This window comes from Epinephelus fuscoguttatus, linkage group LG7 (assembly GCF_011397635.1).
Source record: "Epinephelus fuscoguttatus linkage group LG7, E.fuscoguttatus.final_Chr_v1".
Lineage (NCBI taxonomy): Eukaryota > Metazoa > Chordata > Actinopteri > Perciformes > Serranidae > Epinephelus > Epinephelus fuscoguttatus.
The window spans coordinates 38,956,893-39,226,877 of record NC_064758.1 but is presented as its reverse complement, the minus strand read 5'-3'; the positions used below and the strand labels follow the sequence as shown (position 1 = coordinate 39,226,877).

The window sequence follows — 269,985 nt, the reverse complement described above, 5'->3', positions numbered from 1 at the left end:
GATAAACTAGCATAAAATGTTAATACTTAAGTACAAGTACCTCAAAAATATACCTATGTACAGTACTTGAATAAAAGTACTTAATACATTTAACTGTTTCCCAACTCTAGTGAGTGGATTTAGCAGTTATAAAGTAATCTGTTTTCACTTGTTTCATTTCATTTTGTTTCTTTTTATGTACACATGTAAAAAATGTTTAAAAAGACAATACATCATTTGCAAAGGAATGTGGAGGAGAACTGCCTAAAAACCCTCCAGGGGCTCGGAAAGTGTCATTCTCTGGGCAGCATATTACAGAAAAATAATTACAACTATGTGGTATACACTTTGTGTGTATCGAAGACATAGTTTAACATAATACTTAACAATTCATCCTTGAAACACCAAGTTTATACACAGTAATAATTGAGACAAACATCCACACCCACCAGCACTGCTTGCTAAAAACTACTAATGTTTTTAACATCAAAATTCATCAGTAATCTGGAAATTTTTAAAATGCAATTTGCATTTAAAAAAGCATCAAAACAGAGCTTGTTCTCTTTTAGGTTTTTCTTTTATCTATTTATTTTCAACATGACTCACAGGTGTACATTATTCAGTGACTGCTGTCAGTATCACAACACAAACAGATATCAGGGCAATGAAAGACAGGTAAGTAAAAAGACAAACCATTAGTATTAATAAAATAAACTATGTGACCTTCACAGTAAATTCATACTTCATGTAATACTAATACTAATACTGCTGTTATGACACAGACAGGAAGTAAGATAAAATTTACATCTGCACCTTGTGATCATTCTCCCGACCACCCCTTCCCCATGAGTCTCTCTCTGAATTGTACATGTAAATAATTTCTCAAACATGCATTAGAGAGTAAAAATGACCATAAAGGGTGGATTTTCTCACCAACATCAGTGTAAAAACAGAGAAGCATGTGCCTTTATATTCTTTATTCAGGACAAAAGGAAAAGTTAGAAGTGAAAAGTGATTAAAAAATGTGAATTTTAGCCTAACACCCGTCCTTCATTTATCCCTTCCTGTTCAGTCTTTATCAACAGTGCTCAGTGTTCAGAGTATTTCTCAAACATGCATTATAAAGTAAAAATGAAGACAAAATGCAAATAAGAATTCATACCATTTTCTAGCTAAGCTTAGTGCATCCTTCCTCACCTCAAACATAACATGACCTGTCCCCAACATAGAGGTTGTTCGTCAGCCCTTCCTCATGCTGCCTGTACAAAAAGATAAGAAGATATCTAAACAGCAAATGATCAATTGAATAGTAAAAAAATGAACACAGAGATTAAAATAAAAAAATAAAACATACACATAATATATACATAAGCACATAAGTTAGCATGCACAGAGGACGCCTCCCTCCGTGTCACTGATCTCCCGGTGGTGGTGGCTGCAGCGTGGCACCCTGGATGCAGGGCGGCAGTCCAGTCCTCTGGTGGTGGTGTTTCTCACAACGCCTTTCTTCGTTGGTGTGCAGTCACGAGAGGTTAGTTTGCAGACCCCTCTCCTCTTTTTGACTCCCTGCCGCTGTGTTAAACCCCAGCCCTGTCCTCAATCCCCAAAACTCCCCTGCCTGAGTGCTAGTTATTATTAGTGTATCATTAAATCCTGGTGTTCATGGCACTTTAGCTTTAAGTTGCATATTTTTGATTAATATTTTAAATTTAGTATTTTTACGGTAACATGTCTCTGACCTTGTGTGACCTCATCAGCTTTAGGGAGTCTTAATAATTTTCTTGGGTAAAATTCCTGAGGTGGCATTGATGCAACAACCTTTACTCTCCTCCTCATGCCACACATGCATTGTTAAACAGTAATTAATATAATCTGTGGGTGTTAAAGGCTATTTACTTTTAGTTCATATCAACAATTACTAACTTTTTTAACATCAAAATACCTAATTCATCTGGAAAAATTAAAGATGTTCAAAAAAAATTCCTGGGTGAGAATCCCCCTACAGGGGCTTATCCCCGAATGTCCTCAAATCCTAGAAACGCCCCTGGTAATTGCGTATATGTGGATAAATATATACATAACTGTACTGTCCAGTTTTTAAGGAAAGTCCAGATAAAATCACCTGCAAACTGAAAAAGCACCAAATATGATTTTTCCATCATTTTCCTATTAAAAAGTTTTCCCATGATAACTTTGATTGGCGCGGCCCTACAAAGGCAGAGAGACGTTTTACAGCTACAAACTGTTTTACAGACATGAAGGTTGTAATGTCTTATTTTATGCATTTTTAGGATCATTATTTTACCCCCAAAATGTCTGCATATGTGAGAAAATGCTGATACTTAATTCTGCCTTTAGATAATCTTGTCAGAGTGAGATAAATAAATGCTGAAAATTTGCTCATTTTGCGTTTGTTTTGATAACTTACAGTCCAGAGAGGATTTAAATGTGTCTGCTTTGCTACTGATTTGATATTTAAATAATGTTGAAATCAGGATTATACATTTATAGAGCCAGGGAGATGTCACTGAGAAAAACAAAACAAATACAGTACAGGCCAAAAGTTTGGACACACCTTTCATGACTATTTACATTGTAGATTCTCACTGAAGGCATCAAAACTATGAATGAACACATGTGGAGTTATGTACTTAACAAAAAAAGGTGAAATAACTGAAAACATGTTTTATATTCTAGTTTCTTCAAAATAGCCACCCTTTGCTCTGATTACTGCTTTGCACACTCTTGGCATTCTCTCCATGAGCTTCAAGAGGTAGTCACCTGAAATGGTTTCCACTTCACAGGTGTGCCTTATCAGGGTTAATTAGTGGAATTTCTTGCTTTATCAATGGGGTTGGGACCATCAGTTGTGTTGTGCAGAAGTCAGGTTAATACACAGCCGACAGCCCTATTGGACAACTGTTAAACTTCATATTATGGCAAGAACCAATCAGCTAACTAAAGAAAAACGAGTGGCCATCATTACTTTAAGAAATGAAGGTCAGTCAGTCCGGAAAATTGCAAAAACTTTAAATGTGTCCCCAAGTGGAGTCGCAAAAACCATCAAGCGCTACAACCAAACTGGCACACATGAGGACCGACCCAGGAAAGGAAGACCAAGAGTCACCTCTGCTTCTGAGGATAAGTTCATCCGAGTCACCAGCCTCAGAAATCGCAAGTTAACAGCAGCTCAGATCAGAGACCAGATGAATGCCACACAGAGTTCTAGCAGCAGACCCATCTCTAGAACAACTGTTAAGAGGAGACTGCGCCAATCAGGCCTTCATGGTCAAATAGCTGCTAGGAAACCACTGCTAAGGAGAGGCAACAAGCAGAAGAGATTTGTTTGGGCCAAGAAACACAAGGAATGGACATTAGACCAGTGGAAATCTGTGCTTTGGTCTGATGAGTCCAAATTTGAGATCTTTGGTTCCAACTGCCGTGTCTGTGTGAGACGCAGAAAAGGTGAACGGATGGATTCCACATGCCTGGTTCCCACTGTGAAGCATGGAGGAGGAGGTGTGATGGTGTGGGGGTGTTTTGCTGGTGACACTGTTGGGGATTTATTCAAAATTGAAGGCACACTGAACCAGCATGGCTACCACAGCATCCTGCAGCGACATGCCATCCCATCCGGTTTGCGTTTAGTTGGACGATCATTTATTTTTCAACAGGACAATGACCCCAAACACACCTCCAGGCTGTGTAGGGGCTATTTGACCAAGAAGGAGAGTGATGGAGTGCTGCGGCAGATGACCTGGCCTCCACAGTCACCGGACCTGAACCCAATCGAGATGGTTTGGGGTGAGCTGGACCGCAGAGTGAAGGCAAAGGGGCCAACAAGTGCTAAACACCTCTGGGAACTCCTTCAAGACTGTTGGAAAACCATTTCAGGTGACTACCTCTTGAAGCTCATGGAGAGAATGCCAAGAGTGTGCAAAGCAGTAATCAGAGCAAAGGGTGGCTATTTTGAAGAAACTAGAATATAAAACATGTTTTCAGTTATTTCACCTTTTTTGTTAAGTACATAACTCCACATGTGTTCATTCATAGTTTTGATGCCTTCAGTGAGAATCTACAATGTAAATAGTCATGAAAATAAAGAAAACGCATTGAATGAGAAGGTGTGTCCAAACTTTTGGCCTGTACTGTATGTCCTCTCAGTTTAATAATAATTGCGACTCAGGGATAACTTCATTTGGGCTCTTGACTTGATTTTGTTTTTAGTGTAAGACAGCCTCTTTAAGATTAAACAAAGTCACTCCTTCATAAAAGAACATACAGTAATTGTGTAACTGCTGCCTCCACACAGGACTGTTAAAATCACCACATCTGTAATGTTTCATGAGTTCTGCCTCTTTCAGTTTGCTCTACATTTAAGTCTTGGTGTTTGTGTTTTTTCATGCTCGTCTTTTGATGTATTTATTTTTTGCAAAATGAAAGATAAAACTAACAAAACAACACAAAGACAACAATAAATACAGGACAGTGGATAAAAGTTTTATTGGTTGTTGTGTTATTAACTATTATTTATTTTAGCTTTCATCATTCGATTTTCTCTTTCTCAATTTACATTGAAATATGTGTTGTTTTTTGCTACTTTTTTCTTGTATTTTATGTCTTTTGTGATGTTATTATTAGTAATATGGCCAAAAATGATGTTCATATTTAATCCAATTAATATGGAAAGTCTTATAACAACTTATATAGGGGAGACCGGGGTCGGTTGTAACACTGGTTGGTTGTCACAGTGCTTATTACAGCCACACTAGAGGGCGCTGTGACTAAATAGAATCTTAACAGTTACAAACTTCAACCCTGGCTGTTTGACATTTTAACAAAAGGTCCTGGTTATATTGTGATGCAGATTAATCTGTTAATGTTATATTTATGATGAATAAAAACGTAGATTTATTTTCAGCCCTCTAAATTCTTAGTGTATTTTACTTACATTACAGAGGATCATTCAAACAAACAGTCACCTGGTTCAAAGTCATGGTTTAAACACAAGGGGCATTGATGAGCACTATTATATAGATGGTTTTCATTTCAAAACTTATTTGGTGTTTCTATCTTGAAAAACTAAAAAGCTACATGTCTTTTTTTATATTCTTTTTTTTTTTAACCTGAAACCCCATTGATGACAATAGGGACGTCACAGTGTGTCAGAGTGTCTTTGATGGTTAATAACTTCTAGTTACAATAAGTTGCAAAAATGACAGGGACACCCATTTCAAGCTAGGACCTTAAGCTTTCACTTAATGTAGGAATGAACGTTGAAAGATGTTTTGATGATGATAAATTTAGACAAGAGTAAAAGTGTGACAACCAACCCCGGTCTCCCCTACATGGTAATAGAAAATATTTCATTGAGCACATTCTTGCTGTCGGACTTCACCCATGAAAGGTGGATTTTCTCACCAGCAACAGTGTAAAAACAGAGAAGCATGTGCCTTTATATTCTTTATTCAGAACAAATGGAAAAGTTAGCAGTGAAAAGTCCTTCCTTTATCCCTTCCTGTTTAGTCTTTATCAACAGTGCAAAGTGTGCAGGACTCATAATAGAAAAGGGACAGAAATGTTAATACCAAAAAAAAAAAAAACTTGTCTCTTACAGGTAAATATCCAGTGACAGGAGTGACGAGATGACCAGGATCAGCGTGAAGGTGAAGTCACTGATTTCTACTGAAGCATTTTTTAAATTCAAACCTGAGGTCTGAACTGGGGGAAAAGACCAAAGTTCAGATGTGTCATTACGTAAATGCTGGCTGTAGTTTCAGTGCACAGGAATGGACACTCTGATTATCAGGAATCCATTGGAATTTCCAACCAGAGGAAGGTTCTGAGAAATGAAGTGCGCATGCTCTTTGGCTGCAGCTACCTGTACCATAATTACATGAATACACGTGTGTCAAAATCTGGTTGGCAGCTGGTTAGATGGACTCTACTAAAACTAAAATAGCTACAGGGCTCACCTTTAGACACATTAAATGGTCAACACACGTCTGAACACAGCAGTGTTGTTCTCACACCAGCAGTTAGGCACAATGACCACATGGGAAACCCCCCTCCACCCTCATGAAAACTTCTTGGGGAATCCCTCCAGCTGGTGTAGTTTCAGGCGAGCAGTTGTGGCTGTTATCAATGACACAATAAACCTCCTTCTGTCATAAATTTCCCAAGCAGAGATACAGTTTAGGAATTAAAGTGATTTTATAACTGTTTCCCTGTAGATGAAACATGAAATCTACATGTTTAAGTCAGTGAAGAAGATAAGTTGGTGTGATAGAAACTCAAGTACAGTACTGAAGTGCACACATGTATTGTACTTTATTCCAAGGACATAGGCAATGTTTCAACATGCACATACAAATGGGAGTTTGAGGGTTGTCTGCCAGGGAATTTTAAGTGTCAGACTCTTGATTTCCTGCATTCCTGAGAATTTTCTGCACCAATTTGTGGTATAAATATCTTAAATTACATCAAAATAAAAGTCTTCTGCTACTTAAATGTTTTTATTGGGATGGTGGGGGTTATGTGGGAGTCTCTCAAGCATTTCTTACTTCCTCAATTCAACCTGACGTCTCTACTGTTTGTAGTTTCCCTCAAACTATTTACCCAGAAATGTGAGGGGGACTCGTCACCTGCGTTTTGGAGAACATAACGCCTCTGTGGATAATTCAGCTCCTGGTAAAAACTTCTGAATGTCTGGATCTGAAATTATTAGAGAACAAAGGTGACCACACATTAGCAGGTGCTAGGCCAGCGGTCCAGCTGTGACAAACAGCATCAGAGAAACACGCATTTGGAAAGTGAAACAGCTTGACTCATTTTTTACCAGTTTTAATCCTCTGGGGTCTCTATTATAAAACACTGTGTAGGATCCAAACTAACAATGTCCATATGAACAAAAGCCAAAAATATGCCAAAGTGCCAAAGTGCCAAAAAATATTCAACAAGTTCTACAATCAGGCTTCAACCTCACCATCTGCAATTTCCTGTCTCCAAAATGTTTCTAAGTGTGGGTCAAAGTTTCTCCCATCAAGTCTGGTTTTCTACATCACAACTTATGCGTGGAAAGTGGCATATGCTTCTTTCAGGCCTTGTTTTGTGCAGTGTTTCTACATGAGACCCCTGGTGTGTTTGTTTTAGAGAGGAAGAAGCCTCTGCAGATAATTCAGCTCCTGGTAAAAACCTCCTGAAGAACTCTAATAGTAATAGTAATTCTAGGAAAAGTTTCAGCTTGTTGCAATCTGCAATCATCACCGCCATATATCACTAAATCCCCCTAAATCTTTCACACTAGTCCTTTAAGAACATTTTGCTGATAAACCTTACATATTTTACTTTAGTAAGGTTTTGAATGCAGGACATTTATTGTTGTTACTGTAATAGGTTATATTACAGTAGAACATTATATATTTCACCAAATCCATCTTTCGGATTTGTTCTTATTTTGTTGTTGCCTTTTTATGTGTTCATACTTGTTTCTGTATTTATTTTGGGGAGCTTTTCTTTTGGTAAATTCGATTTTTGTTTTGTGACCTCCGACATTTCGAGTTGTTATATATCTGCATATCGGCAAAAATTCCAGTAATCATACATCCCTAGTGTGGTGTTGGTATGTCTACTTAAGAAAAAAAAAAACACTGCACATTAATGCATCATTTTATGATTTTACAGATGACTTTTAAGGCTCATAATGTTCTCTCTTCCAGCTGTATCTCCGACTCCGACCTCTTAGTGCCGTACATGCCAGGACGTACTTTGAGGTCCTCAGGCAGCAGAGGCCTTTTGTCTGTTCCAGAGGCCCAGCTGAAAACTAAGGGGGACAGGGTGTTTGCTGTCAGGGCCCCGAGGCTCTGGAACAATCTGCCCGAGGAAATCAGGTCGGCCGAGTCAGTGATCTCTTTTAAGTCCCTTCTTAAAACAAACTTGTATCGGAGAGTCTTTGTTGATTCTGCTTGAGTTTTAAGTTCATTTAGACTGTCTTTACTTCCTCAGTTTTTGCACACTATAGTGTTTTTATCAGTTCTTTTAAATGTTGTTTTGTCTGTTTTAATTATTGACATGTAAAGCACTTTGTAACTCTGTTCTGAAAAGTACTTTATAAATAAAGATAATTATCATTTTTCTTTTTCTTCTTCATCTTCTCATTATTATTACTATTTTATTATCAGTGGATGACCCGCTTTACCTTCTGAGCCACAGCCGCCCCAGAATTGTCTCACCTTTAGGGCCATTTCATAGTCGACACAAAGGCATGCAGACGCGAACGTATTGGGACGCACTGGCCGCCATGATGCGTGCTCGGGTCTCAAAATGTGTTGTCCATTTTTGTGCTACGCAATGCAGTGACGCCTGTAATACCATGCGTTTCCAGCGGGGGTGATAATGCAAGCAACATACTTGAAATTAACCACTTGGTGTCATTCGCAGAAGAAGCAGGTATGAAACATGGCGGGCGAGGAGGGAAAACTTTTGCGAACTCATACGGGCACACCCCCATTTATATGACAGTCCTAGTGCCCTCAACTCTAACAAAATAGCAGTACTAGCTAGCAGGAATGTACCAGTGACTCTGCTACCCCCTATTGCGTGAACGACGTATTTCATTTCAGGTGTCGCCCGCGTTGCTAGCTTTTAATGTGTTGACTCGTGTTGCGTGCATCGACTATGAAATGGCTCTTAAAAGGATAGTGCGCCCAAAAATGAAAATTCAGCCATTATCTACTCACCCATATGCCAAGGAAGGCTCAGGTGAAGTGAACACACATGAATGCGGTGCCCATGTCTCACGGTCTCGCGCAAGTGCACACACGTGAGCGCAGTCTACAGAGAGGCAGTTAGAGCTACAGGCTACAACGAGGCTAATCAAATGACGTTTTTCCAAACAACTTTTTATGTCGGGGCTTCAGGACACTTGGATCACTACGGACAAGCAGTATGGAGATATTCTGTACTTTCAGTTATGTGTTTTTTGGACGTTTTAATCTGGGGCGCCATAAGCCTCCATTAGATGGAGTTTTGTTGCTAGCCCCATCGCCGCAAGGGATGTGAGGACTCTAAAACTTCACCTGAGCCTCCCTCGGCATATGGGTGAGTAGATAATAGCTGAATTTTCATTTTTGGGTGCACTATGCCTTTAAGCCGGCAACGGAGGTAGAGACAGCACGGAAGATATCTGTGTAAAAGGTACAGCCCATGACATTTTGATGACTTGTTATGTGTGTGGCCCATCGCCAGTAGGGCAAAAAGCAGCTAACAGCAGTTAGCAGCTAACTCAAAGAAGAACAGCTGCCAAAAATGTCCACAAATTGGGGAGACAGTGAGATCTGGGAGCTCCTCACCCTCCAAGCAGAGGACAAGATCCACTGCACTTTATAAATAAAGACTGTTACTAGTAATAATAATTCTATAACATCGTATCATAAATAGTACTTATAATTTTAATATTTTATCTGTATTTTGCTTATAATAGATATTTTCCTTGCATTTGATGTACTTCTTGCATTTGATATGTGGTGCACTGTGACTTTTCTTCCACCGAAGTATAATATCTGAGTATTTCTTCACTTACTGGACTCTAATGTTCCTCTACTGTAAATCATCCACACGGTTTCATGGTTGGAGCTGGGGTTTTGACATATGGGCAGAGTAACAGGCTACTTGTGGATATTTTAGGAACAAACTGACTGTAGGTTACGAATAATTTAGCAGAAATGGTCAAGACAAACACATGAGCTCACACAGGAAATACCCTCGCGCGCTCCTCCCCCTCATGTTATAGGAGGGTGCGGACCTCACAGCAGTGACAGACACTGTGACTGAGTGGGAGAGGAGACTAAACATTGCTGCCAACACAACTTAGCCTCACTAAGATGCATCTTTTACTGCTGTTATCGATGATAATGGGGGCGTTAGTGGTGAGTAACATCATTCATGATTCTTGTTTTAATAATGACAGATTGTAACTGGTGATAACAGAAAGCAGCTGCGATCACACTGTCATATAATCTTGTGGTTTTCGGCTTTAATTCATGCGATTTATAATCCAGTCTACACACGTATTACTCAGAAGTGAAGTTAAATCTGATATTCTGGTGGAAAATGTGCATATTATTGATCTTATTTCACGGTTACTCCCTGTTAGGCACGTTTGTTAAAAGTTGCTTTCACTTTCGTTTTCCTCGCTGCAGTGAAAATGCGCACAGATGCAGTGACTTCTTCTGAATCCTCATATGCAAAATAATGTAATTACAAGTAAAAGAAATGTACAAGAAATACCGAAAAGCACCTGGCGTTCAGTTTCAGCTTACAGCCTCATGAATGTTTGGGACTTTCCACCACGCCCCTACCAGACAGGTCTGAGAGGAAGTAAAGCAGCAGTCGTGAGAGAGAGAGAGAGAGAGAGAGAGAGAGAGAAACCCCACCAGCATCACCGCAGAGCGTCAAAGGTTTTACTACCTCTTATTTATGTTTCACACTTGGTGTTTTGCAGGCTGCTGCTCAGCCCCGCTGCGACCCTCTGACTCAGTATGAGAAGGATGGAGAGTGCTGCAAGATGTGTGGTCCAGGTATGTCAACACACACAGTGTGTTTGTATAAACTGATCCAGGAACATGTTATTTATTTATTGCAAACTGTCAGTCTGTGTTAAAGGGATAGTTTGGATTTTTTTAAGTGAGGTTGTGTGAGTTACTTATCCATATTACATACAGCAGATGTCACTCGACAGGCCCCTGTATGGAGAAGCAAGCTGGAGTCTGACACAAAAGCCAAGCGATGTACTGCTGTGGAGGGGTCGGCAACAAAAAGTATTTAAGCCACCTAAGTGTACACTATATTGACAGTATTTCCACTGCTTTACCTTTCCACCAGACGGCCCATTTCAATGGTAAAGCAACTAACAGCTTCAGTTCTCCATCTATGCTCTTGTCAAATCTGCCAGACTCCTTTGAGAAAAACAGTGATTTTAGCTTGCTGAACAAGTGAGCTGCTGTTCTACCTCTGCTTCAATCAGTTAGTTAGTTTGTGTTATTGTGTGACTTTGGGGAATCTGAACTAACCTTTTTATACGCCAAAGTCACACAATAACACAAATAAAACTAACAGATCAAGGCAGTGGTAGAGCAGCAGCTCCAGTGTTCAGTGATGTTAAATTGTTGTTTTTCTCAATGGAGTCTGGCTTTGAAGAGGGCAATATAACAGCTTCATTTTCCTGTTGAAAATCACTGTCTGACATAAAGGTAAAGCAGTGAAAATACTCTCAGTAGAGCATACACTTAAACTGAAACTGTTTATTTTTAATTTTTTTTTTTTTTTTTTTTTTGGTGGGACTTTTTTAAGGTGGTTTTGTAGCTGATCCCTCCACAGCAGCAGATTGTCTGCTTCTCCAGACCAGGGGAGTGCCCACTGACATCTACTGCTTCTAATATACTGTCTATGGATAAGTACCCCACACAACCCCACTTCAAATGATCTTAACTATCCCTTTAACGGTGTTGTGTCCCATTCACTGACTTATAAAATGTAGGAAATTGGTACATTTTTACTTTTGCTTTCACTTAGCTTCCCTCTATTTCTTCATTTGTTTCTCTTTCATTTCCCCTATCCTGACATCCACAGCATGTTGAAGGAATGATTCAGCAATTTGGGAAATACACTTATTGTCTAAGATCGATACCTCTCTCATATGCGTCTGTTAAATATGAAGCTACGTCCAGCCGGCTGAGAAGATTAGTTGATTAATCAGTGTGGAAGAAATGTGGCTCCAGCTGCTCAAATGAGATGATTAGCCCTGTTTCAGTGTTTTATATCTTTGACTATATGCACAGAATATTCAGAATTTTGTGCTTTGTCTGAAAAGAAGTAGAGGAAGATATACTTTAATTATCTCTGAGGGGAAATCCAATGTTTCTCACTCTGTTGTCACATACATACATAGGCCCAAAATACACACACATACACAAACAGGACCTTTACATGCATTAAATGGAGAGATGTCAGAGCGAGGGGGCTGCCCTTGGACAGGCGTCCTGAGCAGTTGGAGGTTCAGTGTCTTGCTCAAGAGCACATCAGCAGTGTCCAGGACGCGAATTGGCACTTCTCCAGCTACCAGTCCACGCTCCATACTTGGTACGGACAGGGACTTGAAAATATGATCAGGTTTTGTCCACTTTGTGTCGGGATCGGCTGCAGTGAGACTTGGTAGGGATGGCTTCCATCTTGTTTTTACACGGATTAGTGGATTAGTGTGGTCTCACTACCACTAGAGTGTCCAAAAACAAGGACAACAGGTCTGAGGTAAGCAGGTGTAAGGCTGTCTCCTTCGGTCTGAATCAGGGACTGATTCTGTTCCAAAGTTGTATAATTGCCTAGAGTTGGCTCGTGTTCTCACGGCAGCATTTACAAGCGGACCAGATCAAATGCCTTGTGTGAGAAAGCTGCTCTTGATTGGTCAGAATTTCCATGTGGGAAAAATCCAGGAAGTAAACAAAACGTTAAAGAAGAGTACACTTGTAAGATAAATGTGACACTTTGTTTTTCAGGGACCAGAATGGTGTCGTTGTCGTCTGGCTCTTGTCTGGATCCTGGGTGTATCGACTGTGGCGAGGATGAATATCAGGATAAATACACAGCTAAACTCCTGTGTGAACGTCAGCCATACTGTGACCCACGTAAGACCTTGTGACCAATTAAATAACAGTATATTGCTATATTTAAAGACTTTTGTTCGATGCAGCACAGTGTACAACTTCTGTCCATTTGTCTTTTAGTTAGAAACTTTGAAGTTCGCGTCAGTAAGAACAAGAAGGAAAAAATCCCCTGCATGTGTAAATATGGATTCCACTGCTCCAGTGAACAATGCTTAACCTGTGTGCCACACACAACCTGTGCACCAGGACACGGGGCTCGAATCATAGGTACGACTCGTCTTTTAGATTTACACTGAATATAAAGAATGATCCACTTTGTTTTTATGCTGAATCTTATTTGGCTGTCACACTCTTCTCCAGGCAACCATGCTCATGACACCGAGTGTCAGGAATGTAAAGACGACACATTTTCCAACAACACCTCCTGGGACGGTGTCTGTGAGAAGTGGACACAGTAAGTATAGAAACTCTAATATATTTACGTATGAACTGAGGCGGCAGTGCTCAGAAAACGCACCAAAAAAACCTTGACCCAACACGATAAACATTCAAGTGGGGATAACGGTGCGCACTGTCGGGCAGTCCTTTCTAAAAGGCTTTCGTAATGTTTCATTTTATTGTACGTAAAAAGGTGTGAGAAGAGGGTGTCAGGCGCTGTTTGATGTTTTAGTTGAAGCACTGAAACCTAAACACACCTGTCTTCCATTTGACTGAGTACATTTACATTCAGCCTCAAAATGGCAGCTAACTCAACCTTAGCTTCAGCTTTTCATGTAACACCTGCAAAGTGTCGTGCAAAGAGCCAAATCCTCATTGGACATAAAAACAGATGACAAATTAAGGCTCTGTGTAGTTATGTGTAAAAAAAAAAAAAATCAGGTGCTTCTCAAGGATGGGGCAAAGAGTCACTTAAACTAAAACAACAACTGTCCAGCTCACTCAGTGTAAAAGTCCATATTACAGGCAGGCAGGCCAATAATGCATCCGAGGCTCTCTGACTGTATAAAAATCCTTTATTAATACATGAACTAGTCCATACCCATTGAGTACAGCATACCATACCATGAAATTAGAAAAACAAACATTGGTCCACAGGGGGAGCCACAGCGATCGGTCGCATTTTAGCCATTTTGAAGCATTTTTCTGTTGTTATAGCGCCACCCAGTTGCCAATTAGAGTTAAATTTCTCCAGTCACCTTGAGGCGTCCTGTTCTACATATCTACCAAGTTTAGTAAAAATCCATTTGGCGGTTAGGCCTAGATAAGAAATGAGCTCTCTAGCGCCCCCATTTTGTTTGATGGGGTCAATAATGGAGGGGTCCCCTCAGATTATGTGTGGTCATATGCCTACAAAGTTGCGTGGTGATGGGTGAAACCCTTGAGATGTTATACACCTTTATGTGATGAGCCACGCCCTCCGCAATATTCATTGCCTTATAGAAGCTCAGTTTTAGTAAGTTTTCCAACTTTTGCCAAGAGGGAACTTTAGATATTGCTCCCTAGATTATGTTCACCCAGTTTCATGCAGATCGCTCAAACTTCCTAGGAAGAGATCCATTTGAAGTGTTTTTCAAAAAATTCAAAATGGTGGAAAATCTATATAAGCGGAAGTTATGGGTTCTTGAGGCAAATGTGTTCCTCATGAGGAGAGGCATCTCTGTGCAAAGTTTCATGTCTCTATGACATACGGGGCATGAGATATGCCCATTCAAAGTTTGCAATTTCAATTGGTTGCTATAGCGCAAAAAAGTGGTCAGACCCATATATCAGTTTGCTTTCACCATCAGTCACACAACATGTTTTCTGTTCACAGAATAAACCTTCAGGTCGGACAAATACAATCTTAATCTCTAAAATTCAACAAAAATGGGTAGTTTATCTAAAACGTCATATTGTTGAGTCGGCATCTGAACCAATCAGCTGTTAGATCAGGTGAGAGCCAGGCGGTGCAGTCGGTGGAGAGCCACTGCAGCACCTGGCTCTAAAAACTGCAGCCGCCTCGCTCTTGCGGCTTTATCGCCGTCCACTTTTGTAATACGTCAGAGCAAGTCGGGATGAAGTCAAACACAAAACTAACCGGCATGCATTGTGCGCCGATCGCCGGTGATCGAATCTGCGCAGGCCTGGCTCATCTCGAACGAACCTGTTGCTTCATTCGCATCCTCCCATGACCCTCTACCACTGTGCCAAATTTCACGTGGATTGACCAGGTCAGTGAGGAGAAAAACATGGAACAGACACACAGACAGAGTTTTCTTGATTATATAGTAAGATAAACCACATTTGAACCAGAGAGTCTTCATCAGGGTGTAAAATGCATTGGAAACAAGTGTGCAATTTAAGAGCTCATATAGGGGTCATGTGACACAGGTCACATGATGTATTGATATAGCCCTACTAGATAAAAAAAACCCCACTGTGATAGAAATGTAAATGACATAAATGTAGTCGTTGATGTATCGTGTCTTGTAGGGTTTTTCCATTTAGGGGATTTTTTTTTTTTTTATCCACTGCCCCCTGTAGCTCTGCTCTGAGGGGTAGGGTGGCACACGACAACAAGGTAATGATAATAATGAGAATGGGCTCAGGGACTGTTCTTTACTTGTCAATAAAAAAACAGATAACAGATTTTTTTATTTTTATAATTTTATTTTGACCCTCACCAAAGATAAAAATTATTTTCCTTAAGCCTCCCTGAGTGCCTGGCAGAAAATGCACAACCCTCCCTCCACCGTGAATTAGTTATTAGATTATTCAGACTTACCCTTTAATGTTTGAAAGTTAAAATTTAAAAATGAAATACAGGAATTGATACAAACTAAGGTTTTTCACTCTTGTTGTTCATGCAAATAGATTTTTGGCCTCATTTTAAATAAGACACGTAGAATAAAGTGCTTTTGACAAAGAATCACTATTTTAAGTTTTTATTTTATCATGTTTTTTTCTGACAAATACGTTTGTCGCACATGACGTGATCAAAGACTGTCAGAGATATTTGAAAATCCAGTGATAATTTCTGTTTTCAGTGTCTGGCTGTGATTAATGATGTCATTTTGGGGATTTTTTAAAAAAAAACGTAGGCATGTTTTCTTTAAAAATCTGTGGTAAAATAAAAGAATACAACCATTTAAAGCTACGTATATGCCCCTACTTTCAGCTAACATTGAAAATATAAGATCCTCCCCATTATTGACATGCCTCTCTTTCTTTTTGCACCACCAATAACGAACAGTCAAGTAAAGACTTGGAGAATCTATGCCGAGGAGCAGTGAGGCTGTTCTTAATGCTCATAGTGGCCCTAAACCAGTTACTATTTTTAATTGCTGCCAGTGTATACCAACAAAATGACATGTTATATTCTGACTAATCTAACATTAGCATTAGTAAACTGCTGCCCTCTTGTTGGACATTTCAGGACAAGTAATCACCTGAATCTGAATCATTCGATCAGGATGAGAAACCAGGAATTATCCTTTAACACTGTGAAATTCTTTACAGATGTGCAGATGGATACCAAATCCAAAAGATTGGAACAGGCGTGTCTGACAACATCTGTGGTGAGTTCTCTGTAGGCTGATGAAAGTTTCTCACTTGTAGCTCTCCCGCCCTCTGCAGCTGTGTGGTTTGTGGCGTCTTGCTCAAAACGAAACTGTGGAGGCGATGAGATGGTACAACACACAAATCTTTGTTGGTCTGTGGTTTTCACTGCGGGATTAACAGATTTCACCTACACAGTGTTTACACTACATTTGTGTATAGACGCCGCTGTGTTTTAACGGCTACAAAATAGTATCAATAAAGTTGGTATGGACCTGCTGAACATCTTCACACCTTCTTATGTGTGCTTCCTCTGCTAAAATGCAAATGCGTGACAGATATGACAGATAGTTTTGTTCAGTGTCATGCTCTAAACCCATTTCCTGTCGTAGCTGAGATCTGTATGAATTCCTTATCTGAGTATCCTGTCTTATTATTGGAGATCAATATGTGGTTAAATGTTTTCTTTTTCATCTCCTGCAGAGAGAACCCCACGGAAGCATATCCTTGTGATCTGTCTTGTGAGTCTTGTGATTTTGATTCTTCTCGCACTTGGATTCACGTATTGGCGATGCCAAGGTACGCTGTGCTCTGAATGCTCTCCATGTTTAATGAGTTAAAGTTTCAGTCATCCGCGCAGTGTACTCATGTTCTCTGTTTTTTCTTCCTTTCAGGAGATGCATCGCAAAAGGTAAAGGTAAATCTGATTTATGTCCTTCTTTTTTGATGACTGTAATAAACTGAAGTAAACAGTAATACTCTGTAAACAGTCAGCCCCTCCAGAGGCCTGTGCTACGAAGCAGGATTTGGAGTTAGCGAGGTTACTTCTTCTCTTATTACCAGGATAAATCACTGTGGTACAGCAGGTTATATCGACACCCCGACCTCTGACCAGTCAGATCACTGAAGAAAAAGCATCCATGGACAAAATTTCGGAGTCTCCGTAGAATCATTTCATTGTACAGGGCTCGCTTCCACTGGTTTTAACACAGAGATCGTTTACACACTAAACACATGATTTTAACTTATGCAAAGTTTATTTTAGTCCACAGTGGCAGTGCTGCTGTTATACACTCTGATTCCATCACTGCAGCTCAGTAACATGAGACAACAAGCGAACACTCGGCTCCTAGGTGAAAGTCCAGGGTTTGTGGAACCCATCCACCGCCCCTCCTACCACCCTATATGGACTTTCCTGCTCCTTATATTACGTCGTTATCAGCAGCGTTTCAAAATGAACCCATCCAGCAGTGTATCATACCGCAGTGATAAGTGCCGTCCCGCCTACCAGCAGCACGTCATAACAACGCCAAAGGTAATGTCCAGCTGCGTTACATTAAGGAAAAAGTCTGGCATCACTTTTAAGTGTTTTAAGTTTCATTATCATCCAACTAAATAGCAAAAAATACTCTACACTAATGTCACATATAGCCTGGTGATGCCTACATGTAATGTAAGTCTCAGCTGAAGGTGAATTTTTGGATGGTAATTTTAATTATTCAACATTTTCCGTTTTAGGATTACAGACTATAGTTTACATCCTATGCCACAGACATTTCACTGTCTCACAGTCGCAGACACTTTCAGTACTGTTTCATCTTACATCATATGAAGTAGCCTACTTCATTCATGGTTCTGATGATGTCGCTCGTAACTAACACCCCCACCTCTTTCACATGAACACACGTGGCTGCATAGGAAAACTTAGAGTTACCTGAAGTAGTTGATAACCATCTTTGTAGGACCGGTTATTTAGACAGACAATGTGATGGGTTAGTCAAACCAGAGAGCAAAAAGATATCCTGGGTGAGTTGAAATGGCTTCATAGTACAGGCCTCTGGATTTTGCTGGTTGTTGGGGTGATTGTTGTAGCCTGAAATGTTTGATTTCATGGCAACTTTTTTTTTTTTTTAAATTTAATTTCATGTTGTGATGTTTATAAACACTTTATACACGCTTCTTTCTGCGCAGTGATACGCTGTGCAGGTGTAGTTTGGTAGATAGAAAATAGTTCCTACATGACACTGCTCACAACAAGGTCTGTGGATTACCTTGCGCAACCAGGGGCCTGTATCACGAAGCAGGATGAATGTCTTAGCGAGGTAACTTCAGGGTTAACCCTGGGTTTTCGGTCTCACGAAGCCGGTTCAGTTCTTATTGGGGCAGATCACCATGGTAACTTACTCTGAACGGCTATCCTGCTCCGGAGCAGGGTAAGTTCAGGGTTGAATCTGATCCTATAAAAAGCACCACCCATTGGCCAATCAGCTGTTCGGAAAAAAATGACTCCGCTGACAGAAATGCAGCCCAGTCATGACGGGAAGTTTAATTAATGTGATTGATTTTAATTTGAAAGTTTAATTTGAACATTAAAAAAGAAAAGAAAGCAACAACAACAGACAATGAAAAGATTGTTCAAAAAGGAGTGGAAAGAAGTCGAAATGTCGTCCCACCCCTTCATAAGAAAGAAACTGATCATTTGCGGACACTTAATAGCACCATTAATTAGTGCCAACACTTGTTTTGTTGGAGGAAATGATCCCTGTTAAAGATAATGGGCCTAATTGACAGCTTTGCTGCTGGAAATGTGGAAAGTAGCCTATCATGTCTACACTTCATGGTGTTTGAGGAATTTTCCTTTTTGTTTTTTAAAGAGGGAGACTAGGTATATTTTTGAGCAGCTGTTAATTTCTAACACAGCTCAATATCAGGATGATTTTATTCAGACTATCAGTTTGGTGTTGATATGATTTAATTGTGGCGTCAGCTTTAAGCTTTATTGTAGCATATATAACGTTATGACAAAGAAGACCAGTTTATCAGGCGCAATGATGTTAGGCGATAATTGTAATACACACAATTCATCTGCGCATTGATTTCATGGGATTCAAGGGTGTGATCAGTGTCAGATGTACAGGTACAGGTACTGTAGCTACTTGAACCAGTGATGAGTCATTTAACCTACACATCATTTTATTTGCTGCCTTGTTTTGTCTTGATTTTTCCCTCTCTCCTCCTCTATTTCTTCTTTCCTCACCCGTTTTATTTCTTCTATATTATGTGATTTCATTGATGTTTTGACAGGGGAATTTCTTTGATAAGCTTTTAGTGGCTTCTAACCTCTCCGGCACTTTTCTTTCTGTCTGTTTTTAACATTATGTGCAAATAAACTAATCTAAACTAAAACTAAACGTTATTCATCCCGTTATGCGTTGCCACGCATGTTTCCTCCTCCTGCAGCTGCCACGGTGTTGGCCTTTTCTGTAATGTTGCTTTTCTCCTCCTCATATTTTAGCAGAATTAATCTGTGATCCTCATGAGAAATACTGTTTTTTCCCTCATATGGCGCTCTGTGAGGACGCTCAGTGACACTGCGCTTCTCTCATGATTGTGATTGGTCCGCTGCGTGCGTGTTCATGGCTCAAGTTGGAGTTACCGAGTTGATATCCAGTGTGGTGATACCAATTTTCCTGATTGCCATTGTTGGGGTTAGTCACCCCAGGAAAGATTGATCTCGCTTCGTGATACAGGCCCCTGGTCATGATTTCTGGAAACAAACATTGATGTTGAGTTTTTCAAATGTATTTTTTGCCACTTTGAGCACCACAAGCTGAGTGACATCTAGTTCCATTATACTGGAGAGAAGGCAGACATCTCCAACACTCTGCAGCTCACACCAAAACAATCTAGACTGATAAATAGCACTACAGATAAGGGCTCATTTATGCTTTGGGGACGACGAAGAAATTTAAATAATGGTGGAACATAACGAATCAGTAACACATAAAAACATAGTGAAATTAGTGTCAGCATGAATGTAATGACCTCCCTGACCTCTGCCATTGACAGCGCTCTCCTCTTAAAGGTGCATTATTACAACCTCTGCCACCATCCCATCGTTTATCGTTGTTTGAAACTTTTGACTCCGCCCCCTAGTGTCATTTATCTGCTGTATTTATGACAACGTAAAGAATGTGTGGAATAATGAGGGCAGTGATGTTCACATTTAAAACAGATGTATTTTTGTACATAAAGGGAGTTTAAATGAGCCTCAAGAGGAAAAATGTGTATTTTTGATTTTAGGGTGAACTGTCCCTTTAACCTCTGTCATTCCAACAGTTTAAGTAGTTACTTAAGGGGCGCCTGGTAGCTCACCTGGTGAAGCAGACGCCCCATGCAAAAGGTCGTGTCCTTGGTGCAGCGACCATGGGCTCAATTCCCACCTGTGGGCCCTGCTGCATGTCGACCCCTCTGTCTCAGCCTGTCCCGTCTAATAAGGCACAAAAAAGCCATAAAAATAATAAACTAAAAAAAAGTAAATGTTATATTGTGTAATTCTGCATTTTAACACTATTTTACTTATTGCAGATCTGTGTTGAATCCTGCATGGGAGAACACAAGAAGGGGCTGCCGAACGAAACCATAGTGCCGATGATGCAGCCAGATGAACCCATCGAGGAAGAGTCCACGTTCCCTCAGTCCTTACCGGAAGAGGGTGGCGCGGGGCCACCGGAGGAAAACGAGCATGAGCCGCACCAGGAGATGTCAGCAGTAGGTCGCACTGAACTGGGAAACGTTGTGGCTGAGGAGATCGGGAAATCAGCAATTGTCTCCCGACAGGAATCCCAAACAGAGACCTTTACAGACTGAGAACAGCTGCTGATAGTGTGTGACTATGAATGTGACTGTTGTGTGTCGTTGCCCCATGCTTCTCTTGTACATAATTCTCCCCCTAAATGTATATAGTCATTAACTAAATCTAGATTGTGTGTTGAAATAATGTAACTGTAGTGTAACAATAGTGGGAGAGTCTAACATACTACATATATGAAGTCATTAGCTTGGGGGTTGGTAGCATTTCTATAAGCTGTGGCCTCAGTTTTCATTGTGTTTAGGCCTGTGTTGTATTTTGATGTTATCAACCTCTGTTTCAACTGTTTACAAAACACTTGTGTATATATTTGCTCCAGAAGTGTGTTACGATGACAATGATTGTGCATTTAATGTAATTTTAAAGCCTTTTATTTGCATTAAAATGTGTGTTACGTAAATGTTAAACCATGGAAGTGTCTGTTTCCTGTCAATATTACTGTGTAATGCTTAGGTTTTCAAAGTCTGACACCTGTGCCCCTGCGAAAAAAAAAATCAAGACAGTTCCCATGATGCTTTGGGGGATACAAGGAGGAAGTATAATGTCCCCTATGGGTCCAGGGAGGTTGTTTTGCGAGCGTCAATTTGAGTCCGGTCGTTTTTGCTTATGTTTGTTTCTACTTTGGTTAAGTAGCAGCATTAAAAGTATGCCGAATTAACCACAAGCACTTCCTGTTTGCATTGAACCCATTGATATTTGGATAGTTGTTACTGAATTACTTTGATATGAGAGAAACCGTAAAACCATGAAGATTCTCAAGGGAGTTCTGCAGCTGAGAAGAGGAGCGTTTATGCTTTTCCAAGCGGATTTAAGGACGTTTATACGCGGTTGACATCAGAGATAATGGTATCCCCGGAAAGAGTAAGTCACAATAAATCTAAAAATATGTGTGTCGTGTATTTGTGTACTGATTTGACTGAGTTAGGATGATTTGCAAACACCGGTGTACACCTGTCGCTTTCACTGGAAACAGCTGGTGTAGTGGGATAAACTGTGCTGTAGTTACTCTGAATAGCCTCAAGGGGGCGCTGCAGGTCCACTGTAGACTAATGAAAGTTCAGATGACAGCCACACTGTTGGGCTACATTCTCTAAAACTTGAATTATAAGGAGCATAATAGTGTCATTAAGTAGCTCTGTGAGCGCACAAATTAAAATGAGACAGTTTTAACATCTTGAAGTTTCATGACATGATATTCTGTTGTCTTCATGTGTTTGCTGTGAGAGAAGAGGCCAAGATAAGAGCTAATCTGCCTTCTGTGTGTTCCTGTTTGTAGAGATTTACATGCAGAGGTGAAGCCTGGAGACAAGGCAGCAGCGCTGCAGGGACTCTCTCATTATCCCCGGATTAATGGAGGTACAGCTCTTTGAATTTACACGGAAACCTGTGCGATTGATGGTGAAGAATCACGAGTGATTACTAAGACTTTAACGGAGCCGTGGGCCTGCTGCTGCTGCTGCTGTCTAATGTAAAGTTAATTTTGTATTGCACCTGAGGAGAAAATGGCTGAAATAATCACCTGAGTCAACACACAGTCAGACAAGAATTTGAGATATTTAAGGTCTGACATTTTTCAGAGTGTATTGGCAGCAACAAGCTGACTAAAAACCTGTTTGGAAGGATTTAGTAGACCTGAGTTTGATATGCAAAGTAAACACAGTGGTCTCTTTGTACTCAAACAATTTGTATGATGATGACGTCTCATCTAAATCTTACAAGGGAGGAAAATTCTTCCTTCTGTGCAGCAATTAAGGAAACAAAGCTGCGTGTGTATTTGTGCAGAGTAAACTGTCTACATTTAAACACAGAGCAGCACAACACGTCAGGATTCCGCTGAACTTTATTTAAGCAAAAATATTTCTTCATGAATAGACAAAGGAAACATAATTTACACGTCGGTGGTGGAAAAATACATCTACATTTATTTACAGTAACACGTTCCAGTCTTTGGTCTCAATTTTCATTTCACTGCAAACTTCAGGACCAGCTGAATCCCTGAGGTTTGAAAGTTTAAAGTGCAAAAAGATGTGGAAGAATTAAGAGTCTTTGAATTTGTGTCCAAACACCCGCTTAGACTATTTCATGAGTGTAACATGGCGGAACAAACAGTCCGTTCCTGGAGGCCCACTCTGCCCACAGTTTCCCGGCCGGGTGGTAAAAACTGTCCAGAGGTTTCCTCACAGTCTCTGAGGTGGCGGTCTCAGCCAAAGACCAGATTTTGGGTTTCTGGCTGCTGATGTTTTCTTTGCTCTCCAGAGCGGACAGTGTGTGGTCAGAGTCTCTCTTTTCAACCTTCTTGACAAGTGCAAGTCCTCTGTCCTCCTGCTGGCTGCTCGGCTGCTGCGGCATCTCCAAACGCGCCTCCACGGACGCAGAGCTCTCCAGCGCGCTCTCCGCGACGCGCTCATTGGTGTCTGCGCGGTCACTTTGCGGCTCCTCCTCGTCCGCCTCATCCAGGTGACAGTTCTGCATGGAGCTGTCTGCATCGTCGCTCTCCCCCTCCTGCTCATCATCCTCCTCTTCATCTGATTTGCCCTTACACGCCCAGCTCACCCTGTTCTCCTTCTTCAGGCGGCGCCGCGCGTTGGCGAACCAGGTGGAGACCTGCGTCAGGCTCATTTTGGTGATGATGGCGAGCATGATCTTCTCGCCCTTGGTGGGATACGGGTTCTTCAGGTGCTCGTTTAACCAGGCCTTCAGCGCTCCGGTGCTCTCCCGCGTGGCCACTTTGGCGACCCTGCCGGGGTCCTCGGCTGCTCCGGGGCGGTACGGTGGGTAGAAAGCCCCTCCACGAGCCAGGAGCGCGTGATGATAGGGAGAGGCGGCCTTCAAGTCGAAACCGTTGCTCTGGAAAACAGATAGGAGGAACGTGAGCGCGAGAAAAGGGGGATTGTGCGCAATTACGCAGGCATTTGGCGACCCTTGACCCTGAGCGCACACTTCAGCGAGTGTTTACAGACAATTAAGAGGAATCCTTCTGGACTCATGAGACTTTGTGGTCTGATATAACTTCAGTATAATTTAGCAGTGAGAATAAAACCTCCTGAGAATCAGTTCAGCTTCTTAAGATCAGATTTTACGCACGTAGGTTTTAAGGTAATGACTGAATAACTATGTGAATTCTCAACTCACCATGTGTGTGATGTGCCTGTGATGCGGATAAGGGATGAAGTTGTATCCCTGTAGTCCTGAGTACGTTATTGGAACTCCAGCTGCCATCGCTGCCAGATGCTGAGCCTGCTGCTGTTGCACCGGCGGGCACCCCAGCACCGGGATCTGATATCCAGTCGGCATGCTGACGTTACGCTCCAAGAAAAAGCTGCCAAGTCCAGTTTGCGATGCGGGCATCTTCCCTGCGTCCCAGCTCCTCGAGTTTGAGTGTCAACCCAACTCTCCTGGATCTATTTATACACAGCCAGCTGCCAGCGTGTGTTTGCGGGGGGGAGGAAGGAGGGAGGGAGGGGAGGTCCCACTGGTGGTGACTGACAGCTCCGTTCAAAAGACCCACAGCTTTCACTGGCAACAAATCCCATCAAAGAAGCTCTCCGCTGTTCCTTTTAGCGTTTTGGTGGAGAGGCTGAATATGCGCTACTTATCGCAACACGGATTTTATTTTCTTGTTTGAAGAGAACTGAAGTTTCAATTCAAATGCAGCCTGTTCTGTGGAGAGGTGAAGAAAGACTCGTGGAATTAACCCTGAGCTCCAACAATCAACATTTTTGTCACAGAATATAGTTTAATTTTTATAACAGCACAAAATAAAACTTTATTTTTACATGTCACAGCTCAAAAAGCAAATTTCTTGGCGACATGGTGCTCTCCATTTTCTTTTTTTTAATTTCGTTTTTATTTGACCTCTTACCTAGTGTTGGTGATAAGGAAGCTCGCAGCAGTTTGATGTATTTTTATGACGAATTTAACACTTCTCGTGTCTGGCACTGATCGGCGGACAGCTTAGAAACTCGCCTGAATTCAGTTAACATCATCCCGCCAGTCGCTGCTGTGACATTTCATCACCTACACGTCTGCAGTTTTTGAGAACTGAATTAATTATTATCTCAATAGCATTAAAACGCGCGAATGGACAAGTAAAAATGAGTTTTACGCACGCGTATAAGTGTCAAGATTTGTGCCTTTCTCCAAAGTAAACTTGCATTTCTTTGATTCAGTGATTAAGAAATTGAATATAACCAATACAAATAAATCCCTCTGGCTGACAGGCCTCAGAGCCACAGCTTTTTTATTTGTTAATTTATTGAGTTAACCACAACAACCTGGCCTTTTACATGTCGGATGGTTTTGTTTTGAGTGAAGCGCAACGTTTCAATGGCCCTAATTAAACGAGGTTAAGTGAAACAGGTGTTGACTAATGTATATGATAATTGTGAGATAACAGATGCTAATGTGTGTGTGTGTGTGTGTGTGTGTGTGTGTGTGTGTGTGTGTGTGGAGGGGGGTTGTTGCAGATAAGAGGAGAAGATTACACTTCTTATTCCACTGCCCCCCCCCCTCTCCTCATGTCCTTCAAAAGAGCCACAGTATCAGCTCAGGCCGTGTTTGGGTTGCAGGGACTGCTCCTCACTTATCTTGCATAATTCTCATTATTATATTAACAGCATTAGGAGGTGTAGTGTTGGTGGTGAGAGCAGTGCTGTTATGAAGCGGTGAGAAAGGTTTGAAGGATGAAAGTGTTTAAAATGTTTCTATTTATTCTCTGGTTTCATTTTTTCACCTCTTTGGTAGCATTTTATTTAGACTCCAAAATGTAGATGTCCAGTTTTATATTTAAAATCCTGCGAGCTGTAACTCTTCACTTGACTCATGTTTCATTTGCTTTCATTTACCCTGAACAAGCTCCTTCTTTTTTCATTTGCTTTCGATGAAACTCCTTTAAAATCTGATTGTTCTTTAAGCTGATTCAGAATCACTGAGCCGTGCTTTCGTTTTCTTCACTGTTATGTCTCACAGACTTTGTTACTCATTTTGAAGACATGGCTCTAGGTGTTAACACCTGTGTGTATGAGGAAGTTGTGGTTTTTATGAACTCATATGCTTTCGATTTGTTATATTTAGGGTTCACATTAACACATTATTCAAAAATATAAATGCATCAGTCTGGCTTTATATAATGTTACAGCAGCAGCCTTGGTATTATTTTTTCAAGTATTTAAAACATAAAAAACTTGCGGAGAAAAAAATCCAGCTATGCAGTGTAGTGTATTGATTTCTATGTTGCAGCAGATTTATGCTCACTAAGAGTTTAAACTCAGTCGCCAGTTTATTAGGAACACCTACTGTAGCTGAAACTGATGCAGTCTAATACAACAGAGGCTTCATGAAGGTTATAATGTTGTTGGTTTTGGTGCAGATGAGCTGTGTTACCCTGTAGGAAACTGCGTTGAAGAAAAATCTGAAGTAAATCTATTGTAAAAACTGAGAACACAAATCCTCCAAATAATGATATGATTTGATTAAAAATTAATTTGCATTAATCCCTACCTTTGTCGCTCACAGAAAGAAAGTTGTGCAGATTACAAAAATCAAAACAATTAAACATTATTTAATTTATTTAATTTTTCCACTCATCTGCAGATTTACGTTCACTTTTACTGGAGCAGCACAATTTAGCAAAATATTATTACAATCACAAAATGGCCAAGTGCAATATCCAAATCACGGGAGCTGCAACTTTTCGATAAGATAAAATGTGTCATTACACAGTGTCCTGGTCTAGAGGACGTATTCCTGCAGTAAGGGAGCATGCTTGTTTGTTACAGACTCCAGAAAAACTCAGATTATTTTAATTGTTTTATTTTTTTTTTTTAATGAAAATAAAATGCTAAAATAATCATTCCCACTAAAATCATGACTCTTAAATCTGTCAAAATAATTGCAGTATGATTATAATAATTTAATAATAATAATTTTAAAAAATAAAATTATTTAATATCATATAGACCTATCTTCTACAACAAAACCACCTCACTAAATGCAGCAGAGGAATTGATCTCCTTGAGGTGTTAATCTGTTTTAATATATTTTGGATTACTGTCATTTGGAGCCATATAATATAATATAGTGTGATTTCTAATGATGTCAGTACTATCATGTATCTTTGCACTACTTTTGTGACACCTCTCTTATTCTCTTTGACTTCCTTATTTATGCTTATTCATTTGCACTGTGTGCACCGTGGGTCAATTCAGAGTGAAACCTTGTTCAGATTCTCTATATGTCTGTTACATAACTGTAGAAGTGAAAACGAAGCCTCTTGAATCTCTGTAAGTGCATCATCAGAGAACTTCTGAGTGATTCTGGAGGAGATGCTGTGGACTATAAACGATTAGTTGATTAACAGAGAAATAATCTGCAGCTATTTTAAATTGAATAATAGATCCTGTCTTATTTTTTTAAACCTTTAACAGCAAATAAATTTTGCACATTATCATGTTTCAGCTCCTCTAATGGGAGATTGTGCTGCTGCTGTCATTTATATTATAATAAAGTGAATATTTTGGGAGTTTGGAGACAAAAAGAAGACAATTGAAGATGAAATGTGAGCTTTTTTTTTGTCTACCCTCTGTCGACCAAAAGTTTAAATGATTAATCACACAGATACTCGTCAGATTAATTGATAATGAAAATAAGTGTTTTTACTGCTGCTGTTTTGTTTTATGTTATCTTAAGAGGTGTTTCCGATATCATAGAGAGAAAGAGAGATACTGGGGGAAGCTGCAGATAAAAAGTGGTGAAGGTGGAGGGAAAGGAGGAATTCATTTGGGTGGGGTCCATAGAACCTAAAGCAAATTTGAACAAGAGCAACAATGGGCTGAGGAGAAGGAGGCTTATGGCATCAGTAGCCTACATCTCACAACACAAACAGCTCAGGGCAGCGGCCTTTGTCCTCCTCGTAGAACCTCTTTTCATTCTCTTCCTCTTTTGGCAGCTCGGCCACAATGCAGGTGTTGGTCCTGCTCCGACAGGTCGAGTCTGCGCTGTTTGCCATTAGGATGTCAGTCGTTTACAGGAGAGGGGAGACACCAAATGGAAGACGATTGTCCTCAAAGAGATACAGCACAAGATAGGAGAGAGGATGAAACTATCTGTGATAACACCTGAGTCGTTTCTCTGTACTGAAACAGTGCTTCCTTTATCTACGGCTCCTCTGCATATTCCACTTTATAAATGTCTACACAGACAGTTAGGTGAGGGCCTGCTTTTGGATAAAAATGCAGAACGACAGAGCGAGGGTCTAATGAGCAGGTCGGGACAAAAGGTTTAGGTGTGACCTCAATTACAGGCAATCCCCTACCTGCGAGCCGACAAAGGGACTAAACATGCAATTAGAATGGCTCATAGGTAGGTGTGAACAACACAACAAAAGCCTGCAGAGAATCCACACAGTCTTCAACACCTACTGCTTGTTAGTTTATTTTTACTGCAGCAGATAACTCAGAGGGGAGAAAGTTGACAGAGGCTCATAGAAACTGAGCCAGAGGAGGAAACTTCAACATATTGAAGCTAAAGAAAAAGATGGAAACTGAGTATTTACAATATGTTTTCTTTAAATATATTTGTAGCTATTTTTATTCTGACCTGAAGGTTGAGGTTACGATGCTTACTGTAATATGTGAAGTATGTATTCTATTGTTTTTCTAGCTCTACTATAACATGACAAGGTTTTTCACAAGCACTTTAAAGGTCCAGTGTGTAAGATTTAGGGGGATTTAGTGGCATCTAGTGGTGAGAATTGCAGATTGCAACCTGCTGAAACTTCTCCTGCTTAGAATTCATTCAATGTTCATTATTCAGGAGGTTTTTACTGGGAGCTGAATTATCCACAGAGGTCTGTTCCTCCCCAAACCAAAAGAACCAGGTGATTTAAACTGGTAAAACACTTAACAAAGTAGTTTCATGTCACCAGTCAGTTCAATCTAGTCAGGAATAGGCCGCTATCCCAGCTCCTGCTAATCTGTGCTCACCTTTTTCTCTAATAACACAAGATGCAGATGATCAGGAGCCAAGTTATCCACAAAGGTCTCTTCCTCTTCGAAATAAACAGATTCTGTGAGTTAAATCAGTGAAAACATTGAATGAAGTAGTTTTACGTAAAAAAAAAAAAAAAAAAAGGGGTTTTCAGACGGTGCTCATTGTGGAGGGGCTGCTAATGATGGTGGCCAACACAATCGCAAAAATAGGAATGGCCCTGTCTAGATCTTTGTTTGGATTGTCCGTTCTGGGCTACTCTAGGAACATAGTGCAACATGGCAGACTCCATGGATGAAGACCTGCTCCTTATGTAGATATAAATGTCTCTTTCTGAGGTATGGAAAACTCTGAAGTCGTCGAAAACCAGCGCTTGGTCAGTGACTTGGTGTCAGAAACTGATGAGTAACGCTGTTCCTTCATGCCGGCATGCTATTCGGCCAGTCGCCGTAATTGTTTATCAGTTCCCGGTGACATCAGGGGAAACGCTATGGGACAGCAACAAAAGTTAAGGCAGTGGCTTTACTTCCCGTAAGACTGAAAAGCCAAACTCTGTTCTTCTTTCCTAAATCCAACCACGTGCAAGTGTTGGCAAAACATAACCACATGCGTTTGTTGTTGAAGTTTGAAGTCAATTCGTAGTGCTGTACCGATACAGCGCATTTATTTTGAGACTGTATGTAAACAGTACATTTACTGTGAACACGGAAGTGTATTTTTAAAAACAGACAATACATGTAACAGGCAGAACTTGACACGGTGTCCCAGAACATGACCAACAAACACACCACCCAGGGTACTTTCCACATCATATCTCGATGTAGAAAGTCCAGGACCAAACGTCAATATGTGACGAGGCCGGATTGAGAATGTGCTGCAAATACGGCGGTTTCTCACTGATTCCACTAACTCATGCCTACAGAAAAAGACATCCTTCTGCAGCCGTAGGATACGCTGCTGGGTGGTGTCCATTCATAATGCTGCAGGACAGCGTCAGTTCCAAACACCGCCAGACAACAACGTTATTTAAGTTGCTGCAAAGTCCTTATAGGGGGGCAGGAGGGGAGGCAGATGGGTCCAACAACACAGGACTTTCACTTAGGAGGCCAGTGTTCCCTTCCCGTATGAATGTTGAGTAAAACCATGATGTTTTTTTTTTCCTAAACTTAACCACGTTCATTTGTTGCACAACAAAATAAACGTCAGTACGAGGTGTTTTACCAACGTGAGTTTATTATGAAAAAGAGCGAGTGCATCTAACGGACAGAAACTGTACATTTCCTGTGAAAACAGAAGCAAGGCAGCTTTATTTGTTCAGCACATTTCATACAGCAGGGCAATTCAAAGTGTTTTACAGAGAAATAAAATATAAAACACAATAAAGGATTTACAACAAAAGAGTAAAAGAAAAAAAGACACAAAAGGTAAAGATAATTACGAAGTGATTTCAGTTTTAAAACAAAATCACAGTTTAAAATAGCAAAAGTTAAGACAAGAGGTGCAAAGGTGGGAAGTGTAGTGAGGTCCCGTTTATACGACAATGATTTCAACTGAAAACGGTAAACTTTAGTTGCGTTTTGGCCGATCGTTTACACGACAGCGGCGTTTTGGGTGCCTGAAAACGGGTTCCAGAGTGCAACTTTTTGGAAACGGCAGCATCTCCGTTGTCATGTAAACTTGTAATATGCAGTTCCTCTGAAAATGGCGACTTTTCGTGCATGCGCATTACGCTTCCAGCACTAGGCATGCCGACCGTCACAACAACAATGGCAAGCTCTGTTTGTGCTGCTCACCCTGTTGATTTGAAGTGAAGTGTAGATCTCTTACTGTAGCAACTCCACCAGCAAGCATTTTTTGGTTTAAAAAACGTCTAATAGCTGTCTACATGAAGACCTGACGTCTAGGCTAAATCATGGCTGAATTTGGGCTGTCAGTGAAAATTTGGTAGACGTCTAACCATAGCCAGTGTGGACGTGTAGAGTGCATACTACAGCGTTTCCAGTAGATTTTGCAGCTCCGTGTGAACGGAGATCGTTTCAATAACGTCATCATATAAACACAGAAGTTTTTTAAAACGCAAAGGACAGGCTTTTCCGTTTTTAGAGAAACCGTTGTCGTCTAAACAGGGCCTGAGAATGTGATGATGATGATACACTGAAGAAAACACACTCCTTATTATTAATTATACTCAATACATTCCATTTCTGCTGATATATCCCCCTGAACACTACACGCTGGACCTTTAACGTTATTGTCAGTTTGTGTAGGAAAAAAAATCAATAAACAAAGCTAATAAAAAAAAAACTTTTATTGTAGAGCCACAGATCAAACCCCATCAAAGACCATTTTTAAGATACAGTTTAAGAGACATAATTTCCATAGTGAGAATCACAGAGAACCAGTGACAACAGAAACATAATGGTCTCCAACCAGAGCGCCCTAATGAGATTTTCCTGGGGCACCAACACAAATGGAGAGATGTAAGCAAAGTGTGAATGTTATCAAGCTCTCCCACCTCTTTACTATCTGACCCCCTCTTCCCCAGACCCCCCCTCCACTCTGTGTCCTTTGTCATTACTCTTATCAGGACCACTCTATCATTCTTTCAAAATAGTCGTGGCGCTGAAACCGCTTGCAAATGTAAGTATGTCTTTGTTGAGGGCCGGACAGTGGCCCGCCTCCCAGCTCCCTCCTGGGTGCAGCCTGATTGACGGCCCTCCGCTGGGTGAGTGACAGGCGGCGTTGGTTGGGCCTGTGATGGTCTGTGTGACAGCTGGTGGTGCTGCAGGTTGTGTCCCTGTGTCGGGCCCCGGTGGGTGGGTGCTGAGGCCCCCGGGATCCCTCGGCCTCAGCCCCGGCCCAGTTTGCTGGAGCCCGGTCAGAGCTGCCTCCCCGGTGTGCTCGTTGTTGCAGATCAGCTTGTTCGCTCGCTGCACTCTGTTTCTACACATCAGCTGCAGGTTTCTCTGAGCGTGAGTCGAGGGCGTAGCCTCACAGATTGTTCCTCAGTGCTCCAGCAGCACTCAGTGATTTGTTTTATAAATAACTAACTTTATTATCTTGCTGCATCCCCTTTCTCCACCTCTTCTGCAAGCTGTGTGTAGATTTTAATAAAAGCAGGGAGGCCATTTTAGAATACTTCTTCACCCCCCAAAATGTCCATTTGTAAATCAATTAGTCACCTCTGATAATGCTGAATTACATGCCTCTATGTTGAAGGAAGAATCCAAAAACAGAAAACTGGTGATGAATCGAAGTCATGGGGGACTGTGTTTAACAACAAAACTAAATCAAAACATCAATTTATCACCAGTGACTTGGGACTTCTCTTGGACTTGAGCCTTTTGATTTGAAAATGCTTGATTCCTTCTCAGAAGGCAGTTTGAGATTTTTTTCCCAATATGAGATGAGTTAAATACAACAAAATATATTCAGTCTTGGTCATAGACAATGGTGCTATATGCTATGAAAGTGTAATGTTAGCACTATTTTTTATGATTAAGTCCAGTCGCACTTGTTTTAACAAATAAATACAATTTTTTAGAAGCATCCAGAATTTTTTGTTTATTGTACCGTGAAAATCTCATACCGTTGCAACCCTACTCGAAACTCAAATTTTAGGACTTGGGACTTGACAACGTAGACTTGAGACTTACTTGGACTTGCACAACAATGACTCAGTTCCACCTCTGTTACAGACTCTCACACGACTCCTGCAGTATAAACCAGGTCTCATTTATCCACTCGAATGCTCAGTACTTTCCAGACACATGCATTTTTGCTAAAACCATAATATTTAAAACACTTCTGCATTAACACAGGTGCACTATGCATCCATGCATGAAATTGTTTATGCAAAAGTGTTTTAAATATTACAGTCTTAGCAAAAATGCATATTCTAAAACCGTACTCAGAAGCATTGATCATAGGGCTGGATAAATGAGACTTGGATTATACTGCACGAGTTGTGTGAGAGTTTGTAAAATGTGGACCCCTCTAACGTTAATTCATCAAGAATTATCATAAAGAATTCACCCATTTTTGGATTCTTTATTCACTTGAGGCATGGGGGAAAAACAGTTTTTTTCCCCTGGATTCAGCCTAACACAGGGTGAGTAACTGAAATACAAATGATCATTTGTGAGCTGAAGTTTTCCTTTAAATAAAAAAATCTTGGCATTTATCTTTCAAATACAATCAAATCCTTTATCAGTAACACTGCACCCCTATTTAGCGCTGATAAGCCACGTACAAACAATTTTCTCCATGAAAATTGTTGCTCCATGTGACTCTAACAAAAAGTCACATGGAGCAGTTGGAGAGGTTTCCTACCTCTGTCTTAGAACAAGTTGGAATTGTTGACCCGAGCTGCAGACGACTACAGAAAATTGTTTGTACGTGGCTTATCTGTGCAGTGTTAATGGTAAAAGATTTGATTGTATTTGAAAGATAAATGCCAAGATTTTTTGTTTAAAGGAAAACTTCAGCCCCCAAATGATCATTTGTATTTCAGTTACTCACCCTGTGTTAGGCTGAATCCAGGGGGAAAAAAACGTTTTTTCTTGCATGCCCCGAGTGAACAAAGAATCCAAAAATGGGTGAATTCTTTATGATAATTCTTGATGAATTAAAGTAACAGGGGTCCACATTGAACAGCATTTTTGCAAAGACTGTACTATTTAATGATTGAATGAATAACAGTTATTTATTTATTTATTTATTTACATTGTAATTGTCATTTATCATTGTTGTAGGCATAAAGAAATTATCCCATTCTCCGGTGGTAAAAATGTGTAGCCTACACACTGCATAAAAATGTTTTACCATTTCGTCAATAAAAATGTACGCCTACATCATGGTGCCTTCTCCTCTAAATTCTGCCAAACCTTAATAGCTGTGGCTCGTCTTGAGACTCCATAACTAGCTATGGATTCCAAATATATATATATTTTTAAGTAAAAGTCTTGAAGACAAATTGAAAAATGTAATACTGTGTGGACATTTGCTTTCACCACAAACGCTGCAAAGTTACCAAATAATCATAAATAGCCCACTGCAGAGGGCGCAGACTCAAATCTTTTAGTAATGTTGATGAGCTAATTTCAGCTATATGGGCTGTGTTGTCTGCACTATAGGGCTCAAATATGTCAGATTTTTTTTAACTGTTTTTGGTCAAAAATGGCTCTTTTGATCGTAGAGGTTGCCGACCCCTGTGCTAAGACGACATACTTTATTTCATCACAGCTGTGTTTGACTAGATTATCATTCATTATCCTTTTATATATCAGCCTCTACTTACAGGCGCCCACTGGAGGAGTTCTAGCTGTTGACTAATACATTAACAAACACTTATATCTGCTTACAGCGACATTATAGTGTGTTTTAAGTGTGCTTACCAATGCTTAAGAGGTGGCTATAAAGTCAAGTCTTAACTTCTTTTACCCCATAAACATGCTGCAGTTTCTCCACCGTAGTTTTCATTGCAAACACATCCCTGTGTATTCTTTATCTAAAATTTTGACCTTATTAAAATTGTTATATTTCCAGTGAAACACATTTTTCCATGTTTTTTTTAGCAGTTGAACAAAGTGAAGTTCACGCATCTATTATTTAGTGTAAAGCCTCACAGAGAGCAGCTAATGAGGTTATTGGGCATCTGTGACGTGACATCTACATTTTGGCCTATTTGTGAAACAATGGTAACAAGGAAGCCCGGGACATTGGGCTCTGTGTTTTCCAACTCAAAATAACAAAGCCAAGCAGCCGCTGGTGGGAGGCTGTGCTCTCATGGAAATGAGCAACTGAACCAACAATGTAGCGCCTAATCTCTTCAGAGAGAGGAATCAGTTACACAGCAGTATGCACCCCTCAATGCTTTTCATTAGAGTCAGCGTGCTATTGAAACAGTCACTCCACCCCCCTGACTCACTCACACACAAACACACACATATACATGCGCACACACACTCTCACAGCCCTCGTGTGTGTAGCCACAGGCCCTACTCATACATGCACCAGATACAAGGTAGCCCCCCAACAACAGAAGGGGTGAAATAAGTGGGGCAGAGGGTGGTATGGGGGTGCAGGGGCCTCAAAGCATGGGATTAGAGTTAATGTGCCCTCCCTGGGTTATAATCTCTTCAGAGGGGGACTTTGTTTGAGGGGCTTGAGGGCAGTAAGATAAGTATCTATTACAGAAACTCCCTCTTATCCCCCAAACATCCTCGCTTCAAAAATGAAGCACAAAAACACTTGCCTCTGTTTCCCTCTGTGTCGTCTGATATCCAGGACCCAAAAGCAAGTGCTGGCCTTTTCAGCTAATCAGGAATTAAGGTCTAAAGCCGTATGGAGGGTTAGCAGGGCCCATATTTACTCCATCTGTAGCCCACAAAGTCAGGTAGTTAAAGTAAGATCAAAGCCAGCTTAAAAAACAGCTTATTGTATTGAAAAAAAGCATTATCACAAGTTGTTCTTCTTCTCTGGTGTTATAAGAAAAAATTGTGTGTGAGAAAACAGTCCAGAGATGGAGTTTGATGTTGTAGACACCCAAATTTATACTTCTGCGTCAAATCGATGTAGAGCCTACACCGTGCACCTCTCTAGAGATGTGACTACACGTCGCAGCAGCGCAGACCTCCTGTTTATTTCTGTAAGCTGAAATCATTTCCCTCAGTGAAAACAAAACTTTAATAAAACAGTAAAAAATAAATTGTGAACACAATAAAACCTCCACAAAAATAGCATTTTAAGTCTTGTGTGTGATTTATCCTGGCTTCATATGAGCAGAGGAAATCTCCACTCGTCCCTAAGCTAATATATACAATGAAAAATGCTATAGGCTTGTGCTAATAACGTTAGCATGTTGTATTTGTTTGGAAAACGTGTTTAGTATAAGACAGTTGTTTTGTCAGTGAACCTTGTGAGTTATAATGGAGCTGAATTTTGTAACGTTACCTTTGTTAAATGTTGCTGTTGTCCCCGGCTTCATATGAGTAGAGGAAAAGTCTGCTAGCCACTAAGCTAATTTATACAACGTAAAATGCCATAGACTTGTGCTAAAAACATTAGCATGTTGTATTTGTGGGGAAAATGTGTCCAGATAAAGACAAGTGTTTGTCTGTGAATGCTGCGAGTTATAGTGAAGCTGATTTGTGTACTTGTGTTTGAAATTGTTGTTGAAATTAAGCCATGTTTAATGTGTGTTTAATGTGTGTTTAATGTGTGTTTTGAATCAGCTAAACTTCACAGCACTTCACAGAAGCCCTGCAGCTGACTAGTGTTTTGGAGGTGTAACTGCAGAGCGACACAGACAAAGTGAAAGTCAAAGTGAACAATGCAGGTGCAAAAATGAGTAATATGAAATCCAGCAAAACAGTTTGATATAAAATACAGTTTATTACCAAAATATCTTCATTATATAAATATTGTGCAAATGACGTAATGGAGGCAGATTTTTTTTTTTTAACTTTAGATTACACAATTAGCTTGAACGTTAGCTTTTACAATGGCACCAAATTATAAACAAACAATCAGCATCAAATAATATCTGAGGCAACACAGAAGCCTTTAAACCAATGGACAGAACAATCTAGAGCAGTGGTTCCCAACCGTCGTGGTATCCAGGATATTTTAGCTTTACCTCTGCACAGTGGTACTAAGTGGAGACACCACGGCCATGTTTATATACAGTCTATGTGCTGAATGTATCAGACTGTGTGGACCTTGAGCTAATGACTTAAGACAAATCTGGACCAGGTGGGAACCACTGATCTAGATGACACTGATTAACATAATAGTGCAAATATATTTTGCAAACGTTAACATGGCACTTTAATACAGGAGGTGAACAAATTAAAGAACAATCCACTGACAAAAACGCATTGCAAAACTGCATCATGACAGAAAAACAGCCATTAAAGCCTGATACAGGGCAGGAAGCAGGGACACGTAGAGGCCGTACTGAAGGTGGCTGACAAAACCATTGAACTGGCACTGACGAACATCAGATATGGTGATGGGGAAAAAAAACTACAATACTTTTGGCACTCTGAAACATCTCTGGCTCAGATTAAAGTAACACGCTGATGTTTTTACATGTTTAAGCCCTTTAACTTACAGTTACTAACACTTTACTGCCAAACATTTTATAAAGCGCTGTTTAACTTTTAATAGTAATTTGTTTCCTGCCAAGAGGCTGCCGTCTTCAGTCCAGTTTGAAAATGTTGATATTGGAGAATTAGAACTTCTCTGAGAAGCAGTGCTGCATTCACAAGCAGAAAACCCTCAAAACAAAAATAATCAGTGAAAACAACTGTGATGATGGGGTTGCATTAAGATTTTAGCTGAGTTTCCTGCTCACATGTTGAAAAGTCAACAAGATTTTTATTGCCATTAGGGACTGTACAAAAATAATTAGATAGGGAAATTAGGGAGGTTTCTTTTTAAGGTAGCTTTGAATTTTTTTGAGATTTATTTTTATTTAACAGTTTTCAGATTCGCGGATTACTTGGAGGGAAAACGGATCCAATGCAAAAATAATAAAAATGATTATACCTCAATATATTATGAATAAATGGTAATGTTTGGGCCTTGTGATAGTCTGGCGACACGTCCAGGGTGTACCCCGCCTCTCGCCCAGTGTCAGCTGGGATAGGCTCCAGCAGCACCACAAACCTGAACAGGATAAGCAGTTACAGATAAATCATGGAGGGATGATAAGGTTTGGTGACTCCATTTTAAATTCTTTGTCTTTTTTAGTTATTAATAATGAATCGAGTTGAACCAATATTGTTTTAAAACTGGAGTGCACAACTTAGACAAACTCTGTCGACACGTGCTGATGGCGTGTGCCTGCAGATGAGCTCGCCGCATCTACTCCTGCACCCAGCAGCGTTCCATTTTACTTTAATTCGACCTCTGAATGCTGAGAGTTTTTTTCTGGAGCATTCACGCCAGAAACCTTTCTTGGATGCTTCTTAGGATTTTCTGCCATACTCCTGGCTGCTCCTCCATCCCTGTGGTCTTCCCCCCTTCCTGCCCCCTTTTGCGCTGGCTGATTGACGGTTGTGTGCAACTGCAGGAAAATCGCCACAGACACACAACTCAGGTATTCTGAGAAATACAGAGAACTTTCTCTGGTGTCGATAGGCTTAATTAGCATTGTGTGAACTTGTCTGGCAAAGGCTTGAATGTAACAGATGTTCATTTATGTTTAAGTCCCTCACTGGTTCAGCCCCCCTCCCTACACCAGTAATTTCCCTACAGTCCCTTAGTTAATGGCATTATTGAGAAAATAATTAATTCAATACAAAATGAAAATGTTTGCTGTCATGGTTTGCCTGTAGTGTCTCTGTAAGATGAATATAATACTATACTGACATGAATCTAAATCAGTAGCTGTGTAACAACGGCAGTAAATCAGTTTTAGAAAATGTTCAGCGTGGTGTTAAATACAAATTATTTTTAAAAGGCAAAAACATACAAACCACCAGTGTGCTCCTTTTGAAGGCTAACTGGTTATTTTAATACAGTCTGTTTTTAGATTTGTCCTTTAACTCCTCACTGAGAGTGAACATGGATCATCTGGACACTTGTGCAGAGTCAAACTGAGGTGATGACGAGCTGAGTGAATCCACGTGGCCTGAGCTTGTTTGAAATCGTAAGGCAGAAGTAGCATTTAGCAACATTCATTAAATTCAAAGGCTTTGAGAAATACTTTTGTGGTAAGCATAAATATAGATAATACACGTTAAAGCTTCATCTGCAACACTTTCTATTACTTACTATTCAATGTTTCAAATTTACATTAGGTGTGTAAATACATATCTGTGTGTGTGAGGATTAAGTGGGTGTGTGAGCGTAGGAGACTTCGCAGAGTCAGAAATTGTCCCCGCTGTCTGTTTCTTCTCAGCGGGAGAATTTTCTGGGTCTGAACGGAGGAAGGGTGAGCTGATGTGACGCCATCCTCTCCTCCTCTATCGGAGCCAGGTCCTCCGCTGAGCCCCACTTCTTCTTGGATTGAAACAGCGATGCCAACTTCCTGTTCCTGTTTCGCTCTCTGGCCTGAGTGACTTGAAACTCTGAGATCACAAAAAACAAAAATGACATGAGTAGGAAAAAAGTCATGATGCACTTATTACTCTAACTTTAGTGATGCAACTTTTAAACATGACCGAGGATCAATTTAAAGGAGCAGTTTGAAGCTTTATGAAGTGCAGCAACGTCTGCTGGTTTGCAAATGTTTCAGCTTCATGTGTGCAATAAACGACCTAGAAGCCGGTATGTTCTCAATAAATCTGGACTATTTTGGCTCAGAAGTTCTGAAATAAATGTTCTTGTGCAACATGTTATGGTAAAATAATTAACAGCGATAAGGTAGGCGGATTTTGTAACCTTTGGGCAGAGCCAGGCTGGCTGTTTCCCTCTGCTTCCTGTTGTTTTGCTAAGCTAAGCTAAGCTAAGCTAACAAGCTGCTGGCAGTAGCTTTGTGTTCAATAGAAAGATATATGACGGTGGTATCAATGTTTTCATTGTATTTTATGTACAGACATGAGAAGTGTATCCATCTTGTCATCCAACTTTTGCGGTGAAAACAAATGCTGAACTTTTCTTTTAAAGAAAAATAGCTCATTTTTGTTTTACACATTTATATTTTGGCAACATGGCAGACAACTTAAAGGAGCACTGTGTAGGATTTAAGTGGATCTGTTGGCAGAAATGGAATATAAATAGTGATACGTAAACTCATTTTCATTGGTCGACTACAAACATGACGTATCATGTGAAACATGGAAGTAGCTACATGCCCATTAGCCCACAGCGTCATTAACAGGCGGCTCGCTCAGTGTGTGACGTGCACTTGGAGATAAAATATAGGCCTATATTAATGAAGGTTCATTAGTACGGTTTTGTATTTCTCTGTAATGTAGCACAGTGTTAACAATGTTACTGATACTATTCTTTCTCACACCGTCAACTCAAACCATTGTGTTGCCCCGCCCAAAATATATCATTTAATAATTACATTAATATCATAAACATGCGGGCAACTAGTCGACTAATGGCCCTAAATGATGACTATTGGTCAACTAGGAAAATTTACAGTCTGGGGCAGCCCTAATAAAAAGTTTACTAATAGTATTAATAATAAAATTGTCGGTTATTATCCATTAAATAATTCAGCAGTTTGAGGCACTCACGCAGCTCGCAGTCTTCCTCTGGACCCTCTGGTTCCTTAATGTTCAGATAATGGAAGGCAAGACGGCCGCTGTAGTCCCTTAAGTTTTCTTTGGCTCCTGATGAGAGAAAAAATAAATCTCTGAAAAATGAGACGAGTCACTGAAGGCAGCAGGTACTTCACTGACACACCGAAAGCTCTGTGAAACAACTCATGATCCAGAGGTGAACAGAACTACCCGCTGTCACTCTTAAACTAACTAAACTTATATTATAAAATTACATATTTTAATTTAAATCAAGGTTTTAATTCAGTCAAAGACTGATTTACGAGTAAAGATTTTCAATTATGTATTTGATCTATAACTCAGAGTACTGATGTGTGTGCAGTTTTTACCATATGTCTCTATGAGCAGGTCTAGAATATGCCGATGACCATGTAACGCTGCGATGTGTAAAGGTGTGTATCCCTGCAGAACAAAAACAAGAGTAAAACAAAAGGAAAACGTGCATAAAGAAAATTTAAAGAGTGTACTCTAAGGTTAAGAATAATTCTCATGTCAGTGACAGTGGTGATGCAACATGGCACGCAAACACAGTCACATCACTGACACACAAAAGGAGGCAGTTTAAAGCTGACACTCTCACTCTGTGTTGAGTTCAGCGTTACAACTGTGGCAAAGTGCTGGAAAGGTTTAGTACCTACCCCCTGGAGTTTCCCAGGCCCAAACGCAGCCAGTGGAAACAGCATGGAAAAAAATATACAAATTAGCAAAGGTTATGGAAACACGAGATAATGATAAAAACATAATTGCCTGGTAATTCGCTGAAAATTGCATAGTTCTCGAGTTGTGCATGCTGGCACATAGACGCACTGTTTTGGGAAACAATTACCATGACATGACATGATTTATTAGCAGAGGACTCGCGCAGCCCGACAACGCGTGCTGCTGTGATGCATTTGTACAGCTGGATCATTTAGGAACATTACATCACTGAGGGGAAGAAGAAGAAACCAGCTGCCGTGTTTCTGTCCTGTTGTTACGAGTTCAAATCAAACAGCTCACTGTACATACCATCACTTCCTGTCATGAATCTGGATACTCACATGCTGCAAGAAAGAAGAACACAGTGAATCAATCAGTGACAGTGCACAGAGAAGCAAACTGCACTGTGACACAGGATTAAAGGGGCACTCCACCCATCTGACACATCAGCCCCGTTTCCACCAAGCAGTCAGTTCAGTCAGTTTAAAAAGCGTTGTCGAGCATCATTCCTGTGGGCTACAGCAACACTAAACCCCTGAGCTTGCCTGAGAAGGACTAAATGCACAAACCTGCTATTTTTAAATATCCCATGGAGAGAGACTCTCCCTGCAGCCTGTTTTATTTTGTTCTGAAAATGTCGGCGTGCAGCCTCGTTCTGTGGACGATAAACAAAGTGCAGAGTTCCATCTGTGTCACCGGTAATGAGGAAATACAGAGAGTGCTGGACGGAGTAGTGAGTGACAACAACCCCGCCCACATTTAAGGGTACTGTTTGTGGTGGGGCGGCAGTAGCTCAGTCCATACAAATGCTAGTAAAAAATAATTCAGTGCGAATTGTGAAATGCAATTAGTAGCACGTGTGCGACTACCGAATTTTACCGTTCAATAAATGTTTAATGATGTGTTGCTGACGTTTGGAGGTTGTGGCCGGTTGTGCACTTGCATGTTAAAGGCAGAGGGAGTATCTATGGTAACGAGGCGAAGCCAAACAAACGAAGACAAAACGTATGAACTATGAAGCGCATTAGCGATTATTTTAAAAGGGCGACAGAGCCAGAAGCTGCAGACCCAGGCACCGAGGCCGAAATGGTGGACGAGGACGAGGAAGAATTAGAGTTAGATGAAGAAGCTAATGTGACTGAAAAAACCGGAGGAGCAGGTGATCACGCTACCATTCCCAGCCGTAAAAAGTACAGGTTTAATGCTGACTGGCAGAAAACATTCCCGTGGCTCCTTTATGAAAACCAATTAATGTATTATAAGTAATGCAAAGCGCAGAAGCAAGCAGCTGGAAAGTCCGTTTTTGTCACAGGCAACGCAAACTTCAAACGAGATAATTTAGTGAAACACAGTAAATCGCATAGGCGTACCGCGTGCAGAGATGCATTCATAGCGGCACAACAAAAACCCTCGCAGGCGGCTGTGAGGAGACAGGTCGTGCTCTCTGAAGAGGATAAAAGAAGACAGCTCAAGATCAAATTTAATATCGCATATCATATTGCTAAAGAAGAGCTGCCCTTTGTGAAGTTTCATCCACTGATGGTCCTACACAAGAAAAACGGAGTGGACATCAATCCAACCTACGACAATGACAAAAGGTGTGCAGAAATGATAGGACAGATTGCAGACACGATGAAAGAAAGCCTTGCAGTGAAGCTGAGAGCAGCACCATACCTTGTAACTAATTGGTTAATTTCATTTAAAATTCAAGGACATTGACCCCCTCCCCTCAGCTTTAAAATTCAAGCACATTCTGTGAACCCTGCCTGTTGTATGAATATTCTGTTATAACACAGGCCAAATAAGCTTAAGTCTGTTGTCAGTACTTGTTACAGTATTATTCTCTGCACTTTTTGGAGAATTTTACTTGCTGTTTTGATACTGTCTCAGTTGCACTGTGCACATTTGCACCAATAAATAACTGACAATACATGAGCTGTTACAGTATTATTCTCTCTGCACTCTTTAGAGAATATAACTAAAACTTAAAAAGCTATGAATTGAATTGTTTTGCTTATAAATGCCTCCTCATTGACCTCATATCACTTTATTAAAGAAAAACACATTATTTGGTAACTTTTCATCGTGCCCCTAAAATTATTTGTGTGCTACTAGATTTTTCAACTTAGGAGCACACGTGCTACTTGGGAAAATGCTAAGCGTCAAGCCCTGGTTGGGAACCGGAAGGTCGCCTGTTCAAGTCCCCGTCCGGACCAAAAATATGGAGCGTGGACTGGTAGCTGGAGAGGTGCCAGTTCACCTCCTGGGCACTGCCGAGGTGCCCCTGAGCAAGGCACTGAACCCCCCAACTGCTCGGAGCGCCTGTCATGGGCACCCCCCTCTGACATCTCTCCACTTCTCTCCACTCCCAACTCGTCAAATCCTGACACTTGGGCCGTGGCCCTCGACGTCAGATACTGAAGCACTGAGGCGTCACACTTAGGTTTCAGTCCTCCTGGACCTTCATCAAGAGCGTTCAACACCATTATTTTCAACATTGAGCTTAAGTAGAAACTGCCCTACCCATTTCCCAGGTGTGCACAGGTGTACATAGCTGGAGTGCCCCTTTTAAAATGAAATAAATGTATGGTAAAAAATAAAAACACACTCACTGATTTGGTGTTAACATCAGCGCCTGCGTTTGCCACCAGAGCAGCCATGTCCCCGTTGCCATGTTTGGCGGCCCAGTGCAGAGCTGTCTGTGTGTAACAAGGAAAGAGGAGTCACTCATAAAACAAAAATCTTCTGTACTATTGTCAGACGTGGTAATCGCTGTCGCATCATTACAAGTTGTCTAAGCAGAGCAGGGCAGCTTCTTATTGGCCGAGCGAGGGCAGAGGGCCAGCTGCGCACAGAGGGGAGCGGACGGGTGGACGGATGGAGAGATGGTTTCCTGCCATCGAACACAGCCTAATTACAAAACAACACAGCACTGTGCCCACAGTTGGGGGGCCCGGCCGCCTGTCACCAGGGGGAAGATTGATGATGTTAGTGTGACCTGCAGAGCGGAGACCCACCCAGACATCAGCGCACTACTGTCAGCACACGTCAAGCAGGGAAACACGGGCCCCCGCGACACAACACTCAGAGATACACCCACATGTCCACACAAGATACTACACACACGTCTGTACAACACACACTGAAAACACACACGCAAACCACATCCACCTGTCGGGCTACATCTGTGATCTCTGCACTTTTTCCTACACTCTTTAAGCTGCGTAATTATGTGCTATCAACAGGTGAAAGCAGAGTGGAGGTGCAGATGTTGGCGAAGTAACCACGTCCACCACTTCTGAGTCTGACCTTTAACACAGTGAATCAGTCACTATTTCAGAGTCACATATTAACTGTGGAGGGATGAAAACCTTATAACCTCATTTTGTTATTTTATGTCTTTAATTCTTAATGAGACGAGACGAAAACGACTTTATTTTAGCTACTGAAAAGTTGTAAAGACAAAGGGTTCCTACAGCTTAAAGGTCCAGTGTGTAGGATTTAGGGGGATATATAGACAGAAATTAAATGATGTAATAAATCCGTTTTCTTAAGTGTATTATCACCAGTAAAAAAAAGAATCTTTAGGTTTCCGTCACCTCGCACAGAGTTGTCTATATCTACACGGGGAGTGGGTCCTAGTTCACAGCCGCTCTGCAACAAAAATGTCTTGCATGAAACTGCCTTTCTGTGTTTTTACCTTTTCTTTCTCCCACTTAAATCTTAATTAAAATAATTTTTATGACATCAACATGTCCGTTACAACAGCATAAAAAAATAACTGAAAGATAATAAGAGCTAACGAAACACAAACTGCGTCTTTTGACATGCACATTTACAGCACAGTAGGAATACATTGAAAGATTTGTCAATGTGAAAAACTGGTTTATCTAGTATGTTTCTTTTATCCATTGCTTGTTTTTATCGATTTAAATCACCAGGTTTGTTTGTTTTGGAGAGGAAAAGACCTCTGTGGGTAATTCAGCTCCTGGTAAAAACCTCCTGAATGTCTGACAAAAGGTGATCACACATTAGCAAGTGCTAGGCTAGCAGCCCGTCTCTGACATGCCAAACAGCACAGGGGAAACACTGATTTGTAACGTGAAACTTCTTTATTCAGTGTTTTACTGGTTTTAATCACCTGGTCTGTTTGTTCTAGAGAGGAAGAGACCTCTGCAAATAAATCAGCACCTGGTAAAACTCTCCTGAACAATAAACACTGAAGGAATTCCAATTTTAGGTAATTTGCAATTTAAGAATCTGCAAATAAATGCCACCTGGTAATGAAATTTAAACACTGAATAATATAAAAAGATTAAACATAATAATATAAGAAATGTCTAAGGTATAGGTTTATCTATATAAGGAAGTTGTCTGTTTCTTTTCACTCAATGACTTAAGGAGTAGAGGTGGGATTTAATAAGTTTATACTTCCTCCTTTTCAATGTGTACATCAAACTAACTATACACTGATAATTTACTTTCATTATTTGTAAATGTTACTTTCCGTCTGTCTTTCTGCTGGTTTATATGTTTGTGTCTTTTTTAACATAAAATTTGAGACCAAAGTTAAAGGAAAAAACAAGTTTTGCCCAAATGTTTATTGTCAGAATGCCTTTTAAGACTTTTTAAGGACCTTCAGAAACGCTGTCATAAAGTACATCAGGTCAACTGAACGCAGACTTGCTAAATAATAATCATCATTTGTCATAATAATGACAAATATTTTGGCTGCCACTTGCGCAATATGAAATGTGTTTGTCAGCACTAAAAATAATCCCAGCTGTCATAGCACAGCTGTTTGCTATTTTTCTCTATTTATTCTTAGAAATTTCGGGGTAATATTTGATAAATCAGTGTCATTTCATTCCCATGTGAAGCACCTGACCAAATCTCGTTTTTTCCACTTGAGAAATATCAGTAAACAGGCCCCTTCTTATGTAGCTTAGCTACTTCATCTGTATTCTTCAGCTCCGTCTCTGCGATCAAATACGGTACATTTGTTGTGTGTCCCTCGCACTCACCTTAAGACACGTGATGATCGAGCTTTTGCGACTGTAGCATCTAAATTTTGGGATGTTGTGCCTGCTCCCGTAATCTGGTTATTCTGTAGTTCTTTTTAACTTGTATGCACCAGAGATGTACTTTTTCAAATTTTGTGTATTGTTTCTTTTTGTTGTATACTGCCCATGTGAAGCACTTTGTGACCTGTGTCTGCGAAAAGCGCTATATAAATACATTTTACTTACTTACTTACAAAATAACCATTTAATGTTTAAGGGCATATGTTGCTACTTGGATTAGGAAATACAGCAGCAGTTGAGAAACTTTTATAAATCTGTTTTTTCTTGAACAGAATCATTTTTTCATCCAGATGGGTAAAAATGTCTTTGAGGATTCTGTAGACACTTTAAGAGCAGCTGTGAGTGTTGTAGAACGACATCACCAGGTGTTTATTTTGTTAGGCTCTGTGACTCAAATGTGACAATAATATTTGAGGCACAAACTGTTTGAACAGCACACAGGTCCTTTTGTGTTCCAGGCTATGACGCTAATCGTGCTAATCGTGGTACAAGAAGCGTGCGTCTAACAGCTGGCAGAGAAAAAATTCTGCTTGTACCCACTGAAGGGACCGAGGGAGCGACAGGTAGCTACACCTCTGTGCGTTGGACGTCTGGGAGACAGATTGTGATAGATGCTGTCTGGCTCAAGTGTCTCCATCTCTTTTGTCTGTCCCCTGTCACATCTTAAGACAGATTGACCAGAGGGCTGTTTGACAGGCAGCTTGGCGGGTCTCCCGGTGGGCAGGAGTGACGGACGAGGTCGAACAGGATGCGGCGTCTTACCTTCCTGCGCCTCTCGTTGCTGTTCCTGCCCACTGGGGTGGCCACCCCTCCCACCTGTCCAATCACTCAGGGACGTCACTGTCCCCGCCACGCGCTCCCCAGTGAGGGAAGTGGTGGCCAAAGAGGGCTCGCATCAACAGGCGGCACAATGGTTACTGTGTCTGACACTTGATGAGGAGGAAAGGCAGAGAGGAGTGATGGGCTGATGATGTACTTACAAACTGTGTGGCAGAGGAAGTCCGTCACAGCAGGAGCGGAGGCCCACGTCATGAGGAGAACAGGAAGAGAAAAGACAGTGAGACTGTGGACTGAGATCTGGGTGTTCTGACCTGTCTTCACATTTTTTAACCTGGCCTCTGTTTTTCCACGTGTTTGTGTCTTTAACCCTTTTCACTGCACAGAAACTCACTAACGCCTGTGGCTTTTATATTTAATGGGAAAGGTAACAATTGGCATTCACTCTCAGAACAAATGACTCTGCTTTAGTCACAGTTATTTATCGTCTCCAGCTCCAACTGGCTTTGAGTGGCAGTGATGGAACTATGACACCCCGTTGGACATGCCAATTTTAGCCCCTTTGCCAGTGCGATGCAGTGACAGGCAGCTAAAAAATATAGTCTGACTCCAAACAAGCAGCGCTCGAACGTCGTTCCAAATTGAGTCGGCATCGAATCAGAGAGAAATACTGAATAAAGTACGAATATATAAAAGACGCAACCACCAGAACATTTTCACTGGCTTCCATGCCGCTTTGCACTGTTTACCAGCCTTTTTCCGAGGTTTCCTTGACATCGAATGTGACACATCAGAACAAAAAAAAAAAAAGCATAGGCATACTTATCTACTGCAGAGCAGCGACACAGCTCTGGTCTACTGGCAATGGAGAAGCAGTCGTTCATCTATTTTTAACAGGTTTTCCTGAGTTGAAAATAAAAACAATCCTCATATGATATTTTTGGTGGAAAAAAGGGTCTAGTGACTAAGTGACTAACGGAGACAACAAGTTTTGAAATTGGTCCAGTATTGATTGAAAGGGCAGCAGCTGATAGCGACAAAACAGGCTGCAGCGTAACATTGATGGATAATCGTGGACCGTCGACGTACGTCCACTGAAAGTGCTAATTTTTGTCACTCAGTGTGTTAACATGACATTAGAGGAAATCGATTCAGTGTGTTAGTCTGACTAAAACCAGACTGATCATAAATCTAATTGTAATTCATAAATCTAATTTCTCAAAGTCAGACTACCACGCCCATACAGTGAGATTGGAAGTTGAATTCCTCCAGCATATATACAGTCAGTCGGATTTAAACTGTCCGAGGCGCTTGGCACATGCTCCACAGTTTCCGCCCCTGGCTTTGATAATAAAGAAATAAAATAAAATAAAAATAATAAATAAATAATTTAGCATTAAATGCGTAACAGAAGAAGCCGGTAACAACATGGTGAAATCTACATCCAGAGCTGAGAATTTTTGGACGGACAAAATGTACAGAGCTGTAAAGTTGTCCACCATGGTACCATTTTGCCGCTAGCTAACGGTAGCTAACTCATTTGTCAGTTTGGTCTGTGACGTAATGGGTCAACCGGAAAAAGGTCCAATACTAACAAGCTGAAAGGGGGCATATCGCCAACTATTGTAGCAGAGTCCGACATACTTCGGTCAATAAATCAGTTCCCCTCCTGAGTTTGTATACTGGTACACGGACAGTAGCCCAATTAAACGGGCTAGTCAAGCTATCACCTTAGCTCGCGCATATAAACGTACTGAGTGGCAGGCTCAGATTGTTACTCTACATGTTTAACATCATTATGGAAAGGATCCTTACAGTGATAGACCTTTTTGTTAAACAGTTTTTGTTTCACAAGAAACAGCCCCAAAATCGCCAATCACCAAACCCATCAGACTCCATTAAAAAAAACATGAATTTTATCATCATAAAACACACTTTATTCAAAGTCAACAGAAACAAAATAAAACTCACAAAAACCACCTTGTCTCATCTTTCAAATGTTTCAACAATCACCAGCTCTGGTTTTTCTGAAAATAACTCTAAATTCACTCAGTTAGATGTATTAATGTGCTGATTCTACATACGCTAAAACTACTGTTCATTTGAATGGAGTCTGGTGGTTTCTGAGTGGTCATTTCAGGGCTGTTTCTGGTTAAATACAAAGGTCTATCTTTGTAGGGATCCTTTGCATAATGTTGTCAGACACTTGTAATGACAATCTGAGCCTGTCAGTGGCAAAAACAGGCACTAAAGTGACGGTGCACAAATGCTCCGAGTGGTTACATTGCTGCCTGTTTTGCAGCTGCGGGCTGCAGCATTCTCACTCAATACTGGACCAGTTTCAAAAGTTGTTGTCTCTGTTAGTTACTTAGACAAAAACATGTGGAAATAGGGTCCAGGTTGAAAAATACTCAAGTTCCCCTTTAAGTAACTTCAAACCTGCTGTTTGAAGTGCGTATCTATAAAACCACCTGATCCCAACAAACATTTAGTCAGAACAGGAAACACTTAAGTCATCCCAGGATGAAGAGTAATCCCTTCAGTCCTGGTCAAACATGTGATCTGGAGGCTGGTATGCAGTATGCTTAAGATAACTTCTGTGGAACAAAGTGAGGACATAACAAATGCAGATCAAATATAATAACTGGTTTTAAAGAGCGTCTCTCGTCAGTCTGAGTATCTCTGTACGTTATCTCTGGGAAGGCATCCACCTCTACAGAACAGGGAAAGGCTGAGGGCTAAAGGGAACATCAAAGGGGCCCGAGGGGGACTTAGCACCTTCCCAGGGACACAACCAGCATTGTTCTACAATTAATCCCGGCCTGCTCTATTACTTTCAGATTATCTTTAAGTGGGTGAAGTCTTTGTGAAGCATTAAGACTCTCCTTAATCCCCCCAACACATCTCCCTACACTTCAATGGCGGCCGTGCTATCTTGTCCGGGTGGGGATGGCAGAGGCTTAGGGCTACTCTTAGAAGGTGGTCTGCCATGGCCACAGGACAGTGTGAGAACTGTGACACAGGGGAGGGACAACAAACATGAGCTCAAATCTCTTAAGCGCACAGGGAGACAAATAAAAGGATTTGGGTTGTCAGGGGGGCACAGGAGCTAAAAAGCTATCTTTCATAATCCTTTTGATAGTGGACCTTTGAAATGCATGATCTGGATGTTTTAACACGGGGTTCTCAGAATACTATTAAGGGAAAAGTCTCGGCAGAATGAGCTTGTGAAAGTTGTACAAGCAGAACGCAGCAAGTCTGGGAGCGACCGTCGTATACTGAACCACACAACGATCCAGGAACACAGAGCTTTAACGGAAGCTGTAAATGAACTCTCATTCCAACAGGCTGCAGTAGGTGTTCAGAGTTATCACACACTAATGAAACTCACCCCCTGAGAAGGATGGTCATGGTCACAGCATCAGGAGCCACAGTGAGTCAGAATGAGAAAATAAGAAGCTTTGAGTCAGACACAAATCATGTCACAATAAACAGCACAGTATTATAAGTTGATAATTACTTCATGTACACAGTTAGTCACACACAGTTTGTAGCTGTTTCTCTCAAAGTGCCAAATACTCACTGAGGTGAAGTCCTGGTTTGATCCCGCCAGAAATAAAGAGACAAAGCGTATGTTAGAAAATCATGAATTCAACACATGAAACTGCTTGTTTTTATTGGAAAAGTGTCTTTTTGAGTTTTGTTCGTTTTATATTCTTGTTACATTAAAGGTGTTAAAGATCTTATCTGTATGGTTTGATAACACTGCATCCACTAAAGTGATTGCTGAAATCTGGGAACAAGCAACGTCGCTATAACGAAGTTCATTGGGGCAAGAAAAAAATAACCTGTAAACAAAACTTGTTGCACTGTAAACTGAATTAAGGCCTTTACATGCTGAGTCTGTTTTTTTGTATGAAATGAAACATCTTAAAATAAACATGACTTCACATTGTGTCCATCCTGTTTGCACACTAAGTCCAAAACTTCAGTCCGTCATTAAAGTTTTTTGAACAGGTTCAATTTTCTCTGTTTGTCACATCCGTCAGAGCCTTTAGAGACGTTTGACCAAGAATCAGTAAAGAAAATGTGGCAGCCGGACACAGCTGTGACAAGAAAGAGGAACATGGTACACAGAATCATTTCATAACTCAGACAGCTCACATTCAACAGGTCAGATAGTAATATTTAGGTGGATGATGATGAAGAGGAGGATGTGGACTGCACACAGAATGTGGAGGACAGCCAAATGAAAGACAGGGAGGAAGTGATGACAGTCAGATGGGTAACTCCAGAGGAGAGAGGCAGAAGAGGAACTGTAGCTTTTCATTTTGTCATGTATCATGAATTTTCACGAGTAGAACAATAAAACACTTCGGAATCAGTGTGCAAAGTGTCTGTGGGTAACGATTTTGTTGGGATGACGGAATAAAAAAAAAAAACGCATCCAGGAATACAATGGACTCTGTGCAAAGGCCTTTAACCCAGAGCTACAGGAAGTACAAAGTTAAACCATGGGGTCACTTCGTTAACTTTGATGAATAATTACAATGGGAGACTCTCGAGGGACTGCTACAACCTGCGAGACGAGGGTCTGTGGGTTTACTGGGGTTTTACAACGTAATTTAACGAGTTTTTATTTAATTTCTACTTTAAAAAAATGGTTGCAATGCAATGTTTCCTCATACAGCAATTCATGATATTTTCTGAAAGGTTATGCATGTTAAGTCCTCCAAGTTTTCTCTAAATAAGTGCCCCTACCTGTTAGGTTAGGTTTAGAATCATGGTCAGGCATTGTGACGTTACGTATAGGTCATTTAAAATAACTCAACACTGACTTTTGGTTTTACACGGGACATGAACCCTGGTGGTGGCACAGTGGTGTAGTGGTTAGCATTGTTGCCTCACAGCAAGGGTGGGGGAGCCCTTCTGTGTGGAGTTTGCATGTTCCCTGTGTCAGCGTGGGTTTCCTCCAGGTACTCCAGCTTCCTCCCATAGTCCAAAGACATGCAGGTTAATTGGTGACTCTAAATTGTCCGTAGGTGTGAATGTGAGTGTGAATGGTTGTCTGTCTCTATGTGTCAGCCCTGTGATAGTCTGGTGACCTGTCCAGGGTGTACCCTGCCTCTCGCCCAGTGTCAGCTGGGATAGGCTTGAGCCCCCCCGTGACCCCAAACAGGATAAACGGTTACAGAAAATAAATGAATGAATTAACCCCAGTCTCCTGGGTAAAAGTCCTGTGTTTGTTTGTCGCTCTTTATACTATGTCACCTGACTTCCTCTTTGCTCCCGTCTTATCACAGAGGACAACCTGTAGTGCAGAGGTCACGTGATCACAGCCTCCTGCCTCACAATTATGTGGGTCGTACATGAATTATAGTGCGTTGCTTTTTGTAGGTAGAAGAACTAACAAGAACTCATTTATTAAAACTAACATTGTGTCCTGTTTGAAGAACTTAGTACTTTATCACAACTAAATAATCACACTTGTGTAAACGAAGCTGAAATAGATGCACTGATTAACAAGCTTTAACAAACTTTTTTTCTCTTTGAGTTTTACTAATTTTTTCAAGGACTGCTGTGTCGTGTTTTTTGCTGATTAAATTCTTACAATTGTCAGTTGTCAAGTTGACACACGAGCAAAGCTACTGAGAATAACCTCATGAAGAATTCTGTTTCTGTCTGTCACATGACCCTCACCTTGCAGGTCGTAGCAAAGTCCCTCAAGAGACATGTGTCAGCTTATGGGTGATAACTTTATTGTTTGTCCCTGTTTTTTTCTTCAAAATAAATTGAGCTAGCTTTGGTGTTTGCCCCATCTGACTTTGTGGTAGCAATATTGCTACATTCCCAGATGCTGTTATTATTAGACAGATGGCAAGAAAATAAAAAAAAAACAAGATCCAATTAGCAATAAACAGGAATGATCCTGTAGTGCAGCGTTACCTTCTTGTTTGCCAGCGAGGGGTCCTGTCTGAGCAGCTGAGAGAGGTCAGGGACTCGAGCACCTGCAGCCGAGTAGATCCACTCCTTCTCTATGGGATCCAGCTATCACAGAGGGGGGGAGGGGGAGTTCAGATGTGCACACACACACACACACACACACGCCCTACTGTCCACATCCTGTTGTGGGCTCTATTGAAAGTGCTGAAGCTACAAACCTTTAATCCATTTCCTACAAATGACTGAGTCACAGCCAACTGACACACTGAGGGAGACACCCATGATCACGCCGCACAGAGTTCAACCGTTTATGCTTTTACTTCTGTCATTGGTTCAGAGCCAAACTATGCAGGAATGTCAGTTTGTAAACGCAATATTCAAACATGGCCGCTCCTCCCTGCCCTGCTTGTACATACACTGCAAACTGCTGAACTAGTTTAAGAACATTACATGTGTTTGTGATGGAAAAGCTGATACTTTAGCAAGCTAACTAAGCTGACTGGTGACACCTAACTGTTTGACAGAAAACAGGCCAACTCTGCGTCCCTCTTCATCCCATCGTCTCCTTCAGTTTTTTTTTTATTTTGAAGTGCTGTTTCCTGCTGTGTGTGTGAATGTGAGCGACTAACAGACAGCTACATAACAGAGATGGCAAACTAGCTCAACAACATGGCCATACGCAAATATGACGTTGAATATATTAAACTATGTGGACCTTGAATTAATGACTAAGGAGAAATTTGGACCCCGTGGCTGGACCAGTTGGGAATCACTGGCTTAAATTACATACATTTGTCACTGGTATAATGTAACATCATGTGCCATACGCCACTAGCATAATATGCTGCACATATGCACACTTCCTTGTTATTAAAATAACTTGATTGACTTTTGGTTTCACACGGGACACAAACAGCGTGCTCCCAGGTAAAAGTCCCGAGTTTGTCTGAGCCATCCACCTCTGCTCCCACCCCATGCAGACCCTCCTGCTCTTTATACTAAAGCAGTTGCTCAGAGCATCAAAAAATGCAGTGGGCCAGTGTGTCTCATATCGCTGCGGAAAGGTGGCTTGTTGCATTGGTATCAGATGCCGAGGGTCACTAACAAAGCGTCAGTATTTTTTTGCCTTTATTTGACAGGACCGATTTAATATAAAAGGGGGAGAAAGAGTGATGATAATATGCAGCAAAGGGCTGTGGGTTGGAATCAAACCTGTGCCCACTGTGGCAAGGGTACCGCCTTTGTACATAGGGCACCTGCTTTGCCAGGTGAGCTAGTGGGCACCATGACGTCAGTGTCTCACAAGTTGGGAGTGAGACTGAGTTGAATATGAAAATGAAAGCCCACTCCAGATTAACTTTCGTTTTGGAAGGAGCTTTGGCTACTTTGCCTCACTATATTTGCATTTTTCTGGGCCTGTGTGCGAATTTTGTAGCTTTGTAGCTTGGATGCATGCTGCTTACAGTCTGGCACCTGGTCGCTGTCTTTTCATAAAGTCAAGAACTCACCTGCAAAGTGTGTCCATGAATGTCTCAAACACAGCAAAATAATAAGAAAATACAGGCAGGGGGCGGAGTCTGTACAGATACACCACCCCACACACTTCTGGTGGGTCATAAGTGATAACTGAGAGGGGTTACTTCTGTGTGAGCCTATACAGTGTTTTTTAGGAAAAAAAATCCCACATAGTATACCTTCATGAAGGAACACATAGCAACACCACAGGGAGAACGGATAAGTATTTCTAAGACCAAACGCATTAGATATATTTCTAGCAATATCTAGTTTCCTATTATTTTTTGAGTCACTCTAATGCACCACCTGACCTGGCATCTCTGGAACCTTTCATTAAAGGCAGGTGTGCTGAAGTGAGCGTGAAGCATGGAAGGTGCTATGGGGTTACAGTCTTTAATCGCTGTGTGTTTGGCTAATCTTAATTTTTATTGTTTGATGAAGTCGTTTAATACCCCATTGACTGAGGCCTGTTCATTAAGGGAGTGTTTGTTTTGGGATTTCTGTTGTCATTTTTTAAACGCGACAGTCAAGACAAACAATTTATAGCATCATCCAGCAATTCTCCATACATCCCGCAAATCAATCAACTCTTAAACCAACCAAAGCACCTTGATCATCAAACAGTGAGTAAAATTAAACCAAAGACAGTGAGTTTATCATATCACCCGTTATGACGTCTGTGGGCGGCTATTTCTGAATTTATCCAGAAGCTACAATAAAACTCTAACGGTCATCTGGCAGATTTTTTGCTTAAAACCTCACTAAGCCTTTGTAACAAGAAAACCACAGGAAGAGGAAGAGGAAGAGAAAAGGACTCACAGCGACAGCAGCAGAGCCCATACTGCCTGTAGACTCCTCGTCTTGTTCTGACTCCGACTGAAAGACAGAAAACACACGACTCTTACTCACAGTGACAAAAAGTTAGCTGTACTGTATCAGTCATAATGGTCACACAGCATGACCCAGCATCACAGGGCACACACACACACACACACACACACACACACACACACACACACACACAGAGTCACTGGTCACACTGCTGTGATGTTTTCCAGCTGACGAGATGTGACCAAAGGGTGTCAGACAGATAGGGAGGTAATGAGGCAGCGAGACAGAGGTGCCAGTTTCACACATCAGGGGTAATGAATAACAATCCAATTAACAATTAACCAAAAAACAACACACCCACAGTGAGGCTGTGTTTCTGTCACCATCTCAGTCTCAACAGGGTGAAGAGAAAACCTCCAAAAATAACGACCACAGCCATCCAGCAGTGTGTAAAAGTGTCACTGTGGCTGATTTATGTGAGAGGGGAGAGTTTTTTCTTCGTCTTTGACTTGATTGCAAATTGTTCTCAGATCACACGCAGACACGATGTTCAAACACTCAGCCCTTTCAAGTCTCTTACACAAACTGCCACATGTCAGCGTGCTGAACATGAAAAGTGGAGGGATTGTATTTATCCAGCCTATTCCACTCTGGCATGTGTCCATTTTTTGCACTTTTGGCACTTCTGGCAGAGAGCAATAATAACAGGGAGAGAAAACATTGTTCGTATGAATGGAAAAACTGAGAGGTTACAAGAACTCAAATACTCCTCCAGCACTCTCTATTTATTTTCTCGTATTAATTGCATTTTAGCTGCTTTCAGAGCTGCAGCTATCATTTTCAGTGTTGATTCATCTGTTGATTATTTCGTTTATTCATCTGGTTTTTGAGGTGTCAGAAAATACAAAAAAAAAAATTGCAAATCACAGTTTTCCAGAGCTCAAGATGAAGGTTTTGTTCAACCAACGGTCCAAACATTTAAAAAGATTAAATTATAATTATATAAAACAGAGAACCAACAAATGTTTGGCCTTTTTATTCCATTAATCAATTACCACAACAGCTGGTGACTAAATTTCTCAGTGGACTTATTGAGTGACTAATCGTTACAGCCCGGGGTTGGACATTGTGGAGCCTGTGGAGTCACAGTAGAGTGAAGTGAAAATGTACTTTAATAACAACCAAAATGAATTTGAAGAAAGTCTTTGAAGTGAGGAGGGGGCCTCAGCTGACCACAAGAAGAAAGACTTCACTACTGACGTTTCACACAGGGTTCTTTCACTCACATGTTCCTTACACTATAAAGTCAACTTAATAATGTTGCATAATTAAACAAGAGTCTGCAGCCAATCCAGCAGCTCTGTGAGGCTATACTGAGCTAAAAGCGATGTCAGCATGCTAATATGCTAAAATAATTTGCAGATAAGTACTTACGGTGCTTTCAGACCTAGAGTTGTCTCTCTTTGGTCTGAATCAGGGACTCATGTTGTCACAAAGTTGTATAATTGCCTAGAGTTGCTTTGTGTTCTCACGGCAGCATTTACAAGCGGACCAGATCAAATGCCTTGTGTGAGAAAGCTGCTCTTGATTGGTCAGAATTTCCATGTGGGGAAAATCCAGGAAGTAAACAAAACGTTGAAGAAGAGTACACTTGCAAGATAAATGTGACACTTTCTAATGTCACAATGGAGGGACAACTACGCAGGTTGATTTTAGCGCTGCTCATGGTGGACTATATTGCTGTCATTGTTCATTTTAGTCAAAGCATACAGTTTGAAAACGAGGCGCGGCTCCAACTAGAAAACAATGTTTTGATGCATTGGATGTGCTGAATGTGCATATTAAGGCAGTACAGGAGGAGGTGCACATTAATAATCCTCCAGGACTGTAACATGCTCATGTTTAACCCAAACAATGTGTCATGTGACTGCAGTTGCTTCACATCCAGGTCGGAACCTGTACCTGCTCTTTTAGTGCGCACTCGAGTGCAATTGCTGTGTTAACACCTGCCCAAACATACAAACTTAAGGGTTAAACGAACTTGAGTTTAACCGAACCGAACCAAACAGGGCAGGTGTGAAAGCACCCTTAGTTTAACTTGTAAGCATGCTAATACTTGCTATTAGCATGAGGCTGGTGGGAATGTCAGACTGTGTTTGGTCATAATCTTAAAGCAGCATTATAAGTGAATTTAGGTTTGGACCAGATGATAGTTAAAGGGACAGTTCACCCCAAAATCAAAAATACATATTTTCACTTTTATACCACACCTGCCAACTGTATCATCACTGCATCTACTCATGGGCTGATATGGGACCGTGGGCTTCTGGGTACAGATATGCCAAAGGCCCCACTATCTCTCCTACACAGGAGCAAGATACAAAGAGTTTGTGATGGTATAGAGCTCGTAAGTTGCGTGTTTCCGTTTCCAGTACATGGGACCTTAAAAATCGATTTCTCATAATGTATTTCAATGGCTAGATGAAAATTATTTTCTGGTCCCGTTTGAATTGCGCCATGAATTTCACATATGTTGTTTGTGAATTTTTAATATATTTTTTCGTGCAAAGACGGCTACAATTTAACAGGAAGAAGTTTGATACTGTTAGGTTTTGTGTGAGAGCGCTTTGTGGACTACAGCTCTTCGCTGCTCTCGACGCGTATGATATACGTCACTACTCGCACTCGGAACATGGCTGTGTCTCTGGTACACTTCACCACCTTCTTCCAAGGAGAGGACAAAAGCCTTAAGTGTGGCGAAAACCACTACAAGTCTGGACATGTGGAAAGTTTCAGCTACGCCAGTGGGGAGATGTTCGGTGATCTGATGGCTCCGTAGATCGTGGCAGAAGACGCAGCAGCAGCACTGTGAGTTGAGAAGTGAAGGGAAAGTGTGATGACGTGACGTCACATAGGCAACACGTAGTCTTTCTAATTACGTTGTTTCTACAGCCTTTAACTGAAGATTCATACAATAAACTGTCAAACTCTTAACATGAAAAAATATTATTTAGACCCACACAAAACATTTGTGTAATCCAAGGCATTTAATGACTGGCACCAGAAAATAATAATTTTCTCTCCATTTATATTTTCCGAGCCTAGAGGTCCGAATGGGGTCTACCGAAAGGGGCGTGACTTACGAGCTCTATTGCCTCTGTTTTTGTTGTTGTTTCACATCTTACTTTAGTTGTTATCCATCTTTTTGTAGTTTTGTATCTCTTTGCGGTTGTTTTACCCCTTTTAATAGTGGTTTTGTGTCCCTTTGTATCTCTTTGTCGTCTTTTTATGTCTCTTTGTAAGAATATTGAGTCTCTTCCTGGTTGATAATTTGAGGGACATTTTGCAGATAAAGGCCAGGGGGCGCCTTACACTTTGGGCCCCGGGGCCTGTGATTGGTTGGCCCATTCAGTAATCCATCCATGCATTTACTGCTAGCTCACCTAGCATCACTGAGCTAGCTTACGTTACAGCTCAGCTGAGGAGGACAAGATCTGAGGCTTGCCGAATCAGTAACATCTTTTAAATCTCTTTTTAAAACTTTTCTGTTATTTCAGCACACTGTTTGTTTTATATACTGTATGTCTTATCTGGTTATTTTTTATTGTTTTTATCTTTTGTTGTCATCAGTTATTGTTTTAATCTATTTTGTAGTACTCTCATTGTTTTATTTGCTGTACCTCAGTGCAATCTACAGGGCAATTAGTTGCCAACTCTGCTTCAGTGATGCTATTTTATCTTTGATGTTCTTTTCTAAAAATTGCCTCATTTTATTTTCTTGAATCTGGCATTGTTTTAAATCCAGAATCAACCTTATATAGCACTTTGCAACTTTCTGAAAAGCGCTTTATAAGTAAGGTTTATTATTCTTATAGTTTTTACATCCTGCACTGTCACAAGCACGAGCCTCACGTGCTTCCTTTTGTTTCGTGATACAGCTGGCAGGTGTAGTTCTGTACAAAGAAAATAGTTCCTACATGAAACTGCTCACAACAAGGTCTGTTGATAATCTTGAGTAACCGGGTCATGATATCTGGAAAGAGACATTGCTGTTGAGGTTTTCAAATGTATGTTTTTGGAGCTAAGAACCACAAGCTGAGTGACATCTTGTTCCATTATATTGGAGAGAAGGCGGACATCTCTACGGCTGATATCTCCAACACTCTGCAGCTCTCACAAAAACAATCTAGACTGATAAATAGCACTACAAATGAGATGCAAAAAAAGATTTGGGGGTGAACTGGCCCTTTTAACAGATATCTTTGGCATTTATGTACTTGATTGAAGTCCAATGTAATTTAAGCTGACCACAGCTGCTCTTCTCTAAACTTAAAGGAACCAGAGTTTATCTGCTCCAAAGAGTCGTCCTGCATTTGGAGCATGATATTACAGAGGACATCTCCAGGCATGATAGTAACCAGCAGACAGGCTTACACAGCCTCAGGTGTTGAGATTAAGAACAGTGTATGAAACCAGCCAGGTTGCTTCTGTAATGTGAAACAACTTTCAGCACTGTGTGTCCTAAACACAAAGTTCAATGGTGTGACTAATACCTTGAGCAAACACACTTAATCTGATTGCTGGTGCTATATTAACACACTTCAACATATTTCATCAGCCTATTGTGTCGGCCATCAAGGCGAGCCTCGTTTCTTTCTCTGGGATGAATCTCTTTAATGGGCACAAATGATTATTATCTTTCTAATGAGTTCCAACATGTTGCTGCTTAACATAATAACAGAGAGCTTCATTTAAATGCAGATTCTCCCCCAGCGTGTCCTCCTCCCACTCAGACTCGACACACTGTCAGGGACAAATCCAGGTAATTAACTCAGCACCACCTGGTGGGCAAAGGAGGAACCACTCGAGTGTAAGCACTGACCTGGAATTAAACTGTGTTAACCCTTTGAAACCTGAGCAAGTTGGCTTGATTTCTTTTAAAAACATGAGAGGAAGGCAATGAGCTAGAAGAAATGACCAAAAAATTAGCAAGAAATTATTAAAAAGATCAAATGAAAAACAAGAAAATTGGTAACAAAAATTTAATTAATTAAAAATAAAATTAAAAACAAACATACAAGGAAATAACCTGTAAAGAGCATTTAAAAATTCTTCTTATTATATTATTATTAAAATTCTGTTACATAATTTAAAATCTAATTATAATAAAAAATATATGTTTTTTCCCTAGCTTTTTTCCCTTTTTAAATAATTTTCTAAATATAATATTTATTTGCAATATGTGGGACATTTCTCACCAAGTTGCTCATTGCCTTTGTTCACATCTTTCTGAAAGAAATCGCAGCAATTTCCTCAGAGTTTAAAGGTTAAAATACTTGCAAACAGTGTCTGAGAGTAGGACAAGAAAAGTGATGTCGCTTCAGGTTTCAATGGGTAAACACTTAATTTTAAAAACTCACAAATACTGTGTAAGTCCAAGCTGTGTCCTTCCTCTGAGCACGTACAGTGAAATTAAATTTAAAAATTTCAGAATGAGAAGACATTAATTATGACAACTTTTAAATTTAAATCGAAATGGTGCTGACAATGAGTGAGTTTATATTTATACAACTAGTTCACCATTTTAATACAGAAAACGTTTTAAATAAAAATAAAAAATTAAAACAGTGTTAATGGTGAAGTATATGGCTTCAGTAACAGTAAAATAAATCTGTATTAGGCCTGAGATCTGACGTCTACATTTAAAAATCTAAAGATAAAATATTGTATCAGGCTAATTCAACACCTTTGTGTGGTACGTATTTTTTATATTTGTCATATTTTCTGTAAATGTTAATTTTAATATTAGTCACCACAGCTATCCTGTCTGATGGTCTCAATGGTGCTTCACATCCTTTTAGGTAAAATAAAATAAAATAAAATAAAATGATAAAGAAGATAATAAAATGCTAGTATTTATTACAGTAGATTGTTTGTTTGACGTTCCACCAGATTCCTGTCTGATAACCTCGAGCACCGCTCCATCGACATCATCATCATGTTCCAAATGTTTTTCTTCTGAAAGCATTTTAAAGTTGACGTTACTCAACACTATTAACTGAATGTTGTTACAATACTTTTTTCATATGAGACACAGATGTCCTAGAATTGTTTTTGTTTTGCCTTTTTGTCTCGGTAGCTTTGGTCAAGTTTGTATCCATACTCATATGACATGGAATTGCAGATGCTGGATGTTTAAACCATACATTCATTCATTCCATTTAGCTTTCTATGACAGCTGTTTCTCCCTGCTTGCTAAGTCTGTAGGTTGGTGGAAGGTGCAGTTGTCTCATCGTAGCTTGTAATTTAGTAGTTATTGTGAGGATAAATACGCTTAAGATCAGCCTCAGTAATTTGCATTCCACTTGCATGTTTGTGTGTCCACATGTGGATATATTTGTTTTACCAAATGACAATTTCTTCTTCTTTTTTTTTTATTAATTAACTGAGCTACTAGTCCGTCTTTCCAAGTGTTCCCTGGAGTACAAGTACCTTTTTTTTAGGCCAACCTGCTGTCTCTATGTCTGCACTATGGCTGGACTATTACAGAGCACAAGTCTAACATCATTTAGACCTGTCTAGCTAAACTGGACTAGGGCTGCAACCTTCAGTTATTATCCTGATCGATATATCTGCCAATTATTTTGTCCAAATCCAGTATAATTGGATGTCCAAGGTGATGTCTTTCAACACTAATTTGTCCCAGAGCCAAAGATATTCTATTAACTATTATTAAAGGGTAAATAAGAAATATTAACATTTTAAAGGTGTTGAACTAGTTCACTGTCTAAATTTTGGCTTAGGAAGTGATTTAATTGATAACCAAAATTGTGCTAAAGCTTTTTGCGGATAAACTGATCGACTTGTTGTTTAAGCTATAGTCTAAACCAGATATTGCTCCTGAGAAAGCGACAGAGAAGCATCACATGTTTGCCTCTTTCCAGCCTTGTTAGGCCAGAAAATAATTGATCTGATCTGACATCAGACTTAAATGCAATCGCTGGTACCATCAGTAACAGTAAGTGACAGTATGCAGAATTAACAGTATGCAAGGGGGCAAAAAGCAACAGTGGTCACTCTGTGCCAACAGGTAACAGCCCAATATTCAGTCACTGCCTCTCAATCAGCCAAACTGTCACCTTTGACCCAGAGTCTTTGTCCAGCTCATCGTCCGCGTTGCTTTGAGCCGAGGGTTCCTGTGTTTGGATGGCAGGAGGCTGCAGTACAGCGTGCTGGTCCTACAGGAGTACAGACACAATGTGCCATCAACTCAGACTTTCTCTGATCCACATGTCTGATCTGAGGCCAAACGTTCAGCTGTGTCAGTGCTGGCTGAGGATAACAAACAGCAATTTGCTTGCTCTGTTTTTTTCCTGCACCATCTGGGTGTGGATAAATGTTTGTTTTAGTGCCTGTTTGAACAATTCATGTGCTGGGACATTAAAACCAGCAGCATAAAGTACATTTAATCCTTCAAATCTATGATTACATGCTCAAGTTTATTGTAGGAACAATATGTAAAAGTACTTCCAGAGGATTATTGTGCATTAACGGGCACACAGTGTTTATTTTCACAAGAGTTTAGTGCTGTGTCTATGCATTAGTTTTAAATGGTGCTGTCCTTTATGTAAAGACATAAACCCTTTGACTTGGCTTACTTATTCTGTTGCACAGTCTTCCTCTGTGTAAACCGTCATTAAATGCTGACACATGGTAGTACGGAGAAAAGGAAGTGGACACAAAGATGGCTCTGTTTAGATATAAATGCGTCATTCACATGAAGACTAAACACTGCGTGCTGGAGTGATAGCACAGCGAGTCGCATTGTAGCAGCCAGAGTTGTTGCTGAATCACGCCGGCTCATAACACAGTTTGTTTTTATACACAGAGAGCTGACTTTAAATTCACCTCTGCAGCACCGTCTGGCTCTCCACATGACATCGGCTCATCCTGTTGTTCCTTCTGTTGAGGAGAAGTCGTCGAGGCGTCCGTCGTGTCCCACTGTGCAGTAGCCTGAGCTCTGGCAGGGCTCGAACTTCTCTGTACGTCCCCGTCTATCCCGAGATGTTTGGTGTCTCGCTCATTCAGCATTTGCCTGTATTTCTTCTTGAGGACAAGATACTTCTCCCCCTGTGACAAAGACAGTCAGTTAGCACCGCTATTTACACCTGCACGTACACTCAGCAGCCACTTTATTAGGTACACCTTGTTAGTACCTGGTTGGACCCCTTTTGCCTTCAGACCTGCCTTAATTCTTGGTGTCATAGATTCTACAAGGTGCTGGAAACATTCCTCAGAGATTTTGGTCCATATTGACATTATGACATCACACAGTTGCTGCAGATTTGTCAGCTGCACATCCATGATGAGAATCTCCCATTCCACCACATCCCAAAGGTGCTCTATTGGACTGAGATCTGGTGACTGTGGAGGCCATTGGAGTACAGTGAACTCATTGTCATGTTCAAGAAACCAGTTTGAGATGATGTGAGCTTTGTGACATGGTCTGTTATCCTGCTGGAAGTAGCCATCAGAAGATGGGTACACTGTGGTCATAAAGGGATGGACACGTTCAGCAACAATACTCAGGTAGGCTGTGGTGTTTAAACGTCTGGCACCAACAACCATGCCATGTTCAAAGTCACGCCTTTCTTTCCCATTCTGATGCTCGGTTTGAACTTCAGCAGGTTGTCTTGACCATGTCTGCATGCCTAAATGCATTGAGTTTCTGCCACATTGTGAGCAGATTAGCTATTTGCATTAATGAGCAGTTGAACAGGTAATAAAGTGGTGGCGAGTGTATATTCCTGGGGACCCTAGCAATGTTAAAATATGACGTTAACTCAAACGGGTCTATGCAGCTTTTCTACTTGAGTGTATGTACCCAGTGTGCTTTCAGCCGCTTTATACATGAAGTAATAAGTTAACTAAGCATAAAAATAACAAGACAAAGGTGACCCATGTTTCCTGCGTGAAAGTCCTGTGCTTTGACCACATCTTACTTCCTCTGTGTCGCTCTTTACACTATGACACCTGACATTATGGCAGTACATTTCTACATTTTTTTTTATCATAAATGCACCACTTCATGCTCAGAGAATATTTGAGATTTATTTACTCGTTATTTGACAAGGACATTGGTTCATATGTAAAATACATAGTAGATGAAATGCATACAGGTTTCTAACCATGGCTAATTTGCAATTAACAATGACTGTTATTTAAGTTTGTGGTCTGTGTGTGTTTGTTTCAATGTGTACATGTCTACACACGTGTGCATGCGTATATATGTGTGACCTTTGAGATTATTTTATAATGTAAAGCGCATTACAAATAAAATTTATTATTATTATTATTATTGACCTGCACAATCAGTGTTCAATTCATTTATTTTGGGGATGCACAATAATATCGGCACGCCATTGGTATCGACAGATATTGGCTTTAAAATGAAATATCAGAATCGGCCAACATGCTTTTACATATTTTGTATAATGAATAAATCATGATAAGAGTATGCACGCATAACATGATGTTAATTCCACTACAGAAGAGACTTGGTAATCATTAAAATTAGGTAGGAAATAAAGTGGACTGATCGATATTGGTATCGGTTATCGGCCAAATGAGTTGTTACATATCAGCATATCAGATATTGGCAAAAAAGCCAATATTATGCATCCCTAATTAATTTTCCTACATATATATTCATACCTACTGACAGACTGTTTGACAGATACAATTAGACTATTGACAGACTGCGCATATGTTCATTCCTCGACCAGTGCAGATATCTGAGGCTAGCTCCTCATTGTTTTACCTTACTTTATCTTTTTGTTTAATTTGTACTTATTTTTTTATTCTTATCTCAGTTTGGCTCTGTACTCTTACTCTACCTGTACCTCTTTTGTGTTTCGTTCTCATTGCTGCTATGACGCCTAAATTTCCCTCTGTGGATTAATACAGGTTTATTTTATCTCATCACATCTCTACTGCCATTTGAACCCAGTTATTCAAGGATCAGGTCACAAGAGAGCTTAGTCACTCTGCACATAAACTGTGGCAGGACCAGTTTAAACCTTCAATGGAACAAGTGTCATTAATTTTGTCAACATGTGAAAAGAGATCATAAAAATAGTTTCAAGGAAAATGAAAACTGCAGCTGCAGTCCCCTGGGGGAAACCAGTGGGTACAAACAGTTCTGTAAAAACAGAAAAACAAAGATTCGAAACTGCTTGTTAAGTCATGATACCTCACTGGAACATTTATTAGCAGTGATATATGTGACTGTTCATGCCGCAGTGTTGACATATGAACACAGAATACATGGGAGCGGAGCCTTTTTCCACAAATGGTAAAAAATATTTGAATAGTTTACTCACATTCTCTGACTTCACCACAGCGATTCGGTCGATGATGAGCTTGAATTCCTCTCTGTATTTAGCTGCAGGGGAAAAACATTTGATGTGAAAAACTGAGGACTAAATATAGCTCCTAATTTCTCTCATTCAGTAAAACACAAGTGGTTCCAGCATAAACTCAGCTTAATGGTTTTTGTTTGGGTGACAGAAATTTTATGTGGGAATAAAATGAGCTTCAATTGAGTTTGATTTAATATCCACACATTAAAGGGTCAGTTTAGGTTTTTGAAGTGGGGTTTTATGGGGTACTTATCCATAGTGAGTGTATTACATAGAGAAGATGTCAGTCAGCACGTTCCCAGTTTGGAGAAGCAGGCTGGAGTCCCACATGGAAGCTTAGCACTTGCACTGCTGTGGACAAGGGCTGCAACAAAACCTATTTAACTCACCTAAAAAAAGCAATAATAGTTTAAGTTTATGCTATGTTGAGAGTTTTTTCACCATTTGACCTTTCTGTCAGACAGCCCATTTCAATGGGGAAGACAGTAATGCCTTAAGCTCTCCATCTATGCTCTCCATCTTTCTAAGACCCATTAAAGACACCTTTTAACCAAATTTAGGACAGATTTTTGGACAAATCATGCACAGGTATGCACTGCAGGTAAGTCGTATATGTGGTCTTGTGCAGAGGTAAGTGTTATGTAGGAATACGGTTATTAGAGTGAGTTAAGTCAATCTACATTTTGCTAACAGGTAATTGCAAGTATGAAGTAAAATGTCAGTATTATATTTTTTGTAATGGTTTGTAGCATTAGAATGTAGACTTTAACATAGACATGCTTCACTCATTTACACAAAAAGAAATTAAAAAATGGATAAATGAAATTAGATAAAATGTTTGTCTTAGTTAAGACATCACAAATTCAAATTTAAGACCATTTAATGACTTTTAAGGCCTTATTGTTGTAACACTGAATCCAAGACATTAAGATTTTTTAAGGACCTGTAGACAGTTTGTAAAGCCACCAGACTCCATTGACAAAAACAGTCATTCTAGCTCATTGGGAGCTGCTGGTCTACTGCTGCCTCTATCAGTTAGATAGTTCACGTTACTGTTTAGTGAATCCAAACTTACTCTTTTCAGTGCCGAAGTCACACAAAAACTCAGACAAATCAAGAGTTAAAGGCAGCAGCAGACCAGCAGCTCCTGTGTTCAGTGATGATAAAACACCATTTTTCTCAATGGAATCTGGCTTCACAGAGAGCAATATAATAGCTTCCTTTTCCAGTTGGAAATCACTGTCTGACAGCACAATAGGGTGGTAAAAATATTCTCAATATAGCATACAATATTTTTAACACTTTACCATGCCGTCAGACAGCGATTTCCAACTGAAAAAAGGAAGCCATTTTATTGTCCTCTTTAAAGCCAGACTCCATTGAGAAAAACAGTGGATTTAACATTGCTGAACACAGGAGCTGCTGGTCTGCCGCTGCCTTGAACTATTGATTTGTTTGTTTTATTGTGTGACTTCGGCATTGAAAGGAGTTAGTTTGGATACACCAAAATCACACAGTAACACAAGGTACCTAACTGATCGAGGCAGCAGTAGACCAGCAGCTCCTGTGTTCAGCAAGCTAAAATTACTGTTTGTGTCAATGGAGTCTGGTGGATTTGATGAGAGCATAGATGGGAAACTGAGGACATTAATATCTTCTCTGTTGAAACAGGCTGTTTGAATGAAAAGTAAAGTAAAGCAGTGACACTTAAACTGATAATGATTTTTCCAGGTTTCTAAAATACATGTTGTTGCTGTCCCTTTCCACGTTGTTTAGTTTCCACGTCAGACTCCTGCCTGTTTCTTCTGGGGCGTGCCAACTGACTACTGTATGTACTGTCTATAGAGAAGTACCACATACAGCCCCACTTCAAAACGCCTGAACTGTCCCTTTAAGTATTATCAGAAAGAGATACAGCTATAATGTAATGGTGTCTGTTTACAGTTGGTGTGTGGTTTGTGAGCTTCAGTCTGCAGGATGAGTTGCTGATTTATGTTTTGAGGCGGTAAGAGGAAGGAGGACTGCTCCTTCCTCCTCCTTCCTCCAGTATACGTCTAGCTGACTAAGCTACTGTAGACGCAGCTCACATTGCAAACTATCAGTTGCGTCACTGACAAGATAGAGAGGAAAGATGTTCCCCTCCAGCAAAGATCCAAACAGATCACAGTGCATTCCCAAAGGCAACACCCTGAGTCACCGAGTAAATCTTTCCTGTGGGAACCAAACAAACTACAGCAGACAAGCTGATAGACCTCATCAGATAAAGCTATTCTCCTTTGTTTACAGCAGTGAGCAGATGTGTACAGACTGTGTGATTAAGAGCAGCCAGGTCGGCTACACAAGCGAGGAATTTTTCCAGGCGCAGATATTCCATTCATGCTTAGGTGTATATGGGCATGCAGCTCTGGACAATTGAAGTGTTTCCTTTTCCTGCTGTGGACGGAAAGACCATTCGTAATGAGATAGTTGCACCGCTCAACAACAACAGGAAATCCAAAGGAAGCAGCCACTTACATCTGTCTCAACAAAAGAATTCCTTGCTCACCAAAGTGAGTAACACAGTTAACATGCTAGTTATTTATTAGCCAGAGGTCTGCACAAACAAGCACCTCACGCAAACGCACACATGTGCATGCACCCCCTCCCCCTGCACCGCCACATTTCCCACCATGCCCCAGTTTTCCGATGTGATGAAAAAGCAACCCCATTAGAGGTCTACATCCAGCCATGCATGTGGACTTAATTATGATTAAAACACTATCATCACAATTACGACATGGAAATCTGCAACCACATGCTATGACAGACTTCAAACGTCTGGGAAGCACTTTTCTAATTGGACAGACATGTCAGATGGCAGAGTATCAAGGCAGCTCTCTAAACCTCTGTCAACAACTGCAGTGCTGACATAGCATCTGGACAGAACATGCTGGCAGCAGCAATACAAGGTCACTCTGGATAATCATTTAGGGAGGTTAAAATATGTTTGTGTGTCAGGCAGTGCCAAAGGGAGAGGACACTGTTAAATGACAGATAATGGATCATTACAAGCTCGTTATTTGTCTTATGGGGTGAAAATGTTTTGCAATCAAACTGCAGATATTCTGTCCTCAGTCAGCGATATGTGGTTTATTTTAAGAGGATCCTTGAGACATGATTTTAGGTATACCTAGCTTAAACTAATACAAGCTAATACAATAGAGTGCCCCAGGGATGTCGTTTTTCTGTAGGCGGACGCGGGGGTTAGCGTCACCCCGATTCCCTCATCAAAAAGCCAATGGCTTTTTTTACATTGGATTTTGGATTATTGCATTATTGCATTATCTTCACAAATGAACACCACTTTTATGATTTCTGCAGCTAACGTTAGGTCACATGACACCACAACAACAAGACTGTAAAGCCGTGTTCGCCGCAGCTCGGCATGATGAGGTTCTGTTGTTTCATTTAGCCACTTGCTAGCAAACCACCTTTTTAAAGATGCATAGAAGCTTCAAAGATCAGAAGCGGGGTATTTACTGACATATTTATGTCGTAGAACAAAATGTGGACATTTCTTAAGCTTGTGTTAATCACAAACCTTAACTCAGGCATCTAACCAAAAACAGTCAAAAAACCATTGACTTTGAGACAAGGGAACCGGAAGTGCTAAAATGCTAACTCATATCTGCATTTTAGAAGTCATTCCTGGGGCCCTGCAATAAATCCTGTCTATCCCTTTGGACTGTGTAACCTTTAAAGCAATAAATAACACAGAATTCCTGGTACAAATTTTAAAAAGCTGAATTTATAAGCAGTAAATTGCAGTACTGCTGAGCTAATACATGCTGCTATAGCCTTACCTGGCCTGGTGTGACCAATAGCTTCTGGTGGCTAACATTAGCTAACTTTAGCTACTCCTGGTTTAGGTCCAAGTGTTTACTTTTGATTTATTTTTGTGTTAAATCATTAAAATGGTTATGTGTGGTTATATGGTTATATGTTCAAATATGTGACAGTTACAAAAGAAGAGAAAAGTTAGCAAACTTGGCCAGCAAAAACACTCAGTTAGCCTACACAGCAATATCAAGCTAGCCTAGGCTATCTAAAATTTGCTAGCATTAGCTCTGCAAATAACTGTTATTTATAGAATTGATTTTTCTCTAAATTGGTTTATTATTTGGTGTATAAAACATCAGAAAATGGTGAATAGTAATAATAGACTCCAAGGGGACATTTGTCTTATTTGACTCCCAGTCCAAAACCCAAAATATTCTGTAATGTAAGAACAAGTAAAAGCAGTGGGCTAACCTGTAGCTATCAAACATGTTGGCTTTTTTGCTTGAAAATTGATCGAAACAATCAATCACTTATCACAACAGCTGCGGATTGATTTTCTGTCCATCAGCTAATTGATTAATTGATATTAGCTAACATTAGCCAGGCTGTAACAACTGAACTCCTGACTGAAGTGGTGCGGGGATGATGTTTTTTGTCGCCAAAGCAGTGTTAGCGTCTCCCTGTTTCCCTCTTAAAAAAAGCCAATGGTATTTTTACACTGGATTTTGGATTACTGCAGAAAATAAGCTCTGTGGCATCACATGTTTGGTTCAGCAAGATAATCTAATGTCTATAAATGAATTACATCACAGTTGCCTGACTTCAACACCACCACATAAAGGCTGTAAAGCTGTGTTCAGTGTGGTGACGTTCTGTAGACTCATTTAGCCACTTGTTAGCAACTTCCTTTTTTAAGATGCATTCAGTCTTCAGGTTTACCCACATATTTTATGTTGTAGAACAAAACGTGACTCTTCATCTTGTGTTAACCACAGACCTTATTTCAGGCATCTAATAGATTAAAAAAAAACAAAACATTAGACTTCAAGATGATAGAACAGGCACTGCTAACTCATTTCTAGGTTTTAGGACGGATTTCGACATTTTATTGCTTTTGAATTCAGATGTTCATTTCTAACAAGAAGAATGTGTTATGTCTTTTTTTAAAAGTTATATAGTGCAGATTTAAGGTGGAGCTGACACTAATTATTAAGAGGCATTGGTGGAAAGTACTTTTGCTCAAGTAGCCTACTGTAAGTGGAATTTTGACATAGGCCTACTTGTACTGTACTCGATTATTTCCATTTTCTGCTACTTTATACTCTGTATCCACAATATTATTTGGCGACTTTAGTTAACCTACTTTTTAAATACCAAACCCACATGATGTATGATATGATACAGTAGGCTACTAATCTACACAATTGTTTACAAAGTACATCAAACTGGCTCCACATTGACAAACTACAACATTATAATTCTCTTACATCTGCGTTACAATCTTATAATCTGTGTAATAATTTAGAGGAAAAGGCGCCAGGCTGTAGACGTATGTCGCACATTTTAGTTGACGAAATGTTTAGGGTTTTTTTTAGTTTGGTGTATCCACCTTATTCCTAGCCTCCATGATACCTTGCGTGAATTATGGGTGCAACTTCCGGCGCTGAACTGAAACTAGCGATTTCCAATGGTAACAGTTTGTTTACAGTACTCTACTGTTATAGCTGAAACTGTATTATGTGATCATACCTCTGCCATCTCTGACAGCCATCTCAAAGCATTGTTATTTTTTTTCTTTTTAACTGAGCATGCTAGCAGTTAGCTCGCATTGCTCCGTTAAAATGCTGTTAACTTTAACATGGCCCGAGCTAGCTCATGGTAAACGTCTGCTCCTTCTAAAGATGATTTATGATTTCTAATGATTTATTAAAAGATACTAACACATCCGGCAAACATTTAACATACTTCAGTATTAACTGTAGCTCCATGTAAAGTGAATAAATGTGATGTTTCCCAGCTAATCCCTGCGACCGTCTGCGTTAACCTTTTTTTAACTTCTGATTTATTAAAAACTGTTATGAGTGAAACATGAAGCTGAGTTTAGCAGCAGACTTCAGTAATAGTAATATAAAGTAGTGGTAAAAGAAATAACTTTTGGCATTAATTTTTTTATACAATATAAAGGAAGTGCGGTAAATTAGTAAGACATTCTCAGCTCTAATGACTAAATACATATATCAAGGTATTTGCTAATGTAGGCTGAGAATGAAGTCAGACGGGGAAGGACAAGGATATCATGTACTGACGTTGAGTGACGGACCTGTCAGTCTACGTGTCATTCTCTGATTTAATACTTTTTCGCTAACCACTCTTGTGGTTTTATTTCTCATATCAATGGTAACCATGGCAACAGGAACAGTCCCTTTTTTTTCTGGTTACATGTTCGACACACAGTTGCTGAAGACAAAAATGTAGCACAGACTGGTTGTTCGTCGTCACAGACATTAAGTAATTAGGTGACTATTTGTTAAAAGGTAAATCAGTATTTGCTAAACTGAAGGCAAATTACTTTGGAAAAGAACCAGTGTTGGCGGTCAGCCACCGAGAGTAGCCACTGGGACTAACCCCAGACAGTCTATGGGACTAACTAGCTTACTGCTACTTCCACTATCTCTCAGGAAGTTGTGCCCATAATCATTTCGACAGTAGTGCCCTCAGGAATACGGTGGATAGGCTGCACACTTGTACAACTGAAGCATGTAAGAATCACTTCAGACATACAACAATGGTATAGGATCTTTAAAATATTAAAAAAAAAAGAAGTGTCAATGGAAAAAGCTCCATGTGGCTCCATAGCATAACTAGGTGTACACACGTAACTCCACTCCTGCAACATTTATCTCCAGCAGCCAGATATGAGAGGAATTTTGGTGTAAGCAATGATTCAGACCAGTTGCGTAAGTATATCTGTACAGTAAGTGGGTGGAGAGGAGCAGCACAGACCCACACAGCAAATACAGTATGACTGAGATAATCTCTACTATGGTGGAGAATAGTGAATATATTATTATTCCTCATGTTGCTGAGGGGCCACAGTTGTGTCTGAGGAGCCACAGGGCCTCCATGTGACCCTGCATGGTGACATGTATCACAGTGATGGTTCTGTGTTCAGTTACCAGGCAGCTCCAACTGGCCTGAGGGAGGAAATGACACAATTCCTGCTGAAACTGTAGATCTTTGAGGGGCTTTTAATGCAAACCAGATGTCTGCTCTACAGCACAGGAACAATGGAAGCTGTTGGTTAAAGCAGACTGATGAATGTTGCTTTTATGAAAATGAATTATGTTAGTCTAAATATGATAACAGGGGTGAATTGATATTTGTGCCAATCTCTCAGTACCGATGCAGCGCGACCACACACACACACATACACACATACACACACATTTCCCCATTTTTCCGGTTAATATTTTCATCGATGTGAAACCATGAGGCAACGACTCGCTACTTACCACGTAACTGCAAGTCACTGTGGCCAATAAAGGGCTTAAATGTCTTGAGTATATCTGCATTTTTGACTCTGCCTGAGCTGCCTCCGGTGGAGTAGAAATAATCCAGCAGCGACTCTTCACTCACATCACTCATCTCTGCTGTCTGTCTGTCTGTCTGTCTGTACCCGCTGTCTGTCTCTCTGTCTGTCTGTACCCGCTGTCTGTCTGTCTGTAGACCTGGTCCAGCCTCTGCTTTAAAGATGGGTTCACTTCTCTGGGTGTTTTTCACTCAGCCATGATGCAGTCCTCTTTGGGCTAATTTGTTGTAGTAAACTTCACTCCACCCAGACGAGCTGACCGCTGCTGCGCCTCCTCCTGTTAACCCTTTAAAAGCACCAGTATCTTAGTTTTTCCGCACTGTCTCTGCATTAAACCGGAGCTGCTGTAATCTTAGTTTTTCCACTTTCTTTTACTATTTATTGCATTTACTACAATGCACGAGGCCACATTTAAAGCGTGTCTGCGTTATACTCAATATTTAAAGTGACCGTGAACGTCTCATATTCTAATAGTGCTCCTAAATAGCAGTTATATGGCCTTGTTATATAGCCTGGCTTTCTATCCAAAATATATCCAATGGAGGAAGAAGTACTCAAATATTTTACTTGAGTAAAAGTAGCTATAGTAGCATTAATAAAAATAACAACAACAAAGTAAAGGTAGGCCTACCATACTTGAGGTACCAAAAATAAAGGTACTCATTGTGCAAAATGGCCCATGACAGAAAAATCCATAGACCTGCTGTATGACTGGTTTATAATATGTGAAGCATTAATGTGTTCACTTTAATGTTGTAATAGGTAGATGTGTTTTTACTTTATATACTGCTGGGTAGCTTGTTAATTTCACCATGATAGTAGTATCACAGCATTATTTATTCATTATTATACATTATAATTTGTTAGTTGATTTATTTTTATTATTATTAATCTGAATTTGCAAAGTAACTGAAGTTAAACTAACTAAAGTACTGCATTTGCCTCTGAATTGTTGAGGAGTAGAAGTGTAAAGTAGCATTCAATGGAAATACTGAGCACTTGAGTAAACGTACTTAGTGTTGTCATATCTCCTTTAAACCAATCATTTTTAACAGAGGGTACTGATGGCGGTCATTTACTGTGGTAGGGAAGATAATTGTTAATCAGGTTTTGGGGCGCCCACTAGTTCACCTGGTTGAGCAGGCACCCCTTGTATGAAGGTTGTGTCCTTGCCGCAGTGGCCGTGGGTTCAATTCCAAGCCATTGCCCTTTGCTGCAAGTCAACCCCCCTCTCTAATCAAAAAATGGCAAAGAAAAAAACAAATTTATCTTTAGAAAATAAAGATGTTCAGATTTTAATGTGGGAGAAACATATTTGGTGTGACAAACCTGACAGATTGGGGGTGCTCCTACATGGTGCAAACATACTCTTTCCTAGCAGATTATTTGTAACACAAAGCAGCAACTTTAAAATCTAAATAATCGTTGAAGTCATTTTGAAGCAAAAATGGCCACAACTTAACAGTTTCGTCATCTCATACAGGGCCATAATCACTTATTTAACTTTCAGGGCGACCATTTTCAATCCTTATGTTCTGCTACTGACCACTTAGAGTATTTTTAAACAAAAAACTTCAGCGTTTCTCAAAGTTTTATGACTGAGGGCCATTTTAGGGAGCCAGCATATATGATTTAGGGCCTCACAGAAAAATGCACACACTGTGGCTTTTTTATGAGCTTTTAAATGGCATACTAACACTTTACAGAAGCCACTGACAGTAAAACTCATATTTCATTCTAGTTTTCCGCTTTTTAATACATTACAAAATAGTAAAATAAAGAGACAGAACAGTGTTTGTCATTTTTTTGTACCCACCCACAGTAGTCGAGCAACAACTTACCCTAGGGGACGACTACGGAGGGACATTTTAAGCATGCCCCTCCTCCCTATTATATATTTTATTTACATTTTTATGACTGCCTAGCTCTCAAATGTGAATATTTTCTGTTTTGTGTTTTGTCAGCTGAATGTCTTTGGGTTTTGTACTGTTGTTCAGATTAGACGAGACATTTAAACATATTATCTTAGAGCCTGTCACTGACATTAAATAGACCAAACTAGGGTTGCAACGGTATGAGATTTTCACGGTACGATAACTGTCTCAGAAAATATAACAGTGTCACAATGTTATAGAATTATTATTATTATTAATATCAATCAGAATGACCATTAAAGGAATGAAAACAGAAAGGTTATTTTGGGTTAACCCTTTCAAACCTGGAGTGACATCGCTTTTCTTGAGTAGTATTTGAACCTTTGATCTCTGAACTAACTGGTGTGATTTCTTCCACAAACATGGACAACTAGGTAAAAAATGTTGCACAATTTGCAAAAAATTAATACATACTTAAATAAACTAGGGAAAAAGAAGAAAGCTAGGGAATAACTATTTATAATCAATATTATTACATTTCAAATTAATTTACAGAATATTTCTAAAAATTTTAAGCAGTTTTTCCAGGTGATTTCCTTGTTTGTTTGTTTTTAACTTTCTTTCTTTCTTTTTTTACTAATTTTCTTGTTTTTAATTTTGTCTTTTCACTAATTTCTTGCAATTTTTTGGGTCATTTATTTCTGGCTTTGTTGCTCATTGCCTTCTCCCCATATTCTTTTAAAGAAATCAGGTTTCAAGGGTTGAACAAACGTTTTATTACTATAATGAAAACTTGAAACCATTTTTAAATGGAAGGATGTGTAAAAAGTCCCCCTTTTGAAAAGAGCTTAGATAAAGGCGAGATTCTCCGTCTGGTTGCATGTTTTTTTCAATACTGTAGATAAGCAAACGTACACGGTATAATAATTGTCATTTTCATATCACGGTATACCTTAAAACCAGTATACTGCTGCAACCCTAGACCATGTAACTGACTAATTGAGAAAATAACGAGTAGATTACTTCATAATGGAACTAATTGTTCGCTGCAGCCCTATAGAGTTAGGTCTTCAGTGTAGATTGCAACCACTGAGACAGAGGCTTAGTAATCATGATAACTGTTATCATATGAAACAGTGGCATCTGATTAAAACGTTCACTTTAACTGGACTTTATCGCATCCATCATTTGTCTCACAGCTAGAAGCATTTGTTCCAAGCTCCCTTTGGTATGTTTGGTTGGCTAAACTGCAGTAATTCAGTGCAGGGTTTGGCACACGACCCCATTTTAAGGTCTTTTTTTTTTTAGTTTTAGGAGCCAGGACTTGATGTTTAGATCTAATTGCAGTTACCACAAGTAAGAATCAAACTTGTGAAGTGAAAGTTGTTGTTGGTCAAACTGCAGATATTCATCTTTGCATGTTGCATTTGGACCACAGCCCCCACTCCCACTGCCCCGCCCGCTGTGCACACCAGTGATAATGGTGGAGGGCCAGTCAGTTCAGGTATTAGACACACGACACATTGTCAGATTAATTGTGCGATTGTTCTGTAAATATTAAATGTGCAGGACTTACACGTTAATCCCTCTGTCCTCCTCTGGTATAGCTTCTCTTTGAGCGAGTCTCCATTTAATTTAGAAATGGGTGATTTGTATTTCGTGTTTTAGGCCGCTGCTCTAAGAAGACAATATTGTAATTACAGTAAGCTTCTTATACGCTGATACAATTATTGAGGTGAGGAGTTTATATTGTCGTGTGAAAGTGGGACCTTATGCTCTTTCAATTTGGAAAACAAAACAACTTTTCCCAGGATAAAGACATTTGATCCTCGAGCATATGCCGCGTCTTTGTGGAATGAATTTATGCCAGAGAGCAGCTGGCAATACATTATCACCTTGATACCACTGTCAGGGGGGAAACAGCGGGAGCGTCGGCCCTGAGTCAGGAGTGCTCAGATATTTTACTGAAGTGAAAGTCAATATAAAAATATACAAATTTTCTACTGCAAGTGAAAGTCCTGTGTGTTAAAGCCTTCTTTGATCTTCTTTGATGTATTATCAGCTAATCTGACCAAAGGTATGAAAAGTTAAAGTATTCATTTTGAAGAAAATTACAGATTATGACAAATATATTACATTTTTAGATTGTTAATACTGATGCAACAGGAGCAGTTTACTATTGTAGTTAATCAAAGTGGAGCTACTTTATTTATTCATTTATTTTAGATACAGTTAGGTAGTTTAGTCCAGTGGTTTCCAACCTAGGGGTCGGGCCCCTCCGAAGGCTCACAAGATAAATCTGACTGGTGGAGAGAAGATAAATGTGGCAGGGATATTCTACAGTCTTTGCTTTTTTTCGTGCAACACTGGACACTTTTACCTCTTTGGGCCTCGGACAGTTATTCAAATCAAACCATGGGAGAAGTTTAAAGGAGATATCTTTTTCTTGGGGGAACTGCTGACAACTGTCGGACTTCTGAAACGTGAAAAAGACAGCTTTTTTCAAAAGCCAGTAAGCTTCTGTAAATTATGTTGCAGTTTGTCAGCACATAATTTTTCTTCTGCATTAAATCGTAACCTGAAAAGACTAATTTCATGACATCTGGCAAATAAATGTATTGGACAGGGGTGTAACTATAGACAGGGCAGGCAGTGCGATTGCACTGGGGCCCCTCAGGTGGAGGGGCCCATTGAGGGAGCAGGCCCTTGCAAGTGACTCAGATTGCCACTATGGAAATATACCTGTTTTCAAAGATAAATAATAGATAAAAGAGAATAATATCAATTTCAAAAATGGTGCCATTTGCTATATATGTCCACAAAAAGGCAAACCCATCTGTGTCATGGTTTACTTTTTTAATTTTTCAAATAGTATGTAGCTATCTAAAACAAAATGATATGCGTTCTCTCTATAAGCTATGAAATCTATTAATACACTTTAAAATTAAATTATTAATTTTTTATATATATATTTTTGTCAGATATGCAGTGATGATTGCTGGGTAATATGTATGTTGATGCTGTCCAATGTCAAGTCTATTTGTGTCAAGACAATACATGCACTATAGCGTTCACTAGGGCCCATAATAATAGTGTGCACTGGGGCCCGTCATGACTTCCTTACGCCACTGGTATTGGAGTAAAAAGTAGAATATTTCCCTCTGAAATCTTGTGGAGTTGAAGTATAAGGCATCATAAGATGAAAATACTTAAGCAAAGTACTAGTGCCTGAAAATCCCACTTCATTACAATACTTAAGTCAATGTATTCAGTTACTTTCCACCACTGAACGATACAGCACAGTAACTTGAAGTGGTGCTTTGAACTGAGTAAACCTTTTATAGCCATTCACAGAGCAACACCAGTGAAAAGGCCTATATTGTATTACCTTATAGCAGATGTATCATATTGGTGTATGTGTTGACTGATGTGTAACAAGAAACTGCAGTGCAGAAATGCCAAATTTGGTTTAAGGTCAGTTGATGTAACTGATGTCCCGCTCAGTATTTGTTATTACTCATAATGGTCACAGTTCTTACAGGAAAGAAATCTTTGGGATCCATATCAAGAGTGTTCATTTATGTTTTATGTTTTAAAAATACATGTATTTGGTTCTTGAAGCCACAATATGAATTAAAGATTTAAAGCAACTGTTCACTCCAAAATCAAAAAAACATAGTCTATGTTTTCCTCTTACCTGTAGTGCTGTTTATCAGTCTAGATTGTTTTGGTGTGAGTTGCTGAGTGTTGGAGATATCAGCTGTAGAGATGTCTGCCTTCTCTCTAATATAATAGAACTAGATGGCACTCAGCTTGTGGTGCTCAAAGCACCAAAATGCATTTAAAAAAACTCAACAGCAATGTCTCTTTGCAGAAATCACGACCTGGTTAGTCAAGATAATCCACAGACCTTGTTGTGAGCAGTTTCATGTAGGAACTATTTTCTTTCTACCGAACTACACCCACCAACAGCATCACTGCGCAGGAGGAGTTGTGCATCTACTGCTAGCTGACTTAGCACCACAGAGCTAGCTAACGTTACAACTCAGCCGAGGAGGACGCCATTAATGTTTACATCTGGTGCTGTCATGAGCACGAGCCTTATGTCCATGAGTAGATGCACACTTCCTTCTGAGCGGTGATACGGTGACACAGCCAGGTGTAGTTTGGTAGAAAGAAAACAGTTCCTACATGAAACTGCTCTCTCTCTTATTTTGAGTATCTGGGTTATGACTTCTGGAAAGAGACGTTGCTGCTGAGTTTAACCAACTTTATGACTAATTAAGTTATTTTAGGATAAACTGTCCTTTGAACGTAGAGATGTAAAAGAGGATACTGTGAGATTTAAAGTGTGAATTACTTGAAAAATGTGTTCACTAATCAGAAACCTGGTGCAGAATATTTTTAACCTTGTGGGGACACTAGGAACACATCACTGTGTTGCACAAGTTTTAGGATGTATTTCTCTGGAGCTACTGGAGCTAAATGTTTTCAGGGATCCATGACAGCAGAGAAAGGCCAGATGTTCTTGTGCACCATGTGAAGGTCAAAGCCACCAGTCTAATGTCAGTACGTGGTACTGATCGAGGGCAGATGTTCACAGGGTTATCCATTCCATATGGCTGCCACTCGTCCACGGGCCTTTTCACAGCACAGCTCTTGTAAACACGCTTTAGTTCGCTGTTGTCTCTTCTCTGCCCCTGTAAAACATGTCCTAAATCCAATCACCTCGTCCCTCTAAAGGGGATGATGTTGATGAATGGGAATGTGTAGTGGTTGTAGTGACCTATAAGCCCCTACTGAGATTACAGGCAGGCAACCAGCCAGCCAGCCAGCCAGCCAGGCCTGGCCGGGGCACCAGGAAACAGCTAGAGCTTAAAGAGGGATTGTTTAGATAGACAATGGTGTCTACCTGGTTTTAATCCCCGCTCAAAAAGAGTACGGGGGATTGGCAGAGTTTAATAAATGAAAGTGCTCCTATAATCAGGATTTGCCAAAGTGCCCCTTTGTGTTAATCGGACATTTTTTACAGCATGGTTTTTGACATCTGCCACAGCAGGTGGTGTTAACCCCATCTCCACCCAGATGCATGCAGTGTACGTTTGCACCAGACGCCATGCAGAGAAGTGCACAGAACACGTACGTAAACAGGAAGAGTACGCAAAGTGTCTGTTTCTCAACAGAATTTTTTTGGAAGCCAGGATTCAGGACTTGAACATAACTTGTTTTTTTGCAGCAGAGATGCACCTGCTATGTCTCATCATAACAACATCACATTCCTGTAAATAACCTATGGGATGCTGTCATCGTGCAGCCATCATGCAGCCACAGCCAACTGCGGCACAACCTCATTACTTACTTATAAAGGCTAATAGAACAGGGATGTGTAATTACTTCATTGCTAAAAAATAAAGCTGCATTTTAATGATTAAAGTCCAGCGTATCAGCGGTAAAGCATAATAAAATTGTTTTAAAATCGAGGATTACAACCGTAAATCCCGACGGGCCAGATGTGAGAGTGGGAGGGGCGGCTGCATTCTGGGACCAGATTAAACAGAAAATCCCACAGGACCGCACTGTCTTTTCTCTGCAGCTTAGGGGCTTGTGTGGACTCAACATGCTGTAATCCACCGATTAGCTGATATAATCACCTGTAAATACACCTTGGCCATGATGTTGCTGCAAGGCCATCAGGCCCAGCTCTGTTCCTGCGTCACATCCCACATGGGTGTTGGACACTTTGTTATGGAGACGATTCAGATTTGAACTTTCTGGGAACCGCAGGCAGACGCTCGGACCAGACAGACAGCTGGACAAGATATGTGATCTGACTCAGTTCCCAGAAACTAAACTGAACGGATAAATGCTGTTAAACTCCAAGTGACCCTAAATACTTCTACCATAAGTGTTTTGAAACATCACTTTGGTGACACGTACATTTACTCAAGTACTGTACAATTTGGAAGAACTTGTTTTACTGGAGTATTACCATTTTCTGCTACTTTGTACCTCTGGTCCTCTGTAATTTAGAGGCAAATGTACATTTATTTAATCGCTTGAATGAATTTGCAAATTTGATAATACAAAATTTAGTCAATCAAAAACTTCTAATGTATTTTTTATTGTTAATAAGATAAAACTTTGTTGATCCATTGGGGAAGTTCACAAGCTAGCCACCTATATATATATAAATGCATATTAATTGTAGTGCAGTAATATATTGTGCATTATACCTTATGATATGCTAAATTATTACTTTAAAATTACTTTTTAAAGCATACTATACTATGACATATTTTCTATTTTTCAAGGCATTCTATACTATGACTTTTTTCCATACTTTTTTTTTTTGGCATACTATACTATGACCTTGTTTCTGACTTTTTTTGGCATACGATAGTATGACTTTTTTCTAATTTGTTTGACTTACGATGACTTTTCTGCATACTATACCAGACATACATACTGGATCATAACTATTTTTCTGACTATTTTCTTGGGATACTATACTATGACTTTTTCTGACTTTTTTGGCATACTGTACTGTAACTGTTTTTGGGACTATTTTTGACATACTATATACTATGACTTTTTTTCATAATTTTGGCCGACATACCACACCGTAACGTTTTTTCATGATTTTGGACGACATACCACACCGTAACGTTTTTTCATAATTTTGGCCGACATACCACACCGTAACGTTTTTTCATGATTCTGGACGACATACTATACTATGACTTTTTTTCATGATTTGGACGACATACTATACTATGACTTTTTTCATGATTTGGACGACATATTAAACTATGACTTTTTTTCATGATTTGGACGACATACTATACTATGACTTTTTTTCATGATTTGGACGACATATTAAACTATGACTTTTTTTCATGATTTGGACGACATATTAAACTATGACTTTTTTTCATGATTTGGACGACATATTAAACTATGACTTTTTTTCATGATTTGGACGACATACTATACTATGACTTTTTTTCATGATTTGGACGACATGCTATACTATGACTTTTCTTCATGATTTGGACGACATACTATACTATGACTTCTTTTTTCATGATTTGGATGACATACTATACTATGACTTTTCTTCATGATTTTGGACGACATACTATACTATGACTTCTTTTTTCATGATTTGGACGACATACTATACTATGACTTCTTTTCATGATTTGGACGACATACTATACTATGACTTTTTTCATGATTTGGATGACATACTATACTATGACTTTTCTTCATGATTTGGACGACATACTATACTATGACTTCTTTTCATGATTTGGACGACATACTATACTATGACTTTTCTTCATGATTTGGACGACATACTATACTATGACTTCTTTTCATGATTTGGACGACATACTATACTATGACTTTTCTTCATGATTTGGACGACATACTATACTATGACTTCTTTTCATGATTTGGACGACATACTATACTATGACTTTTCTTCATGATTTGGATGACATACTATACTATGACTTTTCTTCATGATTTGGACGACATACTATACTATGACTTCTTTTCATGATTTGGACGACATACTATACTATGACTTTTCTTCATGATTTGGATGACATACTATACTATGACTTTTCTTCATGATTTGGACGACATACTATACTATGACTTCTTTTTTCATGATTTGGACGACATACTATACTATGACTTTTCTTCATGATTTGGACGACATACTATACTATGACTTCTTTTTTCATGATTTGGACGACATACTATACTATGACTTCTTTTCATGATTTGGACGACATACTATACTATGACTTTTTTTCATGATTTGGATGACATACTATACTATGACTTTTCTTCATGATTTGGACGACATACTATACTATGACTTCTTTTTTCATGATTTGGACGACATACTATACTATGACTTTTCTTCATGATTTTGGACGACATACTATACTATGACTTTTCTTCATGATTTGGACGACATACTATACTATGACTTTTCTTCATGATTTGGACGACATACTATACTATGACTTTTTTTCATGATTTTGGACGACATACTATACTATGACTTTTCTTCATGATTTGGACGACATACTATACTATGACTTTTTTTCATGATTTGGACGACATACTATACTATGACTTTTCTTCATGATTTGGACGACATACTATACTATGACTTCTTTTCATGATTTGGACAACATACTATACTATGACTTTTCTTCATGATTTTGAACAACATACTATACTATGACTTTTTTTCATGAATTGGATGACATACTATGAGGTTTTTTTCATGATTTTGAACGACATACTATACTATTACATTTTTTCATGATTTTGGATGACATGCTATACCCTGACGTTTTTTCATGATTTTGGACGACCTGCTATACTATGACGTTTTGTCATGATTTCGGAAGGCATACAGTACTATGGCTTTTCTTCATGATTTGAGACAAGAAACTCTACTATGATATTTTTTCATAGTTTTGGATGACATCCTATACTATGACTTTTTTTCATAGGTTTGGACGACATACTATACTATGACTTTTTTTTTTCATTATGTTGGACATAATACTATACTATGATGTTTTTTCATAATTTGGGATGACATACTATGACTTTTCTCCATGGTTTTTGATACATTGTTTTTTATGACATAGTATACAATAAATTTCTTTTAAATACATATACGTCTTTGTGATTTCTGTCACGGTATATCATATGCTATGACATTTTTGTGTTTTTTTACAACACACTATTGAGTTTCTGATTTATTTATTTTTTGACAATCTACTTTTTCATGAGGCAATAAAATTAATTAATAATTAATAAATAAATAAAATACTCAAGCTAAACAGGCCATGAAAGAGGCCACTCACTGCTCAGCTGATCAGAGCCGAAGCAACAGGTTCAGCTTATCATCATGACATAAAAAAAGATGATGCAATGAATTACTGAAACACATGGTCATGACCTCTGTGGTGTAATTCCTCTTCACCTCCCTAGACACATTCTTTCACCCCCCTGCTGTCTGCGTTAAAAACACTACAAACGAAAGCAGTATGACCAGTTCATGTAGTTTTAATGCTTAATGCCATTCAGATTCAGCCTGTTCCCTCAAATCACTCCATTAGAATGGATTAAACCATTAAAAGAGGGATAAAAGTATTTTAGCATTTTTATTCTGTAAGACACTTTAACGTCATTCCTGAAAGAGGAAACACATGATTTTGGTTCATAGCACATTCATGCCTGGCAAGAAAAAAAATATTAAGACTACATCAACAAAAAAATGTACAAATCATGGAAGCAAACAATATAAACAATATCTTATATATAAAACATAGGCATAATAAATATTACACAAACAAAAAAAAACAAAGTAAACAGAGTTAATCTATTTGGTTTGGGCGATGTTTGGAATAATGTTATAAAAGTCACTGATCTGAAAAGCTGAACATCAGTGTGAATGTTAAGTAAATCTCCCGGGGGAAACAAAGCTGTGTTCAATGTATTCACTCATTACAGAATATCCAACCCAAACCTTTTGTTCAATCTCTTATTAGTGTACACTAATAACATACACAGGCATTACTCAAGTGTAGACTTCTTTTTACTTTGTCCTATGACCACGTTGTTGTGCACTAGTGTGTGTGGTTTTGATACATTTAGGCCTCAAGAGTTGAACGTACACTCAAGCCATGATATATATATATATATATATATATAGTGCAGGAAATTCCTCCAAACGTCATGTTCAGTCTTCTTTTTTGAGGAATTCAACTCTCATTAGTTTAACACACCAAATGGCATTAGTTCAACCAAGATTAACAATAAAGAAAGAAATCCATCTGTGTGTTGAAACATGATTCGCTGCATTGGACCTTTTGGGTGCACTTTTTGTTGACGAGCCACTTCCATCTTTGGTTGTGTTAGCGTATTCACAGGAAATGGCGATCAGTTTTGGTTCAGTCAGGAATCGAGGACCATGTTATCATTTAAACACAAGACATTCATCATTCATTCTCACACACACACACACACACACACACACACACACACACACACCTATACACGAGCAGACACAAACAATAAACTCATTGTGTGACTGTAAATGTAAATTCACTCCTTAGTGATTCTTCTACTTAACATAGATAACTGTGCAATTTTCATTTTTTTTTCTTTTGTTAAAGCAAACCAGGAGTAGTATAAATATTAGGAGGACATCCCAGGTGCTGTTTTTTTTTTTTTTTTTTTCTTAGCCACGTGTAGAGAGAATTTTCAAGACTTTGTGTCCCTCCTCGTTGACTCTGGAGATGGAGAATTCAGCTCCACCTCAGCTCCATCGCACACTCCCCCAGTCCACCTTAAGGTCCCAGCCCCTATAATGCTACTTCCGTTGCAAAGTGCAAGCAGTTAATGTCTCTCTGCCTCTCCCTTCCACTCGAGAAATTCGGAAACCAATGCAACAGCAAAGAAAGAAATGTCCAAAATGCAAAAATGGTACGATCTGTGTCCAAAAAAGCAACCAGAAGGGAGAGGGCAGCAAGAGAGAGAGTGCATTTGTGTCTCAAGAAATTCAGTCCATCGAAGCAAAACAAGTGTTGTTCCTCATTATGCCCACGTGCCACTGATCAGTTGGTTGGAAGAGTGGTTATTATACCTCCCTGCGAATAAGGAGATAAAACACAACATTAATACACACACTCCCAAGAGTAAACAATGCGTCTATTAAATTTAAGATCATTTCAAGCAAATTAGAGGCATAGTTTAAAATCTTGACATTTTTTATGTGACCCTTGTTTTGACATACTATACTATGACGTTTTTTTCATGATTTTGGACGACATGCTATACTATGACGTTTTTTCATGATTTTGGACGACATCCTATACTATGACTTTTTTTCATGATTTTGGACGACATGCTATACTATGACGTTTTTTCATGATTTTGGACGACATGCTATACTATGACGTTTTTCATGATTTTGGACAACATACTATACTATGACTTTTTGTCATGAATTTTGGACAACATACTATACTGTGACGTTTTTCATGATTTTGGATGACATACTATACTGTGACTTTTTTTCATGATTTTGGACGACATACTATACTATGACATTTTTCATGATTTTGGACGACATACTATACTATGACTTTTTGTCATGAATTTTGGACAACATACTATACTGTGACGTTTTTCATGATTTTGGACGACATACTATACTGTGACTTTTTTTCATGATTTTGGACGACATACTATACTATGACGTTTTTCATGATTTTGGACGACATACTATACTATGACTTTTTGTCATGAATTTTGGACGACATACTATACTGTGACGTTTCTCATGATTTTGGACGACATACTATACTATGACTTTTTGTCATGAATTTTGGACGACATACTATACTATGACGTTTCTCATGATTTTGGACGACATACTATACTATGAATTCTTACTGACCCTTTTTTGTGACATTTTAACCTATGACTTGTTTCTGCCCATACACCTATGAGTGGAATCACAGAAGGTATGACTTACGATGCAGTGAGTGTGGAGTTGAGGACAAGAGTGGTGCGTATCCTATAGAGCTGAGCCAGTGTCAGCTTCTTGTGCTGTGCCGGTGATTTCCTCTTTTTCGGTGACATTTCCCCTGAATCACCTGTGGCTGTTGAATCGTTTTTCCTTTCTACGCAGGCAGATGGAGCCACTTCCCCGTCTGACCTGTTGCTTTGGGGCTCATTACCCTCACGTGGTCTAGCAAGCACCATTTGGCCGTGCCTGGCCTCCGCCCTCTTCAGGGTGGCACAGAGTTTGTCAGAGGGCGTGCTCATACTCAAGCAGTCGTCAGACTGGTCGAGGTCACTGGAAAACAGCTCCACGCAGTTTTGGCCTAGCTCCGTCAGACTTCTACTGTGTGCCAGCTGCGACGTGTCCATGTCTCTACATTGTGATTGGTCCTGCGCCTCAGAGCTGAGTGAGTGTGTGTTGGGGGTTTTACCATGGAGGCGCTGCAGCAGATTGTCCTCAGAGCGGGATAAGGTCAGATTGGACAGCCTCTGGAGGCAGTGGAGACGCGACTGAACATGCGGCCGCCGTCGAGGTTTAGAGGACTGGACTACTGACAGCTGGGACCCCACTGAAGCAGCATCCTCCTCCTCTTCTTCCTCCTGCTCTTCTTCTACCTCCTCTATTTCTGTCCCTTCCTGCTCCGCCTCCTCGACCTCCCTGTCTCCCTCTTCCTCCTCCGTCTCCTCTCCTTCACTCTGGCCAGGCTGTTGCCGAAGTTCTCTCAGTAGGGATTCAGGGGAGAGGGTACCGTAGGCGCTGTCCATGGAGAGAGAGCGACACTGGGGGTCCAGTTCCTCGCCGTCAGGCCCCGTCCCCTGTTCTTGCTCGGAGTAAACACTGGAGTGAATCCTGCGGGGGCTCGTGGACTGAGACTGCTCGACCTCAAATGTCTCAGACAGAGGAGTCAGATCAGAGTCTTTTTTACTGGTTCCCTCGAGGTTCATGTTGGGGGAAGGAGGCTCGCTTGCTTCATCAATTTCCATCACCGACAGGGTCTCAGTGGATCCATCGGATTGACTGAAAGGAGACGTTTGGTTGGTTAATTGGATCGTTAGGCTTAATACTTCTACAACTACTGTCACTTTATACTTCTAAACAATACTAATACAACTACTAAAAATATTTATATTACAAGAATTACAAATAATTCAATACAAAAAACTTTAACTACTATTTCTACTAAAACTACTACTGTGTGATTTTATGTTAAACTATTGAATCTATCTCTTTATTTGTTTGAATCTTTATATGTTTAAATAATGAAACTACATCTACAGTTCCAGGCAGCAGTAGTTTATCACAGTTGAGTTATTCTCTGTGTTACCTTGAGTTCTGCTGCTCTTTGTGCCTCAGGCATGGAGAACTTGTGGTGGAGTTGCTACTCTCATCTTCCTCCTCCTCTTCCTCTTCACCCTCCGTACATGTCTTCAGACTGTTCTGCTGTCGGAGGACCTCCTCGGTGCGAAGCCTCTGGAGCTGGTTCTGCAGGGTAATTAAACACAGCCACATTAAGTTTATAAACTACAATATTCTGTCTCCCAGCTCCAGGTGTTAAACATTTAGTAAGACATGAACTGGCTCGCCAACCTGGACGTTGCAGATTGCATCGATCCAGCTTCGCCCCTGGGCGGCGCTGTTGGCTTGGAAAGTGTAGGCTGCCACTGCACTCTTGAACTCGTTGAGGTAGATGAGGATGAATGAGCCTGCAGAGACAAGAAGGCACAAAAAAATCTTGACTGTTTGTTGGTTATAGCTTCCTAAATCCAGCGGACAAAATTAAACACATTGCATTTGCCCATATTTTTTATATTAAAAGTGTGCCTTGAGTATGAAAATGATCATTATTTGCCTCACAGTGTTCATCTGAGCACTCACCAGGGTCTTTGAGCTCCTTACAGACGACGTTGTGAATGAGGAGCGGCTGCCGGATGATTTTGACTTTCTCCACTCTCTTCACTGGCTTTGTGATTAGCAGCAGGTCGGTGAACAGGACACAGTAGACATCCATCTACAGAGGAGATAAACTCGCCTCAGCTCAGACAGAAACACGTCTCTATTCTATAGGTCAACCATTTTATGTGAAACGTGATGCGGCTGTGAGGCCAACGTGAGAAGCCAGATGTTGAGTTTAAAGATAAGAAGAGCTCATCGTGTGTTTACAAGCCGTCATGTGAGTCACTCTTACCCTACTGTCTTTGCCCTCTTTCATCCTCAGCGCTCCCTCCAGATGCAGCTGTCGAGTCTCCTCTGGTGATATTCCTCTCATGGGAGCCATGAGGTCGAAGCGGTTGTACTCCTTGAGAATCTGGTGGCGTAAAGACAAAAGCATGAGGCCGAATCTTCAAACAAGTCTCACATCTGACGGCTTTTCTTTTAAGAAGACGTGGGAAAGCTCTGCCAACAATCACTCCTTACCTTCTCCACCTCTTCACTGCTGCCCTCTACAGCCTCGTACGAGTCTATGCGGGCGGAGATGGTGGCCAGCTTCTGTTGTTCCTGACGCTGTCGCATCTGGGACTCCACGCTGTTGATGAAGCCCTCGACTGCGGCGACCTTCAGGAGGAAAACACAGAAATACACTCAGTGTTAATTAGAAAAGCAGCATGTGATATATCTACCTTAGCTTCTCTTGAAATTCCTCTTTTCAATTCCTGTTTTGTAAAAGCTGAAAATATTGAATATATCAAGAGAAAAGCTGTAAAAGGAAAAGCAGCAAATGTTTTGTATGCAAACATCTGAATTTGTTCAGTAACTGAAGCTGTCAAATAAATATAATGACATACAAAGCACAATATTTTCTTATGAAATGCAGCGAAGAGGAACAAAATGGAAATACTCAGGTACAAATTTGAGGTACTTGATTAAATGTCTGCAGTTACATTCCATGACTGTCCTCACCATGCTGTTGACGATGTCCCGGGCTGACGGCTCGTCCGTCTTCTTGAGAACACTCTTCAGTAGGAGTGGATATTTGGTCAGTCTCTGGTGCGGCTTTGCCAACATGTCGGCCAGCTTCAGACGGTTACACTGCTTGTGTGTTTCTCCCCACTGAACAGAGGCAGACAAAAACAGGAAATCAAACATTTAACGAGCCAGGAATACGAAGACCGCTGACAGGGAGCGTACTGTAGGTGTCTGGGATCAGCTTTAAGGCGAGACTGACCGTGACGTAGGTCCTGAAGAGCTCATTGTCCCTGAGAAGCGTGCGCATGTTCTCCATGCAGCCCTCCTCCTCCATGCAGTAACGGATGTAGGGCTGGAACCTGGAGCCAAACTGAACACACACACATAAACAGAGACATGCGTCAGAGATATTACTCATCAGGGAAAACATATTTACTCCTGCCGCAGTCTCAAGATGGTTGAATGATATAAACAGGGTGTGAAAGAAATATGAAAATCACTTCTGTGACCTTGGTTAATAAAGACAGACGTGGTCGAACTCAAACAAATCAACCCTTTCTGTGTAGTATCCATGGAGATACTGGAATATATTCACAGTGGGGTACTACTGACCGTCCTGAAGCCGTGGTGGAGGTCAGTGGGGTCGAGCAGAGCCCGGGCCTGCCTGGCCTTCTCCAGGACGGGCAGCATGACCTGGTTCCACAGTGACGTGTGGAGGCGGACGATCTCTTGGATGTTACTGAACAGCTTGGCGGGCTCCACCTCCGTCAGCAGGCCGCTCTCCTGCAGGTTCAGCAGCCCGCACAGGAACAGCTGCACAGGGCGACACATGAGAACATGAGTTAATATTTCTAAGACACTAAGCTGACATAAGGTTATCACTTCACACAGCACAGGTTACAACTCTTTCTGTGGCTCACGGATTAGTGATAAAGGCCGCTGTGTATTTTTAGACTTTAACAATAGGTTCACTGTGTGTTTATCTGTTGCAGTACAGAAGTCACTTCATCTTACACAACAGCCACGGTTGTATCAGCACATGATCTTTACAGTAGTTCTCTTTGCACTTACATCAGTGATGACTCTGAGTTTCTTTATGTAAGTCGCCTCCGTCTGCAGCAGCTCCCATATCGCCTCCTGCTGGTGGAACTGCCGCCTTGTCAGTGTCTGCAAACACAAATCATATTGTTAAATATAACAATTATATTCCAACATTCAATTATTATGTCACAACATTTATTTTCTGTAGCTGGTATTCACACTCACATTCACACCTACAGACAATTTAGAGTCACCAATTAACCTGCATGTCTTTGGACTGTGGGAGGAAGCCGGAGTACCTGGAGGAAACCCACATTGACACAGGGAGAACATGCAAACTCCACACAGGGTTCACACCAGGATGTCTCTCTCAGTCCTTGGCCACCCTTGTTTGAGTTATATTTGTTTGATATTGCGTGTATGCGAGTAAGGCTGGGTGTATATATCTATTTAATTTCCATTGTTTATATGTTTGCTGTTCATATCTGTATAAGTCAATATTGTTGATTAGTGTCTGTGTGTCCTGCTCAGAGGGGTGTATCATGTAAATAAAACCATCCACTCATTGTTCTGTGTTCTCAAACACCAGGATAATTGTCCTGATATTTTCCAGTCACATCACCAACTGATTTACTGGACAACACACAGCAGTGAAGTCCGTAAACTGTCTTACGTAACAAATGAACAGACGGTACGAGGAGCAGCTGAGCGGTGATACTGCTGCTCTGATGAGTCATGTACACGTTAACAGGTGGAGGCCAGAGACAGCGAGCGACGGGTGTTATCTTTTATGTACTGAAGGCATGCGCGGTTCCTGACAGCAGTGTAATCGCTGTGTTAGCATCCTTCTGGGAAAACGGGCACCGGGGCAGGTGTGACAAAGACGAATGATAAGGAAGTGAAAGTCAGACACGTTCCAGGAAGATGGATGCCGGTATGTATGTACTGTAGGTAATTAGATACCAGAGAGTGTTTGTCAATCACTTATAAGGGACTGTATGAAAATTATCATTTAGTTCTCACCACAGATTTATTTTTAATTTTCTCTTGCACGTTAACTGAAAAAAGGATAAAAGAATTTTAAAAACATAAAAAACAATTTTATATAAGGGTTGAATATTAAGGTTAGGGTCAGGGTATACCATCCTCTATGCTTTATATGTTATTATATCATATTTATATAAAGATAGATAGATATTTGGGGAAGGACTGCAGTTTTTTCTCGGCCAAAGGGAAAGATCCAAATACATTTTTTGCTTCAACTTGTCATCATGACATAAACATTGTCTGTGCAATGTATTGGCTTTAGAATAATGGCACTATCATGATGTCGTGGAAAAAATTAAGGCTTAATTTACAGCACAAAGGAAGTGCGTCAACAACTGCGCATCCAAAACAGGAAGAGGATAGCACCTGGATTCACGTCCTCAGCTCATACACTGAGTAACACTACAAGTTAACGTTCCACCTTAAAAGTTGCCGGAAGTCGGCTCAGTGAATTATTTTTCTCAGACTCCAGCTGCTGTGAGAGGCAGCAAAACATCCTTTCATTTTATAGTTACAGTTTACTAATAAAACTCTCCACAGTATGAACAGTGGTTACATGAGCCTCAAAACCAGACACAACCCTGAGCAGAGTGACCGTCCTCTACTGACCAATCAGACTGCAGTGTTCACAGCTCCACCTTTTAGTACCAGATCTGTGTGCTAGGTACCCCAACAGAGGGGGGACCAAACATGGGGACGGTACAGAACGGTTCTATTGGTACCATCCACAACTTTTCACTGTGGAAACTGGAAAAAAGCGTACGGAACTGAATTCTAACATACCGTACTGCTCGGTGGAAACGGGGCAATTGTTCTTCCCAGTACCTATCGGCAGCTATCCCCAGAGTATCAGTTAGGGTCTTTGCAGTTACTATCCCCAGTAGCGGAAATGGTGGACTGTTGAAAAGCTTACTGTGGAAAGTCTACTCAGCCAAAGAAAAATAGTCCCACTGCTAAACTCTCAGGAAAACAGAAAGTGTTTTAGTTGTCTTTCAGACATAAGTTGCAATAAACACAAGTAATTTTCTTACAGTCCCTAAACTGTATTCCTTGAAAATGCTTTTTCATTTTAACCTGGAGCTCGTTGCTGTTTGTCCTCATCCACACAAGTTTCATACATCAAATAACATGTTGACTTAATTTTGTTTCTAATTTTGGCTTAATTACTTTGCATTATATTTTGGTTTACAGTCTGTGCATATGCCCTCTGTCGCCCACACCCCGCTGCCTGTGTGTGCCGTACCTCTGAGTTGTCCAGTAGCATCTGCCAACTGTCCTCCAGGGCCAGGTTGGTCTCCTCCTCCTCCTCCTCCCAGGAGTCCTGGTGGAAGGAGAGCTGCCGCGGCACCTTGGGTAGCCCGAACAACGTGTAGGAGTGGAGCTTGCTCTGGAGCTGCTCCAGACGGTCCACCTCCTGCGATGAGACAAAAAAACAAGCCTAATTAGTTTGAACAAGGTTAACGGCGAGACAGCGAGACGAGATGCGAAACTAACTGTCCATGTCTGTCCTTTGTGTTTGATTTATTGTTACAATCAAACTGTAAGTAAAGATGAGTCCAGGCATTAGCATATAAATCCTGCTCGTACTGGCGCCTTAATTCTTAAATCCAACAGGAGCTGCTATTCAGGCCTTTGTTCTGTCTGGCAGGCCTTATGTAGTTATGAAAATGAGCTCTGTGCATTGAGACCACTTTAACAATAGAGCACGAGGGAGTGGGGGCAAAAGCTACAGCATGGAGGGGGAGATGGACCACTGGTTTATGGTTCATGAAACCTTTTGAGAAAGACACTGCTCTACGTCCACTGATAGAAAGAAATGTACAACAGATTTCAGAGTAAAGTGATCATAGGTTAGCACTTCTTTTCAGAGTCAGTGAAAGTGGAGACTGACAGTGGTCGATCTCATATGCAGGGTGCAAGAGGTCCAGGTCCTGGTGAAGGATCTCTGGCCCTGAAGGGGTGAAGGGGGACACTAAGGGTGAATAGAGATGAGACGGGCAGTGACAGGTGACTGACAGATACTGTCTCTATCTGACATCTGCTACTGTGCAGAGTGTGACCTCAGGAGGGGAGATACAATGGGAGCGTGTGTGTGGGTGTGTGCTTTATTAGGACGTTTCTTATTGTTGCTGAAAACCTCTGATACAAGTGTTAAAGGAACGTTTTTGACATTTTAAATGACTTTATAAACGAACAGTATTTACAGGTTTTACACGAAGAAGGAAACAGAAGTTTAAGAAATTAGCTTATTGAGCTTTTTTGGGTAGAGATGCATCAACTCATCAGCTGTACTTCGGCATCAGCCAACGGTAATAAGATGACATTCAAGGATGGCAGTGGCCGATGTTTTACGTCATGTCACATCAATTTGCGCAGGCTAAAAAGCAGCACTCGAGACTAAAACTGTCCTGTCTTCCCCGGGACAACAGAAAATGTGTCTGGGGTGAACAGAGATCTTAACCGCAACACCATCAGGACGAAAGGACACAATAAGCTCACTACTATTTTTTTCAAAGTGAACAAAGAATCTGTGTTGAAATCAGCAGGAGAGCTAGGTAACGTTAGCTGTTAGCAGCTGGTGGCCGGAGCTAACCGCTGATGGAGGTTGCATAGCATTACATTATGATGCGTTCAAGTTCTATGCAGTAAAAGTGAGTATTGGGCAAAGTTAATTATAACATTATTATGATGTGTTCAGTGTGATCTTGTAAAATGCAGTTTTTGGTGAGAAACTTGAATAAATCCAGCTGTTAGAAGGAGAAATTTGCTGATTTTTTCACAGCAATATAAAATAGATATTAGAGAGGGGATTATATTATATATAGTGAAAAGACTTCTAATGAGTGAGACATGTGTATTGGATAAGGGAACAGAAGGGTAACAGAGGGAAGTCCTGTATCTAGACATACTTTTTTTTTTTTTTTTAAAGGAAATTTTTAATAAATAACTACGAAAAAAACCCTGAAGTATCAGCTATCAGCTTAACTGTTATTTAAAACATCAGTACTGGCACAGGATTTTGTAATTAGGCATCTCTGATTTGGGGATTTTACTTTTATATTAAATCAGTAGTTCCCAACTGGTGGACCATAAGTGACTTTGAAACATGTCAAGTTTGTAAAAAACTCACTTTATTTTTAAGTACAGTGAATTTCTGGCATAGGGCTTTTATTTTGAAGTGCCGTTTCCTGCTGTAGCGTGAGTGACCAACAGACAGCAAACTAGTGATGACATGGCCAAACACAAGTATGACGCTGAATGTATTAAACTATGTGGACCTTGAACTACTGACTGAGGAGGAATCTGGAGCCTGTGGCTGGACCAGTTGGGAACCACTGATAAATTCTGTCACCTTTGGACAGAGCCAGGCTCGCTGTTTTAGAGTCTTTCGGCTCAGCTAAGCTAAACTACAGCTGGCCAGAGGAGAGAAGTATCAATCTCTTTTAACTCCCTGCAAAATAAACAAATAAGCATATTTCCCACGACGATGAATTACTCACTTAATCTTTCTTTTGGGAGTTTTTAAAATAAAACTCAGTAGAACTGAATGAGGCTCTTCCTCCACCTACTCATTTCCAGAGTAAAGCATGTGCGCCAACATGAGAAGGGAAATTACCTCACCAGAGCTCAGGGGATTTGACCTCCTGACCTCCTCCTACTGCTGCCGCTACTGTTTTGTTTGGTTTTAAAGATTTTTTTTTTAATCTGGGACCTATCTGGGAAACAAACTCACCCCCTGCAGCTTTTACAATTCCTGCTAACAGCAGAGAGAACATGCACCAATTTGCCTAAAACAGCTGTCTTGTGTTTCATGTGATGAGCTTTGTCTGATCAGTGTTACCTTGACGAAGGGCCCCGCTCCGGCGTTGGAGCTGAAGAAGCCACTGAAGCGGCTGGCGGCGCGGTTCTTCCAGCTGTCGGGACCGGCCCCGATGCCTGGCAGTGAGCCGCCGATTTGTCCCAGAGCATCCGGGGTAGGAATATTCGTCTCTCCCAGGAACTCTGTCATGTTCTTCCTCCTTCGAGCCTGTCCCTGCACGACAGAGACACAAACATTTACACAGTGTAACAAGACAGAAAACAGAAATTGAAAGAAGACTGGCACAAGAGTTTCTGTCACCTCGAGGGCAAGGACAAAAGTTTCCAACCAGACGGATGGAAAGAGACAATGAAGGAAAGAGAGAAATATACAAGGACAGGACAAACAGGAAATCAGAGGGGAATTCTGTACGAGGGATGACATCAGCAGGACCGTTAAAGCGATCCTAATGACCAGACACAAACAGGAGAGGGAAGGACTGCCACTTCCTCGCAGTGAATGCTCATTACATCACAAGGAGCAGGCGGGAGGTTGTTCCATAAGAACAGACGGCCCGAGTCTGGCCATTGTTCCCCCTTTCCATTGTTACCCTGTCAGCAGGCCTGGCCGCGAACCCTCACTCGTGCAATCTCTGTCCACTTTACGAGCACCAGCAAAGCAAACAAACAGGGGCCACCTCTGTATCTGAGGAAGCAGTTGTTTTTGCCGTTAAAATGAGGAATCTGCTGCTGCGGAGTCGGGACACTGACCCCCCTTTGAACACAGTGACAAGGAACTCGCATTCCAGGACACTGACACTGTTTCTGAAACTGACCGGCCATTCCAAAGACATTCTTTGACTGAGATATCACACACACACACACACACACACACACACACACACACACGCACTGCAGGCAAAACACTTATTCAACCCCCCCAAAACAAACATTCCTATCATTACAGTAAATAACACAGCACGAAGGATGGTAGGGATGGACATGAGTACTCGGTTTGGATGTCAGTATTGATTCAGGGTGTAAAGTAATCGCTGCCCAACCTCCCAAACGTAAACATGACTTTTCTTTCTAATTTAAATTTCTTTAATGGTTAAAATCTAATTTTACTGTAAAGCGGCATGCTGTGTTCTGCTTCGCTCGCCGCCTCCTTGCCTCGCTGTCACTTTCTCTGTTCATCATGAACCCACAGCTGATGGAGTGTGAGCTCCACACTAGCGGGACAGTTGGTAAGAGTTTGCCCGCACACACAAACAGTGACAGGGCTAACTGTTAGCACCACACGGCTAATGTTACCTAAGGCAGTGGTTCCCACGGGGTCCAGATTTCCCTTTAGTCATTAGTTCCAAGTCCACAAAGTTTAATATATTCAGCGCCATACTTGTGTTTGGACATGTCATCGAGCTAGTTTGCTGTCCGTCATTCACTCTACAGCAGGAAATGGCACTTCAAAATAAAAGCTTGTGGTGGAAATTCGTTATACTTAAAACTAAAGTGTGTTTTTTACAAACTTCACATTTGCGAGTCACTTGAGGTCCATTGAAAATGGACCTGTGACCCACTTTTGGACCACAACCCACCAGTTGGGAACCACTGACCTTAGCGTTATTAACAGGTTTCAGTGTCGGTACGGTGTCAGATGTTAGCCGCTCGTACTAACCAGGAAGATGTTGAGCTGACCATGAGAGAACCAGCTCTAGAGATGGTGCGTCTAACCTATGTAACGGCAGCAACAGAAAGTTCGCTGACTTTTCTCATTGTAACTTTGAATTTATAGTTTAATAGGCTAATTAAAACTTGGGTATCAAATAAATAAATTCCAAATTGGCACTAGTTTTCTGCAGCTGGCCAGTTTACATTCATATTCTATCCCTTTAAATTGGTCACAGAGCTTTCCAAATACATGGCAATATAATAGAATATTTTGAAATGCTGTGTACACGGCTGTATCGTTAATACACGAACTATACCTAAAAAGAGTACTCCACTGATATAGCATTACACTCCTATGACGTCATCATTCCTTATTAACAGTCTCCGCCCCGGAGATTTGGGTGTGTTAGAATACGTGTGTGTACTGTGAGCCTCAAGCCAAATATTGACTGTAAACAAAATTAAATCAAATTACTTTTTTCACCCATTAAACATACAGATGTTTGTATCTGTGCAGGTACAACCCGACCCATCAGAGGGCAGCTTAGTGATATCTATGTAGCCTAGGAGGTGAAACATGAGGCAAAATAAAGTCCAAAAAGCCCTTGCTGCTGCTGCTGGTGTAGCATAGTACTAAATTATTACTGGAAGCATTATATATTAACTGAAGCAAGAGCGTATCAACATCTTTACGAACCTCTTTCTTCTATCATCTGAATTCTGGAGGCTGAGTAGAAATAAGACTGTTTATAGAGAGTTTAGTGTGAAAGCCAAATGAAAACTGTAAAATCGAGGCAGAAACAGGAGCACAGACGATCAGGCGTTACATAAATTGAGACAAACAAGCAGGCTGGGTAAAAAACTCCTGAGTCTGTGCTACTAGACATAAACAACCTCCATTACACTTCAGATACAGACTTATCAAAGTATATATTTTTCTGACATGTTTATGTAACAAGCTGAAATATAAATATTATAAAGAGCTCTGGTCAAATTGTTCTGCATCACACAGGTTCCCATTTTAGGAAGAACTTGCCCAGACCTTTGTGAAACCACTTAACCAGAGTAAAGGCACACAAGTGGCTTACACAGAGTTGCATAACGTGATAGTAAATCTGAGTGGGGGGTCCTGCAGGTTTCAAACAGCTCTCGGTCCTTTTATCTTTTTTTGTTAAATGATTACCAAAGAGGAGAGTGACCCAACTGCAAATAGACATGTTGGCTTTGAAACAAAAACTAGAGTGAGAGGGGACAAATTGAAAGTAACAGTGGCGACAGGGAAACAAGTTTGGACCCATTTAGGGGATTTTTTTAAGGGGGAGAATTTGGCCAAGTGGTCAAGGACACAGGTGTCAGGAAGTGTTCGGTCTCCGTGGACAAACAGGGAAAGTCTGGACCTTGTGCCACTGACAACACACCGCCTGGGAAACTGAAACCTGGTTAGTTTAGGCTGTGTTAGAGGAACATGACAGCACTTTAACCTCTCCAGATTTAAAACAGGCGGGAGAAGAAGAGCAAAAACAGACACTGGAGCTTTTCTAATTATGTGTTTCAGCAAATCACATCAATAAAAGTCAACATACTGCAGAAAGCAAATGTTCTGACGACCACTTTAACAAGAAAGTGGTTTCTGAAAGACAAAGACAAAAGCCAGGAAGTTGTAATTAAAAAGGACACAGGGATAGAAGCTACCAGCAGTTTCCCACCACATTAACAGTGCTCACCATTGACGCCAGAGGCATGTCAAAAGAAACAAAAACCATCCTAATCCTTCAATTGGATTCATGGATCGCAGCCCATTCTGGAACCAGCTGCTGCGCTCTCTCAACTTCTATCCTCCTCTCTCCACCGTGTAAAACACACATCCACGCCGTCCGGACTTGTGACGCCAAACCAGCCCCGAGAAAGCTGAGTGACAACTGTAACACCGCCACGTTATTATTCCCCCATCAAGACACTAAGTGTTGAACTTCATCTGGTCTTGAAAGCGTCCCGTTCCAGCTGACAGAGTCCGGGTTTGTGGTGTCTGTCTGCCGAGTCCTGCCGTGCCCGACAGCAGTGTCTCTTTGAAGCGGGATGTGTCTCTGTCCTGTCCTGCTGTCCAAACAGTCAGCGGGTGCATTTCATACAGACACTGGCCTGAAGTCATAGCAACCAGGAGGATCCTGCCTCATTGTGTCGGGCAGGAAAGAGGAGGCAGGGCCAGGGTAGAAAAAAAAAGGGTGGCTGATCTGAATATTAGGAGGCGGAGAGAGGGTGACAGCTTGTAGAGAGCTCCCTGCTTCAAACACACATCCTCAACAACCAACTTCTCACTACTTATGAAACATTAGCTCCCTTTCACAGCAATTACCTGAATAACACCCAAGAAAATGACAGGGTGACTGTAAACAGTTGGGACGCTTCATTCTTTGCTCGTATTTGAAGTCGGTCCACTATTCTTTGTGCTATCTGAAATCATTGTTTTGCCTGGAGACCTCTGAACAATGCCAAGCTGGCTGGCCAAAACAAGGAACAAGAAATGTCCCGATAATGACCAAACGGGAAATTCCCTTTGTTTACTTGCATGTTTCAGCACATTTAATACGCTGCTTATCCCCACGAGATAAGCACAGGCACACCACCTCCTCCAGGAGCAGCAGAAAGTCAACTTAAGACCAGTTAATTTATATGTATACAGCACCAAACCACTACAAAATTGATTTCAGAACATTTATCGCAAAGAGAAGGTTTCACTTCCACTAAGAGCTTCAATCAAAAACTTCATCTTGTCTCTGCCAAACTTTGTAGAGGTGAACTACTTAGTAGATCAACAGAAAATGTATCTGCAACTATTGTGATAGGCCATTAAGCGTCTCTGGTTCTAGTTTTTAAATTGTCTTGATTTGCTGATTCTATTGGTTCGTTGCAAACTGAATGTCTTTGGGGTCTTGGACTGTTGGTCAGCCAAAAAAAGCAATTTGAAGATGTCTGCTTGTGCTCTCAGCCAGGCATTTTTCACAATGCGTTTGAAATTTCACTGACTAAACCAATGATCAGAGAAAAAAAAAGACTGTAATGCCGGCCTTACATCAAACAACTGTTTTAACTCAGTTGGTGAGCACTCCTGTGATCTCAAACATTTAAAACTCGTCTTGACGTTCGGACAAAATCAAACACGTGTGATGTAATTGCAAGTTTCTAGTCTTGGCTCATGTGAATACAGAAATTCAATGGCATGAACATTGTCGACAACCAATAGCTGTGCTCTCTCCAGCACCAAACAGGACGCAGAAAACCAGACAGTAAACATGGAGGGGACTCCCACAGGGGGCGTGTGAACAAGTCTCGGTTCTCTTGGACTGTGGAAAAGTTGTCGAGGGAACAAGAGCTGGTGTTAAGTTTGATGTGTATCTGATCCACCAACTAGCTCTCATGAAACAGATCACTTCTCATTCCCAGGGTCTCCTGCCGCCAAGATAGTGCAGCTAACCAAAGGAGGCTGGCAGCAAGTAGAGGCAGCAAAAACTAAAATGTAAAATTTGTACGCAAATACAGTTTATTTTTATAGAATATGTTGATGCCGCTTTAACAAGAATACTGTCGACATGTGACACCTTAAATATTGTGTTTACAGAGTCATGTGTTTTTGCAGACATTTGAGGAATTGTTAAAAATGTATGGTTTTTTAAATGGAGTTGGGCGTAGTATTTTCCACTGGGAGCAGGATGGGAAATAATCTCAAAAGGGAAATCGCTGTAGTCTTACAAACAGTGACACTGCAAGATCCCCAGTCTTTGCAAAATCTGATAGTGTGTGACTTACAAAAAGCACATAGTCTTTAAATGTGAGAGGGTGTTTAAAAGTTTTCCAGGCATTAGTTGCAGCCCTAAAGCATTGTGGTAATTTCATCAGAGTCAATTATATTTCCACAGATAATAAACCTGAGAAGATTTATGTCACACAAAGCAAATACACCCTCACAGTAAACACTACACTGCCCTTAGTCGTGTCTGTCTAACTAATTATGTTTACAAGGTTCCCCATGTGCCTCCTGTGTAAACCTGTCAGTCAGGACAGAGGGCAGCCAGATCCGGAGCTCTCTTTGTTACACAGCGACTCGACTCGGGGGCTGTGCGACTTGTGCAGCGGGCCAGCCACGTTAACGATATCAAGCCTTGTGTCCCCCTCGCAGCCTTATCTTATCACCGCGGTTTGTGGTGTTAACCTTGGCCTGGAAAGGAGAAAATCTTTAAATGGGGGGATTGTATTAAAATAAGTGGTGACAAAGAGCAAAGAGACCCCCCCCCCCCCCACACACACACACACTCCTCCTCCTCCTCTCTCTGCCCACTGCTACTGCCTGTATGTTAGTCAACTGATAACAACTCCCCTTGATCAGGTGGGTTGATTAACGATGGGAAAACAGCGTGACACTGACCTTCCTGAGAGCCTGGACACACACCAACACCAACACACACACGCTCACAACCAGGAAACAGAAACTAAAATAAACCCCTGCGGTGGTCAACACACGCTGCACGTTTCAAGGCCGTTTCAGTTCCAATAATGACGACCTGATGACTGCCACACCGCAGCGACACAAACAGAAGCTTTCAGCCTGAGGTGAGAGATGAGAGCTGTCAAAACAACGCTGCTTTTCCTGGACCGCCATCACCTGACCCCATCATCACACCTCACCCACACACACACAGTTTACCTCAGGGCAGAGGAGATGAGATCAATGAGAAACTAAACAAGGGATAAAAGTGGAACTTTTTGTATACGACCATAAATTAAGTTGAATTTAAATCAAGTGTAAACATATTGGAGCCATTTAAATTAAATTAATTAGTCTTTTAATCTATATAATGCCTGTTATAACTACTCACAGTTCAAAGTGATGCCTTCAAATGTCTGTTTTTTGTATAACACAGTCCAAAACCCCCAAAAATCCAGGTTATCATCATGTTTGGTTAAGAAAAGCTCCCCATTTAAGAAGCTAGCTTGCTTTAAAAAATGGCAACAAACCTCCCCTAATTTTTTTTTAAAAAATGTTATTTTAAGTGTGTTTTGTGTTTGACACACACATAGCACTTTGGTTTCTGTATTCTTTAAAAGAAAACCTAAAAAAAAAAGAAAATGTCATAAAAAAAAAAAGAAAATTACTATGAAATATTTTTAAAAAACTTTCCAAAATATCAATATCAAATAGTTGCACATCATGAACTGATTGTTGCAAACCGTATTATTTCCACTGTCAACAGAAGCTTCAGGTAATGTTGTCTTATTAAACTACATAATCATCATCATCACTGCACAGACGTGTCAGCAAACATCTCACCTGACAGTCAGTCAGCGTCGGTTTCGTGTCAGGAGAAGGTGACTCAGGAATCTCTGAGTCCACATGCAGCAGGTCCCAGCTGCGCCACGATGACAGACGACCAAAACGAACCATTTTCCCGCAAAACAAAACAAAACAAAAATTCCCAAAACCTCAGGGACAAAAGTGTAATGGAGTAAATGAAAGAAAAAGCACAGTGGTAATTCCAAAAACTCAGGAAGAATCCATTTCCAGGAAATCACAGTGCAGACAGACGTGCAGCGCAGAGAGCAGCATGGCAGCTCCTTCACCTCACTACCTGATCCTGCACATACTGTGAACCGCAGACCAACGGTCAAACAAACGACAATCATAAAAGGTGTGTGTGTGTTCGCCCTGCAGTAATCTCCACCTTTAGGCATCAGGGGAAGTTCTTTGTCTTCCCACACACACACTCTCACCTTTCCAGCACACACACACACCTGCTCAGCCCGCTCAACATGTAGCTCCTCCCACGCCATATGGGGAATAAATTACAGTCTCCCAGCACCTCGTATAATTAGTTTAATTAGAGAGTGTGCTAAAAAACCACACAAGTCATCTTAGTTCTTCACACACAGTTTGGGCAAAGACGGATCCAGCAATTAAAAGTGTTAATGATTCTTATATAAAATCTTAACAGTAACACAAACAGGCGACTTTCACTTTGAGTAATTAGATGATTATGTAACATATGAATATGCGCTCTGCAAATTGAGCTTTTACAAACTATCAGGGTGCAATTGATCTTTGCATTATCCGTTATTATTATTTAAACTGTAAGAAATCCAATAATCGAGTTTTCAAAAGTCCCATTTTGTTCCACCAACAGTCCAAAACCGTCAAATATTCTGTCTGCAATGAGATAAATGTGAGAAATGCAGCAAATTCTGAGATTGAAGAGGCTCATATTAGAGAATATTCTGCTTTTTCCCCCTTTAAACATGACTGATTTTTGGGCAAATCAAGTATAATTAAGTGCAAGTATCAAGTAAAAAGTGGTTTAAAGTTCTAACACCAGAAATGCACAGGAGCTTAACTCATTTTGACAATAAGAAATTAAAAAATTGATGCATAAAATTAGACGTTTGTGGGAATTATAACCTTAAAAATGTAAAATTTGGACAATTTCTTGACTCTAAAACTGAACTAATACTACTACTAGCACTACTAATGATAATAACGCATTTATAAGGTGTCCTCGAGTAATCCTGTCATGTCTTGAGTTGCAAGACATAGCTAAAAAACAAGCAGCAATGAATCCATAGATCATAAAGTCAAGGAGTTCTGTACTATACAATAAAAGTTGATAAAAAGACGAGACAAAAATCATAATTATTAGGCATATGCCAGCTTGTAAAGGTGTGTTTTCAGATGGGATTTAAAAGCACAATAGGAATCAATATTGCGAATGTCGTGGGGAAGAGAGTTCCAGAGGTGGTCAAGCTGGCAGATGGTGATGTGAGCTGGTTTGCAGAAGAGGATCTCAGAGCATGGGAGGGTGTGTAGACATGAACTTCCGACAGGTAGGAAGGGGCTCGATTGTGATGGTGAGAAGCAGAATCTTGGAATCAAAAGCCAGAGAAGCTTCTGGAGAACAGGAGTGATATGATCTATGGAGGGGGTTCTGGTAATGATACGGGCGGACTGACTGAGTTTATGGAGACACTTGAGAGGGAGACCAAAGAGGACAGATACAGGATGTATCCAAAGAGTGAACGAGGACAGCAGCGCTCTGAGGTGTAAGTGACGGGCGAAGATGATTAATGTTTCGTAGATGAAAGTATGCAGACCGAGTAACATTGTTAATGTGGGTCTCAAAGGACGGTGCACTGTGCAGGATGACACCCAGAGTCTTAACCTGTGGGGATGGACTGACTTTGGAGTTGTAAATGGTTAGAGTGAAACTGTGTGGTTCAGCCAAAGTAGATTTAGTACCCACAAGGATAACCTCAGTTTTATCACTGAATTTAAAACTTTTTAAGGACCTAGAGACACAAACAAGTGCATAGTTTTGACACTGAATCAAATCAGGTTTCTTCCTTTACACCCTAACACTGATGTCGGGGATGAAAGCAAACATTCAGGTCTTATATTAGACTTTATCAACTCAATCACCGACACTTCTCACTCTATTAACAAACTATACTGCCTGTTGTGTGGAACACCTCGGTGGAGGCCCGTGTGACCGCCGCTGATTCAACCATTGTCATTGTAAGTGGCTCTGTGTTCATCCACAATTGTCCCCATTGTGAGCCATCAGATAGCGAGAGAAGAGCTGAGCTGTTGGATGTGACGACCCGGCTGAGGAACAATCTCCACACATTACCATCCACTCGCTGTGTAATGCAGACGGAGGGGGGAAAAACATTCTGTGTGACCCAGTTTGAAAAAGAGGAAATAAATAATGACAATTGTTTCTGCCACACGTCTTCCGCCTGCCGAAACAAAGCACACTGAGAGCATTGTATGAGCTGAATACAATATCACTCAGAACAGACTGGAAGAAAATAACCCATGAGTCGCTGTGTTTTGGGTTCAGTACACCAACAGGGAGAAGACGAGACACTTGCCACTCCTTCCACTGTCTGAAATGTAGGCTCACAGTACGTCATCGCCGCGTCTTCAGCCCTGGAGGCTTTTGGGAGCTTTTGTCAGCGACGTGTTTCTCAGAGTCCTTGTCTGTTATGAAACAACATTATCTACCTATGTTGTGTATTACATAACAAAGCATCCACCCCCGAGGCAAAGCCCTGAGTCTGTTTCTTTTTCCGATGTGTGAACTACTGCAAGGCTGAAGCTAATGCTCATCTGCAGATCAGTGTCGTGATTTTTGCTGAAAAAGGGAAACTAATCGATAATCAGAACAGTTGCAGATTAATTTTTACACTGACTGATTAATGGATTGATCATTTAGGCTCTAATCAAGCAATACAGATACTAGTTAGTGTGGATGTGGGGGGAGGGGGGGTTGATTCCTAGTTGTGTCGCAGGTTTTTCTTGAAACATTTTGTCTCGATGCAGAAAAGTCGATAATTGGAAATTTTTTAAAACCAAATCACACATTTTGATCACTCATAACAATTTTGTAAGACCAGGCTGTACGTTCCTTACGGTTGAACCAACTGGATTGTAAGACGTAACATACGTAAAACATCAGCAATGTGTTTATGTTCCAAGCTTGGCTACGTCTTGAGTTTTGGTGAGGATGTCGGAGCATGAGCAAACGCAGACGGATGCATCTGACTGGTAGCCCCTGGATTAAAAGGTAGCGTATGGGAGCATTTTGGCTTTCCAGTAGTTAGTATTATGATATTAATTAAAGATAATGGAAGCAAATGCATCTGCTCTGGATCATAACAAAAACGCTATGTATTAAAAGTAGCACACTAAGAGGAAAAAATTAGTCCCGTATAGAAATCAAAAATTTTGATGCATTAATAATCGTTCTGTAATCATGAATCATGAGGTGCCTTGAGATGGCTGACAAGAATACGTGAATGGCCCTGTCTGGAGCTGGTGTTTGGTTTGTCTGTTCCGGGCTACTGTAGAATCATGGCGGACTCAGTGGAAAATGACCCACTCTACAGATATAAACAGCTCATTCTAAAATATATGGCCCTATTATTTTCAATGTACAACCCCACACTGACAGCAGCTAGATGCACATCGGCGCTCCCAGACGCGCCACCCTGGGCGACACAATTAAATGCATTTCCCCCCCATTTGCTCTCTGCTTGTACATATCAGCTCCCATAGCAGCTCTTTGTCTCTGCTCCTACGGCAGCTCGACTCCTCTCCTCACTGACGCATGAAGAGAACTCTAGCTGCTGCTGTGTCTCAAGTGCGACAAAGAATAGATTATGGGAGACTCATTGCTGAGGTTGAGAAATATCCAGAGCTTCGTTTACATGTAGCTTCAGAAAATCGAATTATTGGCTCAGTCCGACTGAAACCAGATTTTAAATGCATGTAAACAGCTTAGTCTGACTGAAATTGGACTATCCGTAGCTCGACTAACACACATAGATAATTCGATTGAAAATCAGACTATTGCTGCATGTATCCACTTAGTCCGAGTGGAGTCGGACTCGGCGTTCTGTGCATGCACCACTTTTTCTTTCACAGGCTTTCACCTGGAAGAAGAAGGACATGATGTAGCAGCAGTGCAGTAATTCCCGGAAAAACCATCAAACACCATGGCGACCGAGAAGCAGAAGACGCATTTCTGGACGGATGAGAAAACTACATTCATGCTCCGACAGCTAAAGGAGCCAAACATTTTGAAGTTTATGGATGGTAGGAAAACAAATTATTTATAATAATTGTAATTATTTTAAAGAACAATATGCACTATATTAAAAAGGACACAACGCCGCCTATCGAAGCAGAGTCAGACGTACTTGGTCAGAAATTCAATTTTCTCTTCTGCATGTATACTCAGACAAGACGAGAAGTCCGACTTGACTGATCAGCCGAGCTATGAGATTAGCTCGACTACTGCGTACATGTAAACGTACTGAGTGTCTGGCGAGTCATAGCTGTGGAAAATCAAGCACAGTAGTAGAAGCAGAAGTACAGATCTTTTAGTAAAAGTAGTAATAACTTTGTGTGGTCGTCTATTAATGAGCTGCAGTGCGACATGTCAGGTGTGTGCGTTTGAAGGTAACGAAAACACGATTCCTAGTCCCAAGCGATTATTGACGAATAAAAACATACATTAGATTCCATTTCTGCCAATATATCCCCCTAAATCCTTCATGCTGCACCTTTAAAAAGGGAAGCCAACTTTCTCAAGTGTTACATTGATTACGCTGATCTAAAGATACGCACATAGGAACTATCTGATCAATATAAAGGTAAATAAGATTACAGAAATCAAACAGCAGCTTTACTGCGCAGAAAACTTTATAAACTCAGCGTTACAGACACATTTCAGTTTGTACCACACAAGTATTGAGGTCTAGAACTGAGTATATAAGGCTTTCCCTGCTGTGTTGGCCCAGTGCATTATGGGATGCCTGAGCACTGACACACATATGGAGGATCCATTACCTTACATTAACTCCCTGGGAAAGCCAAAACCATCCAACTGTTAACTGTAACGTGATCCCGCTTGATCTCTGGATCAGATAATCTTACTGTGAGTTAAAACACTTTCCCCCTGCTGCAGGGTTTTATGTGTTTAACTTCACCCAGAGCGGCGGAGTTGACGCGCCTCGTCGGTGTTGTGCTCAGCGTGCTGTGGCAACTGATGGTCGTGTGTTATATAAAAGCTGCCACAGAGCGAGGATCAATGTCCTGTACATGCTTACTGAGCATCACGAGGTCACAGACAGTTGAGTTATCTTTATGACGACTGTAAAACTTACAGTTTCTCTTCTCAGCAAACAGGAAAGACAAGTTTGAACCGTGTGAGCTGCTGTGATACTGTATCAGCAATGCAGATGTTTTATAAGCCCCCTGTGTACTTAAGTTTTGTTTCTGCTCCAACCAGACGTCATATTTCTCTGCATATGGACCACAAACATCCTGAGCCTTGACCCCGGAGACGAATGACTGCAACAGACCAAACAGGTAAAATGAGTCACAGCTACTGCAGAGGAAGCACAGGGGGGATCCCAACTTCCAGATTTTAGTTTTAGTTTAACTGGTCCAAAATAGACGTGGCTCTCATCCACTCACTGTAAAATACAGGATGCTGAATTTTTCTTTGAAGCTATAAACGTGTTTTTCTACTCCCACGCTGAGGCACGCAGGTTAAAAGTTGAACTTGCTTCAGATCAGTTGATACACTGCTGATATTATAAGGGGCAGCGGTGCTTTGTGGGAACTATCAGCAAGGTTGGAATGCGTCTTCGACCAATCAGAGAGCTTGGCCGAGGCTCCCCGTTGTAAAATAATCAATCTGGATCATCAAAGCTCTCTGCAGCCTATCACAACGCTGCCAGGGTCTATAAAATCTAACATGCACGCAATAATAAACTTGAAATACCTTCATTTAAACAAAAGAGGAACTCTGCACAGTAAAGGACAGGACTTGGCTGCGTTTCCTCCGACGCCTGGCACAAGCCGCTGCCATGCCAGGCTGTGAATCCGGTCACCAAGCAAATATCTGAACATCTTTGAGCGAAGCCCTCCATTCCATAAAAAGCAGGCACGCATACATTTTAATGGCGAGTGCCAAAGCTGCTGCCATAGAAACTCAAAGAGCGCACTCAGTGCCCGCATGTCCAAGAGGAGCCTTTGTCCTTCAAATAGCTTTCATAAAATATGGGCTGGCACCCAACACGGATCACAGGGCTTCTGCTGCCGAGTCTGTTAAAGACAAAAGTATCCAATAGAGTTCAGCGAGCTTTGGTTCTGTGGCAGGAGGCTCTTTATTTGGGTCCAAGAGTGAATAATTTATGAGTCATTCTCAAATAGTTTCAGAGACAGAGAAATGAAAAATGTGGGGCTGGAGCACAGGAGTATTTTCATTTTCAACACTTGGCTAAATACACCCACAAAAAGAGTTATTATGACAGAATTTTGACATGTTGAATATTTATTTTCCCAACTGTATGTCGACAAGGACATGTAAATCATTGTATTTGGTTTTTATGTACACTTTATACAATATCTCAACCTTTGTGGAATTGCACTATTTTCTCGATTAACCAATTCATTATTTAGTCGGTAAAATATGAGAAAAAGTGACAAATACCAACCAAAATTTCCAAGAGCCCAAGCTAAAATAATCATATTGCTCGACCATCAGTCAAAAAAACAAATATATTAGTAGTTTATTGTATTAAGTTATTGCAAATATTGACATTTGAGAAGCTGAAGCCAGTGAATTTTAGCTTTAAGGTCCTCTATAAACATGTTTTAACGCTATAAAATACTGTCTTTGAATAATAATTTGTGTCTGATTTGATTTCAGATACCTATAATCACTTCTGCCTCATCAAAAAAATGCATAATCTATAATTTTGCAAAACTTTTTCATTAAAAGTTTACCTACGAGATTCAAGATGTCTCAGACTTTACCAGAAAGTCGATTCTGAGTCAATGTGCACAAGTTTCAACATCTCACGTATTAATTGTATACTGAACCATGACTGGACTCCAAACTAGTCGTGACGTCACAAAATCCTGCTCGCACACGTCTTGACTTTAGATTCAAGGTGACCTCAGAGACACTTTAATGTGAAAACAGCCTTCTGTCATCAAAAAGTAGCAATAAGGAAAACACATTTTTGAGTGGAGGACTTTTAAAGAATGATGAACTGCAGATGAATAAAGTTTTAGCTCTACAGAAATGTCCTTATAACTCCACACAGACACACTGACAGTCAGACACTGTGTGTATTCTGCCAGACATCCCACAGACAGCAGCTTTCATCAGAGCATCACAAGCAGCACATCACTGCCCCCCTGAGGACTGCGCTCATCACTGACATCACTTTCCCCACATTAACACTCAACATAACTGACAAGTCGTCACCTACAGCGAGGGCACGTTCACATTCTTTGACAAAGTTCATAGCAAAGGAATTACACCATCTCTACTTTGATGGCACAGACAAAATAAAATGCAACAGTTCCAGTCAGCAACAGGAGGTCAGATACTGTATGACTAAAACTCTGCTTTCCTCGGCAACCTCCAGTGTTTATGTCTCCACGTGATGACTAACCGGTGACTTACCGCCACAGATGGCAGTAAAATGCTTTGACCCAGCCTCTACCTGTTTCCCCGCCTAAAGCAACGATGACATCAACACTGATGCCTGTTTACAGTGTGTGTACATGCACACATACAATCAACCTCACCCAGAAGTGGGTCAAGACATGTCTCGAGGGTGTTTAGCAACAAATTAATTGTTTCAAGGACCAAACCTGAGCAAACACCAAAAGTAAGAATTACCACAGGGAGGTCCACAGCAGCATGACGAAACTACAGTACGGCACAGTTCATCACAAAGAGACAGAAGCAGCTGATGTCATGTAAGAGAGAGATGTGTCATGATTTATGAGACAGTATTTGACTATATTTGAATTGGCAGCATTATGATTATATTATCAGTATTACAGCAGCAAACAACTTCTTGCTGTGTAAAGATATATAATAAATATAGTATAAAGTAGATATAGTACAGTAATGGTGTCATGAAGTCATGCTACTTCTGTGCGTGGACACAGTCCGGCTACGTGTGCATATCTTGGTACGTGACCACAGGACGTGTCATTTCCATTTATTGTCTCTGTAAGCAGCTGTGCAAGGCATTCTGGTCGTGCATCGCTGTGTTTCAGGAGGCGGGGCGTCCACTCCTCATCTGCGTAAAGTCTAATCTAGGCTACTTTATATGCAAATCAGTAGCATCTATTGTCACCTGCCACCTCTGAAAAACTAAAACTAAAACTAACTCTTTTGTCGGCGTAATTGGAAGACACGTTCAGCAGCTGCATGGCTGTTTTTTCCAGCTCAGAAACAAATTTCAGTGAACTGTTTCCGTAATATAAGAGAAAGTTTACACAAGTGCCGCCATGTTGGTTCAGTTTAAGATCTGGGAGCAGACAGCTCACGGGCCTAGTGCCACAAAATGATTCAAGAAGTAATTTTAAATGTTTTAAAGTGACATCAAAACACCAATAAACGGGAAATAATATAAGATAATGTGATGTGTCTCACATTTATAATTCCCTCACACGAACAGTGACAAGTAGATTCCCCGTTAAGTTTTTAAAATGAAATGAAATTAGATTAAGTTAAATTACATTTTTGGGTAGAGCTCACCTCTTTATTAGGAAATGGATGTGCACAATATACTAATACAGTCAAGTGAAAATTCATTCATAACTTTTTGAAAAGGCCCAGTTGAATATTGCAATAATAATGTGCACACCATTTGAGAACCACTGTATTAGTGCATCTATGGTAAGTCCCACAGGCCAGCTAATTCTCCTCGCTCAACACATACGGCGGTTACACATGATAACGGCGTCAGCATCGTCACAATAGTGTAATGTCCAACTGTGATTCCCCCCTACATTAAAACAGTTTGCTCTGTTAGAACTGTTTGTGTTGTTAGCATCATTAGCTCCTAGCGCCCAGCTGAACCACCTCCATGTTGAGAGCCATGTGTAGACAATCCCACTCAGACTCTGAACTGATGTTGCACACAGCTTCATTAAGTATCAGTATTAGCGTCAATGGGATCGATACAAAAAAGAAATGGATCCATCACACGTTAAATTACATCCTGTGTTCATGAATACTTTCTTTAATTAATTTAAGTTATTTTTTAATTACTTTTTCAATTTTTATTTTTGTTTTATTTAATTAATTTATACTTTTAAAAAATTATTCAAATTATCAATTGCTGGTAATAATCCATTCCCCTCATTAATCATGACACATTCCACTTGATATTACATTACCTGCTTTTAACAATAAAAACATTATATAGATATTGATACTTGTATTGATTTCTGTGATGCTGGTGCAGGTTTTACTTGGTATTAGATAAAAAAAAGTATCAACCATCCCATAATGCACATCTGAACACAAGACAGTTTTAAATGGAAAATAAAATATGTTCATCAAACAAATTCTCTGAACTCAAGAGGTAATCAAAGCACACAGCATCAGCAGGGTTACAAATACTGCGCAGTAATAAGAGTTTCATGTGCGCAGGACGTGATCCAACATGAGATGGATCAGATTTCTTTGTATCAATATTTTGGACACTTGTATCTGCTCTCTAAACTGTGTCCTCCCGAACAATAACTGTGCTCACTCCTTCTTCTGGAGGGCATGGGGATGACCTCATGAAGATGATTCAAGTTGGAGCAACTGTTAAACATCTGGCGATAACACACACACACCGGTGACAATACAACTGCTCATGTAAATATTATTGTGCCGAACACAAATCACTGCTCCTACTGGGAGCGGATGTTGCTAAGCAACCACTTTGTTCAGCTCCTCTTCAGCGACAATACCGACATGCAGAGGAAGCAATTTCAATTGTTGATCTATAATACTGTTTATAAAATATTCGACTGTTGAATCGTGCTGCTGTTGTAGAGCAAGCCGAGCTGGGGAGCCCATGAACCTGCAGCGCTCTGCAGCTGACAGAACAACAGCAGCTCTTGTATCTCATATAACTGATTTAATCATTCAGGTCATTTATGGAGCAAAATACAGATCAGATGGTTCCACCTTCTCAAATGAGGATTTACTGCTTTAATCTGTAAATTAAATATCTTTGAGTTTTAGACAAAACAAGCATTTAATAGTTAGATAACACTCTCCTCTGAACAGTAATTGTCCAATCATAGTTTAGCAACCATAAGTCTGCTTTTGTAAAAAACAAAAAAAAAAAAAAGAGGCTCAATTCATGAGGAGCAGATTCACTTCGTAGTATTGCCTCGCTGTGTGTGAGCTGGTCCTGCATGTTATCAGAGTTTAGGGTAAAAAAACAACATAAAGGGGCTCTATGTGAAAGTCTGAACATGGTTCTTAACATGAATGTGGCTGAGCTGGCAGCTGGCAGCTAGCAGCTAATGGTGCTAACTCCATAAACAGTACAAAAACAATGGCAACAGTGCTAACAGAGCTAACACTGTTAACCACGGGGGAACCAGAGGGTGGGAGCTATGCTTCAACGGCACTTACATCATGATTTCAGTGGTAACCACCACATGAGCGCAGTGCAAAGCAGCGGCGACGAGCTAGCCAGTGAGATACACACATGCACGCACAGCTGGACCGGCTTACCACAACAAACTATAGACAAACTCTGATTGTAACACACAAAGAGGTAGTGTGACTTCATTCTCTACTATCTCTTTACACAGCTAATAGGGGGTTGCTGTTATGGCAACATTGTTCTGATGCATTGGATGTGCTGAATGTGCATATTAAGGCAGTACAGGAGGAGGTGCACATTAATAATCCTCCAGGACTGTAACATGCTCATGTTTAACCCAAACAATGTGGCATGTGACTGCAGTTGGTTCAGATCCAGGTCGGAACACGTTCTCACCACAAACGAACCGCACCAGAGTTCGTTTGTAACCGGACTGAGACCACCTCTTCAAGAAGGTCTCGGTCTGGTTGGTTTAGTGCGCACCTGAGTGTGATTGCTGTGTTCACACCTGCCCAAACAACCAGCAGGGGAACGTGAACATAGTTCGATTGAACTGAACAAAACAGGGCAGGTGTGAAAGTACCTTTAACAAGAGTCGTCATTTCAACTGGCAAAACTTAATTGGGCTACACAAGAATGGTCAGTTTGACACACATACCAATGGTAACTAATTAGGCTGGGGTAGTGCTAACAGTCACTTTGTCAGCTTGGACTCTGTCTGGCTTGTTAAAGTAATTGTTAGTTGCAGCTGTATGCAGAGGATAAAGAATACTTCATTATTGCTAAAATTAATCCACAGTGGAACGCTGAAAACAGCTTCATCATGTTTAAGAGCTGCATTTCTGGGCCTGTGTCGTTCTGTGCCACAACATGAACCCAGTGACTGTCTGCTCTGTGTTTGGCGGGACCAGGATCCTGCAGGCTTCCGTCAGCCTCTCAGCGTCTCTCACCAGTAACAAAACAGCCACTTCCTGTAGCTGCAGGAAGTGCTGAAGTGGCACAGAGTGTTCCTGAGTGAACTCATCATCAAATGAGACTCGAGGGCTCAGTTGGCAGCACCGAGCACACCGACATGCACATACACGAGTATGTGCACAAAGACACACGCACACAGCTGGCAGTAGACTGTAAGGGAAATCCAAAAATACATTCCCAGGGTTCTGCTGGGCAGATAAAGGTAATGCAATACCATGAGGTCATGGTGGGATTACCATGAGATACTAACCTGGCCCAAGGCATTATGGGAGTAAGGGAAGAGGAGGTGAAGTGATGGAAAATAGTAAAGGGTGTGGCAAAACAGTACGAGTCACAGGGTGTGTCTGTGTTTGTGTGTGGTTAAATGGGATGGTGTGTTTGGTTTGATGAGTCTGAGAGACAGTGACGAGCCTCACATGAAACATAACCACCATCAAGAGATACTATTATCCCGTCCAGCCAGATCCAACTCACCAACAGATCCACACTTTCTTTTCGTCCCAGAGATCCATGCTCCACCTTCTCGCTGCCCGGGGTGAGGATGTAGGGGCTCTGGCTCTGACCGCCAGAGGGCTTCATGTTGGGCAGACTGAGCGACCGCAAGTCCTTCACACCCTGCTCCACCTTCAGCTCATCACCCAGCCGTGCTACATGAAAAAAAAAAAGGAGGCTGAGTCGTGTGGGAAAGGGAATTTTGCAAAACTGAAAACTTGCACAACCTTCAGATCATTATTTATTTAGGATCTGTATGATTTATCACTATGGTCAAAATGTCAAGTGCTTTATTTCAAGTTTACTTGTCTCCTTATTTGAGACATTTTACACAGAGTACCACACCCAGAGTTTTGAGTTTGATGTTTTTCTTGAAGTTAATCCTTTAACAGACCCTTGTAAACATCACAGGGTATATTACCAACAAAAAACACAGACAAACTTCTGTTAAACCTGTAATAAAATGTTTTGGTTTTTTTTGGCACTTGAAAGCAGCAGAGACAAGTTGTTCACACAAAATCAAATGTTTAAGTTGATATGGTGAGCTTGTTATCATGTTGTTGTCTACACATCCAGCACATACGGAGCAACATTATACTTCATTCTGAGCTGTGCTTCTGTCCACCTGGTTGATGTAACTCCAATATTCACTCTCTTTTAGCTCTGTTTTTGGTCTCTACCAAGCAGCAACTCCTGGGGCTGAAAAAGTAAGCCAACGATGAAGTGCCAAAAACTGCAGTTCCTCTAACGGCCACTTGAGGCTGGCTCCAAGAGCGAGTCAATGCCCATAGACACCCATGTTAGAATGCCAAACTCTGCAGCTGAAAGAAACATGTTTACAGTCCGGTATAAAAACAGTTTTGGTCTCTACTGCTAATTTCACCATCCATGACAACTGTATAGTGGACAATTTTTTTTATATAACTCACCTGTTTACATATCAAGGCTTAAACTTAAGTTCGCCTATAAAACTCTTGTTTAGCATTTGATTGTACAAAAAGACCGTCTAAGGAGTCAGATGTTCAGTTTTTTCCGCAAGTACAATTTATTTTAATCGTTTCAAGCCTTTTATCACAAGCAGAAATTAGCATTAGCATTCTCACAGTTAATAGTAGCTGTAAATGCACCATGCTAACCAAGCTAGCAGCTAGCAATAGCTCCACCCTCTCACCAAGTATGTCACTTCTTGCTCCAAAAAACAAGATGGTGACGGTCAAAATGCCAGACTCAAAGCTTCGATATGGGTGTCCAGAAACCACTGGGTGATGTCAGGGTAGCTACATCCATTATTTTATACAGTCTATGGTAAACAGAAACCAAAACCGAACAAATGTTTTACAAGTTAAACCCGTAATAAAATATTTTTCGGCCACTTCTGGGAAGCAGAAACAAATTGTTCACACGAACTTTAAGTTAATATGGTGAACTTGTAAATAAAATGTTGTCTATTCACACATCCAGCAAACATGGAGGAATATCATAATTTATTCTGAGATGTGTTTCTGTCCACCTGGCAAATTTCAGCCCCGTTATTCTGTCCTTTTAGATCTTCTATTGGACTCTACCAACTCCTCTTTATCTGCTAAACGCTCCACTATGTTCATCAGCTCGGTTCATCAGCTAACTTTGCCTGTATGCCGTTTGATGATGGCCAGGCACAGTAGGTCACTTTTTCAAAGGTTTTTTTTTTCTGAAAACAACCAACTGTGAGAGTAAATTTAAACATTAAAGTTGCAGGCTGAAAACAAAACAATGAGCTGAAACATGATGAACCGATTCGTATAGCTAAGTGGAACTGCAGAGTGAGAAGAACACTGTGGCTTCGTCAAGCAACACCTTTCACATATATGTGATCTATGATTCATATAAAAATATTGATTATAGCCACTTTAATATTGTTAAAGCTTAAGAAGAAATAATAATGTGATTGAGCATTTTAACAATATAGAACAAAACAGAGCAGAACAATGCAGATCCTCAGTTGTCATCTTTATAAAAACTGTTTAACCCTCCACCCACATGACCTAACAGCTGTAGACCGTTTGCCCTCGACCTCTGTTTCAGCATGTAACTCCAGACTGTGAGTCGGGCAGGTGAACATTTCAAAAGAATAGCCATTAGTCATGGCGCAGATCTGTTTTATGGATGGCTTAAACAGGCCTGTGATATGGAAACTGAGGCAAGTGTAACTGCAGCGATCGCTCAGAAGGAGCACCATTCCTAGTTTCCACTGGGGAGAGGGAGCTGGCACAGTCATCATGCTGCTGCTGCTGCTGCTGCTGCTACATTATTATTAAGGGATTTATGGGAATCTTAATCACACTTCTGGAAAAAGACTGAGCAGAGCAGTGATGTGTTTTCCCTTGTAGCTCTGATCACCTCTGTACAGTCCACTCCCTTTTCCTCCTGGTCAGAAGCATGTGAGAGGAAACTGGCCTCCGTCATCTCACGTGCTTGGTCATTGTTTAGGACTCGCAAATAAGAACACTGTGACGTCTAAAATACACCAAAATACAGGACTGAAAGGCTGCCTACTTTCTATGAACAAAGCAAAACATCAGCACATGATGCTGCTGTTTTTCTCATTTATTTTAAAAGTTTATGGTCCTATTGTCTGTCCACAGTCCTTTCAGAGATACCCAACAACTTAATCATGATTATGACTTAATTAGAAATAAGTTGGAAAATGCAGACGCGACCCGCCTGTTACCGGCCATGTTGTCAGTGACTTTCAAAAGAAAAATATTGTTCGAGTGACTAAACATTCACAGCACACATGATGTTATATTCTGACACAACAGGAGGAAGACGATGGAGGATATTTACTAACCAGCTGTAAACTGACCTCATGGATGCAAAATGTTGACCAAAGACTAAAGATAAAAATGAGCTCAGTCCCAGTTCAGCTAGTAAAGATCTGATGCTGGGCTGTTATAACACATGCTGCATGTGTTCGTACAGTGATGAATGTGCAAGTGAAAGTGTTTCCTGCTGTTGCACCTGACATACTGGTTGAACAGAAGTGAGAATGTGAAAATATATTCTGCAAGAGGAAAGGTATATGTTAGAACGACCTGATGTTGTTACATAAACAAAAACATCAGCGATTAAAAGTTCAGAATCAATCCGGGAGAATTTCACTAGAACTTCTTAACCGCTCCGACTAAATTATTGCTGTAAAAAGACTCGTCTCACCGCTTCGATCTGGCTCATCTCTCGCCCTCAGTGTGCATCCAATAAAACGGTGCCACAAATTTAGTTCAAGCTTTTCTCACAAGTTAAATCTCAGACACATTTGTCATTCTGCAGTGATAAATCAGGCATAGCGGCTCCTTGTGAGCATATTTTGTGTCTCAAACACAGAAACCTTAAAATACATATTGGATGAGCATAAACACGCCATTCTCAGCTGAGAAAAATATCAGTGCAGTCCTTAAAGGGACAGTTGAGATTTTTTTTTAAGTGAGGTTGTATGAGGTACTTATCTATAGTCAGTTTGTGACAGACAATAGATGTCAACTGGCACGCCTCCAGTTTAGAGAAGCAGACAGGAGTACTGACACAGAAGCTAAGCAATGAACTGCTATGGGCGGGGGCAAAAAGTCCTGCTGAAAAATATTAATATCATTCTAGGTGTACACATTATTAAAAATGTTTTCACCACTTTACTTTGCCGTCACACAGCCCTTTCCTTTGGCACTACATTTTCTCAACTGTAGAACTCTTGTATTCCTACACATCTCCCTCTCAGCCCATCTAGTCTTCCTCTGCAAAAGTTCCACTGCATACTCTGGTTTATAAAAGGGTTCCTTTTGTCTCCACAGTGAACAGCATTACGTCATCACTTAAGGCCCTGACACACCAAGCCGACAGTCGGCTGTCGACCAAAGTTGGGCCGTCGGTGAGCGTCTGTCACCCTAGTTTTTGCGGTGTGTCCCGCACCATTGGCACTTTGGCGTTGGCGGCTTTTTGGCCGATTGAGCATGTTCAATCAGCGGCAGAGCTTGTCGGTGAGAGAGACCACTCTGTTTGGCTGTTCAGGTTTTATTCCCTCGCCCCTGTAGCAATTGAATCTGCCTGTAGTGAAACCGGGGCTAACCAGTGCTTCCTCCTCAGGCTCCACTTCACTCAGCTGCCCGACAGATCCGCTGCTTCTTCCCACTTTAACCTGAATAACAAACCAGGGCTAGCTGGGAGCGGCTAGCGGAGCGTTAGCCGCAGCATGACCGGAGGGACGCACAGCCAGTTAGCCTCTGCTAGTCTCTGAGCTAGCCCCGGCTCTCCGTTTGGATCCAACCAGAGCACCGAGCCCTGGTTTGTTATTCAGATTAAAGTGGGAAGAAGCAGCGGGTTTGTTGGGCAGCTGAGTGAAGAGGAGCCTGCGGAGGAAACACCAGGACCGTCTGTAATAGTCCGTGGAGGTGCTGTGGTGCTCGGCTGCACAGATAGGAAACCCCTCAGCTGTCAGGATGTACCACTCTGTCACTCTGCTCTCTCTCACGCAGGAGCAGAACATATGTGCTACTTGGCCGTCGGATAGTCTGTGTAGTGTGTTCAAATGTGACTGACACAGGGCGACGTGAGGCGACACAACAGTTGGCGTCGCCGCTAGTTCTTCGATGTCGGTTTGGTGTGTCCGCAGCTTTAGTCACCAATTAGCTTTTTAAATTATTTACTTGTAATTGTTGTCTCCCCGGTAAACGACTGAAAATACGACTCAAACAGTGGTTTTACAAAGCCCTTAAATGTCTGGCCCCATCCCACATCGCAGACCTCCTAACCCCTTATTCTACCAAAAGGTCCCTCAGGTCAGCTGAGATTCAAACTCAGGGGTGATCATGTGTTTGCTGTGTCTGCCCCCAAACTGTGGAACAGCATCTCTGTCTCAATCAGATCTGCCCTGTCCATTGACTTGTTAAAGTCCAGGCTCAAATCTACTTTTATTGATTAGCGTTTGAGTCCCCCTGACGTGGCTTATTGTGATGTTGCCTCACCTGTATGTTTTTTTAGTTTGAGTTGAGAGCAGCTGATCTGCCGTGTGTTACAGTGCAGCATAGTTATGGTTCTGAAATCATGAAGTGCTGCAGTTAAGCATGTAAAGTGCCAAAGGAATGGGCCTTCTGGTGGCAAATTAAAGCAGTGAATATATTCTAAATATAGCAGGTGGCTATTAAACATATTGTTGCTGCCCCTGTCCACAGCACTACATTTCTTGCGTGTGTGCTGGCACTCCTGCCTGCTTCTCCAAACTGGGGGTGTGTCGCCAACCATGGATTGAAGAACCAATCTAATTTCATTCTTCAATGCCTATAGAGGGCGATAAATCCTCAGTGCACATGCCCCAATGACTCAGACAGAGGATGAGGCCTTACTGCAAGGTGGAGTTGATTCTGTGCTGAAGTTTGTGTTTGGCTCATGGTGTGTTTTTACCTTTCACTTTGAGGTAGTGTCCTCCAAAACGGTAGGCCTCGAAGTTGAGGGACAGCGGCGTGTTGGACTGATCCAGGAACAAGTTGACCCGGGACAGCTCGATGCCGTTCCTCTCAAACACTGGACCCAGAACCTCTCTGTTTGCACACAGAGAGAAAGAGAAGCTGTTAATTACGGTTCATTTCAAACTCTTGTAACTTATTCTATGTGGCCGCTCTTACCTCAGGGTTTTCTTTTTCATTGCAGGTACGATTTCTGTGTTGATGTCCACGTTGAGATCAAACTTAAGGCTGAAGCACTCCTTACTGGGGTCCTGCAGGGGGAACAGACACACTATTAGTTTACACAGGTGGGGCTGCAGCTCTGCTCGGGCTGTATGTGAGCTCTCAGCAGATCCACAGGGGGGCTCCTTTTCACTACGCTGCCTGACTCAGACACAAAGCAGCCTGGGAGATACCATTATGTTACAGCAGCGTTGCTCGGAATAATGGTGGCTGCTCTCCTCACAGCACACCTCTCTGCTTGTACTGTGCACCATTTGTGAGAAACTGTGCTTTTACATGTAACTCTGAGTCACACAGCGAGTGACAAGTATCGTTAACCCCCCCACAGATCCTGTAAAGTCTCTCAGGCGAGCACACAGACTCCTTCCAGGAACAGAAATCAAACTGTGGTTTCATGAAAAGGAAAGGGGGGGGGTTGGGCTTTGTATATTACACACTGCAGCCCATTTGTCTGCACGATTACTTACATCAGTGTGTCGTCTCCGTGGCTTCTTTTTCACCAGCTTCATCCCCCCTGTTTTACGCTCCCTGCAAAACAGTTACACACACATTATCATAGCTGTTCATACACCAGTTCCTCAAAGGAACCCAACATCAGAGGAAACTGTTTAACGTGACCGTTGAGACTTGGACAGAAGTGATCAAACTGTCAGGAGACAAACATTTCATGGCTGTAATTTATCCTCCAGTGAGAAAGGACAAGAGCTCCACTGACAGGCGGGAACACATGAACACTAGCATGACAGAACGGAGGGTTACTGACCCGCGGTCGTTGCTCCCCTCATCCTCTTCCTCCAGGTCGGAGGGGGGGCTGGTGCGCGGGGGACAGGAGCGCGTGGACACGTTCCGAGCCAGGATGGAGGCTAAAGGTCAAGAAAACACAGCAGTCATTACTTCTGTTTCATCACAACTACGGCAACCTTTAATATCAAGCTTTAAAGGGTCAGTTCACACAAATTTAGAAGATTTCTTCCCCCCTGAGTTTTGCTCTAATTTATTTAGGTTTTGATGTGTTTGTCTCAACTGAGGGGATTCTGTCTGTGGTGTTCACTCCATGCCCCCAGGAACGCTGCTCAGCCTTGCTTCTAATTCTTTCCACTGGCAACTTGAAAGCAGGCCAAAAAGCATTTCCCCATAGACCACCATTATAAAAGAGACGTCTGTAAAACTATTGACAAGACACTTCGAACTGCAAACAAGGTCAAATATGACTCTTCCTATTATGATCCATGGAGGTTTAATATTTGCAAAACTTTCCTCAAGCCGAGAAAACTCTACTGCGTATATACAGTGGGCCGCATACCACATATGTAAACGCAGAAGCTACAAACTTTTTTGGTGTACGTGCCATGGGAGTAATTTTCACTGGACTGAATGGGCACCATCTTGGGGTTCAGTATCTAGATCTTAAAGTACATCTGAGTGTTCAACACAAATAACGTCCATCAATCTGATTAGAAATCACAGAAACAAGACGATCCCTGTAACTCCAGAATTTGCCTGAGAATCACCACGTTTTTAAGTTTCTTCAGTATAAAAGTAATCCAGTTATAGTGGTCTGTACGTCCATGAGTACACCTCTAGCAGGAACAGATAATTCGGCATACTTTAATACTTTTTGATTTTCCAAATGATAAAAATACAGGATAAATCAGTGGTTCCCAACTGGTCCAGATTTCTAATAAGTCATCAGTTTAAAGTCCACACAGTTGAATATATTCAGCGTCAAACTTGTGTTCAGCCATGTTGTCGAGCTAGTTTGCAGTCTCTGTCAAGGAGCTGTCAGTAAGTCACTCACTCTACAGCAGGAAACGGCACTTCAAATTAAAAGCTCTGTGCCAGAAATTCACTGTGCTTCAATATAAAGTGTGTTTTTTACAAAGTTGACATGTTTGCAAATCGCTTGCAGTTCATTCTGAATGGACCCATGACCCACTGGTTGGGAACCACTGGGCTAAAAGACAGGGCTCAAGTTGAAGCCCAAGGTGTCGGACTTTGAAACCACCTGCTCTGGATAGTTTTCTTATGGACGATTTCTCAATAGAATAAAGCTCTATTGAAAACAAAAAATTCATCGTGAGGTTTGTAGGTTATCTGGAATAACCAGATTTTAATTAACAAAATTCAATTCACTGCCAGTGTGTTTGTGGGGAAATCTCAGGGACATATTTAACATCGCTGGTTAGCCTGGTTGCAGACCTCTGAATCGCCGCTCAACGTCTATGATTTGTACAGCAGTTCAATGAGGTCAGGCATTATGTCCACTTAAGAAAGATCTACCAGCTGTAAAAAACAGTCGACCAATCAGTGCTTTGTAGGCAGGATTAAGAATATAAAAGCAATGTTTTGGGGGGTGCCCACTGATTTCTCCATAGTGGCAAGAGACTGTCAAAGAAATAAGGAACATCTTTGGAATAGAAGTTGATTGTTCTTTTGTCATGTTGAACCCCAGGACAAAAACCTTTACAAAGTACTTTTCGCCGCGAGCAAGAAAGCCATCACATGGACGACTGGATCGCAATTATAATGAAATTCACTGTATGAAGAAAATCTAATTTTCTTTAAGACCACCAGTTGATCAATCTTCAAAACACTGGAAAAAATGGATCGTATACACAAAGGGATGTAACCTACTGAGCGCTTAGCTGAAAAACCCTGTTCTGTACCAATGTGTGGCTTCTACCGACCCCTTACCACCAATAAAAATAAAGCTAAAAATAAATGAATAAATAAAAACCTCATCTTCCTGCGTAGCTTGCCTCGTACCACCCATGAAAAATAACGACAGACAAATAGTCACAAAAATGCCCAGAAGTGTGGATGAGACTGACAAAGCTGCACAGGATGTTGTTGTTAATTTGATTCACAGGAGTAACAACTCCTACACTGTAAAATGTCCTGATTTGCTTCAAGCAACTTCTACTGATGACAAAATGACATCAGCATGTTTGTAACCTGCTGCTGAGACACAATGTTTGGGTGGGTGAATGACGTGAAACAAAATGTGTCATGATCAGGGTCACTTGAGAAAAGTGTGATGAACCAACCCTTTAATAAGAGTAACGGCGAGAATTTGACTGAGACATGCATTAAATGATTACACAAATCATAAGTCAGAATTTTACATATGGAACAGGAAAATGTTGATTCACAGTTTTTGCCTTATTTAGACGACAATAAAAAAAAACAACTGTGATATCTACACAGTGAAATCCTGCGATGGGTATGACATCACTGTAACAGGAAGGATTACCAAATAAAGAAACAACCCACCTTGAGGTTGTAAGTCAAATCGGGGGTGCCGATCAAAGTGCATGTTGTCTGTGTTCTCTGAATGGCTGCGTGAGTCACATGACTCACACAGGTGAAGGGGGCTTTTGTTATTCAGGTCTTGGCAGTCTGGGTGGTGGCAAACCTAAAAGCAGACACAGAGGGGAGGAGAGGACAAGAGAAAATCAGATCACATCACTGCCAAGAACTCCAGGTCCCTGCATTAAAAGACAAAAACATTTTAACAGACTGGGCCAAAGTGAAAAGGGTAAAACAGTCACACACATTGAGAGTTAACAGCTCCCTGCCTCACTATTGTTTCTGCCACGATTAAATGACCACAGAGGCGGCCGCGGGCATTCCTGAGGTCTGATGGCTCCCACCTTCCCACCATCTGTCCCCCTCTGTGGGATGGCAACTAATTTACTTTAAGTTAGTTTTTCACCTTGCGTGCTGAGCTGGGACCAGCTTACCCCTTATGTAATCTAAAATCGTATCCTGGGAGGTGAAACAATGAAACTGACCGCGGGTCAGTCAGACTTTCAGGCCGCAGAGCTCTGAAAGCTCCGAGCTGGGGCGACAGGCAGCAGAAGGCTGCAGGATTAAGGATCTCTCTGTCTCTCTGTCTCGGCCCAGACAGATCCGACGCCCCCCCGTAGCCGTCGCCGCCGCTCTTCTACATCTCCACCCTGTGTCCACCTCCGCCACTGCCCACACCCGGCTCAGGAAGCGAGGATGTATGGGGAGATACAATGGAGGTCCAGCTAATGTACTTCCTGTCATTGTGTCCATGTACTCGGGAGGAGCAGTGTGTCTCTGCATGAGTGTGTAAATGTGTGCACGACACGGGTTTGACCGCAAGCTAGGGAGACTAGCTTTCATGTAAAAACAACAACGATAATTAATCACGAACAGAAGCATCCTCTGACAAAACCCTGTCATACAGGCCCGTCTGAAGCAACTCTACTGCTGTAACACACTCACATGCACAGCCACATGCGCCTGCTATACATAACAGCGTGTAAGTGCTATTGAGTAACTCAGATTTCAAAGCAAACGACTCTCTGTCCCCACTTCTGGTACTCTACCGTCACATCCTGCTGACCGGAGCAGGAGTCTCCTCCACTCCTGCAATTTGGCTCCATATCCATGCCAGCAGGACCCCAATAAACATCCAACTCACCACGTCAGCGGCCTGCTAATTCACTCTGCAGCGTGCCCCCGTCCAGCCGCACTGACGAGCTGCCTTATTAATCCACTCCTCTCAGTGTCTAGCCAGGTATAATCGCAGATTTTAAGGAGCAGGTCGCAGGGCCGCAGGAGGACAGGAGGAAGGAGGGGAGGAAGGAGGGATAAGGTTATGGGAGGGTGAGGAGTCCCAGTAAAGATATAAACCCAAGGCAGGAAGGAAGGGAAAAAAGGTCCATGCAGAAGCTTTTCAGAAGTACAAAGCCCCCCTAATCTCGCAGCCTAATTGGTGCCTGTGCTCTGTCAAAGCCATCTGACGGTCGTGCGGAGATTAAACAGCCTTGCAATGAGCTCGGCAAGCTAGGGTCTTCTCCTCTTCTTCCCCTCTCTCCCTTTCTTCTCTGTCCTCTCTGCCACCACCAGCACCGACTCCTCCCTTCCTCTCACGCACCCAGGGTCACTAAACCCAGACAGAGCCCCCGACCAGAGAGAGGTTTTAAATAGAAAGAGACTGAGTGACAGGAGTCAGTGAGGCCCACAGAACGGCCTTGTTTGCTGTGGTGAACATGACATGCTCTCGTCCAGTGCGCACAACCCCAGCTTTTTACAACTTGGGTGTTACATTCATAGTTTTGGTTCATTTCATAATGTTGTATAAAAGTCATTGCTGAGCTCTGGGAACACGGTGACACCATTACAACAAAGTGCGGCACGGCATGAAACACGTTTATCTGATAGGAGTAATATCCAAATCTATAAAGATAACATCCACGTTGTAAAACTGCCCTTTATTTACCTGTCTTACCAAAAACAAGTCCACAGCCATGCTAGCAAGTCTGTGAGGCTGTGCTGATGTTTATCAGGTTTAATATTTGCCATGTTTAGTATCTCAGATTAACGTGCATGCATGCTAACATTTGCTAATTAGCCAAAACTACAAAGTTCAGCTGTGGCTGATGGGAATAACTTAAAGGCCACATCCACATTCATAAGTTAATAACAAAATTGATCTCCATACACACAAGCACCACCAAGCTTCAGTCTGATTTATAGTTTTGCACAGGCTCTACACCAGGGTGTCAAACTCATTTTAGTTCATGGGCCACATGCAGCCCAGTTTGATCTGAGATTGGCCGGACCATTAAAACCATTGCATAATAACCTATAAGTTCCATCAGCTCCAATATTTTCCCTTTTTTGTGTAAAGAATCACAAGTACATTCTGTAGACGTTCATCCTTTTACAAAACAGATGAACAGCCTGAGATGTCTTAAGAAAAATATGTGCACTTTCAACAGTACGTCTCAGTTTTTCCACATTCAGTCACTGTCAGTACATGTGCATTTATCCACACATGTCCTGATGCAGATTCTTCTTTTTGAACTGAAGCTGCTGATTTAAAATATTTTGCACAATGTTCAGTTTCTGTAAACATGGTCACAGTAAGTATTTATTGTTATATCAGAGAGCTGTGTCCTGGTCAGGGTGGAAAAGCCTCTGAAGCAGAATTTCACATGAAGTAGGCACTTGCTCCTGAAGCCTGGCACCTCTTAGTCTAGTCATCTAGTGGGCAGGATTAGACTCTTTGGAGGGCTGGCTCTGGCCCATGGGCCGTATGTTTGACACCCCTGCTCTACACCATTGCCTTCCCAAGCAGCATACACTGTTATGAGCATTTGTACTTGTGTGGTGGTGTGTCTGTGTCAATCTGCAGTTACACCTCCAAAACACTAGTGGGCGATGGGGTTTCTGTGAAGTGCTGTAAAGTTTGACTGATTCAAAACACGCCTAAACACATAAAACAAGGTGTAATAGTGACAATATTAAACAAGTACAATTTTGGCTTCATTATATCTCAAAAGATTCACCGAAAAAACAGCTGTCTTTACACGAGACATGTTTTCCCCACATGTACAACATGCTAATGTTATTAGCATAAGCCTATGACGTTTTACACTATATAAATTAGCATAGCAGCTAGCAGACTTTCCTCTACTCATATGAAGCCAGGATAAATCACGCAGGCTCAGATCAGGCTTCCTTGGAAAGTGCACATCAGGCTATGGCATAGGCTACAACAACATAGGTTACACGACTGTGCAGAGTCTACCACATAGGTATGGCATCGCTTCAACGCAGAAGTATAAATCAGCAACGAATTAGCGGTTTCAAAATGCTAGAGGTGTAAATGTAGTGACAGTTATTCACTGAAAAACAAAAACATATTATTAGTGTGTATTCAGCCTGACTTTGCCAGTATGTGGTTGGAAAATATTAGCCTGATTAAAATGTTGACGTGATATTGGCGCTAGAGGAAAAGTCAGGGCATCACCAGAGTCAGAAGGATTCATCGTCTGGGAGCAATAAATGTCTTTATAAAAATTTCACTGCAATCAATCCAACATTTGTTGCAATATGTCAGCGAGGAACAAGTTCTGTTCTACCTTTTAGGACAAACTGAGGTCTTGTTCAGTCTTGTGCTCTCTGTGTAGTCACCACAGCAGAGGAGGATCATGAGAACACTGAAAACTAAGGTCATTTCTCAATCACTGCAGCTGATGACGTTCGACAACTTGCAGGTACAGAGGAGTGAAGCGTCTCACCCCCGTCTGAGTCACTGACCTCGACTTACCGCTCCACGTCCACGCTGCAACAGACACGGCTTCACGGCAGAAGCAAACAAGTCACAGAAATCTGTTACAACATCACCTACTTATCCACCCTCTGAAGTCTACGTCAACGCATGCGCTTGCATTTTCGTGTAGCAGAGTCAAATGTCCCTTCGCACTGAGGTGGTATGTTCTCCTTAAGGTGTGGAGACGGATGGCGGGGCCGGAGAAATACGAGCAAATCAGATGCCTTATTTAGACAATAGCTGCAGATAGGTAGGCCTTCCTCACTATCAAGTCGGGGCGTTCACATTCCAGCTGGAAATATCTGACGCTTCAGCCAAGACAAACCAGCGCATCACAGGATGGAGGGGAAAAAAAGAAAAGTTCAAACAATCCTCGAAAAGCTTGTAATCTGATGTTCATGACAGAAACCTGAAGATAAACACCTGAAATAAGAGTTTCAGCTCAGGATATGTGCAACGTGGAGTTTTGCAATGCGCAACATTCCTAACAATGAGAGGCATGATTGATACTTGAGAACGAAGAGAACCTGACTTTCATTATCCGGCCTGTTACTGGATCAGTTTTCCCACACAACGAAGAGGAGGAGGAGGAGGAGTGTGAGTGAAGCTGAGTGTAAGGGAATGTGACCACAGCTGACAGGAGGCCATACGAGCCTCACACTGACTGTATGAATGCGTGTGGGACAACATGTGTCATGTGAGAGCGTGTCGCGTGTGTCCCCCTCCCCGCATGCCTGCTCTCTGGTCTGGCTGGATTAGTGGGAAGGTCCGGGGGGGGGGGTAGCATGACTGTAGATGAAACACTGCGCACACACACACACACACACACACACACACAATTCCACCTTGGTCCCCCTGCCCAACAGCTGAGATCACACAGCGGCCCCACAGTGGCCCTTCGTCTTGGCTTAGCACATCCAGCGCCACGTGGCACCTGCTTATGCACCCTTGTTTCTACACATCCTGCAAACACGCCAACACTCCCTCACGGACTCACAAACGCAGGCATGCCTGCTCTGAGGCTGTGTCATCAGTGAGCAGCACGCCAGTCGCTCAGCTGTAATAAAGCCGTTCTTGTTTGGAAGAAGATGACTGGAGTCTTCTGAGGTGAATCAGGATTATTACCTTAACACTTAATCCTTCCAAACGCTGGCACGCAACGAACGAGGGCAACACGCTTTAAAACACTTACTGCCACCGCTGACAGGGACTAAATCACACAGCTGATGCTAAAGACATTAAACTGGGGGACGGTTATATTAACCTCACATTCAGACGTCTCTAACATGATTTATAATTAAGAATGGAACTTGTGGTTTTACAGCAACAGCCTGGCAGTTCAATTTGGCTGCGATGTCCTCACCACCGTCACGATTTTTAATACACTTAGACGGCCTGGCGCATCCTAACAAGCTGGAAAATCTGCGGGTAATCAGCCGGGGTGTATGGAATTATATGACGCATGGAGGGAGAGGCCGCAGATAAATTCAAACCCAGATTACAGATGTGACTCGATGTGATACAAGGCTCATCCATCACAGGGCGGCTGTGAGGAACACAGAGAGAGACAATGTCTTCAAACCCATACTGATCGAACCTCATGTCCGTTTCCAACCTCGCTGTGTTTCCCGCTCTGACCACACTCCGCCCTCCTCCGGAACAGCTTGTCCTGCCAGAGCACACCTAGGACTTATGTAATAGCACGCATCACCGTGTGCACGTGTGTGTGTGTGAGGAGTAAAAGGGGGTCCGTGAGCTGTAAGCTTTAGTTTCTCTCGGAGCCAGGAGTCATCACAGTGCGTCTTCAGAGGGATCATTGGCTTTCCTTGTTTTGTTGTGTAAAGCTTCAGAGATGGAGCACCATATCAGATCTAATCTTAGTTTGCAACATCTGTCAGTAAGCTCAAAGATTCAGTTAAATCTGCATCGCCGTTTGTTGGCCTAGAAGCCATAAACGCTCACGGAATAGTTATCAAATGTACTGGGACACACTGAAACAACATTAAGAACATATAATAACCTCCTGACTCTGACACCTTGTTTTTAACGAGTTACTGGCTCCAAACTCTGGAGGTCCAGATGCAAAAATGTTGAGCTGATGATCTTAAAGGAGATCTAACACGCTTTTCCTTATTCTCTGTCAGATATATAACGTTACAGATGTTCATATTAAACGATTGTGGCTGAAGTTTTAAATAATGACGTAAATGTGTGTAATCAATCCCTGTGAGCAAAACCCTCAAGTTTCAGACTGTTCTGAACACTCTGTGTCCAACTGCTTTCTCCTGCTATTGAGACAAGCTGACATCAGCTCAGGATGGATTTCTATATATGGTCATCTCCTCCAGACACGTTTCTGCAAGTTCACATTGTGTAGCCTACGCTGCTACATGTAGCTACATGCTAACGTCAGGGAAACATGAAATCTTGATTGTTAATACTCTGAGATTTCCGGTCGTATTCCAGCTGGCACATGTCCAGTAGTGGAGATTTTGATTTTGAAGTTGATATTGGTAATTTTTCATAATAAAAATTGCCACTATTCAGTCTGCAATGACGGAGTAGAGACACAGAGATACTTTAGACCTGAAGATGCTGACCAGTCAGAGCAGACAGGCTTTTTTAAGAGGGGGGGATTCAAGAGACAGGCACTAAAATGGAGCGTCTCAGGCAGAGGGTGAATAAATGAAAATGAGTGTAAGAGGTCCCTTTAAAATATCGTTGTATTACTCTACTGATATTGACAAGACGCAGTCAGCTAGATTATTTACGGTTGGGATGAGGAGCCACTCTGTTTGTTTTACTGACCTACAAAAACACACAATTAACTCAAGGTCGGTTGTTTCTTTTCTAAGGCTGCTCCTTGAAAGTCAGAGATTCGAATCGTCAGTCAAAGACTCCTCAGTTGAAACACACTGCTTCAAGTAGAGCAGTCATTTTGGGGTTTTTTTTTGCTGGTCAGTGTGCTGTGCAGTGTAGTTCTGGGAACGTTTTGGTCCAAAGATTTTGCTGCAGAGTGAGCACTCTTGACTTTAAGCAACTCTTTGGTAAAGACATCTGCGGACACAATGCAGTGGCACAGAGGAGGAGCAACTCGCCATCGTAAGGCTCCAAGATAACATTATCTATCTATAAAAACTAATTTCACTGACAAACTTAAGTCTAGTGTAGCCCGATTCATAACGGGGTCTGACCATTGGTCCGACATCCCATTGTTCCGACCATATTAAACCCATTGTTCCGAAGTCCTGTTGTACCGAAATCATCGTGATGCCCTGTGGTTAAGGTCTGGTTAGGTTTAGGCACAAAAACCACTTGGTTAGGGTCAGGAAAAGATCATTGTGTGGGTTAAAATGAAAAAGAAAGTGGCAAACACATAAGCTGTGAGCCTGCTTCGCCTCAAGCCTTTCCCAGCTGACCCAGAGCCGGTCGCGGCTAGTTAGTCCGGGACGTCGGACTAATGAGAGGTCGGAACACTGAGAGGTCGGAACAATGCTACGGCACCATTTACAACTCCCTTCCACCATGGGAAGACAATCTCGGACGCACATGTGGCGATCTGGCAATAGGCTTTCTTACGCTGGCACAGGAGTGCGCTGATGAAGCATTAAGTTGTTAGATTTAACTCATGTAGCAACTAGCTAGTTAGCTAGCTAGCTTGGTAATTCCACCAGGCTTTAATGCCACAGTGGTGACACGAAAAAACATGGTAGACCTTATTGTACCCATAGGGAAATTTGATTTGGACTACACACAACAGTATAGCACATCATCCACTCATGTTAAGCCTTAAGCACGACTTAGGTCATCACTCACTTCAACCATCACTCAATAATGGACAGACTTTTGTGTTTGGCCTCGCATGCAGCAATCCAGCCAAAAAAAAGGGGAGGAGAATATTCAATTAAAGATTGCTGGAGTTTAACAAATCTGGGTATTGCAGCGATTGAGAACTTGTTCCGACCAGCTGTTGGAAACCAACCCTAAAGGTGGATAAATAAATGTCAACCCACGGCAGTGACTAGCCAACCAGATGTTAATAATGACAGGTGAGAATTCACAGGTATAAACGTCCAACTGAGCAAACACGCTCCAGCTTGAGCTTTTAATAAAGTTTTTATTGTGTTGACTATTGGCGTGCGTGTCTGTGTGTATGTCAGACTGTAAGTATGAGTGAGTGGAGGGGTGGGGCAGGAGTTAATGCACGACACGCAAAATTTTACCGCATCTAAAAGAAAAACATACTGAAAAAGTTGAAAAAAAAAATCTTATCTTTTTATATCATTTTACATATTGTGAAAACAGGAGTTCCCACACGTTTCGCTCCATAACACACACACACACACAGCTGTTTGTCATAGCGGTGCCCACACCCATAGAGCAAACTCAGCTCCCTGTCTTTGTTCCAAGCGGCCATCATCAACCTTCACTCAGACACACACACTATAGAACATGTGAAATCAAAGCCAACCTGAATCAACACACAACACAACAGCGTGATTAATGCGTCATATTGGGGACAATGGAGAAAACTGTTTGGTTGAGTTGAGCTCAAACCTGATGTTTGGGCCAACCTCTGTCCGATGCTGAAAAGTCTCATTGCACTCCAGTCTTTGTTGAGACTGCGGGTGACATCCAGGTACACTGTGTTTAATTACACGGGCCAACTTTAATGCTTACCATCACTCCACTCCCACAGAGAGGGCTGCTTTAAAGGTCCTGTCCTAACACGAAAGTCATCACTGATTTGGCAACTGGCGGAGACTCTCCTCAGCAGTAAGTTATGTTAGTATTAACTCCTCATCAGTCATGAAAGGCTGGAGCAGACGGCTCACGGTAGCTTCAAGTCGACTTCTCAAACTCAGTTTTCTTTCAAAAACCCACCTTGACTTTGTCGTTTCTCTCTTTTACTTAAGCAAAAGAAAAAAACACACCAAAAAACGCATCCCAATTAACACGCCCACACACGCAAATGATTGGTTAGCGCCAGATGAGGCAGAGTCATGCACAGTCTTGTTCAAATAGTCAGACTGCAGCGGAGTCAGTCAAACATCCAGACAGACTTTGGTCAGACCAACTCATACACCGTCGAACTAATCAAAGATAACCCCAGAGTCAGACACAAGTCCACATCATCAGTGGTTCATAGTCTGTGACTGACAGAAACACAACCACTGTCTCATGTTCACAGACAAATACACTAATGTGCTGCTGACCTTTGACCTCTGCGTTACATCAATACAGTACAGAACAGGGCAGAGACTGCACAAACACAGGTGTGCCAAACCATGTCTGATGCAAACAAAGTAAAACATTTCTCAAGGATTTTTTTTACAGTAACACCTTTACCTGTCATTTTATTTTAGGCAGATTAAAGAAATCTGATATCCTAATGGACTGTTTCAATTTGTTTTGAATGCTTGAACCATTTTATCCGATTAAAAGCGGTATTAAGGCCGAGCAACACTGACAAAATCAAACGTCACAACATCTTTAATCGATCCCTCGATATCCATAACACTAAACTTGTATGAGGAAGCCTGCTGGGTGTTTCCAGGAGATATGACCTATAACACATATGTAAGACACATTAATTATAGAGCTGTAGCTAGAGATGTCACGAGAACCAGAGTTCTAACATGACGGTACTTGTTTTTCTCTTGTACTGTAGGTGCTGCAGATGCAATTCTTCCTGACCTGATGGAGCAGCACGTACTTCTATGAGTGTTCTAGTTTGCCGTTAAATGCCAATGTAGACAACAACAACACATGGAAGATGGCGACGGCTACAGCTCCACTCGTCAAAAGGAAAAGTGTTTTTTTTTTTTTCCCTGAGGCCAGCATATTTTGTTAATTCTTTGCACTGGGAGCACCGTGTATTTACACTCTGCAAACGCCAGCAGCGTGACGAGGCACTGAGCGTCTATTCTACATTAGGCTTGGCGTTTTTTTGTCTGATCGCAGACAGTTGAAAAATGTTCGACTTTAGGAGCAGCGCTAAAATCAACCTGCATAGTTGTCCGTCCATTGTGACATCAGAAAGTGTCACATTTACCTTGCAAGTGTACTCTTTTTCAACATTTTGTTTACTTCCTGGATTTTTCCCACATGGAAATTCTGACCAATCAAGAGCAGCTTTCTGGTCTGCTTGTAAATGCTGCCGTGAGAACACGAACCAACTGTAGGCAACTATACAACTTCGTAACACAATAAGTCCCTGATTGGGACCAAAGCGAGACAACTCTAGGTCTGAAAGCAGCCAAACCAGGTACTGAGAATTGTGAAATTTCACTAGTATTGACATCTACTACTGGTGGCATCATGACATTCTTTGCTGTAACTGATGTTTTCTTTTATACTGATTAATCTAGGAGTTGGTTTTTCCTTTCAATTAGTCAATTAAAAATGTATCAATGAAAGTCAGGAATAAGGAGAAATTTCCATCTCAAGTTCCCCGACCCCAAAGTGTCATTTTAAAATCACTTAATTTCTATCATTCTTTATATTTTATTTTATTTTAGTTAAGTTGGGAGCATGAGACAAAAAACATTTAAGACTCTGACACTGGACAAAGCTAGAAACTACAAATGTTTGGTGTTTTCTTTGCTAAATCAATCACTTAAGTTGTTGCAGCATAATATCATTAATGTTGATATGTCAGTTTGTAAGAGGAAACTGTCTGAGATCATTAAACTGCACAAAGAGTCAAATAAGTTTAGAAAATGACATCACTCAACTGTTTATTAGCCTTTAGGAAAAGGAAACGATAACAGCTTTCCCAGATTATATCGGTACTATACTGAAATATTCCAACTTTCCAGTACTGAGGTTCCTTCCTCATCTTCAAGTCTTGTCGAGACGTTGATTAGTTACTCACGGCAACTTACAGTCCAATACCTGCTGCTGCATTAAGCATGATTGATCGTCAGAGAAAAAGTCTGAAGAGCTAAATGTCTGCAGAGCGAGCGTGCTTTTCATCAAGCCGAGCTGACAGAGACTGAGCCAGGTCAAACTCTGCTACACGTTACGTTTTTGCTACCTTTTTTGTTAAGAGCCAATTTTCATTGTCCTCTTGGGAGCAGAGCACACGACCCCGCAGGGCCTCCCTATGTGTGCCAGAGAGGGCCTGCTTTCCTAAACATTACACAGAGTTGCCATTAGCTGTGGCCCAGTAGGTGGGATTGAAAACAGCGCCCAGTAAGGCTGCAGGAGATCAAAGGGGGAGCCTGGGCAGGCCTGGCCCCAACTCTGATTTATTTTTCAATAAATAAACGATGCATCTGTTGAGGAGTGGCATGGGAGAGAGCTGCCGCGCGCTCGCTTTCTTCTGCCGCCATCTGTCCTCTGGCCGGGCGAGGAGGCGGAGGAGGAGAGCCAGGGCCTGTTTTTTTTTTTTTTACTGCTGCCGTTATGCAACAAGACAGCCTGCCTCACTGCATGCCTGTTCTCTATTAACCGACTCTCCCTCATTCTGGTACCGTACAGGCCCGACGCCTTCACACACATATGGATTTACTCAAACAGAGGCACTTGTTGTGTTTCATCCTCCCAGGAGAGAGCAAAATGTGAGTGTGTGTGTGTGTGTGTGTGTGTGTGTGTGTGTGTGTGTGTGTGTGTGTGTTACCCAAACACATGTTAAGTATGCTCATCAAAAGGAGCCGCAGTGGTTAATTCTGGTGAATTTTCATTCACTAACAGGCATCAAATGTGCGCTGAGGAGGGGCGTTTAACGGGCGGTGATATCATGAAAACTGCAAGTGAAAATGAAACAGTGACAGCGGGTGAATATAATGATCCTAATAAGGAAGACTGAACATTTAACCCTGTGTAACTGATACTTTAAAGGATCATTTACGTCTGTAACAACTTAGATTACAACTCTAACTGCTTAGGTCTGGAAATACGGCGATGTTGCTGCAAGAAACATGAGCAGCCAGACGATCAGACAGTCAGCCGTTCACTAGTTTCGAGGGGTATGACTGTACACAGATGTCACGGTTCGGTTCATTTGGAGGAGTTTGATACGTCAGGGAAAAAACCCAAGTGATACTTGTGATAAATAAAGTTGAAAGAGTATCAGAAATTACATTTCTAGGCATCATGACAGATTATAAACTACACTGCAAGCCGCATCTAAATCATAGCAAAGCCAAAATTTCAAAGTCAGCTGCAAGTTCTTCTAAATCAAGCCTCATTTTTATTTGCAGACCGAAATAAATTCTAAATTATGAAATTCTTCGTTTCTTTTCACTTATTTTGAACACGCAGTAGTACAAGTCTCAAAGGCAGACAAAATTCTCTTCCTGGGGACTGAGGGAGCATTTTGTGCACAACTTTGGTAAATTATTTTGCATTACACTGTACAAACACTGAACAAACATGTTCCCAAAAGAGTAACAGCGTTCAACAAGCTACAGAACTGAAAAGCAATTGTTTTGATATGGAATTAATATTTAACAAAATATAGTAAAAGTAAACTTGTGCAGGAGGAAGAGTGTTCGGCTATATGCTGATGTAAATGCCAAACTTCTGTATTTCCTTTTTTATCCTGTTCTGCTTTTGCATCTAGGGGCTGCTTTAAAGCACCAGGGATGAGGCGTTTTTTGCTCATCCCAGTGATCCACACATCTGGGTGATGCTGTCCAATGTGTGTTAGCATGTTTGATGTGTTTGCATTCAAATCTCCTACAACAGCGAAGCAACACTGACACACCGTCCTCGTCTTGCACACAACTCTATCTCTGCTGCTGTGGTACCTGACCAGAAATCTACAAGCGAGTCTTCTAGCTCCAGCATTTTATTTGTGCTCACCACACTGTGACTGACTCACACCAATTAGCTCGTTGAGCCAACCTCGGCAAATGTTGCCAACAATGTACAGCTAAAAGGTTCTTGGCCGTGTGAACTTTGGTTCTGCATTATGTACATCACTCTGCATACTGTGTTCTGCTCACAGCTGCATGCACCAGACTGGGACGGCATGAATACACAAACTGTTTCTGGCACATATAGTTTACAATGATAACTGACAGATTTTCAACTCAAAATAGGAAGCAATTTTTGCAACAGTGGGTTTCTAATCTGCCACAATAGTAAACAAAGCAGGCTTCTTATTTCAAGCTGAAACAACGACGAGTCAGAGCAGATTTTAGCTCATTAATGCTAACACTGTCGCTGATTTTAAAATTTCCAGATAGCCTGTTTTATAATTGAGAATCCTGCAAAAGGGTCTGGATATACACTTGAAGACTACACACATGCTGTAATGCTAAAAGGCTACAGCTACACGTCCCAGGCAAAAACATCAACATCTTCACCAGCTGATGATCCAAGCAGAGGCCGTAATGACCATGTGTTTGTACACTGTGGAGCTGGTTAGCTATATTAACCTAGAAGTTGGTCTGTAGACTGGATAAGATGTGAACAACAGACTAGTTGGGTATTAACTGAACTATCTGCCTGCATTTTATCTTCAAAAAAAAAAAAAAATCGCATGATCATGTTTCTACAGGCTTCTTTCTGCATCACAGATTTCTCGCCCAGATTTACTTTTACCAGCAGCAAAGGTGGATAAAATTCAAGATAGAAGATAGAATAAACTGGATTACGGACTGGAATTACCCCCCCAAGAAACATGTCATATCAGTACATCAGACTCCAGATAAGTTTGTGTGACTAATGTGCTTGTTTGATGGTTTGTTGACTAAGGACTGTGTAACTGTACACAGAATTTCATAATGTCATCCTCCTCTGCACGGTGACAAACCATGGGAGAGGAAGGTTTTTTCCAGGGTTACACATTTAGGAGAAATCGGACCATGTTTTTTGCAAGTCACCTGTAAGTCACAAATATTTGCACTCAAGTATCAAGATCAGTTCTGAAGTCCTTGACATGGAGTTTCCGGTCCTTAACAAGTCATAATGCTCTCCTCACCAAACCCATTTTCATAACAGAGTAAGGTATTGAATTTACCAAAATCATGAATGAATTTTAAAATTTGTATTCCTGACATTGCACTTACATATAATACTTTTAACTGGTAACTCTAACTGAATGAATTTTGTTTGACTTTTCCTGTTTGTAGTATTGAACTCATCTCATCTTGGAAAAATGTTTGTTCACTAAGCCCCGCCCCTTTGTGATGGTCCGACAAGCTGTCACAGTAAGCATGGAGCCCACACTGTAACTAACTGCACTCCCTGAAGAAATATTAGCACATTTTTGGAGAAATGACAGCGTGGTTCCAGAGAGAAGCAGACAGAGGGGTCTACAGTCTGTGTTTGAAGGATATATCCAGGATGTCAAACTGACTCAGCAGCAACAACAGGTTAAAAAGACAAAGATAGTTAGAAGCTAAAGCCGAACTATAGGCTACAGATCACAGTGTAAAAGTGAACCACCACATCACTGCTGATCGCCACACAAGACAATGAATATAAAGGGAAACTTTGCTGATACTGAACCAGCTGTGTGACATCACAGTGTGTGCAGTGTGTTTGGCTTCGCCCCCGTGCTGCTGCCAGCACCTGGACCTCCGCCACTGGACGGGCAGGGATCTTTTAAACAACGTTAATTTGCACACACTGTGATGACACACAGCTGGTTGAACATCAGCAAAGTTTCCCTGCTTCCCTTCACTGGTTCCTGTACAGCAGGGTCAGTCTTTGTTTCACTGTTATAATCATTAAAAAGCAAAAGCAGCATGTGTATACATTCAGTAGGCTATATCTTCAGTAGCTAGCTAGCTAACCCTACACTTTTCAGGGTTTGATTTTGGGTTTGGAACAGGGAGGAAACATATATCTTTTTCCAACCTCTCCAGGTAATGAGTATCATTAATACACGACGTGCCCCAGACACAACATTTAGCTCCAAGTCTACAAAACCAGCCTGAAAATGAAGGAAATCTGAAACGACTGCATTAGAGTCAATGGAGCACAGCTGTGTTGTTGTTGGTCTGAGCCAGCCTGATGCTAGGTTATGATTAGCCAGTCTGCATCCGAGGGCGGGACTTAACGAAGGGTCAATTGGCTTGGGACACGGTTTCATGTACTTTCAAGTCAAAAGGCTCAAGTCCAAGTGAAGTCATGAGTCAGTGGTGTTTAAGTCCAAGCCCAGTTGCAAGTGTTCTTTTAGTTTTGTTCAGTTGAGTCATCAAATTTGTGAGTCAAGCCTGACTCGGAGTCCAAGTCATTTGACTTCAGTCTACACCTATTCATCTCTGCCATTTAGTATTATTAACACACTGACATCATTTTCATAATTACACTGCGACACAGCACAAGTAAATAACCCCCAAAGTCCATCATGGAATATTTGCATTTCCTCCTCTGGTCATAGAAATATAAATCACAGGTGCCTTGACTCCAGATATTCATCAGCTCTTCTGTCCTGATGCTGCCTCAACACCATCTCTTATCTTTTTGCCCCTGCTACTATCACACACAGCAGAGTACAACACAAACAGTGTAAAGGTGAAATCAGACACTGCCCAAAGGCCCATCTGACAGCACACAGCCACTCCAGGTTTGAGCTTTCACCACAGAAAGTAACAAACTCAGGAACAAACATGCTCACAGGAAACACCGTAACTCCTTTTTTGTTAAGCAAGACTATGCATTCCAGTGAAAGGTATGTTTCAACATGCAGCCGGTGTTTGCGCACAGAAAATATTAGCAGCTCATTTTCCTCTTGGATGACTGGATATAGTTGCTTTTCTATCAGAATACAAGCATGAATAAAACCTGCAACAATTACTGAAAAGACAAAATTCTATTTCTTTAAAAATAATTATATTTGCAAGACTTAAAAAGCAAAAGTTGAATCTGCTTTGATTGTTTTTAGCCCTACGACGAAAACACAAGTGACCCCAACCCCTGCAGCAGCACACTCAAATATTTACATGACACCCAAATGACACATGCTACTGTCATAGTGTCGTCACAGAGAAAAAACAACACACTCAAGCTTAAGGAGAGAAACAGAAGTAAATCATCTTAGCGCTGAAGAACTAAACACAACTCCACACTATTCAGCTCAGCGTGATCAATACGGCAACACGAGAAGAGGCAGCACTCACCAGCAGCTGGACTCACTCTGCTCTGACACAGTCAAGTGTACTGACTGCTGTCTCAGGGCAAATCTTGGCCGGACTGTGACGCAACCAGCCTTCCTATCCATAGCTTCAGGGCAGGAAAAGAAAGAGGGATAGACAGACAGGAGGGTGGTGAACAAGTCCAAAAAAGGAGGAAGTCAGAAGGGGGAAAAAAAACTGGGTATTCCAAGTGAAATCAGAATTGATTTTGGAGACTACTTCCAATTTGGTATAAAGAATATGGAAAGGAGAGAGCTCTGGTGTGTGCCAGGGGGCACGACTGGTGTGTTGATATAAGAAGCAGATGTGAAATATGCAGACAAAGCAGGAAAAACAGGCTTTAAGTGCTGGTCTGCACAGATGTGAATGTGTGATACCTTCACAGCCTCACAGACAGAAAAAAGTGGTCAACAAAAAATTTATCGGTGACTATCTGAATAATCGATTAATTGTTTCGGAGTTTCTAAAAAGGGGGAATTTGTTGCTTTTCCTTGTCTTGCAATTATTATTAATAATAATCTTTATTGCCGACAAATGTGGCTTCACGATGGATGTACAGAGAACAATAACGGACATGGCTCCAGTGTAAAAAGTGGTCACAATTTTTTGAATTCTTTGAAAAGGGGATGGACAGGATCAGCCACAGTTTGTAGGGCTTTGTGTTTCACCTGTATGTTACATATACATCACAGTTGTATCTGCTCTTTCCTACAAATTTTACAGGCCACATTAGGGCTAGCCATACTTGCCAACATTGGGTTGTGAAAAATAGGGAGATTTTTTTCATCTGTGTATCGGCCTAAGGAACAAGGTTCCTTTGCAGGGTGTGCGTATAATTGTCGTCATTTCTTGCCTTGTATTTTAAACCTGATGAAGGAAACTTGTTCTGAAAATGCTGTTTCTTTGATATTCAATAAATGATTATGTTTACCATTGAGGACAATGAAAAAATTAGCAGTTTTAATTGTTGAAATGAGTACCAGAAGGCTAAATAATAAGGCGGTTATACTGCTATGCATTTAGTATGCAGTATTTATTGCACATAAAATTAAAAAGTGTGTGCCACTGACTGTGCCACCCTCGGAGGCCACACTGCCCGCGGAAGCACTGCGAATAGCCTCGAAGTGCCGAGAAGCGAAGCCAGTTTCCTTTCGGCGCACATGTTAACCGATTGTGTCATCCACACCGGCTGCACCGTGCAGCTCCGTGGCTCCATCGTTTCGGCGTCTGGTCTATTTTCTGCGCGAGCCGCGAGCGAATGTGTCAAGCCGGGTGACGGAGACAACAGCTGCGAGCAGAACCGCTTGTCGACCAGCATGGAGAAATGCGTGTCTGATGTGAACGGAAGTGCTCCGGCTCGCGCAAGAATTTCGGTGCGCTGCACTTCGCAGCACTTCCGCGGGCGGTGTGGCCCTGGCGTCAGGTGTCTCTCTTTCTCTATCCATCTCTGTCTGGTCGCTGAACTGACAACGCTACTTGGCGTATCACTGCCTCCAGCGAGTGACTGAGTCACGTCACCGGCTTGCCTCCTACGCACAGGCAGGCCAGGGTTGCCAGATACAGCGACAAATATCCCCCACAATATTACCTGTTTCCTTCACTGTAAAATCGGGAGATTAGCGGGAGAAATTACTGACCTGGAGCATCGCGGGAGATAGGGTTAAAATTCGGGAGTCTCCCGCATGAATCGGGAGAGTTGGCAAGTATGGGCTAGCAAGGTATCAGACTGTTACTACACCATGAAGAGTTGTAGTGTAGCTGTAGCTATCAGTGTACACAATAACAACAATACTGTGATAACTACAGAAAATCTGAAAAATTAAAATAATTCTATCCGTAAAATTCATCTTTATTAATTGTATATTTTGTATCTTAATTTTGTGGCAAATGATTCACACTTAAAATACAAATGTAGGGACATGAAGAGAGTTTGTAAACATAACTGTACAAAGCGAAGAACGAAAATAAACAGAAAATATTTAAAGGTTTTAGTGTGTCGGGTTTAGTGCCATCTAGTGGTGAGACTGCAGATTGCAACCAACTGAAACTTCTCTCGTGTGCAAGCATGTCGGAGAACTATGGTGGCCGACGCGAAATGCAAATGGTTCTATCTAGAGCCAGTGCTTAGTTTGTCCATTTTGGGCTACTGTAGAAACATGGCGGAGATAGATAGAGTAGATAGAATTGGCTCATTCTAAAATAATGAAAATATGTGATTCTAAGTTTCAGTTGATGATACACTTATGAAAACCTACCTATCAATACACAGGGTTCCCACACATTTTAATGGACAAAATTTCAAATCTTTTCCATGACTTTTCAGGGACTCTTGATAACATTTTTCTTCTTGCTGCATTTGCCCTGCATATTTCACCCATATCAGATTCAAACTCTATGCAAACCTATTCTCAGCTGTCTGGCATACATGAATGGAGCGACAGAATGCAGGGAGAAAACGAAGAAACATACGTGATGGTAAACAAAACGTCACATCGGCGGATGCACTACGAAGAATAAATTTGCCATTGTTACATTACATGGAAGGTTAACACCAGAAGATTACAACAACAATTTCATCACACACAACAAATTCCATGACCTTTCCAAAACTTTCAATGATCTGTACTGATTCCATGATTTTTCCAGGTCTATTTCCAGGTTTTCGTGAACGTGGGAGCCCTTCTCATGTCCCCCTAAATCCTACACACCGGACCTTTAAGAGGTCCTGGATTATTTACACAGTATTATCATATCTCTATTATTGACATCAATATCTAAGTTTTACATAGTTGATACTGGTATATCGTGACAGTCTTACATAAAATATAATCAATTCAGTATCTTTGGGTTGTGTTGGCTGAGCAAAACAAGACATCTGATAGTCTCCTTAAATTCTACAAAATGGAGTCTGTCATTTTTCTCTAATTTCTGATGTTTTGTTGACCGAAATAAATAATCAGTTATCGAGAAGACTAATCAATGATTAAAGCATGTCCTCCTTTAGTTCAGCTATCCTTTGCTTTTACAGAGAATGAATGAAAACTGCAACACATGCGAACACAGAGTGTTTCTCCAGCAACACACTTCATATATTCTTGAATAAACGCGTCGTCACACTGGAAAAAGAAATGAAAAGCTTGATCTTTATGTTAAATGTACCTACCATAGAAGACTCCAGTTTCAAGGAAAGGCAACCTCGTTGAGTTTCAGTGGAAAAACCAATCAATATCTCCAACAAACAGCGGGTGGTTAAAGTTTTAGTTCCAACGCGGGTCACTCTGTAGTCCCTCAGACGAGTGTTTGTGTTTCAGTGAGTTTCAAAATAATCCCGACCTCTCTGGTGAAAACGGCGGACAGAGTTCATCTGACAGACGGTGGGATCGAAATAACGTGACAGAGCTGCGAGGCTCTCTCTGTTTACTACTGCAGTCTACTGGGAAGACACACACAAACATACACACACACGCAGAGGGAGAAAATCATCAGCCCCGCCTATCTGCTCAATCACACACCCACAAGCTCACACACATCCTGGCTGACTCATATAAACTCCCCCTGAAACTGAGCTCTTTTCTCCTGGGAATTAACAAACTCTTCCGTCTGACGTACAGCTCTGTGATGTTTCAGCTGATCCTCAAACTTTGTAAACCAAAGTCAATGAGCAACAGTCCGTTTTCTTCTTATTCATGTCCGTGCTAAAGTCTCCTGCGTGATTTAGTGCCTCAGCAGAACTTTGACCCTGAGGTGACAGAAGGTTAAATGAAGGCATTCAGTTGAGTTTCTTTAAAAATGCTGACCGGGGGCCGAGTGTGTTCAAACAACCACTTCATAAACATTACAAGTGACTGAATCAGTCCTGAAATAAAAAACAGATTTTTAAAAAGTAGGTTGAGGTTAAATGAGGAATAATGAAAAACGACCTGATGTTCCTCTCTGACATTAACACCTTCAGTTTGGTGTAGGGCTGCAACTGAAGATTATATTAACTGCCAATTAATATATTACTATCTCGATTAATCAATTAGTTGTTTGGTCTATAGAAAAAATTTCAATCAGCGTTTGTTTTCGAAAGCCCAAGATGTCCTCCTCAATCGTCTTGTTTGTTCACAACCCAAAGATATTCCATTTACTGCCATAAAAGAGCAAAGAAACCAGCAAATATTCCCATTTAACAAGCTGGAATCAGAGACTTTACTCAGACTGATTATCAGATTAGTTGGCAATTAATTTAGTAGTAATCGATTCATTGTTAAAGCTCTAGTGTGGTGTAGTGAAAAGATAAGCATATTGGATTAAAGTGCTCCTCAGCCGATGAAAACAGTCGAGTGGTGCAAGATGGAGTCCTGAAACCTGGACATAAGTTAGCATTTTAGCACTCCTGGTTTCCTCATCTCAAAGTCAGAGTTTTCTTGAATGTTTTTTTTGTTAGATGTCTGCAATAAGGTCTGTGGTTAAGTTTAAGAGACTTTAACATTTGATCTACGATATACTCTCTCGATGCCGTACCTGCAGTGTAGCCTGATGTGCACCTCCCCAGAAATGTAACTAAACGTCGCAGCGATACGGACCTCCTGTTTATGTTTGTGAGCTGAAACCATTTCCCTCAGTGGAAACAAAGCTTTTATTTACTTTAATTTCACAGATACGAAACAACAAATTGTGAAGACAATAAAGCCTCCACAAAAATAGCATTTTAAGTCTTGTGTGTGATTTATCCTGGCTTCATATGAGCAGAGGAAATCTCTGCTAGCCACTAGGCTAATTAATACACTGTAAAATGCCTTAGGCTTGTGCTAATAATGTTAGCATGATACATTTGTTTAGAAAACGTGTTTAGTATAAGACAGTTGTTTTGTCGGTGAATCTTGTGAGTTGTAATGGAGCCAAATTTTGTAATGTTACCTTTGTTAATTGTTGCTGTTGTCCCTGGCTTCATATGAGCAAAGGAAAGGTCTGCTAGCCGCTAACCTAATTTAAACAATGTAAAATGCATTAGGCTTGTGTTAATAACATTAGCATGTTGTATTTGTGAGGAAAATGTGTCCAGATAAAGACAAGTGTTTGTCTGTGAGTGCTGCGAGTTATAGTGAGGCCGATTTGTGTACTTGTGTTTGAATGTGTGTCTGCATAAAGCTGAGGCACAAGTATTAATCCAACTTTAGTGGCAGTGATGTTAAAATCATGTGACTGTGGTGTAGTTTGTTCATAGTCTAATGTTAACTTTTTACTTCTGGTGATTGCTTTTACGCTTCAAAAATCATGTGCAGTGGTGTTCATTCATGAAGATAATCTCGCTGAACAAAACTTGTAAGTATCATAAACTGCTGTTTGCTGCAATAATCCAAAATCCAATGGAAAAAAACCCTGTTGGCTTTTTGTCACGTAAACCAGGTCAACACGAACTTCTAGGTTATACTACAGAAAAACATCATCCCTGCAGCACTCTGTTGTTTGGCTCTCTGACAACTTTGTCACGTCTGAGAAAAAAAAACCAGATGATGTCACAGTAACGTCATCAGGGTTATCTCACTTGACAGTGTTCACACTTGAAACAGAAAACCTGCATTGAGACCTGCAGCATTAGTCAATAAATCGTCAAGAATCAAGATAATCAGCAACTATTTTGATAAGTATTATTCATAAAAAAAGTCAAACATTTGCTGGTTCCAGCTTCTTAAACAAGAGTATTTTATCATTAATGACGGTAAATTAAATATTTTTTGTTTTATTTTGGACTGTTAGTCAGATAACACAATTTAAGGACGTCGCGGCACTGTCATTGTTTTAAACAATTACTTGATTCACTGAGAAAATAATCGGCAGAATATTCAATAATGACAAAAGCTGTGGAGTTTAAAATAAGGGGGTGTTTGCAGGGCAGGGACGTTCTGATGAAGAGACGCTATAGACCCATATACTGTTAGTACAGTGTGACGTTTTTTGGTGGGCGGGGCTTAGCTGAAGGCAAAACAATTTCCCATAGACATTAGCTATCAAGTTCTGTGGGTTTGATGGAGGAAGATGATGCGAGCAGTGCATTTGGAAATACTCGTTCCAAGTGCAGGAGCACTTCTTAAATTCAAAGTGCCGTCTGAATGTACCGTTGGGTTATCCAGAGCATCGCACTCTGGACACTCTGTCTGGGGAGACGTGGCAGCAGAGCACTAAGCAAAGTGAATGTGTGATTAACTTAACTGTTCGTTAATTCATATAGAAATATAACACTCTGTGTCTTCGTCCAACAGCCTCTCATTTTAGTGTAGAGCGTCAGACTGAATTTATGAACGCACCATGTCAGGTCACTCACTCTCTGGGACCGTGAGTGTTAGTTGAATGAGTAAACACTGACCAACGGGACCAGACTGGCCGACCCGTATGCTCTCACTCAGTGGATGGATGATGTCACAGGAAGCCAATCTTATAAAGGAGGACCACACTTGAAGGTTTCCTCCAGTTTGTTTTTCTATGGAAGCTAAAGTTAGCTAAAGCACTAAAAAGTTAACGTCACAGAGAAATCCATTATTCCTCTTAACACCTCCCCAGTTTCTGATGAGGTGGACATGATAACCCTTAATACACATAACGTTATTCATCCCTACAACAGGAAATACTTTTTCCCTAACCTGATATGAAGTGTGCGCTGCACATGTGAGCATTTTTGATGATGGCCTCCGTCCAGTCCTTTGGTCTTATCACATTTAACCATAGCTGTCTATGTTTTTGTTGACGGGCAGTGGCGGCTGGTTTTGAGCCATGACTCCTTCTATTCTGGCTCCCAATAACACAACAAGACGATATTTTGAGACTCCTATGTAGCCTACAGCCCTGTGGGGGAGAGTCGTGTTTTGCCTACAGCTGACAAACTGACTTCATCATGACATCTGACCTAAAAGGGTCTAAAAATTAAAATACTGGACATACAGGATATAGCGTTTTTAAAGCTTGGGCCTCAAAGTCAGGATTATAGCTCAGCCTCAGATTCCTTTTTTAGTCTATCTCTCCTAACTCCACAAACTTTATGTAAACGCAATACTCAATCGCTGAAATACCACATTAAACTAACATTTCATTGCTTTCATATTACTCAAATGTGAGGATTTGCTGTTTTTCTGTAATCAGCACATAAATCAAAAATGAAAATAAAAGTCAGCTGCTGCCCCGTGTGGGGTGGTGTGTGTGTGTGGGAGAGTACAACGCTGTGTGTGGGTGTGTGTTGTAAGAGCACGTATGATTTATAGCCTAATGTCCTGTTACAGTCTGTTGCGCTGACCACAAACACCCAGCCCACTTCTCTCCGTTCTTTTGTCATTCAGGTTAATCCGAGATGAACCGTGTTTAAATCCCACACAATTAGCTAGCTCACAAAAACAATTCAAGCCCCTGAGGCTGGGGGCCGCATGTTTGGAGTAAGGCAAAGGGGGAGGTGCAGTGGGGAGGTTTTAATGCCCCAAAGCCCACCTCTTCTTGTCTTGTGTCTTCAAAACAAGGCGACCTGTTGAATCCATGTCTGCCCCGCCACCCCCCACTGTCAGCATTAATTAGTGGAGGCTATATTTAAAAGAGTGGACAGCAGCGATGTAATTATCTTCAAGGATTAGACCCCACTGGCACTGCCATTATCGGGGGGCTGAACATGAGTGACCTCCCCTTGATGCCTGACCTTGGCATTAACCCCTCGATAACCGTAAGCTCTGAATTCTTTCAAGTCTTCAAGGGGGCGGTTAAATAACAAAGGGATATGTGAGCATGAAGAAGACAGGGATGAGCACGCTGGTGTGAGAAACAGAAGTGTGGAGAAAGAGAAGGGATTAAAGCCAAATATTTCACCCGTGATGATGCTGCTGGAAGTTCCACAGTTTCGTGGCTGGCTTCAGTTAAGAGTGATTTAGAGAGCACGCTTCCACCGCCATAATAACACGTTCTGAATTGGAGATTTTTCAAAGCTTATTATCGCCTCTGTAACTAAGCACTGCAGGCTGACGTTCTCACAGCATTTCATTAGGCAGCGGTTGCTCACGTTCTCAAAACACTCGCAGCAAACTAACAATTAGAGGGGTTTGCCACGAGAAGGCTCTTCGCATGCGAGGGATTTAAGGGGGGTTGTTTTCTCAATCTGTCTCCTCGCTGGGGGCCTTCCCTTAAGTCTTTGAACCCCGGCTATATTGGTCAGCCCATACAAGGCCGTTTCCATCAGAGCGTCAGTCAGGTACCCTTTTCCTGTTATTCCCCTGTCTGCCGCAATGCTGCTTCCTGACTGGGATGCTCCTGGCGTCACTGGTACACCTCCCTGAGGAGACACTGTATGTATGGACACACATAAGTCAGTGTCCAGCTTGTTTGTTATTTCTGGATGAAACTGATTGTCTTTCCACTAACACCAATGGACAGATATGCCCTTTTCCCACATTTCAGTGGCATTACATCATTATTTTGGGTCAGTATTTGATCTTGAAACTCAGCGGGGAGTCTTACAACAAAGTAACAGGATGACGGCACGTTGAATATCTCTCCCCGTCTCTTCAGTCTGCTGCTTTAAAGCTGTTCTGATCAATATTACTATTTTTACAATGGAAGACATGACTGTGTGTGATGTGAGTCAGGTCACTTGACAAATTATCACCCGAATCTGTGGTTTTATTGTTGTTATAGTGTTTTAGCATCTTTCAGATAATTGTTTTGCTTTTACAGCTGCAACTTTACTGTTTCAATTCCCTCTGACTGTTTTCATCAGCATCATTTCCAGCTGCAACAGGAAGCTGTTTTCACCGCCCACCCAACCCCAGATAGCAGGCAATCAAAGTTAGTGACTAGCTGGTAAACACAGTGCAGTATTTAGAAGCTACAGAGGTGGATATTTCCCAATTTTCCAAGAGTCTAAAAACAGAGCTAAAAAGAGAGTGAGTACTGGACTTATACTTGCTAGACGGACACAAACACGACCTAAAATGTTACGTCATGTCTGCTGGATGTGTCAGTAGGCAACCATTTGCTAGAACATTTACCATATCAACAAAAATGTTAACTTAATGTTTTATTTTTGTGGAAAAAAAAATCACTGTGAAATGTCTAATTGTGACATACTAAAATGGTGGCTCCCAACTACTGGGTCCTGGTCCAAAAGAGGATTTCAGGTCCATTGTGAATGGGCCGCAAATGACTTGCAAACGTGTCAAGTTTGTAAAAAAAAAACACTACATTTTTAAGTACAGTGAATTTCCAACACATAGCTTTTATTTTGAAGTGGGATTTTCTGCTGTAGATTGAGTGACTAACCCACAGCTACTTGAGAGAGACAGCAAACTAGCTCGATGACATGGCCAAACCCAAGTATGACGCTTAATGTATTAAACTGTGTGGACCTTGAACTAATGACTAAGGAAAAATCTGTGCTAAAATATAGCATAAGTGTAGCGTAGACAGAGCCCCAACTCCCTACTGGATCAGCAAAGTTTCTGTTGCTGCTGTCACATAAGTTATACCCAGGGCTGACCTGGCGCTGGCTGAATTCAAGCTGCTACAGCCACTGACCAAAGCTCTGGAGCAGCTGCCTGCTATCCTTCTGCAAAAGCAGTCCACAGTGGCGGTGAGCGGGGTGGAGGGACCGTTGGGTGGCTAGCTTGCTAATTCTTGCTTCATTTGTGGTCTGATAAACAGAGAGAGTGGGGCAGGGAGGGGCTGAGCAAATGTGACCAGTGCAACTCTACAAAGAAAAAGATTGAATAAATCAATGTATAGGAAACACTGGGTTAATGTATAAAGCATGCGTATATGCCTGTGGTCGTATGGTAGGAGGGGCTTAGGAAAGAGAAGAAAGAGGAAAGATTTGCAAGATGAAAGTGTATTTTAAAATTCAACCATTTTTTAACCATTCCCAGATTTCTACCTACTCAAGCTTTACAACTACATTAATCAGCAGGTGTTGTTGAAATGCTACAAGTAAAAGAGATTAACAGACTTCCAAGTAAATCCAGAGAATCTACGTACTGTACGTGCTGTGTTTTGTATTTTCACTGGAATAGAGTCACCTCTCCACTGAAGTTGGGTGACAGTGGTCTCAGAGTCATCAGCCTCTCTTTTCTAGACTGTCACATCCCACAGGGATGGAAAAGTACAGCCTCTGTGATTGGTGCACAGCTGAAGAGGTGTGTGTGTCTGTACAAGAGGGAGCTGCCAGCCTGTTGCAGCCTGCTGGAGTGGCTGGGATCCACACTGCGACACTGTTACTTCACTGGAGTGAAGTCTCCATGTGAGGAAGGGAATATCAGTGACTGTGCACGAGGAATACTTTTCTGTCTTTTACAGGATAAGCGTGTGTGGTGTTACATGCGCTTAAGAAGAAAAAGTTATCATCAGCTGACGTGTAGTATGATGACAGCTCACAACAGAAGCTAATCATTACGCAAGACTGATGATCAATTCTTTCCCATGTGGTAAAATCATTTACAAGATGTCATGAATGTGTGGTGACAAGCAAACCTTTTGTAAACTCACAACAGTCATCATCACAAAGCCGATTACAGCATAACAAAAAAGAGGTAAACAAACTAATTAAAACATGAATTGTCCACCATGAGAAGAAAAAAACTGGACCCTAACAGAAAGATGAATAACTCTTAATCAGGAACACTCTTACAATGCAAGAGAGGGCCAGTCAGTCCGGTCCAGAGTGTATTTTTTCCAGTAAATGAAACACTCATGCAGAAGCAGCTGCCTGGGATCACTTCTCCTGGTGCACAGACTAACAGTTAGTAATGATTTTTGAATGCATTTCAGCTTCACTGGATAGTTTACAGGTCTAATTAAAGCCTGGAACATTGTGTGGCCCCTCAGCCAACTGAGCCACAACACGCTGACTGAATCTGGCATGTGTATCCAAAATCCTAGCAACATGGCTCAATGGGCGGCAGCTCAATGTTGGTACGTCTGCTGGTCTGTCTGTCTGTCTGTCCAGAACTTTGCTCTGGACTCAAATATCTCTACCGACTTGATTGCCACAAAATTTCGTACAGACATTCATGGTCCCCTGATGATGTATCCTCCTGACTTTGGTGTGTTTCAGCAACTACTGAATGGATTGCCATGAAATTTGGTCTCAGGTATACATGAGACCAGAAGGATGAATTGTTATAACTTTGGTGATCTATTGACTTTTTATTTAGAGCCATCCATCCATCCATTCAACCGTTTATCAGAGGCCGGGTCGTGGGGGCAGCTGGCTGAGCAAATTATTCCAGACGTCCCACTCCCCACCAACGATTTCCAGCTCCTCCTGGGGGACCCCAAGGTGTTTCCAGGCCAGATGAGATATGTAATCCCTCCAGTGTGTTCTGGGTCTACCCCGGGGCCTCCTACCAGAAGGACGTGCCCAGAACACCTCCAATGGAAGGCGCCCAGCAGGCTTCCTGATCAGATGCCCGAACCACCTCAACTGACTGGCTCTACTTGGAGCTCCCTCCAGTTGTCCAAGCTCCTTACCCTATCTCTAAGTCTGAGCCTTGCCACCCCACTGAGCCGCTTGTATCTGCGACCTCATTCTTTCAGTCATTACCGAGAGTTCATGACCATGGGTGAGAGCTGGGACGTAGATGGACCAGTAAATAGAAAGCTTTGCCTTCCGGCTCAGCTCTCCATTCACCATGACAGTCCGGCACAGCGCCCTCATCACTGCACATGCTGCGCCAACCCGCTGATACACCTCACGCTCCATTTTCTTTTCCAATACTTTGCTATTAAGATGGCGAACATGGTAAATATTACACCCAAACGTTAGCATGTTAGCATTGCCATTGTGCGCAGAGTCGGGTCGTTTCATGGTTATGCTGGTCCAGTCCAGTGTATGCCTAAGCACAGCCTCACAGAGCTACAAGCTAAAATTTGGGCCCAGACACATGCTGTGTTTTTTGCACCCTCAAATCCATTTTTGTCAATGTAGATACACTGAAAAATAGGTGCTTCGGAACGCTTGCATGCTGCGATAGTGTTACGTTCAAGTTTCGTAACACAACCATATGAGTTGATCATTTTAGCACAGGCTACCCAGAGCTTTACAATCAGTCCCATGGACAATGTTTCAATACACACCTAAAAAAACAACAATTTCTGGAGTGTAGGCTATGATACAGTGCTGGTTGCAGTTGCTTAGCAATGTCAGGAGCTACCAGCCCTTGAAAGTTGGCACAAGAGTAGCGCCAGGTGCCTGACCTCATGCTTTCCAGGCTGTAAAAAATGCAGCATGTGTATGAGCCTTACAGCTGGTAATAAAATCATGGCATGTTTTACCTTGCTTGATATGATAGCAATGTACATTCTGCTTGGGCATTATTTCTGCAGTAAATAAAACTACCATCAATCTACAAATACGTATAGATGTTGGAATATGTAGATTCAAACTATTAACCAAACTGCAGGAGTGAGTCTTTACAAACTCGGCAGGCAGCCAGGATCCAGTATGCACAGGCTGATGAGCACTGAGCACACCTTTTTTAACTCCTACAGCTGCTTCCTTTACAGAGGAACCCTGCGTGAAGTTATTTTTGTAACAACAACTACAAAAGATAATGGACCTCCAATTTCTAGACAGTCTAGCAGCAGAAAATCTGTGTACTGACAGACAACTGATGCTGCTGTGTGTGAATGAGAATGTAAAGCAGGTGATGAAATGCTGGAAAAGAGTATGCAAGCTTGCTCTTCTTTCGAAAAACAAATTAACACCAGAGTATCTCGACAGTCAGCGTTTTGTTGAAAAGTGATTAGGTAACTTTTCCTCAGCTCCCCTGATGTCTAAATGACTCCAGAGTCATCAGAGCTCTGCAGACCACTGTTTCCATCAGTGGGCTTGTGTTACTTCATAAAGTAAACTTTCCAAGAACTTTACTGTTACAGCTGAGGTCACAACCTGATACATTTTTCCCAGAAAACCAATTTAAAGACTGTAGTCTGCAGTCACTCAAGTAGAATACAAGCTGTGAGAAATACATGCGGGTAGCAATCGAGCAAAACTGATGAATATACTGTATTTCGCTGCTCTGAAGCAAATCAACTGCAACGTCTCACTTTTAAAGACGATGGAAACATTTGCTCAGAGAGGAAAATGCAAAGAAAAAAAGCACTGGAAGAAAGAAAAGCAACTTTGAAAATGCAAAGCAGTTGTTTCTAGGGCTGCCCCCTGATAATGACCAAATGTTAGTTGACCAGAAAGGTCATTAGTCGGTAAGATTTCATTGGTCACCGAGTCGCAGAAAAAAATAAAACGTGAAAATCTATTAGGAGCTGCACCTTGTCAAGATAAATATAAACCTATATGCCTGGACCATGTGGGAATTTAATTTGAAAGGACAGACACAGGAAGTGGCCACGCTCAGCAGTCAGACAGGAGTCAGGTTACAAACCAATCAGAGCCAACACAGATATCGAGGTACCTGTAATCTTAAGTCTGTCCCATTTTCATGAATGCAGTATCTCAGGAACCTTTGAGAAAACTTCTTCAAATTTGGCACAAACGTCCACTTGATTAGACTTTGATCATCAGGGTCGCTATGACCTCACAATGTTTTTGGACATACCTCAAGAATTCATACAATTGAGATGACAAATGTCTTAAAGGATAAAAAGGATAAAATATTCATTCTGATAAACACGGAAAAGTTGATGTTAGTGCAGGGCTACCCAGAGCTTTACATCTGTCCCATAAGGCCCGTTTCCACTGAAGAAGTTCCTGGTACTATTTGGGGGGCAGGTACTGCTACAGGAACGTCCTCTTGCTCGGCACTCTCAACTGCCGTGTCTCCACTGAGAGAGCGGAGTAGGAGGAAGGTTCCTGTAAAGTTACCGGGCTCTGTGACGTAATGGTTGCGCGACCATTATGACCGGGGCGACGTAGGGGCGCCGTTAGCCATTAGCGGTGTCTGTAATAACTCCGGTCACGGTCAGTGAAAAAAAAAAAAAAAATTTCCAGGGGATGTCTTAGTTACAAAATGATTGAACTAACTGGAGTAGTTTCATGTCGTATCCGACAACGGGAGGCTTTTAACAGATGACGTCCTGATGTTAGCTTTGCTGCTGCTGTTAGCTGTCCCTGTCAGCTGATACTTTCTAGACATCGTGATTTCTCAAAACTGAATAAATACCACACATAGCAACACAAAACTGCTTTGCTAGCTCAATCATGTTGTAACTAAGATATCCGCTGCCAAAAAAAAAAAAAAAAATTTCACAGACCATTTTTTGAGTTATTACAGACACCGCTAACAGGTAATGGTTAGCCTAGCTAATCTACGATAACCATGTTGTTATTTACAAAACGTCACATCCCGTCTTGAGTATATCCAATCAGCACCAAATAATCCCCAAGCCCCAGCCAGGAGTTTCTCGGGGCCGTTCTGAGTACCTACTCCGAGGCAGAGACTTGTTTAGCCCCTGTAAAAGTTCCGGAACTCTGTCCTTCGGGGGTGGCTCCTGCGGTGGAGACACGCACCAACAGCCCCGGCCCCATAAAATTACCACAAAATTCCTGCGGTGGAAATGGGCCTATAGACGATAGGCCTACACACTTATAAACAGCTCCTGGAGGAAGATGAGCTCTGCTCTCAGGATTTCACGTAAATAGGCTATACGATGCACAGAGCTGGTACCTACGGTTATTCCACAGGCTAGTTAATAACATGTCAGGCAGGAAATCCAAAGTGTGGGATCATTTTGAGAAGGTGAAGGACGAACCCAAGGTGATGTGTAAATTCATCTTCATTGGTCGACTACAAACATGACGTATCATCTGAAACATGGAAGTAGCTACATGCCCATTAGCCCACAGCGTCATTAACAGGCGGCTCGCTCAGTGTGTGACGTGCACTTGTAGATAAAATATAGGCCTATATTAATGAAGGTTCATTAGTACGGTTTTGTATTTCTCTGTAATGTAGCACAGTGTTAACAATGTTACTGATACTATTCTTTCTCACACCTTCAACTCAAACCATTGTGCTGCCCCGCCCAAAATATATCATTTAATAATGAAATGAATATTGGAAACATGCGTGACTAGTCGACTAATGGCCTTAAATGAAGACTATTGGACGACTAGGAAAATTCTTAATCGGGGGCAGCCCTAATTTTCTTCTGTTAGTGGTAGTGTAGTGGTGTGACAGGAGCAGGTAAATCAAAGCCCTAAAAGGATGTCATGGGTACAGTTTAGATTCTGTTAGCACCTATGAAAACATGCAGGCCCTAAATGACAACTAGGAAAATTCTTAGTCGGGGGCAGACCTAGTTGTTTCCCATCAGGACCTGTTTAAGCATTAACAGAATATCCCTCAAAGGAACCACAGTACAAGAAGGATGAGGAGGAGAGACAGGTAAACTAAGAAGATACACACAGCTGTTTGGATCAGTTCATACATGCTGAGTGACTGACTGGTCCCGCCTTGCCGGAGAATCCATGGAGGCTGAAGGATGGACTACAATCAGACGGCTGGGAAGGTGTTAGTGTTACTCCAAGACACCCAGAATTTAATCCGTCTCTACCTGGAAAAGGCACCTAATACCTTGCACCCTTCAGCCCCATTGACACATACAGAAAGTGGGCATCCAGCCCAATAAGAGCGTTTACTTGGCAGTCTTAGCAGGTCCCTGTCAGTGTCACTTAGGTGAGATTTTGGCCAAGCAGGTCAGTGTAAAGAAGAGCAAGGTTAAGTCAATAGAGTCAGTGTGTCTGTATTTGAAAAAATAAAAACCACAAACTGGCATCAAAAGAAAATCTATTTTAGCAACTATGAAAAAAAAAAGCCCAGCTGAGGGCGAATGATTCAATCACTAGTAATAAGGTGATTCTGTATATCACACTGGTGCGTCTGTGCTCGTCTGACTAATATAATATTACTTCCCCAAAAACATCACTGAAGGATTACTCACAATGTGACTGAATGAGACAGAAGAGAGGGAGGGGAAAAAAGAAAGAGAGAAGACAGAATGAACGCCAAACCACAGACATAATGGGCCTGAGGCTGAGGAGCGGGTGATGGCATGAAAGACAAAAGAAAGGTTTCCATCGAAATGCGTCCCAAATTTCTGCAGAACTTCTAGAAAGCTGGCAAAAGAAAATGTGAGGGAGTCAACAAAGGGAAGAAAAAAAGGATTGAATTTATGTTTGTTTGATGGAGTAATTTGAGAAAGGTTACAGTCTCATCAGTCCACAGAGGTCTGACGTTGGAGTGGGCAATACTTTAATCATACCTAATGAACCACTTGTTTTACGTGGGATGTATAAAATGACTATATCATAAACACTGAGTTTCAAGTGTCACTGTTATACGTCATACTTTTAAGCCGGTGGCCCAGTGCTTTAAATTTATGATAACAGTTCTTTATCTAACTTTATTAAAACTGTTCTTTCTTTAACTTTATGATTAACTGCACTTTATTTAACTTTATTGTAACAATATTTTATTTACCTTTTTACAGCAGTAGTTTATTTAACTTTATTAAAACTGTTCTTTCTTTAACTTTATGATAACAGTACTTTGTTTAACTTTATTATAGCGATACTTTATTGGCTTGATTATAACAGTACTTTATTTAACTTTATTACAACAGTACTTTAGTTAGCTTTATTATAACAGTACTTTATTTAGCTTTATTATACCAGTACTTTAACTTTATTATACCAGTACTTTATTTAACTTTATTATAACAGTACTTTTACTTTATTATAGCGATACTTTATTTGCTTGATTATAACTACTTTATTAACTTTATTATATCAGTACTTATATCAGTATTTAGTTTAGTATTTTAATAGCCTACAGTAGTTTAGAGAAGATTTCAAAATATTAAGCTCTATATCATGTATCTCAATATAGCCTAAAAATATTGCAGTATTATTTATAAGCCATATCACCAGCCCCTGAAGTGACGTTTTTGACTGTTGCTTTTTCTTTGTCTTCAGTGGAGCATAAGCTTGAGTGACAAGTAAGTCACATGCCTAATATTCGCTGTCCAAAAAATCACTGTCACACAGAAAGAGGGGAAACCTGAAAGTTGGACCCAGTTAACTGAAACTTCTCCTCATCCTTTCTGTTTCTGTCAAACCCCGACTCTCTTCACAGTATCTCTGTGCCTCCAGGTGTTTGGGCAGGGAGGGGCCCGTTGCCAAGGCGATCCACACCTTTTCGATTCGTCTTGTCCTGTCTTGTCAAAGCTGAGGGAGGGAGGGAAACGAAGGAGACACAGATAGGAGCAAAGAGGAGGGAGGGAGAAGGGGGGGCAAGCGATCAGGGATAATAAGCCCTTCTCTGGGAGTCTGGATCCACAGAGCAAGCTCAGACTAGCACTGAACACTAACCAGCATAATCTCAAATGAATCCCACCAACTCAGCCAAGAAATGGATTGGACGTCATATTCCAGTCGGACACCTGCAGGCTGATTTTAAATCCCAGTGACTTGCAGAAACCCACAGCAAAGTATCAGCAAAGTATCCAAATATCTAAAAGTAAGCCCTCTTGGAATCACATGTGTCGGGCTGATCCAAAGGCCTTCTAGTAACCCTTGGAGAGCTGTTGTGAAACGTGGTGACAGCACTGAGCTACGGCAGCACGAGCACAGAGGGTGACACCTGGTTTGATTTCAGTAAATTACGGTGCAGGTGAACTCATTCAGTTCCAGGCCAGTCATGCTGAGACGCAGCCCCGCCAGGAGCTGATCTATGGCAGTGGGAGACCAAAGGCAGGCCTGTCTGGGAATAAAATGGTTTAAATGCAGTGCAGCACTGGCCTGAGATTCTCTGTCTGTCTGTCTGTGTCTGCTCTGTGTCCTGTTGCCAAGCTGCCGGCATATCAAAGAGACTATTCGTAGTGCTTTGGAAAAAAAAAAACTCTTAAAAGTGAAATATAAAAGTTTAATGTTTTTTCATTTTCAGAACAAAAATGCCTTCTAAATCTGTTCAGTGGGTGGAGTGGGCAAAAGTTATATTTATGATCCCATTCTTCCTAGAAATGTGCCTCGAACTTCTGCAGCAAATGCGAAGTGAGTGAGCTCTGGAAGGGGATAAGCAACAGAGAGCTGTGTATTATAGGTCAGGGTTGCCGTGACATTGCCCCCTGCTGTTTAAAACTTGATACAGGCATGTTTAACTCTTGTGCAACAGCCATGAGATCCAGCTGAGTGAGAAACATGCTGTCAGAAACTATTACATTACACAATAATTTTCATTTTTATTATAGTCCGGAAATGCCCAAAGTATCATGACTCAGCTCCTCGATGTTCTTACTTCACACCTCAGAGTACTAAAAGCACCAGGAATATGAGGAATTGGGACATCTCAGGATATCCCCTCTGTACTAGGACAGGAAAGATCATTGTGAGGTCAAGCAGTTGAGAGGAAGTGTACGAAAACACTGATGCAGTATGATGAAAGCCGCATGATGAATGTAAAAATGTAGTATTTTCCTCAAACATCTTTCATTTCACACTGCTGACTGATGATACAGTCAGGAAACAGTAAGCTTGTCATGGTTTTAATGTTCTAAATTTAGACATATTCAGGATTTTGTAGAACTAAAGACAGTGAATCTTAAATAAAGTGTATATAAAAAGTATAACTGATCAACAGAAAAAAAAGACTCCTTTACAAAGTGATGTAAATTAATTACAAATGTATAAATGCAAGCATAAGTACAGGTAACCATGTAACCTCAGACACTAAAGGTGCGGACACACCAAACCGACATCAAAGAACTAGTGGCAACGAATACCAACTGTTGCGTCATCTACGTCGCCTCACGTCGCCCTGTGTCAGTTGCATTTGAACAAACTACACGGACTACATCCGACGGCCAAGTGGCACATATGTTCTGCGCCTGTGTGAGAGAGAGCGGAGTGAGAGAGTGGTACATCCTGTCAGTCGAGGGGTTTCCTATCTGTGCAGCTGAGCACCGCAGCACCTCCATGGACTATTACATCCAGACGGTCCCGGTGTTTCCTCCGCAGGCTCCACTTCACTCAGCTCTCCAATAAACCCGCTGCTTCTTCCCACTTTAATCTGAATAACAAACCAGGGCTCGGTGCTCCGGTTGGATCCAAACGGAGAGCCGGGGCTAGCTCAGAGATTAGCAGAGGCTAACTGGCTGTGCTTCCCTCTGGTCATGCTGCAGCCAACGCTCCACTAGCCTCACAGCTAGCCCCAGTTTGTTATTCAGGTTCAAGTGGGAGAGGCAGCGGATCTGTGGGGCAGCTGAGTGACGTGGAGCCTGAGGAAGAAGCACCGGCTAGCCCCGGTTTCACTACAGGCAGATTCACTCGCTACAGGGGCGAGGGAATAAAACCTAAACAGCCAATCAGAGTGATCTCTCTCACCGACTAGCTCCGCCGCCGATTCAACATGCTCAATCAGCCAAAAAGCCACCGCCAAAGGGCCTTTGGCACACCGCAAAAACTAGGCAGACAGATGCTCACAGACGGCCCAACTTTGGTCGACGGCCGACCATCGGCTTGGTGTGTCAGGGCCTTAAAGCCGGGTACACTACACAAGAATCAACCAGATCCTGGGCCTGATTGCCCCTCCTGACAATCGTCAGCAAAGCCCCAATTTTGATTTCTGATCAGCTCGGAAGTCCATCCTAGCTGCACAGATTTAAAATCGCCAAAATTCAACATATACTGGTCCATCTACATTCCAGCTCTCACCCATCGTCATGAACTCTGGGATGTGACCGGAAGAATGAGATCGCAGGTACAAGCTGCCGAAATGAGTTTCCTCCGTGGTGTGTCTGGGCTCAGCCCTAGAGATAGGGTAAGGAGCTCGGACATCTGGAGAGAGCTCGGAGTAGAGCCACTGCTCCTTCATGTTCACGGGGGTCAGTTGAGGTGGTTCAGGCATCTGATCAGGATTCCTCTTGGGCGCCTTCCATTGGAGTTGTTCTGGGCACATCCTATTGGTAGGAGGCCCCAGGGCAGACCCAGAACACGCTGGAGGGATTACATATCTCATCTGGCCTGTGAATGCCTTGGGGTCCCCCAGGAGGAGTTGAGCCGAGAAGAGCTCAGAGGAGAGCCGCTCTTCCTTTGCGTCGAAAGGCGTCAGTTGAGGTGGAAGCATCAGGACGCCTCAATGTTTACTCTACAAAAGACACGTGGTCAAATGCGTCCCAGACCACCTCAGTGAGTGATCAGGTCACAATGTGTCTTGGTAGTCGTTTAGACTTGTATTTAGAGCTGTCCACTTATGATCAGATCACGCAAAAGGCATGTTATTATCAAGTCGAAACAGGCTCTTAGGGTGCTTTCAGACCTAGAGTCGTCTCCTTTGAATGAATCAGAGACTAATTTTGTTCCAAAGTTGTATAATTGCCTAGGGTAGGTTGGTGTTCTCACGGCAGCATTTACAAGCGGACCAGATCAAATGTCTTGTGCGAGAAAGCTGCTCTTGATTGGTCAGAATTTCCATGTGGGAAAAATCCAGGAAGTAAAGCAAACGTTGAAGAAGAGTACACTTGCAAGATAAATGTGACACTTTCTAATGTCACAATGGAGGGACAACTACACAGGTTGATTTTAGCGCTGCTCATCGTGGACTATATTGCTGTCATTGTTCATTTTAGTCAAACCATACAGTTTGAAAACGAGGAGCGGCTCCAACTAGAAAACAATGTTTTGATGCATTGGATGTGCTGAATGTGCATATTAAGGCAGTACAGGAGGAGGTGCACATTAATAATCCTCCAGGACTGTAACATGGTCATGTTTAACCCAAACAATGTGTCATGTGACTGCAGTTGCTTCACATTCAGGTCGGAACACGTTTTTGACCACCTCTTCAAGAAGGTCTCTGTCCAGTTGTTTTGGTGCGAGTGTGATTGCTGTGTTCACACCTGCCCAAACGAACCTCACTCAGGGGGCAAATGAACTTGAGTTTGATTGAACCAAACCAAACAGGGCAGGTGTGAAAGCACCCTTAACATCTTAAAATCATCAGGGGGTCAGATTTACGACTCACAATTAATGATAATGTCCTTTATCTGCTGGATGTGTAAATAGGCAAATATTTGCTAACAAGTTTTACTACATCAACTTTATAAGGTGATAATATGTTAATGTGTGTGTACGAGCTTGTTTTACTGGCCAAAAAAAATCCGTTAAGGTTAAATTTCTGTTGACTGAACCAGCTTAGCTGCTTTTCACAACAAAAAGAATGCGCATTGAAATCTAATTACATTATTGGTTAAATTTAAAGACCTCTACGAATCTGCTGTCGACCTACCCCCCTCATTCTCTCTGTCCATCCGTCTGTCCCAGTCCACAATGGGCTACAAGTCTTTCCCTAATCTCCTTACATAATAACGTCAACCCTGACCCTGAACAAGGACACAGGTGGCGTCAGACACGCTTTGTCCCACAATGCCTCCCCCCCGTGCCACAGCGGGTCATATACACACAAATACTTTAAATTACACAGCACATGAACTCAGCTTCTGCCTCACTGACGACTCGCCGAACAAGTCTTTGGGGAAAAAATAAAAAAAAAAGCAGGGGGCTTGTCATGTGAGAGGGGCCTCATGGGATCAAGTGTCTTTGAGGAAAAGTGGGGTTGGGAGACTCAATAATGTGAGGAGCAAGGGAAGGAGAGTCCAGGTTAAGCTCTTTGGATCTCTCTTCTCCCACCACTTTATTATTCTCAGTTGCCATGGAGACAAACTATATATAACCAGCCGTCTCTCTCCTCTCTGTCTCTCCACGTGCTGTCTGAATGCACTTTTCTCTCTGTCATTTTCCCTTTCCATTGTTTCCACTAGGAAGACAGGAGGGGACAACATCTTGATTCAATGGGAAAATCCATCTAATGCTCGGCTGCAGTGGCAGGAGGGAGTCGACAAACCAAAACAGCCGAGAGGGCGACTGACAGACCAGACACTGTCGGTTTCTCTTCTGGCCAGACTCCCATTTTCAGAAACCAGTGGCTTCAAAGGAATAATTCATTTCACAGTCTAGTGGCCAGACACAGAGCCCCCGACACTCACGCCCCTTTTAACACCTAAAAGAAGAAAAAGCAGCCACGCCGCTCTGCGTCACCTTCGCTGTGTTGTAACGCCACATAAAAGAGAGATGCAACAACCTCTAGGTCAAAAACTACAACGTGAGTTACGGGGACAAAGTCAGGGTGCATCTTCATTTTAGAGCTATTTTTAGTAGTTTTAGTTCCTGTTAAAGTGACAGTAAAAACCACGTCTTGAGGTGACCTGAGGACAACTTCATTTGTCAGTGCCGCCCAAAACCATCACAAATCACTGCTGCAAAAAAAAAGCACTTTTAGGTTAACGTCTGGTTAGTTGCAGGCACAGAAACGAGCAGGTTAGGGTTCAGGAACGGTCATGGTTTAGGTTAAAATAACTACTTGGTTAAGGTCAGAGGACGTTTGTCATCATGGTTACAACAATAACCACTTGGTTGAGATTAGGGAACGATTATGGTCATGGTGAAAAGAGACCGACGTTGCCTGTTGGTAGGAAACAGGAAACGGACGGCAGTGTCTCGTGGCAAAGTTTGACGTCTTGTTAACCCATTCAAACACTCCGACCTCCTCTCTCTGCAGAGCGTTTGGCTCTATAACAACATCAACACTATTTCCTCCTTTGCTCCGAACGGATGAGACTCTTTGTCACTTGAACATAAATGTGTCATCTTTGGGCTCGTGATAAAACGATGGAGAGCAGTCTCTAATTCCAATGTCCCCGGCTCAAGACCCTTGTTACTTGACATTCATCATACATTTTCTCTCTACCTTCATTTACTCTCCTCTCTCGAGTGTCCACTGTCTAATAAAGAAATAAAATCCTCAAAGATAGTTACGAAAATGCACTCTTTTTGACTGTCAGCTAAATATGTGTCATAGTTAAACATTTTGGGTCTTTGTGACTAAGCTGATGTGACACAAGAAAAACAGCATTTACAATAACTTAAAGGAGTAGTTTGACATTTTTGGGATAATAACCATATTTAAGTTCTTGCACAGAGTTAAAAGAGAAGATTAAAATCATTTTCATGTCTGTACAGTAAATATGAAGCTACAGCCAACAACCAGTTAGCTTAGCTTAGCATAAACACTAGAAACAGGCAAGAACAGCTAACCTGGCTCTACCAAAACAAAAATGCTGGATATTGGGTTTTAGAGGCACTGGTAAAAGCATTTTGGTCTCTTCGGGCAGAGCCAGGCTAATTGTTTCCATATGTTTCCAGTCTTTATGTTAAGCTAAGCTAACCAGCTGATGGCTATAGCTTTATTTTTACCAGACAGACATAGATACAGTTGGTGTCTAGTCATAGCTAGGGGGAAACCAGTTCTCTCCCCCAGCCTGTAAATACTAGAAAGCACAGTGTTTTCTGAAACTCACATAAGAGGCACAATCACATCTACTAGATATGATTAATTAAAATTAGCGTAATATCAGTACCCTACGGCCATCAACACTATGTATTAGACTAGCACAGGGGTCAGAAACCTTTACTAGAAAAAGAGCCATTTCTGGCCAAAAAAGCTCTCAAATAAATAATTCTAAGGTAACATTAAAGGCGCTGTATGTAAGAATGTGGCCAAAACGGTTACTGCACTCAAATTCAAAATACTGCCGTGAGTCGTGTCTGCCCCCCCTCCCCTACAGATTCGAGGTTGCTGGACAGCGGCACGCTGGAGACTGATTTGTTTGCCCACGGGCGGCTGCCGTGGCAGGGCCGCATCGCCGCGTCCGTGATCTTCAGTTTTCCAGCGGACCGTTCGAGCAAGTCCGGCTTCTCTGCTGCTAACGGTGCTGCTGGGATACAGCGGAGGAGGAGCCGGCTGCTAATGCTATGTACTGGGACACTGCTAATGCTGCTTGCCGTGCTGCTGTAGCTCAGTCGTAACTTTAACTGATGCTGAGACTCTACTGACTGCGTGACTGGTAGACGGCGGTGGGTGGCGCAACAGGCCAAAACACAGATTCAAAACATAAACATGATTTGCAGACCGTAAAAAAATTTTTTAAATGCAAATATTCTGGCTGTACTGTTGCTGTCGGTGAGATCAGTGTGTTATATGAACATTATTCCTTAGTCTCTGTGACATATTAGGAGGATTTTATGACTATTTACGTTAGATTTCTTACATATAGCTCCTTCAAGTCTTAATTCGCCCATTAACATTACTAATAGGTCTAAATGAGCCTTCATCAATATGTTTTACCACAAGGTGGCTTCTTTGCAGTGAGCTTTTAATGACTGTTTGGCACTTTAACTTAGCAAGGTTGGGGGTCAAAGAAAATGAAGACTACTCATTTTTACAATGGATATTCACTCAAGGCCTATAACAGTGAAAAATGAAAATGAAAACGTTAAAAAATAGCTGTTATTAATTTCTAGGGGCGGGGGAAAAAAATCGATTTTTAGATGCATCGAGATTCTGTCTTGAACGATACGAGCATCGATGTGGAAAACTCATAATCGATTTTAATTTTATTTTTATATTTATTTTTCAAAGTACCTAAACTTCTCGACCATTCACACTATTGACGTAACTCCAACAGATTCTGAAAGCTGAGAAGCGGAACTTTTCAGTGATATACAGTACATTACGGTAAAGACGTCATTACCTGCAGAGGAGGGGAGCCTCCTGCGTAGCCACATACCCTACGACGTAGGTACGTCGTTGATTTAACGCAGGACCATAAATCAGGCTTGACGAGGAGAGTGCAAGTTGGAGTGATTTAGTGGTGTTTTAGCGGAGTTTTGGTGGTGTTTTCTTTGTAAATAATATTTAGTGTTGTAAATAATAGTATTTGTGATTTTTTGAGAGCTTTTGAGTTTTTTTATGCCATGTTTTTGAGTGGTTTTTGACGTGTTTTCGTTGTGTTTTCACCATAGTTTGTAGTTTTGCCATCATTCGTCTTTTTTTTTTGCAATAGTTCGTGTTTTTATAGTTCATAGATAGTTATAGTCAGTTATAGTTGTGTAAATACTGGAGGAGAAATGTTGAGGAGGTTGACGAGGGACAGGAGAGTCCCGTTGAGATTTGTGGATGAGGAGGATGGACTGGTGGAGTGTAGTCATCTCAACCACAGAAAGTAATACAGTTTGTATGCACTGGATATGTATTCCCAGCTTTATTACAATACTGTTTTTCAATATCTAGTGTACATTTTCTTATTGGCTCGTTTTAGAATCGAGAACCTTTTTATAATCGAAATCATTGCCCTCAGAATCAGAATTGAATCAAATTGTGATCGAAGATCGCCTAGAGATTCCCACCTCTATTAATTTCTATATAACTTTTTGCCAAAGCCACAGGGAGCCACTGGAGACACTCTTAGCCTACGTGTTGATGATGTGCTATAATGTTATCACACAAGGATTTGCAACATCAAGAACTACAGGTCGTTGGACTCACAACTTTATTTTACCAGTGGCTAAACAATCTGTTTGGATGAAGAGTTAGATCCTTTTTGTTTAACCAGAAACAGCCCTGGCATCGCCATCGCCAAACCCACCAGACTCCATTTAAAAAACCAGCAATTTAAGCATGCATAGCGTCAGCATATTTCCACATCTAACTGGGCGAATTAAGGGTTTACTTCAACCAAACCAGAGCTGTTGACTGTTGGAACAGTGGAGAGATGAACCAATATGGTTTCTGAGTTTTATTTTGTTTCTGCCGACTTTGAATGAAGTTTGTTTTAAGATTATAAAATTGCTGTTTATTTAAATGGAGTATGGTGGATTTGGCGATGGCAATTTTGGAGCTGTTTCTGGTTAAACATCAAGGATCTTAGTCTTTAAAAAAAAAAATCAGTCTCTTCAGGGATCCTTTCAATAATCTTGTCGGACATTTGTGATAATCTGAGCCTGTCAGTGGCAAGAAGAAGCACTTTTAGTGAATGTAAATTGACGGTACAAACATGGCCCAAGTGGTTACAATGCTGCCAGTGTTAAAGGATGTGACGTTTATTGGGTGTTCTCATAAATACCGACTGTATCTATCCAAGCAGTATTGATCTTCTCGTCTAACTCAAACAACAAAAAAGTTTAACTACTCATTTAAGTGAGCGAAGATTTTTTTTTATCAGGACATTTAAACAATCACAGTCCTTCTTTTAGTTGACCTGGCAGGTTTAAGGTTCAAGGTCTTACCTTAGAGGCCCTCCGGCGCTCTGGACACTCAGGGTGCTGGCACACAACCCAGTCCTCCTCCTGGACGGGCTTGTCATCTGAAACAGAACACACAAATCAATTAAACATCTCCCTTTATCACTAAAACACCAAACCAGCCACCCAGGCAGCCACACGTCCATTAACACACCTTTCTTGGTAAAACTGTAAAAACATACTGTAGACACGAAGACTGAAGACACTGTCTGTGTTTATACAAGGATGGAGCAAGAGAGTGACTATGAGGCACAAGAAACACTCTCACGCAGTAATAGAGCCCAAGGAGCCGTGTCATAAAATGAAAAAAGAGAGGGTCTGGTTAAAGAGATTTCTTGAAGGAAAGGTAAACAGAGGGAAGAGGGTGGGGTGTGTTGGGAGGAGATCAGAGAGAAATGACTAACGACCAAAGAGGCAGGAAGAAAATGGAGCAAATGAGAGGAAGCCCCATTCTGGGTTCTGTAAGAAAGTGCTCTCATCGTGGGTTAGCTCACTGTAGTCCACTCCACAATAACAAATCACCGTTGTCAAATAAACCTCTAAAATCTACTTGACTGGTTGGCCAATGCTGCATCGAGGGTATGATAAAAGGCAGTGTTTGGGTCTACATCTTCTACATGTACACACACGATAAAGATATCATAACAGAGCACCAATATTTATCTGTGTGCCTAATGAGAAAAACAGGGAATACACGTGCAAGGAGGAGAAAGCAGGAGCAGGAGAGGGGAGCAGAAGGAGCTGGAGGGGGGTGAAGGTGCTTGTAGAAGAAAGTCTCCAGTTTCTGGGCATGACAGGACTTTGTAGCAAAAACCTTTCCAGTGAGCTCAGATAACCTGCTCATTGTGCTGTCACCTCTCCCTGTTTGGCCGAGCCACAGATAATATATCATTACTGAATCATCAGTAAGAGAGACGGGGTGCTGCTAGAGAATGAAGTCACTTAGTGGCTGAACTTTAAGGCCAAATTCAAACAATAATTTGTCACCGTGAAAGAAGCCGTAAAACAGCCGAGGGCCTTCTGTAGGCCTGAGCGGGCGCACGGAAACAAGTCACCTTGAGTCATCCACTTGGCTACAGCTACACTCGCAGGTCAAGGGTGCTTGTGAGGAAGAAGGAAAAACACTGTAATTGGTGCATACCACAGAGCCCATGGCTTCCCCACTGGGAAGGGAAGGGTCAACCTGTCTGCAGTGAATTTGCTCAATGGGAGTAAAAACAAGAGCAACAGCCTGCAGCCACGCAAGGAGCTCTGAGAGAGTGTGCTCAGGCACAGTGGTGCTTTGGGCTAAACGCTAACAACAACTTGCTTTTATGTTCACTGTGACAATGTTAACATGCTGATAATGTCATCTTCACCTTGTTCACTATTTTAGTTTAGCAAGTACACGTACTAACACTTGATGATGAGCAGTAAACACAGAACAGCAGGGGATGATGGGAATGTTACTAGTTTTGCAGGTATTTGATCATGAAATGAAGAATTAGAAGTAGGGCTGCCCATAGTGGACCAAATGTTAATCGACTAGAAAGGTCACTAGTCAGCAAGATTTCATTGGTCACTTATTTGCAGCAGAATTTAATTTGAAAGGACACAGGAAGTGGCCACACTCACTGCATTCTGGCAGTTCTATGTTTTCTATGTCTTGAGCTAAAGCAAACACTGCAGCCCTTTTCCTCTGTGTAGCATCAATTTTAAAAGTATATGCATCTTTCCACTGCATACACAGCCTAGTTTTATGAGAAGACCATCTTTCCAGTGGTGAAATACTTCTTTAAAGGATCACGAAAAACAGCAGTTGTCTAGAATGTCAACCTGTTGCTACAGAGTTCTCTTTATACATCAGTGGTGAGGAGAAGAGTTGAGCTGCTATAGGAGCAGAGAAAAAGAGCAGCTACGGGAGCTGGTATGTACAAGCAGAGAGCAAGAGGGGGGAAAATGCATTTTTATTCCAGTGGTGGTGAGACTGGAAATGGGACAGTGGCGTAAAGCACCACAGGGCAGTGCGACCGACGCGCGTCTAGCCACTGCCAGTGTAAGGTTGTACATTGAAAATAAAAGGGGCGTATTCTTTGATGCACTGCACTCGCCAGCGGTGTGTTTTGACCTTCATTGTGCCTCACCGTTCTGTAGGTACAAACATGGATTGGGGGGACAGAGTTGTCTTACCCTTAGAGCCAGCAGCGAAGGTAGTAACAGAGCTGAATCGATGTCTCTGTAAAAAATGTGAGCCAAAAGTACAGGAAGGGTTTGACAATTTGATGAGATTTAAAAAGTAGCATGTAAAATGTCCGCAACCAAGTGAGACAATGTGGTCCAAAAGCTCCTTACCCTCAGGATGAGATCAACCAGAATATAACAGGGAAAGTCGATGATTCTTAGCGCCATGTTATCCCAGTGGTGTAGTGGAGGGTATACGCAGGTATACGGGGTATACCCACATCTTTTTACGGCCATTTACAGTATACCCACCGATCAGCCAAAAACCCATTAGACTATATAGGAGAGTATGCCTACTTCTTCCTCTGTAACCTACCCATCTACCAAGTAGAACATCCACCTCATCAGCTACCACTACACCACTGTGTTATCCCATTGTTATTGTTAAGAAAGCGCTGCGCAGTACGTATGTTACGTGTCATACAGACATCCAGACACTATTGCGCAATGCTTCTTTTGCTTCCAGAACGCCGGCATGCTGTCTAAAATCACACACTAGGATGGCATTATGCTTGCGTTGTTTGGGCCTCTATGAAAAAAGGTAAAGCTGGCACAATGAAGGGACTTTGTTGCAGCAGGGTATTGGAACATCTGTAAATAAAAATGAATGAATGTTGGTACCTAATTTCATGCCAATCCATCATATGGTTGTTGAGATATTTCAGTCTCCAAAGCAGGGTACTGACCAACTGACTGACTGACACGAGCACGATAAAAAGCCTCTTTGAACACCTTTCAACAATTCCACCAAGGCGGAGTGTATTTTGTCAAACGTCCACCACCTTCCGGGAAAAGAGAAAAGAAAGTCTGCCCTGTCTGAGCTGTGCTGGGCTGGGAGCAGGCCGAGACGTGCTGTCAGCTCTGACTGTGGCCGGCGGGCCTCGAGCTAACGGCTCCCTCAGGATTAACAAGCAGCAGGCTGCGGAGGGAGCCTCCAGCTTTAATGGAGTATTTCCCAAAGAGCCAGAACTACTTCTTTACCTCGGCGAGACTTCACAGACGCCTCACATTTGTCAGGTGGACAGAAAAGATCTGTAATCTGGATCTGTGTGGAAGCACAGGCGGGAAACGTGCTTTGTGTTCCAGCTGGGGGCGTTTGTCAAATCCACTGTCACCGTCCTCTGAGATATAAATGTGTGGAAGCATTTTGGATTTGGCACAATGGATGCAGAAACTGTGGATTTGTGAAAAGCAAATTCCTCAGAGTAACAGCACCATGACAACTAATCTGACGAGTCATCTTTTAGCTCACTGAGCAGAAGAGACAGCACAAGTGAACGTGGCTACATGGGTTACATTATGTGTTTCTTCTCCTTGATTCAAACTTGAGTTTAACCGCAAATCCACTCCATGTCTCACTGTCCTAAACTCAAGCCTCTCCTCAGCCCCTTAAATCCCTCTTTTTACTACCTGACCATCCTGCTGTATTGTAAAATCACTCCATTATCTGCTGGAGCTCCATCTTCTCTCCTACTTGCTCATATCTTGCTGACTCTCCCTCTTTCTCTCTCTGATGAACTGGAATTCCTGAACTCAGCACTGCTGATTAAGCCAAAAGCAAACACAAGCACACACACACACACACACACACACACACACACTATACACAAACACACGTGACAGCAGACAATGAGCTTGCACACTAAAGAGACAGTGGAGCATCCCATCTACGCAGCTCTCTGCTGGCCTGCTCGCCACAGAGAGACACCGCCTGGGGGCAAAGACCCATTAGGCACCCATAAATAAGCCAGAGCAGCGCAGGCGAGTTTGAAATGATGCTCACTTGAACACGCAAGATGTACTTCTTGTCAATCTCAAGTTCCACAATTCATAACTATCATGCAACTATGAACATGGTTTAAATGTGGAAATGACTCAGGGTTCTTGCATTACTTTTTCCTTACTGTCAAATCTTTGTGTGCTCGCTATAACAGAAATGTAAAAGCATTCTAGTGCCTTTTGATCACATAGTAAATTCATTTATTTCCGTCACTGCTTATCCTTTTGAGGGTTGCAGGGGGGCTGGAGCCTATCCCAGCTGACACTGGGCGAGAGGCGGGGTACACCCTGGACAGGTCACCAGACTATCACAGGGCTGACACATAGAGACAGACAACCATTCACACTCACATTCACACCTACGGACAATTTAGAGTCACCAGTTAACCTGCATGTCTTTGGACTGTGGTAGGAAGCTGGAGCACCTGGAGTAAACCCACTCTGACACAGGGCAAACATGCAAACTCTGCACAGAAAGGCTCTTGCTATGAGGTGACAATGCTAATCACAATGCTAACCAGTGCACCACTGTGCTGCCACGTAGCAAATGAGAGAATTAAACAACAATTTTAAGTAATTTATTAAACAAAAAACCAAGGTTATGGCTTGGTAAGTGCACAAGAAGCTCAGAGAAGCGTGTAAGACTGTGACTCTGTTTCCTGGTCTCAACTCTGGGTTGTCAGGGTTTGGACTCTCTAATGAACTTGGACAGGCTTCTAGAGATGAGAGCAGCTCCATCCAAAGTGGGATGAATGCCGTCTCTCCTAATCAGACCAGGTTTTCCCCAGAAAGTTCGCCACTTACTGTATATACGAAGCCCACGTTGTTTGCTGGACGCCACCTTGACAGCCAGCGATTGAATGATGACATGTGGCTTAACATCTCATCACTGGTCAGATTTGGGAGGGGTCCAGAGAAAACTACGGAGTCTGACATTGTTTTTACATATGCACACACCGACTCAACATTAATTTTTGTGACCTCCAATTGCAACCGGGTGACATTACCGCCGACGTGAATAACAATCTTACTGAATCCATCTTTCATCCAGCAGTTTTAAGTTTGATTCAGTGTCACCCGCTCTGGCTCCAGGAATACATTAGACTATGATCACTGGTTCAAGAACTTCAGTTTTTGGCACTTCCATGTTGGCTTCATTTTCAGCCCCTGAGGCCTTCATGCCCATGGGTGCACAGATGGGCACAAGTACTTAGACAACATGGGCACTGGCTATGAAAAGGACAACTGCATCGGTCTGTAACTAACGTTGACATTGGCTACACTTCGTAAGGTAGGGCCTTTGGTCTGAGATGCAATCCAATATCAAACTCCCCAAAAATGTTCACCAGGTCTTCGATCACCTCATCATCCCTGTTACACTATTCATCTCCTCTCACACCTCCACCTCCCTCAGAGCCTCACCAGACATCCATATTTAGGTGGGGAGAGGCCGAGTCGAGCACACATTTTTATGAGGAATGATAAGTATGCTTCACTCTGCCTTCTATTTGATGAGATCTCATCATGGAACATGAAGTGTGTGTGTGTGTGTGTGTGTGTGTGTGTGTGTTTGGGGAGCTTATTCTTTTGTTTGCGCAGGCTTCAACTCCGCTTCTCATTTTCACATGATGTTCTTGAGAGCCCCTCCGCCCCTCTCCTCTCCACCCTGTACGCAACGCACCATGCACATCTCCATGCCAGGAGATAGTTATGAAAAGACTCCCGGGAGACAAGCACAGATGGCAGGCAGGCGGGATGGCATACGGACTGGGAAACTTGGCAAAGAGATAGCCGTATCAGCACATGCCGGGGTAGCAGACAGACAGACAGTTAGACCATAGACTACATAAACGTGGACTGAGTAGACAAGAAGGTGAGGATGCTCTGAGGGGAAGAAAGGCGGGTGAGGATGAAGACTCTGGTTAATGGGTGGGCTGCTGAAATATGGTTATATAGTTATAAAATAGAACTATAAAATATAGTTTTATTCAACACTTTGTCTGCCATTTTTAGTCACTTTATTCATCTTTATGTAGCAGTTTTATTCTATTTTATCTTTTTATTCATTTTTATTCTATTTAATGTCTTTCTTTTTGTGTTGTGCTGCTGTGACATTTGAATTTCCCCTCTAGGGGATCAATAAATTATATCTTACCTGATATTAGTTATATACAGTCAGATTGTCATTATGACTCGTTCTGCTGTTCATATGTATTAACGAAATATCTCGCAAAACATGCCATGTACCTGATGGGTCCTGTTTTTGTCCTGATAATGTTCAAAGCACATATTCCAAAATACTGGATGGCGAAAGACTGTCAAAATTAGCCCCTTCCCCATGGCTACAGGAAGTTTTTACCAATTTTCTATTCATTCATAAACAAATGCACTTCCTTGCATTGGACACTGGAGGCATAATCTGTATATTTATAGATCTATGGACACCGGTCACATATGTAAGTGGAAACGAGACATAAAGGCTCCCTAATACCCCCTTTACGTACAAAAATACATACATCTATTTCAAACGTAAATGTCATTGTCCTCATACTTCCATGTGTCCTTTATGTTGGCATAGAACCAGCAAATAGATTGTGTGAAGGAGGTCGTCATATTGTACCTATAAATGCAGCAAGTGCTTGTACATCCTGACATGTGGACGGAGAATTATTTTTACTATATTACTGATTTGTTCTGTTCTGTTATTATTTAAATTTCTTCATCTTCTACGGTCGTATTTCGCTTGAACTGCGCTACACTGCCTCCAAGATCTCCAGTGGCATCGCTTTGTTTCAACCATATTCGTAAGCTTTCAAGAAACGTGCACAAGTACGGATGACATGAACGCAGAGTACGGACAGAAAGCTCCATCCGTCTCCATATCTAACGCTAAGCAGAAATGAAATCGGTGCATCCCTATCGACATTGTGTCCAAATAGTTCAAGGAGTTTTTGGGTAACGACATCAAAACCAAACAAGGTTACAACTGCCCCCAGTCTCCCCTAATCAACCATGCGTTTCCAGTCTCAGAGACAAAACGACTCAAATCCTGTAGAAATAAAGACAAGACAGAGCTGGTATACATGAAGATGCCACGTTGGTCATGTGAGGCACAAGGTAAATGTAAACACTGTCAGAAAACAGTGGCGTATACTGCAGCATTTAGACGGCGACGGAGACGGCATTACTGCACTCCGGACAGGCAGGTGAGCTGGACATCAGGTTAGTGGTAAGCATGAATGCAACAGTGAATGTTCGGTATGACAATACAGTTTGTCAGAATCATCAGACCAGTGAAGTAAGAAATCCTTTCCTGTGTTTTGCCTCGTCTGATCGGCTCGTCTGAACTACTGAGAACGCATATCGGCCAACAACGATCAGTGGCTGAAAATCAAGCACTCTGATTGGGGGGTGTTCAGTTTATAATCTTTGCTCATCCTGAGCTCTGGCTGCTTGGGGAGCTTTATACAGCAGCAGTGCTAATCATTTAGGAGATACGCTGCTTCTGAAGCCCCACAGTGTTCCTCTACAGGTGAATGAGTCCGGTCCCAGCGAGCAGACGTTACAACACAAGCAGGTTGCAGCTGTTTCTAATGCTGAGGGTTCGGTGGCAGCGGGGGCAGGACACAGCCCTCCTGCTTAATGTTGTTTTACCCCCATAGTGGTTAAATCACACACACATGTGCATCACACACTCTCCTGCCCCCTCCCTGCATCCTTCTCCCTCCTCCACCACATCTGAGCGAACCCGAGGTCCCCACGTATAAAACTGAAAACCACAGAACAACAAGTGTAAACTGTTCCAGAGAGGCGTGGAGGAGCAGTCAACAAGTTTCAATTTACAAGATGGAAGAAAACAAATAATATCTAATTTATTCTGCTGACTCACTTTGGAGTTATTTAGTGTCAAAGAGAAGATACAGCTCTCTCAAGCCTCTCCATGAGTATCTGCAGTCTACATGACGGTAAACCCAACACACTGTCACCGTATTTATAAGAGGGGTCATGAGGGGATTACTGCATATCTTGAATTTTTAAGGGCATTATAATGCCACAAGATACAGTAACTGGTCAAGCTGATTATTATATAACACCGTGGCCTTTTGTGTCACTCTCTTCTTTTTATGGGCTTTATTGGTGCTAAATTCCAAGAAAAATAGAGCCATGTTTTGCTGTTACTGGAACTCGTGGTTAAGTATGACCTGAGGAATTTCACTGTGTGCTTGTACACTGAGGATAATTTGGACTGGCCAAATTAGGACTCGCCCAACAACCTTATTTTGTTCATGTTGGACACTTCAACGAATGCTTTACTCGTGTGTTTTTAAAAGTGGTCAAAAAAATGCCAGTCGACATCCAGTCTCCTGCTATGATTTTATGTCCTTATTAAGAACAAAACAACACGCGATATAGAGATTTGTAGCTGTTGGTGAAAATGGAAGACACCTGAGGCATAAACAATGTATACACACAAAAACAATACGGATGCCTTTTTCCACACATTAACTAGTATGCTTAAAGGAATAATGCGCGGTGTGAATGTGTGAATCTCATGCATGTACACAAGGTTTTAGCTGTGATTGCTGCAAGTAATATGAAGGTAAATATTAAGGTAAAAGATGTAAACTTTACAATAAAACATTGTTGCCACGTTGTTTGCCAGTTTCACAGCGTGCACAAAGGCGCATTTATAAACTTAAAATTATTGATAAGTGATGGATTTCATCATTCTTTATACTTGAGCTGCAATCTCCCCGTTAATGACTGTTTGCTTTGATGCTGAATTTTGACGCATATATTGCAATTCATTACCTTTATTCTACTGTAAATTATGTCTCCAAAGCAAAAACTTTGTCAACATCTGTCAGCCATTTTTTCGCAGCAGCAAACTGTATTGAGCGGACTGAAAAAGCAATTGATTACATTATTCTAGTAGGCTACCTAAAGTTTAATTTGTATTTGTCATATTAACAATTTAAATAATTTTAAAAAAGGATACTTGGTGTATCGATACGATATTGTCACACAAAAATATTGCAATACTTAACTGTATCGACCCCTAGTTTCTACGTCTATCTATGGCGAACTGTGCATATGGAAATGAGGTTCATGCATGTTTGCCCAGCTCCACAATGATCTAGATTTATAAAAAAGCATCTGGTGAACATGCGACTTTATAAGTCTGATGAAAAGAATCCACATGCACATTTCTGTCTTTGAAACATAGTTTTAGCCGTGATTCAACACAGTTTTATGCATCTGGCCCCTACAGCAATCACAAGTTCTCACAAGCACTGGTGCACTAACTCTTGAAGATGCTGGTTCACCCAAAATTCACACAAGGTATCAGTGTTTTGTCACATCAACAGTCCAAAACTGCAAAATACTCACTAAACTATCATACATGACAGAGACCACCAGCAAAACCTTTAATTTGAGATCCTGGAACCAGAAAATGTTTCATATTTTTTTCTTGAAAAATGACTATGTATTGAACATTATCCATACATTGTTTTTTTTTTTATTATTATTGGTTTACATGGCATGGTTTCAGGTGTGTTCAACACACAAAGTCAAAGCTGATGATGACTTGCTGCAAAAGGAAGAAAGCAGGTTTCAAAAAGGCATGAAAACAGATCAGTTGCTGCACAGTGAGACGACAGAGAGGACCACTAAGTGTGTAAGCATCTAACCTTGTTGTTCATGCTTCACAAGGCAACAACTGTAAATCTGTAACATTTACCTGCAGCACTAAAGCACAGCACTAAAGTTTCACGGTGTTACAAAACAGCTGTGACAAGAAAAGTGAGCTCTGAGTTAGGTTCTGTTGTGTTAGGGAAAGGAAAAGTATCTTTCATCTGAGTGCTCCAACAGAGTTGGTAAATGTTTTCAGTAGAAGCTCAGGGCTTAATTACAGAGATGGTGAAAAGGTAAGGATCAAAGCCTCACTGTTCCCTCTGTGGCATTCCTCTTTTCCATCTCTGCCAAACAGGTCTGCCTCAGCAGGCACCGTCCTTAAGCTGACCAGAAAGTAGCCGGATTTCCAAGAGGCTGGCTGGCAGAGAGGAGAGGATGAAGAACATTCCTCCCCAGCCCTGTGTTATCACTTCCCTTTCACTAATGGCATAAATCGGGCGGCACAGCGGAAAGCAAGTGCCCCTGTGCCACATCAAAAAAAGCACTGAGAAGAGACAGGGAAGCATTTCAGTTCAGCTATGCACTTCTTCTGTGGTAAATATTTCATCTGTGGAGCCGGTCTCATCCGTTCTTTCCCTCTCTACTCGCTCATGTGAGGTTGTCTTCATGCCAGGTCACTGAGTGCTTTCCACGGAAGAACAGAGCAATGGAAAAAAAAACCTTTCCATGATGGTGCTTAAATCCTGAGCTGAAAAGTGCAAGTGAACCAGATCATGTGCTCGCAGGAAAGTTACATACAACACTGTGAAGTAATGTCTGATCCATGTTGAACGTCATGTTAGATGATTAAGGATGAGACTTAGTGGAGCAGGACTCAGCTACACACAAGGTTTCCATTTCGTTTTCCATTGTGCTGAATAATGGAATAATAATGTTAGAAATACACCGATTCTCACCATGATATCAGAGGTAAAACTGAGCCATGTTTAAAACTTGTAGCTCACTCCAAATCATCAAGACAAAAGTCTAAAGCCAGTGGCTCTGTGTGACTGCATTTAGGTATAGCAATGCTAACATCAAGATTCCCACAACTTCCTTAACATCAAATTCAAGGATTTTTCAAGGACTTTCCAGGCCAGACAGGAGAATGTAGCCTATTTACCAATGTTAAGTAAAAACAAATCAAAAGAACATTAATTTCTATTGTTGCACAGAAAATATAAATTCAAGCATTTTCAGTGACCCATGTCTGTCTATTTTCAGAAACTTTCAAGGCAGAGACTTTTGCATTCACATTTACAAACTTCCATGAATTTCAAAGATCTGCGGAAACCTTGTGACAGTGCCAACATTCTGATGTTTAGCGGTTAGTTTAACACGTTACCATGCTAACATTTGCCAGGAACACCACTCAGCTTTGCTTCCGATTTTTCCCAGTGTGGCACAAACAGCCTGTTCCTAAAAGAGCACTGTTGTAACAGAGACATCTGTAAAACTGTTGACATGACCTTGAACTGTAAACAAGGTCAATTATGACTTTTTCTGCAACGAATTTTTCATCTGTGGAGGTTTTATCTTTTTAAAACTTGCTTGAAACTGAGAAAAGTTATTTACACATCTGTGATGTCATCACAATGTAAAGTCTATGAGCCAAACAGGAACTTGCAGGTGGAGCGAAATGCTATTGCACATATTCAGTGGGCCGCAAACCATGGTATTAACCCGGAAGATAAAAACTTTCTTGGCATATACACCAGAGGAGAAATTCCACTGGACTGAAAAGGTGCCATCTTGGGGTCAGGTATCCAGATCTAATAACACATCCTTTCATTTTTCATTTTCCGTTAAGTGCCTATCCTCTTGCGGGTCGCGGGGCGGCTAGAACCCATCCCAGCTGACATTGGGTGAAAGGCACGGTACACCCTGGACAGGTCACAGACTATCACAGGGCTGACACATAGAGACCTATGGCCTACGGACAATTTAAAGTCACCAATTAACCTGCATGTCTTTGGACTGTGGGAGGAAGCCGGAGTACCTGGAGGAAACCCACGCTGACACGGGGCGAACATGCAAACTCAACACAGAGGCATAAATATGGGAAAAACTGAACATTTGACCTGATGATGTCGCAGATGAAAAATCAGAGGATCACTAAAGTTATTACATTTCATCCTGACTGAAACATGAATTTCATGCCAATCCATCCAAACTCAAAGTCAAGACATTTCACTAAAAGCAAAAAATGTCAACCACATGGTGGTGGTAAATGAAGTCTGGTGATTACCACAGTTGGTAGGCTACATGCTCTCAGGACTGTGAAAGTTTGTACAAAACTTTCATGGCAATCCACCTGATACTTGTTGAGATATTTCAGTCTGGACCAAAGTGGCAGTTGAGTCAAAAAAGTATTCATCAACTTTATCTTAATGTCCGGTCTCATGCAATGCTTTACCCAATCAACAATCAGTGTTGTTTACAAACAAGAAGAAATACCTGCACATCATGAGTACTTTAAATGGACAGTCTGTTCTGCTGTGAAGGGAACAACTATTTTTAATTACAGAACAAAACTACAATTATCGCTTTGCGGTTGTATGCCTCTGCTAACAAGGCAAGTTGCTGTTTACAAGCATGTCTGTCCAGACTCATGAAGCCATGACAAGCTTCAAATACAGATGTTGCTGCAAAGAAGCTTCAAATTCTAAAATATACTTCACACACATTGTCAATCTGGCAGCACAGAAGATCTGTACAATTAGCACAGTTTCAAGATGGAGGATGGTGCCGAGTAATGGACCGAAAAGTGTTTTTGCATAATATTATAATGTCACAGTGAAACTAACCTTTGACCTTATGGATATTGTCATCATGTCATCATTTTATCCTATCAGACATTTATGTGAAATTTTGTCATAATTAACACAGGAATTCTTGAGTTATGGCCAAAAACTGTTTTGTGAGGTCACAGTGACCTTTAACCCCCAAATTCTAATCAAGTGGATGTTTGTGCCAAATTTGAATTAATTCTCTCAAGGCGTTCCTGAGATACTGCATTCATGAAAATGGCACGGGCGCAAAATCACAGTGACCTCGACCACCAAATTCGAATCAGTTCAGTCTTGAGTCCATGTGGACGTTTGTGCCAAATTTAAGGAAATTTCCTGATGGCGTTTCTGAGATATCTCATTCACCAGAATGGGATGGACAACCCAGAACGTAACACCTCAGGCCACGGTTGTCATCTCTGGAGGCAAACTCATAAAAGGTAGATTCCAGCAAAACATACTGAACATTGATGGTCTGAAGGGTCATCTAAAAAGTAAGGTTAGTGGTTATGCGAACCAAATTCTACATTAATAAAACTGTCATGGCCAATAATCAAACATAAAAAGCACAGACAAATGTAAACCAGTCCACTGCCCAGCCTCAGTGTCACTGTCACTGTCACACAAACACAAATCCAGTCAGGTGATCCTCCCCGCTCCCCAGCTTACCACACAGATCATGGATGACGTCCAGGGATGACGACCAGGAGTAGCGCTCTATTCCCACTTGGGTGAGAGAGGGTGGCAGTGTCTCCAGCTCATACGCTCCACGCTTTTTCCAGTACAGGAACATTGTGAGTTCTTCAACCAATATATACTCTCACTGTTTAAATCATTGCCCTGAAACTGAACTCATCTCAGTGTCTAACCTGACTCAGACCCCCCTCTGAAAACATAATAACCTGCAGACAATCAAACCGCCCTCCTCATCAACCATCTTTGTAATATAAAACTTACCCGACCAGCTCAACTTTAAACTATGCCAACTGCCAATATGTTCATGTTCAACCCCACCTGCACAATTACCTCATCCGGCTATAAGCCACAGAACACTTTGCTTTGAACCTTCTGTCCAAGTCTGACTCTGCTGCGAGGCAAGTCCAAGTGAGCAAACAGACGCCTCTCAAGTACAATCTATCACATCTCCAGGGGACCATATTATCAATTCTAAACCTGGATTAAGCTTTACCACTGCCATCCAGGCTTCAACAGGTGACACAACTGACCACGTTTCTTTCTAAACCGTTCCTCCCCACATTAGCGTCAAATGCCTCTTCCTGTTGGCTCCAGATTTTTAAGTTCATCCACTGAAAGCCACCCACTGAGCCCTGCCAAGCACCAAATGCTGCCCTCTTCTAATCCATTAAGGAGATCTGTTCCTGACTAAATTACAGACGCCCCACTGCTAAAGGTGTCGCAAACTTATCTCCAGCAGCAAGTTAAGTGTCCTCTGCTGTCTCCTTCCCTGAGCCTCGCCTCCATCTGTGGCAAAGTTTCTCAAACTGTACAAAACCTGAGTGTGAGGCGAGCTGCTCATGTTAAAGCCCTGTGTAGGATCTCCTGCCGATGGGGGGGCTTTCTGCCCACTCCATCAGACAAGTGTTGTATTCATGCAGAGGTGAGTTGCATGCTGGGACGGGCAATCTGGGCCAATGGCTTTTGGACTGGGTGACACAAAGATCTCTTTTAAACCTCCTCCTACATCCAGAGCGGACTTTCTTTATGTTGTGCGCAAACCGTAAGAGGCTGACATTTTTCTGCATTAATTAGTGCCCGCGCCCTTTATGTCTCCTGAAAGATTTATTCCTTTTTATGAATGCACCAGCTCTGTGCTGACGGAGCTCAGTTATTTCTGTGGAGGTACAATGCACACATTGGCCTCTTGGAGATGAAAAATACCAATTGAGCCAAAAGGAGTCCCGTTATGAGATGATTATCTGGGACAATGAATTTCCACTTCTCTAATACCTTTGAAGACGGGTTAAAACAACATGCAGTTAGATATCTCCAGTTGAGGCATAATATTTTCCCCAGTGTTGCATGAAGGCTGATGCACTGCTATTATGCATCTAAAAGTGGAGAAGAAATACTGTGAGAATGTGCTGCACCGGCCGGGGGAAGGGAGGGACGTTGTCACACACAACGACCCACATGTCCAATTTTGGGATGAGAAATTAGAGGGTAGGATGGGAGCCGGTTTGCTGTTCAGCTCTAGGCTTTGCAGACATATGGTAATAATCTGAAGCAGCTTTGAGCACGCGGCTTCCCTTTTAATGAAGAGAGCAGCCGTGCAGCATGAGAACTGGGCTGCAAATACAAGGGCCAATTTCCATCTACTGCAGAAACAAAGAGGGAAGCAGAGGAGGTACGGGACCGCCTTCGCTTTCATCATCGTCCATCACATCACCTTTTAATAAAAAGGGAAGGCCAGAACGTACCGGCCTCCATCATGGCACTGGAGCTGACATTAAAATGCAGTTTGAGCTGATCTCAAACAAAAAACATTTAGCTCATGAAAAAAATCTTATTACATTAATATAGATGTGGACTCTTTACAATGAAAACACAAACTCATATCTGGCAGCTGTGTGCTGGCACAGGGTGTGTTTTCTGATGAGGATGAGGTCCAGTCTTTGTTAGAGAGCAAAGGTCCAATAACATAGAAACAGAGTAGAACAGACATTCCCATCCAAATCAACAAAGCAGGATGGTCAGGGCAGCGGCCATTTTTTTGTGCACCATTGTCACTGCAACTGCTGTAACAGGCTAACAGCTGTATAAACCAAGTGGCAACCTCCAGGCCTGAAACATGAAGCCAACACTAGGGGTGTGACGTATCATCCCGTCATACTGTTACCCACGGCAACAACAAGCATGGCTCAAAAAGCAAAATTATTACCGACTCCACAGTGGTTCCAAAAAGAGGCGCAGCTTCAGCAGTGTGGAATAAACTGTGGCGTCCTGAATGTTTTATGAACAGCCCTGGACTTCTCAGATTTTTTTAGTGACATAAGGTGCGGACACATCAAACCGACATCAAAGAACTAGCAGCGACAGAAGCCAACTGTTGCGTAGTCTACGTCGCCTCGTGTTGCCCTGCGTCAGTTGCATTTGAACACACTACACAGACTACATCCGACGACCAAGTAGCACGTACGTTCTGCACCTGCGTGAGAGGAAATAATGCAAAAAGGGAAACCGGAAGTCTGAGGAATGCATGAGATAAACAAAGTAGCGAAGTGACAGAGTGGTACATCCTGTCAGCCGAGGGGTTTCCTATCTGTGCAGCCGAGCACCGCAGCACCTCCACGGACTATTGCATCCAGACGGTCCTGGTGTTTCCTCCACAGGCTCCACTTCACTCAGCTGCCTGATGAACCCGCTGCTTCTTCGCACTTTAACCTGAATAACAAACCAGGGCTCGGTGCTCCAGTTGGATCCAAACGGAGAGCCGGGGCTAGCTGGGAAGCTAGCGGAGGCTAACTGGATGTGCGTCCCTCCGTGATGCTGTGGATATTCAGTTTAAAGTGGGAAGAAGCAGCGTCTGTGGGGCAGCTGAGTGAAGTAAAGCCTGAGGAGGAAGTACCAGTTAGCCCCGGTTTCACTACAGGCAGATTCATTCGCTACAGGGGCGAGGAAATAAAACCTGAACAGCCAGTCGAAGTGATCTCTCTCCCTGACAAGCTCCGCCGCCGATTCAACATGCTCAATTGGCCGAAAAGACGCCGACGCCGAAGTGCCGACGGTGCGGGACACACCACAAAAACTAGGGCAACAGACGCTCATCGACAGCCCAACTTTGACCGACGGCCAACCGTCGGCTTGGTGTGTCAGGGCCTTCACTGCTCAGAGGGAACTCATTCAGCAGCTCCTCTGGCAGCAGCACAGCGTCTCTCCCTCCCTTAAATAATTTCATTTCATTAATTTTATGTGATTCAAGACTATCATTATAGGTTAAGGAGCACAAACATACAATAATAACAAACAATGGCAAACGACATAGCTTAAGTACAACAAATGTTACTTTAACAAAGGAAGAATGTGCTGAATTCACTACCTTAACATTCAGGTTGCACACTGTATACGTTCTATCCAGGCCAGGAATTGTTGTTTACTCTAAAATTACAAATCGCCGCCTGTACTTTTGGTTTTCGTACAACAGATACTCTTCCAGAGTAAGCTCTTGTTTATACTCTATAAATATCACATGATGTCATACGTTTGAGCTCACTTTGCCACTTCTGCACAAACTGATCTTTGAGGCTCTGTTCAACGATTAGTTTCAACCAGTGTTACACTTTTGTGTGAGCCAGGGGTGAGACACACCACAGATTCACTACCAAACCCAACACCGCCAGTTTATAATGCAGGCTTCCTGAGATCACATCACCGTGACATCATCAGGGTTATTTATTCAAAGTCAAAAGTACACCTCCTGAAGACTTAACTGGACTTCATGTGTGAATTTGGCGGAGTGTGCCTTTAAATGACCAGATGTTAGGAGATAATTTGTCATCACACCTGCATGAGACTTTCTCGTCCTCCTAAAAGAAGAAATTGAAGATGACTAAAGATTTAAGATCATGCACAGCTGCTTTTAGCTTAGATAATTTAGGAGAGATAACAGTGTTAACTTTTTCCAAATGTGACATCCAGCAGTTCAGAGCAAACATCACCTCAAGGAGGTTTTTCCCAAAATGTCAATGCACTCTTTTAATAAAGCAGAGGTAGCCAGTAAACACACCTAAAATATTTGACATTTAAGTCCTATATTACACGTTTGCTGCGCTCTGAGCATCAACATAACAAAAACTCAAGTTGACTCATCCACCTCTGTTTTAGTTTTAGTGTGAGACAGAAATAGCATGCAATAGTGTGCCGTGCCTGAATGAACTGGCCTCTCAACAGATCTCACACTCACTAAAGTATTAATGGTGTGTTGAGAAATGAGTGTGTGAGCGGCTGCAGTACGACAAGACTGTAAATGAGCCTGTTGGAGTGTGTGCACTGTGGAGTAAAAAAAAGTGTGTGAGCCAGAGTGTTGACAGAGGGAGTGCAGTTGAAGGCTTGTGCGTGCCCATGTGGAGGAGGTTTAGGGTTATATTTAGCAAGGTGGCCCATCAAACGGGCCGAGGTTAACCCTTCGCCGGCAGACGAAGACTAGGAGAAGTTTAAGATTCTCTGTGTGAGTTATCTAAAAGGGAAAAATGCAAAAGATGTGGATCTAGTTTCATCAAAGAGCAACTCCAAAACCTCCTCCAGTCTGACTGTCTGCATCTCAGATGCAGAGTAATAAGTACAGCCTGTGTGTGCCTGCTCATTTAGTCATCTGTATAACTACCATGTTGCTGCTAACAAGAGTCTGCAGCTATGCTAGCAGCTCTGTGAGGCTGTACTTATGCTGCAAACCATTGCAAGTCGGAAGTTGATAATTCCGAGTCGGTATTCCCGACTTCCGATCTCAATGCGTCCCAGTGCATCTGCTCGGAAAAACAAGGACACCCGCAGCAAACTGATGTTTGTATGTCAAGCTTTAGAGCTTTACAAGCCTCTACAGAGGACTGACATCAGTTACCACAGCGCCTTTAGCGGTGTACAAAGTAATAAGTCGACTGTCTTGCTCATCTCTCTCTTCATTCAAATAACGTACAACAGCTCAAAATTCTGTAAATAGTGACTTGTAGTTTTTTTTCAATAGCCGGCTAAAAAAATTAAACTTATGTGGATGTAAAACTGTTACTTTAAACAATACTTGAATTGCGTAGGCCAGAAATAATATTCAGCAACATCATGATACAGAAATATGTAGAAATAAAGGCTAACATGGTGGCACGCAAGAGTGCTGCGGCTCTTTGCTCTCCGAATTGGTGCTTAATTTTGTTCGTTGCTGTATTGTAAAGCACAATGACAATAAAAGGCATACAATTCAATTCAAAAGAGGGTTCTCAAAATGCACTGTATTATTGCAGCCTAACCTATAGGTTACACAGTGTGATGCCAAATCTAAAGGTTAAAAAACAACAAAAGACGATCTTCTGACGTCACTAATTGCCCGACCTGATTTATTTGAGGCAGCTGGGGTGGCATGGCATTTTTTAGGGGTGGCAGCAGCCACCCTGGTAGTCTGAGTGGGCGGAAGTTTGCTGCATAGATCAGCCTCTCATTGGGCAGAACGAGCCACCCGCTGAAGTCCCGCCCTACCACCTCCAGTTGTAGTTTTCAATACGTCCTTTACTAACTTTTGCGGTGTTTGATCTTGCGGGGATGTAGCCATTTTTCTGCCATGGTTCGCGTCCTGTAGGTGATATTTTTGTGGGCGTGTTACACCAAAACCTGTTTCCCCACGGCAATATTTTTGCAAGTGCACTATTGCTGTGGCACCGCCCAGAACGACTGTGATTGGTTGAAAGAAATACAAGCAGCTGGGGCGTTTTTGTCTCCAATCTTAAAGTGAGAGTCGGCCCAGCCAGACCTTTCTTTTCTTGAGAAAGGTCTGGTGAGCGAGACTACCACCCTGGTAGATACGCCCCTGTTGACAGCATCCATTGGTTTGCTGACTCCCATTCTGAAGCCTCAAGTTTGTTTATTTGCCCCTTGCCATTCTGTTTTTTAAGAGCTAGAAGTGTCCATGTTTGAATGAGAGGGTGGAGCCAATCCTAAAGCTGGGTTTTAGTTACCTGAGAATAAGCCGTTTATATCTACATAGGGAGCAAGTCCTCTTCCACAGAGTCTGCCATGTTGTTTCACAATAACCCTGAATGGACAAACGAAACACTGCCTCTAGACAGGGCCATTAGTGTTTGGGAAGGTAGCTGGGGTAGCTCGGCATTTTCACCCCGGTAGATCTGCCCCTATTGATGACACCCATTGGTTTGTTGACTCCCGTTTTGAAGCCTTGTGTTTGGTATTTTGGCCATCACCATCTTGGTTTTTTAGACCCATTACTGACCGTATTTGGACGAGAAGGTGGGGCTAATACTACAGCTAGCTGCTAGCTTGGTTAGCACAGTGCATTTACAGCTATGATAAACTGTGATAATACTAATGCTAGTGCTACTTAAGTTAAAAAAACATTAAAACAAAATGGACTTACTGGATCTGATTTCTTGAAGGGTTTTAAGTACAACCACTGAAGTTTGTTTAGGCGACCAAAAAATTACAAATAACCTTCATAAGCTGAGAACACACTGAAATAGTGACAGCTACGCAGATACTCAGTGAATCTGGGGTTACACCATGGTTGCATTACAGCTGTGGTAGCGACTTGTCAACGCATAGCACCCACCTGTCACTTAAACCGCCCATGCCTTTAATTATGCATAACTTTAAGCCTTAATGACATTCAAACAGGTGAGTTATATAAACCTTAAAAAAACAAACAGGTGGATTTTACCATATCATCAACAGATGTGTTCTACTATTTCTTTTGATGACAAAGTAAACACCGATGAATTAACCATCAGAAACCTGTTGCATGAAGAGGTTGTGCACGACCATCCTGACCAAGAGCTGCTGTGACACATCATGTAATTTAACTGTCCATCCTCAAACCAGCAGGGACAAACAGCCACTCTTCAACTTGTTGATATGAATAATCCCATAATTGAAACAATCTGGTTCAAATTGCAGTGGGGGCTGCCATTGAGGAGCCAATAACAGAGTCAACAGGAATCAAAAACACTTATTCCATAAAAGTACAGTTATTGTCATGTGGAGGGCTGCAATGCACATAAACAGCCATTAAGCCAGGGTGGAGGTTATGAGCGTGGAGGGACGTGCACAGAAATAAACATTTGTCTTTTGTTTCTTAAGTTAAAGAAGGTGTATGTGACCTTAGCGTCGCCCCTCTAATTATCTGCTGCACAGCACGAAGAGGAGCAGCTCACTGTTGGTGTGACAGCCAATGTGAGCACATCAGTGAGACTTCAGTCCAAATGTCGAGATAAACTCTGACCAATGACAACATACACGAGCGTGTACAAGGTCAAAGTCATTGTGTACGCAAATTAAATGAAAATGCAAAGCAGAGTCCAACAGTTTCTCCTCTGTCTGGTGATGCAAATCAGCAGAGTAGGATGAGGACGGAGAATAAAACCCCCTCAGGGCCAAACAAGCAGTGCACCATCTGAAATATGAACCCAAGAAACATGTCTACTGTTGTGAAGCAATGTCCTACAAAAATAAGAATAACATCTATACAAAGTGCTGAGAATAAGAGGTAATAAGAGCCGAAAAGTTAAGAGCAGCATAACAGTCTCAGCTTCTGTTTACAGTCAGATATTTCTTAGTGTTCTGGGAGTCTTTTGTGAGCGAGACAGTGATGATGGGGAAAGATACACGAGAGAAGGGGGTGACTGGCCTCCAGCTGTGAGCACGTTTATGACAATGACCTCATCTGTGACTCAAAACTGCAAAACAGACACGGTCATGAAGTGTAGGAGGACACAGCACCTGTTTATCTGTGTATTGGGCTATTCAGAATCAGAAATACGTTATTGATCCCTGAGGGGAAACTGTTATTCATCATAGTCGCTCCGATGTAAGGAAGAGAGAATTAGGCTATAAGAAGCAAGAATAAGAGTATGAAATAGAAGTATGTAAATAATAATAGAGATGCACGATACATGTTGGGCTGATAAATTATTCCATTAATTAAAATCATAGCCGATAAACAGCACCGATAACACAATGCCAAACTGCTTTCATTGACTTAACAAGGACAGCATCTACACACCTGACACAGTTGGTGGCCCTACATGTACCTTTACACTTTATATTTGCGAGCTGCCAATAAACACAGAGAACAACAACTACAGCGCGCTGTCTAGAGGGCAAAACATGTCGCGGTGTGGATGTCTTTCACAGTTCCAGAGGAAGACAACAGGATTGCGCCGAGGGTCTGATCTCCGACCGCCCAACACCCCGCCAGATTAAACAGGTTAGACACATTCACACTCCGTGAGCGCCACGTTCTTATGCTAGTGCTTTGACTAATAAATCTATCACAAATTAGGTTATATATCAAGAATTATTTGGAGGAACCAAGCAATTCTTCATAAAATAAAACATACAGGGCCTCTATATAACCCAAATGGAATAATTCTTTGTCTCATAACCACATTTTCCTGCAGCTGCAACAATTTGGCAGTCAAATCAGGCTCCTGAGATCAAGTCGCTGAATAGTCCGCTAACTGCGGGTTGAACTGAATTTAGGCCTCAGATAAAAAAAATTCACATTTTCACAGAGATTTAAAATCTTTTTGTCATTACAATATCCAATAACTACACCTCTCATGCTGCTGACAGCACACCTATGGACTCATGGGAAATGTAGTTGTTAAAGATGAGGTGATCCAGTTTTACTGTAGGGCTTCAACTAGTGATTATTTTCAGTGTTGGTTCATCTACATATTATTTTCTCATGTAATTGTTTGGTCTATAAAATCAGAAAAAACTGAAAAATGCCCAGAACAATGTCTTAGAACCTTTATAAAACCCAAATCTACTATACTACAACAGCCTACTGTATTCTGTCCACTAAAGCCTGATTTATGGTCCTGCGTTAAATCAACGACGTCGCTACATCGTAGGGTACATGGCTACGCAGAAGGCTCTCCGTAGCCCCTGGCGTAGCCTGACATGCACCTCCCCAAAAATGTAACTACACGTCGAGGCGACGCAGACCCAGCGCAGACCGGGAGGGCTGTGATTGGTTTGCTTGGTAGCAACGCATTTCCGGTTCCGTATTTCCAGATTGCGCCATCCCCGCCATCTTTAAACATCTTCTGTTGCGATGTAGATGTTGCAGTATTAAGGCCCATTTATACTCAACGTTCGATACGGATACGGACGGAGCCGTCTGTCCATGCTCCGTGTTCATTTCTCTGTGACCGGAAAAGCCGGAAACTAAACCAAGAATCAACTAGAGACGACGATAACCATTCAGGAAAGGAACAAAGCCTCCTACCGCTCTGGCGGTGAATTGCACCGCGACGAAATGGAGTGACGGAGAAGTTCGAAGGGTTCATGACGGCGTCACGGCAACGACGTAGGTACATCGTAGGTACGCCGCAGGACCATAAATCAGGCTTAAGGAGAGCAACACATCTCCACATCTGAGAGGCTGGAGCAGGTTCTTCTATCATATATGATTCAAGAAAGCCATAAACAACTAATAAACTGCAAAGAAAAATGTTGCAGAATAATTTATTATGCAAACTGTTTCAGCCCTGTTTTACTATCCACTATAGTGCTAGATACTCACCATACGAAGAGCAATTTGAAAACAACTATATCAAAAAAACCATCATGTTGGATGTCTTCCATCGACAATGCCTCAGAACCATCTTGAGGATCTCATGGCGAGACCACATCACCAACGATGAGGTGATGAGAAGGGCAGGGGTGGTGCTACTGTCTGACATGGTCTCTGACAGGGGAAAAAGAATGGCTGGACACGTACTCCCACTGCCAAGAGAGAGACGAGCGAGTGTGGCAATGGACTGGGTGCCTGAGGGCAGCAAGAGGAAGAGAGGGAGGCCAAAGAAGACGTGGAGACAGACGTTTAAGGAAGACCTAAGCGAGATGGGTGTTAGCTGGCATGGTGCAAGGAGGGTTGCCAGGGACTGGCGCAAGTGGAAGGGACTCATCGCAGAATGTTCCAGTAGGTGAGGTTTCTCTTATTCACATGTATTGGACGTGTCCGAGCCTTGAAAAATACTGGAGGGATGTTTTCCAAACCTGATCCTCAATCCTCAACTTTGACCTTAACCCAACCCCTGGTCGCCCTCCCTGGCACCACCAGAGAGGATGATGTACACCTCACTCCGATACAATGACGTACACTTTCCTTCGTCTCTCTACTGGCCAGATGGGCGGTAAACAAATGGAGGGATGCTGCCCTGCCCACCCATGCCCAGTGTCTGAGGGACACTATGTCCTGCCTCAGTCTTGAAAAGATACGCTACTCAGTTTATAACTCAGATAAACATATTCCAAAAGGTTTGCGGCCTCTTTCTGAAACACTGGAGTTCACAGTTAAACTTTAGATTTTGTGTTTGTTTCTTGTTCTTGGTGCTTTTGTCAGTGTGTACTCTGATAAAGTACCCCATCATTCTGATCCTGCCTTTTACATTGGCATCTCTCCTTCTCTCTTTTAATATTGAGCCTGACTTTCAGCTCATTTTTTGTACCATTCAGGAGATGGAGGAGCGTCCTACTGACAATATTCCGGCTGTTATCAGGGGTTAGTGGAATGGGGAGGATTGTGATTGGATTTCATGCTTTGTTCCCCGTCATGTATATGCTTAAAGTTTGATACCTGATTATGCATTGTGTAATCTTGTTAAAATTGAATACAAATATTCTTGATAACAAAAAGAAAATACACTGAAGACAAACAGATAGAAGAGCAGAAGGTAACCTGGAAGTGACGCTGGAGGTAGCAGCGTTCAGATATCAAAGGTTCAATATTCTTTTTCTTATTCCTATTGCACATCTGTGGCAGCTCTGGTAATTGTACATAAAATGAAAAAGGCATTTTTGTGTCATAAGACCTGTAAGTGCTCCCTGCTGAAGTAAGCTCCTACAGGAAGTGAAGTACAGATATGAAGAGATGTAACAAAGGACATTATCTGTCAGACACCAGGAAGACGACTGCACCAGCGCTTGATTTGTTTTCCCATTACAGTCTCTCAAACGTCACAATCAACCAGAGGAAAAAAAACAGGCTGCATTACAAAGCAGAGCAGTATTTACTGTGGCACAACCTGCCGTCTGTGAGCAGTTACAGTGAGAGTTACCACCAGAGCCATGAAAAAGTTATTACAGAGCCTGACGTGTTAGCCATATCAAAAGCAGCACAGGGCCTTCATAAAACATGTAAAGGTTGTCGTGCAAATAATATTAAAATGAGCTGCGGCATTGCACAAGAAGCTGGGACAATTATTCCTGAGCTGTTGGAGAGAAAAAAGGAGAATAAAACAACAGCAGAGCGAAAACTGTGACCTCGGAGTGCCATCAGGAAAAGGCAGAAATGCAAAGAGTGGAAAAGAGAAAGGAAATTACTGCCGGGAAAAAAGTGGAACAATGGAGAGACAGTCTGAAGAAGGAAGTCTGAACTGTAACAAGCCACAAGCCAGGCGACACACACACACACACACACACACACACACTGTGGCATACCCAGATTACACCAGTCTAGTCAGGCTCGAGTGCTGAAGCAGGAAACCTAAACACTCCAGTATTTTCAGATTAAACTTCCACAAGTCTGTTAAAGAAAACTATCTTACCACAAGGTCCATTTAGTAGCTGCTCTGGAGCTTTCGATCTTATCGCTTCACCTTCACCAGCAGGTGGGAGTTGGTCCAGTTGTTTTGAATTGTAGATGTTCACATTTCAAAATGTGATGTGATCAAAAATACAGGAGCAGCTACTTGACAGCTTTAACATATCGACCAAAGTGACCAAATACCAAGTAGTATCAAAACGTCTACATCCGAGGGGTCTGATCCTGGACTGTCCCGACTCCCCATCGGATCAACAAACGCTCCGTTTCGGCCGTCTCCGGGGCTGCTCTCCTCCCGGCAAGTGTGTCCAGTTAGCACGAGCTAACAAAGCAGCAGTAGCTAACATCCAACACTAAACGGGCCCAATATACCTAAACAGACACCAAAACAGCTCAGCTCTGTCGTTAAATCCATAAATAACTGTGAGGTACCATTAGCATTTTGATGCTAAAAGTTAGCACATCCTCGGCACAGACCTCACACTTATGGAGCAGTAGCTACAACCTATAATACAGTCTGTGGTGTGATGAAGTCAAGTACGTTGTATTTGACAGAGTTGGCAGTTCAGTGTGCCGAGATGCCACTAAAGCGTTCAAAAGTATCTACACTACACGCCACTCCATTTACACTGAATGAGGTATATTATTAGCACTGGTATCACTTTAAGGGAACTGGTATTGGTACTGGTAATGTCATTTTTTAAATGATAATCAGACTTGGTGGTGAGACTGTTTTCTAAACTGATATACCATGTGTCATGGGTCCATTCTGAATGGACAGTAAGTGACTCGCAAACATGTCGAGTTTGTAAAAAACATCCCTCATTTTCAAGTGCAGTGAATTTCCAGCACAGAGCTTTTATTGTGAAGTACCGTTACCTGCTGTAGAGTGAGAGACTAACAGAAGAGACAGTTAAGTACCTCAATGATGTGGACAAACAAGAATGATGCTGAATGTCTAAATAAAACATGTGGTTCGACAGTTTTCTTAAATGCTGAAGAATGAACCTGGAACCGCAGCTTTAAAACCATCATGAGACGTTTTCGAACCAAACAGTTCTGGGAACTCCCCAGGAGGGACTGCCTACTGGGAAGCTCCTCCAAGACCGACATCCCATCAAGACATTTTTCTGTTTCCATTTGAAACACCAATACGAACGCTGGCGTGACATAAGCCAGCTGGTAGTTGGAGTAGCAACGTCACTTCTGTGTGACATAAAACGTCACTTCTATTGTCCGTGTTTTTAGCGTTAGGTTTTATCGTCAGTGTTTTCCGTTGACTGCTGTTTGGTTGCCAGTGCTGCGTTGGCTCATATGTTCAATCAATCAAGGTTATGCCTTGCTTTTAATAAAGCTATTAAATGGTCCTCAGAAGGAGATTGTTTCTCAAATGCTGCTGAAGCATGAACTCTGAACCTCAGCTTTAAAACAAACATGGACAAAAAAAATCATTCAAGTGCAAAAAATCTGAACATCTACACTTCAATGCAAACTTGTGATATGACAGAAAGCTCCGGAGGTGCTACTAAATGGACCTTATGAGTCTTTTTTTGGTGGAATATGTCTCAAAGTACTTTTCTATCTGAGAAAATGTGGATATTTTGAATGCCTCTCAGCAGCATTTCTCAGTGGATGTTTGCTTGATATTTTTACGAGCACTTTCTTGGCGAGCTACCTGCTGTCAGAGATCATGTGATCTGATTAAAAGCTCCACAACAGCTGCTAAATGGGCCTTGCGGTGAGACTTTTTTCCTTAACTGTTGTTTCCAAGGTCAAAAATAAACTTTAGAGCCTGCACGCATCAGAAATTCCTCGAGTGCAAATATGAAAAAAAGAGCATATACATTTCCACGAAAGTAGGACAATCATCTATCTGTGGACGGACAAAGATCACGTGATCTGATGTAAAGCTCCACAACAGCCACTGAGTGGCCCTTGTGAAGACACAGACAACTTGACAGTGGCATTAACCTGCAATAATAGACACCAGTAATACTCAACACAAACATATCAAAGCATCAAATGAGGAAAATAAAGTGCTGAGCTATGAGCTAAACCAACCAAACCACATTCATGAAATCATTAATTTAACCCAGAGCACCGTGTAGCCTTTCTACAGATGTCTTCTTTTGTGATGACCGACACTTTAACGTCCTAATAGTTCATCAAAAGACCAAGAGCTGAGGTTTCTAGTCTCTGTTTTTGTTTTTCGGTGGTGAACAGAGACCAGACAAGACATCTGGTCCCAGATTAGACCAGTGTGTTTAAGACAGGCTTAAGACTCTGGTGGCCTGGAACATTGAAGGGTTCCAGACTCAACCAATTACGGCTGCTAAACTTTAACTCCATGCTTACTTCACTTACTGTATGAACCCATGAAGTGCCAACAATGCATGCATCACACATATAATGCCAGTGATAGAGAACCAACCCTTATGGACGACCAATTTTGTGTTCTTTAATTGATAAGGTCAAATTTTAAAGCAAAACTCCCAAAATTCACTGGTACCAATTTCTTAAATGTGCTGTATTGGTCTCCGGTTACTGCAAACTCATTCCCTTTGGGCTTTAGGACCAAAACAAACCCTTTAAACATGCCTGCTTGGGGATATAATAGTTGGTTGCAGCCCTAGGAGAGTCCAAATATTAAAATTCTCCACTTTGATGTGAATTATGAGCTGGGAAACAGAGAGGAGAGAGCACAGATGGCAGGCCTGGGGGGGAAAATACAATAAAATAGTGTTGGTTGGAGATTTACAAGAGCTAATATCTATCATCTGAGTGTATGCTGAGCTGTACCAACCCTTCATCAGATCAGAGTGTACTGTCCTCCTCTCTAACTAAAATACCACTGCCTCCAGCTGAGATAATTGCTCAGGTCACTTGCCAAATCCAGCCATTAACTTTGATGACTGGAGGGAGGGGAGGGGGCATTAAACAAAGATCTGGTGCCTGAGGATCAAAGTCATCTTGCCTTCCTATCTGAGTGCACAGAGTGACTTACACAAGGTGTTTCTCTACAGAACAAAGAGTCCAGGTGACTCAGTTTAAAGTGAGTGTGCAGCAGCTTGGTGTTAATATGGAGAAGGTGATCAATACAGATGACTTCACTTACTGAGTCGTAATCTGAGACCAAGCCAGCTCCTTGGTGGCGATTTGTGCAGGACTGAATTCATGCTCCACTTGTTTGGCACCATCTATGCAGGCAAAAAAATCCCCTGCACGGACACCAGCTCCTCACAGGTCCGTGTGTCGGTGTGCGTGCTGCAGGCTCCAATGCTAATCACCCAGAGATGTTTAATTAGCACGCTTCTCTATGGCATTTTCTTCCCATTTCTGTGGTCGGCTTCCTCCAAAAAAAAAAAAAGACGCCTGAGCCCGGTGGAGATCTGTCTGTGGTGGTGGCAGCAACAAAGCTGCAGCTCACATCGCGGTGAATGCACGGAAAAGTGTGGCAAAAACGCATCCACGAAAAAGTTAACACACATGTAACAAGCTGTGAGACACAGCTGCAAGTTGGAGTCCGAGCTAAGCTGGAAATAACCTGTTGCTGGCTGCACACATGCGAAGAAGAAACCTCCTCGACGTCCAAACGTCTGTTGGTGAAGCTCGCTCGGTGCACGAGTGGGGTCCAGAAACAGACAAAAAAACCTCCTCCAGATGATTTAAAGAAGTAAATCCACAGATGGACCCCCTTCTGGGAACTTTACACACCGTGCTGCTGGAGTTAAACACATTTTGTCCGCTGCTTCGCCTCGCCGTCCTCTCCGATCCACCATCGGCTCTCCATTCATTCACACAACCTGGATCCCACAAAGACCAGATGCAGTTTGGCTCTGCAGTGGCGCCGTGTGGCCGCCGGAGGCGCCACAGAGGCACAACAACCACAGTCCATTCATTTTCTAAGTGACATCCAGATGTCTGTCAGCCGAGGTATTTCTGGAAACAGTCAAAAAGAGGCACAACATTAGCCAAAATGTCCGCCATTATCCAGAAGTAGAAAGAAACACATTTACTCAAGAACACGGTTGAAGTGCTTGAACTTAGTTTTCTTTTTTCTTGTACTTCATACTTCTACACTACAGTTCACAGTCGAATATTGTAGGGGAGACCGGGGTTGGTTGTCACACAGGTTGGTTGTCACAGTGCTTGTGACAAATTATGGTGTATTATAAAATAAGATTAAACTTCATTGATTTCCATGGGAACTTCACAAGCTCCACAGCAGATAAAGTACATATAAAGCTCCATATTTACCAGCTGCACCAACTAATGTAATGTATTGTGATGCCCACATTTTAACAAAGCTTATACAGTACAGGCCAAAAGTTTGGACACACCTTCTCATTCAATGCGTTTTCTTTATTTTCATGACTATTTACATTGTAGATTCTCACTGAAGGCATCAAAACTATGAATGAACACATGTGGAGTTATGTACTTAACAAAAAAGGTGAAATAACTGAAAACATGTTTTATATTCTAGTTTCTTCAAAATAGCCACCCTTTGCTCTGATTACTGCTTTGCACACTCTTGGCATTCTCTCCATGAGCTTCAAGAGGTAGTCACCTGAAATGGTTTCCACTTCACAGGTGTGCCTTATCAGGGTTAATTAGTGGAATTTCTTCCTTTATCAATGGGGTTGGGACCATCAGTTGTGTTGTGCAGAAGTCAGGTTAATACACAGCCGACAGCCCTATTGGACAACTGTTAAAATTCATGTTATGGCAAGAACCAATCAGCTAACTAAAGAAAAACGAGTGGCCATCATTACTTTAAGAAATGAAGGTCAGTCAGTCCGGAAAATTGCAAAAACTTTAAATGTGTCCCCAAGTGGAGTCGCAAAAACCATCAAGCGCTACAACGAAACTGGCACACATGAGGACCGACCCAGGAAAGGAAGACCAAGAGTCACCTCTGCTTCTGAGGATAAGTTCATCCGAGTCACCAGCCTCAGAAATCGCAAGTTAACAGCAGCTCAGATCAGAGACCAGATGAATACCACACAGAGTTCTAGCAGCAGACCCATCTCTAGAACAACTGTTAAGAGGAGACTGCGCGAATCAGGCCTTCATGGTCAAATAGCTGCTAGGAAACCACTGCTAAGGAGAGGCAACAAGCAGAAGAGATTTGTTTGGGCCAAGAAACACAAGGAATGGACATTAGACCAGTGAAAATCTGTGCTTTGGTCTGATGAGTCCAAATTTGAGATCTTTGGTTCCAACCGCCGTGTCTTTGTGAGACGCAGAAAAGGTGAATGGATGGATTCCACATGCCTGGTTCCCACTGTGAAGCATGGAGGAGGAGGTGTGATGGTGTGGGGGTGTTTTGCTGGTGACACTGTTGGGGATTTATTCAAAATTGAAGGCACACTGAACCAGCATGGCTACCACAGCATCCTGCAGCAACATGCCATCCCATCCGGTTTGCGTTTAGTTGGACGATCATTTATTTTTTAACAGGACAATGACCCCAAACACACCTCCAGGCTGTGTAAGGGCTATTTGACCAAGAAGGAGAGTGATGGAGTGCTGCGGCAGATGACCTGGCCTCCACAGTCACCGGACCTGAACCCAATGGAGATGGTTTGGGGTGAGCTGGACCGCAGAGTGAAGGCAAAGGGGCCAACAAGTGCTAAACACCTCTGGGAACTCCTTCAAGACTGTTGGAAAACCATTTCAGGTGACTACCTCTTGAAGCTCATGGAGAGAATGCCAAGAGTGTGCAAAGCAGTAATCAGAGCAAAGGGTGGCTATTTTGAAGAAACTAGAATATAAAACATGTTTTCAGTTATTTCACCTTTTTTATAATAAATAAATAAATAAATAAATAAATAATAAATAAATAAATAAATAAATAAAAAATAAATAAATAAAGAAAGAAAGAAAACGCATTGAATGAGAAGGTGTGTCCAAACTTTTGGCCTGTACTGTATACACTGATCAGCCAAAACATTAAAACCACTGACAGGTGAAGTGAGTAGCATTGATTGTTTTGTTACAGTGCAATGTTCTGCTGGGAGACCTTTGGTCCTGGCATTCATGTGGATGCCACAGACATCCTCCACCACCCAAACACTGCTGTGGGCTAACCCTTCCTCACAGCAATGGTACTCCCTTATAGCAGTGGCCCCCCAGCATAAAAATGTGCCATGCCACACCACAGAAACAGCCCAGCAAGCATTTTTTGGTTTAAAAAATGTCTAATAGCCGTCTACATGAAGACCTGACGTCTAGGCTAAATCACGGCTGAATTTGGGCTGTCAGTGAAAATTTGGTAGACGTCTAACCATAGCCAAAGTGTAGACGTCATCAATTATATGGCTATGTATGGCTATCGTTGACTCTCCATATGTGATTGAATATGATACCGCACGCCATCTGCAATGGCGAAAATTACATTTAATCAATTTCAAAATTAAATCAGCTAGATTTGGGTTACATGTAGCTAGACTAAATTGGCGCTAAATATAGCCAGTACGTTTAAATCACGACTATTGCTTGCTGGGAGCTCAGGAATGGCCTGAGGAACGTGACAAAAAGCTCAAGGTGTCAACCTGGCCTCCAAATCTCCCACACCCTAATCTGATTGAGCATCTTGGGAAGTGCTGGTGCCCCATCCCACAACTGACAGGTCTTGAATGATCCGAAGCCAGCACCCCGGTGCCAGACACCACAGGACACCTTGCAGAGGTCATGTGTCCATGCCTTGACATGTCAGAGTAAAGTCAGATCCAGGGAGGCCCCACCGTGGATCAGGGGGTACCTTTGAGGTACCAGCACATCCCATGGATGCTCAATCAGATTTGGATCTTGGGAATCTGGAGGCCAGGTCGACACCTTTAGCTCTTTGTCACGTTTCTCGGCCGATCCTGAGCAGTTTTAGTGATGTGGCATGGCTCATTTTTCTGCTGGGGGGCCACTGCCATCAGGGGGTACCGTTGCCATGAGTGGTTTACTTAGCCCAGCCGTGTTTGGGTGGGTGGAGGACGTCAAGTGGCATCCACATGAATGCCAGGACCCAAGATTTCCCAGCAGGACATTGCATTGTAACAAGATGATCAATGTTACTCACTTCACCCACCGCTGGTGTTAATGTTTTGGCTGATCGGTATATAAAACACAGTATAGGCTACATTTATTCAAGACCAAGTTTGAAGTACTTGTATTTAGGTCTATTTGTTAACCTTAACTCCTTCACAGATTCAGACAATTAATACGAAATATAATCAACATTTAATAATACATTTCAATGCTAATACGTATGTACTTTTAATTGACCAATATTTTAAATGTAGTACTTGGTCTTGTAACAGTATTTCTACACTGAAAGACAGCCTCTTATTTCTGACAAATGTTGAGTTTGACAGTTGAGATGACAACTGTTGCTAACGGATTTTAGCTGTAGCTAGCTAGTGTAAGCTAACGCTAATGCTAAAATGTTTTTAGTTGGTTGAAAACTGTGTCCAGCTGATGTTTAAATGTTTCTAGCTTATTTGTTTAAAAATATTTAAGAGTAAAAATATGAACATGATGGCTACACACATGATATAATGCTAAAAGACTGAGGTTAAAGTGTAATAGTCGATCATCTCTGTTGAAGACATGGAAATATGTAACAGGGTCAATTTAACAGCAGTAATGTGTAACAAAGTCAAATGTACATTTGTAATATTAATTATTATAACAAAATTAGTTTCACTTATTACTACCTGACACACCTAGGCCTCTATAGTCAATATGTGCAACGTTTGATACTCAGTTTCTGTACCCCTATGTTCTCCTTTGGGGGCAGGGATACGTTAACGTTACCTCTCCCGTTTTGCCGTTGTGCTCAATGGGAGAGGTAAGCGACATCTCTCTCATAGTAATTTCCATGTTTTAGTGTTGTTAAGCTGTTTATAAGTTCATTTTACGCTAACATATTCCTGTGTCACTTAATTTGTGTCGGGGCTCGAATTACATGGTCGTAATTGACAGAGGATTTTGTTTTCACCTCCTGCTGTCAGGTTTTCTGTGTTTTATCGTACATAACTGAATGTAACATGGCCGCCATTTTGCTGTTGTGCTCGAATTTATGTGGTCGTATTTGACTTGCAAGGTAATGAAGGAATGGACAAATGATTTGAGGTAGTTAACGTGTTTTATATATCCAAAAAACTTCTATGACAATGAACTGCTTGGTAACCAGACCAGGCGCCTAATTGAGACAGACGTTTATTTGTCAAAATGTGTAGCTACACCGGGCTAGAAAGAGGCTGAAGGTTTAATTGGGACTAGGCTCTTCATTAAAGTTTTACGGTACACACAAAGTAATTAAAATGAGCCCCACCAGCAACAGCAAGAACAAGTGATGTAATGTTGATGTACATATTAATGCTTCAGTTATTATAATGCAAAAAATATGGGCTACAATATTCTGGATTAGGCCATTCTTCAAAATGAGTACTTTTACTTTTGGTACTTTATGTATTCTTTGATGTCCATATTTTTATACTTTTATTTGAGTAACATTTTGAATGTAGGACTTTCACTTATAACAGAGTAAGGTTAAACATCTTCAAAGAACTCAACCATACAGCACTTAAGATAAAAAAAAACATTGTTACACATCATTCGACAGAAAATAAATTATGATACATAGTATTGAAAGTTAGCCACGGAAGATTACTGTAACAATTGATTTCATTACACGCAACATATTCCTTGACTTTTCCAAAACTTTAAAGAATTTTACTAATTCCAGGACTTTCTCAGGTCTGGAAACAGTTTCTGTTACTCCGTTAGGCACTGGTTTTGCTTTTCCTCCATGAAAACAGGTCTTATGTTATATATTTTGCCAGATATTTAATACTCTATTGTTTTTATAACTGGGTCCAGTGAGTGACCCTGACCTGGGTTGGGTTCGTCTGGTAGTCACTGGTTGTGAAAGTTGAATGTGTTCCTACACCTCTCAGCTGTATTGGCCAGATCCTTGGCCCAGAGGAAAGTGGTCAGGGATCTGGCCAATGCAGCTAAGACGTGCAGTCTGTGGCTGAAAAGAAAGGGTCCCGTCTGCGCCCCGAGGTGACACACACCCAGGCCTGATCATCCTGTGGTGAGCTTCCCTCAGCGGAGGGTGTCTTGCGATTAAGGTTGAAACACTCAATGATGTTGAGGTGCACAACTGATGATGCGTCAGGGGATGACTCTGCCGGGTGGTCATGACCGAAACACCTATGCTTTGAAATGCCAGGGATTGTAACACCAAGTCGTAACTGATGAATCTGTAATTTGCAGCATTCTCTGGCACAATATTTTCCTTCGAGATAAATAAAGTTCTATTGAATTGAAAATGAGATTGTGAAATTCTATGGCTTTTCCAGGTTTTCCAAAGCTGTGGGAACCCTGTGATACACAAGGCTTGGAGTGAACTCAGAGCAAAACAACTGATATTTCTGCATGACTCTGACTGTTGGCAGGTGTTCGCAATACTTTTAAAGACTGTAAATACATCACAGATTCTGCCAGGAGCATCAGAATTTAAAATATAGTGCGTGTGTCTTGTTCTTGGAAATCTAGAGGCTGGAAGCTGGGTTTGGCATCTCAGTTTATAAAATGACTTATTCATCGAAATAGTTGCCAGTTAATTTTCAGGCAATCAACTAATCCTGATTTGATTATCTTTCTAACTTTGATGCCAGATAACAAGAGGTAAGTTTAACATCAAAAGAACTATATGTCACAGAAGAAGTCTGAAGTTTTTGCTTGCTTGTTTCAGAATAAATTATATTATAGATGTGTTTTATAGTGTCTGATCACTCAGATTCATGCAGGCCGTCCAGTGGCACCTCTACAGTGGGATTTGTCTTTGCTTTGCATGTCGTCTATGGGAAAACATCTGACCCGACAAAGCCAAAACAATGACTCTGCCAAAATGTAGCTGTGTTGTGTTTGTGTGCTCCCACCCTCAATAAAGAGGCGGGGAGCAGCGAACAAAGAAAAGCCAGGGGGCAGAGAGGGGACGTTAAAACAGCCCACTTAACAAATTAGCAATTCCTCACTGTGTGAGTGGATGTTTACGACCGAGCACTCCGTCAATCCTTACAGTCAGATAATTTAAGGGTCCGTCTACATGACAGATACAAGTGGCTCAGATGAGGTTTGTAATTTCTGTAAATGAGTCTTGATTTGATTTTAAAACCATTATGAAAGATTAAAGTTGCTCAGTATTAAAGGCCAGTGTCTCGGCAGTTTTTATTACTGCCCTTGAGACTTTTTTTTAAAATTAACATCTGCTGTTGTTCAAAGACAAATGTCTACATACATTTGCTGCCCCCTTGAGGTCCAAAAGGTAGCACCAAGAAACAAAACTGGCTTTGAATCTGATGTTTTATACCTCAAATAAGTCTAGATAAGAAATTGTAAACATTTACAAAACATCTGGAAAGTGCTGGAACACTTTTGTGTCACTTAAACACAAACCAAATGTACAACAGTGAATGCAGAATTAGCCTGTACTAACAATAGAGCCACTTTTGCTGTCATGAAAACACAATACTGACAAAATAAGCTTTGGATTCATAGAAAATGTGAAGCATAAGATCGTTTTTAACTCTGCTCTGCCCTGTTCTTTACTTAAATGTTGGATTTAAGCATAAACGACGTGAAAAGTCTTGGCAGTGGGCATTCATCCAATAATACAGCAACAAAACTACTGTCTGAATCAGGGTGTACACCTGTGATTAACTGGTTAAATGACCAAAGACTTGTTGAAATCTACATGGATCCGTTTGTCAGTCAGTGTGCAGTGTAGTCCTGGGGACATTTCAGTCCCCAGAAGTAGCTGCAGAATCAGTGCTCCTTGTTTTCATGCTGCTCTTCAGGGTAAAATCATTACACAACGTCAAGTCATCCTGTCCCCTTGGTGAAGCTGTCTGCAACTGCCCAGACGAAAAGAGACTTTGCTCAAGACAAGCTTTCTGCGTTACAGCTCAAAGTATCTTAATACAACAGTCTCTGACTTTTGTTTGGTATCTACCTTTGGCAAAGAAATGTTTTGTCAATCTGTTGTTAGCACAGTTAGCATGCATTAGTTCGGAGCACAATCTTGGTTTGTTTACTGTATTAGGCCCGTTTCCACCGAGCAGTACCATACAATTCGGTACGCTTTTTTTCTGTTTTCACTGTGAAAAGTTGTGGATGGTACCAATGGAACCGTTCTGTACCGTCCCCATGTTTGGTCCCCCTTCTGTTGGGGTACCTAGCACACAGATCTGGTACTAAAAGGTGGAGCTGTGAACACTGCAGTCTGATTGGTCAGTAGAGGACGGTCACTCTGCTCAGGGCTGAGTTGAGGCTGGTTTTGAGGCTCATGTAACCACGTCAACTTTGAGGTGGAACGTTTACTTATGTTACTCAAATCATAAGTTTGACGACGTGAATCCATCCACACACCTTAAATTTCAATTTGACAACTTTAACCATCACTTTCTTTTTGTCTCTCTTTGGTGTCACAGACTTTTAGTAATGAGTGGATCTTCAAACGTTTAAAAACAATATATATATAACTTTATCTCTATATATATATAGATATATCTATATCTATCTATCTATCTATATATATATATATATCTATATATATATACATATATCTATATATATATATATATATATATATATATATATATAGATATATCTATATATATATATATATATATATATATATATATATATATATATATATGCATATCTATATATATATATATATATATATATATATATATATATATATATATATACATATATATATATATATATATATATATATATATATATATATATTTATTAAGTTCGACTGGATTATGTCAAACTCAAAATGGAAGAAAAGTTATTAGCAGTCAAATATTGAATGGATGAATCTGATTTTCTGACAAACTTCTGAGTCGGGTACAACCCTAATAACTATCTGACTGTGAAACTAATATCAACACTGATTTAAAGGGCACTTAAAAGCAAGAAAAACACAATATGTGAAGTTCTTCCTCATTTAATATCTGGCAGGTTTTTGTTTTCATTTGTAGCTTTGGAATGCCGACGACAAAAAAAAGAAGAGACATCAAACAAGAGCTTTAAGTACAAAGTGTGATATTATTGTCCATGTGACAGAAAACACAGAAACTCCTTCACAGCGCCAACTAGTATACGTACAGTAGGAGGTTGTAAGACGTGGTGAGAATGCCCGGGGTTTTCAGGCCGGTAACAGGAAGGCAGCCTTCTCCTCCTGCAGAGTCTGTGATGCTGGCTGCGCTGTCAGCGTGAAGCTTGACATAAAAAAAAAACGTCCAGCTCAACCTCAGTGCTCTACATTCAAAGGCCAACACTGACTGGTTTGGCATGGTGTGCCAGTCCAGAAGGGCAAAGAGCAATAAATTGATGTTGTGTAGGAAATGTCATTGCGACCCCATTTGACTGGGTCTCATCAGTCCCTTGAAGACTCGCAACTTTCCAGCTCCAGTGAGATCAAAACTGTAGTCTGTGGTGACGTAGGGCATCTCTCCCTCAAAGCCAGGCTGAAACACAGACAAAGGTACTATGAGTCATCGTAAAGTAAGCTTTAATGTAAATTAATGTCGTCTGATGTGTGTCGTGTGATGAACAGAGCAGTCTTCTGACCTGTGTTGTGAGGATGCAGGAAGGCAGTGATATCGCCCCCAAGAGGAGACAGTTGACCTTACGAAGGATGGAGGGATCTACAGGCGTCAGCAAGAAGTACAGACCTCGCACCATGTCGATACCTCGAAGCACACCTGGAACACATCAACATATGAATAAGCTGAACCCTACTGTTGTGTTTAGGGTCTCTGGTGACCGCCTGCCATTTTTACAGCTCAAAAAAACAAGTCCCTCCAGGATTTATGCAAGGGCAGCAATTAATGCAAATTCAGTGTGCAATTCCATGCAACCTTGCAATTTAGTCTAACAATCGCAACTTCACTATACTATACTACCTATAAATATCACAACATGCATCGCAGTTTTTTAGAAAAGCCGCCATGAAATCAGGAATTTCAGGCTGCAACAATCCCAAAAACAGCCTGCGAAATCCTGGAAGCACTGTTCCCACACATGGACTTAACTTGGGTGGGCCGTCCAGGTATATTAATGGCCGCCCAAGTGTAAGTGGCAACCTATTAGGATTTTGTAGTTTCATTTGTCTTTTTAATCTGTCTGAGAGAACGACGCCACCCACAACTGATAACAAGGACAACATTAAGGGTCCTTAATACTGTTCATCTGCACACACCGCAGCGACACATACCTGGTTCAAAATATCCATTTAATTTGAGCATTCATACAAAAGCTCAGGCAGGATACGTACCGAAGCCCACACATGGGCAGATGGGAGCCTGTGACAGGAGGACTGGGCCTCCTCTGCTTGTCACCTTCTCTCCCAGGCAGCAGAGTCCCACCAGACTGGCATTGGCAGCATAAAACATGTGAGTGGGCACAACTTCGCAATGGATCACACCTAAAGCCACCGCTGTGTGGGGCACCTACGGGCCAGAGGGAGAATGGTTTGGTACTTATTAACACTTAATCTCTTAATTAGTTCAGTTGTACACAAACAGAAATGTAAAAATGGCAATTTGTAGCTTTATGGGGAGTTACATGATGGAAATATTTCTTTGGAGGGAGCAGTGACATGGCAACATGTACAGATGTCTTTCCTAAAACTCTGAACAGAGCCGTGCCTGGGCTAGCTGATTTTCCCTGCTTCCAGTATTTCAACTAAGCTAATCATGTGCTAGCTTCAGCTTCATATTTAAGTACAGACATCAACCATCTTCTAAGGTAATGATAGAAACCTGGGACTCTTAGCAACAGTACATGTGCAGCATCACGACTCTCATGTACCTGGTATGGAGTGAGGCTGTGTAGAGGTCTGACTGGTCCAGGGTCAGGAGACTGCAGCTGACTCAGGTAGGCCAGCAGTGACAGCTCTCTGTGCTCATTACTGCGCTGGTGTTTCCTGTCAGATACAGAGCACCCACAGAAAATCATGTAAAAATTAAAGTTTTTTATTTGTCATCAAGGGCTGACAGTGACAGTGATGTACTTACGCTGTTCCCTGGCGAGCTACTCCCTGAAAATCTGATTGTACAATAAGGTGAGTGTAACTTCTGGGGGGACTGTGGCTCTCTGTGAACTCGGCCAAAGCAGTCTGGGCAGGTGGGTGCGTCTGGCAGCCGTGCGCCGTCCTCAGAAACTCTGGCGTGAGGACGGGACACTGGGTGACGCCACTATGTGCGAGCTGGACGACATGTGATAACGGGAAGAAGCGGATCATGTCCACTAGCAGCTGGAACCCAAATCCTGTGGACAGCCCCAAACAAGCACATGTTCAGACACGGTTTACAATTAATATATTCTTTATAATCTTCATATTTTGTCAGGGCGAGTAGCCTCAGCTGACCTTTGACCCAGCCCATGGTGTTGATAATGACAGGAGTCTCTCTGCTCTGGGAGCGTCTGCGCCACAAGGACTTAAGAGATTCCAGGTAGCGATCTAAGTCCGTGTCACATGACGAATGACCGTAGTAGATCATGTGCTCTGGTGTGCACTGATGAGTGAAAGGAGGACCTGAAAAATAATTCAACATAAATCTAATAATCTCATTTTACACACGTAGTACAGACTTTTGTTTTAAATGCAGTCATGTTAACTTTTAATGGGTTCATATCTTATTAAATATCATTCTGGGTAGATGTTTAAAAAGCAATTATGGGGTCAGGCATTTCACCTAAAAAAGTAAATTTTACCGCAGTAATGCCTTGCCTCAGGTGCAAACAGAGCTGCTTTACCAATTAATTGATTAGTTCACTGGCTGAAAATTAATCAGCAACTATTTTAATATTCAAATGATTATTTTTTTAAGCAAAAAGACCAAACATTTGCTGGCTCAGTCTTCTCAAATAGTGAAGAGAGACTTTTTTTCCTTTGTTTATTTATATTTATTCTATTTTATTTCTATCATGAGCATTTGATCTTTTTATGGTCATATGAGAGTAAACTACAAAACTGAAAAAAATTGCTTAAAAATACAGGAATCTTGAGCGCATCTTTAGTTTCTTTCTTTCTTTATTTTTTTGCTTGTTTGTTTTTTGTCAAGTGCAACATAAAAAGATCCAAACCACTCAAAATGTCTGTACTTTAAACATGAAGCTACAGCCTGCAAGCAGTGTGGCACATGACCCTGTAATGCTAAAGTTTTTTTTTTTAAATTTCAGATTTACAGAACAACATTTAACATGTTAATTGGTGACCTTTACAGGAGCTGGTGGGCTGAGTTTGTTATAGTTGGGCAGAGAAGACTCACCGTTTCCCCTCGTTTCTCAGCAAGAAAGCAAAAGTGCATTTCCTAAAATGTTGAACTGCTTCTTTAATACTGAACAATCTTATTAATACCGCCTGAAAGGAAGCTGTGAGTCAGGTGTGTTTAATATGGCATGTCAAATACTTCAGAGTAACAAGAGGAAAAAAACTTACCCAGGAGTGGCTCTCTGACCGTCGACAAAGACAAACAACCAGCGGGAGTGAACTCTGTTTGACCGAGGTCACCTTCCAAATAATCTACACTAGTGGTGCTACAGACACAGACACAGACACAGACACCATTAGTTTCCTGATAAGTTTCCTCTAAAGACCTCTGGAGTACAACAAATGATGTAGCGCACAACATCCAACACTAGATCATGTTAAGAGGGATGCATTACAAACACAAATCAAGCATACAAAGATAAAAACATGTATCTAATGTATACAGATGAGAACTTACTGATTCAGTAAGGTATTGATGAGGGTGCGGATGAACGTTGACTTGCCCACATTCTTGGTACCACATACGAGGATGACAGCATAACCGTCCATGTCCCCTACGAATGAACAGACCAGTAATTCAGCAGGGCAGTATTAAATGTAATCAGACATGTATTACATCACATTGCTGACGTCATCCATCCATCCAATATCTTTTTGTCATTCAGAAACGCTTTGTCTGTTTCTAAATGTTTGCTATGTCTTGGAATATGGCGCCTTAACTCCTCGATTTGATCGTTTAACAATTTAAGATGCTGCATTCTTCAGCCTGTTTTATTAAGTCTAGCAATACACATGCATAAAGTGACAAGATGTTAAATAAGGACTCTAATTTCTATGTAAACGCTTTCTCCCTGTGCATGACATGAGAACCACATGTAAAACTGTCATAACATTTACAAAGTGAGGTGCACGTCTGAAAAGCGCTGACCTTTGCAGGCACTGACGACCATGTTGAGAGCATCTGCATAGCTCTTTGACATTTTGAGGCCCTCGATGTCTTTGACCAGAGGAATCATGCCCAAACCATTGAGTGGAGTGTCGAGAACAGCTGACATGAGTTCACTCTACAAACAAACAGGGAGGAAAAGCTTCTGTTACACACGTACAAGACCGACACATTAAAATGACCCACACATTAACCTGTGCGCAAATTCTGCTAATATTCTTATCTTCCACCAGTTCCACTTCTTTTACACATTAAATGTAGCTGAACTTGTTGTGATTAGAGGAATATCGACAGTGTCTTAAGGTATAAATTTCAGTGAACTAACCATCGGGGGGCTGAACAGTTCAGTGAGATCTGTGAAGCTGGATAGAAACCGTGTCAGAGGCGTCTCCATGGGCTCCAGTAGGATGATGGATGAGTTTGACCTGATCTTTTTTACCAGCTTCTTGGCTGATGCTGCAGAACACACATTCAAAAGGGTTTAAAGGACAGAACAACACAGTCCATAAAATAAAACACTCTCAGGTCAGTATTTTCTAAATATGCAGTGTCACCAATTAACAACTTCTAACCACACTAATTAACAAAGTTGGACTACTTGTGCTTTTACCTGATGGCAGATACTTTCGGAGGATGGGCGACGCCTCCATTCTGTCATCTCTGTTGTGACCAGAGCTTTCCATTGCTGTAATGGTCAGTGGACAGTGTGAGGCCGGGGAGAAGAGTGGATATGACTGCTGGCCTTCTTCAATGGTGAACCCCATCACTTCTACCCGACCGTACAGACAGGTCAAAAAGCACTTCCCACGGAAACACAGGCTCTGCAGGAAAGTGACGTCATCAGTCACAGAAACGGACTACAATTGATTAAAAAAAATGTCTTAACTGTTGCCAGATCTTTACCAAATTACCTGATCCTTCTGCATGACGAGCACTGCGTGGTTTTGCCGATCATCTCTCTCTGCACACTCGTGAAGAGCCTCTCCCTCCAGTCTACCTGGCTTTACATCTTCCATGTCACCTGAAGTCTCCACACCGTTCCTATGAATGAACTCCGAGTACTCCCTCCAGTCCTGCGAGTCCTCTGACTCGTCCATTGTAAACTCTGACCTTCCATTAGCATGCGTGTGTGATTTCTTAAATCCAGACGAAGGGGTGTTCTTCTTGGTGTTAGAGACGGACTTTGCCTTATTCTTCAGTCTCTTAACGGTGGGCTTTTTCTTCACAGTCGCCTGGTGCTCCTTCGCCATCTTCGCCATGACAGGACTCGAGTTGATGTCTGAGGAACTGATGGGAGGCCTGCACCGCTTGCCCCGAACATCCTTCCACTTCTGGGATTTAGCGTGGCCCTTAGCCTGTGCGTTTTTGTTCACCTTCATGATTCTGCAATCAAAAATTGTTCATGTGGGTGCTGATGAAAAACAAAGGGGGGAGCCTGCAAAGAGAGAGGCAAGAAAATTAGCATCTGAAAGGTTAAATGTCACAACAACGTTGGCTCAATGAAGAAAGACTGGCGATAAACTACCATTTATGTAGTAATTCAGTGATAATCAGGGGCGGTAAAAGTACTCAGATCTTTTACTTAAATACAAGTAGAAATACCACGATGTAGATATACTCTGTTACCTGGAAAAGTCCTGCAGTTAAAACTTATAGCTACAAAACATTTGCATCAAAATGTACTTAAAGGGGAACCACGCCCATTTAAAAATGTATACATGTTATTCCTATAGTCAAAGATATTCCAAAAATATTAGTAAACATGAAAACTCTCATCCAAAGACAAAAGCCACAGAGCTAAAACTCAGATTTTTTGTGTCATAAGGTGAAAATTCAGGAGCTGCTCCATAGACAATGAATGGTGAAAGGTGTTCTAGGTGACACTGACAGCACCCAGGGGAATGTTCCGAGTATATGGGCACATTTTCTGTTTCAGAGCTGAAAACACTTAATGAATAAAGCTCATTTGGGTATAAACAAGAAAACAAACATTCAGCGAAACCACAAAATCAGGCTTCTATTCATTGTCTACGGAGCAGCTCCAGACTTTACACTTGATGACAAAACGTTTGAGACTCATTTATCTGATTTCTGGCTTTGGGAGAGAGCAGCTCATGTTCACGAATATTTATCAAACTTTCCGTGGCCATAGATATAACATATTGGAGTTTTTAATTTAGATGGTGCTCCCCTTTAACTCAGTGATGACGAGAGGTGAAAGTAGAACTCACATGTTTTACTCACGTACACTCAGAATTTTAAGAGGACAAAAGTATTAGCATCAAAATATACTTAAATTATCAAAAGTAAAAGTACTTTACAAACAATACTGCTGAGTGTCTTGAGAATGTATCTGCAGATAACAATACAATCTTATATTACCCACTGTTAATATTCTGTAATTTACTGATTGATTATATAGGAGGATATAAGGCTGTCTAAGTCACTGTCTTTGTTTAAGTCTCTCCTAAAAACATACTGCTATTGGAGAACATATTCTAAATTTATCTAGTCTATTTTATTGCTCTCTTAATTCCCATTTATCATCCTGATTTGAGTTTTGGCCTTTATTTTTTTACTTTAATGACGTTTAATAACATGTAGTTTGTTTCACTTTCCCTGTGTTTTAAGTGTGTTAAGTTATATATTTGTGTTGCTAATTTGAATGTTGCAAGTAACGAGAAACTAAATAAAACTAAAGGTATTTGTAAAGATAAGGATTTGTATATTACACAAGTGTAATTTGGTTTATTTTATTGTATTGTAATTTAAATATTTGCATATGTGTTGTGAAAAATGAAGAGTCTAACTTTACAACTTTCAGTTCGCTGTGCAACCCTTTGTTAAAAACCAAACTATGTTATATATTAAATAAATGTAGTGCAGTAAAAGGTACAATAGTTGCCTCTGAATAATAATATATGTATACAGGAGCCGAAAATGAAAGTACATCAAGATTGTACTTATCGCTAAGTAGCTGTAGTAGTTGTGTAGCTGTATTGAACTAGTTTCAACCCATATAACTAATTTAATTTCTATGTTCCCAACACTGGTGATAACGGCATTTTCAATATACATTAGGCTAGCTTTATATAGCAGCAATTCGATTCAATAGCAGTAGAAAGCTAAGCTAAGCTAAGCTAAGCTAATCACGCTAGGACGTGAAACGAGCCAGCAATACATTTCGTTTCTAAAGATAAGAGGCTGACTAATAAACAAATGCAGACAACAACACATGCACCACAAAGAGGAACCGACTGTCAGACAACAATGAATTTTAAACTTGGTGTGAAGTTACCTGAGCTAATGTCCCTTATCACAGCCCTCACACAACTGACATCTATGCTAACAGCTAGCTACTGTTGTTGGATTCAAGTGGAGAAAACTTACCCCCCGCTGGTGAAAGAGAAACGCAGAAATGTGGAGACGGCTTTTAATGATATGACTAAATGATTAGCTTCTATAATTTGTGAACGTGAAGCCAAGGAGCTGGCCAACTGTTACTACAGCAATGCTAGCAGGCTAGCTTACATGTGTGAGCCACAAACAGACGCCGCCAGCGGATGGTCGACCATAGTCTCACCCGGAGTTTTATTATTTACGACGAAGTCATTAAACAGAACTATTACACTTTATTTAGCGTATCCACACAAAGATTAAAAAGTAATAAAAAGGCAATCTAGGCACAAATAACCATTTTATATGAACACGTTCACTCTTAATGCTGTGAATATCGAGGTTTTCAAATGGTCAACAAACATTTTTCCCGGAGTTCATTCGACGTCACTTCCTCTTCCCTTTGCAGTTTTTAGGGGCCTACAAGAAACGAAAACAAGGTGAATGTAGCTGCTTTGCCACATTTTAACCCATTTTCAGTCCACCTGAAGTGGGCGCAGCTTCTCAGCCACACAAGAGATAAATAATCACCTCTCATCGATACTGCAGATGTGAGTTTCATGCAGCTGTCGGGTGCGTACCGTGCTAAGGGAGCGTCTTAAAATATGTGCTAGGAGATAAACGTCGAGGTGCGTAGGTAGCTAGGGGTTTACAGTAATTTCATTTTAAGCAGTTTCATCAGCAGATATGTGAGCAGTATTAGGAAATATTCAAGAAAAACTAAAGTTTAATAATCGATTTGTTTCATGTAGCTATCACTGGCACAAATTGTATAATTTAGTTAGCTGCATTTTAAAGAATTGGATGACTTAACATGATGCAAGTGACATTAATGTCTCCCAAGTATTCAACACTTATTTAAAATGTTGATTTTTTTAAAAATAATATTCTGTGTATTTGGAGCCTTACAGCTGTGACATTATAAGAATCAGAATTTTTAGCTAAGCATGTATCACTTCTCATATATACATGTGATCCTCAGACTTAATCTATTAATATTTTTTCTGCATTGTGTATATTTTGGATTTGCACATTATTGATATTATATATTTGCACGCTTTCCTACTTTTTATTGCAAGTGCTGCACAACATATCAGTCAAAATAAATAAAGTTATATCTTATCTGAAGTTTGGATATACAAGAACATGACAATGATACTTACACACAAATGTACAGAAGGATTAACAGTATTTTTCATTAATTAATCTGCCAATTCTTTTTTTCAATGGACACTTTGGGCCAGAAAATGGTGAAACATGCTCATTAAAATCTCCTAAAGCTCATCATGGCAGCCTCCAACTGTTTTTTGTTTTTTTTAATCTGACCATCTGTCCAAGATATTCAGTTCTTCATTACATAAGACAAATACAAGGTATTAATCCTCACATTTCGTCAGCTTTTTGGGTCATTTTTTGCTTAAGAAAATTATTGAAATAATTAATTGATTGTCCAAAAAGTAAATTTTTTTGAGATTGACTGATCTATTAATTAACAAAGCGTTTCAGCTCTAAGAGGATACACATACAGCTGCAACAAGGACAGCAAGACAAGATAAGCAGACGTAACAATAAGTACAAACAGATGCATTTACACACGTATGAGAGTTGACACAAAAGTTGATCGACAGAAAATGTAAATGCAAAACTATTTGCAACTATTTTGACAACTGTTATCATTTAAGATATTTTTCTTTTCAATCAAAACTATGAAAACTTTTTTTTAGCATTTGCCGCTTTTCTCCGACTAATGTAAAGTAATAAGTTACTTCATATACAGTGTAATGTCTCTGTGTCTCAGCCTACAGTGAGGGCAGAGGGATGCCTGCAGCAGAGAGCAGCCATGCACAGCGTGTCCTGTCCTCCCTGAACCAGCAGAGGGCGGCAGGCAGGTTTTGTGATGCAGTGCTGAATGTGGGAGGCGGGGTGGTCTACCTGGCCCATCGCAACATCCTCGCCTGTTTCAGTGAACTGCTCCAACAGTCCAACATGCCCACTGCATCGTGCATGGAGTTCTGCCTGCAGGAGTGTCCCAACGACGGCCTGGAGCTGCTCTTGAACTTCATCTACACTGGAGACTTGAAGTTGGATCCCAACAACCTGGACAAGGTACAGCACGCAGCAGCCAGCCTGTGTGTACCAGAAGCACTCACACTCTGTCAGCAGTTCAAGGAGTCCTCTGTGGATCCTTCGCCTCTCAAGCGTAAAAGAGGCAGACCTAGAAAGTCCACGTCAGACACAGCGCCTCATTGTTCAGTCAAAGAGGAGAACCTGTTTACAGCCACAAAAGATGAGTCAAGCTTTGATAATGCCACAGCCAACTTAAGCACTGCTGCCACTACAACTACCACCACCACCCGCTCTGGTCGAGTAGTGAAGGGCCCAAGACGACTGGTGACTGATGAGAGCCCCAACACCGATGTTACAGCTCCTGAAAAAGCCAGCAAGAAGACTCCACTTATTCCCACAGAGACAGAGAGGGGTGATCTTTGTCTGGAGAACCAAAACCCAGATCAGCCAACTGGTGAAACTGAGGTAGAATACATGATCATATGTTGGAACAAGTATTACAGTTATAGGGCATTTGCTTCATGTAATTACAGGTGCAAACAATGATTTTAAAGGTGAGTTAGGCATTTATTATTACACTTGTCTTGTGCTATTTGCAGATATCCAACTCGCAGACTGACATAAACGACAATGGTGTTTACCAGGTAACAGAGGAAGCAGAAGACGAAGAAGATGTGGGAGATTTTGAGGGGATCACTGAAGACACAGATGAGGAGTATGTTCCCGTTGACGAGCCCAGTTCCTCAGCCCCGTCCACGTCAACGGCACGTAAACGTAAAACCCAAAGCAAAACGGACAAAAACGAGAATGGTGAGGCTGTGGAGGAAGACTCTAAAAAGGAGTCTGTGCAGTGTCCCATCTGTGACAAATCCTTCAAGAGCAAATATTACCTCAAAGTCCACAACAGGTAAAAGACATCAGTATTTTTGCCTCAAATTTCCGTTGGAAAAAAAAGCTACTAATGTGTCTTCTTTTTCTGCAGGCGACACACAGGGGAGCGTCCCTTTGGTTGCCTTAAATGTGGAAAGAGGTACTTCAGGAAGGAGAATCTTGTGCTACACGAGATCAGAGACTGCGCTAAAGTCCAGGTATCTTCTCTTCTTCTTCTCTTAATCTCTCTTCAGTATCACGTAAGATCCTAGAAAGTTAAAGATCAGTATTTGTGCTGTGTTGAAACTCCAGACGTACACCTGCGTGACATGCTCCTCAACATTTAACGGAAAAGAAGAGCTGCGTCTGCACGTCGTCTCCCACACAGGAAATATGCCCCACAAGGTACAGCCTGATAAACACAGAACAAACACTGCATACATTATATGAAATCAAAAATTAGTATTGAGATGGTGTTGTTTTTTCAGTGTTCAACGTGTCCTGAACAGTTCATGTACAAGAAAAACCTGACGATACACATGATGAAGGTCCATGGATATCCCAAACCACATGCAGTAAGTTGCCTTGGCTAGGCAAGTTTTCAGTGAGACTTCCTGTTGATGTAACAACAGTAAAGAGTGACTTAACTTCATGCAGCTGACCTTGTGTTTTCGTAAAAAGTCACTTTTGAATCTGAGGTTTTGATTCAGTTTAATAATGTTTTACTTTTAGTGCCCGCAGTGCCCCAAAACCTTCTTAACTCGGACAGAGCTGCGTGTGCACGAAGCAGCCAAACATCGAGGCGAAAAGCCGTTTGTGTGCGAGGAGTGTGGCCACCGAGCGTCAAGTCGAAACGGCCTGCAGATGCATATCAAAGCTATTCACAGGTAGTGGAGCATGTTTTTTATTTGTATGCAACGGTACTGGTTTGACCACAGTAGAGGTCTGGATGCACCATTCCAATACTGATGTTGGATACTGGGCTGATAGGAACAATGGAATTGATCAGCCCCAATGTACCCAAAGCCCAGGTACCGGTTCTGGTATTGGGACTGAAAAAATCAGATTGGTGCATCCCTAAATAGAGGGACCTGAAAACTCTATGAAGTATGACCTTTTAAATGAGAATATGTCAGTTTTGAGACAGCATCTGTGCAGGTTGTTTCAGTCTTTTTTAAAATTTCTGTTCTGCTTTACAGAAATGAGCGCCCCTTTGTATGTAACATGTGTGGCCACGCATTCTCCCAGAAGAACAACCTCAACATGCATCTGCGTATACACAGCGGTGAGAGGCCGTACCAGTGTCATCTCTGTGGCAAAACCTTCAGGACCCAAGGTAACGGATACCATTCTACATTAGAGTGAACGTAACTATGTTGAACGGATTAGGTCAGAAACAGCATGGTATTAGATATTACAGTCTGGCTGCTGATTTGGCTCAGTTACTAACACGGTCAAGATCTGGAGTTACAGCAGTGTCTGTGACACAAAGTTCATGGAGGCAACTATGGTACATGAACTCAAATGGTGCCATTTAATTCAAATGTAAATCTCTCAAATCAGAACAGACATGAGACACATGTTTAGAGTCAGTGACTCACACTTTTGAGGATATCAGTGTCTGCAATGTCCATCTTGAATAAATGTCAATGAATCTACTCCGTAATCCTAGAAAAAAGACACTTGTTATAACTCCAGAGCTTCCAGAGAATCATCACATTTTCAGTTTTCTTCAGTATCAGAGTGATCTAGTGATAATTATCTGTACATCCAAAAAAGCTAAGAGCTTTTTCGGAATACTTTTGATGATCCTAACTTGCTAAAATGGATACAAATATAGGCTTAAATAAAATCAGACTCAAGTTGTAGCCCACTGTGTAACTCACTGAATTCACTGCACATTACACTTCCTGTTTACTTCCCCTACGACATTTTGGGAATTGTAGTTCCAACATTTGGAACACTGTTATTCTACAAATACAAGTAAGATAAATAATAATCATAAGAGTTACAAAATCAGACAGTGACATACTTTGAAACCCCTGGATTAGATTAATAGATAAATTAATAGCTGAATCCAAACTGAGCAGTCAGGCACGTTTTTGAACACATACTAATTTATGATATTGGGCTTTATAGATAAAATTGAATTGAATTAACTGTGTCTCTGTTAGTGACAGCAGCACACGACTAACTTTTACTTAAGAAGTTATCATTTAGGATCCAAACCCAGCCTGCACACTCTTTGGTTCAACTTTGAAGGAATCCTATGCTATCTTACCAAATGTATCTTTTTTGTGGAATAAATACATTGACAATCAATTAAACATATTACAGAAAAGATGATATAATTTAATTTAATAATCACTGTCTTTTTAACACCAGCCAGTCTAGACAAACACCACCGGACACACACTGGTGAGCGCCCGTTTAGCTGTGATGTTTGTGAGCAGCGCTTCACAGAGAAAGGCGCCCTCGTCCGCCACAAGGCCAGCAAGCACGAGGAGGGCCGACCGCACTGTTGTCACATATGTGGCAAAACCTTCAAAGGTGAGATACACCATGGTGACTACACACTGTGACCTGATGAGCATGGAGGAGCATGAAGGAGCATGAACTCACTGATTCTTGTTGTGGTTTTTGTCTTGATCAGCGCGGGAGCAGCTTCGTGTTCACCTGCGTCGCCATAAGGGCATGAGGAAGTTTGAGTGCATCGACTGCGGCTACAAGTTCACTCGACAGGTGGGTTCACTAGTACAGTTCAAGGAAATATGTCTTTGTGAAAAGATTGATATAGCAGAGGATGGTTTCGATCCATCGACCTCTGGGTTATGGGCCCAGCACGCTTCCGCTGCGCCACTCTGCTACACACCTCAGATGGGACTCGAACCCACAATCCCTGGCTTAGGAGGCCAGTGCCTTATCCATTAGGCCACTGAGGCTGTGACACCTGCTCTGTCCAGCTGTATTCACACTGTAATCCTTTGTGCATCACTCCTCTATGGACGGGGACGGGAGCTTTTGTGTGATGTCAAATCAGGGATTGTGCCTGAATGCCTTCGGTGGCTGTGTGATGTTCTTCATTGTGTTCAAAACTGCAGACGAACTGCTTCATCTGTAAACGTCACCAGTGAAAAAGTCAATTGACTAATCAGTTAATTTTGACCTGTCACCATCAGGGCATGAGGAAATTTAGCAGAGCTCCAGGAAATACTAGCTAATATGTCTATATTAAAACATTGACATAGCAGAGGATGGTTTCGATCCATCGACCTCTGGGTTATGGGCCCAGCACGCTTCCGCTGCGCCACTCTGCTACACACCTCAGATGGGACTCGAACCCACAATCCCTGGCTTAGGAGGCCAGTGCCTTATCCATTAGGCCACTGAGGCTGTGACACCAGGGGTCTGTATCACGAAGCAGGATTAATGTCTCAGCGAGGTAACTTCAGGGTTAACCCTGGGTTTTCGGTCTCACGAAGCTGGTTCAGTTCTTATCGGGGTAGATCACCATGGTAACTTACTCTGAACGGCTATCCTGCTCCGGAGCAGGGTAAGTTCAGGGTTGAATCTGATCCTATAAAAAGCACCACCCACTGGCCAATCAGCTGTTCGGAAAAAAATGACTCCGCTGACAGAAATGCAGCCCAGTCATGACGGGAAGTTTAATTAATGTGATTGATTTTGATTTGAAAGTTTAATTTGAAAGTTTATTTTGAACATTAAAAAAGCAAAGAAAGCAACAACAACAGACAGTGAAAAGAAGTTCAAAAAGGAGTGGAAAGAAGTCGAAATGTCGTCCCACCCCTTCATAAAAAAGAAACTGATCATTTGCGGACACTTAATAGCACCATTAATTAGTGCCAACATTTTGTTTTGTTGGAGGAAATGATCCCTGTTAAAGATAATGGGCCTAACTGACAGCTTTGCTGCTGGAAATGTGGAAAGTCGCCTATCATGTCTACACTTCATGGTGTTTGAGGAATTTTCCTTTTTGTTTTTTAAAGAGGGAGACTAGGTATATTTTTGCACAGCTGTTAATTTCTAACACAGCTCAATATCAGGATGATTTTATTCAGACTATCAGTTTGGTGTTGATATGATTTAATTGTGGCGTCAGCTTTAAGCTTTATTGTAGCATATATAACGTTATGACAAAGAAGACCAGTTTATCAGACGCAATGATGTTAGGACGATAATTGTAATACACGCAATTCATCTGCGCAGCATTGATTTCATGGGATTCAAGGGTGTGATCAGTGTCAGATGTACAGGTACAGGTACTGTAGCTACTTGAACCAGTGATGAGTCATTTAACCTACACATCATTTTATTTGCTGCCTTGTTTTGTCTTGATTTTTCCCTCTCTCCTCCTCTATTTCTTCTTTCCTCACCCGTTTTTTTTTCTTCTCTATTATGTGATTTCATTGATGTTTTGACAGGGGAATTTCTTTGATAAGCTTTTAGTGGCTTCTAACCTCTCCGGCACTTTTCTTTCTGTCTGTTTTTAACATTATGTGCAAATAAACTAATCTAAACTAAAACTAAACGTTATTCATCCCGTTATGCGTTGCCACGCATGTTTCCTCCTCCTGCAGCTGCCACGGTGTTGGCCTTTTCTGTAATGTTGCTTTTCTCCTCCTCATATTTTAGCAGAATTAATCTGTGATCCTCACGAGAAATACTTTTTTTTTCCCTCACATATGGCGCTCTGTGAGGACGCTCAGTGACACTGCGCTTCTCTCATGATTGTGATTGGTCCGCTGCGTGCGTGTTCACGGCTCAAGTTGGAGTTACTGAGTTGATATCCCGCGTTGTGATACCAATTTTCCTGATTGCCATTGTTGGGGTTAGTCACCCCAGGATAGGTCTGGGTAACCCAGGAAAGATTGATCTCGCTTCGTGATACAGGCCCCTGCTCTGTTCAGTTGTATTCACACTGTAATCCTTTTTACATCACTCCTCTATGGACGGGGACGGGAGCCTTTGTATGACATTAGATCAGGGATTGTGCCTGAATGTGTTCGGTGGCTGTGTGACGTTCTCCATTGTGTCCAAAGCTGCAGACGAACTGCTTCATCTGTAAACGTCACCAGTGAAAAAGTCAATTGACTAATTTTGACTCGTCGCCATCAGGGCATGAGGAAGTTTGAGTGTATTGACTGTGGCTACAAGTTCACTCGACAGGCAGGCTAACTAGTGGAGCTCTAGGAAATACTAGCTAATATGTCTATATTAAAACATTGATATAGCAGAGGATGGTTTCGATCCATCGACCTCTGGGTTATGGGCCCAGCACGCTTCCTCTGCGCCACTCTGCTACACACCTCAGATGGGACTCGAACCCACAATCCCTGGCTTAGGAGGCCAGTGCCTTATCCATTAGGCCACTGAGGCTGTGACACTTGCTCTGTCCAGCTGTATTCACACTGTAATCCTTTGTGCATCACTCCTCTATGGACGGGGACGGGAGCCTTTGTGTGATGTCAAATCAGGGATTGTGCCTGAATGTGTTAAGCAGCTGTGTGACGTTCTCCATTGTTCATTTTAACCCTCACATCTCGACATGCTTCCTCTTCCAGGCACACCTGCGACGACACGTTCAGATCCACAAACGCACTGAGAACTACAACCCCAGGCAGAGAAAACTACGTAACGTGATAGTGCAGGATGTGGACGGAAGTCCTGGTGAGAACGAAGCGACTAATGAGGTGGAAGACTCGCTGATCTCAGAGGAGACAGATTACGTCCCGCAGACGGCAGATGTCCAGGAAACCCCAAACACAGATTCCACCACAGGCCTCACTTCTAGTTGTGTAGTGAGGGTGGTGATCGGGTCGAGTGACACGGTGATGGAGGAGGTGGTGTCGAATCAGAACCTGGGACATGTCGAGGCCGTGGAGAGTTTCTCTGTGCCAGAGGTCTTGCAGCAAACAGAGCTGGTCACTGAGGCGTATGAGTCCACGATGGATATGAAGGAAATGGTTGAGAATATATCAGAGAGTAAGACCTGAGGACTGAACGACCACAGACTGTGTGCCGCACACTCAGAGTGACTGTGAAGACCACTTCCTGAATGAGAAGCACTGAATGTCACAGATCCAAAGATGAAACTGAAACTGAAACTGAAGTTTCTGGACATGCAAGAGAAGAGCACGAAGTAATTCTCATGCTTCCACTGGTGAACACAGTAAATGAACTGCATGCTCGTGAAGGCTGCATGAATGTGAAATTTTTGGCTTTTTTTTTATTTGGCCTGTTTTTATCAATGTACCTTCTGCAGCTTGACTCTGGAAAATCAGTAATAAAATATAGTCACAAGCAGCAATTGCAGGTTCAAGCCCTTCCTCCATCAACAGAAGGAAGCAGCTCAAATGCCCCAAATCAAAGCCTCATGCAACAGCAAACAGGTTTTAGGCTTCACAAAGCTGAAACTCAAAGTTCCACAATTTGCTTCCCCTTTATCGGATAATAACAAAACTAGGTAGGTACGTCCAGGTCTTAGTTCAGAATGTCTCCACTGAGATAAATCAGGATTCCTCCACGACAACTTGAGTTGCAGAAATTTATTTGAATAAGCAATTAAATTCTGTTGCTGACTTTTGGATGAATTCTTAACACTTTCTGTTCTCTAACAGAATTAAACTTGTTTTGTCCATTCTCAGATAAAGTGATAGTTTCCAGCTATTAACAACAAACATGTCTCAAAATAAAAGAAACAATCACTCAGTAGTTTTGTTGTTTTTTCTTTTTCCAAATGATAAAAAAAAATGATAAAAAAAATCCACATTTGTTGCATTTATTCTGTCACACAGTAACAATTACGACTCTGACTGCCTTCTTAAAAACAGCAGTGCAAATGTTTAGCAGTGTCCAGTCTGTGAGCTCCAGCAGTCTGTCAGAGGTCATCACTTTGCGTCCTCTCTGTGAGCAGCCCGTGCTCTCAGAATCTCCTGACCAGCCCAACAGCTTCATACACCAACACCAGGTCAGTTCTGGATTGAAACTGTTTCAGGTTTCAAGTCTCACTCAGCTGTCAGGGTACGATGCAAGTTGCCTTTCGAAGGGCTAAGTATCCGGTAACGACATCAGTGGGGAGGAGGCGGATGTAGGAGAACTCCTCACAGGACGTGAAGCGTAGTTTAGTCTGAGGGTCTGTGTAGTTCGCCTGAGGAAAGATGAGAGAGTTTAGTGTGTGCTATGTTCAAGACCTGTAACATGTAGAGTGGTGGTTCCCAACTGGTCCAATCACAGGGTCCAAATTTCTTATTGGTCACTTATTGGTCACTAGTTCAAGGTCCACACAGTTTAATATATTCAGCATCCCACCAGTTGGGAAGCACTGATGTAGAGGATGAAGCTCACACTGACTATTTGTTTATTGTACAATGAAAATTTTAAAGAATTGATGACTCACAGGGAGTCCGGAGATGTCAGAGTATTTCTTGGTTGGCTTCAAAGAGGGAGGGGCGTCAATGTTGTAGTCTGGAAACACAAAGAAGGTCAGAAAGGTCTTAAATCAAACTGACTGTACAGTTGTTTCCCAAGTCTTCCTAAAAACTTTTTCCAATGTCACCTGACACACATTGTTTGACACAATGTCGGTGCCTCAAATAAACCCACGTACTACTGTTGACACCACGTCATTTCGGTTCCAAAACTCACAATATATTATACAACTGAGCCTTTGGTAGAACATCAACTCCCGTGTGCAGTGAGGTAAAATTACAGTTGCTATCAGTGTAGTCTGGTGGCTTTGAAGAGGGAAATTTAACGGCTCCAGTTTCTATCGGAAAGGGAAGGAATCCGTGCTGTCACCTACATCACTACTTTTTGATAACAACTGAGTTTCCATTTGAAAATCACAGAAAAGAACACAGATGGACCTGCCCTTTAATTTAGCATAATTACACAGTTCAGCTATACAGTGTACTGTGAAGAACTTTCAAGGCCTCTTTTTGCCACCAAAACATGACACTGCATTAACCTGAAATTTAATATGAGAATTTATTAGCAAAGACAAAATTGAATATATTTAAGTTTTGACTCAACTTCTCAAAGTGAATTTCAGTTTCAAATTAAATGTCAATAGAATAAAGTCACTTTATGAAATGATATGTACCTTTGCTTGGAGAAACCTTAAAAATTATTCATACAACACAATAATTAATGTCTTAGGCTTTGGGGTTAGTATGTAGAAATAGAGCTTACTCATTTAGAGATTTAAATCAAAAAAGTACAACATGTATCAGGGAAAAATAAGCTACCACACTCACAGTTGGGATCGTTGAGCTTCCAGGGTAACGTCCGCTCCAAAGCCAGAATCTGTTTGAGGTTCTTCCAGGTCCTGTTCTTTTTACCCGCTGCTGCTCCTCCAATCCCAGAATGCTGCCGAGATGAAGAGAGGAAAGACTGGGTGAAAAACTGAGAAGAAACAGAAGCAGATAAACTTAAAACCCACGTAGACACAGACGCTCACCATGAACGTGGGGTCTTTGAACGGTGGAGGTTTTACTGTGGACTCTGTGACGACAGCTGCACCGCTGTCAACTGTTCCCACTGCTTTTACCTCAGCCACAGACTCCACTGCTGTTACCTGGAAGACGACACATCGTCAGACAAACTGTAATCACGCTTGATTTCAAGCTGCGTGTCTTTGAGTGTAAACAGTCAACAGCTGGCTGAACACAGTGTCACATTAACCCTCAAAGATAAGATTTAATGGCTCAGTCTTTATCTGATATAAAATTGATACTACACATACTACCATTGTTAGAAGCCCCTCCATGTCGTGAGCATCAGAAAAACACCTATTTGTAAATGTGAAATTGCTTTGTTCAGTGTTTAGATCACTGGATCCATTTATTTTGTAAAGGAAGAGACCTCTGCAGCTCCTGGTAAGAACCTCCTTAACATCTGGGACCAGTTGCATAAAGCACCTTAAATTGAGATTTTCCTTTAAATCCAAATTAAGTTGTTTTTTTTTTTAAAATAAAATCAGTTGCACAAACATCCTTAAGTCTATTCCTTAGGCTTTTCTCCTTAACTTGGTCTTATACTAAGGGAATCGCTTAAGTTTGTTTGCCTGACCTTAAACCAAAATGACTAAAATGTCATGGTTAATGATAACAGGGAGTCTATCTCAAGCACAAGTGCAAGCAAGTAAATGGTCTCCATGGAAACAGTAGAATTTTACTGCTGTGAAATCTCTTTCAGTGCAGCAAATGCCTTAACGTCTTCCCTTGACTAAGGACACATTTTAAGAGATTCTGAGCAACATCCTTAAGTAATTTTCTCAGCTTAGGAAAAACTAAACCTTAAGTGTCGTACTTAAGGAGCAAACTTAAGGTGCTTTGTGCAACCAGCCCCTGGATCATTCAAATAAATACAAGAAGTTTGTGCTCTAAAAAAGGATCAGCACTCAGTGAATAACCTCCTAAGCCCTACGATAAGCTATTATGGCAAGGCTTAACTATACAGACCAGTGAGCAGTGATAACTAACATGTCTTTGGGATCATCGGGTGGGAACCTCCTTTCACCAGTGTTTTGTCTAGTTGGTCCCACAACACCTCCAGGAGGCTAGACAGTGATCTCTGGCGTCCCAGAGACACTCCCCTAATGCCAGGTCTCACTGCTCCCCGCACCAACCCAATAACCTCCTTTACCTTACTTACACATGGCTTTCTAAGCCCAAACAGCACCGCCACCTTCAACAAACCCAGGCTCCGTACATGCGAGCTCCAGGTAGAGACCGTGCTGATACTACCTTTCCTAGCACATTCACCATACTGTGTTTCACATGCTACATAGCATAACTCCAATATAAACTAAAGTTAAAGGAGAAAGATTAACTCACAGGATAAGCAAACACACTCACCTTGCCGCATGGCCTCAAACAAAATGGATTCAAATAGGCCACTCCCACACTTAAATAACCTTCCTCTTCCTGGACTTCCTCCTTACTTACACATGGCTTTCTCAGCCCAAACAGCACTGCCACCTTCAACCAAACCCAGGCTCCGTACATGCGAGCTCCAGGTAGAGACCGTGCTGATACTACCTTTCCTAGCGCATTCACCATACTCTATTTCACACGCTACATAGCATAACTACAATATAAGCTAAAGTTAAAGGAGCTAACTGAACTTACAGGATCAGTAAACACACTCACCTTGCTGCATGGCCTCAAACAAAATGGATTTTAATAGGCCACTCCCACACTTAAATACTTCCTCTTCCTGGATTTCCTCCTGAGAGGAAGTGGATCTCTCCACCTGATCTCAAGGAGTTATGTGCCCTGCTTAGTAGTTCCCCCTGCTGGCCCCCAGCTAACATTAATTCTTCTCTTATAGATAAACTGGCTACATTTAATTGCTTCATCTGACATTTCCTTCACTGTCTTCCTCAAACTCTGTCCCTGCACTCCGAGTTCCCCCAGGAGCGAGACAGCTGATCTTGCTATGAATCCCCTACACCCCACTTCCACGGGACAAATCCTAGTCTTCCATCCTCGCTGCTCAGCTTCTGCTCCTAAGTCTGCATATCTAAGCTTTTTTCTTTCATAGGCTTCTTCCACTGAGTCTTCCCAAGGAACTGTCAGCTCAATGAAATAAACTATCCGTTGACTCACTGACCACAACACTAAGTCAGGCTGGTACAAACTATTTCCTGGGGAACAACAAGCTTTCCCCCTAAATCTACTTGCATTTCCCAATCACGAGCACCTTCTAGGCGGCCACACCCTTGCTTCCTCACTAACTTATCCCTTCTGTATTTCTCTCCCTCACGGACAAACTGAATTACTAAGCTCCTATCCTTAACACCTTCTGAATTCACCTGTCTTCGCTTCCCTTCGATGCCTGCAGCTAAACATTTCAACACCTGGTTATGTCGCCATGTATATCGGCCTTGTGACAAGGTAAAGAAAACAGGTGAGCACATTTTAGCAGGTGCTAGGATAGTTGCCTGTTCCCGACATGTAGATAGACTAATTTGTACATATAACTTATTTATTTAGTGTTTTTTGCCTGTTTAAATCATTAGGTTCATTTGTTTTGGAGAGGAAGACACCTCTGTGGATAATTTAGCTCCAGGTAAAATCCTCCTGAGCAAAGAACACTGAAGGAAATCTACCTGAGAGAAGTTTCAGCTGCTTGCAAACTATAGTCCTCACCACTAGATGGCACTAAATCCCCCTGAATCTTACACACTGTTCCTTTAAATCAGTTTTCAGGCAATAATGCCAAATATGTATCTCTGGAGATTATTACCTAATAATGTAAATATGCAACACTAGCTTTCTTACATTGCATCTCAGCTGCTTTGCATTATTCTTGATTTATTCTTGATATTCTTCTAAATATAAAATAAACTTTAATCCCTGTGTGTGTGTATTTTATAATCAACAGTCAACTCTTAGAGATGTTCACTAGATAACAGTTTGATGAGCTTCGCCCTGCAGACACACACACACACACACTGTCAGCAGTAATCAGACTACTGTTCATTACCTGTGTCTGTGTAGTTGTTGGTGTCGCTGTCAGCTGCCCTTTCTTCTTCTTACCGCCGCTGCTCCCGGTGACCTGCTGACCGGCGGCACAAACCGCCGGACTACCGGGACGTTTCTTCCCCCGGTTAGCGGCAGAGCTGGCGGCTGTCGGCGGGGCTCGGACCGTGATGGGGATCTGAGACGCCATTTGAGTTCAGCTAAGTAAATGTAACGTGCGACGTGAAGGCAGCTTTCACTCTCGATACTTAGCATCACAGCATTAGCCGTCCAACATCCGGATTGTAAACATCGCTTCACCCGGATATAGAATTATTTCACTTCCGGTATCAAATTTCGAAATAATATAATAATTATTAATAATGTATTTATATGAGATATATATGAGATATGATGGGCATGTGACTTTATTGTACGTTATATATTACTTTATTTCATTGAGTCATTTATTTTTTATTTTATTTCCAGACATATTCCTTCTAGCTTACTGACAGAATTGTATTTATCGTGCCCTGTCATGTCTCTCTGTGGTTAATAATGTGTGCAGTATACTCATGATTGTGAGCCACTGTATAGGTAGGTTGACCCCTTGCAATAAAAATTGCAAGTCACAAAAAAAATAATGTATTAATATAATTAGACATTATCTTGATTAAAAATGTGTAGCATGGTCACTCTTCAACAACTGAATGATCAGTCACAATTCTCCATATTTGTGGACGGAGGAAATCAGAGTACCAAGAGAAAACCCTCAAATTCTACATAGAGAACTGATCACCAGTCCTTCCTCTGTGCGGCTACAGTGCTACCCACTGCGCCACCATGCAGCTTAAACACTTAAACCACCTGTGAATAAGTAGAAGATGTTGTGTTGTGGAATTTGGAGGGACAGAAAATACCAACAAATGTCCAATTCCTGCTCACAATGTGGTAGAGATGCATCTTTTCAATCCACATGGAGCCTCCATTAGCTTCGCTTCACCTGGTTTGAAGGAGGTTCACTGGGAGGAAGTATGATGAGCCTTCACAGAGCACCATACCTCCCCTCCCAGGTGATACCTGATACCTTCATATTAACCTGCACACAGATGATCCAGATCCCTCTTCAGTGTCTGCCAGCTTCCCATGGACTCTGAAGATGTAGAAGCATGTGTAGTCAGAATGGCCCCAGTTGCTCTCCACGTGCAGCTTCACAAAGCTGGAGACACCTTCTTTATGATCCTGAGAGACAAGAAATCAACAGAGTTAGTTGGGCGGTCAAAAAGAATGAGAAAATGGGAAGTCAGACAAACTGTGGCTTTATAATATATTAGCTTGTGGGTGAAATAATTGTTTAATTGCATGGTGTGACGCTCACAGGAATTTTAAAAGTTTGGACTTCCCAGCCTGGTTCTTTCATCATCTCGAGCTTTCATGCCACGTAAAAAAGAAAGATTGAGATCCAGTAAAACAACTTGTTTTTTTCTGTGTATGTGACAGTGAAAAACACAGGACATCTGCAGTGTAGCAAAGTTAAATTTGTCACTTACAATGACAAAAACTCTTGACAGTTAACCTCTTTGCACAGGGACAACCACTTCGCCATGTGACCCAGTGTCACGTATGTATTTGTGTGTAATTAAAATGTGATCTAGCTGTTGTGAATGAACTGTTCTCTTGGAAGAATAGTTGGACTTTGGACTGGATAAAAAAGACCCCACTTATTTTCCATCTATGAGTTGTGTGCTGATTGTATATGGGCCCCTCAATACTGGACCGATTTCAAAAACTGTTGTTCACATCAGTCTCTTTGACCAAATCATATATAGGGTCAAAGTTGAAAAATGCCTAAGTTATCCTTTAAATAGTCTGCACCACCCAACCTAAACCCACTGGCCAGTTTTTCACACTATGGTTATTGTTAATGTCAAAATGAGTGATATGTACAACTTGTTCAATAAAATGTATTTTTAAAAGCCAAGTGAATTTCTCTTCGTTCCTCGCTGTCGTCACTGTAGCTTCATGTTTCCTTTCTTTTCTACCGCTCCCTTTTTCAAACTCGTCTCCCTTTATCCGCTTCCATCTCCGCCATCTTGCCCCCTCCCGTGATGGTCGACTAAATTCCACCCGGAGTTTTATTATTTACGACGACGTTATTACACAAAAACTACATTTTATTCACCGTAGTCACACACAAGTGGAGAGTAACAAAACAAGTAATGTAGACACAAATACTAATTAATTTGTGACACTTTTACTGTTACTTTTATACGTGTTGATGTTTAATAAAGGACAACAAACACTTTTCCCGGAGTGACCACGACGTCACTTCCTCTTCCCTTTGCAATTTCTTTAGGGGCCTACAAGAAACGAAAACAAGGTACATGAAGCAGCTTTGTTACGTTTTAAACCTTTTTACAATCCACTCGAAGTCGGCGTAGCTTCTTATCAATATAAGAGATCAATAATCAGTTTTTATCGATACTGCGGACGTGAGTCTCACAGAGGTGGGTGCCTGCCGTGCTAAGGGAGCGTCCTAAACTAGTGTCGAGGCGAGGAGGGAGCTAACGTTAGGGGTTAGCAATAACTTAGAGAAAATGTGTTTAAACACAATTACTACAGTAAAATCTACCACGGATATTCAGTTAATATATTTAATATGGTAGCTACTGACAGATGTCATTAGGTTGGCTAAGTTTTAAAGAAGTGGATGATTAAACCTGGTGCAAATAATATCAAGCTCTGCATAACAGCTGTTAACAATATTAACATTACAGACATGCTGTGTTTTATGTTGTGCAATTTCTGATAAACTCTATATAAATTAATCACAGCCTTATAACTGTCTAATTACTAAGAGAGCATTTTTGTTGCTATCTATATTTTTAGCAGTGTATATTTTGGATTTGCACCGTATTGATTTTTAATGTTTTATTTGCACTCTTTCCTATTTTGTACTGCGATAGCTGGGATAATTAAGTTCCCTGTCTTATCTGATGCTTAGATAAACAAGGAATGTGACTTGTTTGTAGAGGAACAGACCAATGTGGATAATTCTGCTCACAGTAAAAATCTCCTGAACAATGAAAACTCAAAGAACTAACTAACTAACTAACTAACCAGGAGAAGTTTCAGCTGGTTGCAGTCTGCAATCCTCACAGCTAGATCCCACGAAATCCCCCTAAATTTACACACTGCTCCTTTAGTTGATGATATAAAGCAGTCTTCAGTTGCAGTTCGTTTATATCCATTGTCAAAGTGTGTTGAATAAACTATATGTGTAAAGTAATAAGTTACTTCATATACAGTGTAATATCTCTGTGTCTCAGCCTACAGTGAGGGCAGAGGGATGCCTGCAGCAGAGAGCAGCCATGCACAGCGTGTCCTGTCCTCCCTGAACCAGCAGAGGGCGGCAGGCAGGTTTTGTGATGCAGTGCTGAATGTGGGAGGCGGGGTGGTCTACCTGGCCCATCGTAACATCCTCGCCTGTTTCAGTGAACTGTTCCAACAGTCCAACATGCCCACTGCATCGTGCATGGAGTTCTGCCTGCAGGAGGGCCCAAACGACGGCCTGGAGCTGCTCCTGAACTTCATCTACACTGGAGACTTGGAGTTGGATCCTGACAACCTGGATAAGGTGCAGCACGCAGCAGCCACCCTGTGTGTACCAGAAGTGCTTGCACTCTGTCAGCAGTTCAAGGAGTCCTCTGTGAATCCTGTGAATCATGTGGATCCTGTGGATCCCGCGCCCAACAAGCGTAAAAAAGGCAGACCTCAAAAGTCCACAACAGTGACAACCCGTCACTGTTCAGTCAAAGAAGAGAACGTGTTTACAGCCATAAGAGATGAGTCTGACTTTGATCACGCCTCAGCCAATTTTAGCATGGTAGCCACCACCACCCGCTCTGGTCGAGTAGTTAAGGGCCCCAGGCGACTGGTGACTGATCAGAGCCTCACTGCTGATTTTACAGCTCCTGGAAAACCAAGCAGGAAGACTCCACTTCTTCCCACAGAGAGAGAGAGGGATGATCTTTGTCTGGAGAGCCGAAACCAATATCAGCCAAGTGGTGAAACTGAGGTAGAATACATGGGCAGATATAGGAAAAAGTATTACAGTTATAAGACATTGGCTTCATGTAATTACAGGTGCAAACAATGATTTTAAAGGTGAAAATGTGTCTTGTTCTTTTTGCAGGTAACTGACTCGCAGACTGACACAAACGACTATGGTGTTTGGCAGATAAAAGAGGAAGAAGAAGAAGAAGAATATGATGATGTGGGGGATGTGGAAGGTACCACTGAAAACACAGATGAGGAGTATGTGCCCGTTCACAAACCGAGTTCCTCAGCCACGTCAACAGCACGCAAAGCCAGAAGTGAAACAGACAAAAACGAGAATGATGAGGCTGTGGAGAAAGACTCTAAAAAGGGCTCTGTGCAGTGTCCCGTCTGTGACAAGACCTTCAAGAGCAAATATTACCTCAAAGTCCACAACAGGTAAAAGACATCAGTATTATCGCCTCAAATTGCAGTTTAAAGAAAAGCCACTAATGTGCGTTTTTCCGCAGGCAGCATACAGGAGAGCGTCCCTTTGGCTGCCTTAAATGTGGAAAGAGGTACTTCAGGAAGAAGAATCTTGTAGCACATGAGGTCAGAGGCTGTGCTAAAGTCCAGGTGAGTATCCTTAAGTCTGTCTTTAGTATCAAATAAGATCCCAGAAAGTGTAACATCATTGTTTGTGCTGTGTTAAAACTCCAGACGTACACCTGCTTGATATGCCCCTCCACATTTAACGACAAAAAAAAACTGCATCTGCACGTCGTCGTCTCCCACACAGGAGAAATGCCCCACAGGGTACAGCCTGATAAACACAGATGAAACACTGCATACAATAAATTTTATATCAGATTAGAAACTCATTGACATGTTCTTCTTTTCAGTGTTCAACATGTCATGAACAGTTTATGCAGAAGGAAAAATTAAGAATACACATGACGAAGGTCCATGGTTATCCAAAACCACACACAGTAAGTTGTCTTGACTTCCTGCTGATGCACCGACAGTAAATAGTAGGGTGTAATGATACATCGATCCACATCGATACATCGATTCATTGATTAACAATCCGATTACATCGATGCAAAATGAAAACATCGATCCATATCGTCATCTTAAAGGAGCAATAAGCAAAATCGTTACACCGCTAGGTTTGCTGTTGTGCACTGCCTGTAGACCAAAACAAAGTGTGTCATGAGCCACTCCTCCCACTACCTCTGCTCTCCACCCCCCACCCCCCACTCGCCTCATCTAGCAGTTAGCGATGTCTCGGTCTCTGTTGTGTTTAGCTATTCCCCTGCCTACTTCAATGATGATGGTACCTGTAATAAATGTAATATATTTGCTGAGATGGAGGTGAGACTCAGTGACTAGAGGAGCTGTAAGTTACTCCAGTAGCTGGTGGCAGCCGACTCACCTAGTGCTAATACCAGGAGCTAACGCTAACGTTCCTCCTCTTCTCCGTGAGTGAGAGTGATGTTTTAGCCTAGTGGGCAGCTGGCTCGCGGGCTGCCCACTAGGCTAAAACATCGCTTCAGGTTAAAGTGGGAAGAAGCAGCAGGTTTATCAGGCAGCTGGGTGAAGCTGGGTGAAGTGGAGGCTGCAGAGGAAACACCGGGATGGGTTAATGTCCGGAGCTTGAGCAGCCCACCATCGCTCTCACTCACAGAGAAGAGTAGGAACGTTAGCGTTAGCTCCCGGTGTTAGCACTAGCCGGGATCCGAGTCGGCTAGAGCCCGCCAGGCTGCCTGCTAGGCTAAAACATCGCTCTCACTCACGGAGAAGAGTAGGAACATTAGCACTAGCTCCCGGTGTTAGCACTAGCCGATTCGGCTGCCACCGGCTACTGGAGTAACTTACAGCTATGGAGCGCTTCTATCAGCTCTTGTAGTCACTGAGCCTCGCCTCCATCTCAGCAAATATATTACAAAAATGTAGCCTCGCGGGGAGGCTACATTTTACAATGCTAATTGAAAATGTTAGCTGGGCTGCCGGGCTAACTAACTCACTTAACACAACCGTAACGCCTGACCCATTGCTGGGACCGAGCCACTAATAACTCAAGCTCCAGACATTAACCCATCCCTGTGTTTCCTCCGCAGCCTCCACTTCACCCAGCTTCACCCAGCTGCTCGATAAACCCGCTGCTTCTTCCCACATTAACCTGAATAACAAACCAGGGCTCGGTGCTCCGGTTAGATCCAAACAGAGAGCCGGGGCTAGTTGGCCCTAGTTGGCTAGTTGGAGGTGGTGATTCACATGAACGTACATGAACGTGCAGCCGGACCGGCGTGTAAACATGAGGCTGGAGATCAACACAGAGAGAGGGTGTGTGAGGTCATGCTATACTCCAGATGAAATTACACCTCTAGTTCTTCACACAGCAATTTTTTAATTCCTTCAATCTAGAAATGATGAATTTCACTTATTGCTCCTTTAAAGATACACATTTATTTTGAAATTCACATAACACGTCTGTGTCACCATTTCTGGGCGCGCCTCCGCTCAAACAACAAACAGAGCTCAGAAATAAAATCATATTCTAGTTGTTTTTGTGAGTTGATGTAAATGATTGTGTGACTGTGGGCATATGATATCGCGTCATATCGATCGCAGGCTCCTGAATCGAATCGAATCAAAATTGTACCGTGACAGACTTTGTGATATCGGCAAACATCGTATCGTCATCCAAACAAATCAATATAATATCGTATTGTGATGAAGCTGGTGATTTACACCCATAGTAAATAGCGATTCTATGGTTCATGTTGTGTTGCAGAACGTTCGCCCTCAAGGTTTAAGCCTCTAATTTTGAATCTGTTTAAAATGTTTTGCTTTTTAGTGCCCGCAGTGCCCCAAAACCTTCTTAACTCAGGGGGAGCTGCGCCTGCATAAAGCAGCCAAACATGGAGGGGAAAGGCGGTTTGCGTGTGAGGAGTGTGACCATCGAGCGACTACCCGGGGCGGCCTGCAGATGCATATCAAAGCTATTCACAGGTAGTGGGGCATGTTTTTTGTCTGGTTTGATCAGACTAAAGGGACCTGACAGCTGCAGAAAATGTGCCCTGTAAAGGAGCAGTGTGTAAGATTTAGGGGATTTAGTGGCAGCTGTTGGTGAGAATTGCAGATTGCAACCAGCTGAAACTTGTCTTGCTTAAAATCCATCTGTTTTGAGAAGGTTTTCATCGGGAGCCAAATCACCACAGAGGTCTGTTCTCTCCAAAGCAAACTGACCTGGTGGACGATGGCTCATGCAAAAACACGAAAAACGCAATTGGCCCAATCTACAGCCAGTGTTTGGTTTGTCCGTTCTGGGATACTGTAGAAACATGGCGGACTCCATAGATGAGGACCCGCTCCCTTTGTAAGAAATAAGACTAGGTCAAAATCTGCAACACAGCTCGACTTTTAATTTAAGACAGGAAGTGGCGGCATCCACTCAGTCACACACTTTACCCGGTTGTTTTGGTCCAGCCCCAAAATTAGTGTCAATACATGTTAAACTGAAAAACATTAGACTTAGACACTTGCAGAGCAGAAGGGAGCTGCTTTCTCAACGCTCCACTCCTCAGCTCTGGTCGGTGATCCCTGTGTCACTGGTGGTGGAGGCTGCGCAGCCATTTGAGTTGGTATAACTGCAGCTGGAGCAGCTACATGACTTGCCCTCCATACCCACGTCAGTCCACGATCAGCCCGTCTCTCCTTGGCCTGGAAGCAGAAGTCCTGATGAAAATGCAATCTAGAGCCAGTGTTTGATTTGTCCATTCTGGGATACTGTAGAAACATGGCTGTGGACTCCATAGACGGAGAAATAAACGTCTCATTCTAAGGTGACGAAAACTCATACATTCTTATTTTAAGTTAATTACACACTATATTATATTCCATTTCTGCCAATGCATCCCCCTAAATCTTACACACTGGACCTTTAGATAATGTGTACCTGTAAATTTGAAGATCAGTCTGCATAAAAAAACTGTGACAGCATTTAAACAGTGTGTTTTAGTTAGTTTTTTAAATTCTGCTTTACAGAAATGAGCGCCCTTTTGTATGCCACATATGTGGCTATGCGTCCTCCCTGAAGAACAACCTAAAGCTGCATATGCGTATACACACCGATGACCGGCCGTACCAGTGTCATCTCTGTGGCAAAACCTTCAGGACACAAGGTAACAGATACCCTCCCTGGTCTGGTGCCTTCTGCGTTACAGTGAACATAAATATGTTGAACAGATTGGATGTTTTCAAACTGACAAACATCTCATGACTGTACATCAATAGCTAACTCGGCTAATTTGCCAACACCAATACAAATATAGGCTAAAATAAAACAGGACTTACCAGTTGTCGCCCACTGTGTAACTCACTGAATCCACTGCAACATTATACTTCCTGTTTACATCCCACAAATAATTATGGGAGCTGTAGCTTCAACATTTGCAGCATGATTATCCTACAAATACAAACAGGATTATAATAATAAGTGTCACAGTATCAATGAACATCTTTCATGTTGCAGTCAGTATATTTTCTTGAGTGAGGTAGGGGGGATCAGACGAATAGAACACTTCCTGTTTCTCTGTCGAGGCCAGCGCCACATGACTAACTTTCACTCAGTATCATTTAATGTAATAATCACTGTCTTTTTCAAAACAGGTGTACTCGATAGTCACCACCGGACACACACTGGTGAGCGTCCGTTTAGCTGTGATGTTTGCGAGCAGCGCTTCACGGAGAAGAGCGCCCTCGTCCGCCACAAGGCCAGCAAGCACGGGGAGGGCCGACCGCACTGTTGTCACATATGTGACAAAACCTTCAAAGGTGAGATCCACCATGGTGACTACACACTGTGACCTGATGAGCATGGAGGAGCATGAACTCACTGATGTGATTCTTTTTTTCCTCATCAGCGCGGGAGCAACTAAGCGTGCACCTGCGTCGCCATAAGGGCATGAGGAAGTTTGCGTGCATGGACTGCGGCTACAAGTTCACTCGACAGGTGGGTTCACTAATACAACAGTTTTTTACATTGTTGGATAATGTACCGTAACTTTCTGGACTCACTGTCAGCTCTTTGAAATCAGACACATCACGTCTTTGTGAAAAGATTGACATAGCAGAGGATGGTTTCGATCCATCGACCTCTGGGTTATGGGCCCAGCACGCTTCCTCTGCGCCACTCTGCTACACACCTCAGATGGGACTCGAACCCACAATCCCTGGCTTAGGAGGCCAGTGCCTTATCCATTAGGCCACTGAGGCTGTGACACCTGCTCTGTCCAGCTGTATTCACACTGTAATCCTTTGTACATCACTCCTCTATGGACGGGGTCGGGAGCCTTTGTGTGATGTCAAATCAGGGATTGTGCCTGAATGTGTTCGGTGGCTGTGTGACGTTCTCCATTGTGTCCAAAGCTGCAGACGAACTGTTTCATCTGTAAACGTCACCAGTGAAAAAGTCAATTGACTAATCGATTAATTGACTAATTTTGACTCGTCGCCATCAGGGCATGAGGAAGTTTGAGTGTATTGACTGTGGCTACAAGTTCACTCGACAGGCAGGCTAACTAGTGGAGCTCTAGGAGATACTAGCTAATATGTCTTTGTGAAAAGATTGATATAGCAGAGGATGGTTTCGATCCATCGACCTCTGGGTTATGGGCCCAGCACGCTTCCTCTGCGCCACTCTGCTATACACCTCAGATGGGACTCGAACCCACAATCCCTGGCTTAGGAGGCCAGTGCCTTATCCATTAGGCCACTGAGGCTGTGACACCTGCTCTGTCCAGCTGTATTCACACTGTAATCCTTTGTGCATCACTCCTCTATGGACGGGGACGGGAGCCTTTGTGTGATGTCAAATCAGGGATTGTGCCTGAATGTGTTTGGTGGCTGTGTGACGTTCTCCATTGTGTCCAAAGCTGCAGACGAACTGCTTCATCTGTAAACGTCACCAGTGAAAAAGTCAATTGACTAATTTTGACTCGTCGCCATCAGGGCATGAGGAAGTTTGAGTGTATTGACTGTGGCTACAAGTTCACTCGACAGGCAGGCTAACTAGTGGAGCTCTAGGAAGTACTAGCTAATATGTCTATATTATAACATTAATATAGCAGAGGATGGTTTCGATCCATCGACCTCTGGGTTATGGGCCCAGCACGCTTCCTCTGCGCCACTCTGCTACACACCTCAGATGGGACTCGAACCCACAATCCCTGGCTTAGGAGGCCAGTGCCTTATCCATTAGGCCACTGAGGCTGTGACACCTGCTCTGTCCAGCTGTATTCACACTGTAATCCTTTGTGCATCACTCTTCTTGTTGTTTCGTCTATGTCATAGGTAAAAAAATAAACAAATCAATAAATTCATTTACTTATTTTAACCCTCACATCTCGACATGCTTCCTCTTTCAGTCACACCTGCGACGACACATTCAGATCCACAAACGCACTGAGAACTACAACCCCAGGCAGAGAAAACTACGTAACGTGATAGTGCAGGACGTGAACAGACGCCTTGTTGTGGACGAAGCTACTAATGAAGTGGAAGATTTGCTGATCTCAGAGGAGACAGACTACGTCCCAGAGACGGATGATGACCAGGAAACCCCAAACCCAGAAACAGGCCTCACTTCTAGTTGCATAGTGAGGGTGGTGGTTGGGTCGAGTGACACTGTGATGGAGGAGGTGGTGTCAAATCAGAACCTGGGACATGTCGAGGCTGTGGAGAGTTTCTCTGTGCCAGAAGTCTTGCAGCAAACACAGCTGGTCACTGAGGCGTATGAGTCCACGATGGATTATGAAGGAAATGGTTGAGAATATATCGGAGAGTAAGACCTGAGGACTGAACGACCACAGACTGTGTGCCCCACACTCAGAGTTAAACTTCCTGTGAGGAAAACGAAAAGCATTAAATTTGCTGTGAGGACATTTGGCCTGACAGATCCAAAGATGAAACTGAAACAAAGTCAGAGACTGTTGAGTTTTTGGACATTTAAGTGAAGTTATCAGTAAATAAATTGCACACTGCATGAATGTCACTTTTTTTGTTAACTTGTTTCAATAACTTCTTTTTTTTTTTTACTGTAGCTCGACTCTGGAAAATAAGTAATAAATGATCCTTACCGATGTTCAGTTTTGTTACTGAAGGTATTACAGGAGCAGTTTGACATGTTGAGAGATCCATTTACTTTCTTTCTGGCAAAGAGTTATAAGAGAAGATCACTTACACTATCATGTCTGTCCATTGAATACAAGGCTACAACCAGACGCAGGTTATCTTAGGTCAGCACTGAGACTGGAAATGGAGACACAGCTAGCCTGGCACGGTTAAAATTTATGGAACTGTATCTTGACCCTTGGTTGCCAGGCAACTGCTAAGCATAAATAAAGTCCTGCCCATCACCCATCCTAAAATTTTAAGTTTTTATACGCATTTAACAAAGAAATATAATGGGATAATTTCTGTCAGCGAGGCTAGCGGTTTCCCTGTTGCCAGTCTTTATGCTAAGCTAACTGGCTGCTGCCTGTAGAGATAAACATTTTCCAAAACGTTAGGCTTTCGATTTAAATTGGACATTCCCATATCTGTGAGCTCTAGAGCTGTTAGCATAGCAGATACCGTTAAACTTCAATTGGTAGCCCGGGCCATTATTTGCTTAAATCAACAGGGACAAGCCTTTAATTCTTTTAAACAAGAACTGTTGCTCAGTGCTTTGTGATCAAACTGTTTATTTGAACCAGTATGAATGTTACTTTTATAAAAATTTGGCTTTGAATAACATATTAATTACGTGTTACAACACTGGTAACGAAGGTAAGTGACTGACGGAGAAGGCAAACAAGGATTTGTATTGGCGTCGCTTTTCCTCGGTGGAGAGCCCTGAAGGAAGAAATTGGGCTGAGGGCAGACACGGATGTTGCCTTGCTGCTGTTGGATAAGTAAGTGACTTGGTTTATAATTATATTATGAGTAGTATGCGTTGCTGACTGGACCTAGTACTTTATTATTTTTTTGGAAATGGTGCTATGAACGTAATGTAACGTTAGCAGCCTGGTGTTCGCCACGTTGTGTAGCATTGTGTACACGGTGTGAAGCGAGTGTTACTCTGTGTACGTAGAAGTGCCGGCTTATTTGTTGTAATAATGCATTATCCGCTGGGGGCGACAGAAGTTACGCACTATAGCTTTAACGAATTACGGTCTCCTCTGGTGCTCATAGTTTCAGTAAAATGAACTGAACCAAGCTAACGATGTGTAGCATCTCCATATTGACACAAGTTTAAACATTTATATTTGTATGCGCATCTAAACAGCTAACTAACGTTAGCTTAAGAGGATAGTCAACAATCCAGTTTTATATAAAATGAACTCCTTGGCAACCAGACCAGGCTTCTAACTGAGACAGGCCTTTATTTGTCAAAATGTGTAGTAAAAGGGACTAGGCATTAAAGTTTTATGGTACATGTTACATCTTTTTCTAAGTAGGAGCCTTGGTGAAGGGAAAACTGTTATGTTTTTGACTGCTAGTGGCACTATAGAGCAATTTTTTGAGGATGAGGGCAAGTGATATCATGCTAATCAGCCAATCGACGTAGGGCATAAGTAGCCCCCACAAACACCGCTGGGCTTTGAAGCCAATTTTACATACTAGCCAGAAGTGGTGTTTCACCATCCGGTTGTGTCAATTGATGCCATGAGGCTAAAAAGACTTCTCCCCATAGACTTAAATTGTGAAAGAGACACCAGAATTTGATCCACTTGATCCAATGACATATTTAAGTCTAGAAAAACAGCACGATTAAATTATTATATCCCCATTCAAGTTAGCGGAGGGCTAAAATGGAAGTTAGAAGTTTGGCTGGTGAAAGCTGTGCACCTCTGAGCAACTTCTACAGGAATGATTGAGGGTTCGCCTCCAACGCTGCATCCAGTTCTCCTCACATATGCATGGGACAACACACAAAGAAGCACAGCAACACTCCCTTAAAGGCAACGAAGACAAAGACTGTTAGTACACAAAATTAATTAAAATAAATGGTTTTAAAAATATTTTATGCAGAAGGAAATGCACTCTAAGTGTTTGTCAGACCTAAAAGATACACATTATGTATGTACGTTTTTGAGGTTGTTGACAAGAAAACTCCACAGGGCACATTTATTATTTAAAGATCAAATTAATTTGGGCTATCTCTGACAATGTAGACTGTAACAGATGCACATTGTTTACAGACAGAACATCCTGACTTGGAATTAAGACACTACACAGATTATGAGTTTATGTTCAAATATACAGCTTTATAAGTCAACGCATTAGTTACTGTTGCCATTTATAAAAATCTTTCCCCATTCAGCCACAACCTCTGTCCACTTTATAAGAAATACATTAGCAACCTGCTAACAGCTCGTCAAATGTGACTCTGCAGAATAAACTCTCTGCCTGCAGTTTAATTTATGATAACCACACTGTAAACATTATACAAACACAGTATATGAGATTAATAATATACTGTATTTACAAAACTGATTCAACGTCACAAACTGGTATGAAAACTAAGAAAACGATGCATCAACATCACCATAAAAACATTAAAGCTAAAATACATGGTAATAAACTGAGATTCTTTTGCACTTCCAGTTACTAGCGATCCATCGACAACATTTACCGAGTGTTCCTTCTGTTGTTGCGACTGATGGGCGCAGACATCTTGAGCAACCACAGCACAAATATATATCCATAAATAAACATACAAAACATCCGTAAATACAATTCTTAAAGGAAATTCTTCATGCACATTCGACTGGTGGTTATAAAGTACAGAGGTTTAAGGGTCAGGAGTGACACACGGAGATACCTAATTATTTATCACTAGCATAAAAGGTATCAAGTTAACATCACATGCAACCATCCTGAAATCCTCCTATGACAGACTCCTTTGAGCACAAGACATTTAAACCCAACCTGTGAAGCCATGTGTCTGTTTAAAGCTGGATATCAATTGTGATTGTCGTCGTTTTTGGAATGTAAACAGATTGCTGGTTCTGAATGAATATTTGGCTCTAAGCTACAAAGGCCCAATCCCATTTCATATTTTTACCCCTACCTCTCATTTTCGAGCGCCATCTTGTCCCTTAGAGCAGAGTTACAAGGGGTACTAGTTTAAAACTTCCTTCATGAAATGGGACAACGCTTCAAGACCCTGATAAAACATTGGTATGCTAACGTTCACAGTAACAGCTGTGATTGTCGAGTGTTGCCCAACATTGTGAATATGATTTCTCTTACGTTGGCAACAGGCAGCGTTTTGTGGTTGTCGGGACGCTCGTGATTAGTTTACAAGTTCAGTTTCACACTATCAATCTATCAGCAAGTCATCAAATAACTGAAAACAGTGCTTATTACTGGGCAACTAGCGGTGCTTTGTAGGCTAACGTTAGCAACTCCTGCTCCAACTTTGCGAGTCTGCACTGATATTAGAGGAGCGCTAACAAGTGCAGCAACTTCACTGCTGGACTTTAGTTAAATTTCAGGTGTCATATTTTATCAAATGGGGGGAAAGTGACATGGAAATATGTCAAAATGTGGGGCTGTCATGCTAGCTAGCTAGTTAGATAAACTACTGAGACATCGGCATGCTAGTGATTTCTTTTGTTGTTTGTTACAAAGAAAAGGACCATAACACATTGAAACAACTTTAAACTAAGCTCATTCGATGGTTGTCCTACTCTTTTAAAAATCTTTGTTGTGGGTTTCTTTTGTTGTCCAGCTATCTTGCCGATGATTTCTTTTAGCACTCGATATGGAGTGTGCCCCTGAAAAACCTCCAATCACTTCACGCTACCCGTCTAACCAAACAATAATTGGGAAACCCTACCCACAGACGTGAGCGCCCTAAGTAGTAGGGGTAAGGGGTGTACTGGGATTGGGCCAAAGATTACTTCACTGATTACGCATTGTAGGACCAATCTCCGAACCCTTTGGCCATTGGTCTACTGACGCACCTCTGTCTGGGGGAAATGGTTACTATTTCAGGAGATCCGGTGTGGCCAGCAGATATCTGGGTCAAGACTTCCTCTTCCCAGTCATTTAGGCTAATCTCCATGAACTCATAAAGCTAATAAAAATTGAAGTCATCATCGGATAATAGCCGATGGGTTCAGAGACTGCATTTTGGCCGATGCGTTTCGCCTCTCCACAAGGACTGTTTACCTGCCGCTCAAATGTGATTAGTCAATATTACTGACTACAAATGGAAACCAAAATGATTCCAATACCAAAATCTCTGCTCATGATGGACATTTCTGTTAAAGGGTCAAAATCAATGCAGCAGAACCACAGATATCGCCTTATTTATTTCATGCATTTTTCTTCCCTTGCCGAAACTTCATGCCTACATCACCCACAATGCAACTCGACTTCCAACAGTTCGGTCAGAGATTTGGGTGTGTTAAGCTGATAGCAGCTAATATAGCCTCAAGCAGCTCGCCTCAAGTAGAGATGAGTGTGCTGCAGAAGTCTGGTGAACTCACCTCTTCCTAACTCCCCACACCCACAGATTTTTTTTTTTTTTTTTTTCATTTTTTTAAACTTGATGTCTTCAGACTCGACCGACGCAGACGCAGCTCCCTCTGGAGCCTTAAAAGGCTTCACACTACTTTTTTATTCCTTCCACATATGCAGTCATGTGTAAAATCAAGTTTCCGTTAAAGCATTTCAAATATAAATTGATTCTGTTTGTAGAAAAAAAATCCACAGTAATCCACTGCCAACACAGAGACGTCCACACACAGAAACACCTCGCCTTGCTGGGGACTGTGTGCTGCTGTCTATCGAAGGTGGGAAGATTAATCAGTTAGTCTTCATCTTTGAAGTCTCTCTTGTTACACCAAACGCTTCAATTAAAAATGACCTTGAACAGGACTTAAATATTAGTAATAATTCTGCAAAAATACTTGGTGAAGCGACACAAACAAAGGTGACATTTATGCAGTGTTGAAAGTGTTCTTACAGTATATGTAGGTGTTACAGGAGAAAAGACCTCCAAGATGAAACTGCCAGTACAGCTCCTACCATTTCTGACACTTTCCAAAACTGAAATTCACACTCAATTCACACCATGATTTTTCAGCTGTGTGGAGGTGAGAAAAGGAGCCAGAGTTTGACCTTCTCACTCTTTCTTTCTTTTTTGATTCCTGACACAAAGATTTCTGTCACTTTTCATAACAACAAACAAGTCCGACACTATGAATGCCTTCAGGGAGGGCATGTCTGAAAATAGACACTGTCGTCCCCATATTTCAATGATATCATGCCCCCCATTCCTGTTTTTAAAGGCCGGCTTTCCCACCTCCAAGAGCAGCCGTTTAGGACCATTTTAAACACTTGATTTCATCCAGCGTGGTCAGACAACACATCCATCAAACTAGTTCTGATGGAGCACAACACGACCCTGAGGACTAACTGGTGAACTTCCCCACCTTCAACAGGAAGGCAGCGGCTTCCTTAAACTTTTCTGTCTCCCACGCAGTGAGACCAAACAGGCTGAGAAACAGTCAACAGACTGCCACAAGAGGGAGAACAGACTGTAAATGTAACAGGGGGTTTATATGTCCGAACTCAGTGCGCTGGGTTCACATCCTGGTTCTGGTTTTGGTTGAGATTGTTGTTGAGATTGTGGAGCGCTTGGTGACGTAGGTGCCGGTGCAAGTGGATGGCATTTGACTCTGGTATGTCAGTGGGTTCAAATGCACTGGACACCTGGGGCATGAACTGGCGGAATATGCTGACGCTACCGTGCCAGAAGGTCGGCTGAGGTAGTCGTCCAGCAAGAGTCCATGAGCGGGTGGTCGGGTCGTATGCCTCCACCACATCCGACAGCTCAAATGTATTGTCATAACCACCGGACACGTATAGTTTACCGCCCAGGGCTGCCACACTGCCTCCAACGTGGACCTGAATAAAATAAACAAGATCAAGAGCATGTACTTTATGTTCAAATACATGGAAAAAGGCAGAAAAGAAGGTAAGAATATACTGTATCTGGTAAGTAAAAAATATAAGTGAGTCCATAAAAACAGAATATAGGTAGACAATAAAAATGAGTGTAAAAATATAAAGCTTCATACTTTATACTATCAACTAGTGACAAACTGCAGCAGTTATAATTTCATGTTTTATTACCATGTTTGGTTTTACTGCAGTGTTGTTGACTTGTGTTTATGTCGTTGGGACAGACATAATGAATTCACAACAGATAAAGCTATAATAAAGTCAGCAGACAAGCGTCAGATGTGAAATACAAACCTGGGTCATCGGACTTATTTTATCCCACTCGTTCTTCTGAGGATTATAAACATCAACCTCAGCTGAGTCATCCCTACAAATAGAAACACAGCAAAGTCAAGCTGACGCCAAAACAATCATGACTTCAAATGTGCTCATGCAAACTTTACTGACTACTGTATCAACAATGTATTATGAACAAATGTTTCTTTATAGACCTTTAAATAATCAACCATAATCTCAATATTTAAGTTTTCTACATGTAAGTGAGACAGAGACAAATAATGTCACTGTAATGAACTCCTCAACTAACCTAACTGTTGTACCGTCACTTCAATAACATGATTGGGACATTTTGTATTTTAGAAAAACATTACTATTTTACATTAGGGTTATCTTGTTTTGTAATTTCTCACAGCAGGAAACAAAAGGAAGTAGAAGATACACATGAGAACACTGGCGCACTCATGTGGTCGAACAACAGAATGACTGTTTAGAGGAAGAAATAGTCTACATGCCTTGATCATTAAGTGTTTACTACATGTAGTCTGAGAATGACAAGAATTATCATACCAGTGCCCTTAAAGTGATACTGATACCTCTGGAGATATTGATACCTTTTTTTCCTACATCATTCAATACCCATCGTGTGAATGGAAGCATTCAGTTGCGTAAAATGCCACCAGACATCACATGTTTTGGTGGCCTCTCGGCACGCTGTACTGCCAACTACGACCACCATGCTCAACCTCACCACATCACAGACTATATGGGTTGTAGCTGCTGCGGTAATGGGCCAATCACAGTCACATTAAACTGAAGAATGCTTATAGTGACTGATTACCACCAAAACAATACAAATGATCTATTTGTTCTCCATCTGGATACAATGATCGAATGCAGGTATCATTTGACTAGAGAAGCTTTGGTACTACTTTGTACCTGGTTATTTCGGATGATACTTTAAAAGGTATAGAGTACCAATACCCAGCCCCAACCAGATGTGGAAGAAGTACTAAGATCCTTTACTTAAATAAAGTACCAATACAACAATGTAAAAATACAAGTCAAAATACAAATTGGCTTTATTTCTTTAAAAAACATGGGGAAAAGGCAGTAAGCAACGAAAGAAGAAATTAGCCAAGAAATTAGCGAGAAATTAGTGAAAATGGAAAATTAAAACAGCAAAAACAGCAAAAACAAGAAAACAAAGTTTAAAAAAAGAAGGAAATTACCTGGAAAGAGCACTTAAAAATTAAGGTTTTTGTTCTTAAATAATTTTCTAAATCTATTATTGCTTTGCAATTTGTAGGACATTTCTTATCAATTTGTTCACTGCTTTTTTCCCATGCTTTTCAAAGAAATCGCACCAAATTTGCTCAAGGTTCAAGGGTTTTAAGACTTGCGAAAGGTGTCTGAAAGCAGCACAGGGAAAGTGATGTCTCTCCAGGTTTCAAACTTCAACGTTCAACTTTTCAACTTGAAGTAGTGGTAGTGCCCTTAAAGTGATCATCAGTATCTGCAGAAAAACTGCCCCTGTGACTGATATATTATTATAAATGTAATTATTAATACTGACGCATCAATGCAGCATTTTACAGATTTACAATCTGGTCCAGGTGAAGCTGGTTTGAAACACTTTATATACAGTTTGAGGTTAGTTTAGTCTGGTGGTTTCCTGCCTGGAGTCGGTCCCCTCCAAAGGGTCACAAGATAAATCTGTTGGGTCTTTAGATGATTAATGGGAAAGGTAAAGAGGAAAACAACATTTATTTGTGAAATACTGCAGAGTTTGAGCTTATTGGGGCCTGAAAATGAAAATATTTCAGAAGTTCAGAAAGGAAATGTCTCTTTTTGGTGAAACTACTTCCCAACTACACACTGCTTCTTTGTAAGATCTGAGAAGTGACTGGTAACCGAAGTTACTAAATGAATGTAGTGGAGTAAAAAGTGAAATATTTTCCTTTACAGTAGCATACAACTGAAATATCTGAGTAAAGTACAAGTACCTAAAAATTGTATTTTAGTAGTGCTGGAGTGAATCAGTAAGTCATGTTTCTCACCTGATGAAGTAGATGAGGCTTTTAAGGGTCACCGTTTTCGGCGTGAAGGACCACGGAGGCAGCTGCCCACAGCTGACCATGGTCCAGCGGTTGGTGTCTGCATCGTAGCACTGGATGGCCATGGTGTCCTCCCCAGTCAGAGAGCCGATGGCATACAGGCGTCCGTTGCACGTGGTGGTGGAGCAGTTGTCCATGGCGTGAAGCATGGGCGGTAAGGCCTCCCAGCAGTCCAGAGCTTGATCGTAGCGCTCTGTGCTGTCCGACGCCACCACGTAGAGCTGACCTTTCACCACGCAAGAGCTGTGGTACTCGCGGGCCTTCAACATGGGCGCCGCCTCAGTCCACTCGTTGACGCTGGACTTGTACCGCCACACGCCATCATAGAGGCGAGAGCCATCAGAGCCACCTGAAGGACACAGACATGTTGTCTCAATGGTTTATATGCGTCAACAATTTTCATTTGTTGCTGCTTAGTGTCAGGGTGCAACTGCAAATAATAATAATAATGCAAAGTAGGGATGCACAATAATATCAGCACGATACTGGCTTTAAAATTAAACATCTGAATCGGCCAACATGCTGATTTCTGCTGATATGACAGAGTTTTGTTTTTTTTTTAATTGACAAAGTCAACACGTACAAATATTTCAAAGACAAGTATAAAGAATTTTAAACACAAAAATTAAAACAGATGATTAAATAAATACGTGCAACCCTTTCTCGGTTGCTTCCTACTGCGTTAATTTCGACCAGAGCAGCGAAGCAGAAAAAGTAACACTGGCATACTTGTAAATGACGATAAAAGGGTCGCTAACCAAAGATAGCAGGATGTTAAATAAGTAGGCCTATATAAAAATAAAGATAAATCAGGGTGCAAGCATACAGACAAGGAGGTATATATTTAGTCAGAGGATTCCAGGAAAAAAGTTGCATAATTTTCCATAATACATGGATATATTGATTTCGGTTATCGGCCAAATGAGTCGTTGTATATCGGCATTTCAGATGTTGGCAAAAACATCCAGTATCGCGCATCCCTAATGCAAAGCAAAATGGCAGATTCATTTCAATTTATAAGATGTACAACAATTGTTCGTCTACCTTCATCAGGGCTTCTGCATATTTTTTTAAAAATCAAATTAAAGGCTTTTTATGACAGCCTTTTATCACAGCCCTCAACATGAAATTTAAAATCTTCTCGAGAACAAAATGAATGAAAATTAGACCTAGGTGATGTTTTAAATTAATCACAATACTAATATGTGTATTTTTCCAATATTAAAATGGATCTCCACACAATATAAATATTCTAAATAACATAAAATAATCACAATGTTTGATGGAATTTTTTAAATGACTTTCTCTCACTGTCTTTTTTGCTTGTTTGATTTTTGTTATTTGCAGACCGTGAACTGTATTTAATTGTTTTCCTACTTTCTTTTATTTGTCCTTGTGTGTGAAGCACTTTGTTCGGTCGTTAAAGTTGTTATTATTAATATGTCAAGTGAAGTCAGCTTTATTTATATAGCACTTAATACACAAACACAGATGATCCAAAGTGCTCTGACAGCGCAGAGAGAGAAAACAAAAACAAAAGGAAGAAGAGACACAAAAATTTGAGTGATAATAGCAATAAAATATTAACATATTGGTACTGTTTTATACTGTCACAGCAATAATGACAATCACATTATGCACAATTAAAAGCTGGTGAGTAAAAGTGTGTGTTAAGATGAGTGTTGAAAATCTCAGTGGTGAGGGAGAATCAGACGGTGGAAGGAGTTTTGGATCAGCTAGGGAGAAGGTCCTATCCACGTAACACTTAGTCCTGTATCTCAGGACAGACAAAAGTCTTTGGTCAGTCGATCTCAGTTTGTCACAGTGTGATATGGGGAGGGGAGCTCTATGATGTGAAAGAGGGTGAGGGCATTTTAACACTTTGTAGACAAACATCAGACTCTCAAAATGTACCTGTAGTCAATAGGACGCCATCATAGGGAGGCAAGAATGGGGATAATGTGCGCAATCCCTCTTTTCTGACCGTGTTAACACTCTTGCTGCTTCATTTTGGACTAATTAAAGACAGGATAAACGAGACTGAGTAATACCAAAATATAATGTGTTAAATATAATGTGAGGCACGAGGATATGAAGGTGTCGATGACTTTCTCCAGGTTTAGAAGTACAGAGATCTGATCTGTGTTTGGAGATGGTGCCCTGCTGCATGAAATTTAATTTTGCTACTTGATTGAAACTTCAATTCAGAATCAAGTACAGGATTTATTACATGTGATTTAACAGAGGGGGGTCAAGATGAGAAGAAATAATGTCTGTAAAGTGCTGTGGTCCAAATAAAATAACTTAAAACATAACATAACTTTAGTTTTACTCTCATTGAGCTGGAGAAACTTTGCAGCCATTCAGGACTTGATGTCGTGAAGACGGTTATTGAGATCAGTGGGTTTGTTGATGTTGTTTGGCTCTAAGAGGAGGTAAATCTGCATCTTATCCGTATAACATTAAAAGATAGTTTATGTTTTGAATAATGTAGCCTAACGGTAGTAAATAAATGGAGAAGAAGCTAATGTAATAAGCTGTGTCCCACTCTTTCTTAAATAACTATGGTAGCTTTTGAGTTCTTCAAAATTCTTGATTTAGACAAACAACAATGTGTAAAATTATAAAGCAATACACAAACTCACCCCATGTCTAAAACTGAACACAGACATGTCAGAGACAAGAGTCCAAATTAACTTCAACCTGAGTGATGACCAAGACCAACAGAAATAGCATTAATCCAGGACTGAGTGCTTTTTAATATAGCCTGTTCTCCAGGTGGTCCGGTTTCCTCTCACAGTCTAATTTTATTTCTCAGTTAAATATGATGTTCACTCGCAACAATACGTTGATTTCAAACATTCAGTGGTATATTTATTTGTTTCTTTGTGTAGTTGTATTTGCAAATAAAGTCTAGTAATAATCCTCCAAATCCAATTTATAAAGAAAAACACAATAATACAATTTATGATGCATCATATTAAAATTAGAGACCTTTTATATATAAAAATATGATGGAAATATGGGTTTAAACTTGAGAACTCTAATTAAGACTTCTCAAGACTGCATTAGGATTTATATAGGGTGTCTGTTCATTTCCGTCCTGGCAGTCGCTCAGTTTATAAGTCAGGAGCGTTCTAGAAATGCTGTGATGTAACTATTCACAGTCCTCCTCATCCATCTGTTTATCATCAGAGATTTAATATTTCAAGGTACTGCTGCCCTTTAAAAAGGCTGATGTACCTCAATCTAAATTTGGCATCAAATGTATACTTGCGTAAAATAAATTGTGTCACAGGTTATCCAAACTAAATCTGCCTGTTGACGTTATGTAATCATATGCGGCTGGGATTCCTGTCATCGAAGGAGTGAGCTAACGCTGCTAAATTTGTTTTCTAGCAGTAGACATAAGGTGATGTTTCCTCAAGGGAAACAGGCTGAAGATGATGATGATGATGATGAAGATGATAACACTACTGCTGTCCTGGCAGCACACCATGTCCTGCCTCACTCTGCCTTGTTCACACTGACAGGCACTAGCCAGAGAGCCTGCAGTTTATTTATAAGCGCAGCCTCATGGACATTTCATAAGACCAAGGAGCAGGAATGGAAATCTACTGACAGCAGCGTTCACACTACAGTGAATCTAATGTACACAGCAACTGTAGCTACTGCACACTGTGGCCTGTCCTTCAGTAAGTGGGACACCAGATAATACTGAAGTCTAACTTCAACATGGAGTACATTATCCTCTGTGCTGCATTTTCTACATAAATTACCATAAATAATAATGAAACTTAAGTTTTATAGTATTTATAGTGTGTAGAAATGTGTTTGGACGTCTTTTAATAACTTACCTGTGACATACATATCGTTTCCAAGGGCAGCAATGCTGTAGCCTCCTCCAAGGTGGTCAGGGAACTCAGCCAGGTAACGCCACTGTCCGGTCTGGGGGTTGTAACAGTCCACTGTCACCAGCTCGTCACAGTCCTGGTCGCAGCCTCCGACCACCACCAGGATCTCTGCGAGTCCCGTGGATGGCCGTGGTCGCATTCTGTGGCAGGGCCTGTCATGGCGGTCGTACTCACAGGACTGGAAGCTCCGCGCTTCGTTCACCATGCGGAGGCAGGTGGGTGACAGGTAGACGAGTGGGTCGCTCTCCACATGGGCCAACAGAAAGAACCTCCTGACGAAGGGGAGTCGGACCTGCTGGAGCAGCTCGGGCCAGTAGTGCAGTCTCCGCTGGAGGTCCGCCTTCACCCAGCGCACTGCGATCTGATAAACTGCCTCCTCCTTGTCCACGCAAAGCCCATCATCTGACACAAACTCCAGGAGGCGCTTCCACGGCAACCGCTCAAAGTCCGTCCCTTTAGCCAGCTCCATTATGTTTTTGAGGACAAAGCGGCGAGCACTGGTCGCCAGCTCTCGGCAAGCATAGGCCTCTGCAAAGTCCTGGATCTCTAAGCAGTTGGACACATCCAGCCGCTGCTCCAGAAAAGCACAGCAGGCCTCTTTGACGGAGGGGAACTGAAACAGATCGGCCGTCTTCAGCAGGACGTCCACATTATCCTGAGTGACGGTGACCCGTCCTGTGTAGCAGAAGTCCACCAGCAGGCCTACAAGCTCAGCTGACACCTCATGTAGAACTATCCGGTCCATCGCACTCTCCCTCAGAGTGCCTGTGAACATCGCTCGGAAGTAGGTACTGGCAGCAGCCAACACTGTGCGGTGACAGTGGAACTCATGGCCTTCAGCGCACAGAGTCACATCAAAAAACTTTCGCTCGGCTCGGAGTTCATGGATTCCCCGCAGCAGGTTGAAGGCGTGCGCCGTGTCGAAAAACGGCAGGGTGGACGGTTGTGTCTGTAAAACTGGTTTTTCCATCTCTCCTCTCTCTGAGTTTGTCAGTTTCTGTTGGTTGTGCTCAGAATGATGTTTTCATCTAAAACAGAAATACACCAGATTAATGTTGTCAAAACAACGATATATCAATAATACAGATTCTACATTCAAAATGATTTCAGTACTCATTTTCCAAAGTATCAATACACCGGTACCAGCTGTGCTTCCTCACTTGCTCTTATTGTTAATGTTTACTACAGTCACTCTGCCGTTCTCTCCGACTAACCAAGGAGAGTTGTCATCGTCACGTTAAAGACTCAGTATATATAATAAGGGTGGGTGCTATGGCCCTAAAATAATATCATGATATTTCAGGGCAATAACAATTTTTTTGACGATATGACAAATTAGTCACAAAAAAAAATCATTACTAGTAATTTAAGAAAATAGAACTACAACAAAATGATCTCGTATTACAGTTTGTCTTCAAATATTCAGTAAAAACTAAACAAAAATGATCTCTCATTTCTTTAGTTTGTGAACAACAACAGTAACTCAGAGTGAGATTCAGATTCTGTATACAATATTAATAGTTCAACAAAACAAAATCTAGAGAGAGGAGAGGGTGAGACGGTGTGCTGCTGCCAGAGGAGCCGCTGAATGAGTTCCCTCTGAGTGGTAAGTCACTGAAAGAGTCTGAGAAGTCCGGGGCTGTTCATAAAACATTCAGGATGCCACAGTTCATTCCACACTACTGAAGCTGCTCCTCTTTTTGGAACCACCGCAGAGTCTGTAATAATTTTGCTCTCAGCCATGCTTGTTGTTGCCGTGGGTAACAATTTGATGGCAATATGTCACAAGCGGAAATATCGCGAGTATCATATGAATTTTTCATATCATATTAAAAATCATACCAGTATTATCCTGAACTAAATGATATGGCACACCCCTAATATTCATCTTTTAATAAATAATTGAACTTTTATGCACTCAATGTCATTAGTTTCCAAGCAACATCAAAAAAAGTACTGAATATCAGTATTTATTTCAGATACATCAATCCAACCCAACATATTCTAAGTACTAGTAAAAAATACCCATCCGTTTCCATAGCCCAAGTCAAATTCAAATTGCTTGTTCTGACTGTACAACAGTCCAAAAAAACAAAATATTCAGTTTACAATCACTTAAGTCCAAGAAAAGCAACAAAAACTGACAATTGAGAGGCTGAGGTTTGTGAATTTTTGGCATTTTCATTTGAAAAATTACTTAAATATAAAAGTATTCTCAAAGTAGCTGGTGATACGTTTTTGGTTGCTTCACAATCAATTAACGAACTGATCATGGCAGCTCTTACACCATGTGTGTATTTGTCAAACATGAATCTATACAGTTATCTGAAAAGGTGAAGGATGATGTTTAAGAACATTCAAAAAAGTTTAACACTTACAAAAACAAGGAATAAAAGCACAAGATGTATGGATTTAAATTCCTACAACCTCATATCCAGACAAAATGCCTAAAAGCAAACAAATTAATTCCCATCTGTTACTTTCACTGACAAGTAGTGGTTATTTTAGAATCTAAACAACCAAATATAAGTAATGTAACAGCTCACTGACTCAAATCAATCAAATCTTTCTTTAAAATAAATAAATCCTAAAATCTGTCCTTTCTCCTACCTGATGAGCCCCTCCAGGTTTCCTCAACAGTCTAGAATAAACGCCAGCAAAGCTCAGCACGACTCTGGCGAATCTGAGCTTCTTACGGTGTTTAAGATACAGAGCTCGCTTGTGCTCAGGGGCTATAAATATACCAGCAGTGTCCATTTCCAGGCAGGGTGGGTGGGGGGATTTAGGGAGAACACCTAACATGCCGTGGGCTGACGCTGTGGGGAGAGTATAAACCCCCTCACTGGTATGTCTCTGTGGTCAGTCAGTGTAAGTAAGTGGTCTTTGAGAAAGGAGCCAGCTGAGCCCAGACCTCCTCTCCACCATCAGCACAGCAGCAGACCAAAACACAGAGCTTCCTGCCATAATATTCTGCAGCCAGGTTACCACAGGGACCACAGTAGCACAGACCTGCTCTAATCACAGCTGACAAACAGTGTGAATATATACTGAGGGATTTAAATCTGTCACTCTCAATGTTTAAACTTTTACAGCTTTTTACAGTTGGCTCCAAGACTCTATGTACTTTGTGTTCAGTACAGAGACTTAGACTGTGTAAAAATACTGGATGTAGCCACCATGACGTCACCCGCTGGTTTGTGGATTGCCGTTTCGAAGCCTCGAGTTTGGCTTCAAGATCTTGTTTTTCTGGAGCATCGTTATCACAAAAATACCATGGAATATCCTGATAATAGAACATGGCACTCTTAAATATTTGATTCTGATTGGTCAATCAACAAAATTCTGCGGTGTTTATTTCTTGAGGTATCACCGCTGCCCTGCTGCTCCGTTGCTGTGGACGCCATAGCAACAAAAATCAAAATCAGTTAACGTTAGTCCACACAGGCCAAATAGGATCGGAGTGGAAACGGAAACGTACCTACTGAATGTTTACATGCTGCCAGTCTGGGTGCTGGGAGCGGCACGGGGGTGAAGCTGAACACTGTTCATCTGCACACACTGTGTTACCTTGATTTCGTTGCTGTGTCAGTCTGACATCCTGAATATATCCTTCAAATGCATATTGTATAAATCTTAGAGTATTTCTCCAGGGAGCGCAGTTAGCGACAGTGGGAGCGCCATGCCAGTCTAGCTCCGAAACCTTGGAGCTAGACTGGCATGTCGGACTTAGCAACAGTAAGGGGGCGGGCCTTAGCGAAGGCTGAATTCAATATTAATTATCATTAGGCTGCCCTTGCCACAGATACAGAGTACAGACAGATTTCTTTTTGTGAATTTTGAATCAATAAAATGTGCTTTAAACATTATTTTGTGTCACATCACTGAATGTGTTAGTAGTAAGCCATGTTCTAAGCTGCGCGTCTGGGTTCCACTCTCCTGTCGGGAGTTATTAGTCACTGGCTCACTATACATTATCCCTTACTTATTTTAGGGCAGTATCGCCCATCCCTAGCTGGGAATGACATCACATTTGAGATGAATGTGTTCCAGTACAAGCTGGAAAAACAAATAGTTGTACAGTTCTAATCAGGTTAGCCACTGTTAGCAGTACCAGTTGACAACAACACAGTAGGCTGTATTTTGTGCATACAAACCCTGTAGCAGCATGTCCACAGGTAGAAGTTTGACAGCGCTGTCTGTACGACTGTTTCAAAGAGACACAATAAGACAGAAGTGCTAATAAACAGTATATTAATACAGCTGTCACCACTGTTCATACATAGGGCTGTCATTTTGGATTTTGAGGTCTGGGTTGGAGAGGTTCCTGCGACTTTTCAATTTGGAAATCTGACTTGTTAAGGCTGAAGCTTCCATCTGGGAACTCATAAATTTCTAACTCCCAGTGCAAATAGAACCAATAGACTGACGTGACGTCTCGCTGACAGCCTGTCACTCAAAGCAGCCATAAGGGCTGAAACTAACCATTATTTTCACTGTCGACTAATCTGTCGATTACTTCTTCAATTAGTCGACTAATCATTTCATTGAAAAATGAGTTAAAATGTTGAAAAATGTCGGTCTGTCTCTCCCAAACCCCAAAATTGTGTCATCTAATGTCTTGTTTCATAATCACGCCAAACGGTTTTAGTTCACCGTCATGGGAGAGTGTGTAAAGCTGCCAATATCTGAACGTAAGAAGCTGCAATAAATATTTTGGGGTACTTTAATAGTACTTTTCTATGAAAATGACTCCAACCGATTAGTCGACTACTAAAATAGTCACCGATTATTTTAATAGTCGATTAGTCATCGATTAGTCAACTAATCGTTGCAGCCCTAGCAGCCATGCCATTAATTATGCACAAATATGCCTTAACAGGTGAGTTATATAAAAATTCACTCCCCCGTACAGTCGTCATGAACGGGGAGATTAGCCATAGAGACTAAAACTGCTTTTTTGCTGTAAATTGTATTTCTGCTGGACATTTTAACACAGGGGTTTAAAGGGATTCACTTCTGGAGCCAGCCTCAACTGGCGATTTGAGGAACTGCAGTTTTTGGCACTTCCACATTGGCTTCATTTTTCAGGCGCTTGGCTTAGTGCTAACTAGCAAATTGTGGAATTTCAATAATGCTAAAGATATGATGGTTCTGGCTCCGCAAATCCGAGGATCTCTGCTGCTCTTCCTTGTTGTACATTATTACAGCAAATAGGACTAGAGTAACTCTTTCAATGACTGACTAATCATTTACGTTTTTTGTTATTTTTTCTTCAAAAATGTCAGCCAGTTGACGATATTTTTGTCACCTCTACAAGGTTAAGATTTGTTGACTTTCTCTGTTTTATATTATTGCAAACTAAACGTCTTCACGTTTTGGACTGTTGGCTGGACAAAACAATAATCTGAAGACGTCACCTTGGACTATGACAAATTGTGATACTATTTTCTGACATTTATTATCATTATTATTAAGAATCTTTTCGCATTTTATAAGCCAAATGATTAAACAAGAAAATAATGTGAACATTAAAAGACGATAAAAAAATAATTGCTAGTTGTATACCCAGTCATAAATGACGCAATTACATTCACAGTTGGCTACAAGATTTGATGTACTCGGATAGTCAATATGGAATAACTCCACTTTCTTGCTTAATCAAATTTTTGTCTCGAGACCTTAAATGTAACAGAATGTGGATTTTTTTCATTTCTACTTAAACTTAGTGAAACGCCACATAATAATCAATCAACTCTTAAACTGAGAGAGGGTTTTCAAAGACTGCATCAATCATTCATGGCTGTTTAATCAGAAGTACAGCTGATTCTGACAACATACTGTATTGGGGATTACATTAGAATTACACTCTCTGTTAAATGACCAGGCATTAAAGGGCGATCTAGGATTCTTGTCAATATTTGGAGATCATTGCTTCTCAAAATACACAGGTATCTCCTTACAGAAATTTGTTTAAAGGTTGTAGTAAAGCCCTCTGGCTGCAGGACTTGGCACACATTCCACACCAGGGTTCAACAATGCAGCGGTGGACATACTGTAACTCTGTCAGGGATCAAACTTCTCCCCTGAAGGACAGACAAACCTAACATCCCAAACCTGCACTGAAAACACCAGACGTCTGTGTTAGTGATTGTCTCCTTTATGTTAGAGGGTTGATGGCTTTTCCTTACAGAGACGTAATGAGCTTTCCTTTCACTCAGTCATCTTTGTGATTTCTTACTCCCACTGCCTTCTGTTACAAAGACTGAAAATGTCATTTAACTGTTGCATCTGTTTTTTAATCTACATTTTATCTGTCAATACGTACATTATCACAGACAGAGCAAAGCAATGACTTCTCAGAATCTTCCAACAGAGGGGAGTTTAGGACTTCCAATAACATTTAGAAGTATTGAGCAACTTCAAATCGGTGTGTTTACCAACTGGCTCCAAGAATAGCAGACAGAAATTTATCCTCTCGAATGAAGGGAGAGGGGAGGTGGGAGGGAGGCGAACAGTCGAGATGTGCAAACAATCTCACTGCTGTAAGTGACAGAGAGTGTAAAACACCAAGCATCGAAGGGAAAGGAACCCTGTGGCCCCTTTCATCATGTCCTGTAACAGTGTTAGCTGGTCTGCCTCTGGAGCTGAACTCTTGACCCTCAGTTACATTCAGGGCAAAAACAGTCAGAGAGGTATGATGGTGTTAGTCAGAGGACTTCAGTAGCAATCTGGATGAACTCTCGAGAACGGGAGGGTGGTGTGTGTTATTTTCTATTCCTTAAAATGGTCCATGAAAGGGTGTATTCCTGTATTTGGGAACCATGTTACTAATGTCTCTGTACACGGGCAAACCATCAGAGCTACTAGGAATAGAAACTCTGACTAACTTAATGAATTTAATGAATCAGAGTGACTCAGAGTTAAAACATCCAGGAACAAGACTAAGGGTCTGCAGACAGGCTATCGAATCAAGCTAAATGCTGACATAAGCATGATGTAACATGCTCACAATGACATGGTTAACATGCTGAGGTTTGGAAGGCAAAATGTTTATGCTAAAAAAAGGTGAAGTCCCTCTTCTTCCGTTGTCCCCATGGGACCTTTTTGGAAAAAAAGTATGGATAGTAGTCAGTGGTGAGAAACAAATAATTTCTTGATCCTGTTTGAACTGTGTCTTGGGCTACACAAAGGATGTGTCTCATTTAAAAGCTAATTTTGCAAGTCAAGAATGTTGCAGTTTGTCATAGTACCATTTACTTTTGTATGAATCCGCCCAATGAACTACATCTCTTGTCTCAAATTATATACGTCACCTACACCATAGCAAGATAACTCAGCTATGTTCCACTTACAAATGGAACATTATCTTATCTGATATGTTTTATTCAACGACTCCTGGTCTTTTTATCAGCCGGTAAGTGAACTAACAAGCAAGACTCGTTTCCTATGTGAGTACATCCCGATGCGAAACACAATGGCATCGTAACATCAATGAGAAAGTTATGACGCCACTTACACGACTTTTGTAGTCTTTCTCATGACTTATTTTCTAGGGCTGCCCCCTAACAGTTGACCAAACGTTGGTCGACCAGAAAGGTCATAAGTTGGAAAGATTTCATTCGTGGCTTAGTCGCAGAAAAAAACAAGAAAAATAAACATGAAATTATTAGGAGCTGCGCCTTGTCAAAAGGAATCAATACCTACATATCTGGACCATGTGGGAATTTAATTTGAAAGGACAGACACAAGAAGTGGCCATGCTCAGCAGTCAGACAGGAGTCAGGTTAATTTCCAGGGCTGGTACCTGCAGTTATTCCACAGGCTAGTTAATAACATGTCGGGCAGGATATCATCTGAAACATGGAAGTAGCTACATGCCCATTAGCCCACAGCGTCATTAACAGGCGGCTCGCTCAGTGTGTGACGTGCACTTGTAGATAAAATATAGGCCTATATTAATGAAGGTTCATTAAGTACGGTTTTGTATTTCTCTGTAATGTAGCACAGTGTTAACAATCTTACCGATACTATTCTTTCTCACACCTTCAACTCAAACCACCAAAATATATCATTTAATAATTAAATTAATATCGTAAACATGCAGGCGACTAGTCCACTAATGGCCCTAAATGACGACTATTGTTAGACAAGGGAAAATTCTTAGTTGGGGGCGGCCCTAATATCTTCACAGTCAATTACTTTAACCGTTTTTTTGGTTTGTTTTTTTTACAAAAAAATGTGACTTTCTTGACCTGCAAAATTATCTTTTAAATGGACAAACATCATATATGTAATTCATGGTACAATTTAAACAGGATCTAGAGATTATTTGTCTCTTGCCATCAACTACCGTACATATTTTTTTTCCAAAATAATGTCCTGGGTGGTCGACCAGAAGGGAAGGGACTTGTCTATCGTTACCATTTTACTTTAGCTAGCATGCAAGCATTTACTAATTAGCATACAAACTACAGCTAAAACTGATGGGAATGTAGAACTACATTTTGACCTGATGATGGTGGTGCTAGATGGAAACTATTATTACAAATAATCCTGAGTTGGACACTTGGCAATTTATGTAATAGCTGTTGAGATATGTCACAATGATGACAAATGGTGACTTCATGGTGGCATGAGTGGAAAAGTGAGGGGATCACCAAACTCTGTAGGATTCATGCTCTGGGGAACATGAATGTCTCTACAAAATTTCATGGAAATCCTTGAAATTGTTGTTCAGATATTTGAGTCTGGACCAAACAACAAACCAAGTCTGAGAGTAAGATTAAAAAGGGAGAACCAAGGACTCAAGGGAAGCAAAAACAAAACAATTTGATCAAAGCATCATCTTGTAAAAAACATTTTACCACATTAAAATCTAAAAAAAAAAAAAAGTCGGCTTTATTTATCCAATACGATGCCTGACTTTGTGCTGCAGCTTCATAAAACTGTGGCTTCCAAGAGTCCAAGTTGGTATTCAGTGAGTATGTTTATGTTAGAGCTGCTCTGTGCATGTGAACGGAGTAAATCAAAAACAGCCTCAGTTTACATGAAGGTGCTTCTAGTGTGTTCTCTCTCCCTTTGGTCTGAATGCTAGCGTTGCCCCTTTCTGGTGCGAGTGTGCAACTACCACCAAAGACAATTTACATTCAGGCTTCAACACTGTTTTGCATTTTTGTCATCTCAGTATCAGTAATCATAACAGCACCATAGCTCTACTGTGTGCAGAATTACCTCGGCTGTTCGTATTTAATATCTTAATTTGCAAGTGTTAAGATAAGCCTACTTTGATTATCAAAAATTTAAACAAACGAGAGAGAATTTAAGAAGCATATAACCTGGAGGGCTGTTTTCTATAACAGGGTTCACATTGGTGTGGTGTAACGCAGCACCTGGTCGACTAACAACCAGCTGCTCTCACTGCTGTTGCTCCGGGCTGCTGGAGCCGATTCAACCATCAGAGAGGAGTGACATAAACTCCCTGCTTCTCCACAGCTGAGCCAGGCCTGGCCATAAAAAGGCAACCACACCACACTCATCTCATCATCCCCCACTGCGGAGGGCCAGCACAAAGCTACGAACAGCAACAACACTCAGAGAGGAGGACAGTTTGAGAATGAATATGTTCTTGGTTTATGGTTTTTCAAAATCTGCAACACATATTCAAGCAGGGTCTCAGCAAAGTACATTCACTCAAGTACCATAGTTAGGTACAATCCCAAGGTACTTGTGTTTACTCTGCATTTAAATTTGATATTACTTGACATTAAAGAGGGAAATATTGCACTTTTCTGACTCCACTACATTCATTCACAGCTACAGCTTCCTTTTAGCTTAACATTTTACACGTAACTCATATGATTGACTATTTATATACGCTGCATTGTAAACGATTAAACTACCCGAAACATATATAAAGTTATTAAAATTTTGCTGCACCTTGACATTATCAAAATATATTATATTACATAGTATAAAAAGACAGTTTCCAATAAGATACTGTATAAACATGGCCGACTGCCGTCTCTACTTCTTCCACTACCTCTGTGCCCACTGCCCAGCAGAGTTCTCCTTGACAAAGTCAGTGAACCCTTACCAGGTCAAGTAGAGCTTTTCATGACAGAGTTTACAGTCTGCCCAGTGCCAAGTGAAAAAAGCAGCACATTATTCATTCATCTTGTATTGGGAATGCAGGGCAGAGTAAATTTTCGTGCCACCCAGAAGGCTTGCTTCATGTTATAAAACCACCAGAGATCATTTCAAATACCAAACTATGTGCTCCCTAATCTGCCCCCGCATTCCTCTAATTCCTGCTCCTGTAACAAATGTTACAGCCAGGGGAAGAAGATATTTTAGCTACTTATTCAGCATACGTAAGTATGAAATTATAAGCATCAAAATTCACTTGAAGTACCATAAGTTAAAGTACTCATTATGAGGACTGACCCATTTCAGATTCAGGGTTCCCACACATTTGATAGATAAAATTTTCAAACTTTTCAGGACCCATAATAACGTTTTTTTTTTCCTTGCCCCTTTAGCTCATCGCTTTTCAAACATATCAAACTCTATTTAAACATAATTTCTGATAGCAGACATACATGAAGGGAGAGACAAACCCAGGGAGAAAATGACAGAACATACGCAATGTTTAGCCTCGCGTCACCAGGCTCTTCACATGAAGTGAAGAGCCTGGTGAGCCTCCGGTTTAGAGAGTAGATGCGGTATTCACCAAATTCACCAGACTAAAAGTGTTCAGCATAGTAAAACTTTAAATTCTGGCGTACCATAGATTCAGGGTGATGGGGGGGTGTAAGAAAATTGATTAACTTAATGGCTTGGGGCTTTTCTTGTAAATTATATTCTTTAAATTAAAAGTTTCACTGCAGTTTTATTAGCTTGGTGCTTTTATTTTTACGGAAAGGCGCATCCATCGAATTCCGGATCTTGTCTCTCTCGCCCTGGTTCCGTTTCCTTACCAAAACGGCCATTAATGGCCCCAGACTACGCAATGTTTAACAAAACACTGTCACACATCAATGCATGTTAAGGCTATCGTATGTCACCAGCTACAGAAAATAAATTTGCCATCCCAGGAAGACTACTGTAACAATTTCATTATACACAAGAAAGTCCCTACATCCCAAAACTTTCAATGATTTTGACAACTCCCATGACTTATCCAGGCCTGGAAAATGTGACTGTGAAATTCCATTATATTACTGGATTATAATTAGTGATGCATTAATGCGTTAGTGTCACTGCAGCCTGTAGAGCTGTGAATAATAACACTTAATATACTTACTCTACATACAGCTGGGTAGTGTAACCTATGCGAACGTATCATAATATATTACTTGATTTACATTTTATACACATCTAAATGTGCAAAGTAGCCACTTAAAGGTCCAGTGTGAAGGGTTTAGAGCGATATACTGATGGGAATGGAATAAAATACAAAAAGAATATTTTGTTTTCACCTGAAAATAAGAATTATTGTGTTTTTGTTACCTCAGAATGAGCTGTTTGTATCTACATAGGGAGCAGGTCCTTCACCTCTTTTACCACCATGTGTCTGGAGTAGTCTAGTCTGAGTGGGCGGAAGTTCGCTGCATAGATCTCATTGGGCGGAACAAGCCACCCGCTGAAGTCCCGCCCTACCACCTCCGGTTGTCATAGTCGACAAACGTCCTTTACTAACTTTTGCGGTGTTTGATCTTGCGGAGATGTAGCCATTTTTCTGCCATGGTTCACGTCCTGTAGGCGATATTTTTGTGGGCGTGTTACACAAAACCTGTTTCCCCCCAGCAATATTTTTGCAAGTGCACCATTGCTGTGGCACCGCCAAGAAAGATTGTGATTGGTTGAAAGAAATAAAAAAAAAAAGCCGGGGCATTTTTTTCTCCAATCTTTAAGTGAGAGTCGGCGCAGCCAGACCTTTCTTTTCTTGAGAAAAGTCTGGTGCACGAGACTAGTAGTAGTCAGAATGGACAGACCAAACATTGACTCTTGACTGATTTGCGTTTTCGCATCAGCCACCGTACTTAGCAGCCCATCTGCACTGAGCAGCATCAGAAAATCACTGATTTTTAACATGAAACTGCTTTATTTAGTGTTTCTATTAGTTTAAATCCCCAAATCTGTTTGTCTTGGAGAGGAAGAGATCTCTGCGGATTAGGAATGTATGATAATGTTAGCAGATAATCAGTATCAGCTGATATTAGCTTTAAAATCAACTATCTGTATTGGCCAACATGCTTTTTCTTATTTTGCACAATGAATGAATATCAGAATATTACATACATTGAAAAGCATTGTATTTCATGTCTCCATCTGCTGGTGGGCCATCATGATCGCAGTAAGCGTGTATAATATGATGTTAATTCCACCACAGAGGAGGCTTGATAATCACTAAAATTAGGTAGGGAAAAAAGTGAAAATATAGATACCGGTAACGGTTATTAGTCAAATGAGTTGTCACATATCGGCCAATATCATCCAATATCATGTATCCCTGCTGCGGATAATTTGGCTCCCGGTAAAAACCTCCTCATGGGTGCGGTTACATGATGGCTTCTCATTTAGAATGAAATAAATCTGAATGAAATCATTCGGAATTAAAGTGTTTCCAGGTAGGTTTATTCAGGTCTGCGCTAGGTTTGGGGCAGGGAAGGTTTCTAATTGGATAGGGGGCAGGGCAGATGTTACGTGTTTACATTTACCGGAAGAAAACACTGTAGTCCTCGCTCCGGATAACAAGATGCTTGACGACGCTGTTCTTAGTGCCTTTTTCGGGCTTGTTTTGCTTATATTCTTGAAGCAGCAGTACGACAACAACCTTGTTCTGCTAATGCTTCATCTGTTGAGCAGGAGAAGGGAGGTAGAAGGTCGAAGAAGGGAGACAGAAGACCGTGCTTTGGCATATGGAAACCGGTGAGTGCAACAAGTCCGACTGCTCTATCTCAGCCCGTTGCTATGCACACTATATACGTCATCGCGCCAGAAGGGCAAGGAAACGAGCATGCGCAGAAAGACTGGAATGAACTTAAAGAGGAATGAGTGTATACATGCACACAAAATTCTTTCATTCGGAATGACAAACGGAATAAACCACCCCCTTTAATCAGATTTAATTTTCAATCGGAATGACCGTTTACATGACCACTTTTAATCGGAATGTCCTTTAATTCCGAATGAAAGTGGAATTAAACTGTCCATGTAAATGTACTGAATGTCTGAATCTTAAGTTATCGGAGAAAAAGGTGAACACGTAATAGCATGTGTTGGGTGAGCTGCCAAACTGTGACAGAAAAACACTGATTTGTAATGTGAAACTGCTTTATTCAGTGTTTTTACCTGTTTTAATCATGTTATTCTTTTATTTTGGACAAGGAGAGACCTCGGCGGACACTACATCTCCCGGTTAAAACCTCCTGAACAATGAACACTGAAGGAATTTTAACCGGGAGAAGTTTCAACTGGTTGCACTAAATCTTACACACAGTGAACCTTTAATATATAAAGTGGAGAGAAATGTGCAATATTTACCCTCCAAACTGTAGTAGTAGTATGAAGTAGCATGAAATGAAAATACTCAAGTAAACTACAGTATATGAATACATGTACTTTAGTTGCATTCCACCTCTGGTTATAATAAACATTTGCATCTCTCAGGTTCTGCAGCCATACAAGTCCACATGATTGAACACAGTGAGGCCTCAGTCAGGAGAAAAGTCTCTTTCCAAAGCATCATAATATTCAAATGTAGTGGCTAATGCTGCATCACAGCTCAGAAACAATACAAGGCTCACACACACACACACACACAGGTTAAGTGTCACCAAAAGCTTATTATGCTAATGACAACTTCTGTCAAGCTAGCTTAAACAACTTTCCGCATAACGTAACGACTCAATCTCAAAACACCCTTTTAAGTGCTATATGGGAGCCATCTCATTAATGGTCATGATAGCACATAGTCAACGTACTCAACCAGATTTTAAAGCACTGATGTGTCCTCCATTTCACCGCCTGACAACATAAAACTCATGTTTACACCAAGCTCGTAACGTCATTTTCCAATCAGACCCAACGTACCGCTGTTGTCGGTCTGTCCCCCGCTTGGAGAAAACAAGCTTTAAAAAACAGGCAAACTCAGCTGTAGTCAACTCACCAGTGTTTGTCTTCACCGTACGTGTGTGATTTCAAAGAGTATAACGAATTAACACCGTATAATGTGAGCTGAAATTAAAGTTTGACGCCGCGGATGTGCTCGGCCTCCTCTGCGCCATGATACCCTCAACTGTAATACATGCTGCCTTCATGGGCTGTCGGAAATATCACAATCACCACGCAGATCCTGGGACAGGGGCAGTTAACCAATGCACGAGTCGTTATGAAAGAGATGTAGGCTGTTAGGTTCAAGTGTAGTGGGAATTGTATGTGCATACTGAATCCCTGTATGACCCTAGTTGGACAATTTTGGATTTATTTATTTTTTTTAGTTTTAGTGTCTTAAGTTCTTTGTTTTTTTTGCCTATACATTTTCTATTCATTCTGCTGCAATGCTGTACCACTACTACTACATGTACTACTGCCTGCTACTACTGCTTTGCAAATAATAATAATAATAATAATAATAATGATAATAAAAACTATGATAATAATAGGCAAAAATAGAAAAGTAGGTAAAAAGTTGGGAAAGTGTCTGTCAAATTGTTTATTATTTGTTTCAGACCATTTTACCATTTTTGATACATCCATCCATCTTCATCCACATATCCTGGGCCGGGTCGCAGGGGCAGCAGGCTGAGCAAAGCACCCCAGACGTCCCTCTGCCCAGCAACACTTCCCAGCTCCTCCTGGGCGACCCCAAGGTGTTCCCAGGCCAGATGAGATATGTAATCCCTCCAGCGTGTTCTGGGTCTGTTCCAGGGCCTCCTACCAGTGGGACGTGCCTGGAACACCTTTAATGGGAGGCGCCCAGGAGACATCCTGATCAGGTGCCTTAAAGGATAACTTAGGTATTTTTCAACCTGGGCCCTATTTCCCCATGTGTATGTGTGCGTATGATTCATAGGTACAACTCGTTTTAAAATGGGTTCAGTATTGAGTTAGGTGGATGCAGCCGGCAGCCGCGAAACAAGATAAAACGGTAGATATGGTGGCAAATGCGTCCCGTATAAGTTTGAGCATTAAAAGTGCCTTTTTTCACCACTGACCGGTTCAGATCGCCAGTACTATCTCTGTAAATAGCATACTAAGCGTTTCCCTGACCCTTCACCTCTGTGAAGCTTGCAAGAGCTTTGCTTGTTGCCGGAAGAAAACAGAGGAGCATGCTGAGCGCCGCACAGAGTGGCTCTGGTTGTCCCGGAGTACAGTTGAGAGTTTTACTGCATCGGTATCATGGCTGCATATTTACCCGATTTCGAGAATGAAGATGAGGCCTTTTATTACGATGGCCGCCCGTACTTATTTGAGCCCGAGTATACGGATGAGGAGCTCCTACAAATTGAAGAGCAGACGAGGATAGAGAGAGATGGCCAACGAGCAGACAAGGGTGAAGCAGCGGCTGCACGAACACAAATCTCTGAGGACTGGTGGTGCTCCTGTGGTTGCTATGACTCCATGCCCACAGAGGAAGAATGTCTGTGTTGCAACGAGTGGGACCTGCTGCCCAATATTCATGGTCTCGATGTGTCCTGGGATGATACAGAAACTACCAAACGCTGTGTAACTACGTTAGAGGATTTCCCCCCTCTGATCAACAAGGCAGTGCTGGATACCTTTTTTCATGTGCCCAAAATAAATTGGAGGAGGCGGCCAAAACCACAGGGACCAAATGGTCAACTATCCATCAAGTAAGTATAACTAATATGTCTTTATGCATGTAATACTGGTACCTAAAATTGTTGTTTTCTTCCGGCAACAAGCAAAGCTCTCGCGAGATGACGTCACACACAGCTTCACAGAGGTGAAGGGCAAGGGAAACGCTTAGTATGCTATTTACAGAGATAGTACTGGCGATCTGAACCGGTCAGTGGCGAAAAAAAAAAAGCACTTTTAATGCGCAAACTTATACGGGACGCATTTGCCCCCATATCTACCTCGCGGCTGCCGGCTGCATCCGCCTAACTCAATACTGAACCAATTTTAAAACAAGTTGTACCTATGAATCATACGCACACATACACATGGGGAAATAGGGCCCAGGTTGAAAAATACCGAAGTTATCCTTTAACCACCTCAACTGACCCCCTTCCACGCAAAGGAGCAGTGGCTCTACTCCGAGCTCCCTCCGCATGTCCGAGCTCCTCACCCTATCTCTAAGGCTGAGCCCAGCCACCCCATGGAGAAAGCTCATTTTGGCCGCTTGTAGAGCTCTTCTTTCAGTGACTACCTAGAGTTCATGACCATAGGTGAGGGTTGGGACGTAGATGGACAAGTAAATCATAGCACCCGCATCACTGCAGAAGGCGCACCAAATCACCAATCCATCTCATGCTCCATCCTACCATCACTCTCGAACAAGACCCCGAGATACTTGAACTCAGTAGGCAGTAACTCTCTCCCAAACCAGAGGGTGCAATCCACCAGTTCCCGGCAGAGAACCATGGCCTCAGACCATGAGGTGCTGACTCTCATCAGACCGCTTCACACTACAAACCGCCCCAGTGCATGCTGGAGGTCACGGTGTGATGAAGCCAACAGAAACACATCATCTGCAAAGAGCAGAGATGCAACTCTGAGGTCCCCAAACCTTTTTGATGAACATCTTAAATTTAATGTAAACACTAAATATTTTGTAAAGCGAGGGCAACAGAGAATTCACCCTCTCTGTAAACTAAATTCCTTTTCCATCAGTCCCGTCATCCTCTGCCATTTCTAACAGTCTTTTACTAAGAGCCTCCTGTGTTTTTCATTTGTCTGCTGGTTTCACAGCCTCACACTGAAAGACAGAAACAAACTAAATAGCATTGTTAAAATCTGATCTAAGATCACAGGAGTGACACAATGGGACTTGAACAGTTTTTGCAGTCAACAAGTCCTCCAGAAAGCCACAAGTATTTTAGCTTCCTCTGGACATGTTCTCGCAGGTGAATTTTCTGTTTCTGTGAGGGTGTCAATACATCTTACCTGCTTGTAAAACTAAATGGTATTCAAAATCTTTTAATGCCTCTGCTATTTTCCTTTTAAATCCTCTGTAAGTATTTTTCTTTATTGATACCACATTTTGATAGCCACACCAGGATGGCTGAGTGGTTAAGGCGTTGGACTTAAGATCCAATGGGCAAAAGCCCTCGTGGGTTTGAACCCCACTCCTGGTATACTTGGGGCAGCAGTAGCAGGACTTGGCTTGGGAACCGGAGGGTCACTGGTTGGTCCTTAGAGGAAGGAGGACTTGAATGCATCCTTTGAAACCCATAGATATTAAAACAGAAACAGATGCAAGAAAGTACTTGTAGTAATTCACTCTCTTCCCAGAGATTTTAATGCTGTCTTTGCCACCATTAACCCAAGCACAACATCCGGTTTGTGGACTGGTGCTCCACCAATGGTTTCAAAGTGAAGAGAAGCCACTGGGGTGAAGCATTGCCTTGTAAAAGGATTTCTTAATATAGTGATTACTAGTCAACAATATTCTTCTTTTTTGTTTTTGTTTTTTACTTATCCAGTGTGTGGCTTTTAATTAAAACCTCTAATTTCTTAAGAGAAAAAAATCCACTAAAGACTTGTGTGTAACATTTCTCTGTTTCTGTAAAACATCTTGAGGTGCTACCATTACTTAATTAATTCAGGGCTTCACTGTGAGGCTAATTGGAGCTGTACATATGGAGACACTGGTCTTACAAGGGCTACCAAATGTTTTCATGTCAAGGTTCCCAACATATGGGATCATCATTTATTGAGAAACATCATGATGGTGTTTGTTTCATGTGACCTGTTTCAGAGAGATTTTAATTGCCTGGGAAAATGGGAACATTTTGTAAATTAATGGAGACCTCTGGTGGCAGTGTTTGGGAATAAAAACCAAAGGTTCACATCCAGGTCAAAGGGAGACAGAAGACGTCTGACATCAGACACGTCAAGGTAGGTTAACCACAGAGTTCTGGTTGTAGCTCACTGTCACATCTTCATGGGTTACTGGGACACTGGGAACAGAGCCATCTTTAATATTACTGTGACAGAAGGGGATGCAGATAAGTTAAGTTTTTAAGTTAAAATTTCTATTAGCTCTATTCTATCACATCGATGGTCAGAATAAAAATCGCGTTGGTGTTTTGGGGCTTTTTTTTAAATAAAAAGTAACAGTCTGGAGTGATCAGTCCATCAAAATCACGCTCCATTAGATCACATCTGGAAACTGTAGATTCATGTGTCTGAGCAACAGCTGCAAGGACGCAACAATTCACCCCTATATGCCGACTCTGCTACAGCTGTACTGTTTCCTTGATGGCAGGGTAATTATCGAGGCCTATAATCACCGCGCCTCCTTATTTATATCTTCCTAGACTCAAGTAATCTTTTTAACAATGCTGTGTTTGCAAACAGTGCTGTAAGATCAGTCAGACAAACTCATAAGTCAAAACTCCGGGCTTGAAATTATGAAATCCCACCAGTCCTCTTCAATGCCTCCGAGTGTTCTCTCTTATCTTCTAATTAAATCAGTTTAATCATCAACATTTTCCTTCTCCCACTGCCCACATGTGGAAAATAAATATTAGCTTGAAGGAGTAGCAACTCACAGACCGCTCTTTGTGCAAATAAACTCTGTATGTGTTTTTGTGGTTGAATTAGTCTCTAGCGAAATACATGGAAACAATTTATAAGACAATGTTAAAGGTCCAGTGTGTAGGATTTAGGGGGACATACTGGCAGAGATGGAATAAAATATAATAAGTATGTTTTCTTTAGTTTATAATCACATTAAAAGAAGATTAGTTGTGTTTTTGTGACCTTAGAATGGTCCCTTTATTAAATCAATACAACATAGAATTTGGATATTTTATGTATTGTATTGTATTGTCCGATACACGGACACCAAGTATCGATCTTTATTAATATTAATTTTTATTAATACACATTTTAATACAACTTTTGGTACTAGAATAATAAAATCAGGCGGCACGGTGGTGTGGTGGTTAGCACTCTCGCCTCACAGCAAGAGGGTTGCCGGTTCGATCCCGGGCATGGGAGCCCTTCTGTGTGGAGTTTGCATGTTCTCCCTGTGTCAGCATGGGTTCTCCGGGCACTCCGGCTTCCTCCCACAGTCCAAAGACATGCAGATTGGGGACTAGGTTAATTGGTAACTCTAAATTGTCCGTAGGTGTGAATGTGAGTGTGAATGGTTGTCTGTCTCTATGTGTCAGCCCTGCGATAGTCTGGCGACCTGTCCAGGGTGTACCCTGCCTCTCGCCCGATGTCAGCTGGGATAGGCTCCAGCCCCCCTGTGACCCTCAAGAGGATGAAGCGGTTAGAAGATGAATGAATGAATAATAAAATCAGTTGCTTTTTCTGTCCACTAGATGGTGCTGATCTTTTTTTTTCCTGGTGAGGTTAGCAGAGGTCTCAGTCAGCGGCATTTTGCAGGAAGTTCATCAAAACAGAGATGGAGGCACCGAATAAAGATATCAGAAATGTGCTGTCGGTGTTTAACTCACACATCTGGACTGGACTGGATTTTTATAGAAGGAAGGACTTGGAATATGACACATGCAATTTGCAAGCACTGTCTTATGAAAATACTCCAGGAATACTACGAACATGAGGACTCGCCTCACACGCCACCACCCAGAGATAGTGCTGGCTGCTGACGGCTAAGCTAGTGCTAAACCCGCTCCACCAAAAAATCAAAACACTGGACACACTTAGCTCGACAAAACTACCATCCAACTGTGAGAGAACGAAGAAAATGACAGAGTCCATCACCTACTTCATGTGCAAAGATCTTTGTCCATACAGCATTGTGAAAACTAAGGCTTTTCTTACATGCTAAAGTCACATAAACCCCGGTATGTGAGAGGCTCATGGTGAACAATGACCACTAAAGAAATTCTTATGCCGGGTTCACACTACACAACATTTTTGTCTGTTCCGACAGTCATTATGTCAGATTAGGTGATTGTGAAGCCATAAAATCGTGAACAGACATGACAGACTACACAGTGGTCCACGACCAATCATCGCTGGCCGTATTTCATGACTTGCGTGTTGTCGTTGGGTTATTCTTGTCCTGTTTTTATTATTATTGCTATTATTTCAGCCACTGTGTCTGTCCATGTTCCAGCCGAAATGTTAATGTAGTAACTTAAAAGCGCCACCAGGTGGCAGGAGCTACATTTGAAGTACAACATGCAAATTATTTAAGTCACTGTATCCTCCACAACAGGTTCCTGCAAATGTTTCACAATAAAAACCTGTTTAGAAAATGTAGGGATTCTCTCAACCAAGATCATAAGGGGCTTTTAATTTTAAACAGATTTAGCTACGCTCTGTGTTCCTACTGGCTGAAGTGACAGCTGTGACAGGAGAAGTCATGAAAGACTTTCTGTTGGGACATCGTGAGGCGTCCCGGATGTAGCATTGGTTGCGTCTACTATGACACACTACACAAGATAAAATGATGGATTATCACGTACGACACTTGTCGTTCACGATCCGAGCCGACATCGTGCTGGTTGCAATCTGCAGTCCTCACTGCTAGATGCCCCTAGTCACACTGTCCCTTTAAGTCTCAGCCTTGGAAAAAAAAAAAAAAAAAAAACAGTCACAAAATATGAATACAAAATTCATCACATTCCCATATGAATCCATCCAATTAGATGTTCTCAGCCACTTTGCACAGAATTTAACCAGCAGGAAACTGACAGGAAAAAATCCCCCAAGGCCATCACACTTGTTAATTCAGTAAACTGCTTAAAATTCAGGCCACGGAGGACACATGTACACCTTTGCCGCTCATCCCTCAGAGGGTGATAATGAGGAGGCAAGAAAGAGATGATGGTCTGGAATGTAAAATGTGAAATAAAGAGTGAAACAACCTTTGCAGTGCAATTAAGAGTGACCTGCTGTTGAACCTGTGCTGGCCTCACTGTGTCCCTCGGGCAGCGGAGATGTGGGAACTGCTGACGGACATCTTACACAGGGGTCGCGGTGACATTGGACAAAATGCAGCCAAATTAGGTACTCACAGAGGATCTTCGAACAACTGAAACTGACATTTAATGTCATTTGACTAAAATTTAGTAATTAAATTCTCAGTATGACAGTTGGACATTTTCCTCACAGGGAACAGGATTGAGCCTGAGGCCCAAACAAACACTTGTAAGACTTTTTTTTTAAATGCTTTTGCCTCCTTCTCGAGAGCTTGATGAGAGGATCAAAACCACTCTCATATCTGTAAGATAATTATACATGGGAATTGTTGCTTGAATAACAGTTTGCCTACTGCGCATCTGGGTAAAAGTAGCAATATAAAATGCAAAGTTTAGGACAAGAGGAAGGAAACATCATAATCAGAATTGCAACGACAACATCTCCAGACTTTCCAGGTTTTTATAATGAATATTGCCTTTTACATTAAAGGAAAAAAAACACAAAACAAAAACAGAATTCTGCATTTCCAAAGCTCAGCTTCCACCCAACCCAGAGTTGTCTTGCTTTGGTCCAAATCAGGGACTAATTTTGTCACAAAGTTGAATAATTGCCTAGAGTTGGTTCGTGTTCAGCAGCATTTACAAGTGGACCAGATCAAATGCCTTGTGTGAGAAAGCTGCTCTTGATTGGTCAGAATTTCCATGTGGGAAAAATCCAGGAAGTAAAGCAAACGTTGAAGAAGAATACACTTGCAAGATAAATGTGACACTTTCTAATGTCACAATGGAGGGACAACTACGCAGGTTGATTTTAGCGCTGCTCATCGTGGACTATATTGCTGTCATTGTTCATTTTAGTCAAACCATACAGTTTGAAAACGAGGCGCAGCTCCAACTAGAAAACAATGTTTTGATGCATTGGATGTGCTGAATGTGCATATTAAGGCAGTACAGGAGAAGGTCCACATTAATAATCCTCCAGGACTGTAACATGCTCATGTTTAACCCAAACAATGTGTCATGTGACTGCAGTTGGTTCACATCCAGGTCAGAACACCTTCTCACCACAAACCAACTGCACCAGAGTTCATTTGTAACCAGACTGAGACCACCTCTTCAAGAAGGTCTCAGTCCGGTTGTTTTGGTGCGCACCTGAGTGTCATTGCTGTGTTCACACCTGCCCAAACGAACCACACTTATGGGGCAAACGAATTTGACTTCGATTGAAACGAACCAAACAGGGCAGGTGTGAAAGCACCTTGAAATACAATCCCAGAGTTTTTGAAGAAAAACAGGGTCAGCAGTGTTTTCAAAATTCTCTATTTTAGGGTTTCCGAGACACCGAAGTAGTGTGGACGTTAGGCGTAAATGTAGCAAAAGTCATGCCTTTTAAAATGAAAATGTGTTGGTGTGAATGTAGCCTGAGTGTATTTTCCAACTTTTTGGACTTCTCCTTAAATTT

General features: G+C 41.6%; 8 protein-coding genes and 9 non-coding genes across 32 annotated transcripts; 3 read left to right on the top strand and 14 right to left on the bottom strand.

The window, feature by feature from the left end:
- The first annotated feature begins 9,768 nt into the window (after positions 1-9,768).
- Positions 9,769-21,233, top strand: cd40 (CD40 molecule, TNF receptor superfamily member 5). 2 transcript variants are annotated; one of them, XM_049581439.1, is made up of 9 exons: positions 9,769-9,905; positions 10,481-10,556; positions 12,531-12,659; positions 12,759-12,905; positions 12,999-13,092; positions 16,137-16,195; positions 16,659-16,754; positions 16,850-16,866; positions 20,544-21,233. In XM_049581439.1, the coding sequence occupies exons 1-9, from the start codon at positions 9,861-9,863 to the stop codon at positions 20,823-20,825; spliced, it is 945 nt and encodes a 314-aa protein (XP_049437396.1). In that variant the 5' UTR covers positions 9,769-9,860; the 3' UTR covers positions 20,826-21,233. The 2 variants fall into 2 exon arrangements, with proteins under 2 accessions (XP_049437396.1, XP_049437395.1); XM_049581438.1 differs by having other exon boundaries at positions 16,850-16,872.
- A 1,323-nt stretch (positions 21,234-22,556) lies between these two features.
- On the bottom strand, positions 22,557-24,184 carry irx7 (iroquois homeobox 7). Its single transcript, XM_049581436.1, has 2 exons — positions 23,959-24,184; positions 22,557-23,673 (listed from the first exon to the last, which is right to left on the bottom strand). The coding sequence occupies exons 1-2, from the start codon at positions 24,172-24,174 to the stop codon at positions 22,897-22,899; spliced, it is 993 nt and encodes a 330-aa protein (XP_049437393.1). The 5' UTR covers positions 24,175-24,184; the 3' UTR covers positions 22,557-22,896.
- Positions 24,185-36,200: 12,016 nt separating this feature from the next.
- Positions 36,201-72,995, bottom strand: LOC125891887 (ankyrin repeat domain-containing protein SOWAHB). Its single transcript, XM_049581461.1, has 12 exons — positions 72,657-72,995; positions 65,287-65,348; positions 62,813-63,034; positions 62,044-62,142; positions 54,893-54,949; positions 52,562-52,663; positions 50,199-50,210; positions 46,819-46,821; positions 43,361-43,453; positions 40,385-40,457; positions 40,011-40,106; positions 36,201-38,891 (listed from the first exon to the last, which is right to left on the bottom strand). Exons 1-12 carry the CDS (start codon positions 72,787-72,789, stop codon positions 38,719-38,721), a joined length of 1,125 nt encoding a protein of 374 aa, XP_049437418.1. The 5' UTR covers positions 72,790-72,995; the 3' UTR covers positions 36,201-38,718.
- Positions 72,996-83,694: 10,699 nt separating this feature from the next.
- Positions 83,695-193,749, bottom strand: plekhg5b (pleckstrin homology domain containing, family G (with RhoGef domain) member 5b). Of its 5 annotated transcripts, none has more exons than XM_049581348.1 (21): positions 193,050-193,749; positions 165,170-165,246; positions 123,112-123,253; positions 120,602-120,701; positions 120,306-120,366; positions 119,776-119,867; positions 119,555-119,691; positions 114,107-114,279; positions 95,052-95,243; positions 92,454-92,624; positions 90,194-90,289; positions 89,735-89,935; positions 89,382-89,492; positions 89,117-89,266; positions 88,634-88,771; positions 88,404-88,523; positions 88,094-88,226; positions 87,806-87,921; positions 87,543-87,700; positions 86,189-87,235; positions 83,695-85,298 (listed from the first exon to the last, which is right to left on the bottom strand). In XM_049581348.1, exons 1-21 carry the CDS (start codon positions 193,129-193,131, stop codon positions 85,289-85,291), a joined length of 3,507 nt encoding a protein of 1,168 aa, XP_049437305.1. In that variant the 5' UTR covers positions 193,132-193,749; the 3' UTR covers positions 83,695-85,288. The 5 variants fall into 5 exon arrangements, with proteins under 5 accessions (XP_049437305.1, XP_049437303.1, XP_049437306.1 ...); XM_049581346.1 differs by lacking the exon at positions 193,050-193,749 and adding an exon at positions 178,318-178,383; XM_049581349.1 differs by lacking the exons at positions 165,170-165,246; positions 193,050-193,749 and adding an exon at positions 142,190-142,461.
- An 8,200-nt stretch (positions 193,750-201,949) lies between these two features.
- On the bottom strand, positions 201,950-209,809 carry nol9 (nucleolar protein 9). Its single transcript, XM_049581384.1, has 13 exons — positions 209,632-209,809; positions 207,153-207,676; positions 206,852-207,062; positions 206,567-206,697; positions 206,224-206,359; positions 205,753-205,849; positions 205,464-205,561; positions 204,390-204,557; positions 204,037-204,289; positions 203,831-203,945; positions 203,295-203,469; positions 202,589-202,722; positions 201,950-202,485 (listed from the first exon to the last, which is right to left on the bottom strand). The coding sequence occupies exons 2-13, from the start codon at positions 207,618-207,620 to the stop codon at positions 202,366-202,368; spliced, it is 2,106 nt and encodes a 701-aa protein (XP_049437341.1). The 5' UTR covers positions 207,621-207,676; positions 209,632-209,809; the 3' UTR covers positions 201,950-202,365.
- A 235-nt stretch (positions 209,810-210,044) lies between these two features.
- Positions 210,045-235,279, top strand: zbtb48 (zinc finger and BTB domain containing 48). 10 transcript variants are annotated; one of them, XM_049581372.1, is made up of 11 exons: positions 210,045-210,077; positions 211,436-212,169; positions 212,304-212,611; positions 212,687-212,792; positions 212,887-212,979; positions 213,063-213,149; positions 213,307-213,461; positions 213,774-213,910; positions 214,960-215,124; positions 215,228-215,316; positions 218,157-219,306. In XM_049581372.1, the coding sequence occupies exons 2-11, from the start codon at positions 211,456-211,458 to the stop codon at positions 218,586-218,588; spliced, it is 2,286 nt and encodes a 761-aa protein (XP_049437329.1). In that variant the 5' UTR covers positions 210,045-210,077; positions 211,436-211,455; the 3' UTR covers positions 218,589-219,306. The 10 variants fall into 10 exon arrangements, with proteins under 10 accessions (XP_049437329.1, XP_049437327.1, XP_049437330.1 ...); XM_049581370.1 differs by having other exon boundaries at positions 210,050-210,210; XM_049581373.1 differs by having other exon boundaries at positions 210,056-210,188.
- trnam-cau (transfer RNA methionine (anticodon CAU)) lies at positions 215,369-215,440 on the bottom strand. Its single transcript has one exon. It is a non-coding gene; the product is annotated as a tRNA-Met (tRNA).
- On the bottom strand, positions 215,444-215,516 carry trnar-ccu (transfer RNA arginine (anticodon CCU)). Its single transcript has one exon. It is a non-coding gene; the product is annotated as a tRNA-Arg (tRNA).
- On the bottom strand, positions 215,820-215,891 carry trnam-cau (transfer RNA methionine (anticodon CAU)). Its single transcript has one exon. It is a non-coding gene; the product is annotated as a tRNA-Met (tRNA).
- On the bottom strand, positions 215,895-215,967 carry trnar-ccu (transfer RNA arginine (anticodon CCU)). Its single transcript has one exon. It is a non-coding gene; the product is annotated as a tRNA-Arg (tRNA).
- trnar-ccu (transfer RNA arginine (anticodon CCU)) lies at positions 217,899-217,971 on the bottom strand. Its single transcript has one exon. It is a non-coding gene; the product is annotated as a tRNA-Arg (tRNA).
- On the bottom strand, positions 219,126-224,489 carry LOC125891877 (INO80 complex subunit C-like). The gene is made up of 5 exons (XM_049581446.1): positions 224,086-224,489; positions 221,054-221,170; positions 220,851-220,962; positions 219,992-220,059; positions 219,126-219,742 (listed from the first exon to the last, which is right to left on the bottom strand). Exons 1-5 carry the CDS (start codon positions 224,269-224,271, stop codon positions 219,611-219,613), a joined length of 615 nt encoding a protein of 204 aa, XP_049437403.1. The 5' UTR covers positions 224,272-224,489; the 3' UTR covers positions 219,126-219,610.
- On the bottom strand, positions 233,306-233,378 carry trnar-ccu (transfer RNA arginine (anticodon CCU)). The gene has a single exon. It is a non-coding gene; the product is annotated as a tRNA-Arg (tRNA).
- Positions 233,812-233,884, bottom strand: trnar-ccu (transfer RNA arginine (anticodon CCU)). Its single transcript has one exon. It is a non-coding gene; the product is annotated as a tRNA-Arg (tRNA).
- trnar-ccu (transfer RNA arginine (anticodon CCU)) lies at positions 234,302-234,374 on the bottom strand. The gene has a single exon. It is a non-coding gene; the product is annotated as a tRNA-Arg (tRNA).
- A 2,112-nt stretch (positions 235,280-237,391) lies between the features above and the next one.
- On the bottom strand, positions 237,392-261,747 carry klhl21 (kelch-like family member 21). 2 transcript variants are annotated; one of them, XM_049581389.1, is made up of 5 exons: positions 261,602-261,747; positions 247,375-248,459; positions 243,461-243,866; positions 241,419-241,491; positions 237,392-241,067 (listed from the first exon to the last, which is right to left on the bottom strand). In XM_049581389.1, exons 2-5 carry the CDS (start codon positions 248,399-248,401, stop codon positions 240,732-240,734), a joined length of 1,842 nt encoding a protein of 613 aa, XP_049437346.1. In that variant the 5' UTR covers positions 248,402-248,459; positions 261,602-261,747; the 3' UTR covers positions 237,392-240,731. The 2 variants fall into 2 exon arrangements, with proteins under 2 accessions (XP_049437346.1, XP_049437347.1); XM_049581390.1 differs by lacking the exon at positions 261,602-261,747 and adding an exon at positions 250,042-250,180.
- Positions 261,748-264,672: 2,925 nt separating this feature from the next.
- Positions 264,673-264,755, top strand: trnal-uaa (transfer RNA leucine (anticodon UAA)). The gene has a single exon. It is a non-coding gene; the product is annotated as a tRNA-Leu (tRNA).
- Positions 264,756-269,985: the final 5,230 nt, after the last annotated feature.

What these genes read in the sequence shown, in the direction of transcription:
- cd40 (XM_049581438.1), top strand. Translation starts at nt 9,861, where the DNA reads ATGCATCTTTTACTGCTGTTATCGATGATAATGGGGGCGTTAGTG. An exon ending in TGATAATGGGGGCGTTAGTG is followed by an intron (nt 9,906 to 10,480) that starts GTGAGTAACATC and finishes GGTGTTTTGCAG; the next exon opens with GCTGCTGCTCAGCCCCGCTG. An exon ending in GTCTGTGAGAAGTGGACACA is followed by an intron (nt 13,093 to 16,136) that starts GTAAGTATAGAA and finishes AATTCTTTACAG; the next exon opens with ATGTGCAGATGGATACCAAA.
- irx7 (XM_049581436.1), bottom strand. Translation starts at nt 24,174, where the DNA reads ATGCCCGCATCGCAAACTGGACTTGGCAGCTTTTTCTTGGAGCGTAAC. An exon ending in ACAGGCACATCACACACATG is followed by an intron (nt 23,674 to 23,958) that starts GTGAGTTGAGAA and finishes TCTGTTTTCCAG; the next exon opens with AGCAACGGTTTCGACTTGAA.
- LOC125891887 (XM_049581461.1), bottom strand. Translation starts at nt 72,789, where the DNA reads ATGAGTGATGTGAGTGAAGAGTCGCTGCTGGATTATTTCTACTCCACC. An exon ending in CAGTGACTTGCAGTTACGTG is followed by an intron (nt 65,349 to 72,656) that starts GTAAGTAGCGAG and finishes TTTCCCCTGCAG; the next exon opens with CTAAATACAGAGAGGAATTC. An exon ending in CCTGCTCATAGAGACATATG is followed by an intron (nt 40,107 to 40,384) that starts GTAAAAACTGCA and finishes TTCTCTCATCAG; the next exon opens with GAGCCAAAGAAAACTTAAGG.
- plekhg5b (XM_049581347.1), bottom strand. Translation starts at nt 178,441, where the DNA reads ATGTTCCTGTACTGGAAAAAGCGTGGAGCGTATGAGCTGGAGACACTG. An exon ending in CGTCATCCATGATCTGTGTG is followed by an intron (nt 165,247 to 178,317) that starts GTAAGCTGGGGA and finishes GTTCTGTTTCAG; the next exon opens with ATGACAAGCCCGTCCAGGAG. An exon ending in TGCTACTGGACAACTCAGAG is followed by an intron (nt 90,290 to 92,453) that starts GTACGGCACACA and finishes TTGTGTTTGCAG; the next exon opens with ACACTGACAAGGCGGCAGTT.
- nol9 (XM_049581384.1), bottom strand. Translation starts at nt 207,620, where the DNA reads ATGAAGGTGAACAAAAACGCACAGGCTAAGGGCCACGCTAAATCCCAG. An exon ending in GGTCGTCAGTGCCTGCAAAG is followed by an intron (nt 205,850 to 206,223) that starts GTCAGCGCTTTT and finishes GTTCATTCGTAG; the next exon opens with GGGACATGGACGGTTATGCT. An exon ending in GGTCAGAGAGCCACTCCTGG is followed by an intron (nt 204,558 to 205,463) that starts GTAAGTTTTTTT and finishes ATTATTTTTCAG; the next exon opens with GTCCTCCTTTCACTCATCAG.
- zbtb48 (XM_049581370.1), top strand. An exon ending in TACCTCAAAGTCCACAACAG is followed by an intron (nt 212,612 to 212,686) that starts GTAAAAGACATC and finishes CTTTTTCTGCAG; the next exon opens with GCGACACACAGGGGAGCGTC. An exon ending in GCTACAAGTTCACTCGACAG is followed by an intron (nt 215,317 to 218,156) that starts GTGGGTTCACTA and finishes TTCCTCTTCCAG; the next exon opens with GCACACCTGCGACGACACGT.
- LOC125891877 (XM_049581446.1), bottom strand. Translation starts at nt 224,271, where the DNA reads ATGGCGTCTCAGATCCCCATCACGGTCCGAGCCCCGCCGACAGCCGCC. An exon ending in CAACAACTACACAGACACAG is followed by an intron (nt 221,171 to 224,085) that starts GTAATGAACAGT and finishes GTCGTCTTCCAG; the next exon opens with GTAACAGCAGTGGAGTCTGT. An exon ending in TCAAAGACCCCACGTTCATG is followed by an intron (nt 220,963 to 221,053) that starts GTGAGCGTCTGT and finishes TCATCTCGGCAG; the next exon opens with CATTCTGGGATTGGAGGAGC.
- klhl21 (XM_049581389.1), bottom strand. Translation starts at nt 248,401, where the DNA reads ATGGAAAAACCAGTTTTACAGACACAACCGTCCACCCTGCCGTTTTTC. An exon ending in AAACGATATGTATGTCACAG is followed by an intron (nt 243,867 to 247,374) that starts GTAAGTTATTAA and finishes TGTGTCCTTCAG; the next exon opens with GTGGCTCTGATGGCTCTCGC. An exon ending in AAATAAGTCCGATGACCCAG is followed by an intron (nt 241,068 to 241,418) that starts GTTTGTATTTCA and finishes TATTTTATTCAG; the next exon opens with GTCCACGTTGGAGGCAGTGT.